Here is a 288,358-nt window from a genome sequence, read left to right as displayed (position 1 = left end):
TTAATGGTAGAAAAACATGAAAATGTTGAGGAAAATGAGACCTTGATACTGATGGTTAGCTTAAAAGGCAATTGGTTTTCAAACATTACTTATTAAGTCACTCATGGTGAGTGTCCTTATCACCTTATTGGTAAAGCAAGGAGAATTATAAGATTTAAGTGCGTTAAGTACTCCTTTAAGAATTGTTGATGATGTTCTTTATAAGAAAGGACTAGACAGTATGTTCCTTCGGTGTGTTGATAGTGATCAACATGAGAAGTTACTATGAGCATTCCATAATGAGAGATGCATAGGACTTTGTTCATCCATGGTTATGACTTTTAGGATCCTCAGGAATGGGTATTATTGGCTTGGGATGTCCAGAGATGCATACAAGTGGGCAGGCCAGAGTGATAAATGTAAGTTATTTTTTGGTAAACCTTAGTTAGCAACACTACCTTTGAGACCTATAGTCATTAAGGAACAATTTAAAAAGTGGGGTATGGATTTTATAGGGCCTCTTAATCCTCTTTCAAGCACTGGACACACTCATATCCTCATAGGGATAGACTACTTCACCAAATGGGTTGAAGTTGTCCCAGCAAAAAGACTACTTATAAATAGTATAACTTAGCAAGTCATATAATTCGTGATAATGAAAGTGCTATCTATATGTCAAAGAATCTTGTTATCATTGTGGAACCAAAAATATTGAAATTATATATCACTTTATTAGAGAGAAGGTTGATGCATAAGAAGCCCAATTGGAGTATACATTCCCATAAAGGAGCAAATAGTAGACATATTTCCCAAAGCTTTGTGCAAAGCCACTTTTGAGTATATTTAGAGGAAATTAGGAATTCCACCCCTTTACTACTTCTCACTAATGAGCATCAACGTGTGTATTGATCCAACAGTTCTTCATACTACATATTTCTAGATCAATACTAAGGGAGCTTCCTCTAAGAGGAAGTTGTGTGTAGTGGACAAGGGGAGTAGTTTTTTGGGTACTTTTCCTGGTCCTTTTGCATTGTTGTCAAAGGGGAGAGTTTTTGGAGAGATTTGTTTGTTTGGTTTCTAATGTAGATCTCCAATAATTTTCTTTTTTGATTTCATTATCGATGAATGTTGTCTGCAATGAAAAAGGGGGACATTGTTGGAAGTAAGGTCTATGCTTATTATTCTAGGTCATCACTGATGTCAACATGGTTGTCATAAGTGTTAACATTTTTATATGGAATTCAGTTATTTTGGTGGTCCATTTTGGTTGTAAACTAACTGGTTTACACCTATTGTGATGTATCAATTGGCTATGCATTAATCATCATTCACACTAATATCCCATGCTTCATAGTTTAATTATGACCATTGGATCATCATTAAGTAATTCATCATTTCATGCCTCAATAGTTTCTTGGATTATCTTGGTATTGTGTGGAGCAAATGTTTTGGATCAGTCCTCTATGAACTATGTTGTTTTTATTTGGTCCCAATAGTTTTTCATAATGTGTTCATCATAATCATTGATACTTGTATATGTGGAAGCATGTTGGTACACTTGAGACTCTTTACATTACTCAAGCTGTTTGTCCCTTCATTTATTTGTGTTGGATGACAAATTTATGGCAAGATTTTTGTGTGTGTATCACATATATGCAAAAGTTGAAAAGCATGTAAAGTTTGCAATTCATGTTTCTTTGTAATGGAAGTGCAAATCACTTAGACAAGTTGATCACAAAGTTGCAAATAGTTCCTAACTAGTATTTATAGAGGCCTAAAAATATATTCTATTTTAGTTACACTTTTTATTTTGGAAAAGTGCCTTCATTTTTGTAGTGAGGCATTCTTTATTTAAAGGCAAAGCTACTCGAGCAACTAGCCTACCAATAATATAACCCACTCTTCTTTTTGGCAACCTTTTTCTATCAAATCACCTAATTAATTTTATTGTTCATTTAATGAGAATTAATTTCTCTATGGTTCTTCCCAGTTTGGATTTCCATCTTATATCCCATGTTTATTGTGTTAGTGTACTTGTGTTCTTAATGTTTATCATTTGATAGTGTATTGTTGTGCATTAATTGAAATATCTTTAGTAGTTCATTAGATGTATGTTTATCTATAACTGACAACTATAAAAAAATTTAAGAGTGTGTGGAGTAATTGATTCACTCCTCTCTCAGTTATACGACTTGCTAAACATAAAGCCTTATTTTATAGTGGTTTTAGGCTCCAATATTGAGAGGGCCAACTGCACTAGCTGGGAGAAAATGAAATAATTTGAAATGGGCCCCTAAATGTTTCCAAATAAAATCCTTGAGTATATGTCAAGCTCGGTGTCATTAACCTATATTAACATAAGATTAATATAAATATATTCAAAATATATATTATCCAAAATATGAATATATGTATTTAACCCTTTATCTAAATATAATTAGCAGTAACCATATTTTATAACTCATAAAAGGATTCAAATTCATCAATAAATATTCATGTCTCTCAAGTCATTCATGGAAACAAACATCTACACATATCCAATTACTCAAGATGACATAGGAGGAAGATACATGTCAAACATGTTATCATATAAGTCAATGACTTTTTGTAAGGAATATCAAGTGTACATGAAAAAGCATATAGTTGAGTACATTCAATATTCATCACCCATTCAGTGAATTACAAGAATGATAATTGTGAGAATATCTTCATTATCACAGTAATAGTTCATGGAGCCCTTTGGGTTATGGATTCTTGAAATAGAGATATTATCAAATGTGTAATCATACATTTGAATTAGAAATAATTATGCAAAAATAAATATATTTTCACTTCATCTACCAGATGATTATAATATGATAATAAAGAATACAATCATTTGTAATCATAGTAAATAACATATTAGTAAGTCAGCGGGGAGGATCCTCAAAAAGAGACTGGAATCCAAGAAAGTCAGGGGGACCAGATGCATTTCCCCCCCATGATCCAGGAGGAAGAGGCCATCCAGAAGGAAAGTGACGCTGTAGAAATACTGCAGGCAATGGAGAAGAAGGGACACTAGTCTGCCCGCCAGGCTCTGTTCCTGGCCTTTGTTTCCCAGGCTTCGGGCCTTTTTGTTTCTGGCCTTTTGAGGCAGTTTTTGTTTTTTCTGTCTATTATGCTTTAAGTTGTTTAATGTTGTAAAACTTTGGGTTTTAGGATCCCTGTTTTCCAAATCAAAAACATATTAGTAAGTCAAAAATGAAACTAATGATATATTGTATCTCACTGATTACAAGTGGATAAGGATATATTTAGAAATTGCCAAAAGAAATACACAATTTATAATTGCTAAGTTCAAATCACTATAAATAGGTATAGATTATGTTATTATAAAATGTGACATTCATATAATATCATTGCCTACCAAAGTAAACAAACAACAATACTTAAATAAGGCAATTACAATTTAAAACTAATTATCATTGATTGCCTATTAAAATATCACAATAAACTAATATCAAAGCATGAGCACATAACAAGGATGATTGGTTTAAAAAGGTAAAATTTTATTAGGGTTAGCATTGTTCCAAATGAACTGAAACATACCAAGGTATCTCCAACTTAGGATGAACAATCACATCATGGATCACACCCCTCAGTGTGCTCTAAGGTAATTATTTAATAAGGAACCTTAGAAACATAGGAGGCATCACATATGGGATTTCAATAGTTGTATTGTTTTCAAATTAAACAAACAAGACCTTAGAAGAAGATACTAAAGTAGTCAAGTACATTAAGAGAGGCTTATCCAATTAAGAGAAATTGAGTAGATCAATTTTTTAATATTTTTTGTTTGTTTGGTAAACAACCGAGGCCTTTTCATATATAGAGGTTAAAAATAAATTGAAATTAAATTTCTCTGTTCAAATAGGCACTGGTAGGAAATAATGAAGAAGAAAACCTCATTGCTACATTTGTGCTCGAATTGCAACGACCACCCATTGCCTGAGCAATAGTAGCACGAGTTGGCGCCCATCGAATAGATGTCACAATTTGGAAAAAAGAAAGAAGAAGATTACATCTTCATGTCATTGTAATTTGGATAGTCGACTGGCACAATTATGATGGCCTACATTTTTAGTCTATCATCGCACTTGCGATGGATTTGTTGCAAATTTGACGAGCATCAGTCAGATTGGATGTCGCAATGGTGACAACATGTGACAGAAATATTGTTCAAACCATGGTCATCCAAGATATGTTATTGTCATAAGTGCGATGGTGTGCAACAACAATGTTATAAGAGTGACAGCTTCCCACCAAGCAAGATGTTGCAATTGCGATGACTCACTACATTATCAAAAAAATTGGTAGTTCTAGTATTCTATTGTTAGTTTCTACCATGACAAAGAAGTCTAGAGGTGTAGGCATCTTGAGGAATTTGTAACCATGTTTTCATTTGTCACCTTTATATAAATTTGGCTTGCATACCGTTTTAGCTGAATTCCTCAAATTGACATAGCCATCTTCAACTTACTTCCACACAGGTTCAATTTCCTACTTCATCTATCATCATGGACTTCACTTGTAAATTTTTAGTAGCGAAAAAATGAAGAATTTGGTAGAAAAATTTGTAAAAAGCATGTGTGCAACATATGTAGATCTCTCACTTAAATATCTTCTCTCCATTCTAGTTGCAGTAGGAATGAGGTACTGGACTATTTGATAAAGTGTCCTATAAGTAGTTATTTTAGATGCAAGATGAAATTGTAGGAAAGTGTGCAAAGTGAATAAATTTATCCTACCATCTCTTACATTTTTTCCACCTTGGTTGAGGTCTCCATGCATTCAAACACACCCTAAATCTCGTTTTGACTCGTGGGCCAGAGGACAAGCCTTGAATCAACATTTTAATATCTTTTAAAGCATGATTGAAGTCATTGAAACAATATGGATTGTATTGGAGATTCAAACAATTCCTAACAACATTACATAAAAATTTTAAAAAGAAAAGTGTGACTTAAGTCTTAAGAAAAATAAGGACCACACGGGTACAATGATCACATCGTTTGGATCACATTGTCTACCACTTGAACATACAAGATTTCTCAAATAAGGCTAAACAATGTTTGTTAAAAAACATATATTTAATACATGGATCAACTCTTGAACAACTTTACTCTAGTTTCTTTGCTTCATTCAACTTGTGAACAACCTGAATGGTAAAGATAATTACAAGTTACAGGCCAGAGATCACAAGCAACTCCAATTTTATAAAATGTTGAATAGGAAGGGAAAGAAAATTCACCTTCATAAATCTTCCTCAATTACATAATCATGCTCTATACAAATGGTTTCCATACCAAATTTTGGACAAATGCTACAAGGATATGCTCCATTGAAGCCCTAATAAAGGTTGAAATAATCTTAGTGATACAATAATTAATCAAACAAAAATTACCAACTCCAGAACATACTAGTGTAGTATAAGATAAAAACTCAAATATTTTGGATAAGTTTCAAATTATTAAAGAAGCAGAAAAAGACCTTGAAAAGCTTTACAACAACTTCATAATCTATGTCTCTGTGTTTTGCAATCCATGCAGCATGTATTTTTAGATTTTTCATTCTTGCTTGTTCATTTGGAAGTTGAATCTCAATCTTTCTATCCAAATCACTAGGTCTAAGGAGGGTTGGGTCTAGAACATTAAGATGATTTGTTGCCATGATTATTTTTACCTATATTAAATGTTAAAATTAACAAGATTTTCAGGTCATAATGAAAAATACACTACCTTGAAGAATCTTAAATAAGTTAAATAACATAGTTTCTTGTTTAATGCAGTTGGTTGATAATTACAGTAGCTTGAGGACCTTAAAACATAATACCTTTCCTAATTGATCAAAACCATCTAGTTGGTTAAACAATTCCATTAAATTTCTTTGAATTTCTCGATCAAGACTTTTTCCTTCACCAAAACAATGTCCACCAATTGCATCAATTTCATCCATAAATATGATTCATGGCTGCAACAAAGCCCCACTATAACATTAATCATTTCATTTATATTAATTAGAATATGTGTTAGTAGATTGCAATGCAATTACTGAGAGGAATAGGGTTGCAGGCATATAGAGAAATACTTTTTAGTATCAATACCTTCAAGTTCTTAGATGTGATGTGCTAATAATTCAACATACACAATGTTTTGAAATTTTAAAAAAAAACTATTATTATATATAAACAAGATATTAGCATTTTTAATTATATTAACAAACACCAAAAATTAGTCTTTTGATGTTCAAATGAATAACAAGTCATATATAGTGATCCTGTGCATAACCAAACATTTCCCTAATCAACCTTGCACTTTTGCCAATATATTCATTTATTATAGCACTTGAAATCACCAAAAAATAGTATTACAAAAGGAAGGTATAAATCAAACCTCAAGTACAAGAAATAAGAAAGTTGGATTGCATAAAAGTAAGATGGATATCAAAAAAGCTAATCTACAACCTTAAGGAAATTGGCATCAATGTTACTAGCAATAGCTCTTGCTAATAGTGTCTTTCCCATTCCAAGAGGACTATATAGAAGTACTCCCTGAAATTCAAGAAAAATGAATCAACCTCTATGAAAGAATACCAACAAGAATAAATAAAACATGCAAGTTGAATTTTACATAAACAAGTAATTACCATGATTAATTTGCACCCCACATAAATTTTACCTTAGGAGGTTTGATTTCAACCCTAAGAAATAGTTTAGGATTCATTAAATGAAGTTCAATAGACTCTGTCAGCTCCCTAATTTGATCTGCTAACCCTCATATTATTGAGTAGCTCACATTGCCAAGATCCTCATGTAGCATATTACAAACAACAGGGTCCACCTGCATCCAATATACACAAACAAAATGATTAGCCTTTTTCCATAAAATCCCTTCAAAGATGTTGATATAATCTATGCTTATTAACAACTTGCTAGTGTGAGATTCTAATACTAGGTACCTCATGAGGAAGAACCCTCATTGTTGTAAGTGTTGTTACTTAAGTTATTTACTTAGTTCATGTCAAACAAGTAGTGCATGTCGAGCCCAACATGTATATATTAGACCATGTCGAGTCCATAGTGAGTGTCGAGCCACTCATGTGCTGAGTCACTCAAGTGCCAAGCAAACAATAAATGTTGACTGACATAGGAGCTGAGTAATACATATGTCAAGTCACAACAAAAAGATTAGTGTATGCCAAGCATTAGAGACTTTAGATGCCAAGACAGTTTTGACATATTTGTTTGTAATGGCACAAACAACTATGTAAACCATTTTTGAGCCAACTTAAGTATGAATTATGATATTTTTGAGATAAGGACGAATCTTAAGTTGGATTCCCTATGCAATTATATGTAGCCAATCAAAAAAAGGGAAGGATTAAGCGGCAAAATGGATGAATCTCAACCGTAGATTCATACCTAACCCTAAGTCACTAAAGTCTTCTTAAGGAGGACAAATCCTAAACTCTCTATGAGTGAATGTGTAAGGTGTTGAAGTAGAGTATAGATAATTTTGCATGTGCAAACAAAGTATTCATTGTGGCTAAGGAGTTATGAAGTGAGAATACATTGCAAAATTAGTTAGAGTAGAATAAAGGAAAGAGAAGTGTATACAAAAAAGAGACATTTGATCAAGAAAGATCAAGAAGATAATTGTTTAGAGGTCATCTGTTATGAAGCAATCAAGTGCTAACCACAAGATCAAAGCTGAGACATTTTAACAAGTGATTTTAGTCAACATCTTTTAACAAAGTAGTCCTAATAGGATGTACTGAAATCCTTTAATAGGGTGCTTACATAGTTGTGAGTTAAAGTCCTTTAGCAAGGCACACTTCTAACATAGTGTTGAAATCCTCTACAAAGGTGAGACCTAATAGTCTTTGTAAGCCTTTAACAGGGTAGACCTTTTACAGGGTAGATCATGTTTCATGGTCAAAATATTGCAACCTTAATTGGATATACTTTATTATTGCAGTAGTGAAGATTTGTGGGTGTCATCCCCACCATAGTTTTACCTTCTCACTTGGAGGGTTTCTGGGTAATCATATCTAGTGTTTTGTGAGTGTGAATGTTTACTTGCTTACATGATTTAGATGAATGTGCTTTACATGTCATTTCAGTTTATACATTGAATGCATGAGATGGATGTGTGATGAAAGTTTTATGGGTCCAAGTTTAAATTGTTGATTCACCACCCCCCCCCCCAGAAGTTTACCTTTCCTATTTTAATTCCAACAATTGGTATTAGAGCCTCGTTCTCTGAAAGAGAAGCTTTTTAGCTTTGAGGAAAGATCTTGAAATGGAAGTCTACAAGTTGGAAAAAACTATTGAGAATTAGGAGATTGAAATACATCTCATTCTAAATCAACTGAATGAAGCAAGAGAAGAACTAAAGAAATCTTTGAAGAGAAGGAAGGAAATTTCTATTGCAGAGAATGACACACAATATAGAGAGATAGACACTACCAAGCTATTTGCAAATGGAGACTCCAATAAATTTGATGTAGCAATTGTAGATCTAATGGAAAAGAATAGAGCCCAAGTTGAGGAAATCAAAAATCTCAAGTTAGAGCAAGAATCACAAGTCATACTACTATGTGAGGTGACAAAACAAAAGAAGAAAACCATGGAAAACAAAGCAATGATTGAAGAAGACGAAAGAATTTTTCCCAATAGACTGGAAGAGAAGTCAATAGAACTAACTAAGATTTCCAACATGCAATTGGATACTCTAAGTCAAATGATGAATGCCAACTATGAGTTGAATGTCAAAGATATTAAGATAACAACATTGAAGTTGTAGAATGAATAATTGCAAAGTGACCTAAAGAGGGAAAATGAATTTGCTGAAAGTTTCAACAAACCAAATGAAGCCATAAAATACATTGAGAAATTATTGAGATCCCCTAGATCTAATAATGACACATCAGGACTGGGATCTCGAAGTACTGAAGAAGGAGTGTCATCCAAAAGTGCTATAGAAAGGAACAAAAAAGGTAAGAATTTGAAACCTACTTGTCATAATTGTAGTAAGAAAGAACATAATGCTAATGTGTGCAAGAGAAAAATTGCAAATCAAAATGTCAAGCATAAGAGCATGGTTCACTACCATAAGTGCAACAAACAAGGTCATTCAGAACACACAAAGATTTGAAGGATATTGCTACAACTAACAAAAGTATGGACATGGAGATTTTGAATGTGGATCCAAACCCATGTGATCATCAAATAGGAAAAAAAGGTAAGGAACAATGACAACTCTTATAACTGGGATTATAATACAATATATAGCTATCATTATTGTCAAGAATATGGACATGTTCCTGAGAATTATATTAGGACACACTTCAAAGGTGACTACAAGAGATGGTTGAGTCTAACCACATGTTTCATCTGTTTGAAGATTGGTCACATCAATAGATATTATCCAATAAGATCAAAGGCACCAGGTTGTGAGTTTGATAAAGGAAAAGGCAAGGCAGATGTAGAACACATCAAAGATGAGATGAAAAACACATGGAAGAAAAAGGATGGTTGCATCACATCAAATGGAGAAGGGATCACTTCACCAAATGGGTCAGGTGATCACACCTCATCAAACTAGGCAATCAAGAGGTATGTGGAACTGATATTCAAATTTCATATTATACATCAGTTCCAAAGGAATTTAGTACTGAAAAGATTACATTATCATGAACAAAGATGCAAGATGTTGATAGGAATCCAAGATAAATCTTTAAGTTTTTCATGTCACTATCGAGCATGAAATATTTCCTATGTGAGTCGAGTGAAATGCTAGAAGATGCCGAGCAAATAGACTGGCTAGTTGATGTCGAGCTCATAGTGGTTGCCAAGTAAGTTGAATGGAAATGGATGCCGAGTGAGCCTGAAATTGGTTGATGTTGAACTTACAGCTGTGTAAGCACTCAACATTAATTGCAGAGTTTCAAAGGGTATTTTATCAATTTAAAGCTCATTTCACATCATTTCAAATTTGAGAAAGAGCGAGGAGAGCAGAAGGAAATCTGGAAATCCACTCAAAGCAGTTGCAGAAGATTTTAGTAGCAATTCTACATCATTTTTCTGATTTCATAAGGTATTTATCAAGAGCCGAGATACACAATTTAAATTTTTATAAACCCTAGTTTCACATTATGGCATCAAGTTTGAAGAATGTAGGGGGAAAGGAAGTTTTGAATGTTCAATTAGTGAGTAATGAGGTCTAAACCCATTTTCAAAGCTATTCCTAATATTGCTTACAAGAAAGACCCTTATGGTGTGTTATCCATGATACCACTGAATGTATTAATGGTGCAAGATGTAAGAAAATGCTATAATTGTAAAATTGGTAGCATTGGCGATATCTAGATTAGGGAAGCATATGGAAGACTCTGTGATAATGGTGTACTGAAGGAACAATTCAAAATCATAGAGAAGAAAGGGTTGACATGAGCCCTAGATTTTTTGAATGTGTTTAAAATAGATTGGATAAGGATAGTGCTTAGCTGAATTCATGATGATTCATTATGGTTGGACAATGGACCTATCAAATTTACTAAGAGAATAATCCATAGGGCTATTGGTTACCCAACCCTAGATTGGCCTAAGACACTAAGAAGTGATTTGAAGGAGGTGATTGAGAAAAATATTGGAGCTATATGGAACAAGAGAGGCATGACAATTGACACAATCACTAATCCTCTGATAGATTTTTTTGTAAGGGTTATATCACACAATTTTTACCAATCTAGTAGATTAAATAGTGTGCTCTGTATAACTATGGATGTGGGATACAAAATTGTTAAGAAAGATCACACATATGATCTAGCAGAGCTATAATTGCAAAATTGATGGAGAACTTCGAAGCAATAAAAAGGACAAAGAGTGCACAATGTAAATTGGGTTCTATATTGATATGCATATTATTTTATGTTCAAAACACATTCCCTTCGTTTGGCACTATGGGATGGAAAACAAATAGATCATTAGCATTGCAGATTAGTGAATTTATTGAGCAATTAGGTGAGAATTTTGATTCTTTACTGACAAGTTATTTTGAAGACTTCAAGCAATCAATGAAAAAGAAGTTGATAATACCAGTATCACTAGTAGAGAAACACTATGATGTTGTATGTTTTCTAGCGGATGCTGACTATACTTTTGTACAAGCTGCTACACCAAGGGCGAGATGGTTGAGACCCTTAGGTTATGAAATAAATGTGGATGAAGCCTTTGCAGCTATAACTACATTACTTGTAGAAGAGGTGTATAAAAATGCTAAGGCATTTGGGAATTATGAATTGGCAAAGTCCAAAATCACAATGGAAATGAAGAATGCCTCAGCTATCAAGAAGAAGGATAGGATGGTAAAGAAATTAAAGGCTACATTTGGTGAAGGTGCTAAGCAGGAGGAAGAAGAAGAAGAAGAGGATGAATAGGAGGAAGATTCTCAAATACAAGCACCTCTTGCACTAGCTCAGGGTATGGGAGAGGACTAGTAGGAAGAGGAGTAAACTAAAGTCATTGAAGTTTTTGAGGGAGAAGAAGTTGAGGAAGCACCTACGCCTGCCGAGCCAAAGAAGAGGAAGGCTAAGGTCTAACCAGTGACAAAAGCCAAGAAGGTAGCCAAGTTGAGTCATCCCAAGCCCACTGCACCTACTACAAGGGCTAGTACATGTGTCATAGCTCAAAAGGCTAAGGAAAAGACCAAACCAGTAGAGCAAGGAGGTCAAGAGTAGAAGAGACCAAGAAGAAAATATGTTGCAAAAGAAGATTCTGATGAGGAGAAAATAGAGTTAGATGACAACAACCAATATAAGGTTGTGAGTCACAATCCTCTTACAGATCTTGAAAATTTGTGTGAAAATGTTAAAAATAGTGTAGACTTTTTAGGATTTACACATGTAGATTTTGATAATTTGGGTAAAATGGAGAAAAATCAAGTGGAGGAAGCCATATATGCCATGATGGAAAAATTCAAGATTCCTCCATTAGAGATTTCCAACTCAATGCCAAAGAGTTTATATGATAGAGTTGAGCAAAAATTGCACTATTGTCTAAACTTGGAGAGACAAATTAGAGAAACATCTCTAGCCCATGTGATGCCTGAAATCACTAAGGCACAAATTGCTAAGGCTATGAAGAAGTATGTAGTTAGGTTTGTACCTAAATACAAAGCCTTTAGCATTTTGCAAAATAACATTGAGGATGTTGTTAAGAAGACCACTTAGATGTGGAAGCTCACTTATGGGTTAACTATAGGGAAGGAAGGTGAGGAAGAACCCATTGACATGAAGGATGATGAAGATGATGATCAAGAAAATATAGTTGATGGAAGAAAAAATATGCAAATAGATGGCAAGGCAACAGCTGAAGAAGAGCAGCATAAGGAACAAAGTGTGCAAGACACACAATTGCCGAATGTTAGCCCTCAACTTGTAACAAGTATGGATACTGAAACAATCACTGTTAAGGATTTTTACAATGTCACAATATAGAACATAAATCCCCTTACTGAGGAAGATCTCAAGAATATATTAGATCAATCCACATTATAGGCAAAACTTTGTGATAATCTTGTATTGGTCAGTGTGGATGAGCTATAGAAGACAATGATTAATACATCAAGGGAGAAGGTAAATTTGCAAGAACCACCTTCTATCATCCCTCTAGTCACAAATATAAAACCTTTGGTCCAAATACTAGAAGATACATCTAACAAGGTTGATACAATTGCTAAGGTTGATACAGTAGAGAAGAGTATAGTGGAAACAAAAACCACTACTGTAGAACAATAAAAAATAAGTCAGATAGAGTCACCTGCACCTACAACACAAGATCAAGGTGCAAGCCAAATCATTGTGGTAGAAAAGGACAAGCTTGAAGAGGTAGAACTAACACCTAAGGTGAAGGAGCAAGTTGCCATCCGAGCCTTGATAACCTTACCCGTATTTGGCACTCCTACTTAAACTCTTTAGAAGTCGAGCACAGATGCAACTCCATTGCAGATCTTAGTGTCGAGATCGAGCTCATCAAAGGCAGAGGAAGTCATATAGTATGGAGATGTGAGCCTTGATGAAGAGATCATTTTTCCCAAGTATGACTATGCTACAATGACCATATAAGAGATGGGCATACTCCAACAAGCCCTAGCAAGGAAGAAGCATTAGGAAATGCTTAGAAGGGAGCACAGATAGAAGCAAGCATTGCAAGATATTAAAGACATCTTTTTAGATGCATTTACTCTGCCAACTCTGGATGAGACCAAGCCACTAATGGAATAGCTTATAGACATAGTGGAGAAGGTCAATAATGAAGACCTAGATACTGATGCTAAATTGTTCGAATGGTCAGAAAAGAAGTTCCAAAACAAAGTGAATGACACAAGTTGCATTGGCAAAAAAGGTTGAGGATGTGAAGAAGGCACTTGAGAAAATATTCTCATTGTACACTAAATTGTGTAATACATCACTCTTTACCCAAGAGATCAGAAGTCACATTTTGATCCTAGAGAGCCACATCAATGCATCAGGTACAAAGTTGCCTATGACTCCAGCTTCGAGTGAGAAGCACTTTAGAGCATTGCTTCAAACCCAAAGTCAGTTAGCTAAATTGTTAGCAAATGAGGCCAACATAAGGGCCAAACTGATTGCCATCTAGACCACCCTTACCCCTCATATAGAAATTTTGCACAAGGAACTAGGCTATGCTAAAATGCTAATGAAGAAAGACCCAAATATTTCTACACTAGATGGTCTAGTCCACCTTGCTACTGAGCTAGCTATCCAAATCAAGTCATTGAATGTAGCATGGGAGAACTGGGATGCAACTCTCAAGATAATATTGGATTTCCATAAGTCTTTTCTGGACAAACACACTATAAGTGTATAGCCCATTGACATAAGTGTCTAAAAGGGGGAGAATAAGATAAAAGGGGGAGAAATATTTTGGGGAGATATGAGGAGATAAAGAAGAAAAGGGACAGAGAAAGATAGATTACACTACATGAAGTCAAAGAGTATTAGTTGAGGCATATTTACTCATTACGAGTACAAAATTTTGGATACAGAACAAACATATCAACTCAGGGGGAGTTATCAAATTTTGAAGTATCCAAGTTATTGCAAAATTTTGAAATTTTGAAGTTTTTTATATAAGCCAAGTTATAGATATGTTATGCTGATGAGATTAAGGATATTATTGCATACTAAAGTGTTTTTGACACTCATGTCAAAGGGGAAGATTTTTTATCTTAGATGGGTTTTGAGAAGTGAGTGTCAACACACTTCAATTATTTACTTAGTTCATATCGAACAAGTAGTGCATGTCAAGCACAACATGTATATATTAGACCATGCCAAGTCCACAGTGAGTGTTGAGCCACTTATGTGCTGAGTCACTCAAGTGTCAAGTAGATAGTATATGTCAAGTGACACATGAGCTGAGTAATACAGATGTCGAGTTATAATAGAAAGATTAGTGTATGTCAAGTGTCAGAGACTTCAAATGCCGAGTGAGATAGCTTTGACATATTTGTTTGTAATGGCACAAACAACTCTGTAAACTATTTTTGAGCTGACTTAAGGATGAATTATGATATTTTGGAGATAAGGAGAAATCTTAAGTTGGATTCCCTATGCAATTATATGCAGCCAATCAAAAAAAGGGAGGGATTAAGTGACAAAATGGATGAATCTCAACTGTAGATTCATACCTAATCCTAAGTCACTAAAGTCTTCGTAAGGAGGACAAACCCTAAACTCTCTATAAGAAAATGTGTAAGGCATTGAAGAAGAGTATAGAGAAGTTTACACGTACAAATAGAGCATTCATGGTGGCTAAGGAGTTATGAAGTGAGACTACATTGTAGAATTAGTTAGAGAAAAATAGAGGAAAGAGAAGTGTATACAACAAAGAGACATCGGATCAAGAAGGATCTAGAAGACAATTGTTTAGAGGTAATCTGTTATCAAGCAATCAAGTAGTAACCGCTGGATCAAAGCTGAGACATTTTAATAGGTGATTTTAGTCAAAATCTCTTAACAAAATAGTCTTAACAAGCTATATTGAAATCCTATAACAGGGTGCTTACTTAGTTGTGAGTTAAAGTCCTTTAGTAAGGCACACTTCTAATAAGGTGTTGAAATCCTCTAACAAGGTGAGACCTAATAGTTTTTGTAAGCCTTTAATAGGGTAGATCATGTTTCATGGTCAAAACATTGTAACCTTAATTGGATACACTTTATTACTACAGTAGTGAAGATTTGTGGGTGTCATCCCCACCCCATTTTTACCTTCTCACTTGGAGGGTTTTTGGGTAATCATATATGGTGTTATGTGCGTGTGATTGTTTACTTGGTTACATGATTTAGATGAATGTGTTTTACATGTTATTTTAGTTTGTACATTGAATGCTTGAGATGGATGTGTGATGAAAGTTTTATGGGTCCAAGTTTAAATTGTTGATTCAACACCCCCCCCCAACCCCCAAAAGTTTACATTTCCTATTGTAATTCTAGCAATTGTAATGTCAAGGACAACATGTGTTCTTATAGTGAGCTTATCTTTATCTACCTTATTCTGGCACCAAACAACATATCTTGGCCCACTACTAGCTTTTATAGTTACTGTACAAAAAAAAATTCATAATCCCAAAATTAGAAAAACTAACAATAGTACCAGCATGAACAATTAAATAATAATTTGTTCAAAATCAAACATCCACTAGAGATAGAATCATTTATTTATAGCTTATACATATATTAGAATGACAGTGAAATAAAGCATGATCCTACCACATCCACATTCCCTATCAGAAAAATTTGAGAAATGTAAGAATGTTTAAAGGAGATTTTTTGAAGTACCCTAAAAATTATGGTAATAGTATTTAAAAATGGAAATAACAAGGATCAAGGATAGGAGCAAGAGATGAGGATGCATCCAAATGGGGGATAAGGAACTTGGAAAATAAATATGAGCATATTTATTAAATTATATCTTTTCATCATTTTTCAAACTACATTTATGCATTTGATTGCATGTTGAACATGTAAATATCATATAGAAGAATGTATGATATTGATGCAAAGTAATAAAGAAAAAACTATCTAATTGTCCTTGATTAATTTTCTAACTATAGTCATGCCAAAACATGTCATTTTTAAAATATTATATCAATCAGTGTCCTTTCTGGTCTGCCTCACAATAGGTGTATCATAGTCATGCTCTGGGCCATGCTTAGGAATAATATATTCAAACTAAGGATTATTTTTCCCACTATGAGGTGCATTTAATCTTGTCAACCCAGGCACGTATACTTGAAATGGTCGGCATAGTATGTGCACTAGGTCTCTTAATGAGTCACTAAGCTTATGCTATAGGAATGTAAAATGCAAGGAAAAGAATTTACACTATTGTTGCAGGAAACTAACACACTTAACTCTATGAATACTGGAATTACAATGAAAGGCTAACAAATATTTTGACTCAGTTCATCCACTATAAGTGTCCTCACATATGCTGCAGGAACATTCACAGAGTGTGATGCTATAGGAAGGAACTTACAACTTCTACTTTCAATACTAAAAATGCTTGGAAATAAATCTATACTATCCTAATCTAATCCACCTTCCAAGTGGGCCCCCTTGGTTGGCTTCAACTAAACTACTAACACAAGATAGAAGCCAAAAACTATTTCATTACATTTTATAAATTCATTACATAACACATAGAACTGTAAAAACACAACTCACTATAGAGTTAACAGTCTGATCTCATAAAATCTTCTCTTCTAACTAAACTAACACACTTGGTCTGATTCCAATATATAAGAGATCGTCACTTATTCCAAAATAGAAAAGTAAATAACCTAGCTATAAATCCGTAGGAGAGAAAGAAGGAAAATAACAACTCAAGGTGGGAAGAAGAGATAACAACTTAAGGCAGGACTAATAAAGTCTAAACATCCACTCATCATAGGAATAAATGCAGAGAATGGAGTAAGTCTTCATAGCTCCTCCATACTCCTTGTTGTCTCCTTTGGAACCATTATGACTTTCCTCCACCATGGCTACACCTCAACATTCTTTTCTCCTTGAATGTTATTGACGCTCGTCTTTGAATTCTTCCAATCATCTTTCAACTTCATTGCTAATAGGTTAGTTATAATACAAAGATAATTGCAAATAAGCATTTTCAAATTAAATTCAAATATAAGAACACACATTTTGATAATTATATGAAATACTGCATCATATATATGATATTGGCAAAAGATGACATATTATCTATCCATAGGTTAATCATTGGTTTAGGTAAACATAGATCCACAAATGTCTTAATGAAAATGAAACAGAGTATTAACAAAGTGTTTTAAAACTATCATGAAATAGAGGCAATAATTAGCCTCTTCATCTGCCCCCTAGTAAACTAATGCTTGTCCTCAAGCATGGCATTTCCTAGTTAGTGCCCTAAATTCCCTCACTTCTTTCATTCCTTTCCTACTGCTCTTGAAGGTGTAATAAAATCCTTGAGTTCTTTCCCAAACCTTCCTTCTATTGTCCTCCTATAGCTTGTCAAGTTTTTCGGCATTAATGTCATATAAAGGCCACATGAGCATTGGAGGTTGCATAGTAAGTGGGCACCATAATTCAGGTCTAGCCTATTTTCCTAGCTCTAGATACTTTGGAGCTCAGTGAAGGGTAGCTTCCAAGTTGATGGGACTATGTGGCTCTAACTTTTTAAGTGACTTAGGTAATCTAGCCCATCTACTTCTAACACTAGTCATAGCTCTCTGGAAAGTAAAGTAGGGAAAATTCTCATAATCAACATAAGCCATGGCTCTGGCAGTGAAGATCATATCCCTTACTCCCTTGTTTTTATCCCCATAAGTTAACCTGAACCAGTCCCTAAGAACTTCTTCTGGTTTGCTACTTTCAGCTCTTAATGACAGGGGTTTTATCCTTTCCTCATCTTTGTAATTATTTAGCTGCCTGTCATAGTTTGCTTCATTAGACATCCAGGACATCAAGGCTCTTAAATGTATATCCCCTATATAAAGTAAAGGATTCCATTGGGTTTCTGAAGCGATAACAAAATTATGCACATATAGTCCACAAAACAAATTCTGCTGCCAGGATGGCAAAGTCTGATACGAACCATAAAATTAATGGGCTGATTTAAACTTTGCATTGATATTCTTAAGGGTTAACATGAGTTGGAACAAGAGAAATTTTTCTTTTAAACAGAGAGAATAAACTCGTTGCGGCGGTCTATAGGCAAGTGCTTGATCAACCAATTTGAGGGCATGATCCATCCTTTGTTTTTGATCTTCCAACTACTCCTTTAAATATATAATTTTTGCATTCAGAGACACTATATCTTTCTTCATTCTTTTCCTCTCCTCTTCCCATAAGGCCTTAGCAAACATATGTTGTCCAACCAACTGGAAAAGGAGTTTTTGTAGAGTAATGCAACCGTTGTCTTCCTCATAGTTTCTTTTCCTCTTTCTTTGTTCCCTCCATAATTGTTCTACAACATCAATAAACCATGTTGATTTATAGGGAACTAGGGCAGTGTTTGGATCAACTTGCTCAGGAACTGTTTCATCCCTACAACTCAAAGTACCTGGTTGGTCTGTTGGGGTATCATTAGGATTTTCATTAACCTCAACACTACATTCCTCATTAAGATTTTCAGGAATGTTTTTAGTTTCAGAGTGAGGAGGAGAGTGGTCAAGAACAATCTATATAGGGGATTCTTTAGTAGATGGCTTGAATGAGGGGGATTCTTTGGAAAAAATTTCTCTCATTCTAGGACTTCTTCTTATAGGGGTTTCTTCTAATATCACAATTTTCTGCCTACCTCTTCCTTTTGGTGTCTCTGTTGCAGGAGTAACAGCTGCAAGACCCTTCTTAGTTCTCTTTTGCCTCACAACTATAGGGTTTGACTCTTCTTTTACTAGAACAAAGATTTATTTTCATTTTCTCTTTGTTCGGCTAGAGGTAGGTTTTTGGGTTTCTTGAACAGGTGAAGGCACAATCTCTTGCACATTTTTTTGTACATTGCTTTGCACATTTTCGGCTTCAGCCTCTTGGGTGCTTTGTTTAGTAGGTTCATTAGTGGGAACTACATTTTCCTCACTAGGCTATTCATTAAGGGCGGCCTGGGGTTGCAAGGTTTTGGCTTGCAAAAATTCTACCCATGACAGGGGAGAAACATCCCTAAGTGACCTTTCTATAAGTAACTTAATTAGGGCATGATGGGTAAAAAATTTATCTTTTCCTTTTTGAGTTTCTTCTGCACTAATACACAATATATTACACAAGAAATTAGGGACATTAACTGGATGATTATGCCTTTTACAACTCAGCAATTTAAAATGATGTGCATGTAAATATGAAAATCTTCCTTCGCATGTAAGGTACCTAATAATGTGCATGGCTAGTTCATTGTATGGTGGAAAAAGAGACATTCTCTTAAATTCTTGCTTGGTAATGTCCATCTAAGGGTTGGTTGGTATGACAAATTGAGCTTTGGCTGACCTTGCATCATGAGCATTGGGATAATGTTCTCCTATCATTAGTAACCTTGTAACTTATGTTATACATTCCTCTATAGCAACCACTATTAAGCCCCATACATAAGCTTCCCCTTCATCAAACGTCCTTGTGAATTTTGTGGCTACTTCTTCATCATATGCAGTCAAACTTTAAAAAGTACCCTAATCATCTGCATGCATTAAACCTCCTCACAACTTCTACATCTGAGAGCAAAATGATATGCTCTACTGGTTCTCTCCTCTGCAATTGTCCACCCATTCTTCTTTAACACTTCACTATCTACATTGCTTCACTGTTTCCCCCTTACAGATCCAGGCTTCAATTTTTGGTTTACAAACCATTTCAAATTTCATTTGACAGATAATTAATGCCATAACAATTCGTTATGAGCAATAATATGGCTTTAATGAGAGTAAATCATGGAAGTGTGTGAAAATCATCCAAAAACGGGGTTCAGATCACTTAAAATTTAAACACAAGTCACATTATAGCCTAACAATAAAATTATTCAAAAATAAGGGGTATGACACCTATCCACTTGTGTACTTAAGGAAATATGAAGATTTGGAAAAATATTTATGAATGAATGCAGTCATTGGGTTTTAGTAACCTTCCTTGCCCCCTACGAAATAAGTACAAGTGTCCACACTTGTCAGACTTGGTATGGGGTAGAAAACCGACATAACACTGCCATAATATAAAGAATGCACTATTAAATATAATTAACAAAATCTTCAAACTATAAATGAATTATAATTTAAAAACCTTATACATGTTAAGTGATTGTCACACATATCACAAAGGTGGCAAAAGTGATATCAGCAACAACATCCATCAGCATCTCGAAGGGTTTATTGAAAACATGAGAAATTGATGACGTGGAAAGTGGGTGGATGGAAGGTAAAAAAATGAGATGAGGTGGATGGGTGGAAGGTAAAGAGATGAGATGGAATGAGAAAGTGAACTTTATGTGGACATAAAGTTTTTATTATGAGCATGCACAAAGAAATTAATGATGAAGAGTGGTAGGTAGAAGGTTGACACCTTTGGCTGTAGGAAGTGTTACCTTGTTTGTATTTAAATTTGGCTGCTAGAACTATTGCAGGAAGTCCTCTTTTATTTGGGATCATTTATATAACTTGAGTCTATGACCATTGAATAATAATTTGAAAGGTACTGGATCAATGGTAGTTAGTTGTATAGCTCCATTATCAAAGACATGACTAATTTCATATGGACCAGCCATCTTGTCTGCAACTTGCTTGGCATGTCTTTGAATCTGGAATCATATAGTAGTGCCTAGTCACCAACTTGAAATTATTTATTGATAATATGAGAGTCATGTCATTGTTTCCTTTATTTCTATATAAGTTCAATGTGTTCCAAAACAACTTTGCGCATTTCATCCAAAGAGTAGAAGATGTTCTCTTTGTGCTATAGCAAGTTCAATTTTTAGCTCCATTGTGGTTCTTAAAGTTTTATGTTCAAATTCAATGGGGAGTATTGCTGCCTTTCGATATAGGAGCTCAAATGGTGTGAATCTTGTAGTAGTCTTCCATGTTTTTCTATAAGCCCAAACAGCTTCTTGTAATCTACTGGTCCAATCCCTACAATGTAGATGAACCATTTTTGTTAGGATGCTCTCCAACTCACAGTTTGTGACTTTTTCTTATCCATTAGCTTGAGGGTGATAAGGATTGGATTTCCAGTGCCTAATGTTATACTGTTTCATCAACTTTGAGATCAGATTAGAGATAAATTGTGCACCTTGGTCAGTGACTAGCTCTTTGGGTACACCAGAGCGGGTAAAAAATTCTTCATATAAAAATTTCACAACTTTTTCATCACAAGCATGCTTCATGGCCTTGACTTCAACCCATTTTTTCAGGTAATCAGTGCACACAAGAATATAGGATTTCCCATTAGATGGAGGATCAATTGGACCAATGAAGTCCATGCCCCATTTGTCAAATAGTGTTAATGTCATCTAAGAGTTAAGAGGCATTTCATCTGTTCTTCTTGGTCGGCCCATCCTTTGACACTTATCACACTTTTGTGTATAGTTGGTTGCATCTTTGTGAAGTGTAGGCCAATAACAACCAGTTGCCAAGATTTTCAAGGCTCTTTTTGCTGCAAAGTGTCCTCCACATGGTTCACTATGAAATGCATGTAGAATATCATATGTCTCATCCTCTCTCACACATCTTATCATAACTTGATCAAGTCTAGTGTAAAAAAAGAGATTATCTATCTAGGAGAAATGGAAACTTTTCTCTACAAGCAGCTTCTTTTCCTTGTAAGAAAAATGTTCTGGTATTTTATTAACTACAATGTAATTAGCAATGTCTGCATTCCATTGAGTTTGAACAGCAATATGAAATAAATGCTCATCTAGAAATGCATAATCTAAGTAGTGTCAGTATCGTCATGATGGATTCTTGATAGATAATCAACTACGACATTGGCTTTTCCTAGCTTATCAACAATAGTTATATCAAATTCTTGTAACAACAGTAACCATCTTGCCAATCTGCCAGTTATAACAAGTTTATTCATGAGATATTTAATTGTTGGATGATCAATATGAACAAATATGGAATAGCCAATTATGTAATGCCAAAATTTGTTAAGGGGATAAACTACTACTAGCAATTCTTTTTCTATCATTGTGTAGTTTAATTCTTGTCCATTAAGGCTCTTGCTAATATAATAGCTTGCATTTTGAAGATTTTGGGATTGTTGTTCTAGAACTACACCTATGGCATAATCAAAGGCATCTATGTGTGTGTATATATATGAAAAGGTAAATTCCAATCAGGGCCTTGTAAAATTGGGGCTGTAGTCAAAATTTTCTTAAGCTATAGGAAGGCTTCATTACATTTGGATGTCCAGCTAAATTCAACTTCTTTTGTGAGTAACTTATACAAGGGACTAGCTATTTTGCTGAAATCTCTTATAAAACGTCTGTAATATCCAACATGACCTAGAAAAGATCTTACATCTTTTGATTTTGTAGGTATGGGAAATGTTTGAATTACCTCTATCTTAGCTAGATCCACTTGTATTCTTGTAGCTGATATGAAATGACCAAGTACCACGCCTTCCTGCATGAGCATGAAACACTTTTCACTATTAAGTGCCAAATTATGTTCTTGACACCTTACCAAAACCTTTTCAAGATTCATCATTGCTTCCTCAAAAGTGACTCCAAATATTGTGAAATCATCCATATATATTTCCATACAATCATGTGATATATTAACAAAGATGCTAATAACGACTCATTGGAATGTTGCAGGAGCATTGCATAGACCAAATGGTAAAAAAAAAGTATGCAAAAGCACCCCTTGGGCATGTAAATGTGATTTTTTCTTGATCTTTAGGAGCAATACTAATTTGGTTATAACCACTATACCCATCTAGAAAAGAAAAATACTTCTTTCCAGCTAGAGTGTCTAGAACTTGGTCTATAAATGGTAAAAGAAAGTGATCTTTTTTGGTGGCCTTGTTCAATTCTCTGTAATCTACACAAATTCTTCATTTACCTCCCTTTTAGGCTCTATGACCAGGGGTGACACCCATCTACTATCAGATATAGGATAAATAAAACCAGCATCAAGCAATTTTTGCAATTTAGTTTTAACTATCTCTCTAAGGCTTGGATTTATCCTTTTCCAGAGTGGTAGACAACATTCATTGATGTATATCCTATGAGTGTGCAGTGTATGACTCAATCCTTTCATACCACTATGGTCCCATGCAAAGGCCTTTTCATGCCTTTGAAGCAACTCTTTTAACTATTCAATTTGTGTGGATGTTAATTTGGGATTAACGTGGAGATTATGACCTTTAGTGAGTTCAACAGTAGTGGTTGACTCTATCATAGTAGCTTCAAAGATTGGACTTGCTTCTAATTCACATGGTAAGAGTGGATGAAAAATGTTAGGTTCTTTGAGCAAAGTACAATTCTTATCACATTCTTCATATGTGATTAATTCCAACACAGAACTTTTAGATACATCTTTTTCTACCACACAACTATTAGTAAGGATACTCTGAAGTACTGAATCTTCCTCTTGCAGTTTTAGAAAAGATTTCCTATGCAATATCATGAGCTACACTATAGAATTTAACTATTCTTCTTCATCCCCTAAATCTGGCCAAACATATGTGCTCAAATCTGGTAATGGTTGTGCTAGAGGATATAAATCAAATTTCTTTGTTGCTTGGCCATTTGATATGGTCATATTCCCTAATCTACAACTTATATTTGCATTAGCTGTGGCTAACCATGGTTGACCTAGGATGACAGGGTAACTAGATACATTAACTTTGGGGGATAAAATCATGAAGTTTGTAGGATACTCTAGAGAATCAAAGGTTACAACTATGTTTTATATCATCCCATCAGGGGTGACAGTAGAACTATCTGCAAGTTGTAGAATTGTTGGGGTAGCCCTTAGTACTTCTATTTTCAAATTCTTCATAGTGTCCTTGGTCATAACATTTATAGCAACACCAAGATATATTAAAGCATTTTAAAAAAACTAACTATTTATACTGACATTCACTACTAGACTTCCTAGATCAGAATATTTTGGTGTGATCAATTTCCCTAACATGATGTCAACCAATTGTTCCACAACATGGACTGTGGTGGGGTCCTTTTTCTTCCTTCCAAACTTCTTCAGGCAAGCATCTCTAATGGCTTTTCCATGGACTAGAACATCTTTAATGGCTTGAAACAGGGGTATTTGGACATGTATGTTCTTCAACTAATCAACAATATCAAAAGGTTGTTCCTCTGCTTGTGTAGGTTTTCTTTGTATAAAATTTTCTAGAAAAGGAGGTTCCACTACTAGTTGAGCTTGGATTGACATGGTAACATTGGTTGCGTTAACTATTTTAACAACTGAGGATTATGACACTACAAGAAGGTCTAGTATTTTAGTTATAAGAGGCAATTTAGGCACTGATAAAGTTGTACCAGATCTCAGATGTATATCGGCAACACCCAAAGCATAAGTAGGATACTGCTAAGCATCATCACTATACATGGGTTGTTGTGGTTGCTGGCTATTTGGGTTTGGTTGAGGCTGTGTAGGTAACTGTGTCTACTTTTGAGGTCCAGGATTTACAGGTGGTAGCATTAGAATAGGTTGTTGAATTGGAGGTGGTAATTGTGGAGTACTAGTATTTTGGTTAGGCCACTATTGAAACCCCCTCCATTGGTTCATAGACTGCCAATTCCCTTCGGGTGGTTGCCATTGGTTCTGCTAGTTTTTCTAGTAGTTATGTTGGTTTTGCCATTAGTTACTCTGTTGGTTGTTGTGGGTTGTTTTGCCCAACATTGTTCCAATTAGGTTGATATTGTGGAGGACCTTGGGAATTATGGTTTTTCCATTGATTACCATGTGAATTTGAATTTTGCAAAGGGTCCTAAGGCATACCTTGACGTTGGGCCCATGGTCAATGTTGAGCAATAAAAAATACTGGCTCATCATCTCCATTTATCTTGAGGTACTCAATTGGAAGATGTTGGTTCTCCATGCTTGCAACTAGTTGACATTGGCAATCCTTCTTTTGCTTCTGACAATGAGGGCAGTATTCAGCTAGTTGTAGCTCAGCTTCTACATACTTCTTCTTTGTAGTCATTGTGTCAAGATGTGTAGCGACATCATTGATGATGTCTTGTTTGAAATTTGACAATAGGTTAGATATCTTGAGCTTGGAAATAACTTGATTGATTCCTTTAGTGACTGTGGAATGAGGTCCTCGGCCTTTCTTCATGGTTGACCTTAAATAGTTCTGACAGATCTTTTTGAGGTCTTCCCAAGAAGCTTGACATACATCACCACCAGCCATTAGGTCTAGTGCTTCTAGACTATTATCATTCACACCTCTTAGAAAGAGTAGCTTTTGTGAATCCTCAGACAACATGTGCTAAGGGTTCTTCTACAGTGTATATAAGAAACGTGAAACATAGTCTTTCAATGTTTCTTCTTCCTTTTGAGATATCTTGAAGTCATCATCTCTTCTTGAACCAGATGCTTTGCAATACTTTTTGTACTTATCTAGAAACAGAGTTTGCATTTCATCACAAGTTCCTATTGTATTGGCTCCTAAGCCCATGAACCATCGTAAAGATGATTCTTTCAATGTTGCTAGAAAAAATTTAAGCTTATGGGCATCAGTGTTGTAGTCAAAACTACAACAAAGTATGTCAAACTCAAACAAGAAAGTATTAGGGTCTTCAATTTCAAGGCCATAGAACTTTGGAAGGGTAGTTGCAAGTATATTCTTGAGATTATCAATATTTATAAGGCTTGAGAGAGGAAATGGAAAAGTAGGTTGTGCCATTACTAGAGGTATTAGATTATGAGGTTGTTGTTGAAAAGGGACATTAGCTATTGGATGATTAACAACTAGTTGATTCAGAGCAGTGTTATCAAGAAAATTGGCCAAAACATCAGTAAAGGGTTGAAGACCACCTGTATCTATTGGTTTGGTTCTTGATGACGATGATGTGGGAAAAATAGGGCTTGCATCTTCAAAAGGCAACTCAACTTCTTCTTCTTCAATTTCTTTGTTCAAATTAATAGACTCCCATGGAAGCAATCTGCCATATTCATCTTGTCATCCTCCTCCTCGATGCACACAATTAAACTTTTCGCACTAGTGAAAGAAGCTTCAAAACTAGAAATTTCTAAAAAACTTTATCTAAGAACTATGACTCAAAAATGCTCCTAGCTTGACACCATCCCCAACAATGGCACCAAAAAAAGGTTCATCTCACAATAGGTGTATCATATTCATGCTATGGGCCATGCTTAGGAATAATATATTCAAACTAAGGACTATTTTTCCCACTATGAGGTGCATTTAATCTTGTCAACCCAGGCAATATACTTGAAATGGTGGGCACAGTACGTGCACTAGGTCTCTTAATGAGTCACTAAGATTATGCTATAGGAAAGTAAAATGCAAGGAAAAGAACTTACACTATTGCTATAGGAAACTAACACACTTAATTCTATGAATACTGGAAATACAATGAAAGGCTAACAAATATTCCAACTCAGTTCATCCACTATAACTATCCTCACATATGCTGCGGGAACATTCATGAAGTGTGATGCTACATGAAGGAACTTACAACTTCTACTTACAATACTAAAAATGATTGGAAATAAATCTATACTATCCTAATCTAATCCACCTTCTAAGTGGGCCCCCTTGGTTGACTTCAACCAAACTACTAACATAGGATAGAAGCCAAAAGCTATTTCATTACATTTTAGAAATTCATTACATAACACATAGAACTATAAAAATACAACTCATTGTAGACTTGACAGTCTGATCTCATAAACTCTTCTCTTCTAACTAAACTAACACACTTGGTCCAATTCCTATATATAGGAGATTGACACGTATTCCAAAATAGAAAAGTAAATAACCTAGCTATAAATCCATAGGAGAGAAAGAAGGAAAATAAAAACTCAAGGTAGGAAGAAGAGATAACAACTAAGGCGGGAATAATAAAGTCTAAACATCTGCTCGCCATAGGAATAAATATAGAGAATGCAATAAGTCTTCATAGCTCCTCCATACTCACTATCATGCCCTTTGGAATCATTATGACTTTCCTCCACCATGGCTACACCTCAGCATTCTTTTCTCCTTGAATGCTATTGGTGCTCATCTTTGAATTCTTCCAATCATCTTTTAGCTTCATTGCTAAAAGGTTAGTTATAATATAGAGATAATTACAAATAAGCATTTTCAAATTAAATTCTAATATAAGAACACACATTTTGATAATTATATGAAATACTACATCATATATATGATATTGGAAAAAGATGATATACTATCTACCTATAGGTTAATCATTGGTTTAGGTAAACATAGATCCACAAATGTCTTCATGAAAATGAAACAGAGTATTAACAAGGTGTTTAAAAACTATCATGAAATAGAGGCAATAATTAGCCTCATCACTTTCTAACAATATTTGTGCATTTGATTGCATGTCAAATATGTAAATATCATGGATACTGAATGTGTAATTTTTATATTAAGCAATCAAGGATAAACTATCTAGTGGACCTCGATTACTTTCTAATTGTACTCATGTCAAAACATGTCATACTTACTATACTATATCATCTAGTCACCTTTCCAAATATATTTAAATAGTTGATTGCATGTCAAATATGTAAATGTTAGGACTATTGAGACAAACAATGACAATCGAGGAAAAACTATCTAATGGTGATTGACCAATTTTCTGAGTGTAACCATGTATGACAACAAACCAAGTAAAAACTTAAGGAAACTGTTAAGTAATAAACTAGTATGCTAGTATATTTTTTTATGAACTTTTTCACCTTCAAAGGAAGATATACTACCCATACACACCAGTACATAAAATAAAATGAGAGATTAAGCATGGAACTATATATTGCTCTATTATGGAAACAAAATGTGTATCTACAGGGCATAATTACACTTCAATTGTTATTTGGATTTGATAATAAATGAGAAAGGTTACATGGAAAATCTTAAAAATTACAAGGTTCATTGGACCATTTGTTTTTTCTTCAATTATTTATTTTCCTTCAAAACTTCATTTTTGTTATTCTCTTTTGTATAACTACTTGTGCAATGACAAGGCCTATTCTAGGGGACCCTGTTGATCAAGCTCCTAGACTCACCTAAACCAACTATAATAACTCCTTTTTCTTGATGGGTTGTCCTTGGTTTAAAAAAATTGATTCCTATGATTTGGAAACTACTGTGTCACTTGTAACATTAATTTAGATACCGTCCATCCAAAGATTTCACTAGCCTGAGAAAACCAAGTTTGAGATGCATGTCATTAAGCATTGCATATCATATAGAACACATATTGTAAGTCCATTCTGAAGGGATCAGTGCTTCCCACTATCAAAAAAATGAAACATAGGTTCAAGTACATTACGTATTGTGGTGGCCTCCTTTGCTAATTTGGCCATATTTTGAAGATAAATCCTTGACCAAACTTTAGGATCCTTTTCTTCCTCCCTATAATATTATTCAACATATCACCACACTCAAAAGAAATAATGAGAATAATTCATGAGAACACTTTGAAATATAATATAATGCACATGCACATGAATTATGGTGTATTCATATACCCTAGAAGATTTGTTTCACCCTTTAAGTCTACTACCTCCCAACATATCAAGTCAATTTGTATGACAAGATTCATTTAAATTTTTGAAAATATATATCATGAATCAATGTATAATTTAGATTGATCTAATATCATTTGTTTCCACCATTAAAATTCTTCTTCATGTCTCTCAATTTTACAACAAAAGTTATCAAATGCAATCAGTCAATGAGAAAATAGAAAATATAACAATAAGAGGAGGAAAGCCTAGTGACTCATACCTTTGCCCATCCTAGTGTCATAATTGCAATGTAAGACAAGACATGAGAAACCGCCAATACAAAAATGAAGATATGTAGTTGATGGAGTCCATCTTGTGATATAAGAGGAACCTTCCCCTACATCAAAATAAGAAAGGACAAGATCATTGAATTTTCTTTCCATTAGAAAAATAGCTCCATTCGATCTGAATATACAAGAAAACAATTCTACCTTTGAAGCACAATGACAAAGTTGCAACCTCATCTATTACAAAGCTCTACCTTAATGGTGTTTCATGAGAAGTTATGAACATGAGCTTTCTATGTATTGAAAACATTTCAATCTCCTCAACACTACTGTCTTCTTCTTCTGAGGCCTCCTCCTTTCGAAATGGAAGGAAAGAGTCTCCTAAGCTCTCAAATATACAAATCTATGTAATTCTTGCCTACCCAATAGTAAGAAGAAGTGAGATAAATCCCAACAACATCAATTTTGCAAGCAATTCAGAATAAATCAAGCTAAATACTTTAATTATGTTATTTACATTGGATCATGCTTTCTAATATCTTTCTCTTATTTATATGATGAATCATAGAATGTGATCCAAGATGTTGATGTAAAAATAAGAACACAATCAAACATGATTGCAGATAAATAGAAATAATAAAATATCTTAGAGAGGAATAATTTGAGGCAATCCCATAGAAAGCCATTCTTTCAAATACTTCATACACTCCAACTAAATTTCATAAATCAATGAGTTTGACTATGGCATCCTTCTGCATTCCTTGAAACCAAGAGATTCGCATAGTTAGTTGCCATGCAATCATAGGTCAATGTTGAGCTTCACTTGGTTTCGAGAATAGTTTAATATTCTCTACTAATCAAGGCCAACCACATGAAGGTGGAAGCTCATTAAAATTCTTCGTTTACATATAAAATTCATTCATTCTATTAATAAAATGTAACATTCATGGATTATCACATGATAACATTCATTAACACATAAGTTTCATTAGAACATTCACATTAACATTAAAACATAAGATTCATTAGAACATTCAATAGAACATAAATAAAATATCTAGACATAAACATCAGTCACTATCAAATAATTTACATAAATAAGTTACATAAGTTCACATGAATCATTTCTTTTTTGTCTTTTTGTCCTTCCCTATATTGTTGCAGAGGCATATTCATGTCATCATCAATATTTCTTCTCACTCATGGACGTGCACTCATTGTCCTTTGCAAAGGTGGGTCCTTTGCAATAACAAATAAAAGGGTTGAATTTTTAAAAGTTGAGACTTTAAATATTTTAAAGAATATTGTAGCACTCTTTACCTTGTCCAACCACATCATCTTGCAAGCCAGCTTGGACCTTAATATGCTCATTAGGAACAACCTCTACATCCCCTGCAACTGCAATACAAGATGTTATTCTTCATCCATCTCATCACTAGGATCGTTATCATCGTCGACATCACCACCACCACTATCTCAATCGACATTGTCTTCATCATCATCATCATCATCATGATTAGTAGAAGCAACATCATCATGATCAGTAGCAACATCATTTGCATCAAGAGCATCATCGACTAACTCTCGACTATGGTCCACTTCTTCCTCTTCCTCGATATCTTTTTCTTCCATCACATTATACTTTATTGGCCTTCCTCTTGGATCATGTCTAACAACAAATAACCAACCCAGTTTATGTGGAACCTCTAAGTAAAATACCTACTCACATTGGCTTGGAAGAACATAGGGCTTATCCCTAACTGGCTCAAACAACCTTGTATTAATCATTAGAAATCTATTCTCATGCTCCATAATAGTTCTATCAGGATCATTTTGATTGAGTCATAGTATGTACCATTTGACGATGAAGAGAACTAATTTGAAGGAATTAAAGTCACAATCAAGTATATCAACCAAAATTTCATAGTATCTATTTTAGATTCTCGATGATGTAAGTCATTTATATATGAAATATTGGTTACTTGGAAGACTGCATGTCATCTAAATCTTTGATGTGAAATTTATAACCATTGCATAACATAGACTTGTGGTGTTTCACCTACAATAATGTCAAATGTGTATAATTTATTGCATCACGGGTTCAAAAACATACAGTTGATTAAGAAACTTATAAGTACCTAGAAATCTCTTAAACCATATGCTAAATCTGTTTCCTTTTGTGTAACATTGAGATCTCCATTACAATGATCTTATTGAACCAATGAAGCCACAAATTCTCATTTTAATCTATGATCAAAATATTGACATCATTTAATCCATACTATCATCCAATCTTGATTGTTTACAATAAACAAATGTATTGCATCCCACTCTTTAGTAGTTGCACAAAAGTAATAGATGACTTATAACTGATTTATTTTGAAGATTAAGAATTAATTAACTACAATAAAATCTCATAATTTTTTACCTTTCACTTTCCTAAATCTACTGTTCCCCACCAAGTACTCCCCTTTGAATTTTTTAATGGAGTCGAGATCCCAAATGCAATCTATATGGGTCTTTGCTGCAAGATTAGGAAGATATTGAGTAATCTACACCATCATCTGGTATGCATATATCCCTCAGTCATAGAACCCTTGGGACATGCTCTTTGTCAAACCAAACCCTTCAAAAATTTCAAGTGTCTCTCAACCATCCACATTGACCTAGGTTGTATAGGTCCACACAATTCAATCTCCTCAACTTGGTGTATGAGGTAGTGTTCTTGTGCATTGAAAAAATTTGAAGGTAAAAACTTTTGCATTTCATACATTAATAGATGAATTTTTTTATTCCAATATTTTATATCTTCTTTATGGATTGCTTTAGATGACAATCACCTACAAGGGATTCAAGACACAAGACACAAAAACATATAAATACAAGACTTTACAATATATTACTTGTTTGATATGTTGAACAAATATCATTGTTTACCTCATGCATTTTCCAAGATCATATATCACTTGTTTGATATTACTGTCAAAGTTGTTTGGGAGAAATAGGGCTAGCACATACTGCTACAATTGTCAACTGATCATTTCATTCTTTTCTAACATAATGAAATACAAATTAAATGCAGTTTCACAAATATATTGTAAATACAAAAGACCGTGACTTACTTGGATGAAGGTCTGTCAATCATGCGTGTTCATCCCTGGGCCAAATTCACTTTTCTTTGATACAAGATTGCTTATGCTTGCAACAAATCATGTAGGAAATCAAAAAATTTGTATGACTTCTTTTATGGCATTACTTTTTTGCTCTTTTAATTACCAAGGAAGGACACTTTCATTAATCTAGTCTCCATTGCTATTTGATTTAATGGTATTTTCATTACATGATTGAAATCATGAATGCCAGTACAAATTTTGAAAAGTTTTTCTTTGTCATGCCTTCCATCCAATATTTTCTATAGTATCTTTGTTACATTCTTTCCAACATGCATAGTATCAAACAAATGCACAATTTGTAGCTGCTCGTAGTAGGGTGGCCTACTAAATTATCTAGGATAACATTTTAGTCCCTTTGGAAGGTGGTCAATATCAATGCTTTGACGATCTCAAATTCTATTATATTCCAACTACCATAGGTGAGGTGTCATTCTTCATGGCTTTGATATAGCCTCTTCTTTCCAATCGAAAAGATATTTTTTGATACTTTGATACTTATGATTTATGTGGAGGAAGTGCTTATTCTCATCAAATACTTGCTTTCTTAAAATTTTGGAATGACAAGATTTCATCTTTGGACCACACATTCAACATGCAAATTTTTCCTTTGTTTGAAGACCTACAAGATAGTGATACAATTGGATTAAATATGTTCATTTTTTAAATTAGTATTATTATGTACAACTAGATTTTAGCATAACATACCACATAAATGTGTCAACCTTGGGGTATCATAAATTGTCCACACAAGCATTAAATGAAATTAAATTGTTTTTGTCCAATTGGTCTAGAGATATCATACATAGTAAAACCATTCCATAACACCAACAACTCATCAATAAGAGGCACAATCTATACATTTATATCTTTCACTTGGTACTTACCTAGTTGAATGAACAACATCAGTTAATTATTGTGGTCATTTCACTTTAAGAATTATAATTACATGTAGATAATAGTAAAATGATAAAATACCTAGAACAATCATTGCCAACATAATGTGTTCCCTCTTTATTAACATCCACAGAGGAAGGCTATTGTTGATATCAAAAACATGCCATACCGAGTAAATGAATCTTATCTCTACAGATGGATTGACATCGTCAGTTTCCAGAGAAAGCTGAAGATTTTGAGGTTCTTCTTTAAAGTTTGACCACTTTTTCCCTATGTCCATAAATGTTGAACCATCTGTAGGAATTTGAATAATGTCATCCCGACTTCTATTGTGTGCATGGTAATCCATAAATTGTGTCAAGCTATTAGACCTGAATAATTATTTAAGACGTGGATTAATGGGGATGTAATGAAGAACTTTACAAAGCACCTTTTTTGTCACTTGATCATCTCGATATTTTCTCATATGACATTTGGGGCATTCTATTGCATAGTTGTGTTCTTTATGATAAATTCCATGATCTTTAGGACACACATTTATTGATTGATACTCCATCCCAATATATTTCATAGTGGAACATAATTCTTGGTACAAGTGTGGGAGAACATTTAATGGTGGTATCAAATAGTCACCTATCAATCTACATCAAAATATATAAGTTGTTAGTATAAATAATGTCAATAATATATTTCACCTTTTATATACTATAACGATGTATATCACAAACCTTAGCATACATGACATTGTTATGTTGGATAAACCATTCATAACCTTCAAATTCACCAACAACAATACAATAGAGAGAAGAGTTGATTGGGATCCTTTGTAAAGGGTCATGTTTTCCTTCTCAAGTAGAGGTATATCATGGACAGCCTCAATGTCATCCTCATCATAATCATCATCATCATCAACAGTAGCACCAGTACCAAATGTGTCATGGATCAATGCATTCGTACCATCATCTTCAAATGTATTTTCTGGCCCATGATTGTCATCTTCCATGGGATCATTATCTTCTCGTTCAATACTCACACCTCCATGTTCCTCCATTTTCACACCTCCATGTTCCTCTGAGATGTGTTGGTCCATATCACGTACTACCCTAGCAAGATCAACCTATATAAAAATGATGATAATCAAACCCTCGTTCTATGGTTCATTTGTATATTAATTTAAAAAATAATATAACATGCAACGTACCAACGGATACTAATCAAACCACTCTTCAATGTGACCATTCTCCCTATAATGTCTCTTAGCTATTTTGATGTTGATTCTTCTTGTCTTTAAGTCGTTACAACTCTTGCAAGGACAATAACATTTTTCATCGCCTTCTCTTTAAAAGTTAGACAACAATCTAGCGATTGTCTCCCTATTTTGATCCAATTCCCTTGTATTATCTGACATGATCCTTCTTCACAAGAAGAACTTATTCTTGCATCCTTATTGAGTTGGTTGTCTATATCTGCAAAAATATTGGACATATCGTACTTAATGTTTATATCTGCACATATGGTTTTGAAAGAAAAATTTGGTGTAATTAATGTGTATAACTGCAAAAATATTAGACATGTTGTACTTAATGTTTATATTTGCACATATGGTTTTGAAAGAAAATTTGGTGTAATTAATGTGTATATCTAAAAAAATATTGGACATGTTGTACTTAATGTTTATATCTACACATATGGTTTTGAAAGAAACATTTGGTGTAATTAATTTGTATATCTACAAAAATAATAGACATGTTGTACTTAACGTTTATATCTACACATATGGTTTTGAAAGAAAAGTTTGATGTATTCATGCCTCTTCATTTTGATTTTGTTCAAGGGAAGATTGTCAATGGTAATAGAAAATAAGAATCCATTTTCTAAGAGTTTAAAATTGTTCAACAAAATTAATGTTTTAAAAGAAAATGCACCTAAAGAACTGTTAGCTCAGAAGCAAGAACATGGTGTTGAAACAGTACAAAAAGTGCTTGATATGAGAGGTCTGCAAGTGAGGGTGTTGACCAATCTTGAAATCTTGAATGCTGAAATAAAAGCTATTGATGATCAAACATGTATGCCAGAGTTACAACATAATGTGAAGTTGATTTTTGATATGGTAGAGATAGATATTTATAAGTTTGATCAAAATTTAAGGCCTGAGTGAGTCTGTGGCAATATAGCAGAAGGAGAAGGAGTGGCTTCATAAAGAGATTGCATGGTGCAAACAAAACCTAGACAACATAAAGGATATTATGGGAGCACTAGATAGAATCTAGGAAAGTGTTGCGGTAAATAAGATTGCATGAAGAAAACCAAATCCAAAGGTAAATATTAGATCTACCTTGCTAACTCCTAATGGATTGGGCTATTATTATTTGTCCCCATCACATTTACTTTGATAGCCTTGTTAGGGAGGTAATCTCACCAAATTCATCCTCATGACTTTGAATTCCTTAATCACAATCTTGGGTGCTCAAATTAATGTCCAAGATATTTGTGCCTTAGGGCCCTATTTGATCATCATTTGAAAGGGCCTCAATGTCGACCACAAAATGTCTCTCAATATGTTGTTCTTTACATTCATTAGAGGGGGAATTTTTCTCTTTCTTAATTGGACATAAGAGTGACCTTTTCTTCTTTTGAGGTGGCCCATATTCTTCTATCCCTTTCCTCTTCATTTCTCTTGTTTGTAACTCCTAGTCACTCCCTCCATTCTTTTTCTTGTTTTGGCCTTCTTGCTTTCTTGAACATTCAGGGAGTTCTTCACATGATTCCTCATTTGGTTCTTCTACATCTTTCATTAGTTCATATTTTAATAGAATTTTTTTTCCTTCAACTTAGCCATCTATTGGTTTATCCATGTGTGAGTGAATGGTGTTTAACATAAATCATTATTGTGTCAAAACTTCATCTTTGTTTGACCAATCTAAAGTAGGAATTACATTCTTTCTTGTTGTGTCATGATCACCTTGGAAATAACATTTTCATTTTCTTAAACTAGCATATCCTAATATCTTAAATGTAATAAATTGGAGTGTATAGTAACTCAACTATATGAGTTACTTCTATAGTTGACCGCTACTTTTATTCATACTAATTGTCAACATAATCTCTTGAAATTTTTGAGCTTATACTTTTTCTCTAATTATTTGTAGTCAAACAACGCTCTTTTCTGGATTTGGCATGAGATTTTTAAAGAAAACACACTTTTCACATGATTCTTACCCTTCAGTTTATTGCATTTAAGATATTAAGATATTAGGATTTGTCATGATCACCTTGGAAATAACATTTGACCACCTTGGAATTTGTCATGTATTGCATCCGTATTTTCTTTTCCATTGATTATATGAATGTTTCAAGGTTGGGAACCACTTCAACATCCTTTACATGGTTTAGAGGTAATGTCATTGTGGCAGAGGATTCTGCAAGGGAATGAGCCTTGTGATTATGGCATTTACACAGAAGCAGAACTTGCTTCTTCAACTCCTTTCACTCAACTCTTCACTGAAGTTATTCTTCTAGCAGTAAGAATAGCTGCTACAAATTCCTGGTAGCTAAGGGACCCTAAACCTGTGCTACATTTTCTAGAGACATGGGAGAAGTTACTATCAGATTTGGTACTTCATAACATTTTGGATCATATAGGATGCCCAAATTAACAATTACCAATATATACTTGGGATCCTCATAGGGAGACCATGCCAATACATGCATGGTTACATCCTTGGATTCCATTATTGGGCCAATGTATGGAACCTTTATATCCAACCATTTGTTACAAGTTGGGGAATGCACTTCATGTCTGGAATGCAAGTGATGCATCTCCATATGCAATTTTATCACCTTGAAAAATTGTATTTGATCCTACTAGTTGGGAACAACTAATTGTTTTATTTTACGTAATCTAATGACAATTCTATAGGACTTTGTAATCAACCTAGCTAATCAACAACTAGACCAATTTAACTAGGCTATGGCTTGTTTCTTTCTAAAAATATCTACTATGATATGTTTTTGTAAAATTTCTTGCAAACTCTACCCATTTTTTGTGGTCTGCATTATTTTTGTGCAGGATCTTGAGCTAAGTCATTTAGCATGGGTTGACTGAGTTTTATTGTTTTATTATTTGGATTCTGGAATATGTATGTAGTTGGATCAATTTTTTGGTTGTGCTAATATGTAATAAGCACCTTCAAAAAGATCTCTGTGTATATATAAAGACTAGGTTATGGCTTTTTTCTTTCTAAAAAATCTGTTATGATATGATTTTGTAAAATTTCTCGCAAACTCTGCCCATTTTTCATGGTCTACATTATTTTTGTGCAGGATCTTGAGCTAAGTCACTTAACATAGGTCTAGTGAGTTTTATTCATTTATTATTTGGATTTTGGAATATGTATGCAACTGGACCAATTTTTATGTTGTGCTAATATGTAATAAACACCTTCAAAAAGATCTCTCTCTATATATAAATGCTAGGTTATGGCTTGTTCCTTTCTTGAAATATCTACTATGATATGTTTTTACAAAGTTTCTTGCGAACTTTGCCCATTTTTTCGAGGTCTGCATTCTTTTTGTGTAGGATCTTGAGGTATGTCATTTAGCATAGGTTGAGTGAGTTTTGTTGTTTTATTATTTGGATTCTAGAATATGTATGTAGCTAGATCAATTTTTCTATTGTGAGCTAATATGTAATAAGTACCTTAAAAATTATATCTCTGAATATATAAAGAGATACATGTTTAGAAGGAAATATAAAGAAATACATGTTTAGAAGGAAAAGAAAAGAAAATTTACGTAGGCACCTCTTCTCACCCTTGAAAATAATTGCAAAGCAAGGGCAAGTAGATCACCAGGGCATGACACGTCAATGAAATTGCAGAGCTGTAAGAGCACAGTAAAATAATACATAGATCACAAGGGTACAAAAACAAAATGCACCGACCACATGAAGACAACAACGTTCACAGCTCTCCACCCTCATTCGGAGTTCTCCACCTCTTTTATGCATAGCTCTCCACAATCAAAAAAAATGGGGAATGATTTATGTTGTGTTTTTTTTTTGGTTTATTCTCATGCAGGCATCGCAATTACGATGCCAACGTCAATATTGCGATGACATCAGGTATAGCTGCAAAAAAAAAATGACAATGACCACAAATTACACTGTCATCATAATTTGATCCCAAATGTTGTAGTGCCTCTAGTCTTTCTCGGGACATATGTCCTATATTATTACATAAAATAAAAGGGGCATACCCCAATTTACATGTTTGAATGAAGGGCTTTCCCTTCTTGGTTGCTAGGTGTTTTTCTTTCATTCATTAGAGCCTTGATGTACTTTGTAAGTCTTGTATTATCTCTTCCTTTTGTGATCCAGTTTTCTATATTTCTCAAATCCCTATAGTAATCAAAATCTCTAAATCGTTGAAAATTGTTAGTCCATTTCATAAGTAGTTAGTAAAGTTGTTAAAAATGTCTATTCTAGATTATACCTTGGTACTCGTTTTTGGTCTTCTTTGATTAAGAAAGTTTTTTATTTTAATTTATTATGAGGTATTAATTTGTCTTGAGTCTTATTTTAATCATTTAGAGGGTTAGAAAGAGTGTCTATATTAAGTAGACTAAAAATTTTGTCTAAAGATTTAGATTATCTTTGATTTCTTACTCTAGTTTTTTTACCTATATCCATTGGTTTTCAAGCTTCTAATCCATGGGATTTTTATTTTATAAACCCACACCTAACTTTTGGATCTCTTTGATATAGAATTTTGAGCTTGTCTTATGTACTTCTTTTTTCTTGAGATTGTTCTCTGTTTTGAAAGATGAAGTTTGTGGATTGGACGGAGGATGTGGGCTAGCGAGTTTCAGAATTGGAGAGGGTTGCCATCTATTCTTTTTTTTTGGATTTCTTTGTTTATATGATCTTTTAATCTTTATGGTTAAATTCTCTAAGATTGATGATGAAGTTTTTGTAGGTCTATTTTTCTTGTACATATAGGTTGGTTTCTTCCTTTGATTTCCATTCCCATATGTCCTCTCCCCCTATTACTTTGACTTGTTTTTAGTTGTAGACATGTTTACCCCATTGGGATACCAATGTATTTTTTTATGTTCAGAGTAAGGTTGTAATTATCAAGTGTTGGTAGACCATCCCATGAGTCTTCCCAAAATAGGGCTTCCTTTCCTTCCCTAATATCCCATGTTAGGTTGTCACTGCTAATTTGGCGGCATTGAATTCTAGGTTCTGAATCCTTTGGGGGGTTCCTAGTTTTGAAAATTAATAGGGGGTCAGAGCTATTTAGGTATTTCTAACAAATAATCTTTGCCTACTTGCTCTCTTTTTCTTGGTTCATTCTCTAAATTAATTTGGCACCCAAAGCTTCATTTTGTCAGCTAAAATTCTTGATTCCATGACCTCCGATCTCCTTTGGTTTGAAGATGTTTTCCCATTCAATCAAGGCTTGTTTCTTGTTTTTTTCTAACCATTTCCAATAGAAGTTTTTGATTTTTTTGTCCAATTTCTTCTTCACCCCTTTCGGAAGTGGTAGGTAGGACATTTGGTAAGTTGGGATTGCTAAGAGTATCGCCTTTGATGTTTGTTGCTCTACCTTCCTTGTTCAACCATCTTCCTTACAAGTTTTCTGTTTGTTTCTCTTATCTATCTATGATGAGGTGCCAAGTTTTTTTTCTTCTTTTGCTCCTTTTTCTAAATGAACTTCTAAATATTTACATGGGAATATACCTTTCCTATAATCCATTATGTTGTAGATCTTTCTCTCCAATTCTGGGGGTGTGTATAGAAGTAATATTTATGACTTTTCAACAGTTACCTTTTGTTTTGATGCTTCCATATGATTTTGAATAATTTCTAAAAAATGTTGGGCTTCCTCTTCCGATCTTTCCCTTGGGAGAATTGTTTCATATACGAATTATTAGTGTGTAATTTTTTGGATGTCCTATGTTACTATTATTCCTTTTATTTTCCCTTCTTATTTTTTCTTTATTGATATTCTGAATGCTTCTACCATGATGATAAATAAGAATGGTGATATGAGGTCACCTTGCCTTATTCCTCTTTATATATTGAAGAAGCCTTCCAGAGTTCCATTGATGAGTAGTGAGATTTTAGGGGTGGCAATGTAGGTGAAGATAAGGTTTATCCATTGTTGCAAGAAACCAAACGCCTCTAGTGTTTTGCATAGAAATCTCCAATATACCTTGTCACAAGCCTTTTCTATATCTAATTTCATTAACATGCATGGATTCTTGTTGATTTATGCCAAATGAATTGTTTCTTGAATAATTTATAATCCCATCTAGGATGGATCTTCCTAATACAAACCCTATTTGTTCTTCTAATATTACTTTTGGGAGGACTTTTTTGAGCCTATTCATGATAGCTTTTGTTAATATTTTTTATATTGTGTTGCATAGGGCTATCGATCAAAAGTCTCCTGATTTCTTGTGATTTGTTTTTTGGGAATTAATGTTACAAAGGTGTTGTTGATTTCAGTTAAAAGAGAACCAACATTCCTAGAAGCTTCTATTGCTTTCTATAGGTCTTCTTCTAGAATATCCTAGTATTTTTGGAAGAAGAAGGCTTGATAGCCATCCAGGCCAGGGGATTTGTTTGGGTTCATATTGAAGAGGGTTTTTTTGACCTCCTCTTTGGAGAAAGGTTTGTTAAGCCATTTATTTTCTTTTGGTGTGAGTTGTTTTGTTATAGACTTCTCCATTATTTTTTGGTCTTTTAAATATGAGTTTTTGTAATTGATAAATATATTGTTGCGGTAGTTTACAAATGCTTATGTAGTTTTTATGGGTTCTTCTTCCAGGATTCCTTTGCTATTTTTTATTTTTGTAATTTTTTTAATATTCTATCCAAGTTTTTCTAGATTTTTGATGCCAATAAATTTCTTCTTTTGCTATAATGGTTTCTAGTTTTTCTAATAGTTCTTTTTCTTTATTGTAGTTTTCATTGTTCATTCCATATTTAATAATTTCTTCATTTAATTGGTTTAGTTCTTTTTCGTTTTCTAAATTTTCTTCAAAAATATTGTGGAAATGTTATTTATTCCATGTTAGAATGTTGTCCTTGATTAGTTTGAGTTTACACATGGAACAAAATATTTTTGATCTTCGAACTTGCTTTCTTGCCACCATTTCCTTATATTGTCCATGAATTCTTTATCCATAAACCACATCTTTTTGCACTTGAATGGTTTTCTTGCATGCTTATGGGCTTCCTCAAAGTCAATTCTAACCAGGAAGTGATTTATCCAACAAAGGGCGGGATAGATGAGTGGATAGCTATGCTGATAATGCTTAGATCTCCTTTAAACATAAATGTGTCTAGTCTTTTTGTAATGTAGTAGAAACTTTTTCTTTTTTTATTCTAAGTGAATTTACCATTGGTTAGGGGGATATCCAATAAATTTTCCTTGTTGATCCATTCTCTAAAATCCACAATTACTTGTGTGGTTGATTGGGAGCCCCCATATTTCTCATCTAGACTGAGTATTGTGTTGAAATCTCCTCCTATGCAGAAGTTATCTATAGGGTTTAGTTCTATATAAGTGTTGATCTCATTCCATAATTATTTCTTGTCTGTTGTTTGTACCGATCCATATACATTTATAAGCATTAATTGGAGGCCACTTTTGAAGCTATGTATCCTTCCCGCCATCCATTTTTTATTTGAGACTATTCTTACAAAGTTTATCTTTCTATGGTTCCAAATGATTTCTATCCCTCCTAAAGCTACATTAGATCACTAGTAAATTTAGACCTATTTTTTGATGTGTGGTCATCAAAAGTTCGACACCTAAATGTTGAAAAATAACATCACTAGAATTACGTTGAAATTTTGATGCACTCCACTGCTATCGATTAATCAACGAGATTCTCCATTGAAAATTATCCCCATCTATGTAACATGTTAGCGTCAAACAATTAGTTCAAAACGTCAAAATGTCAATGACCTTCAGAGGTGATTCGATGGGCTTGTCACACCATCAACACTAGTCAATGTTAGAATATCAATGAGTTTTCCATATCATCAATGTCAATAAGTGTAGAAATATTGACCACATCCAGAGGTGATTCAACGACCTTTCCATACCACTAACATCAAGTTGTGTCAAAATATCAATGACATGTAGAGTTTTTTTTAAAAAAATGAAATAATCTCATTGTCAAAAATAACATTTAAATGGTCCCACTAAGGAATACTTGAGGTTGGAAAGTTTTGAGTATCTTTCACTCCCTATTTGGTAATTTTTGTTGTTCCCTCTGGAGGATCTAGTGTTTTCAAAAGAATTTGGAAAACATAAGTAAGAAAGTTATCGGCTATGACTTCTACAACTATGACGATAGTAAGTTTTTTAACAAAATATCAATAAGGTGGAATCTTTACCACAAAGATAAACCCCTTGCCTTATTGTAGGGTAGGTCCTCAAAAGTTTGGTACAATAAAATAATTAAAAGCTTTGCATATATTCTTAACAATTTAGAACTGAAATCTTAGTATTGTTTGAGCACTGAGTATGGCCTTCCATGGTCCCATTAAAGGACATACTCGGGTATCAAAGAAGCTTAAAAAGCGTTCATCTTTCCTATTAAATTTGCTCTTCATACTGAGGTGCTTAACAATGCCTATATTGTGTGATGGTACTTTGTTGTGTAAAGTTACTTCAGAGCTAATTTATAGTTATATGATGGAAAATAATGTTGTAACGACACCTCAAAGAATGTTGGAATTTGAACCTTAGTGTTGCCCAATTTTTTAGAGCTCTTATTCATTTTTCGTTTGTTGTACTAGAGCCAAATATCATGTTTCAAATGGCTTTTATAGTTGAAAAAACTTCCCTTGTGTAGATATAATGTTAGTCTTTTCCAATTGTCCAGAGTGCCTGAAAATGTTGAGCGATGCTTGTTTACAAGATAGGTCTGGTCCATCTTTTTGTCTACTTTAAATTCTTGGTCAATAAAAGTCAGTGAATTTTTCCAAATCTTAGTTAGATGCATTAAAGATATTAATAGATCTTATAATCTCTTTTGGCTTGTTCTTTCTATTGAGCTTCTTTGGGTTTTATTGAAATCTAGGAATGATGAATGGTATCAAGGCTGGATGAGGAAACTTATTGAGTCTTCTAGTAGACTCATATTTAGAATTATTTTTATGCAGGTGACTATCACCCTTCAAATCTCCAGAGAAAGATTTGATGAGCTAAGGGATATTGGACACATAATCATTCACAGGTTTGAGATTAAATATGCAAGTTGTTGGCCTGAATCAAGGAAGGGTAATGAAGTTTTTTTAAGTCTTGCCTTGAGCTCTAGAAGTAGCATAGCAAGAAGTAACAGAACACACTTCTCAAGGACTTGGGGTTTTAAGTATGAAAATAGAGTATTTATACCTGATTATGATGATTTCATACCAGAAGTCATGAGATCAAATGAGGAAGTATCCACCATTGAGTAACCTATAGAAAAGAATGATATGGACTCTTTCCATAAAAACTTTACTTGAGACTATGTTTGAGGATTTTACATGTTGAGGCCATTTTTGTAGTTAGTGTGATGGTAGATCATCTCCATTTTTTTATATTTTCACAAGCCTAGTACTCATTTTGTAGGTGACAGTACAGAGCTGCTTTCCAACTTTCTTTCTAGACAGTGCAATGATGGTATTTGTCTTATCGCAGTTAATAAAGTGCCAGATTTCTTTATTATGATTGTATCCTCAACACTTGGTCTTTGGGTATCTAAGGGTTCTTTTACTCTTAGGCTTGGATTGTATCATACTACAAATATTGTGTTTTCAGCTCCTATTCTTGGTTTCTAATGTAATATGCTACTATCATACGTATATTATGGTAAGAGTCTATATGAATGTAATTTGATTTTTCAATCATATTGATATATTATTATGATATGTGGAAACAATATTGGTAGTCTACCCTCTATGTTGAAATTGAATGTACTCTTGGATTCCTTTTTTATAATATATTATCAATTCAAGAGGGAAAAAAATTGCACTTTTCCATACAAATATATTGGTAATTCTTAAATTTTAAAAGATAATAATGTTCTTAAAATCATAACATTTATTGTAAGAGAAGGAATACCTTTTCAAGGACCTCTTAGTTTAATTAATCTCATTATATTTTAATAATCTCATTGTGCTCATATGACTTTCATATCCTTTATATAATCAGTCTGTCAAACGTAGGATAAACAATGAAACCAAAATAGAAAACAGTGATGGATGAATTTGTTCTGGGCCAAATATTATGTTGCAAAGCATTGTATCAACATGGAGAACAACATAAGTAATTCAAGGGTAAGTAATTTTTTTCCATACCACACAATCTCCTTTGTTATTTTGAGGCTAGAGACTGTGAATAGTCCGAGACTAAAAATATGATTAAAAAGTTAAAAGTAATGTTGAAGAATCCATAATCAAGTCTCTCCAATGAATCAGGTCATGAAATTACAATAATAGTCGTAGAATAGAAGAACTCTATATGTTTAAGGCGAATTCATTTATTTAATATTGATATATGCACACCTAATTTACAAAAATTATTTCAAAAGATTACATGGATTGAAGGTATACTATTACAATTCGGCTATTTCTACTTTTACTCTCTCAATTTTATTATGATCCAATTATTTCAAGTCAAAAATATTTAGCAACCCTATGAAACAAACCTAGACTAGCACATGTAAATATAGACAAAATATAGTTAGACCAATAAACATTACATAAAAATAAAAGATCCAAATAAAAATATGATGAATCAACAAAGAAAATGTTTTATAAATGCAATAGTGGTAGATTTAAGTACTAAACTATGCATCAAAATAGGCAACAATGACTTTGATTTGGATAAAATGCTTACAATGATGTAACATACAAATTACACAATACAATTAAATGAGGTCCTACAATCAAAATATGAATGTTTGAATAGTAACATGCCATGCATTGTTGCCTTCTCCTTCTTGTACTATCAGATCACCTACAATGAATGTCAAGAAATTATTATAGAGCTTCTATATATCTTGTATTAGAAATTTATTAGCCTACTTGTTATTTTCTTGCAGTTTTCAAAATGGGGAGATATTTTATAGTCGCACGTGTGAATAATTACCATAGAATTCACATATGTTTTATAAAGAAAATTATAAGTGATATAGATTCAAAAACTCATAGATGTAAACGTTTTTATTTAAATGGATGAGAATTAAAAACAAAACATTAGAAAAACAAAATTAATATAATAGAACCAACTTGTTGAACTTCAAACTTGTACCTTATTCATCTTCTTTGATTGTCTTTTCCTTCTCATTGTGTAATTGTACATGGTATGAATGCAACAATGCACAAACGTAATTGACTATTTATGTGATCGGAGATGCCCGTTCTACTAACAAGTATTTTGAATGAAAACGGATTGTGTATTGTATGACAGTACATTACAAAAATCATATCCTAATGAGTTTTGTGTGATTGAATGATACATTCACCTGCTTTCTTGATGGTTTCTACTTCCTCGTCTCTTTTGATTGGTTGTTCAATGTTCGGGCTAACATTCATGTCAATTGTTGCATCTTCACCTTCAGAGCCTTGCACTAACAAAAATATTGAATGGAAATAGATTGTGAATTGTGTTATCATACATTGCACAAATCATCTAAAAAATTGCACAAATCATCTAAACTACTCTGTTATTTGAATGATACATTTACCTACTCTATTATTTGAATGATACATTTACCTACTCTGTTATTTAAATCATTCATTTACCTTTTTTCTCAATTTGAATGATACATTTACCTACTATGCTATTTGAATAATTCATTTACCTTCTTTCTCAATGTTGTTGTCTTGTTTGTCTCAATTATTGCATCTTCATCTTTGAAGTCTCCTAGAAAATAATTTGAATGAAAATGATTATGAATTATGTGATTGTACATTGGAAAAATCATCACCCATAATAATAAAAGTGATATTCAATGGAAGGGTACACAAGAACAAAATTATTTGAATCACAAGAACTTGTATCTTGAACTTAGGACCTTAGCACCTTTATCAAGACCATCAATAATTTTTCCATCAAGTTCTTTGATTGCTTTATCAAGGTCATGTTACAAAACATATGTGATACCTATTCAACAATGAATCGCAAAATATGCACCATCCCCACTCAAAAAAGAAATCAAGCATAACAACAATTATAGAATGTGAAAAAATAAGTCAAAAGAATACATTAGATGTCAAAAGTGTTAAAAAATGTTGTAATTTTATATCAATCAAACTATGGCATCAAAAAAGAACAAAGCATACTTATGACAAATTATTGTTGTGACATCTAATTTTATACTTATAGCACGTGTCAAGAAGTGAACAAAGCCAACAAACACATTACTCTTTCTGGGTATAGCAACTCTTTCTAACTACAGCCACACACAAATATCTCAACAACTAGATGAGAAATTGACCATTGTCAAATTTTTATTTTATAATAAAGAATGAAGAAAAAACTATACCTTCCCAAAAGGTTCAAACAACTTTCTCAAAAAGTCTTCATTAACATTGTTTGGAAGATTGCTAACAAAAGCAATTTTAACCTGCATTTGAAAAAGTAAATCATATCAAATAAAAAACACATGATAGTTGATACATAATTATTTGTCTCAGTCATGTATGAAAAGCATATGACCTAATATTAGACCTTGAAACACATAATGCAAAGCAAAAAGCCTCTAGTTCACTTTCAACCCACTCCATATATGATGCCACTAGCCTCTAAGTTAAAAGTCTTGTTTGCTCCCAACTCGATAGGTTTAGTTTGAGCTTCACTTAGTTTTGAGAATACTTTCATATTCTCTACTTAACAAGGCCAACCACGTGAAGGTGGAAGCTGATTTGGCCTCTCCCCCCCCATAATCACTCTAAATTCTCCATTAACAACTAAGTAAATATTTCATTCATTCATTTTAGAATTATATCATTGAATCATTATAATCACATAACATTCATTAACACAATATACAATTAATTAATACATATAAACATTCATCAATAATTTGTGAACACATCAATCATTATATTCACATAACATTCATTAACACGACATATAATTGATTAATACCTATAAACATTCATCAATAATTCGTAAGCATGTCAATCATTATAACCACATAGAAATATTTAATAACATGACATAAAATTCATTAATAAGTGACATTCATAAAAATCCATCAACACATTCATCATCAAACAAGATTTTTAACATTCATTTCTTCTTTTGTTTTTTATGCTTTTGAAGATAAAGGCTAATAGACACATCGTGACTATCTTTAGCATCCTATGGCTCTTGTGGTTTTAATCTTACGACATGAGGTTTCCTCTTCTTTTTTCAAGGACAAGGTTGATGAGCCCCTGCAATAAGAAATAAATGGGTTTATTTCTAAACATTTTTTTAATGGTATAAGTATTTCATTAATCTAAAGAACATAACAAGAATTTTTCTTTACCTGATAGTGCCACATCATCTACTATCACATTTTGTTCAGCCCCAACCTCAACATGCTCAACACTAACATCACACTCTACATACTCAAAAATTATCACATAAAGGTTACACCAATTGCAATTTAAGATGTTAATTATTATTAATAATTACATGATTAATTTTCAATAGAAATTTAATATGTACCTATATCACTATGATGCACATAGAGGTCTTCATCATGTGTAGGATCTGTGCCTTTGTCACCATGAATAAGATTTGTGTTGTGAGTAGTAGGTTGTAGTGAAATGTCATGTGTGCATTGTTATCATTGTTCAAAATTAACATCAAATAGATTATTACTCACAAAGTTCTCAATTAATGTTATTATTCATTAGGCCTATTTACCTATGTGTCAACCGATGCACTAGAATCTTGTACACCTGTTTGGCCACCAGAATCTATGCAGTGGTAGGAAACCACTTCTTTATAGCCTTTCTTGAAGCCAATTTGTTTGTCCTCTTTTGTAGGTGCTAGATCAAATTCAATGCCTTGTCTTTTTTGCATAATATTGTCAATAATTATTATATTGCTTATTTGTAATTTTATATTAGAAAAATGATATAGAATTTCATTTACTACTACTTACAAGGCACATGAGTGAATTTTTATATATCCACTAGAGCCAAGATGGTGTTGACCAACCTTCTTTCCTAGCTTGTGTCGCCTTCGATGTGTCTTGCAGCCTATATATATAAACTTTGAAATATGCTAGATTATATAAATCCACAATCACACTTCTAGAAATATGTTAGATTATATAAATCCACAAATGGATTAAACATGTAAATTATAAGCCTTTTGGACCTATATATGGTGTCAAATAGGCATGAGTTAGAAAAAGAGGCAAATTGTCAAAAATGTGTAAAAAAATGTATAGTTGTCAAAAAATGTTGCTGTCAACATTTTTTGCAAAATGAAAGTTTTGTAGAAGATGGAAGAGCAACCATCTTGGACGAGCTCTTTGGGGATGTGAAAGGTCATGTTATTACATAAGCATTTAAATCTCACATAGAGAATAGAGAATGAGATGTGGAGAAGAAAGGTGAAGCGTATGATGTGTGGTTTTGTTTAATAAAAGTTAGTTTTTTTGTGAAATCTACTAGTGTACTTGTATTTGACTGCAGTCCTAGTATCCTCTTCCTTACCTCGTTGATGTAAAGATTCATAAGCTTCCTATATGATGGACTAAAGTCTAGAATTAATGTTGATGTTAAACTTGTGCCTAACATCATTGGGTTATTACCAAGATCTCATTATTCATTATTTTAGACAGTAAATGTTCTATAGTTTCAGAGTGCGGTGCCACATTGGTTGCATGTTTTCATTGTGTAAAGTCGGGGAAGATGTAAAGGTTTCCTTTATTGTTTTTTCTATTTCCATTTTTTTGTTCCACACCATAACCCTTTTCTATATAATAGAGTTGGCTGAAAATTCATAAGTCACCTGTTATTGCATGTAAAATACAGAGAATCAATATTCAAGTAACGTGACAAAAGCTTGTCTAGAGTCTACATATAAGATAAAAGGCTTGTATTCAATCATGGGATGTTGAATACCCCTTTGGAAGAGTAGAGTAGGCGAGATATTGGAGTTTGGAAGACAATTACTATAATCAGTAATGAAACCCTCATTGAGGCAAGGGTTTGAAGGTTCAGTTATCTCCTCAATAGCTAGGAGCCCACAAGTTGGAAGTTTGAAAGGACTTGGTAAGGTAAATGTGTACTCAAGTTCATTTTTAGGGGTTCTTTGAGGGTTTGGTGAGTTTGTAGTTCAAGTGTGTGTTTTAGACCTATTAGCCTAGATTAGGGCTTGCAAGTTGAATGCCTTAATGAACAGTTGGGAACCTAAGATTTTAAAGTTTAGTAGAGCTCAATATTGGGTATTTGAATCCTCCTTTATTTTTAGTAGTTGTTTTAAAAGATGCATGTGATTGAAATCTGAATGTGCATATTCATTTTCGCTTGGTAATAGATCGAGTAATGATATGATATTCATGCATAGAATAGGATTGTTTTCAAATTTTTATTTTAGTTATCCCAGAGTATTTGATGGAATGACTAATTAATGAGTGGGTGTAACATTGGAAGCAGTACAGAGTTGATTATAGATGAGATATATTTTGGCTTTACATGGTTACAAAAAGGTGGTGTATAAAATGTCACTTTCAGATTTCATGATTCTCGTTTGCTTTATAAGAATTGCTTACGAGTAGTTTCTAAACTCAAGGTTATGAATACAAATTAATTGATATATTTTCTTCCACCATTGAAAAATTCCTATATTATACATTTTAATATAACATAGAATCATATACAGGTTAGATATATAACTCTAATCTTTTTTAAAGGTGTATATCTAACATAGAATATTATAAATGTTAGATATATGATTACAATTATTGTAATCAAGTTGAGTATTTTAATGAATAACTAGAGATCACTAATTTGTACAAAATTATACTAATACTACCAAATACCTATTTTTGTCAGGTGGTGGGTTAATTCCTTTATCCCTTAGTCTAATCTCTTTTGCATCTTCAAGGATTTCATTCCACCCCAGTTGTGACACCATAGGAGGACACTCATACTTTGGGTTGAGCTTTAGAGCCCTTCTATATTGGTCTCTCACAATCTTTAGATGTTTGCAAGCTTTTTTAAGAATTTGGGCTATGTTCAAAATATTTTGACCAAAGAACTCCTCCATATTTTTTATGTGCTAGTATTTTAATTCAAGAGCTTGCTCATTCCACCTTTTTTTAAAAATAAAAAATTGTTAGATAAAAAAATTAGTTCAAGCTATGTACTTTCAATATATTATCACAGATGGATGAACACAAAAATGTAGCAACCAATTATATCAAGCTATGTACTTTTTACATACGGTGGGCCCAAATATCTTCAATGTTAAATCATAAAAAGTTTCATAAAAAGATTGTTTCTTGCAAAATCATCACGAGATCATTAGTTGAAAATGGGTTATGAATAAGTAAACCACAATTACGCTCTAAACAATTACAATTTTAAAGTACCTAGAAGCTTAGGCAATTTTAAGGGAATCATATCTTTCTCGACCATCAAAAATAATGCCTCTACCGATCCAGTAGAAGTAACACAGGCTGCTCCAAGAAAGGCTGGTAAATTATCACCACCAGTATCAGTTCTATCACTATGAGGTGGTGTACCTATCCCTGCACAAAGTTAATCAATGTCATACTATACTTAAATGAGCAAGAAAGTACAAATATTATCATATTTAACACATAAAAAAATGTAGCAAAACAAGGATTTTCCAGCTCTAGTTGTAGCACATGTGGATGTTTGCAAGCACCTTGTTGTCGATCCTATAGTCAGAAATCTCAGAGTATTGGCTAAGCTTGTGGAAGTAGGCATATGGAAATCATTAACACCTAAAAAATAATCATATATATATACAATGTGTTTGTCATGTCCCCTATTTTCCTCTAATAGAATTTAATAATAAATAATAAATAACAATGACATCGTTGTCAGGAGAAACTCTCCACCCATGAGTCATTCCAAATAAATATTATCAAGACAGTCAAGATTTAGGAAGGAATTATCTTTTACAAATCTTTAGGTACATATATGTTGTCATCATCTTCAACACACAAAAATACAATCACATGTATGGAGATTTAATTATTAGATCAAACTTGGCATTCAGATTGAATCATGGACTAAAGTTATCGATGCAATTTTTTAATGATATTGTTATGCAGAAATAGTATCACAAGAACACCACAGCAACCATCAGAATCATATCAGAGGCAATGATAGAAAGTTTCAAACTATTTGTTATGTACAATACAAATCACTGATAGAACCATGATGAAAGAGTCACACTTATATAAAGGTTCATCAGTAGCACTATAGGACAATAGTCTTATAAAGGCACCAACAACCAAACCAATGATTCGATCAACACCCATCACATATTTAGTAAGAATCATCACAAGCTCATGGACATGGAATTTGTCAAGAGGATATACATTTAAGACTATATCATCATAAAGGTTCAACATTTATAATTAGAAAAGATATAGGAGTTTTCCACATATAGCTAAGATAACATATTAAGAATGAGTATCAATTATAGAGTATGGGTAATGGATTGTATCAATCTTAAGTATCAAACAATTAATACAAGTGGTTAAGTAAAGAAGAAGAGTGAACTAGAAATTATATTGATGGATGGATATTGATTGAGCATGAAGTACTAATAAATGACTTACTATGAAAAAGCTAATATAAAAAGGGGCATTCTCAGCAACTTTTGAAATATATATTCAAGGTCAATTCCATCTTTAAAACATCATAGAATGATAATGGATTTGACATTAAATTATGAAATAAAGGAGAGGTGCATAAAACTTATTTAATTTTTGAAAGCATCAATGTGGATAGTGAAGGTGATTGAATACGAGGTGATAAACAGAATCATTGAATCAAATACATTAAAATTGGGATTGAGGGATCATAGAAGGATTAACATAATAAGTTTAACATAATATCAATATGATGTAAATATTTATGAGAGATGAAATATATGTATGAAAAAAAAAATTACAAGTTACCATTATTAGGTAGGATCCAAATCATAATCGAGAGTTCTAAAGTAAATTAAGTAACCTTGCAAATGGGGACATTACAGTGTTATCTTTTTAAAATATAGATTGCAAAAACATGACATCAGTAATATAAAACTATCAATAATAATCATGAAGAAAATATTGTCCCTTCTAATGATTGAGAATTGAAATCACATACATGTAGGACCTATAATGGTACCCTCGTCAGGTGGAATAACTCAGTGTGGTCTCAAAAAATCCTATAACAAAACATACATATTGTGATTCATGATCCATAAATTAGTATAGAACATAAAGCTTTATTGAACTATTATCCTAGAAAAAGACTTATTGTTGCTTACTTCCAAACATCATTCTCTATGACACAATTCATTTCTTGTGGCATGTTTCTCTTCTATTGGATTTGGATCCAACACCAGCCCACGAATTCGTAGATTGATGGTCTTGGGGGTCTTTTTACACAGGGTTACAGGGTCACTACTATATATGATGTCATCATCGCATAATACTGTGGCCACCATATCAGCAAATAATTGCTCTTGTGTAATATGTTCTTTACCTTTTCCCTATGAATCAAATTGTGACAAAAAATATCAGTAACATAATAATATGATATTTTATAAAATTACAATTGCATAAATTTGTATGCAGAAGGTTTACCTATGTTGAAGAAGGGGTGGGAGCAGCATCCCTGCCTCTGTCATCTAATGGATCAACCATGTCGCCCTGTGATAAAGAATATATATAAAAACATTAGCATAATGAAAGGAATAGTCCACTTAGCAAAAAAACTTATTAGTAAAATGATATATTCTATATTAGAGTTCTAATTGGAAGTAATTAGTTTAAATATTACATATATAGTACTTACAAGTCCCATGATAGTAACTTTCTTTGTATCTATGTGATTCAAATTATAATATATTAGCAACTCTTCCCCTGAACTTATTGATTTTATTGCACACACAAAAACATGATTTCCCTCACACACCTCAAAAATGCAATTGGGTCGCTTATTAGTTGACTCAAGATGCATACTATTTATAAAACATGCAATGTTCCATGTTGCTTTTGGCCTTCCATCAATGTACACAACAAGTCTTTTACTTTGATCATTTTCTTTCCATTGTAGATAATTTGCTGACAGTGCATACCTATGCATACTTTTTTTATATTGAACTATCCTTATCCAGTTATTGTAATTGTAACAAGGTCATACATTCTCCATAAATTCAATAACTTTTTTATAACAAACCTTTATGCCATCCATGGAAAATAGGCCCAAACCATGTAATGATGATGGAGTTATGTGATATATCCTCTCTTTAACACAAAAACCAGTGTTAAGTGGAGGTAATTCCTTGGGTACCCATTCTTTCTCAAGATGTGTGTACCTCAAGGGAACCTTGATGTCGCCCTTTGTCTCATCATCATAAGAACATGGCCCCCCTTGAGCAAGGAAAAATTGCATATGCTTATTGAATTTTCTTCTAATTTTTTGACCTATAGTTTGTCTCTCTTTTATAGACCTAAATAATGTCTCACTATCCTCTTCTATTCTCATAGTACCCTGACTCAAGGAAAAAAAATTTGATAGATACCTATTTGGTGGTACCTGTAGCCCATCAAATGAGAGATACAGTTGGAGAAAAATATTTTTCTATAAAATGAGGCTAATATTGATAAAGTTTGCCTAAAGTTAATGTTAAAGGTAAAGAGAAAGCAAGCATGTAATAAACTTATTCCTTCTTATCCATGTCACTTTGTACGATCTTCTTTAAAGGGGTATAGTTTCCTACATATGTAAATCATTTGTCTTAAGTTATTTACAAATTACATGATACTTGTACTACAAATTACATATAACGTAACATGACCAATGTGCATACATTGTAAAAAATATAACATTGTATATTTTTTAATTGGTTACCTCTACAAAAAACATATTATAAGTAATCAACACCAAGAATTGAGCATGGTAACAAATATTTCAACCTAATCAGCACCTAATATATTTCCATCGATCATGTTATTGATTATCTTTTTTGTCCATCTCATCATCATGAACATCATCATTATCACCATCATTATCCAAATCATCAGAATCACCATCATCAACATCATGATCATCACTATGATCGTTATTGTTATCATTATCGTCATCATCACCATCATCATCTTCACCACCACCACTACCACCACCACCACCACCATCATCATCATCATTATCACCATCATCATCCAAATCGTCAGAATGACCATCGTCAACATCATGATTGTCACTATGACCATCATTGTCATCATCATCCTCATCCTCATCATCACCATCACCATCACCATCACCATCATCTTTGCCACCACCATCATCATCATCTCCTTTTTCATCTTTTCCATCATCATCATTTACTTTGTCTTTCACTTCTTCAATATATTCTTCTTCAATCACATTAGGATCATGTCTAACGACAAATGACCAACCCAATTTATGTGGAATGCCGGAGCAAAATACTTGCTCACATTGGCTTGGAAGAAAATAGGGTTCATTCCCAAATGGCTCAAATGACCTTGTATTAATAACTATAAATATGTTATCATGTTTAATAATAGTTTTGTCAAGATCATTTTGATTCATTCATAGCCTATACCATTCGACACCGAATAGAACTTGTTTGAAGGAATTAAAGTTGCACTCAATTACATCATCCAAAATGCCACAATATCTATTTTCAAATTGATTAGGATGCATGTCATGTCCAGACGAAATATTAGTGACCTAAAAGACTATAGTTATCCTAGAATCACAAGTTCTCTTAGTCTCATCCACCTTTTTTATGCAAAATTTATAGCCATTGTAGTACATAACTCTGTGGTGCTTGACCTGTTATTTTTCAAACATGTCAAAATTATGCATCCATCCGTGAGTTGATATTAAACAAATGGGCCATGATAGATTAACGTCTAAGTACCTTTCAACCTCTTAAATCATTTTCTAGATCAATTACCATTGGCGTAACATTAGGATCTCCATTACAATGAGCTTTTTTAACCAATGAAGCAACACCTTCCCATGTTAATGAGCGACCATTTTGTTGAGATCGTTCAATCCATACCATCATCCAATCAATATTGTTTGTAATATACAAGTGAAGTGCATCCCACTCACGAGAAACTATATAAAATAAATAGATTAGTTAGAAAAAAAATTATATTGATGATGGATAATAATTAATTAACTATAATAACATCTTATAATTACCTCTCACTTTCCACAATCTACCTTTCTCCATCAAGTACTCCGCTTCGAATTTGTTCATGGAGTTCGGATCCCAAATGTGATCTACATGGATCTTTGATGCAAACTTGGAAAGATATTCGCTAATGTACACCATGGTTTGGTAACCATATATCCCTTGACCATGGAACCCTCAGGACGTAGTCTCTATTGAGTCAAGCCCTTCAAAAATTTCAAGTGTCTCTCAACCATTCATATTGACCTAGTTGGTACAGGTCCACACAATTTGATCTCCTCAACTAAATGTATGAGGTAGTGTTCTTGTGCATTGAAAAAAGTTGAAGGTATACACTTTTGCATCTCACACAAAAGCCGAGGAATTTTTCTCTTCCATTTCTTTTGTCTTTTTTTATCAATTTCTTTAGATAACAACCACTTAGAAGATATTCATCATGTAATAATATATTAATGAGACTAATAACACTTCCAGCCTCATATATTTCCCGAGATCATATATAATGTGTTTGACACTCATGTTGTCAAAGTTGTGTGGGAGAGATAGAGGTAGAACATGCTGCAGTAATAATAAAATCATCTTTTCAATATATTATAAAATAAAAAAATCAAAAGTATATGATATTTTACAAATTTATTTTAAACAGAGAAAAACATAACTTACTTTGATGAAGGTGTGTCAATCATGCATTTTCAACCCTGACCCAAAATCACCTTTCTTTGATATGAGATTGTTTATGTTTGCAATAAATCTTGTGGGAAATTTGAGGTTTTTTATGGCTTCATATATGACATTAGTTTGTTGTTGTGCTAATAACGAAGGAATGGTGCTTGTATTAATCTGGTTTCCATTGCTATTTGATTCAAGGAAAAACTTCAATACATTATTGGATTCATCAATATCATTGCAAATTTTGACCAATTTTTCTTTGTCACATTTTTCATCCAATATTTTCCATAGTGTTTATGTTACATTCTTTCCAATATGCATAACATCAAATAAATGCACGATTTGGAGGTGCTCATGGTATGACAACCTACTAAATTGTCTAGGATAGCTTTTAAGTCCTTTTGGAAGTTTATCATTGATGCCTTGATGACCTTCATGAACATCAATTATATCATTAGTAAACAAAAGATAGTATCCAAATTTAAATTTCATATGAAAACTTGCATCAAATGTAATGACATTACCTCGACGATTCATTCTATTGTATTCCAACTTCCACATGTGAGGTGTCATTCTTCATGGCTTTGATGTTGTCTCATTCTTTCCCATCGAAAAGATGTTTTTTGGCAATTCGATATTTCTGAGTTTTGTGGAGAAAGTGTCTAGCTCATCGAACACTTGTTTTCCTAAACTTTTTGAATAATGAGATTTCATCTTTGGACCACAAATTGGACATGCAAATTTTCCCTTTGTCTGAAGACCTACAAGATCGTATATAATTGGATGATATGTGCACTATAAGATTCATATTTACAATTATAACACTTAACCTAAATATACAATGAAAAATATGCATTAATAGTTTTACATAGCACAAAAATGTGTTAGTCCAAGGGCATCATGTATTATCCATACGAGCATTGCACAGAATTGAAATTTCCTTTCGCTAAATGGTCTAGAGATGTTGTACATAGTGACCCCTTTCCATAAGTCCAACAACTCATCAATCAAGGGCTCAATATATACATTTATATCTTTCACTTGGTACTTACCTAGTTTAATGAACATAAACAAAGTATAAGTATTACAACCATTTTGATACTATGTTTATAAATTAATTTAGATGACTATTAAATATAAAAATACCTATTACAATCATTGCCAACATTATGTGCTCCCTCTTTGTAGACATCCAAGGAGGAATGTTATTGTTAATAACAAAAACAGGTCAGACTGAGTAAATAGATCTCATCTCTTCAAATGGATTGACACCATTTGTTGCCAATGAAAGCTTCAAATTATGAGGTTCTTATTTAAATATTGGTCACCTATCTTCTATGACCTTAAATGCAGAACCATCTGTAAGCATTTACATAATGTCATCTTGACTTCTATTGCATGCATGGTAATCCATAAATTGTGCCAAGCTAGTAGACCTAAATAATCATTGCGGATATGGAATAATGGGAATGTATCGAAGAACCTTGTGAGAAACCTTTTTCATTATTTGATCTAATCGATATCTACTAATGTGAAAATCATGTCATTTTGTTGCAAATTCATGTTGTTTATGATATATAACATGATCATTGGGACATGCATATATTGTTTGATACTCCATTCCAATATCTTTCATAATGGTCGATAATTCTCAATAAGAGCAAAGTAGAATGTTTGATGGTGGTAACAAACACTTACCTATCAACCTATGGAAAAAATTGTTAATATAAAGAACATTAATGGTACACTAACATAGAAGATGACAAAAATGACACTATGCCTTAGCATATGTGAGATTGCTACATTGGATATACCATTCATTGTTAGGATAAACCACGGACAGAAATAAAAACTACATGCAAATATAACCAATAACAGAAAATAATAGAACACACAGAAATGAACACAAGGCACCAAGATTTAACGTGGTTCACCCAATCCCTGGGCTACGTCCACAAAACAACAAGTCCGATCTTATTACAATCCAGTGATTACAACCTGATTACAATCTGTAATCCCTTACAGCTCAATACCGCCACAAGAACGAATTTCGTATCACAACATTATGAAAAATACCCAACCCTAAGCCCTTTTTATACAAGTATTAAACTGCTTTAGGGTTATAACATGTTGGCCATATGTCGGCCATAATATGTCGGCTACCATGTCGGCTACTGCCCAAAAAAAATTTTCGGGCCGATGCCCCAAACCCCACTATTTATGAAGTATGTACAGTACTTTCCTGATCAGTCACCACAATCTAACAATCTCCCACTTGGGGACTGATCAGGCTCCACACTAAACAACATTCATAACCTTGAAGTTTACTAGCAACAATACAACAAAGAGAAGTGTTGTTTGGGAGCCTTGGTACAGGGGCTTGTATGCCTTTTTAATTACAGGTATATCAAGGTTTTCTTCATCATCATCATTAGATGCATGATTATCATCATCTTCGTCGTCTTCATTAGTTGTGCAAGTAAAATCTTCTTCAATCTTGTTCTCTAGCACATTATCAGTTTCACTAATACCAACATCTTCAATTGTGTTCTCTGCCTCTAAATCATCTTCTTCCATGGTAGCATTACCTTCTACTTCGATATTCACACCTCCATGTTCCACCAGTTTGAAATCCACATTCACCAAAGGATGAAAATCCTTTTCCCCTTAAATGATCATGTTGCCTACAATGTCTCTGAGCTGTTGTGATTAGAATTCTTTGATTCTTTAAACCCTTGCATTTTTTGCAAGGACAATAATATTTTCCATCATTGTTTCTTTTGAATTGAGATCACAATCTAGCAATTGTCGCCTTATTTTGTTCCAAGTTCATATTGTTAGGCATGGACTTTCTTCCAAGAAAATATTTGGGCTATAAAATTATATCAAATATAAGCATACAAGCATTAGTAGTATCTTGTATATAATTGATAATAATAAAATAACTAAATATTACTATCTCTTCAATAAAGATGACATCTAAACAAATCAAATGAATTATACAATATAAATATTGGCATTGATTTTGAGCAATATTATATATTGGCATTGATTTTGAACAAAAATTATTCATTTATGTATGTTGCCACTCAAAATATGTTGCTACAACAAATGTGAGTAAAGGTATGGATGGTTTTGGCAAGATCAGGTTAAGATCAACAAACACTGAGGGTGGGGGTGATGGGGGCGTTAATAAGTGTTGTAGCACTTTCAAACCAATCAAGAATTTTTTAACTTAACTATAAATATCCACATAAAATTATGTCAAAAAATAAGTGATAGAATAGTAAAGAACTCATAACATAATAATTTATTTTTGAGGAAACCCTAGCTAAGTGAAAACTTGGTACAGGGACCCAAGGTCCTAAACAAGGTGGTCAAACCTAAATTTTGGATAGATTAGGTGGTTAATAAGTATCCAAGTTGACACAAGGCAATAAGTAAATCTTAACCATCCCTATAATGCATTTAGGCAAATTTCATGCATATTGTAATAAGGCCTATGTGCAAGTTATAAGTCAGTCAACATTGGTCAACACTATGAGTTGACCAAAAATCTTCAATTTAATGCTTTTTAGAGTTCTTGCATGATTTATCAAGTTTTGGTAGGCATTGGAAGGCATTTTATTAGAAATATGGAAAAGTTGCAAAAAATGATAAAAAGTTGTCATGCAACAAATATTCTTGCTAAGCAACTTTTTTTGCAAATTGGGAAGGTTAACAGTCAGAGTTTTTTTTTATATTGAAAAAGTAGGAATGAATATGTAAGGTCAAGAGATATAGCCTATAAATTAATGTCCTTCAACCTAGAAAAGGGTTGGAGTCGATATGTACGGATTTGAATCAATAAGAAAGCAATTTTGGTGGAAAAATATGTGCAGACAACAAGTACAATTTTAAGATCTCCTTACAGTTTTACAGTAGGTACATGCTTATTTTATGAAAAGTTGTGTTTTTGCTTCCTAGAAAATGTGCTAATTAGTTTGAGACATGTAGGTTAAGCTTGAAGTACTTTTGATTTATTTTGTGCCTGTTGGTTACCCTAATATGTGCTTAGGGTTTTGATTTATTTTGTGTCTGTTGGTTATTTTGTGTATGCTAGTTACCCTAATTTTTGTTGCATAGAAGAGGTATAGGATGGAGATGAATGTTTACTTTCTATTTTTATAACACCCACCTACTTGGGATACCTAATTTGAGGCAAGTAAGTAGAGATAGTGCAAGAGATGAAGCCATCTAAAATGTTTTAGGATGCCAGCTTGCAAAGACTTATAGTTACCTATAGTCAAAATTATTATGAAAGGATGATTGCAAAACTCATTAGTTACAATGATAGATTCCTTCTATAACAATCAGAAATGAAAACATGTAAAATTGGAACCCCTATAGTGTAAAAGTGGGTCCATATTTTGCAAAATATCCAAAGTAGAATGCAAAAAAAAAAAAGACTTTAAATTAAACTAATATGGTTGTGTAATGTGTGGAACTAGCTTTCCAATGCCTACATGTATGCAAAATTACGATGTTGTATATGCAAGATATGGCTTCAAAAAATAAATAGTTCTATTATACAAAAAAAAAAAATTTACTACAAAATTGAGGTGGCTAGAGATCTGCACTATGGTGACCAATATGAGCAGATAGCATTAATCATGGGTGTAGGGAAACTGCCAAGACTAGTCAGGGCCTTCAACCAACCTATGCAAAAAATATCACCTACTGATAAATTCTCAAACTAATGTCAAGATAGCACAATAACTACAATAATAACAAACTTATCATAACTAGCCAAATTATTTGTTGGTAAGGCTATGAGGATTAGCTATTTTTGTAGATAGAGATGAAGCATTAGTGTGACTAATTTTCCTTTAAAGGGAATCTTCAACATGTGGAAATTTACAAATGATATTGTGTTGTGGCTATTCAAAAAAATACTATGCTTTTTTATTGCTAAACAATCCTACCATGGTAATCCATCTCATTTTTTAAACAAGAAACTAATTTACTAAAGTATACACAAGTTAAATTCACCCAATAGGATGGCTTTGAAATGAGATACCTATTTCTTTAGATGAATGATTTGTCCATTTTTTCTCAAACTAAATTATTTGTCTCTAAATTCATCTTGTAATGACTAAATGTAGTCTTCTTGTTGAAGCAAACATGTTCTTCAAATGACACCTTCTCAGTACTGCAATTTAATGTCAAATATCCTAAACTAAGCAAGAGATCTCTAAGTGATTGAGATTAGAAATTTGTCTTTCACCTTCTTTCTAAGTGTGACAAACTCTAATCGAAGTTATGATACAATATGCAAAAATTACTTGTGTTGCTTGCCAACTTTCATATTAAGTGTATGAGGCTTGGACTGAAGATGGAGGATCTTGGTTTGTAATGCAGAGCATCATGGGACAATTAGCATTTACTAGGAAAGTTTCCATTTTTTACTTTTTTTTGGAACAACTATACCTTCTCAAGGCTTCATGCTTGATCATCTCATACTTTGTCAACTATTTTGACCAATCTCCAAGGTCCCCAAGTTTCCACTCTTAACTCTAATCACACATTCAAAGAATCTTAAATCCCAATGTCATAATCATAAGATCAACCTATAGATTCACAAATTTGACCGCAATCATAACTCTTGTTTCTCCCATATGAATCTCAATGGTCAGGCCTTAAGCATTAGGCCTACTTTCAAATCCCCTTACCAATGCTTTATACATCCACTAAACAAACAATCACTCATAGACTCAACAATTCCACTGATCAAAACAACCTTGAACTGATCGCATTCCAGAATCTGATTATCATGCCACCACTCTCCATGACAGAAACCAAACCTTATCTTGCACAACTTCCAACTAGGATCCCTCACTTTTTATGATTCTATCAATAACATTCTTAATCCATAATTCCTACTGCAACTATAGTCTATGTCACCATATTGTAACTCAATGTGGCTATCCCCAAACACTAATACCCCTTGACCATATACTACACCCAAACACTAATACCCATACCTTAATTTTGTCCAACATTTTGACAACCAGCCATGTCTGCAACTCCTTTGTAGAGACAACCACCAACCTAAACTTAAATTAAGTGCTCCCTTGTTCCTAATCACTTAAGAGTTAAGACACCCTCATCAATCACTCTATACATTCCTAATCCATTAATTCTCATACAAATTCCTTTTACTGCTGAAACTCCCAAAGTAGACCAATCTTTAATAGTGCAACCAATCTGACACATAAATTCAGACATTTTAATTATTGAATCTACGTTCCATTTGATGCATGATTCACTACATGAACCATATATAATAATAAAATACATGGTTACCCTCCATTACACCCTTGATGGGGCTTTGGTACATGTAAAACAATATAGATTTACCTTTCTTTTTCTCACTCGATACTCAAGATGAGAGTTTTGACAATCCATAGAAAAATCATTATATCTTTGCTAATACTACATGAAATCAGGTGCCACAAAGCCCAAAATAAAGAATATTCAATAAACTACCATCTACAAAAAGTGGATAATCAAATGGACATTGTTCTCACCATGAAAAACATGAAAATTAGCCAGTTAAAATATGAACAGAACAAGGTATTAGTAGTTGTTATAGATAACTTTGTGTAGCTACATATTTTAAATGGTACCTTAGATTTTGATTATTTTTATAGTTCTTTTCATATGCAATTTAACTGCTTACAACTATTGTTCTCGTCTAAAATATATTTCTTATTTTTATATTAATCATTTGCTTTGTCAACTAAAAATGTTGCACTCTAAATTCAATACTATTACAAAAATACTCCAACAATCATCCATGATTGGTACTTTAAATTGGTAGATTTGATCTAATTAGTCATTTTTATGCTTAAAAGTATAACTACAATCTGATTATGGATTCTTGTGTTACTTTATTGTTCTCAAAACCCTAATAGATCACTATAGGGCTTTTAACATATCTTAATAATATTTACATACTGAAGAGATTCAATCTTGTTCAAGGGTATTAGCCTTCATTAATCAAATTACCACCTTGTAAATCATCAAAACAATACTTCTTCACAAATTTGCTCACCTAGTTATAGGATTCAACCTCAATTTCTAAGCACAAGCATGCACCTCAACATATATTTGAGATTTTAATTTGTCATTTGAAATTGAATCCTATCAAGTGCATGCCTAAGTGGGAATCCCCCTTTAATTTTTTTACTTGCTTCACCTCATTCCTGTGAACACATATGCTAATTAGAACTACTCACAAATTTTTCTTAAATGGAAATTTTTTACTGCACACTTTCTCACATGTCAAAATATTAAAATAATCATAAAATTTTCACTTCAATGTGCACCCCAAGATAACTAGCCTTTAATTTTACCCTTTAATCTTCATTAGCAAACACATAACTTTTAATGTTTCTCCTACACCTTCAACATGCATACCTATCAATAAGATTTCACTTTTGAAATTGAGTTTCTCTTTACCAATGTACATCTCAACAAGAATTCATTAGAAAACTAAAAGAAAAACTTGCCTTAAAGCATGCCCCTATATGCATTGTCTTAATTCTTCTAAATTTAATCACTTGCAGTTGTTAATAGGTGCATATCTCTTGATAAGAATTTGATTTTCAAAAGTCAAGATCAACCTTTCTCTATTAAGTGTGTACATCAACAAGAATCTTTGCATTTTTCCTAACAAGGATCTTGAGACGGTAGACAGTTTCTCTACAAGCAATTTTTCATGGGATGATGGTGTTCCAACATTGAGTTCATTGGTTTGACATAGTGAGGCAATTAAAGTAGAAGAGGGATAAATCTCTATTAAGGGTAACATATCTAAGAAGTTTTAATCCCTCTTTTGAAATGTCCCTTCATTCCCAAAAGGGTAGGGCTAAATGTAAATCTTGATGGTTTAAGGTTGATTTTGAGGCGTTCGATGGTGATTTCGAAGCAGATGAAGAGGATGGAAATGGTGTGCTTGAATGCCATTGAATTTGGGATCTATCTGTTGTCATGCTATAGCATGATAATAAAAATGTAAGACTTAGTATCCCTTACTCCCAACTCAACACTGAAAACCTTACCTTGAATGAGTTGAACAACTCTTTGTCATGCCACTGGAAGCCTCCTACCCGCACTTTGTTGCGTGAATGAATGAAGATTCACTTTTCTTTTTTTGTTTATATCCCCAACAATTTCAAAATTTTGACACTAAACTTAACTATTGTTGAAATTTTGATGTTACTGGGAGCATTTTTTATTTATTTAAAGAATTTGACAAGCCAAATTGGCTTGTTGTAGAAAATTTAGTTCAAAAATGACCCCCAAATGTACTAGTGGATTCTACTAATGCTTCTTTCCAATAGCCTAGTTTTTGTTTTAACTTTTCCCCATCTTCTTTATTCAGCTTTGTCTCTTGAATGAAGATTAACTCTGAATCAAAAAGGGTTAAATTGTGCTTTAGTAAGTACTTTTTTCTAAGGCCATTTAGTCCCCTAACCTTCCATGTAGTAATCCTCATTGTCCTATGGGAAGGCTCTTCCCCTTCCAAGCATTTAGGATATCACTTAAATCTTCTTTTGGTTTTCTACTTTCCCTATTAGTGCCCTTAATTCTGTTAAGGATTTCCTCCCCCTGTTCTCCTTTTGCTTTCCATATTTTGGGCCTTTTAGTCCTTCTTGATTAATTGAGATACCTAGTTTGACACAAATATTTCTATCTATGTTGTATTCTGTTGTTGCTGCCACATCCTCCAAAGCTTCTTCGTCTTCTCTAATTTCTTGAAATATCTACTCCCCTAAGTTTGTTTCGTCAAAGTTTGTTTCCTCTTCCTTTGTGTCCTTCGTCTTGTCTGATTTTAGCATTTCTTTCTCTTTATTAGATTCTATCATGTCTACTACTCCAAACTCTTCCCAAAATTTATTTTCCTCTTATTTTTTCTGGTTATATTCAAGGTCTATTAGTGAGGCTTCTTCTAATTCTTCCATGAGGGACTCTACCTCTATTGGAATTGATTTCCTTTTTCCTAATTCTTTGTCTTTATTTGATTGTTTTTTGTCACTGTCTTCCTTACCCATCCTTCCTTCGATGTTTGGGTGCCCAAATTCCTCCCAAAAGTGCCTGTCCTTTTCTTCTTTTCCTAAGCTTCCCTCTTCTATTAGCTTTCCTCTACTTATTTCTATTTTTGATCTACAAGTTTTTATTGATTCCTCAAACGAATCTTTCTCATTATTTGGGGTTTGCTAGAATTTGTGTGATCTTCTTTTGTTTGTTTTTTCTTTCTTTATAATGGTAACATTTCCTCATTATTTTGAGGATGTTGGAGGAATGTCAAACTATTGAGATCCTTCTTGAGGGTTAGGGTCTAGTGTTGACCTTACCAGTTGCTCTCTTTCTTGGGTCAAGAGGTTGTCTATTGAGTTTTCTTTTGTAATATTGTCCATTTGAATCTTTATCTTTGATTCTACCTTTTCTCTGTGTGTTTCTTTAATTTCCTCTGATTGTTGGTTGTCCTTTTTCTGGACTATTCTTCCCAATTCCTCCTCCTTCCCTTCCTTTCATGCTCCTATTTTGGGGTTATTAGTCTTTAATAGGCTCTATTTTTCTTTATTTTCAACAATGAGATCTATGGTGGTTTGGACCTTTGCTATCTCTTCTCCCATGTCAGGGTCAAAGTTGTTTCCATGTTGTTTTACCCTTTTTTTTTGGAGGTGTTGTTTCTTGTCTTCTATCATTAAGCCTTTTTTTCTTGATTTTGTTCTTGGATGTGAAGTTTGGTTGAGCTTTGGTGATTCTTATGGTGTTGTTCCCAAATCTCCAGTTGATCACTTATGTTAGATTGAATTAAAAGGAGCTCGTGATATAGTCTGTTGTGAGCCTTGAGGTTGCTACTGATGTCTTCTTGAAATGAGATATTCATGTTGCATTTTTGTAAATTATTGTTATTTTCCTATATTTCTCTATCTATGACAGACTTTACTTCCTCTTGATTTGTCTTTGCTCTTTCTTTTGGCGTTTTGGAGATTTGTTTTATCTCTCTGGTCATCAAATTATCCACTACTTCTTATGTGCCTTCCTCTTTATCACTATTGGCTTTTCTTGGGCCAATTTTGATTTCTATTGTAATCATGGATTTTATTTTCGGTGGTAGTCTTCCTAGGGAATCTTTGATGTTTGTGGTTTTGTTGATATGATTTAGCTTATTTTATGTGTTAGGTTTATGATGTCTTTAGTTTTCCCTTCATATTTTTCAAATGGTATTATAGATCTTTATGGATTTGTGGATATCTTTCTCAATTTCAGGTTTTAGAAGGAATTTAACTTTGAGACTTGAATTATTGACTCTAATTAGATTGCCTAATTTGTTTCCTATTCTTTTAATGATCTGATGATGGTTAAGTTTTGGAGGGATAGATTTAACTATAAACCAGGATGGTGAAGAGTTTTTTTTTGCCTTTTATTCATCAAATTGGGTTCCCATTATAAGAATTTTAATGTGAAGCCTTTGAATAAACATCATGAAATATATAGTAATTTGTTTCTAATTGTTCATTATAACAATGTAAGTAAATTAAGTGACTAGAGTGTACATAAATACTTACCTGTGTGCCACATCTTTCCCTAGGCCAATTGATTAGATTAGGTTTTTTTTTGCTTTAACCCTTCCAGTGAGCAAAGAGCCCTAATTACTTGCATTCCATCCACCTCCTTTCGTTGATTGAGTTGCTAATAATTAATATGTTCTCCAAGATTGTGCTTGGGAGCCTTGTATCATTTGGATTTTCCTTTTGATGGGTATTTATGTTCTCTTCTTTACTTAGTGAGCTAGGTTCATGGTGGAGGGGTTTTAGCCTTAGGCTTACATTGATAGGGAGAGGTTGGGGCTTGATCTTTTTATGATTTGCAAAGGATTTTTTTTATATGGGGGTATGATATATTTTATTTGGTTTGATTGGTGTGAGTGTTATTATGTTTGAGCTGGTGATTTGGTATTTGGCTAAGATTTTGGGAGGTTGTTTTTGACCTAGGGCAATACTATTGGCTACCAAGATGTTGATAGGGCAGGGATGACTCTAGCCTAGATTATCTATGAAAGCCAATTCCAATTGAGGAATTTCTTAGAGGGAGCTATATCCTCTTTGAGAGGGTGATTGCCTCTGGAGAGTTCAGATGCCTTCATCCACTTTCCTCCATTCTTCTATGATCTTATGAGCATATTCGATTTTGTGGAAGTAAACCTTCTGATTTGAGATTCTTTCATTTTCCTCATCTTTCGGGGGGGGGAGCTAGGTTTCGTTGCTCTCGAGTCTAGCTTTCTTTTTCAAGTTCTTCCTCTCCTTTTTTTTGTTATGAATGATTTCCCATCCATTATTTTTTCCTACTCGATGTTGTATGTTTGTGGATGTGGGCGACCTTCTATATCCTTCTTTGCAATTATCACAACATCCTTTCTTTCATCGTGTAGGGCTTGGATGATTTTGTTTCTCCTATTTTTGTGGAGTGTCACCAATATGTCAAATTTGTTTTTGCATTTCAATGAATGGGAGTTAGTTCTATTATTTTTCAGGTAGAGTTTTGGTGGATTTGAGCACACAAATGGTCATTTAGAAACATTTTCCTTTCTATTTTTGTAGAATTCATTTTCACTTTTTGAAGTAAGTGGATAAATTAATTTTAAGGAACATATGAACGATTTGATTATTAATATGAATTTATTTGGATAATTTATATTAAACATATATACAAAAGTATATATGTAGATATGGAGTATTAAGAGGATGATATTCATGATCCAATATGGGTAATGGTTTAAGATCAAGAGAGTCCCTTTAGGATGAGAGTGACCCTAATAGCTTAAGATCAAGAGTCCCATTGGGAAGAGAGTGAACTTAATATGGTTGGGAAGGCTTGAATATTTTTTAGATACTAACATATGCATATGTGACAAGGGCCCTAGATAGAGAATGTCTCTTCTGTGAAGGACCTTAAAGGGAGCACTTCATAGAAGACAAATAAGTAACTAGGGAACCAAGGGTCCTCAAAAGGGTTATCAATCCTGATATGGAGATGTCTTTAAAGTTAGGTTTAGGATAGACGGTCAAATAGTGAAATATAATTTATTAGTTTGTAAATTATAACATTGGTTTTGCGTGTATTCTTATCCTAGTTAGAGGGGATGTTATAGTGGTATTAAAACATGTTATTTTCATCATGTAGGGTAAAAATACTAAACATAAACCTATTCCAAAGAATGAGAATATATACACACATAGACATATAATTAAAACTTATCGAGAAGAATGGATCAAATATATAAATAACCACAATTAGACAAGCATAGTTTTGGAAAAACTCAAATGAAAATTATGAGGTGTTGGTCCCCCATAAGGATAAGAAGACATGTGTCATAAATTTAGTTGACCATTTTGATTAAACATAGAGAGAATAATTTCTTAAGGACAAGCAATTTCAGGAGGGGTGGACTATCATAAACCTATATAAACATGAGACTAATTGAAATATATTCAAAATATGTATTATCCAAAATATGAATATATGTATTTAATCCTTTATCAAAATAAAATTTGTAGCAACCATATTTTATAACCCATAAAAGGATTCAAATTCATCAATAAATATACATGTCTCTCAAGTCATTCATGGAAATAAACATTTACACATATCCAATTATTCATGATGACTTAGGAGGAAGATACATATCAAACATTTTATCATATAAGTTGGTGACTTTTAGTAAGGAATATCAAGTTTACATGAAAATGACATATAATTGAGTACATTCAATAGTCATCACCCCATCTAATGGAATTACAAGAATGATCATTGTGAGAATATTTGAATCATTATTAGATTAATATTTCATTTAACCCTTTGAGTTATGGATTCCTAAAATAGAGATATTAGCAAATGTGTAATTATACCTTTTTATTAGAAATGATTATGAGAAAATAAATATATTTATTCTTCATCTACAAATTAAAAGCTAACACAAATGAAGTGATAGAAAAATGTAACCAAATGATTATAATATTATAATAGAGAATACAATCATTTCTAATCACACTAAATAGCATATTAGTGAGTAAGAAGTAAAACTAATCATAAATTGTATCAAATTACAAGTGGATAAGGATATATTTAGAAATTGCCAAAAGAAATACACAATTCATGATTGATAAGTTCAAACCATTGTAAATAGGGTATAAGTTATATTATAATAAAATGTGACATTTGTATATTATTATTGCTTACCAAAGTAAACAAACAACAATACTACAATAAGGCAATTAGCATCCAAAACTAATTACCAATAATCACCTATTAAAATATCACAATAAATTAATATCAAAGCATGACCGCATAGAAATGATGATAGGTTTAAAAAGGTAAAATCTTGATCAGGATTAGCATTATTCCAAATGAACTAAAACATAGCAAGGTTCTACCAACTTAGGAAAAATAGTCACATCTTGGGTCGCACCCCTCAGTGGCCCCCAAGGTAAGTATTTAATAAGGAACCTTACATAGGAGGCATCATAAATGGGATTTCAATAGTTCTATTATTTTAAAATTAAACAAACAAGACCTTGGAAGAAGATACCAAATTGGTCGAGTACATTATGAGAGGCTAATCCAATCAAGTGATCTCAGGTGGATCAAATAAGAGCAAGGAAGGTACGAATGATTTGATTATTATTATTATGAATTTATTTGGATTATATATATATATATATATATGGAGTACTAAGAGGATGATACTCATGATTTAATATGGGCAATGATTTAAGATCAAGAGAGTTTCTTTAGGAAGAGAGTGATCTTAATAGCTTAAGATCAAGAGAGTCCCATTGGGAAGAGAGTGGTCTTAATATGGTTATAAGACTGGAATATTTTGTAGATGTTAATATATGCATATGTGATAAGGGCCTTAGATAGAGAATGTCTCTTCCGAGAAGGACCTTAAAGGGAGAACTTCATAGAAGACAAAGAAGTAACCATGGAACTAAGGGTCCTCAAGAGGGTTATAAATCTAGATATGGAGACATCTTTAAGGTTAGGTTTGGGATAGAGGATATACTAGTGAAATATAATTTATTATTCTATAAGTTCTAACATCGGTTTGTCATGTATTCTTATCCTAGCTAGAGGGGACATTATAGTTGACATATGCCCAAGTATAGGTTGCACTTGTTGGACCTATGGCCGATAGGGTCCAAACAAAGAGGAAACCTCAAATATCTCTGGTATATAAGTGGTTTGGATAGAAATTAAAAGGAAATGTGAAAAATCAAGCATAAATGCATCTAGAGCATAGGAGATCTCTAAAATAGATCACAATAATCCCTTGAGCTACCAAAGTAAATGATGTTGACTTTTTAGGATGATACAAGAGTAAATATGATGTATTTAGTCAATTTAAAAAATTAAAGCAATGATTGAATTAAAATTGTCAGAAAAATAAAATGTTTGAGAAATTGTAATGGTTATATTTTTTCTCTAATGATTGTAATAGACTCTATAAAGATTGTGGCATTATAAGCATAAGACAAGTCCATATTCTCCAAATCAGAATGGATTTTCATATTGTGGTTGGAGTATGTTGAATGGTACTTGTCTTTAACAAAGTTTTTGAGTTAAACTTGTTGCCACAACTTGCTACTTGATTAATAGGTCTCCTACATCAATACTTGTTGATAAAATGCACATTAGAGAAAAATCAATTCACAATCCTTCATTAGGACATCTTACATTTATTGGCTTTAAGAAATATGCATATGTGTCGGAGGAAAAGAAGAAAAACTTAAAGTATAAGATTGTAAAATGTATCTTCATTGGCTAAAATCATAGTGTGTAAGGATACAAGCTCTAAGACCCTTTTGTACAAAAGGTATTACATGGTAGAAGTATTATTTTAAGACAAAGTAATCTTTATTTAGTTATGCTTTAGTTTGAAAAAACTAAAAAGGAAGATGTGTTTCATCTACCCTCTACACTTGAGAAAGTTAAATTGAGGCCCATAGATATATAAGAAGTAGAGGAGAAAAATTGAAGAAATATTTGTATGGCCTCAAGAAGAATCCAAGGATGTGGTACACATTTTTTAATACATATATGTCAAGTTTAAGATTTGAGCATTCTCAAATAGATATCGTGTTTATTATAAAGTTTGTGGTGGTACATTACATTACATGTTGATTATATGATATATTCATTGGAAAAGGGAAAGTTATGATTACAAAAATCTAGTTGCAAGTTGCTAGTAAATTTGAAATGAAAGACCTTGGTGCAACTAAACACATTATTGGGATGCAAATGATAAGAAATATAGTGAACAAAAATTTATGGACATGTCCAAGTAAATATGTAAAATTAGTTTATAGAGGTTCAACATGCAATATTTTCAACCATTATATGTTCCTTTTGTAGTTAAAATGAAATTATTTATTTCAAATTGTTCTACATCTTTGTAAGATATGGAAGACACAATAATAATAACTTATTAGAGTGCAATTAGAAGTTTGATGTATGTTATAGTATGTATTAGAACAAACCTACCTTAACCATTAGTAGTTCTTTAAAGATATATGTATAATCTTGGTAGAGTTCATTGGGATGCAATTAAAAGAGCATTTAGTTTTTTTAAGAGTACCTCATATTATTCTTTGTTTTACAATTGCGATATGATATGAGACAACATTTTCCTTGATATTTGTGGTTGTATGAGTTTTTTTTTTTTATGTTGGTGATGTTGAAAGTAGAATATCTACCAATGTTGTTTACATTATTTGGAGGCACAATCAATTAGATGAGTAAGTGAAAGTTTGTGGTTGTGTTCTAGACTACTTGAGTATATGATAGCTACTCATTGTTATAAAGAATAAATATATCTTAAGATATTATGTTAACATATTGGAAGAACATAAACAAGAGTAACTATCATGATAGTCATAGTGCAATTTACATAGTGAAGAACTTGACTTTTCATACAAAATCTAACCTCATTGATGTTCAATATCACTTTGTCATATAATAATTGAGGATGGTTAGGTGAAATTGGTTAAGGTAGTGACTTTGACAAATGTTGCAAATTCATTAAAAAAGGTTGTAAGAATAGATGAGTTCTAATGGTGTTTGAAGTTCATGGGCCTCACAACCCTTAACAATTATAGTTGGTGTTTGCAGTTACTTTCTTTAAATTTTATTTACTATAGATTTTCCTTATTCATTTAATGAAGGTTCAATATGGTTAGAAAGAGATGCTAGTGAAATTTCATTGCAAAATCATGTCCACTTTTAGATAACTAAAATTTATTCTTTAGAAGTTTTCAAAAAAAATGCAAATGTAATTTTAGAGGCTTTCAAGGAACTAGATTAGCCTCAAAATGTGTCTAATTGGTGTAGCAAGTTAGAAGGTAATCGTGCACTTTGAAATCTTTCCAATACCAAAAAAAGGGGATTGAAGTTTGAATGTAGGTTAGGAGAAGATGGGGATTGCAATTTGGTGGTGCTAGTGTGTGTGATCATGTTGATAGTATTAGGATGTGGGAGATGAATGATAGGTATGGGGAGTTGGAGGATATTGTCACTAGTAACCTTAAATAATGAAGTGAGATGACATAACTCATCAAATTTGTGGTTGTAATAGTGTGATGGCTTCTTTGTGAATATCCCTTGGAGAATGTTTGGAATGAAATACTTACTTGTGTTGTAATGATATGGATGATTAGAAAATGGAGCTGTGGATATAAATGAAGGATTATACATAGGTATAGTAATAGAAGTAGGGATTTGAGGTTTTTTAATAGATGGAAGATTGAGATTGAATGAAATATTAAAGGATAATAAATTAGTCAGTGTATTGAGGTAGGAGGGAATAAAAGGTGGTGATTCAAGATTGAGTAGAGAAAATGGTGAATTAGGAATAATAGTGGGATTATGATTCGGGATTGGAGGATTCATATTGATTGATAAACTAGGATTATGGATTAGAAAATGTGTTGGGGGATAATGGTATGATGGACTAATATTTAAACATAAAGGATGGAATAAGGCTCTAAGAGAATAGAAGAACATGGATGTTTCATGGGTGTATGAGAGAATGATATAAGAGGGAGATGTGGATGGGAGACATAATGGATTTCCATTGTTAAAATTATGATAATGATTGCTTGTTGGTATGCATCAAGACATGATGTATAGTTTATATGAATGAATAGATTTGTTCGTGTGTGAAAACTACCAGGTTGCAAAGGACCTAATACCAAAATGCAAAAGATAAGATTCAGTTTAAGGGTTAGCTATTTCCTATGTTCAACTAAATTCTCTTCAGATCTGGACCAACTTCAACAAAATCAAATAGGATTCTCTACATTTTTTGCTCCGCAGGGCCAAGGCAGGTGCACCTTAAGGATTAAATGACTGGATAATTTCTTCAAAACTTACTCACTTGCACTTTCTTCTTCAGATCTATCCCCTATAGTAGAAAATGGTAACAATCTTCTTAGATTTATAATGAATCCTTGATTATAGCAACTAACTATAATTCAGAGGGAGATTATTACAAATAAGCAATGACTAGTAGTTTGATTCTTCATATAGAAAAGTAAAGAATGATTTGATTTAAATTTGTGCTTTGTACAACTACATGAATTTAATAATTTGCATCTAAATTGATGATCCGTTTCTTATTCAGTGCTACATAGAATCACACCAATAAAACTTGACCTATTCAATTGCCTTACAATTGAATTTATCAACAGTTAACCCTGAATTTCATTCTTATGAATATCCCTCTCATATACCTAGAAACACTATCAATTCATGAAAGCATTTACTTAACTCCTTGAATCAAAAGCAATCAATGAAAATACATACAACCTATCTAAGTTTCATTAAAATGAAAGAACCTTGTTCATTCAATCTCAAAATTACAGACACATGGAAATGAAGACAAAATTCAGAGACCTAAATATTGCATAACCTTCATTTGTATCAGTCTTCCTTGAAAACAATTCAATATTGGATTATACTCAAAAATAACTCAAGATATGACAAACTATCATTCAAGATTCATTAGTATTCCTGGATTGCAAAATTTAATACAACATATAACATTAACACAAAAGCTAATTGGATTGACTGCAAAATAGCTTAAACACTAAAATTATGTAGACTTCAGACCTCAACTCCACATCTTGGAAATCCTTTTATAGGAAGGATTGCAACAAGCTTCAGATGGGAGGATACATGTCAAAAAATTATTGGAAACAAAATACAAAGATATTTTATAGTTAGTTGCATTACAAACATTCTTTTTACTTGATCAAAATTCAGATTTTAGTTGCAAAACTGACAGGTGGCACTTTGAGTAGGTGTCTTTAACACAATTTTGTTTGTCTTTAGCTCCTATCAATTTCCTTACCTTTCCTTTATTTCTTTTTCCTCTAACTCCACCCTAAATGTATGCTTGCATTGTCTAATTACTATCACCAGATGGTAGGGCCTTTATATCTGCAATGACTTTCCAAATTTCTATGTCTGTGTCCACATCAGGCTAGGTGGAATCTCTAACTACATTCAAATCCTTGAGGCATTTATTCCATTTGGCATCTATTATTGCCTTAACCTCTATAGTTATCTTTGACATCTCTAATTCTAACTTGTAGAGCTTGTCAATCAGATCATAACCTACTATTACACCTGACTCATCATTGCAATATGTTAGGAACTTGGGATAGCTTAAAATATTATCAAAAGAGGATGACCACTCTACCTAGTCCTTAATTTCGCCATCACTATCCAAAATTATAGGCACAAAATTGGGTGTTCTTGTGGCAATTGCTTTCATTTTATTCTAGATTGATTGCAATTTGCCAACAAAGAAACCATTAAAATCTCTTATCTTATTTATCATCTTTCTAGTATTTATAATAGTTACCTTGTGCAAATCTTTCTTCTGTGCCAACAAAGGTACCAAACTATCACAGAATGGAGTATAAGGACCTCATGTGGTAAAGAGAGGAGATAATAGGGCAACTACCTTTGAACATCTGCACTCTTCTCCCTGCAACACAAATATGCACATTCTGTGAGACCAATTTCAATGCTCTTATTTTATGAACCAAAAAGTTCTTGATTGTTCTAATTTCAATGTCCTTGCCTGATTCCAGATCTCCTTCATCTACTTACATGGCTTGACCTGATGTACATTCTATCTCTGATGCCTAGCCCTCTATTTGGATACCTTGGCCTTTCACCTCTGTAGCTAATCTGACAGTATTCCTTAATGTCACTACCTTATTTTCCAACTTGAGAGTTCTCTACACTTAGACATATGTATTCTCCATTTCTTCTTCATAGTGCCTCCTAGTCTTGATGAACCTCTCATAGGCTCCCTCCAGTTGTGCTTAAAGGACATTCATTTTGTTCTTTCCTAGCAATGCCATAGATGCTTGCATCCCATATATCTGGCTGTTGGAGGTGGAATGCACATTCCCCCTTGGGGATTCTTTGATCTCCATTAAGGTAGGTTTTTGATCTTCTGGAGATAAACTCCATATTGCCATTGTTTGAGCATCAATATTGTATGCTGACCCTCTCAGTTCTCCGAGTTGATTTTCATCTTCAAATGAAATAAACTTGACTTGTCTTCTCATCTGGCCAAGTAGAAAAGAGGAATTGATATCCCATCCTAGGAAGACAATCATGCCACTTTTTCTTATTAAATCTTTGGCCTCTTCCACAGTGAGGGTTTCACTAGGAGGATCATATTCTTGTAGTTTCTGCACTAACTCAGCAACCACCTCATCAGAATCACCTAGTTTCATTTGTAGAGACAACTCATTTTATTTCAATTTAAATAAGAAGTTTTTAAACTCTTCAGTCTTGATGAAATTATCATCACTCATGAAGTCATTGGCTTCAATGATTCTATCATCAATCATTTGAGCTTGTAATTGTAGTTTCTTTGCCCTTTGCTCATCCTCAAAGGCCTGAGCTATCAGATATCTCCTTCTACCATCATCAAAGTATTGACTTCCCCTTGGCAAAATTTGTAAGGCTTTCTTTTTAGCCTTATGTGGAATCTCCACCATCTTTTGTTTCTTGTTCCCTAGTTCTGTCCATTATGAGCTTTTAGACTCGTCCTCTTCATCATCACTAACATGAACAACAATGTCCTCATTGGAATAATCAAGATCAACCTTGTTCCTTATCTCCTTAGGCACTTGGGCTAATATCCTATCAAATTTTTTGACACACTTGTCTAATCTAACCCAGTAGTCCATTTCAGGATAGAATCCCTTAAAGGATGGTTCTACCTTTTTTTATCTCCTACTCAAAACTAACAACATCCTGAAACTTGATCATTCTTTCCCTACAGAAACTCTCATCCAATCTATCAGAAATGACATCCTCTTCCCATAGGAGGTAAATTTTATCCCCTCATGCTTTTTAGGGCATTCTTGACTACACTATAGGGGTCATATGTTCTAGGTAGCCTAGTTGGCAATTTTTAGGCTCTCAAGTAGGCATTAGTTTCTTCAATGGCATTCTTGTCTATCTCAAAGTCTCCTACTTTGATGCATCTACACAAAAATGTTCCCTTCTTGACAAGTTTACCTAGATACTCTATGTTCAATGAGATTAGCTTCTAGAAAACTTCTACAAACCCTAGTCTCTCTAGGACATACTTGGGTAGAATGTGGGGTGGTTGAGGGCACCCATATATTTTGATGACAATATACTCTTCAAAAATAAAAACACTTCTCCAATCATGTGTTAATTGTTTCTCAGCATCAAAATACATGTTAGGCTTAACAACCTTCCTGATAGTCTTAGGAATTCTTTCATTAGCCAATCCTATCATTTTTAAAACATGATGCACAAAATCATTATAGAAGGAAATAACTTTTGAGTATGTGTAGAACCTTTGTCATATCCTTGTCCTTCTTTGCACTGGTAGCCTTTCTCCCCATTCTTGTGTGGATTCAAAGAAGCTTTGATTAAATGAATCAACATTCTTGAACAAGATCAAGTGCATGATAAAAGAATAGTGAGTAAACTACTTCGCAACTTACAACACCAGTCTTCATCTTACCCATGTGATGTTGCAACCAACTGCTAACTTGATTGCCTTCTCTATCATCGTTGCTTTACAACTTGAATACTTAACTCAACATCTAACCTTGTGAAGGCGTGATTACAAGCTTTCATAGCCTCGTTACCTTAACCTCAGGTTTCCTTTAACTAGTAGCGAGCATGCAATAACCCTTCAAACTAATTGCTTCCCTCTATTTGCATCATCACAACTTAGACTCTTAGGGTTAATCTGAAGCTTGCAATCATGCGATGATTCAAATTTATATTGTGTTGTCATCTCATTAGTTCATCGCAACCTATAATATTCTTAGCCTTCACTAACTTGTGATCATGCACTTTGTGCTGTTTCGCCCCTTCACATATTGAACTTACATGCTAGCACTAATTGCTTCGATGCCATGATAAAATAATTAGAAACTTTTTGCTCCCTTGCATCATTCAACATGGTTAGTGATTAAAAGGGGGCGATGTAGCGATAAAAGGTTGTTACAACATCGCAACTTCAAATATAAAAAGACATGAGATGTAATGAAACAATGGACTCAAAATGGATATAATTTATATGAGCAAGATTTTTTTTGTATAACCCTATTTAATTATTTGCAAGCCAATTTTGAATGAACTCCATCGAAAAAATAAAAAATAAAAATTTTCCTAGGGTTTTTATGTGGGAAAGACAAATATTCAGAAATCCTAAGCAAATGAGAACAAAATCCTACCTGTTTTCACAAGATTTCACAGAATTTAGGTAGGTGAAAAATCAAGCCATCAAGATCATTAAAGATGCTTGGAGAAAGCTTTCTAGCAATAATGACATCAAAGTTTTTTCAATTTCATACTCATTTTGATTAATAATAATCTCATAATCTTCATAGTAAGATGGAGTATAGGAAATTTTTAGATAGACAAACTCATCATAATAAGATTATGACATGATAATTAGTTGACAAGTTAGATAACAACATAGGATAAATATGGAGGATGGACTAAAGGTTAGAACATAACAAATAATAAGTTTAAGCTAGGATGTGGATTAACCTCAAAGTAGGATTTGGTCAAAATCTAAAAAATAGAAACAAAATGGAGGTGTTGAAAATGAATTTTCTACCTTCAAATATGTACCTAATTGGGTTTTTATATTAAGACAAACAAGAATTACCGTGGGGATGAATGGCTTGGCTTTGGATTTAAGATGGGGTTAGATAAGTTGGATGATAGAACAATCGCATCAAAAGATGATGTGATCCCATTGAAAAATGAAGTGATTAGGGATAAGATGATAGGGTGGTCTCGTGAAAGGATGACTTGAAAAATAATAGGTAGAGTTGTTGGATGACATGGTAATCACATTTACCAATGGATTTCTTGATAATATTCAAGACTACTATATGATAAAGAAATCTTGCTAAAGGATGGTTTGACATGGATTAAGTACTCCCTAGATGATAAACTAATCCCATCAAATAGTGGATTTATTGAGAATAGGTGGACTTGTTGCAAGCATGTATGATTCCTTTAAAGGATGAACTATTTGAAAACTAGAAGACTTAGTGACTGACAAGGTGGTCTCGGTAAAGGATAGACTAACACATGGATTAGGTGGACTTGTGGGTTGAGAAAATAGTTTTCCAAAGGATAAAATAACTAGATTAACATGAAAAAAAAAAGATTAAGGACATGAATCATGAAGTCAAGATCTAGCTCAAACTCGATTGAATTTGGATAAATACTAAACAAGCATGAAAAGAGGTGCTAAAAATGCTCACATGCCTATGATTGATCACATGGGAGTGAGAAATTAATTTTGGTCCATAATATAACCACTAATAGTGCAAGAAAAATGTGGGGATCATTTGTCTCAAAGCTATATAGGTAGAGTTTCAGGTCTATAAAAGATTTCCCTACACTCTCTCTGCATAGTGGGTAGAGAAGACAAATCTTAAGATTTCTATATCTAGCTAAAAGATTATGATGCAGGATCATTTAAGGTTCTTGGAAATATTGTATAATTTGTTCTTATTTTTCTCTCTGTTCCTATTTACCTTTTTTAATGACCATGTTTGTAGTCATTTGATTTGTATTATAGCATATGTGATCATTCTAGCTTAATAAGGATATATTCAAGATTGTTCTCCAATGGTTGTGTGCCATCTGGATTCCATATCAAGGAAAATTCTTTGTTCTTCTCTTGAGCAGTGCATTTAATAATTATTATGTTCATTGATCATTTGTTCTGGCATTTTAACTAATCAATAGATTTCATGAAGTGATGAGTTATTCTTGCATGCGATTGTTCAAGATTCTTTGTGTTGATTGTTGAAAAATGTGTGGACATATATCTATGATAACACATGTTCTAATGTGCTTGTGGTCTTGATTGTTGATCCTATCTTTGGGGTTCATCTTGTACGCTGTAACACTTTTTCTAATTATCAAGAAGTGTGAATATGCTAGGTCAACCTTTGTGTTAAATTGAATAAATATGTAATATATTTGATGTATTTGTTATAGAACTTAGTAGAGAGATATAGAGATCAAGGTCTCACATGCATAGTGACAAAATGTAGGATTTGTATCTATTGTAATGTTGCAATAGGGTAGGCCTTGTTGCCTGACATAATATTCTGTAATGCCCTGCCAAGGGATCCAAAAGAATTAACCTAAAGTTTTACTAAGTTTACCAAACATTTTTTTAAAAAGATCAAGATACACATCAATCATAAAGTAGCAAAAGCAATAAAAAACAATCATAAATAAAAAAACATAACAAGTTACATTCCTTAAGGATCCCAAGATGTTGAATCACATTTAAGTTCAAATAATACCAAGTCAAATAAATAAAACATCCATATGAAAGTACAACTACAAGTCCATTCCACTTAAATAATATACATTTATTCCAAATGCCACTTGGCAATAAAATTTGGAATGCACAATTATCCACTGTACATGTCACATGGTATGAAAGGCTAAAAGAATATACATTTATAAAAATAGGTTACATCATCCCTTTTAGATCCATGAAACAAAGTACAATACAATAAGTGAAATCATCCATTGTAAAGATATAACCATCCATCATATTACACAAAGATAAGATGAAAGGAAATGCAGACAAGGAACTCCAACCACAACATCAATAGACAAATCTCAATGGTAAGTGTAAAAAGCACTACCACCTGACCTTGTGGTAACCTAAAAAGGTACACTCCCACCATGCTGAGTAGATAGTCTCAAGTCCCAAATAGGATATCAATCCCAAAATCAAAAGTAATATCTATGTCAAGGAAACCCTAAAAGTAATCTAACTCAAAGGTTCCAATATAAATTGACATCTAGATCTAGAGGCACACAAAGACACATAGGGAATCTACTGTGTAAGCGGGCAAATGTCATCACATGAATCAATGCTAGAGTTATCCTGGTAGTCTAACTTGACCCTGGCCCCCTAGTGACTCTATGTGACACTAGTATCCTTTCGTACTGACAAGGCATACTAATGATGCATGGTCACAACCAAGCATTCTCTCTACTCCCATCCTAGTATGTACTAGCACTAGAGGCATGGGCGAGAACATACAAAGACCCTTATTAGGTTCATTTTACTCTCATTTAGTGTAGTGTTTTCACTTATTAAACAACTTACAATGGGTTACCCTAGCAGCCACTTTGGGCCTCGACCTCCATTGCAAGACACTTCCTGACATTAGATATAGATAACCTACCCTAAGCTCATAAAATCACAAATCAAAGAATCATAGTGTTTCACCTCAATCCTATACAAGTGATTGGAAAGCATCAAAAGATAGTTCACAATAACCCCTCAGTTCTTTACAAGCAACTAGAAAGTATCCCATACATAACTGATTGAAGACTCAAAGGTCAAGACAAATATGTCATACCATTTATCTCGTAATCGTACAAGGACACTGAAAGCAATAACAAACAATGCAACCAAACTCATCATAAAGAATACCAATACATTACCATGGTTGAGTTTAAAAGATCAAGATCAAATCATCATAACATCACAAACGTAGAACTCCCAAGCCTCTGGTAGATGTCCTAAGACTAGTCAACACTCTAGTCAACCCAAACCTAAAGCACAAACAACATATAGATAATAGTGTAGTTCGTAGTTTGGTTTGATTTTGAAAGCACATAGTTTTGAGTTAACAGTAAGGTAAAGTTTTCATTTCAATGTATGTTTTAAGTAGATAAGATTCACAATTTACCCTTACAAATTAACCCATTTCTTATATTTGAAAAAAATAAACAATTACCCTTATTCGATTACAAGTCAATTATTAAAAAATAATTTAAGGGTAATTATTTATTAAATTATTAAAATAATAATTATTGGTTTTAAAATAAAATAATTACAATTTTATTAAAGTCAATATCATTAATAATAATAAAATAAATCTAAAACTTCATTAAATAACTTCCAATATTAACTAAACTTAATTAAATTATTTTCAATTAAATTAATTAATAATTATATAAAATAACTATATTAACATTCATTAATTATTTATTAAATTAATAAATATTAATAAAAATTATTAATAAAGTTAATAATGGTAAGAATTTACCTTAGGGCAGAATTCACCCAAAATCAAGGAACTCAAACACAAGCAAAACTTAGACCAAAGAGAGAGTATGATTAGGATGACGATATATTCATTCAATATGCCATATGAAAGTACACTAGGAGTGCCTATATATAAAATAATGCATAGAACTTAACAACATGATAAGTCATACAACCAGGCACATGTCCACCAGATATGAGTTATCCTCCATTAAGCATGAAAGTAAGTGTGATGATGAGAGGATAAGCCTACAATGGTGTAGCACACAAATTTATGTTGTAGACAACATGTGCTAAAATAGAATTGCATACTTCTATGTTGTCAACATGACAACTCATGAGAGTACACAAACTCCTACGTGTCTCACCTAAATAAATATTAAAATAATGCAATATAATAAAATAATGCATTAACCTAAGTAAACTTAAGTAAAGTGTAAATAGTAAATACTTGTTTACACCAACACTTAAGAGTGTGGATCCTCAATGTTGCAACATGTATCTTATGCGGATTGAATGCTAGTGGATTCTGAAGATCAATTCCCTCAAGTTTGCAAAAGTCTTTAAGTCTTCTATTGACATATCTACTTTCATTGTCCATTCGAAGAACTTTGATGGCTTTCCTCGATTTTTTTTCAATATGAGTCTTGAAGGTTAGAAACTTGTCCAACACTTCATTCTTATGATGAAGAAAATAGTATCTTGAAAAGTCATTAATGAAGGCAAGTATGTAGCAACCTTGGCTGATTGATGTCACTGCAAAAGGACAGAATATTCTATTTTCATGGGCATTTAAATTGGACCAGGCACCGCACAATCAACATCCAACAACTTGTCCACAAATCTAGTGAGGTTCATCACCAATGACAAACCCTTCACTGAACTGGCCACCACATTCCCATCGACTTGACAGGCTTGCCATTTTATTTAACACGTGTAGGCTAAGGGTTTTAAACACTCATTTGAGTGTTTGTTCCATGAATGTGGGATTATACCTAAATTTACTGGCCCCCGCTAGAATGAACCAGCGACAATTAAATTTTTCGGCACCAATGCTTCACCCTGTTGCCAGTGATAGTGCCACATACATGGAGTGTGAACATGCGACACCATTATACAGTGCCACCTCATCCAAAAATCAAAACTCAACCCTGCAAAGTATTTAATCTAGTGCCTGTGACAAGTTCTGGTTACCTTCAGCGAGAGCCACGTAGTGTCATTTCCTTAGTCTGCCCAAACAACTATCACCCCACGTGGCAACAATTTGTGGAGAAGGATGTACACTTTGAGGAAAGTTCATCAAGCTTGTCCTCTAATCCTCTCCGCACATCATACCGTGTGGAAACTGATAGTGACACCAACGATAATGCTTCAATAGATTTAGACACATGGGTTTCTATCGACAGTTACAGCGAGACCATATCAGTCCAATCCACATGCATATATCGCTATAGTGATAGGTCCAACACAGTAGAGTACATCCAATCTTCCAGGTCCAGCTTTAGTAACAGATTTGGGGGATAGTAATGATGATCTGCCTCTTCTTCTTGATGCAACAACACCTTCTTTAGTTGTCACGAGGGCTCCATTTGACCCTCTTGTTTTCTCTACATGATCGATCATTATAGGTTGAAGTGATTGTGAATCCTTATGATCAACAATTGCATAGGGCTTCTTCATTAGCTGAGGAGACAGACAATTCTTTGAGACAAGTTCTTCAGCCAATTGAGTAGGTTTCAGAGACATTACTTACCTATGGGATTCTTTTCACGCACAACGAAAGCATCTCATTTGTACCCTTGGCCTTGTTTTTTTCCTAAGGGGAGGAACACCATTCTGTAGTCTTGGATCAACTTCTTCATCAGAGCAGTCACTGGCAGACATTCTTCTTTTGGGGAGGAGCCTATCTTGTCTCTCTTCCTCTTCTCATTTTTCTCTTATGTATATACTAGATGTATGTCATAAGGGGGGGGGGGGGGGGTGTGGTTGGGCGGGGGGGTCTTGATTACTCCATCCATCCATACATCATTTCATCTCTCTTTTTGGGGGAGGGTTTTTCCCATGAGGTTTTTCCTCTTTCTTCGCTTTATGAGAGATTGCATTTCATTATGTACATGGGTACCTAACATGTCCTAGTAGCTAGGACCCATCATGCACTTCATCCTAGTTTTCATAAGCTTAAGGGCATTCCCCTAAGTTGCACTTAAGGGGGGGTGTTGGTGTAAATAAATATTTACTATTTACACTTTACTTAAGTTTACTTAGGTTAATGCATTATTTTATTATTTATTTAGGTGAGACACTTAGAAGTTTGTGCACTCTCATGAGTTGTCATGCTGACAACACAGAAGTACACAACTCTAATTCAGTACATGGTGTCTACGATACTGGGGTTTGCATCATTCATTAAGTTGTCATGTAGACAACACAATTATTCACACCCCTTTTTTAGCACATGTTGTCTACAACATAAATTTGCATGCTACATCATTGTAGGCTTATCCTCTCATCATCACACTTACTTTCGTGCTTAATGGAGGATAATCTATATCTGGTGGACATGTGCCTAGTTGTATGACTTATCATGTTGCTAAATTCTATGCATTCTAGAAGCTCTCCAGAGGCCTTTATAAACAGGAACTCCTAGTGTACTTTCATATGGCATATTGAATGAATATATCGTCATTATGATTATACTCTCTCTGTGGTCTACCGTTGTACTTGTGTTTGAGTTCCTTGGTCTTGCATGTCAAGCACAGATTTGGCCACGTTGAGGGGTGTCTGGTGTCCAGTTGCCTCCTGTCAGATGAGGTGGACCACTATTATGTAGCCGTGTGGTGTCCTAGCTGTGCCGCAGGTGCCAAACTTTACAGAGACATCGGATCTGACTTTCGGTGCCAGAAACTGAGATTGGGGACGCCGGATCTTAGACTATTTATCCCACATTAGTGGGAGAAGCACTCTCTACACAATTTAAAAAGAAATCCCTGCAGGGTAAAGTTGAATGTGGAAGCCCGCCGATGGTTATGTGGTGGCTAGTCTGGGGATTTAGTGTGGCACGCCAGATTTGATGCTGATGCCAAATTTTTGTTTTCCTGTTGCTAGGAATTCTTATTTTATCCTACATTCATGGGTTGGCAATGATGGGAGTTTTTTTAAAACGAACAACCCACAACCATTATTTCAAACCGCAGACCATTGGTTGTGGTTTGTGAGCAGTGTGCGGATTGAAGTGACTACCGGTGGAAATCTCGTTGACTGCTGCCAAGAATTAATGTTGATTGCCAGTGTAATATGAATAGCTCACCTATAAAAATTAGAATATTCCCTACAATAATAGAATATTCCTTCAAAATTGTAGAGTTGGGGTGTGACTCCCTGGTTCTACAAAAACAAGTTTCTCTGACTAGACAAAATAATCCCAAAAATTTCTAGAAAATAAAATTTGAAATAATTTAGAGAATTAAATTAAAAATCAGATCTGAACAATAGATGAATAGATTGATTAGATCATACCTGATTTACAAATCGGTGCCTTCAGGTGTCGGTTTGCAAATTTTTTTTGCCTCACAATCAACTTTAGCCCAACATAGGCAAATTTATAGTTGATTTTCATCGAATCAACATTCCAAACGCAATGGAGAGGTCAGATCTAGCTCCAGACACTCCCAATTTTTGTAGATACTCTAGATTCAGGTTGAGGTGCTGAAGAATGAATAGTCTCGAACTGCTATGTGTAGAGAATCTCCTCGAGCTCTGATACCATGTAAGAATTTGCCTTAGTGCAGAATTCACCCAAGACCAAGGAGCTCAAACACAAGCATGACTGTAGACCAAAGAGAGAGTATGATCAGAATGATGATATATTCATTCAATATGCCATATGAAAGTACACTAGGAGTGCCTGTATATAAAGGCCTTTGGAGAGCTTCTAGAATGCATAGAAGTCAGCAACATGATAAGTCATACAACCAGCCACATGTCCACCAGATATGGGTTATCCTCCATTAAGCACAGAAGTAAGAGCGATCATGAGAGGATAAGCCTACAATGGTGTAGCACACAAATTTATGTTGTAGACAACATGTGCTAAAAAGGGAGTGCGAATAACTATATTGTCTACACGATAACTCAGTGAATGATGCAAACTCCAATGTTGTAGACATCATATGCTGAATTAGAGTTGCATACTTCTGTGTTGTCAACATGACAACTCATGAGAGTACACAAACTCCTAAGCGTCTCTCTTAAATAAATATTAAAATAATGCATTAACCTAAGTAAACTTAAGTAAGTGTAAATAGTAAATACGTATTTACACCAACAATAATAAACAACAATTTAAATTTAATATATTTAACATTTAATAAAATAATCTAAAAAAAAATAATATAAAAAAACATTTTTTTGAAAGCTCGCCGACCTTTGAAGCATACGACACATTCATAAGGTAATCATCTTAGATACTTGTAATAATTTTCTAGGACAAATGAGTTAAAAGGTTAGGATTTGGACTTAAGAATTTATCTCTTCTCTCTTACCTTTGAGATATTGCAATAGGGTATGCTCATCCTAGCAATTTAGGGAAGTCGATACCTGATACCTGCAATCTACATAAAATCTACGCATGTACAAACACATATTTACTAAACTAAATAGACAATGGTAGGAAGTGGTGCATCATTTAGATCCCGACTAGCAGGTGACTATGACTCCATTCCTTAACTACATCAGAAATGTCATACATAAGAAAAATATACATGCACACCATACACATGCAATATGGGGTAAGTATCCATAAGAAAACACATATAATAATCCATTTAACTAATCATCATCAAATAACTAAAATCACTGTAATAATCATCATCAAGGTATAATCATGCATACATGAAGTAAATAGTACCAAGTAGTCTCATAATAAAATCAACCAATTGTGAAAACAATATCTGATAATTTGAAAGATAATGCTACTAATCATCAAGCATAAACTAGCCTAAAAGAGTTCCATTATAATGATAAAATGTAAACTAGGGTAGGCACTACATATTGCAAGCTGCATGTCACTGAATTTGAAAGTAATTAATTAGTTTTCGCCATTTCATTCTTCCGTTGTGTTATTCCTTCCCTGCGTTACTCTTGCCACTTGGTTAGATATTTCCTTCAAGGATTATCCATCCTAGACTTGTGTCAGATTATGTCGTGAGTAACTTTGGGGTACAATTCACATCCCCTACACCACACTAAGAAGTGGTTAAATGACCTTATGCTAAAATATACATGTGCAACTAGGAAAGCCCTCAAAATAGCACAAAAGTATGCCAAGCACATTGAGTAGGTCTTGTTGCCTGACATAATATTGCAAGCTACATGTTTCTGAATTTGAAAGTAATCAATTAGTTTTTGCCATTTCATTCTTCCTTTGCGTTATTGCTTCCTTGTGTTACTCTTACTGCTTGGCTGAATATTTCCTTAAAGGATTATCCATCCTAGACCTGTGTCAAATTACATCATAAGATACTTTGGGGTACAATTCACATCCCTTGCATCACACTAAGAAGTGGCTAAAAGGTCTTATGCTAAAATATACATGTAGCTAGGGAGCCCTCTAAATATCACAAGAGTATGCCAAGCACATTGACAGGCATCACTTCATCATAAGAATCATCTGGAAATGCTTATCATGAAAATTAGATAGCTAACCTTGCACTCCTATCTTGGTCTCAACCAAGCTTTTTGATTGTTCTAAACATGATGCGAAAGGATTGAGCCATATCTTTCATTCTCACCACTTTCATAGAGTTGCATATTTTCAAATTTTGGCTATCCAATCTATCTCACAACAAATCCTTCAAATGGGTTATGAAATCACTCTTTGTATTAACTTAGCAAGCCTATACGAGGCTACTATATTTTGCACTTATAGACTTAGTGTTTCTCTAATTCTTCGCATTGTGTATACATCTTACTTGTGGGAGTTCAAATACATCTTATTACTTCTTCTTTTTAAAGAGTTATATTTTGGGTTAATTTTTGTTGTATCCTAGGATTTTTTGGTGCATTAGAAATGAAATTAAGGGGCTTTGACATAACAAGTTTCATGTGAGTGCCAATATAATCATGGACAATGTGAATAATTATTATCTCAATGATATATAAAATTCTAAAAGGTTGTATGTTTACTTATTTCTATCTCACTAGTATTGACTATAAGACATCTTAGAGTCATGTAAAGCATAATTTGAGTAGCTAAAATTCCTCCTTAGTTAGTTCAAGGTGTTGTGGATACACTTTTAGTTATTGAAGATGTCCTCTTAAATTTGTAAATTTAATATCTCTCTAAAAATTCCTTTGTAATTAGTTGAAAATTCAGATTTCTCGAATCAACTTTCTTACCATTTATTTTTCCAATGTCATTATGAAGGTTATATTTTACATAAAATTCAAGTTTATTATTGTTCATGTGTACTATGAGCTTCAAGCCCACAATATTGTGAAAGCGACCTTCAAAACATCGACACAAAGTTGTTTAATTGGTTTGTTAATTGACTAGCTTAGTGGAGAGGGTCAACTCATAAGTGATGGAGATTAAAAACATTTTGTTAGGAGAATGCTAGTTCAATATAGAGTGGGTCAACTCATAGGCAATAGAGATTGACAATATTTTTAAAGGAGAATAGAAAAATTTGAATTGGCTGATTAGATATACCCATTAAAAAAAATAGTGGGAAGTTTTAATCTAGTCCTTTCCAACTTTTTTAGCTAATATGAAAAAGCGAATTGGTTGATGCTCCAACAATTAGACAATTTTGTTGTTTTATACTCAAACTATTTAAATATATTTTATTGCTTTATTTTCAATTTACGATGAAATGTTCTCTTACTTTATTCTAAAAGTGTCTTTATTTCATTTATTTATTCTTAAATCTTCTCAACATTTCTTAACTACTACATATAATTTTTTTATATTTATCTAATATTATGAATACTTTTTAACTATAACTATTAATTAACTAAAATTAATAATTAGATACATTTTAAATTTCAACTTAAAAATTATATATATTTTAAATTTCAACTGATTATTAGTTATAATCAAATAAATATTCAACATATTATATAAAATATCAATTAAGAAGACTATTGAAAAATCATCCTCAAGTAACAAGATCACCATCTAAAACAAGGGTCCTCATTTTTAACACTCAAATCTCTTTTCTCCACATTAAGTGTTTAAACAACACCTCTTCTAGAAATCCCTCCTTTGAAACACTATAAAAAATGATCCACAATAATACAAATTCACAATTGAAAATATTACAAATTTTTCTTTCAGCTAAACTAAAATTAAATATATAAATTAAAAATTTCTCCCGTTACAAAAATTATACTTTAATTCCTTTTTCTAAAAGAGTGAAAATGCTATAATTAGCGACACTTGTTTTTCCCACGCCAATAAAGTTCCAAACATCGAACGAATGTTCCGATTGATCTGTAAATGGTTTACGCGACGGCACGGTTGATCGTCAAATTTAGCCGGGGCTCCTCCTCAAGCAGGTCGATACGGACAACGGCTTGGAAGAAACAAACACTGAAGCATTTCCATTAATGTTATTGCGAAATTGAATGCAATTTCCACAATCTTTGCTTTTCAAATTCTAAAAATGAACAACGGACCCTCTGGATTTCGTAAGGGCTAGTAGTTACTAAGACTTCCTGGTTTTCACATTTCCTTGCCTATCACTTGATCTTACATTCTTTTTAATATGTAATTTGATTTTGCAGACAATGCTCCCTTTACGAAGGGTTTGGTCATTACCTGTGCAATTGTTTCTGTCCTACTTGGAATGCACGGAGGAGCATCCGCCTGCGGACTTTCTTACCAGGTATGCATTGCATGCCATAAGTCTTTTCGTTTTCTTCTGATAAATTGCAATGACATTGTATTTGGTTGGAAAGTTTGTAGAAGCACATCAAGATTAATACATTACGAGACCAGAACCGATTTGACAACATCAAATCTTTGCTCTATTAAGAACTACTAGGATAATTAGGGAGTTCCTTCACAAATAATTGAATTCAGCTTCTATATTCATATTTTTATCAACCCAACCTACTTGGATTAACTTAACAGAAATTATACTCAAGGTTTAGAATAAAATTAGCGTACCATAGTTACCAAGAAATTGGTGAGGGATGGGGTCCCCTGGTACTCACATTTTCTGGAGAATATTTAAATGTGGTATAGCCACATTATTGCTCATATGCCCGTGTTCTTTGTTCGGAATTCAGTCGACCATTTTGATTAAACAAAGAGAATCATTTGGATTCTTGTCAGCTCGAAACATCCTTTACTCTGTCTTGTATGAATGGTTTCAAAACATCAGCTTCTATTGTATAATTTCTGATTATTAGTGGACAGTGGTTTTTTACCCTTAAGAGTTTTCCACGTGATGTTTTTTTTTTGTCACTGTCTTCATTTTGTTTGTTTTATTTTGGGTCTCTACTGGACAAATATTTGAAATACTTATTCACCCCCACCCCCCCCTCTCAGTATTTCTCTTTTTGTTTTCAGTAACCACTGTTTTCATAACCACATGCGTTTGAGGGGCTAAGATTACGGTCATCAAGACCATGGGAAAATGTTTTCTATTGCAACACCATTGTGATGAACACCTAGTCCAAGAGTAAAAGAGTGATTTTGGAAAGATAATGACATTTAAAAAGACCTAGGACAAGAGGACATAGTCAAGAGGCTTTGTATGCAAAATATAAAAAATATGAATATCTAAATTCAAGAGCTGTTCCAATTTGGAATTTCATTTTGAAAATGTGATCCAGTTATGTGTAGCTGAAATACTCAAGTCTGTAAGAATGTGAAAATTTGCATCTTGCATAAATTCTAACTTCAGCTAAAGTCATCATTCTAGAGCATATCTGGTTTTCACCAAACTCAACTTTATTGTGGCTTAAAATTGCAGAATTCTATAGTTACAAAGATAGGACCGTAAAGTGACGTTACGTAAAAGAACTATCATAAATTGGAGGTTGCTACACAAGCAATGAAAAAGATGGCTGTAAGAATGTGTTATTGCAAATCTTTAATCAAGTCAATATAGGACTTATGAGTACAAGTACATAGTAAAGGAACTGAAAGATAACCTGTGATAACAATGACAGCAGTGGTTTATATGTTGGATCAGGAAAAAAATGAAGGTGCTATTGCACTCATAAAATTCTTTTTTCTTTGAAAGGTATTATACCCTCAAACATATTGGGTATTTTGAATTTTTTTTAAAGATGAATATGGTGGTTCGTTTTTAAACTCCCATCATTGACTCAAGTTTTGGGTCTTATGGTATCACAGTTTTCTAGGTTCAAGTTTTCTTTCACCTTTGAAGTTTCTTTTTATTACTTTTCTTTAGAATCATGAAGGCCCAATGCCTAAAATCTTTTCTGCAACCAAAACTAAAAAGAAGGATTGTCTTCAGATTTGTACTAGAGATCAAATTTATTTTATGCTTAGACTTGAAAGACAACATTTTGCATCATAGGTAACAGTTTCCATAAATATTAAAATATGTCTTTGCATCCATGCAAATTTGCATTTTCTCATACTTATCTTTTTTTTAACACTTTGTAACACTATTTTGCATTTTTAAGTTTAGGATGTATCTAATAGTATTATTCCTGGATGTGATGTAATAAATGACAGTTCTTGCATATATGTGGTCAGGCAATTGTGAGGAAGCTTCATATTTGGAGGTTGGCCACATCTGCTTTTGTATTTTCATCAACTCCAGAGTTGGTGTTCGGCCTCTACCTTCTGTATTATTTTAGGGTGTTTGAGAGACAAATTGGCTCAAACAAATATTCAGTAAGTTGTGTATCTAGTTCTAGTCTATATTTATTCCTATCTTCTTTATGCACATTATATTGAATTATAGAAAAATAAAAATTTGTTAGGTTTTTGGACGATCTCATCTTTTAAGACAAGAAATTAGATTGATATGACCATGTATGTTTTTGATGTCCCCATCCTTAATGAAACAATAGCAATAAAATATTTATGTGGTCAAAGGGTAGCAGATATTGAGCACCAACAGATAGCTAGAAGCTAGTCAATAGTGAGTCGTACATAGCAAGTGGATAATGGAAGTAATAGAAGTATCAGGGAAATCACAAAGTATTATAAATAAGACGACTTTCCTAATGGCATAAAGGCATGAAAAAATGATACAACTATGATATAAATCACCATGCATCCATCACACCTGAAGAATATACATACCACATCTTGAGAAACAGTCAGAAGTATGAAAGTCAACCATCTCTGAATTATTGATGTAACTTTACAGATTAATATCTGTAGTCAGGAACTGGTCAAAAAGAGAATAAGAACGATGATACAACCACTGAATTGTAATAGCAAGGCTCGAATGTATACACCCAATACTTCTTCTGTCTCACTTTTTCAGAGGACGAAGATGCAATACCACATAAGAATTGCACAGTCAGCAATTGAGAAGGAATAACATTGACATAGACAACAATAATATATGTTTACCATATCCCTTTATCTGTGGTTGGCAAGTGTCTTCAAAGGCATGTTAGCTGACGATTGTTTATGGATACCACATTCTGTTGGCGGTGGCAATCTTTTTTAATGGCAGCAACACACTTACAAGTTTATCATAGCATGTGATGTGCCCTTTTCCAAACAAGAAGATTTACTAAGTAAATAATGATATTAAATATAAATAAATAAATAAATGAATTAATAATAAAATAATAATATTATAGCATAATTACAATGAAATGAAAGATATTTAATGATGTCCACGAGACCAATGGTCTAAGGGACCAAAAGAAGATCCATTAATGCGTCTGCTGAGATTTCTCCAAGCTGTCCCTTTTGTTGTGGATCTGCATAAGTAAGATGGCCCCATTGTGAAGTCTTGGCCCCTCAATAAGCTCTTTTATGCTGTTCACTCGAAAAGTGTCCTTGTATTGGTTGCAGATATCCTTGTATGCGGTACAATCTTTGACATAATGCCATTTTGTTTCCACCACTCCCTTGTTGCAAAATCTACAAATTTTGTCCTCCCACTCTTTTTTAGGGACCTTCCATCAGCCAGTTTCACATCTCAAATGATGTAATCTAGACCTTAATTGGGTGAATAAATTTTTTGCCTTTACTTTGATATCAGCTCCTAAGTATTCCTTGTCACCATGTGTGCAAGTGGGGTTAAATTCTTTGACATAGTAAGCTTTTTTCCTACCTATCTGGTTTGTCCACATGGAAGACCTGATTTTTTCTACCACCCATTTTCTTATTTCTATGTTGGTTTCCAGGCACTCTTGGTAGTCAATGTTCCATTTTTTGAACCATTTTCTGTTTTGATTCTTCCATGTCCTCTTTCGACGGTCTAGCTCCTCGTCAACCACCATTCTAGGCCAGTAATGTATATCCATTTACCCACTTTTTTTAGATAGCTCAGCAGTCGAATAATTGCCGAGGCCTCCACTGGGAACATGCCTACCTCTGCCAAAAGAATCTCGTAGGGAATTGTTGACTTGACTTTGAGGTTAGTGGTAATGAAATGTTTTTGTATTCTTTCTATTTGTCGCCATTTGTGGTTAGATATGCTGCTCCCCCATACCTCACTTCCATAAAGGACAACTAGAATCACCAACAACCCAAAGAGGATTTTCCTAGTCTTCCAATCCCATAACTCTGCTTTCTTGTACCTGTTTTGAAGAAGGTAAGAGGTCTTCAAACCCCCCTGTATTCTTTTTGATCTGCATGTCTCCCAACCTAGCCTATAATGGAAATCAATCCCTAGATACTTGTATTCTTCCACAATTTCTAAAGTGTTGCCCTTAAATATGGAAGTAAGTTGCTGCTTTCTTTTCTTCAAGGAAAAGACCATGATCTTAGTCTTAGAGGTGTTGACTTCCATCCCGATCTCCGTGCAAAAGGTTTCTAAATTACTCAAATGTTCCCTCAACCCAAGGGCAGTTTTAGCAATGAGGATAAGATCATCGGCATATAGAAGCAGTCTAATCATATAATCAACTAGCTGAATTCCTTCTTCATTGGCTTTGTTTAGCCATTCCTCCAGCTTATTGATATAGAGGCCAAACAAGGTAGGGGACAGCGGACAACCCTGTTTGACCCCCACATTGCTTCCAAAGCACTTTGACATGCCCTCTTTTGTTCTGATTTTTGCTTTAACCTGTTCATAAAGCTTATAAACAATAGCCCTCTACTCTATAGGAACTTCCAATTCTTCCATTCTATTCCATAGTTTATCCCTAGGGACGGTATCGAAAGCTTTCTTAAAGTCAACAAAGCAACAATAAATAATAATAATTAAAATGTAAGTAAATAAATTTTTAATAATACATTTCAATATTAAAATAGTTACAATGTAATTATCCATCAAATGTGGTCGACTGAATTGGACATCAAGTTGAATTTATGCAATTATTGTAAAGCTCTAATTGATAAATACAAAAGTAATGAAGTGGTGTGCTCTGTATTAGACTGAAAATGGATGGACATAAGACACATCAGTTGGCAACATGGTTTCTCAATTCAGCAACAAGGTATAGAAAATCGATCTTTATAGGTAGTATATGTGCGTAGGACTATCTGAGCCTAAGATATTACACTGGGGCTTGACCTTATCGTACAAATCATCTGTAGGGCCAGTAAGGAAGAGAGAAAATATTGAAGGCACTCATTGTAAACAACAATCATCAGGAGGCATCACAAACATCATATTAAGTCAAATGAAGTGCACTAGCAAAGTGTTGAAATAAACATCTCCCCATTGATGAGACAAGGGAGGAACACATTGGTAATTAATTGGTCTCAATAAAAGCATCATAGGACTTGAGACCTCCTCAATTATTAACATGAGCTTCATCCTTAATGCTCTTCCAATCGATACTCAAATAAAATAAAACTAGGATCGTGCCAATCAGGGGACATAATGGTTGATCATGATTGGACTGGTAGCACCTCACCATCCCTCTCAAGCTCCAAGGTTGTAAATAGTCTAAAATGAGCCATGTTGTGATACAAAATTAGGTGCATGAGCAAGGAGTACAAGGGAAATTCTGGTGCCTCTCCCTTGTGTAGAGCTGTCAAGCCTTCATTGATCTTCTGCTCCAGATAAGGAGCACAATCATATATAGTCACAAAACCACCTGTTTGAATTCTAAAGCACATCCAAAGGGTGGCTCTGACAAATTTTCTTTTGTTCAGTAACTTTAATAGTTGATATAAAGTTGTGTGGGTGTCCCTCATAGTGTCATTAAAATTCTCAACATTACTCACCCCAATCCCTAAAACCTCAATTGTGAGTTGAACTCCCTCTACAATCCTCAAAAAGGAATTTGTGACTCTCCTCAAGACATCAACATTAGTGTTAAAATATGCCTTCTCAAATTTTGCAAAATCAATGTCATCAATGACATCTAGGGCCAAATGGAGATCAAAAGCTTTTCTGATTGATTCTGCATTTATTTCTACCACGACATCCCTGTGCAAATCCCTGATCTCTTGGGTGATTGGATCATATCTGTTAACCAAGCGAAGCAATAAATCCACATCCATTAGTACACTGGAAAATCACCAATTTACCAAGATCATACTGCCAAACATTATACAAAGGGCTCCCCATATTTTTCTGTCCATACCACTGATTGAAAATCTCTAACCCTGACCTAGGCATATGTACATCTCTAACTAAGCCATATTTATCGTTTAGGCCAGTGCATACCTCCACTCCTAGGTTTTTCCAATTGTCTAGGGCTTCTTTCTTCTCCTTCGACCTAGGTAATTGGTTGAGGAAATCATCTTGAAGGTGTCTCTCGAAGTAATTAGATTTACCAAAGTGGGCCTTGGGAGTTATTTCAACACAATTCTTTAGTTATAAAATCACTAGGGTTTTGATATAATTCGCAAGCATTATTCGGGTTTCAAGATTGTTTAAAAGCGACAGTGAAAATTACCATGAGAGAACCCTACTAACAATCTTACAAGAAGAAACACAAGTTTAATTTTCAAAATCAAGGCACAAACTTACTTGGAGTTCTCTACTGCAAATTTGCCTCAATTCTCCAAAATTGTCGACTCTGTGAATTTCCATCTCCACAATGATCACATAAAGTTGCAAGATAAAACAAATCTATGAGAATCGGTTTCAAAACTCTTTAGTACAACTCTAAGACTGCGAAGTGTGTGGAGTAATTCACACATTAATGGAACAGTCACCTCTATGTGCTTTTTCTTTAATTTCAAATGTCCATTGTCCATCAACATCTACCCAACATCGACAACTCAGAATACTCTTGACCTTCGTTGAAAAATCTTCGTGAGCAAGTGGGCCCATCCCATTCGCCAATTAGAGAGAAAAACGACACCGCATAAGTAGGCGTTGACATTTCAACCTTTGTTGGGAGGAGCTCGCATTTTCGGAAGGATTTTTATTGTAATGTCCCCTTTTTATCATTCATAGCATGATGTTGTCGTTAGCCTATTTCCCCACGGTCCCGTAGACTAACCAAGACATTAATTGGACTTAGAGACCATTTAGCCTAGATAGTTTCAGTTGCAGGTTTTTCTGAGGGGTTTTGAGGCAACTTTGGGCATACTTACTATTTATAGTAAGTCATCTTGGGCATGGGTGGACATCCAGTGGCAACGATATGTCAATGGTAATTGTTTAAAATCGACAAGAAGACTTGTTTATCACTGATAAGATTTGTTATGCATTGATAAAGCTATTTTATAAAGTTAAATTTAAATATTTAACTTTATTAATGCATAGACTATAGTTTGTGGGAAATATTTAAATTAAAAGAGTCCCCTTTATTTTATAACACATTGGAGACATAAGTTACATAAAGGGAGTTATGTTTTATCCCACATTGAGAAAACGAAGGATGGAGCCCTTGTGAGAACACTATAAAAGAAATGGAAGAGCTTCTTTTAAGTATGCTTGGAAAATATCAAAGAAATTGGAAAATTTTCTGGAGATTATGTCTCAATAGTTTGAAGGACGAAATCCCTTCAAACTGGAAATCTTGACGCCATTGAAAGATATGGTCTTGAGATTCAACATAGTAGCAATCTGAAAAAGTAGATACGAAAAAGCAGTCTGAAAAAGCGGAACCGAAAAAGCAGGTTGAAAAAGCGGGTACGAAAAAGCAGCCTGAAAAAGCAGAATTGAAAAAGCAGGCCGAAAAAGTAGTTCGAAAAAAGCAAAGCAAAAGGGGCAGCATTGAAGGAAATTATTACAGCCATTTACAACCAGGTTCTTTTGTTCGTATTGCTTTTTAAGGTGTTATAAGCTTTCAGCTGTAAGTGTGCATTATACTAGCGTTATCATTTTGTAATCCATGTAAATGCCAAAGTCTTGGCCATATTTCATGAGCATTGTAATTTTCATTGCAATTAAGAAGATAATAGTTGCTGGTGTCATTTAAGCAATTTAATATCATTATTTATCAGCTAGTTAGTTTGCATACCAACTGTTTGTAAAAATTCAGTTGGCTGTAGGTGTTCATTTCTCATGCTTAGATCATATATATGCATTGAATATTGTCAAAATTAGTAGCACACTCATGTTAGGTCATTGTGTAGTCCATTGTAGTCTTCTAGCACAAGATTCTCATTGATGCAAATTGAAGAAAAAGTCATCTGAAGCTTGCTGAAATACTATATCAGTCATACATCCCTTGCATGTGAATTGTTTGATGAAATTCCTTGAGCTTTCATCAGCATTTTTTTGAGAGCAGATTTGAGGAGGGCCATTACATTTATCAAAGTCACGAAAACATGAGGGCCGTTGATCCTCCCCCAAGGCTCGATCAATGACTTTGTTGTAATTAAATTATCCTTCAAGCAACTTTGCTTCTCATTTAAAAGATTTGTGTTGATTTTTGTCACATGTAAATTATGGACCATTAGTTGATTGTCCTTTAATCACCGCTCAAAACTCATCCATTAGACACGCAATAGGATCTTGTGTTTTTGGGAAACAAATTGTCAAAGCTCCGAAAATACGAGAGCCATTGATTCTATCTACAACCCCCTTTTTATGAATAGTACTTTGGCTTCACTGACATAAATCCTTGTAAGCACAATGTGATGCGATAAACAAATAGGGCCCTCTAACAATCGCAGGTCGCACTGAAACATTCTTGACGAGGACCAACATCCATGCGTCCAAATCTCGTGTTTTTCAGAAGTTCTGTAATAGATCCGAAAGCACAATAGCCATTGATTCTGTGGAACACACGATTCTTCAATGTAAATCGGCCCCATTGACAAGGGACTTTTATCATCGTCGATTATTCCAATTGGCAAAATCTTGTATATTGTGTTAGAGCCATGAACCAATAGAATGGAAGAAACAAAAATTAGGCCTAACCTGTTCGTCACACAAAGCCTGAGACATGTGGAATCATCCTGTGTTTTCGAGAGATAAAGTGTCAGATATCTAAAAACACGAGAATTGTTGTTCTCGTCCTTCATTTAAGTGATCCAAAAAGGAGACTGGGTCCAATTATGCTATGCGTATGCATCTCACATTTTTCGGAAACTTGTTTCTCAGACATCTGAAATTAATGAAATAAAAGCACATGTCAGCTACATAACTTAGGAAAATTATAAAGGCTAGACACGATCACATGGTATAAACATTGAGTTATAACATTGAGAAACCACATGGCATCATCTTGCATTTTTGGAAGGAGTTCTGTCAAAATCACGAAAACACAAGGGCCGTTGATCCTCCCCTAAGGCTCGATCAATGGCTTTGTTATAATTGCATTATCCTTCAAGCAACTTTGCTTCCCATGTAAAAGATTTGTGTTGGTTTTTGTCACATGTAAAATATGGATCATTAGTTGATTGTCCTTTAATCACTGCTCAAAACTCATCCATTAGACACGCAATAGGATCTCATGTTTTTGGGAAACAAATTGTCAAAGCTCTGAAAATACGAGAGCCACTGATTCTATCTGCGGCCCCCTTTTTATGAATAGTACTCTGGCTCCACTGACATAAATCCTTGTAAGCACAACGTGGTGTGATAAACAAACAGGGCTCTTTGACAATCGCAGGTCGCACTTAAACATTCTTGACGAGGACCACCATCCGTGCATCCAAATCTCGTGTTTTTCAAAAGTTTCGTAAGAGATTCGAAAGCACGATAGCCATTGATTCTGTGTAACACACGATTCTTCAATGTAAATCGGCCCCGTTGACAAGGGACTTTTATCATCGTCGATTATTCCAATTGGAAAAATATTGTATATTGTGTCAGAGCCACAAACCAGTGGACTGGAAGAAACAGGAATTGGGCCTAACCCGTTCGTCACACAACGCCTGAGACACGTGGAATCATCCCATGTTTTTGGGAGATAAAGTGTCAGATATCTGAACACACGAGAACCGTTGATTCTCCTCCTTTGTTTAAGTGATCCAAAAAGGAGACTGAGTCCAATTATTCTATGTATATGCACCTCACATTTTCAAGAAACCTGTTTGTTAGACATCTGAAATTACGATGATTGTTGTCTTTCGCGGACCCACTTAATGAAATAAAAGAGCATGTCAGCCACATAACTTAGGAAAATTATAAAGGCTAGATGCGACCACGTGGTATAAACATTGAGTTATAACATTAGGATCATTATTGCTCCCCCCACATGACGACTTAATACCCATCGTTTAAGTTAATAAACTTCAAGGATTCTAATTGGGTTACGAGGGGTTTTTCAATTCTTAGAATATTTTTCAAAGGGCGACATTAGTTCTAAAGCCCTAGGGCCCCATTATAGCAAGACAAATACAAGAATCGTCCAATTTTTTTAGAGTTCAAGATTTTCATACCAACGTCGCCAATGTTTGATTTTCATACCACTCAAATTTGCTTATTATTCAACATGGCATTTTGTCAAATACTTGGCAATTATGTTATTTTGAAAATCAACCAAAATACTCAGGCATTTCGTCGTTATACTTTACATCATAGTTTTAGGACTCTGCAAGTCTTGAGGGGAAACCGTAAATTCGGGTCAATTTGATGCTGACCTCGAACTCGACTAAGCTAGACTGAGCTTGAGTTGACTTACTGAGTTAGCTAAACTTAGTTGACTTGCTAAGTCTGGAGCTCACAGCTCTAACAACAAGAACAAGACAAAGTGAAAAGAAACACATTAATCCATCTTGCTAAACTCTTTTGGTTTTGTAGCTTTCCTCAAACACAAAAAAACGACATTCTTTCATTTGCAAACATAAGGAAGAGAGGAAAATAGGATTAGAGAAAAATTATGGGGTTTAAGAGAACATGCCAACAAATAAATTGTCAAAGGAGGAGGCTAGAGTGTGAGGAGACCCATTAGAGGACCTCAAAACTGAGAGTGAAGAATCTTAGGATGATGATGATGAGAATGTGGATGTCACTGAAACTGAGCCTCAAACATAAGTAGAGATCATCGTTGCGGAATCTTCCAAGACCTATCCTAGGTGTACACGTAGGAATGTTGTGGAGTCTACTAGTCACTGATATAGGCTACTTTGAGCATTTGTCTTCAAAGCTGTAGCTTTTGTTTTGATATATGTTTTGAGCTTTCGATTCCATTGATTTCATATTCTATGAATAGTGTAGGCATTTGATAGTGATGCTATTTATATTTCTTATGTGTTATCTACTTTTGGTTTAACTTATTTCCTTCAAAAATTCACATGTATACTTATGTGATCAATGTAAACTTGTGTATGTGTGCAAAGTAAGTTTTATTTATCTCACTTATTATGTCTTTAACGTTAATTTATTTAAAGATGCATGAAAAAAGTTTTAAATCCTTCAAAAAATTGAATTTTGTGCATTTTTCAATTTACCGAGTCTAGACGTGGAGTCCAAGTCAAAAATCAGCTTTCTGAGTCCCAGTCTTGTAACACTATTCACGGGAAATCCTCTTTATTCAATTTATGAAAAGATTTAAATAAAATAAACAACTAATGCCTTGTGGAATAGATTTATTTGAATTGCAGCTTGTAATTATAGGCTCTAATGGATCACAGGTGAAATCTATAAGCTATTTGGAATCCTTGGCATCAAATTATGATGAATCAATGTAGCGCAAACTGCAAACGTGCCTCTTCCAGCTCTAACATCACCCTTTGGCAGCTCACATAGTTGCTGAAAGCTCTGCAGCTTCCTTTAATGCTTTCAAACACTGCTACAATGCACTGCAATCTGCGTCATTTATTGTCCTTCTAATATCTGTAACCAACTGATTGTAAATTAATGCTATCAAACTTTTAAGTTGCTGCCATAAAAATGAAATTCTTTGAACAACTAGGTACACATGATAACTTTGCACGAGTCACCCAATTAGCAAAAATCAGTGTCTTTCAACACCTCAAATGCTTGTAAAACTCTGAAGATTTTACAATTTTCCAAACTTAAACTTCCGAAACCATTGTCACTATTTCTCTTCACAAAATTTAATAAATACAGATGTGTAGAATGGTCCGATTTTCTCTTCTATTGGCTTTTTATAATTCACAAGAAGAAATTCATCATGGCTTCCTTAATACACTTCTCATGACTTATAAAATACTTAGCTTTTGTTACACTTTCTTTTGATATATTTTAAATATAATATTTAATTGTATTTCCCTCCATAACTTAAATAATAAAATCAAAATTTATTAAATAACCATTTAATGCACTGGGCATTACTTTATATTAAGTTCCAACTTAATTAATAATTATAAATCAAATTATTAGATTATTAATTCCTTCAAGTGATCAACTCAGAATTTAGAAATTCTCTGCCTGATCCAGATGCTGCAAAGCCCTGCTGAAAATAGAATCTGACTACAATCTTGTCATAGATAGAAACCTTGGATTTTTTGAATTAGACACTTGCTTCTAATTTTGAGTGTGCTACACTGATCTGAATGAAGTGTTGCAATTCTTTTCAGCCATGAGAGAGTTATTTATTCGGGCTTCCTTATCTCTCTGTAGCGCAGCGCATTACACAGCGCCTTGTATGTGCTGTCTTGGTACTGACATAGATGATATGGCATTCTGGTTCACCTGTGCATTGTAAAGTAGCCAGCTATAGTTGTCATTGAATGTTCCAGCTGTAGCTGTTTTATTTCATGCCCACGTTTTTGTGCAGGTTGTGATTTGAGAAGGTAATGTGTGTCTTCATTTATATTTGCCACTGTCTATAACGGGTGAGTTTCGGTGTCACTGTTGTTGCCTCTCCCAAGATGCCTTATCATTGCTCGGGCATGGCAAGAGAAAGGCGGTTGGTATGATGGCAGATGAAGCACTGCTTACAGATATATTGCACGTGGACTTTCACCAGCTTGGTCACAGAGATTGTCAGATTTTTGGAGTTTATTCCGAGTTAGCTTTCTAGCTGGTTGGTCATCGGGAGCTGAGTGCTTGAGTGGATGCTTTTTCAGGAGCTGCATGATTGCGAGTCAGCTCTGAGCAGCTTCACATTATATTCACATTCTGGTCGATTGTTGCAGATATATATACTTTGTTTATTGCAGCATATATGCACAATCATTGGATGGTCAGTTATTGTGGATGCGATTCACATGTTTTGTAAGCGGCTTTGTTATTGAGAGACTCTGAGGCTTTTGTAGTAAGGCTTCTTGATTGACTGTGAGTATATGTCAATGATAATGAAGGAGTTCTCTTGTATTTGATTTGAAATCTGAATTTAAGTATCATCTTTGGTGGGGCTGGGGTTTTCCCTCAAGTAGGAGGGTTTTCCCAGGATAATCTGTTGTGTCTTCTGTTATTGTATTCCTGCATATTGCGTTGTTTTATTCCAGTTCAAAACATTAACATGAGGAACAATCCTGAGCACTCACGCACCCTGAATAAGAATTGGCCTCTGGCTCTGTCAACTAAGACCCTCTAACCAACTGATTTAGCCTATGAGGGCCACTGATAGGCCAATATGAACCGCCAACCATGGTGAGCTAAAATGGGGACATTACAAGATGGCAAGTACTAGTGTAGAACAAAGGGCATCCTTCAAACTTTGGAAACTCCTGATGTTGGCTCCCTAATGAGGTTATTATTGTTGCTGATCTAATGTTGGTAGAGAAATAAATGAAGAGTTGGTACAAGTTAACTTTTAGAAGAAAGCTTGTAAGGCCATTAATAGCTGTATGGATGGGATATAAATATATTAAGTACTGTTGTTGATTTGATGTACAGGGTTGAAGTGTTTTTGTATAAAAAGAACTGAAGTGTTTGTAGAAGTTAACCTTCCAAGAAGGCTTGCAAGGCCATGAAAAGCTATGTGGACAATCTATTCTTCATGGACTTCAACTTCATCTGGATCTGCAATGTAGTTTCCCATCAAAGGAAAATAAGAATTTCGCCATTATAGAGGACACAAAGATTAGACCTCGTCCACCGGTTTAGTCTAGATTGCAACTTGCTCCAAAATATTGTTGAGATCGTCTTGAAATGGTAGGATCCCTACCTCCTTGGCCCATATCTTGAACAGATTTATAGTTAATCCACTTAAACTCATTTCTACAGACAAATGTTTTACGCTTAACCTACATACAGTCTCCACTTTTCATCTGATCTTTTCTCCCTGAATGGTTTCCTTGGAACACTGCCCTCTTCAAAAAAGGATACTTGACACCCCTCCTATGTATTACAAAATAATTGGAAAATATTTGCTTGATATTTACAGAGACCGAGAGGTCATTATATAGAAAAGAATGGAATGTTTTTTCCTTAAGAAACAATTGTAAAGAATAGAAACATTCTATTCTAGCTGAAAGAAAGCTAAAAAAGCTAACAGATAACAATAACTAACTAAATATTAGAAACATTCTAATATTTACAATAGATTGCTCAAGGGCCTCCGCACTGTTCGTTGTGGGCTGCAAACGAGATTGCTTAGATATGGCAGCCAAGCACTTCTGACATTCAACCTTCATGTGACCAAACTTGTGGATTTTTAGGGTGAAAAATCCATCAAAACTTGACATGATTTTTGAGGTGAAAAATCAATCAAAACCCAACATGACTTTTGAGGTGAAAAATCAATCAAAACCCAACATGATTTTTGAGGTGAAAAAACAATCAAAACCTGACAATACAAAGCTTCGTTTGTTAGGAAAAATAGTAAAACCCAACAGATAATTTTTGAGGAAAAAATTACAAACCCACAAAGGAATCCCACACAACTTTGTGAATTACAGAATCAGAAATTTTTATGGAAAAATTTATAGAAACCTCTTAAAAAAATTAGGGAAAAAAATATGAAAACCCATTGGAATTTTTTTTGTTTTTTTCAAGGAAAAAATTATGAAAACCCACTAGAAGTTTTAAGGGAGGCAAAACACAAGACTTTGCATGGTAAAGCAACACATGCAAACAACATGCAAGTACATGCAACAAACATGCAAGCACATGCAACAAACATGCAAGCACATGCAACCCTAAAAAAGTAGAGACCCAGAAAGTTTGAAGGGTGACCTAGAAGAGAGCTCGTAAAACCCATAAAGAATATGTTGTCAGTTTCTGCATCCGCTGGTTCAAAAATCGAGGCACCTAAAAAAATTTGACGACAACCCATTTGAGTTCTCGAAAAACCCATCAAGAATCTGAAATCAAAATAATTTTTCAAGCCCAAAAATTAGGGTTTCGAAGAAAACCCTAGTCGGCAACAATGGAAGAAGAAAAATTCAGAAAAAATGGTTAATTGTTGGAAAAAAATTGCCGATTTTCGTCATAGATTGCTGCTACAGGTAGATGTGGCATGGAAGATTATTGTATTGACTCCAAACAATGGCGGAATGTGCAGTCATGGGAGTTTTAACAAGGGCAGAGCCGTCTAATGAAAAAACACGAATTATGCACACAAAAACCACGAGATTTAAATCACGATTTTGCTGGAAAAGACCATCAATGACAGAACGGAAGAGAGAAACCCAAGTTTGCAGACAAGAGGCAACCAAAACGGACGTGATTTGGAGCCGTGATTTGTAGTCATGCCCAAAATCACGATTTTTCTCTTGCTTGCGATTTTCAGGTCTTCAAAAAAAGAAACCTTAAACGACATTTAGAAAATAATTTTTCAAGGCAGAAAACCCTTGGCGGGTTGTAGAGAAAAAAACTCGGTAATAATTTAGAAAATTTAGAGTAGATAATTTTGAAAGAAATTATAATTTTTTTGAAAAAATTTGAAGTATTGGCTCTGATACCATATTACAAAGTAATTGGAAAATATTTGCTTGATATTAACAGAGACCGAGAGGTCATTATATACAAAAGAATGGAATGATGTTTCCTTAAGAAATGATCGTAAAGAATAGAAACATTCTATTTACCATTAACTAATAATAGACATTTATCTATTATTGTAATACTGTGCTTAGCAATATCCCATACCTTTTCTCATCCCACAACAACTTTTGACCAGGCTACTTTAAATGCTTCTTAGAAGTTGCTATGGTCTAGAAAATCCTGATAGAAGCTAAAAGGGTAAAGAAATCTACAACTGATACAATTGCTTTTGTGGAAGTTAATATGGTCTTGAAAAACTTTACAAGAAATTCTAGAGGATAAAGGAGTTAATGGCCCTACAAATGTTGACTTGGAAACTTTTATGGTCTTGAAAGACATGACAAAAACTATATAGGAGAAAGGAGTCCATGAACTATACAAAGAAATTGTCCTTTGCAGGATTGAGGCCCTAAACAACTGTATGAACAAGCTTAGCTAGATAATGCAATATGGTGATAAAAATGTTGGAAGCTATCAATTGCTCTTCTTAACAGAAAATGCAAGATAGAAGATTGTTAAAAATTGATATTAAGAGCATACAAAATGGCTCCTCTTGCCAAACAAAAGCAATCAACGTTGACTGCCCTGTAGAAGAAATATTCAAGGTTCTTGGCAAAGGATTTTCTTAAACCACATTAATTTTCTGCTTCAGCTTTCTCACCTTTATATTCAGTGAGGAAAGTGGCCCTTTCCCTCCTATCCTGGGAACTCACTATTCAAATATGTGTTGTCTAAATGAACTTATTCCAGTTCTAAATTTCTGTTTGTGATGGAAACAATAATATAAATACAAGAACCGAGTAGTAAATTTTTTTCGGTAAAAGGTCCAATTATTTGATGGAAATAACTAATATTACCCTGAAACATGCCCTTCGGAATAGTTTATCTGTTGGAAATGACAATATTCAAAGATGATATGATGCGGCACTCACACATTCATGTAAAAAAATCTGTTTTGTATCACCTATCTTGAGCTTTCTTGGGTTGCCTATTTTTTCTAAGGCAACTCTTTTATGACATGGAAGTTGCATTTTATATGCAGAAACTCGTATTTAAACCAACACAATATAAAGGACCTTTAGCATAACAACACGTGGTAGCTACAACCAAGATAACACAATAAAATTTGGGCATCCTATTTAGGGAGTAGTGTGATTCATAATCAACATCTTCTATATCTGAAAATGGCACAACATAAATGTAGACTATCACAAGAATTATGTGGAGAATATCACGTAATGTAAACTATCAACTAATATGGTGTGACATATAAGATCAGGTAATGTAAACTATCAACTAATATGGTGAGACATATAAGATGCCTATTTAATAATGATACACGATGACTGAATACTGCACCTTCATATGCATCTAAGAGTCGGACATTAGCACAAGGCATGGAATATGATATGATACCAAAAACACTGAGTCCTAGGTTACTGTGTATGCCTTTATGCCCCCCTATTCCTGTACCAGTACAGTTTGGGTGCTGGATACTGGCCTTGTTTGTCCCAGGTACCCTTGAAAGAAAAACACCATTTTGCAGGCATTAACGATATCCATGCAACCGCTTTTTTAAGGTTTTAAACTTTTAAGGGAGCTGTGTTCGCTATCCTCAAAGATGTCTTTTATTCAGAATAGTGCATGACATAAATGTATGTGTGATTGTGCAATATCAAAATAATTGTGTTACACATTCTGATGAAGTAAATTGCACTTGCTGTGCATATTGGAATTAAAAATATTATGAACAAAATATTTTGTACATATTATTTACAAAGAGCCAGAGGCTTATATATACAAAACCAATGTTACAATAAATAGCAATTATCTAAAGATAGACTGCAAAAGAATTGCATCAGGAAAGAGGATTAAAAATGGAATCTACCTAATATTAGAAACATTCTAATACCCTCCCATAATGCTCAATCTGTCAATAACACCAATAGCCTCCCTGAATTTTACAAATTTATTAGAACTGAGAGACTTGGTGAAGATGTCAGCGGACTGCTCTAAGATAGGAACATACATCAACTGAATAGATTTGTCTTCAACCAGCTGACTAATGTAATGACAATGTGTTTCGACATGCTTGGTTTGTTCATGGAAGACCAGATTCTTGGCCAGTTTGAGCACTCCTTGATTATCATAGAATAGAGGAGTCGGTCCTGACCAAGGAACATGCATATCTGCAAGCATCTGCTAAAGCCAAACTGCCTCACAAGCTGCTTTAACTGCTTCTCGATACTCTGCTTTGGTGGACGATAGAGCCACTGCCTGCTATTTCTTACTCGTCCATGTGACACCACTAGACCCGAAATTGAACACATATCCAGCGGTAGACTTACGATCATCAACAAAACTGGCCCACTCTGAATCTGTGTAGCCACATAGTGTAGGATCAGAACTTTGAGTGTATAGAAGACCATAATCATGAGTACCACTAACATAGCACAGGACATGCTTTGCAGCTGTTCAATGATCAGCCTTGGGTGCTGTCATAAAGCGGGATATGTAGCTTACCGCAAAACTAATGTCAGGTCTGGTGGCAGTAAGATAAATGAGGCTGCCCACTAGTTGTCTAAACAAAGATTAATCCACAACAGGTGAATCGAACTGAGCTGATAATTTGAGCCCGAGTTCCACAGGAGTGGGAGCAAGTTTGCAATCTTGCATTCTGAACTTGTCCACAAGACTTCTGGTATACTTGGACTGAGAAAGAAAGATAATGTGCTCAGTCTGCCAAACCTCAAGTCTGAGACAATAGTGCAAGAGTCCCAAATCTGTCATATCAAAGGTGCAACACAAATCGTGTTTGATTTCAGTGATCAAATGTGTTGAACTTCCAATGATGATCAAATTATCCACACAGACAACTATAAACAATACATTATCACCCACATGTTTGATATATAGATTTCATGCGATGGACTTCTTTGAAAACCATGATCGGTTAAGTATTTATCAATTTTCATGTACGAAGCCCGAGGGGCTTGTTTTAGACCATAGAGAACTTTGACAAGTTTACAGACTTTGTGTTCTTGACTAGCAACCTTAAATCCAAAAGGTTGCGTCATGTAGGCTTCTTCCTATAAGTCACTATTCAAAAAGGCACTCTTAACATCCATTTGATGAACTTTCCAACCAAATTGAGCTGCTAAGGCAAGAACAAGCCGTATGGTACTCATTTTAGCTGTAGGAGCAAAAGTCTCCTCATAGTCAATACCTTCCCTTTGTGAGAACCCTCGAGCAACAAGACGAGCCTTATACTTGTTTAAGGTTCCATCAGCTTTGTATTTTACCTTGTATACCCATTTGCAGCTAATAAGCTTCTTCCCTGCAGGAAGATCAGAAAGGACCCAAGTGTGATTTTTCTGAAGACTCTAAAATTCAGCTGCCATAGCCTATTCCCACTCAGTGGTACCTTTAGCCTTGGAATAGGTTTGGGGCTCATAAACATTATGAATGTTGGCCATAAGAGCAAAATTAACCATAGGTTGTTGTTTGCTCTTATTTCTAGAAACTCTACCTTCAATTAGCTCATCATCCTTGAGATCACTAATAGTTTTAACCCACCATTTGGGCCGGAGAGTAGAAGAGCCAATCTCTAGAGGAGTTGGAGGAGGTTTAGGAGCAACAACAGGGGCAGGAAGAAGATCATGTTCGGGGGCCTCAATAGGATTAGCATCAGGTGCCCCAGGGTGAGCATTATCTACATCATCCCTCCCATTAGGTAGTGCTAAAGGAAGAGGAACATTGTGAGGTTGTTCCTCAGAATACTGTTCAAAAGAAGACATAAAAGGTCCTCGAGTTTCATCAAAAACACCATCACGACTAAAGATAAGATGATCAGTGTCAATATCTTTCAATTTGTAGGCCTTATGGTTCTCACTATACCCTGTCATCTTGAGTCTCTGACTCTTGGAATTAATTTGGAGCTTTTAGCATTAGAAATCCAAACATATGCAAGAGAGCCAAAAATCTTCAGGTGGCTTAGCTTGGGCTTATGACCAGGCCATAACTCTTCTAGAGTTTTGTTCTTGACAGCCTGAGTAGGGGAATGATTAAGAAGGTAAACAATAGTAAACACTGCTTCTGCCAATACTTATTAGGAACACTCCTGTGTTGTAACATAGAACGAGCCAGCTTAACAATTTTATGATTGCGATGCTCAACAACACTATTTTACTGAGGAGTGTAGGGTGTGGTGAACTGGCGTTTGATGCCATGTTCAACACAAAAATCGGAGAATGCAATAGAACAAAATTCCCCTCCATTATCTGTTCTAAGAGAAATGATATTGCAACCAGACTCGTTTTTAACTAAAAACTTAAAGTTCTGAAATGTACTAAAAAATCTGATTTTTGTTTAAGAAAGTACACCCACATCTTTCTACTAAAATCATCAACAATAAGCAAAAAATATTTGCAACTAGTAACTGAAGGTGTATTCATAGGACTACAAATATCAGCATGAAGTAATTGAAGTACCTGAGATGTACACCAAGAATCTCCATCTTTGAAGGGAGTCCAATGTTGTTTGCCAACTTGACAAGCGTCATATACTCCAAGATGCTATGTCTGAATTAGAGGTAGGCCAGAAACAAGTTCTTTCCGGGACAACTATGAAAGATACTGGATGTTGAGATGTCCATATCGTTGAAGCCACAAAGTATTGAGAGATAAATCACGAGCTGCCATAGCTATTTCAAGAGAATTACTAGTGTTAGTAAGCTGATATAGGCCATGATCCTCTAGACTAGTAGCAACAGAAAGACGATTGTCTCGATCAGTAATGGAACATTTGTGGGCATTGAACACCACACCCAACTAAGGAGAATTTCTCATGATCTGACTCACAGAGAGAAGATTGAGTGCCATACCAAGAATGTAGCATACATTGAGAAAGATGAGCTGACACACACTAGATTGTATCTGAACATTTCCTCTGCCAATAATTTTGAACTCCTCTCCTTCACCAAACACAATTGAATCACTGTAGGGATAGAAGTCTGTAAACTAGTCACGCCGATGAGAAAAATGACGTGAAGCACCAGAGTCGATACACCAAGCAGACGAATGGCCTAAATTAGAAGGGCTTTTAGCCATAAAAGCATAGTAAGCAGACTTCTTTTTCTTAGAATGTTTAGCAACATTTGCCTGTTGATTTGACCCTCCTAGCTTCTTTTGTTCAGAAGTGAGTCGTTGACGGCAATTTTTCTTCATGTGACTGTACTTATGACAGTCTCTTCTACTGAGAACTGCCTTGTTTTGATGATTGAGAAGGCTGAAATTTAGCTACAAAGGCTTGTTTTGACGAGGATGAGGAAGCACGGCTACCAAATTGCTACTTCCAGCAATCCTGTTGTAGAAGTTTGGTGCACAACTCTGGGAACTTCAGATCAACATTAGTTGAGGTAATGTTGAGAGTCTCTATGAAATGCTCATAAGATATTGGTCGACTTTTCAGGGTAATAACTACCATATCTTATTCCTCCATCTTCCGATCGATGGCTTCAAGCTGATCACGAATGCCCTTCATCTTTGTGAGATGCTCTTGTAAGGACATATGTTCATCCATCATAATGGAGAACAACTGGTTCTTTAGAAAGAACGCGTGACTCTTGTCGGATGTTTCATGTAGCTCCTTCAAATATTACTAGATGTCTGTAGCCGACTTGCCAGAGGGAATCTGAGGTAATTGATCATCTATGATAGATAGCTTGAGAAGCATAACAACTTCTCGATTCCCATCATCAAACTTATCTTGATTTGTTTGAACGGAGGTCCCATTGGGTGTGCTAGCGGAGGTAGGACATGATTCTGTGCCTAGAACACGCGCATCCAGACGATGTTACTCGAAGATGGTTAACATTCGTTGCTTCTAGGTGTTGTAATTGCTGCCATTAAACCGCTGACTGTTTTCCAGCATCAGGTTGGTCAAAGATGCCATTTGCATGGATTTCAAGGCAAATTTTAGACTAACCCAAAAAGATTTGACAAGTACCCAGAAGAGTAAACAGAAAACCCATAAAGAATTTGAAGCCAGAATTGAAATCCGCTGGCCTGAAAGTTGAGGCACAAAAAATGAGGTACCCAAAAAGTTCTAATGAAGACCTAGATAAGATCTTGAGAAACCCACCACAAATATGTTGTCAAAAGAATTTTCGGATTCCAAAAATTAGGGTTTAAAAAACAAAATGGCTTTGGTTAAGAGAGAATCTACAAACAGGAGCCCAAAAGTTGCAGAGAATAGCCACCTTTGGAGATGTGAAGGTCAACCGAATCCAAGAGAGCCCATTCACTTGCAGAGTCAAGAGAATGCGGGTCGTGCTTGAAGACAAGCAAGCCGCGAACATAGAAGAACAGGTCATACACAAAGTGCGAACATAAGAAACTTAGAACACAGGTCGCGCAGCAAAATGCGTGACCAAAGAGCCGCAAACAAAAAGGGCAAAGAACAAGAACTGTCCCGAAAAAACTTTTCTATTTTTTGCAGTCTCTCTCCTAGAGGGAACAATTTCGAAAAAAATTGCACAGGTAATTTTAGAAAAGAAATTTTAATTTTCTTCAAGAAAGTTCTAACCTTGCTTTGATACCATAAAATATTATGAACAGAATATTTTGCATATATTATTTACAAAGAGCCAGAGGCTCATATATACAAAACCAATGTTACAATAAATAGCAACTATCTAAAGATAGATTGCAAAAGAATCGCAGCAGGAAAGAGAATTAGAAACAGAAGCTACTTAATATTAGAAACATTCTAAAAGAATTACCTGAACAGTTACCACAGATATTGTGCTGTCCCTTATCAAGTTTATCCAAATACTTATTATAGTTTTGAAAGATCCAATTTTTTCAGGATATAAATACAAGATACTTTCCCATATGTATTCACTCTAGGTAAAATTTGAAGAACCCTCTAATTGTCAGTTGTCATTAAATTTTCTTGCTAATTTTTATAGATATCATCCCTGACATGAGTAAATTTACTGCAGGTGTTTGTTTTATTCTCAATCATATTCACAACATGCTTTGAACTGATTGCCTTGGTGGTATTTAAAGGTAACATTTTTCTTTTGTGCTCAAATATTTTTTCTTGATTAAACATACTCATTTGAGTGTCTACACACCACTGTCTTTCGTTAGCAAAAAGTCTAGCCTTTTTGTCATTTTCTGTCCTAATTTTTAATGCCATGTTTTTTGAAGCGATTGGAGTTTGCATTGTCTAAAATAAAAGCTCTCTACGTCCAGCCTGTTTTACATGCACTTTAATGTGCTGGTTATATTTAGAAAATTCTAACAGAGTCCAGTGTACTTTCTGAAGCAAAAAGTAAGATTGAGTAGGAAGTGTAAGAGCATAGTTTCCAGTAACCTCCATTGTAGATATTATAGCGATCTCCTCATTCATTTACCCGAGTACACTGATTTGATTGGCATTGCTTTTCTGTTCCCGTATTGATACCCCTGCGTCTGTTGCTAATTATGTGTAGGACTGATAAGAAAACACAAAATCATATAATATTTCCAAGAGAACAAATAATGATATAGATATTAATTAACTTATTAGTTTCTTCAAGGGAACCACCAGTGGACGCATTGGCATTTTAAGCATTGTGTTTTAACCATAGTAATGGGGTTAAAAATGGGGCTTCAAACTAGCAAGAGCAAGAAGGGACAACATATGCTAACATGATTTATGGGGCACCAACACAACAACAGAAAGAAAGGACAACAAAATTTGGTTGGCATCTCCATCCCTATACTAGTACCCCTCCATTTCCTGGTAACTATGTGTAAGTGTGATCAGGAAGCTCCACATTAAATAAGATTGCCAAGGGAACAATTAATTTAATGAAGATTCTTGAACCTTATTAATTTCTTCGTCCCACAGTTGGAAGCATTTGTATTTCAACATTGTTTTGTAAATATCTAACAATGTTAATGGAGTTCTATGTGTGAGGCCCCAACCTAGTACTAGAAAGAAAAACCAATATATGCTAATGTAATATACAAGGCCCTATTTCAACAACAGAAAGAAAGAAAACATGCTAACATATCAAAATATCCACCGACTTTATAACCTGAACAATAGCTATATAAGCTTCAATCACATGACCTAAAACCACCTAAATGAGTATAAACAGATTAACAAAGTGCCAATACCTCTTGCCAGCAGAAGATAAGAATAAACCACCTAACTATACACTGCACCATAAATCCCTTGCACATCACAGCAATTCCAAAAGGAGATAACAGCCAAAATGCATGAACTGTCGAAGACGAAAACCTAAAAATAGGGGGAGGGATCAGAGTGTAAGCAAAACCTTAAAACAACACACTAGAACAAAACCTTCTAGAAATTGAAGAGATCCGCATTGCATTCTTGTGCTGGGTGATGTTCTCTAAACCCCAGAGACTTATCTGGAACTCCCATTCATGGAGACCAAAGTGATCTCTACCAACAGTGCAAATTGCCCAGCTGTAGACATTACTCCAGAAAAGCAAATTTCTTTATTCACCTCTGTTCTTTGCAATTTCCATGTGAGTGTACCTTCATGCATTAATGGCATAGTATAGCCAGTAGTAATCTCTAGTTTTCCATCGTGAAAGGAAATTACCATGTGCCTAAAAGCCATTTGCAAGTCCTGGCGAAATGCCTCCAATATGTGATTATCTTACCTGCAATTCATGGATACCTTGTTGCAATTTCTTTTACATTACTTCTGCAGTGTTGCCAAAAGTATTCTTTTTCTTATCCTGATTCATACAACAACACACCTATTTGCTTCATTTCTTCCATCTCCTTTTCCTTCATGTTCTGTAGAACAAACAAAACTGTTATACAAGCCCTTAAGCTGTCATTAACCACAAACATCCCTAACTTTAGCTCAAAATGTGAAAAATTCAATGCCCTAGAGTGCAGCTGGCCATTATCCTTTAGCCCCTCTTGCCTTTAAATCTCCTCCAATAAATTTAGATTATGTTCTTCTTCACAGTTGAAAATCCCTTTCAAATGATGGTCCATTACTGGGCCATTGTGCAATGGGATTTTGAGCATTCCCTCTCCACCATTGCAGAGAGAAACCAATACACAAAAGAAAAAAAGCACTAGAAGGAACACCAAGCCATCTCCAAATAAGTGCCCACACAAATCGTAGCAATACCAAGTCCTCATGTTGCATCAAGATATAAAATTCCCAAGAAATCTGAAATTCACAATCCTCTTCACAAATCATTAGAATGGGAGGTTTTGATACCCAACTATAATTATCTTGTATATGTCATGCCTCTTAAAACAATAATTAAGGAGGACAATCCTTTTCAGTCAGGGCTTTCAACTGCACCCGATCATACATTTCTATAGTGTCAACTAACAGTAAATCACATTATAAGGCACGTTGTGTGCAACTTCATTTTGCGACCTATAAAAATGCACAATCTTTACCCAATTAAGTATTTGATTTCTTTACTACCAATTTGGGCAATTTCCTTTATTAAGTACATCAACAACAACTTGGGAGTCAGCTTCACCGTCCACATCTCTATACCCAGCCCTATCTGTAGCTTTCACACCTTCAAGAAATGATTCCATTCTGCAGCTTTAAGTACGAAGTCTCCTCTATCGTTTCTTAAAACAAAATCTGTACCTGCAGGATCAAGATTGCCTTACTGCCATCTCAACTCTTCCCCACTATTCTATTTCCTATTGATAGGATAATTCCAAGCATTTTTACTTGAGGTAAAAATAAAAGCTTAAATTTAGTCTTGGAACTTCAATTATCGAAAACCTGACCAGGAAGAGAGTATTTTCATAAGACAAGAAGGTACACCATGGCATGGAAAGAATGAACCAGGTTATAAAATAGGTCAATTTAAGATGGGTATGTTAATTTATTTGAGTAGCTAGAAATCAAGCATTGCAATTTCCTTAGTTTCTTAGATAGAAAATTTATAATAGCTATACCTGTGTTACCGAGTCCTTATTTGATCCAGGTTCCCATATAGGTCCAGTATTGGTGCTGGTGTGGTGTGAGTTTGTCCCTGGGTATTCCTAGGGTGTGACGAGGTGGTACTGTGGGCATTTTCAGCAGAACTCCCACTTCCCTAGATGAATATATGAATCTTTTGAGAAACTCAACAAGTATTTTTGAAAATTGTAAGATGTTTATCTTCATACTAGCATAACATTTATAACTTTTGACAGTTAATAAAATAATAAAGCATGTGCAATGTTGTTAAACATATAAGAATGATAAGACTGAATAAGGATCAACTGCAAAACCATATGGGGTAACAGCACAAGTTGTTCCATATCGATGCACATTTGGAGTTAATTTCTTTTTCTTTCTTTGATATATTGACTGGCACAACCATGATATAAAAAATATTGACACATTGCTCCACATGTCCAAGCTTATGCCTTCAAGTGCTGACTGCCATTGGAGAAGGGAGTTTCATGTTTCTCCTGTAAAGAAGTTCACTATTGATGAGTTCACTGAAAAGCAGTTCATCTTTTATGTTATTCAGTGGCTCTTTTAACACAAACAAAACAAGGTTAAATTCTTCTAACTTGTGGTTGCATAAGTTGTCCTTGCCTTGTTTGTGTTAAAAGGGTCACTGAATAATATAAAGATGAAGTGTTGGCCGAGTGCCTTGATCTCATTAATAGTGAACTGCTTTGCAAGGGAAACATGAATCTCATGGTTGCGTTTCTTTGTATTCCTAATGTAGAAAAAGAAACTAGCTGTAAACTCGTATGGTTTTGCAGATGATCCTTATTCAATTTTATTCTAAACTGTTGAACAACATAGCAAATGCTTTACGATTTTAGAGGAGCTGCCAAAAGATGTAAATGTTATGTTGGTGGCAAGATAAAAACTACAATTAAAAAAATATTTGCGGAGTATCTACAACCACGAGTATCTACATATATATCTATATATGTGTGTCTATGTGTGCATGTACACATATATGTAAATTTTATGCAAATTCTGCACTAAATAATTCAGACTTCTATGTTATCCTTTGTTGCTGAAAATGATCTTCTTAATATTCTGAAGTATGGAGGAGTTGTCAACTTTTATTCTTTACTGAAATGTTATTTATCTCTGCAATAAATTCAGATTGGTATATTGCTTGGGGGAGCAGACTTGTAATTCTTGTGTGTCCTCAAACTACAATAACACCCTCCTTTAATATCATGACCAAAGGGCATGTCCCTCAAAGGGACATGACCCTCCCTAAGTCGGCTCAAACCCCTCTCCCAGAAATCAGCGACTTAGCAAGGATGGTTAACAATAATTAATAACTAACAATGTGTTAAGTTAATATTAATATTAAACTATCTCAAAAATCGCCGCCTATCACAAGAGGTGTTTGTTATATATTTAATGCCTTCAAATGATATTAAAGAGGAGGAAGATTAGGTGTGGTTTGCACTTTCATACCAGTTGATTATCACAGTCATAAACTTAACACTCCCTCTTAACTTGATAATCATATTGAGAGATAACATATCTAGCATCATTAATTACGATGAATAAGCATATATTGATACTCTATATCTGTCTGAATCTTCTTGAGAAAATTGCATCACAAGATACTTAGTCATATAACCATCTTGTGATATGACTCATCACTTATACTAGTGATGTCAGTATTGCATATAATGCAATACCCATAGGATAAAATACGAAGAATGATCAAATTCTTCATTTATCGAGGTTGTGACTCATAGGAACTGGTAATCCTATATCACAACTTGATCTTGAGTTAAGATTTACTTGGAAAACAGCATAAAGATTGAAGAATGAATTCTTCCTTTATCCAAGTTGTGATAAATAGGCATAGAAATGCTTATTTCACAAACGATCTTGAACTCACCTAGATCTAATAGTAGTTCTCTACTATTCAATACATTATTTGAGGGATTGTCATCTCTCATAATGTCTTTTTACAAGTATTCATTATCTCAGAGATCGTTACCACTGAAATAATGAATACAGATGGTGGAGCCCATAACAGTCAATAGCCTGACAAATAAAATTATTTTATTAATAATTTCAAGAATACAAATGGATTACAATTCAACCATACCAAGTCTTCTCCTGAAGTGATCTATCTTCATTCTAGATAGAGGTTTGGTGAGTATGTCTGCTGTCTGATCTGTAGTGCAATTTTTTTCTAATATTATAGTATTTTTGTCTACCATATCTCCTACATAATGGTAAGGAATTTCAATATGCTTGGACCTGTCATGAAAAACTGGATTCACTGAAAGCTTGATAGAACTCTAATTATCACAATGAATAATCGTACGATTCATAGCTTGCCTAAATAATCCCACAAGTAACTTCCTTAGCCAAACTGCTTCTCGAGAGGCCATTGCTGCTGGAATGTATTCGGCTTTTGTGGAGCTTTGAGCTACTGAAGACTGCTTTTTTGTATATCCAAGATGTTATTGTTGATTCTACACTGAAATAACATCCTGAAGTACTTTTTCTATCTTTAACACTTCCACCCCAATCTAAGTCGGTGAATCCATGCAAATCTAAATCAACTTTCTCATATTTGAGCCCAAAATTAAGAGTACCTTGTAAGTATCTCATAATGTGTTTAACTGCAACTAGGTGAATCTTCTTTGGCTCACACATAAACTGACTTGAGGCATTAACAACATAGCAAATATCAGGTCTTGTATTTACCAAGTACATAAGGGACCCAACCATCTGTCTGTACAGAGTAGAATCTATGGAAGGTGATTCTGCTGTTGCTTCTTTAAGTTTATGTAGGTTAGTCTCCATTTGAGAAGACATAGACTTGCAATTCCACATTCCAAATCTCTTCAAAATATATGATGTATACTTCCCTTGATTAAGTATCATGTGGTCAGAATTCTGCCATACTTCTAGTCCTAGGAAGTAATGAAGGAGTCCCAAGTCTTTCATCTCGAATTCTCTGATTAGATCTTTCTTGCATTTATCTATGAGATGATCATCACTTGTTATTAGTAAATCATCAACATACAGTATCAGAATTACCATATCATCTTTATCCCTTTTATAATATAAATTTGGATTGGCTTCATTTTTGGAGAATCCTAAGTTGGTGAGATACTTATCAATTCTTTCATACCAAGCCCTTGGAGCCTATTTAAGCTCATAGAGAGCTTTCTTGAGCTTGCAAACAAAAATGTTAGGATCATGAGTTTCAAATCCTTCAGGTTGCTCCAAATAAACTTCTTTTGTAATCTTTCCATTTAGGAATGCTGTTTTTACATCCATCTGATGTACTTTCCATTTCTTCGATGCTGCAATTGCTAGGATTGCTCTCACAGAGGTATATCTGGCAACAGGAGCAAAGGTTTCTTCATAATCAATCCCTTCTTTCTAAGAGAATCCTCTGGCTACAAATCTAGCTTTATATTTCTCAATGCTATTGTCAGCAGCATGCTTTATTTTAAATATCCATTTGGAAGAAACAACAAATTTTCCTTAGGTCTTGGAACAATTTTCCAAACATCATTCTTCATAATATATATTACGGAAGTAATTGGTAAATACTTGCTTGATATTAACAGAGACCAAAAGATCAATTTATACAAAAGAATGAGACGATGTTTCCTTAGGAAACAATCGTAAAGAATAGAAACATTCTATTCTAGAGAAAGAAAAAAGAAAAAGAAAACTAAAGCTTATTAGATATTTACAATAGGTAACCATTAACTAATAATAGACGACTTATCTATTATTGTAATACCCTCCCTTAATGGTTTATCTATCTAATGCACCAAGCTGTCCTTTGAATTTGACAAACTTATTAGGACCAAGAGGCTTGGTGAGAATGTTTGTAGTCTGATCTGTGGTAGGAATATACTGCAAATCTATAGTCCCGTCTTCAACCAGCTATCATATTTAATGACAGTGAACATCCACATGCTTGGTTTGTTCATGGAAGACTGGATTTCGTGCTAACTTGATAACACCTTCGTTATCAACAAACATAGTAGTCGGTCTTGTTGGTGACATTTGCATATCGCCAAGCATCCAACGAAGCCAAACAACTTTACATCCTACCTTAACAGTCCCTTTGTATTCGGCCTCTATAGAGGAGAGAGAAACTGCTTGCTGCTTTTTACTGGTCCATGTGACTGCACCGGATCTCAAACTGAACACATATCTAGATGTTGACTTTTTATCATCGACGGAGCCTACCCAATTTGAATCAGTGAACCCACTGTGTGTAGGATTAGAACTTCGAGAATACAGAAGTCCATAATCTGAAGTGCCCTTCACATAACGAAGCACAAGCTTTGCTGCCATCCAATGATCAGCCTTAGGAGCTGTCATAAAGTGTGAAATATAATTGATTGCGAAGTAGATATCAGGCCTAGTAGCTGAGAGGTAGATGAGGCTGCCTACTAGTTGCTTGTATGTAGTATCATCAACGGAAGGAGAATCAGACTTTGTTGATAACTTGAGACCTTTCTCCATAGGTGTAGATGCAGGTTTGCAATCCTGCATTAAAAATTTGTTTAACAGGGCCCTAACATATTTGGACTGAGAGATGAATATATCAGAAGACTGTTGCCAAACTTCAACACTTACGCAATAATGCATGAGTCCAAGGTTAGTCATATCAAAAGATTGGCATAAATCCTGTTTGATTCCCTGAATCAAAGATGCCAAATTGCTAGTGATGATCAGATCATCCACATAAATAACCAAAAGGATGATGTCATTGTCAGTAGTCTTGATGTACAGATTTGAGTCTGAAGAACTCCACTTGAAGTCTTGATTACTAAGGTACTTATCAATTTTTATGTACCATGCCTGAGGGGCTTGCTTCAAACCATAGAGAGCTTTTACCAATCTGAGAACTTGATGGTCTTTACCAGTCTTTACCAGCAACCTTGAAACCAGGAGGTTGTGTCATGTAGACCTCTTTATGGAGATCACCATTCAGGAAAGCACTCTTGACGTCCATCTGATGGACCTTCTAGCCAAACTGTGCTACCATGGCTAGGGCTAATCTGATGGTGCTCATCTTTGTAGTAGGAGCAAAGGTCTCCTCATAATCAATGCCCTGACATTGAGAAAAGCCATTCGCCACTAAATGAGCTTTGTACTTTTCCAAAGTACCATCCGATTTGTATTTGATTTTGTAGACCCATTTGCAGCCAATGGGTTTCTTCCCTAGTGGAAGATCATAAAGGACCCAGGTGTTCTTCAACAGACTCTGGTGTTCAGATGTCATGGCTTGTTCCCACTCTGGAATTCCTTTAGCCTCTGAATATGTATGAGGTTCAAACACACTGTGAATGTTGGCCATAAGAGCAAAGTTAACAGAATCTGTAGTTTTGCTCTTTTTCTGAGCAGTTCTCCCATCAATGAGCTCATCATCACGAAGATCAACAAGTATCCTAGTCCACCACTTAGGCCGGATAGGAGAATGACCAACATTAGTACTACGAGATGCTTGATCAGTAGGATCATCATCAGAAGAATCTAGATCAAACTCAGGTGAAGCATCTACAAAGCGAGGTGATCTTGCAGGAAAAGCCAAAGGTGTCTGTATAGGTATCACTGGAATAATTGGAGCTACAGGAGCTACTGGAGCCCTCCCATCAGGTGGACCTAATGGAAGCCGAACTCCCAAGTCATGAGCCATCATAGGCTGGTCTGTTGGATCAGGAATAGGAGAAACAAACATAAATGGTCCTTGCTGCTCATCAAAGACTACATCACGACTGTAGATGAGACGAGATGTCTCAACATCGATCAGTCGGTAGGCTTTGTGAAGACTGCTATATCTAGCAAGCATTAATTTCTGACTCTTGGCATCCAACTTGGTGAGTGACGCATCAGGGATCCAAACAAAAGCAAGGGAGCCAAAAACTTTTAGGTGACTGATTCTGGGCTTGCGACCTGACCAGGCTTCTTTCGGAGTTTTACTTTTGACCACTACTGTGGGTGACCGGTTCAATAGATAAACTGCAGTGTTAACTGCTTGTGCCCAAAATTGCTTCAAAACATGTCTGTGTTCGAGCATGGAACGAGCCATCTCGGTGATTGTCTTGTTCCAAAGTTCAACTACACTGTTCTGTTGTGGCGTGTGGGGTGTGGTTAACTGGCGTTTGATGCCATGCGTATCCAAGAAGCTGGAGAAAGCATTAGAACAAAATTCCCCCCCATTGTCTGATCTAAGAGTAATAATAGATTTTCGAGACTCTTTTTCAACTAAAGGTTTAAACTTCTGAAATATAGGAAATGCATTTGATTTCTTTTTAAGGAAATACACCCACATTTTTCTATTGAAATCATCAACAAACAATAGAAAATACCTGGACCCAAGAATAGGAGTGGCCATAGGGCCACAAATATTGGCATGAACAAGCTGAAGTACCTGAGAAGCTTGCTATGAATCGCCACCAGTGAAAGGTGTGCAATGTTGCTTCCCAGTCTGGCATGCGTCACAAACTCCAAGATGTTGAGTCTGAATCTCTGGCAATCCAAGAACAAGCTCATCTCGAGCAAGCTGTGAGAGATAATGCACATTTAAGTGCCCATATCATTGATGTCAAAGTGTGCTGACAGAAGATCTCCGAGTAGCCATAGCTAAGTCCTAAGAATCACCAGAATCAACAAGTTTGAAAAGACCATGATCCTCAAGACCCACTGCAACAGTAGACTTAGTTGCCCGATCAATGATGGTGCATTGATGTGAGCTAAAGGTGACTGCGAAGTGTGGAGAATGTCGTAGCAATTGACTGACTAAGAGTATATTTAGTTCCATCCCTGGAACGTAGTACACATCAAGGAATATGAGATTCCTCCCAACAGACTGAATCTGAACGTTGCCTTTACCGACAACCATGTACTCTTCTCCGCCACCAAAAATAATAGTCTTAATAAGGCTGGTAGTTAGTAAACCAGACTTTGCGGTGAGTGAAATGACGAGAGGCACCTGAATCATTGTACCAAGCAAATGACTTCACATGATCTGCAGGTCTTTTAGCCATGAAGGCGTAAAAGGCAGATTCCGCCTGCTCAGTGTGCTCTGCACTGTCGCTTTGGGCTGTGAACCTAATTGCTTAGACTGTGCAGCTAAGCGCTTTCGACATTCAACCTTCATGTGTCCAAACTTGTGGTAGTAGTTGAATTTAATGTTCTTTTTGGAACCATCTAGTGCTGGAGCAGAAGACTTTTGTTGAGATGGCTACTGGAACTTGCCCTTATCCTTCTAAAAGAATTCGCAGCAAAGGCTTGCTTTGTAGAGGTGGAACTGGAGCTGCTACCGAATTGTTGTTTCCACCAATCTTGCTGAAGCAACAGTGTGCAAAGATTAGTGAGCTTCAACTCAACACCAGAAGATTTGATGTTGAGAGTCTCGATAAAATGCTTATAGGATTTTGGTAAACTTCGAAGAGTGATAACCACAATATCCTCTTTCTCCATCTTGCGACCGATGGCAAGTAATTGATCACGAATTTCCTGAATCCAATTCAGGTGTGCCTGGAGTGACGTGTGCTCATCCATGACAATAGAAAACAGAGTGGTTTTTAGAAAGAAGGCTTTCCTTTTGTCAGAAGTCCCATGAAGACCTTTGAGATGTGTCCAGATCTTGGTAGCTGTCTTGCCAGATGGAATCTGAGAAAGTTGATCATTAGCTACGGATAATTTGAGAAGCATCATTACCTCTCAATTATTCAAATTCCATGTATCTTGATTAGGACCCAGAGAAGTCGGATGCTTTGTAACACCCAAAACAAGTTGATCGGTGTTCCGATATTCAAAAATTGCAACGATCCGTTGCTTTCAGGTGCCATAATTTTGACCATTGAATTTGGAGTTATGCTTGAGTAGAATGTTTGTCAGAGATGCCATGACATGTTTTTCAATGAGAAACTGTGAAAATCTGTGAAGACACGCTTTTTGAGGCAAAAATACAGAAGACCTAGAAGAATCAGAGTGACCTAGAAGAGAGCTCAAAAAACCCAGAAGGAATATGCTTTCGATTTCTAGATCATTTGGCTCAAAAATTGAGGCACCCAGAAAAATGGATGACAACCCAGTTGAGCTCTCAAAAAACCCACCAAGAATTCAGAAACAAAATTTTTTTCCAGACCCAAAAATTAGTGTTTTGGGCAAAACCCTAGTCGTCGGTTTGGAAGGTCGAATTTGCAAAAAAATGGTGGTTTTCCTGAAAAAAATGGTCGATCTGCTTTCCAGAGCATGATTAAAGACTGAGACGGTATTGGAAAAATTGTGTTTGACCGCCAAATAATGGCAAATGTGGCAGGAATAGTCATTTTTGTAAAACATAGAGCCGAGAGGTGGAAGAAAAACATGATTTGTATCCAAGACAAACCACGATTTGAAGACGCGATTTTTCAGTTCGTGTTTGTAGAGAACAAATCCTGCTATTTGTCTGAATACGCGAGTTACAGACTGAAAAGAAACTTGTGATTTCGCCAAGAAAAAATGGTGAGTAGGAAAAAAACACTTGAGGCGCAAAATGCTTGGGATGCAGACGAAATTCATTGCTTGTTGTTTTCCTAGCTCGCGATTTTCAGCTTGATGATTTGTTGTCCTAATAGAAACCCTAGCCGGGTTTTTTGTGAAAGATAAGAAATAATTTTGAAAAATCTTAACAAATAATTTCAATAGAAATTATAAAAAGTATTTGCTTTGATATCATATTACGGAGGTAATTGGTAAATACTTGCTTGATATTAATAGAAACCGAAAGGTCAATTTATACAAAAGAATGAGACGATGTTTCCTTAGGAAACGATCGTAAAGAATAGAAACATTCTATTCTAGAGAAAGCAAAAAATCAAAAGCAAACTAAAGCTTATTAGATATTTACAATAGATAACCATTAACTAATAATAGATGACTTATCTATTATTATAATAATATATTGTTATTCTTCTATCATAGCTTTTTTCCAAGCTGTATGTTTAATAACATCTGAAGGATTGGTTGGTTCTGTTTTGAACAAATCATTCATGTTTGTTGTATAACTAGAAAATCTTTTAGGTCTTTTTCTTTCTCTGACTATTCCAGAAGGTGCAGCAAAGTCTTGTGCTTCCTCGACTGTTTTAATGGCCCAAAGTGGTCTTTTCTTTGAATTTTGAGTGTCTCGAAGATTTAGATTTAGAATTTCATCTTCAATTTCTTCTATGTTCTCCCTCTGAGACTCAGACTCAAGATTTCTTTCAGAACTAGGTAAAGGTGAAGATTCTTCAGATCTTAGGACTCTTTTGAATGCTAGATCTTCTTCAAAAATTACATCCCTACTAAGTTCAATATTTTTCTGGCCAGGTATGAAAACCCTATATGCTTTGGAAGTTCCACTATACCCTACAAAAATACCTTTCCTCTCGGAGGGTTCTAACTTAGTTCTCTTTTCTTTTGGAACATGGATATACACGGGGCACCCAAAAATACTAAGATGACTTATATTGGGTTTAACCTTAGTAAAGACTTCTTCAGGAGTTTTATCTCTAAGGTAAGAGTGAGGGTTTCTATTTTGAATATAGACAGCAGTACAAGAGGCTTCTGCCCAGAGATAATATTCTAGATTTTGATCAAATATCATAGCTCTAGCAGCTTCTATAATTGTTCTATTCTTTCTTTTTGCTACCCCATTTTGTTCTGGATTATAAGGAATGGTGTACTCCCTCTTAATTCCTGTTTCTTTAGAAAACTTTTTAAACAAATGTGAGGGGTATTATCCTCCATTATCACTTCTAAGAGTTTTAATTTTATGTCTTGATAAGTTTTCAGTTAATGATTCGAATTCTTTAAATCTCTATAGGATTTCTTCTAATTCTTTGCACTTTAAGAAGTAAATCTATGTTTTCCTAGAGAAGTCATCTATGAACAAAATATAGTACTAGAATCCTCCAAGAGAAGGAACAAACATAGGTCCACATAAATCTGAATGAATTAATTACAGAACTTTATTTGTTTTTCTAGTGCTATCATGGAATGAACTTTTGGTGTTCTTACCTAGTGCACCCCCTTCACCCTTTGCATATGCTTGAGTGGTATTTATTTAGTTTAGGTAGACCAGTAACCATCTTCTCCATAGTTGATAAGGTTTTTAAATTTAGATGTCCTAATCTTCTGTGCCATATTTCATTTATGTCTGCAGCTTCATGAATTAAGGCTTGAATAGGTCGACTAGATTCTGAATTTAATTCATACAACTATCCTTTTCTCTGATCAATCAAGTCCGCTTTCTTAATTGAGGAGTTCTTTGCCCAGGTTATTATTTTACCATCCACGAATGCAACATTATGCTCATCATCTTCAAGTGCTGTAATTGAGATTAGATTTCTTTTAAGTCCTGGTAGGTAGAGTACACCTTTGAGAAGAAGAGGATTTTCTGATTTTAGTTTCAAGGTGCAATTTCCAATTCCTTCGACGGAATGTGTTGAATTATCACCAATGGTGACTTCGCCATTAACCTTTTCAGATATAGAGTCTAGTTCTTCTTTGTATCCTGTTATATGTCTAGAAGATCCACTATCAATTACCCATGCTTTACTTGAGATTTAATTTGATAGTGACGAATACAATACACGATTCTCGGGATCATAGTTATTTTCTTCCCTAGTAATATTTGTATAGTTCACTTGTTGTTTAGAATTCTTAGGACAATTTGATCTGTAGTGTCCAAACTTTTCACATCTGAAACACTTTATTTTGGATAGATATTTTTTGGGTTTGCCATTCTTTTGATTTCCCTTTTTTTTCTTGAAATGCTTCTTCTTGCCCTTATAGGAGTTTGTATTAAGAACATGAAGTTCTTCATCTCTGTTTTTAGTTTCCCTCCTTTCTTTAATTTTTTGGATTCTTCTTGAAGACAACCCCCCTTAAGTCTGTTGAAGTCAGGAAGTTTATCTCTGGCACTTATTCCTTGTGCAAAAGTTTCCCACGAATCTGGTAATCCATCTATGGCCATAAGTGTTAGTTCCGTGTCACTAATAATGGTTCCTATACTTGATAGTTCATCTCTAATGCCGACAATCCTTAGGAAATAAGAATTCATTGATTATCCTTTCTTTATTTGTATGTGATTTAGTTGCCTTTTCAGTGCAAGAACTCTAGTTGCATTGTTGACCTCATATGCATTTACTAATGCCTTCATCATATCAAATGTTGTCTGATGTTTTGTTAGCATAGGTACAATATCATTCTTTACTCCATCTAATATGATCTGAATGGCTTTTCTATTTCCTTTACTCCATATAGTTTTATGAGGTTCAATACTAGGTTGTTTGGATGCTCTATCAACAAATTGTTTTACATCATTTTCTTCAAGAATCATCATGATTCTGAATTTCCAGGCCTCAAAGTGTTGTTCCCCATCAAATCTGTCCTCGGGTCTGATTGTGTATGCCATTGAAGATAGGAGATAGATGCTAGATATGAAGTCTGATTACTGAATTTTTGCAAAGCCTAGGTTCGACAACCTAGCTCTGATACCATGTAAAGTTTCTGCAAATTTTGTACTAAATAATTCAGACTTCTATGTTATCCTTTGTTGCTGAAAATGATCATCTAAATATTCTGAAGTATGGAGGAGTTGTCAACTTTTATTCTTTACTGAACTGTTGTTTATCTCTGTAATAAATTCAGATTGGTATTATTGCTTGGGGGAGCAGACTTGTAATTCTTGTGTGTCCTCAAACTACAATAACACCCTCCTTTAATATCATGACCAAAGGGCATGTCCCTCAAAGTGACATGACCTTCCCTAAGTCGGCTCAAACCCCTCTCCCAGAAATCGGCGACTTAGCAAGGATGGTTATCAATAATCAATAACTAACACAATGTGTTAAGTTAATATTAATATTAAACTATCTCAAAAATCGCCACCTATCACAAGCGGTGTTTGTTATATATTTAATGCCTTTTATTGAAGAGGAGGGAGATTAGGTGCGGTCTGCACTCTCAGACTAGTAGATTATCACAGTAATAAAATTAACAAGATATATTCCTATACGGATATCCAAACACTTTTTTCGCGTAAAAACCCTACGGATATCCAAACATTTTTTTCTGGTAAAACCCTAGCAGGTTCCGATGCCTGTAATTGAAACAGTAATCTAGACCTAAATCAGTAGAGTTCTTTCATACATGCTAAATACAATCTCTGTCACATGTTCATTTCCATGACAAGAATGCCAAATATGATTTGAACATTTCTTTGGTGTATTAGAACTAACAAATGGGGATGTTTTAATCTTGGAAAATCTTTACCAATTGATTTAAATTACAAGAAATGCATGATAAAGGGTCAAAGGTACAAATAAATGCAACAAGGGAAATCTACACTAGAAATGAAATTTAAATGCAGACATCAATCTGGTAATATTTGTCATATTGTCTTTCAAGCAGAATCAAGATGCATATGTTCTGTGTATGCAGTTGCAGTGGGCTTTTTATATATTTTCTTTATAGTTATCAGGTTAAATCTTTAGTCCATTATGTTCTCACGTTAAATTTTGTCCAGCTTGAAATAGTACAAGTCATGTGACTGCATTCAATTTGCCTCTATCATGATACAGGGATATGGATCATCAGAGTGTTTTCTTATATATTTATTTGTATCAATAAACTGGATTAATGTAACTGTTGGAACATTCATTTGGGTAAGGCTTGTTTTGTAAATCCTTAAAATTTATATGCTGTCATGTTCCTGACATGAGGGAATTCCCTGATAGACATCTTCATCAGAAAATCATCTTGATTAAGACTTCATGATTTTCTTAAAAGAGTAATCTGGAAACAGTGACTTAAACACATCCAACTTTAGAAGACCATTAATATCTACTATTTAAAGGAAGAGTTGATTGTTTCTATGCTTGACTAGCAGTTGACTTAGCATATAGCTGACTTTAGGATAAATTAATAGTAAATGACTGATGTGGTCAGGTATAGAGTGGTAATTCATTTGAAGTGGTGCAACTTAATTAATATTACAAGGGCCGATTGCCAAGGAGATGCCACCCTTGGAATAAAGGGATGCGACTCTGTCACCACAAGGAAGAGGTATATCTCAAAAGTGTTGAGATATTGTCATTGATGTCAAAGGTACAAGTAGAAAGTTGTCATTGATGTCAAAGATTTACTTACCAAGTCCAGTGATCTGCATTAAAGTAATAAATATCCATATTGTTGAAATGCTATACAAACCATCAGACATGACAAGGAGATGCACACAAGCAGTAATTTCAATAAGTACAACAAGTATTTATATCAGAGGCATCACAGAAGATAGGGACTAAAAGATATGCACATTAACTTGAATTAAAATATGTAAATGATGGGATATATATAATATAGGATGCTGGAGTTTATATAAAAGATTACAGCGACCAGAAAAGACAATGCATAACAGTGATTGAGCAAAGACAGAGGGACGTCTGAAGTATGGGCCAGCAAACATTGGAGGAGCTCTAGTAGTATTGAAAGCAGAAACTGAAGTATTGGTGCTGTAGAAATTATAGTTAATATTGCTGCAATTCTGATTCATATAATGTAAACTATAGTCACATGAATATACATCAAGCCTCCTCATTCCATTACAAGGTTGATATATGAAAAGTATTGTTTGGGTCTGATTCTTATTTGAGACAATGGACATAGCAAGTATGTGAATTTTAAACAAGATACGAGCTGCTTAAAGAAATAAAGAATATAGTCATCCCAGTCTGTTTGATGAAATTATGTATTACAAAACTTTTTTCCAGACTCAACACTTATGGAACATCAACAATATATCTCCTCATAGGAGTGCATAGCATTGGAGATAAATGACCAGATAATATTGAGACTTATGGAAAACAAAGGGTATCACAGAGTGATTAAATTGTTATAGAAAAGACGGTGGACAAGATGCGAATTGCTCAAAGCATAGAATGTGATGGATCCAATGAACAACAAAGAGGTTATGGCAATTATAATCACCACAAAGCGAATTACAATGGAAGGAGATCATCATCATGTGCGTACAACAACAAATGTTAAGACTTGATATAGATGTACTGTTGGTTTTGATGATGATCAATCGAGGTGAGACTACAATACTGTTGACCTACACTGAGGGTGCATACAATATATTAGAGATGGTAAAGAAAGGAGGTTAATAACATCCATTACAAGCCCACTAAGGAAGATATGAATAGCATTAAAATAAAGGTCGATAGAGAATAAAAAATACTTAAAGGAGTAATATATAATATCAAATAAAAAATGTGAATATATATATCTTATCCTCTTTCTTTATATTTATTTTCTACTTTGCTGACTACATTCTTGTAAATGACACATCTCCTATTTATATCTGTTCATTCCAAGGAAATGATGTGACTTTTAGCCAAAACAAGCATTTCTCCTAAACACTACATGTCTCAAAATTATTTTCTTTGATAGTCTGATTAACTTGGTTTATTTTAAACTACTGATAGCTTATTATGTAAACACCTTTAATATCTTTGGGCTGAATAAAAGTCAACTAATATTTAAGCAATCGTTTCCTTTCATAAATCACAAATGTCTCCCTATAACTATTGTTGGTCTCTCATTTGACTATTTTTTATTCTTTATCGACCTTTATTTTACTACTATTCATATCTTTTGTAGTGGGCTTGTGTGGATATTATTAACCTTTCTTATCGGGCTCCTTTCTTTACCGTCTCCAATATATTGTACGCACCTTAACGTAGGTCAATGATGTTGTAGTCTCACGTGGATTATTCATCGTCAAAACCAACATTGCATCTGTATCAAGTCTTACCATTTGTTGTTGTACGCACTCGATGATGATCTTCCATCGTGATTTTATGGGTGATGATCATAATTGTCGTCAACAATTTGTTGTTCATCGAAACCATCACTGTCTGTGTTATGAGCAATTTGTCCACCATCTTTTCCATAACAATTTAATCACTTTGCGATACCCTTTGTTTGCCGTAAATCTCAATATTATCTAGTATTTTATCTCCAATGCTACTACACTCCTATCGGGATATATTTTATTGTTGTTTCATAACTGTTGGGTCTGAAAAAAAGTTGTGTCTTATGTGACTTCATCAAACTGACTGGGATGAATATATTCTTTATTTCTTTAAGAAGCTTATATTAATTTAAAATCCCATAAATGCTATGTACATCGTCCCAACTAATAATTGGACCCAAACAATACTTTCATATATTAACCCAAAAATTGAATGATGCTCGATGTATATTCATGTTACTATAGTTTTTGTTATATGAATCTGAATTGCAGCAATATTAACTATAATTTCTACAGCACCAATACTTTAGAATCTGCTTTCAATATTTTTAGAGTCCCTCCAATGTTTGCTGGCCCATACTTAAGATTTCCCTCTGTCTTTGCTCAATCAAATGAAGCAACGAATCCTCAATATTGAAATTGCCAATAATCAGGCTTCCATATATAATCATTCTGTTTTAGTTATCCATGATATGGATGCGTCCATTGCTGCTTTATTTTGTTTTTCATCAACTAACTTCTTGGATTGTTGATTTGTCATAATAGTCTAATGTAGATTGTTCCTTCTCTAATGCATACCGTCTTCAGTATATGGCATGCTTGATCACCGTTATACATAGTCTTTGCTGGTCGCTATAATCTTTTATATGAAATCCATCATACTCTATTATATACTCCATCATTTATATATTTTCATTCAAGTTAATGTGCATATGTTTTAGTACCTATCTTTTGTGATGCCTCTAATATAAATCCCTGTTATACTTATTGCAATTACTGTTTTGGTGCATCTCCTTGCCATGTTTGATGGTTTGTATCATAATTGAAAAATTTGGTTTCAGCAATATCTCGGTTGGGTCAAAATTTTTGAAAATCTCAAAATCGGCAAAAACTCTGAAAAATTCAATAATAAATCGATATTTAAATTGAACATTTGAAAATATACAATTTCTTAAAATATTCTTAAAAACTCACACATACACACCAAATTTGTAGTAAATCTATTCAAATCAATTATCAATCTATAAAATAATTAAATCTATTAGAAATCAATGGAAAACTTGTTATAAATCTATTCAAATCAATGATAAATCTATTTAAATATAATCATTATTAATTTTGAATCTATTTAACATTTTTATAAATCAATAAAAAATTAAAATACAGTAAAATTGTAAATATACTAAAATTAACAAATATATTACTACAAGTTTAAAATTGTAACTAATTTACTTAATAGTAAATACTAAAATTCATTTTCACTTGTATTAACAAAATATATTAAAATTTAATATAGTTAATACTATGAGAGATATTATAGATATTATTTATAGATATCAAAAATCATAGCTGAAGGAAATATTAATAAAATTTAAAGATATAGATTTTATTTAAAATTTAAATAAAGGCATCTCTCTCTCTACCAATGTCGTTGCTCCACTGCTCTCCACCTTGTTTGCTGTCGACTTCAAATGTCCACAACTTCACTATGAAATCAAAATGCTGTACCTTGATTCGTAACCTTGTCCACAGCCCAGGTCTTTGTTAAAATTCCTAGTTGTCTATTCCAGTCGTCTCTCTACTCTACTGCTGCAGGTCTCATCCAAAATGAAAAAGGTAAAACAAAAATGGAGATAGCATATTAAACAAAAAACCTTAAAGTGTCAGATGACTTTGTCAACAAGATTTTACTGTTTTTTTCGGCATTTAGCATGTTATTTCAGGAAAAAATCGCTGCATTTTATGGTAATATCATTACCAATATCTGTAGTGATATTATTGCAGTTTTCCCGCTTCCACGAAATATCGCAAAATTGGCAATATTTCGCTGAGTTTTAAACTATGGTTTGTATAGCATTTCGACAATATGGATAGTGATTACTTTAATGCAGATCACCAAACTTGGTAAGCAAATCTTTGACATCAATAACAACTTTCTAGTTGTATCTTTGACATTAGTGACAAGGATCAAGCCCCAATGGGATATCTTGATAAGGATCAAGCCCCAACAGGATATCTGTATGAGGCTACAGATAGGACCAAGGAGGCTATAATTTTTTTTTAACAAGATGGACAACCTCAAATTTGACCCCATATGAGAAATTATTGATAGTAGGTGGAACAATTAGCTCCACCAACCCATTCATGTTGCAAGGTACTTATCGCCATTGACCATCCTAAAGACATTGTTGAATGCTTCGAGAGGATGATGCCCAAGTTTGAGGTGAAGGAGCTCATTTATTCTGAGTTGGATATGTACGAGAATGCAAGGGGCATGTTTTTCTTCAAACATGGTGAAGAAAGGAAGAAACACTCAATCCCCAGGCATAGTATTTAGAATTTTGGTGCCTTTCATATGCATAATAAGTAGACAAAAATTAAAATATGTTTTCACCTTGTTTTCTAACTCCTCAATATTTTATTTTGTAGATATTTGGTGGCAAAATTAGGGTGGAAATGCCCCAACTTTGCAAAGACTTTCCTTCTGAATCTTATGCCACACTTGTAGTTGATCTAGTTCTTGAGGCCATCTACACAAAGAAGAGAAATACTTTAGTGCATGAACACCTCAATGACCTTGTCATTATGCAATATATCCTTTTGTTGTACACAAGGAAGGTAGAGCAAGCACCAGTTGGTCTACTTGATTTGGATGACATAGATCCTTATTGTGATTAAACATCACAGGTGCAACCTTCATTGTTTATAGAGGATGAGATCAATGCGAGGTAGACTATAAGGAGGGTGGATTTGCAGTGAGATTGGATAACATTGATGAGGATGAGGAGGTTGAGGATGATGAGGATTCATTGCCGGTTTCAACACAATCTACATTAGGGATGGAGGCTGAGTTAGAGCCAACTGTGCAAAGGGAGGAGGCAAAGCCACAAAAACTTCTATTACTAGATCCCCTTCCCCTCTCGTAGTTTTAGCTAAAGATGTTGGAAGGAGAATATGAAGAAATAGACTATTTTTATGTTGCACTTGTATTTACTTATAGTTTTACATAGACGATTTGCTACTTAAATTTTGCTTCAGACTATTAGGCTACCAGCCAGCAACATTTCAGATGGGGAAGCTATTTTTAATCACATTTGCATGTAAATATATCTAGCCTTAATTTATTTCTTTTGTTTACTCTTTTACTGATTCATTGATGCATCTCCTCATTGAATTTTGCAAAAAAAACACATTTCTAATTAAATATAAACAATTTTTTAGCCAATATACTTTTTGGCCCTTGGCGATAAGTTGGTAGTAATATTTTCATCTATGATCCACCTTTACTTATGAGCTTAACTACATAAGGACATACCCCTTCATCCTAATTAAGAACATTTAAGTTGTGATATTGCTATTGGGATTTAACTGTGTGATTTTGAGTCAAACTCATTGACCCATGTTTCATGAGTAGTGATTCAACATGAATCCATCTCTCATGAGAATAAATAGAACACTTAGCACTCATTGGATCTAGGTGATGCTTACAGGGGTGAAGCATTTAAGTTACTAACTATAGTTAATGTTATGCCTAAGCATGCCACAAGTAGACATACCCCTTGATCCTAACTATAAGAGCATATAATGTACTAGCTACCAATAATGTTAAGGTAAAGGATGCCACAATTGGTTTTTCGAATTGATAATATATTATCAAAAGAGACTCTTAGAATACATTTAGTCACAACAAATATGCCAGAATACCAATGTCACGGTTATAGTTGATGATTAAATTATTGTATTACTTGAAAAGCAACCAGTAAACTTAACCAATATCAACTGTTTGATAGCATGAAATTACACTTAGACCAAAATTAGGAGGTGAGAAAAAATATCTTCAGAATGAAGCAATCCAAGTTCAAGGGCATAATAAACAATCATCGAAACATGCATTGGTAACTGTCATAGAAACATAGAACCAACATAGAAGTAAAATCTAGTTTTTTATAGCTGCAATCATAACCAAGTCTGAAGCAACCAGCCTTATATATAGTTCTGGACAAAGAAAGAACTACACATATCATAACACTAATTGGGAGGCTTACCAATAAAGTCATCTTCATTAGGACTAAACTTTATTCCCATTGCTGATTTCCAAGTCTTTTGGGAGAGTGATCTGGTGCTTCTTCTTGTTCTAGTTCTGGAATTCCATGAAGGCTTTGAAAAACCATCACCACTATTCCTTGAAGTAGGCTAATGACTTGCATAATTTACCTCAAGTCTGCTAGTAACTATGTGATAAAATTACCTCAACCTATCAAATTTTTCTCTTAAGGTTTCAAGTGCGATAGGTGCTTGCTATATAAATCATAATGTAATGTTTCTAATGGTTATCTTTAGTGAGTTTTGTTTTATTAGTTAGTTTTTATTTTCGTATTCAGTTAACAATTGTTTTGTTTAGAAATATGATATATCGTCTTTTACTTTTCTATTTAAGGAGATCTTGTCTCCTTATCTAATATCAAAACATCAAGTTTTATAACATGGTATCAAAGTGGGTTTGGGTCTAACTCCCTCACAAAAGGCCTAGGGTAATGTGTGTTGCATGCACTTGCATGTGCCATTTTTTGCCGAAGGGCTGTCTTGTTTTTTTGCATGATGAAGTTTGGTCATTTTCTGGAGTATTTTACTATGTAAAGTTTGGTGTTTTACCATGTGACGGTTTCTATGATTGCTACTTGTTGATGTATCAATGTTTGGTTTTGAGTGATTTTCCCCCTAAAATATTATGTTTGGTGTTATTTAAAAAAATCTTTTCTAGGTTTTATGATTTGTTTTTTGGGAAAAAATCAACGATTGGTGTTATTGATCTTTGACTTTTTTAATTTTTTATGAAAAAGGTCATTGGAGGGTTTGATGAACTTTTCCACAAAAATCGTGGTCTCTTGTTGCTATTTTAGATCACAACTAAAGTTGTTATGGCAACAGCTCGCACAAGAGTTTTGTTTCAATTTGAGAAGTTGTTTTTGATGTATTTGGCTACATGGTGGGAAAGATTTGTTACCCAACACTAGGTTGGAAGGATTAGGGTATTTTGGTCAAATCTAGAAGTTCTGAAAATCAAGGAGGGTCTCGGTAGTATGCTTATGTTGTAGTCTATTGAAGAGAATGGGGCAACCTTATATGACTTTTCTATAGTTAATATAATGACCATGTAGGAAGGATATTAAAATATTAATGTAATGTTTCTAATGCCCATCTTTAGAGAGTTTAGTTTTAGTAGTAAGTTTCTATTTTCCTATTCATTGAATGACTGTTTCATTTAGAAACATCTTCTTGTACTTGTCTGTTTAAGAAAACTTTGTCTCCATTATTTAATATCAAACTATCAAGTTTTAAACCGTTATATTGTCATAATATTGAAAATGAAGACTTAGTCCCCACGAATTCACAATTCACATTCCCCGCGAATGTCACTGTGTAAGTCCACTTGCTTCGCTCGAACGACCATCGTGCAAGTTGAGTAGCTTGCTTGTGGCTTTCCTGCGGTTTAGTGTTGTTTCATCTGTGCCTGTGCACCCATTCTTTTGCCTGTGTGTGGTGTGTTCGTGTGCTTGGTCAATGTGCTTCAGGCCTTTTGCTACAAACATATTGTCCCTGTTGGTGTGTACCCGCGCGACGTTATTGCTTCTGGATGTTTGGTAGTTGCTCGTGTCAAACTTCTATTGTGACTAACGTCTGGTCAATGTTGTGGCTCATGGCCTCTAGTCATGTTTGTTTTTGCTCACATTTCTTGGCTTTTGGTGGCTCCTCCCTTTGTAGGCTTGGGCATTGTGCTTTCGCGTTGCCTCCTGTGTCTTGCAGTAGTTCTCATGCTTGCTTTGCCTGTGGGGTTTTTTTCTATTGAGCTTCTGCTGTTTGTTTGTGCTTTCTATTTCTTCTGTGGGTTGCCTGCATGGATTTTGCTTCTCTCACTCATAGGCTTCTTGCCTTTAGGGGTTGGTGCTTCTGTTATCTCTCCTTTCAGTTGTTGGCTTGTTGTGTGAGGGGGTAGGACGGTATCCATACTGATTTTCAGATTATTGATCACATCTTGATTCTATGTATTGTTATTGAGGAAGCTTGTCATTGCTCGACAAAATTTTACTGCTGCTTTGTTGACTTTCACAAAGCTTTTTGACTCTGTTCCTAGGGAGGCTCTTTTTTGGCGGCTTAGAGACATTGAGATCTTTGCAACTCTTTCGACAACCATTATGAGATTATATGAGTCTGTGGTGGGTAGACTCAGGACACCAACAGGTTTGTGATCTGATTCTAAGCACCATCGAGGTGAAGAAGGGTTGTCCTCTCTTCCTCACCTTATTTGGCATTTACATTGACAAGCTTGAGGCCTTCCTTCATGAGTCCTCGCTCCCCAGCGACGGTTGCTACTTACACTAGGTCCTGATCCATGTTCTCCTTTTTGTTGATGATATGGTTCTTTTGGCTTCTTCTCCAGAGGGCCCCTAGTAGTGGCTTTTGGATGGGTTAACTTCCTTCTATGATATGAGATAGCGTGCGGTGAACATGGAAAAGGGAAAAGACTTGATTTATGGTCTTTAAATGTTTGATAACCTCCCATCTTCATTTCTATTTCCGGGGGCACGAGGTCGAGATTTCTTCCTTCTATACTTAGCTTACGGTTAAGTTCTTTGGTTCCCACTTCAACTTGAGACTTGGCATGCAACCCAGAGTCAACAAAGGGCTTGAATCTGTTTCTATGCTTGAGAGACAATGCTTCAGACATCACTTTCAGGACACTAGGTCCAAGTTGTCCCTCTTAGACTCCTTGGTCAGATCAGCTGTTCTCTATGGCTCCATCGTGTTGGGCCCCTCTCTTCTTGACATTGACTGGACCTTTGTCGAGAAGGCTCAGATTCTACTCCTTCAACACACCATCAAATGTCATTGACCCACTCCTCCCAACATTATTCTGGCCGAGTTTGGGGCCCATTCCTTTTGGCTTAGAGCCATCTTTGACCCGGTCAGATTCCTCCATCATCTCCTGAGTTTCAATGATTTTGCCGACAAGCATCACATATACTATAAGTTGGCTTATTGCTCGTTTGCATTCATTGTTGGGTATTATCTAGGAGATAGGGCCCATTTTTGGTATGCATAGGCTTTTACCTTGTTGGGCTCAATTGTGATTGAGATTGATCACCTCCCTCCCTTCGAGCACTCTTTGAAAGCCCCTACTCACCCTCTTCCGTTTCAACAGGAGTTGAATGGACATGTTCAACTTGACATTGCAAATAGTACATTACCATGACTTAGTGCGGTCCTATGGGTAGCCTCTGGTTGAGGATGGCCTTCTATGCTAAGCACTTTTTAGACACACAGGACAATGTGATTGTGCGCCGCCTTATCTGTCTCAATGTTGGCATCATGCCCTCTGCATCTACTTGGGTTCTTTTTCATGTCAGCTCCCATCAGCTCCACATCTAGACCGAGCACCAAATTGATAAGGCCAAGAGGATCTATCGCCTTTATACCTTGGCTAAGGATGAGGCTGAGGTTCACTTCATCTTTTGATTTCCCATATACTTCAAGATCAGAGGGAGGTATCATAGCTTGTTCAAAGATTGCATGTCCCCTTTGTCCTCAGATACATTGACCAACAGTGCCTTGCCCTTTACCTTTAGGAGGTCATGCGGCTTCGTGATTATACCTTGTAGGCACTTTTCACATTGAGGTAGGCTTCTAATCAGCTGATCCCGTCCTTTCTCTCACCGATGTCCCCTTCTAATTGCTTGAAGGGGCGACTTTCTCTGGCCACTTCTAGTCACACTAGGTGTATGAGGCCCTGAAACAAGAATAGCTGACAGTGACACTCCACTTTGCTAGTACACTGTGGTGGTCAGTTGATGTGAGTTTTGTTCCACTACAACATTTAGAATCAAGTACATAATGTTTCAAGGAGAAACACTGAACACTCAATCCTCTCTTGATATAAGGTCATCTCATGCTAAGCTTGCAAAGTAAGATCATGAAATGACTTCAAGGTTCCTTCTTAGTTGTAGACTTCACTCAGTTTTATGATGTGATATGCTGGTTATCACAAAGTGATTTACACTATTAATTCAATGGAAATCAACTCTTTGCATTTCTAAAGATTGGCTCTACAATGTGCAATGAAGATATGATTTTGATCTTCAAACATCCACTTCAAATTGAACTTAACTACTACTACTACTACTACTACTACTATCTCTAACGAGAAACGCAAGGAATCATGGATGACCTGGACTCTACTAGGTGTAATCTCACTAGCAACTTCACCCACCTAGTGCAAGCTTCTAAGGAATACACATGATTTACACATGAATATCCTCTCTCCAAACCATCATCTGGATGAAAACCAAAGATTGAACATCAATTGAAGTTAAGTGTTTTCATCGACTCACCACACAAGGTACCCTTACCATCGACAAGAGGCTAGTGACTTGCATTTGTTTGAGTCAAACAAAAAAAAATCCACAATAACTTCCATTCAACTAAACCACAACATGAAAAAAAATCTACTCCAAGTGAAAGATTGAGGAAACCATGCGACACTTCAAAGAAATAACAAGTAATTCACCATGAAAAACCAACAATGAATTATCATTTACTTTGACAAGTATTATAGCAACAACTTCATCAAGTCTCTCCCTTAGCTATCCTACTCTAATCACCTAGCTCTCTACTCCCTAGCTAATCTCTAGACTCCTCTAATCTAATCCAACACAAAGGAGAAAGCCTTGGCCTTTTATAGTTGCTCAATTACAATGAAGGGCCAAGATCGATTGAAGATCAAGGACCGATATTTCTTCCCATAAACCCTAATTAGGGTTGTCCAATTTACAACAAATTACATGAAGGCACCAATTTATGGGTCAACAAGGAAACTATAGTGATTTTTGGTACCAATGAGAAAATAGGACACTTGGCATGATTTTATTGACTATGCTTGAAACTGAAATTTTCTAATTGTAGGAGACAAACAATTGCCACCTCATCATCCTTTGGAATTTCCTCATGGAATTGTCTTGGATCACTTGCATCGTTGTGATCCCTGAACTTGATCTCTCTTGATATTCCTTGAATATGTCCTCATGTAGCTGTATCTCCTTTGCTTTCTTGAATTTCCTCTTAATTGCAATCTGAATTTGTGGGTTGATAGTTTCACCATGAATGCTTGTTTCTCACTTGAGTCCTCGGGATTGAGCTATCTCCTTGTAGTATCCTCTTGAATTTTGAGGCCTTGATCATCACCTTGCCCTCTAGCTTCTCCTTCTTGATTCAGCCTGCAAAATAAAGGAGAAAGAGCATTAAGCTTGTGAAGAAAATATGGAAATAAAATCACATCAATAATAAACAACATTCATCCCAACTTAAGACCAACCATTTTGCAAGGTTGAGACAAACTTTAATCTCATCCCAAACCAAACCATTCATTATTATTATTTTTTATCTCTAATTTTCATCACTCTCTCAATTTTTGTTTTTGAGGAGAGGTAGGTTGATTTTAGTGATTAACAAAGAATGATAGTTAGCTAGGGAAATTTCTAAAGATGTAAAATATCCCACTAAAATATCCCCAAGTGGGATATTTTGGAAGATGAAAAATTTCCCCAAGAGAGGGTATCCTTAAAATTTCTGCATTTGAATGTTCCTTGGCGATTCCTTGCCCATGGTGCTAGCCTCATGCCATAATTGATCTTCTAATGCCTTAAAGGATGAAAAAACTTGGGAGACTCGATGTGGGAGATTTTAGAAGATGCGAAATTTCCCCAAGAGGGAGATTTCGGAAGAAGTGAAATTGATGTGAATTTATCCCAAGAGGGAGATTTCAGAAGATGTGGAATTTTTCCTAGAGGAAAATCCTTTGGAAAATTGTCAATTTCTTCCCCTCATTGTTTTAACTTTGCAATGCTTACGATGAAAGGCCTGAGTTTTGAGTATTTTAGGAGAAATGAGGAGGTAGGGAAATTTAGAAGATCTGAAATTTCTCGTGGAAGGAAAATTCTGACATTGCAAAAATTTCCAAGGATTTGGTTCATTAATAAACTTCGTCACCCTTCTTAAAGATAGAAACCCATCTCTCCCATAGCAAAATTTCACTCTCCACTTGGGCTTGGACCACAAAAATTCCTCTAAGTGTCACCAAAGTGCCCACACAAACCTGAGACCAAAACTTGCTGAAACTCATCCCAGACTTGGAGACTCCACCTAAGACCACCTAAGACCACCTAAGACAAAGACTCCTGCTTGCTAAAATGAAAAGAGGGGGTCCCCATTTGCAATGGGGTGATGGTGTGAAAACTACACAACACGGTACAGGGCTCTTCCTTGCCCTAGACCCTATCCTTTGGTGCTGGACTTTTTTCTGCTCAGAAAAGATCCTTAGCTTTTCTATGTAGGTTGTTTTGTTTTCCTTTCCATTTCCTATTTCTTCTTGGACTTTGTTTGGTGCTCCTCCTGGTGGCTATTGCTCTTGTTGTACGCTTTCTGTCCCTTAAACCCTTTGTAGTCTCTTGTTGGACATTAATAAATTTATGTTATGTTATCTTATTTCATCTGAGCTTGATATCATTTGTTGTTCCTAAGCTTCCATAAAGCCCAAAGAATACCAATAGAAAGGACAAGCCAAAAGAGATCGAAGTCTTTACCAAGGTCTTTAACACTAACAACCATGATCTCAAAGATATACTGAGTTTATATAAGAGACCAATCATTCAAAGTAGATGAAAAATAGACCAAACTTCTTTTGCATTTAGGTACTGAAGAAAGATTAACAGAAGATTTAGATAAGAGAAGTTTTTTCAACAATAGGAGGTATTTGAAGCACGCTTTGTTCAGTTCTACAACACTAGACCACAAATGAACAAGAGTTCTAGACCATTGGACATGATTAAGATTCACATTCTAGAATTCATTGAGGTGTTTTGTCACAGAAAAGTATCCACCTGTGTAGTAGGAAAAGGGAAGCAACACAAAGAGATAGACCACTTCTCCTTTTCAAACTTGCATATTCAGAAGGAAGATGTCTCAATAGGCTAGGATGGTCCCAAACGCTGAATGAGTCAATGGACCTTCGCTACATATGTAATTGTGAAAGGGGAAATGATAATGAGATAAGAAATGTAGTTTAGGGAAGATGTATATGCATGTAGCATTGAAATATGAGATATGTTGCTTTAGATATTATTGGTCAAATGAAATCTTAGAAATACTTGTAATTGCTGATTTGGAACTTGTAGGCTGTAACCTAACTGCAAACCAATTTTCAGCTATTTCTATGAGGTATGAAATGCTTGAAATATTTGGTACCTAGGAACAAAATGTTTGAAATGTTCCTTTCCTCAGGCTTTTGTCTCAAACTTCAAAGGATGCTCCTACAACTCTCAACTTGTACAACAAAGTTTTGGTAGTTTCATAACCCGTTCTTGCAGACAAAAAACAAGGAAAGTTTGATAAAGGGGTTTGCCTTAATCAAATGCTTGTTTAGGGGTCAACCTTGAAAAAAAATGAAATAAAGGAAAGTGTGTTGTCATGTAGCAGAGGATAGATCTATTAAATTAAGTAAATCATACCCCTGCAACAAAAATGCTTCTTTGATTGTGGTAAGATATGTTGATGTAATAGCTTTGACTTAACACAAAAACCTAAAATGAAATCATGAAAGACAAAACCTCATGGAATGGATATTGCAATTCACCACAATGTTTGATTGAGGAGAAGAGAAAGAAGAATGTCATGAATGTAGGTGAATATGTATCTTCTTCCTTGATAGAAATCTCCCTTTCTTGACCTCCAATGTGGGAAAGAAGCTAGATCTATGGAGAGAAACACCTTGAATGCTTGAGAAGAATGCTATATGTTGAATGCTTGGTCTTGGTTACTTGATATCTTTTGAACTTGATTTACTTCCTTGCACTTGATAGCTTATGAATGCTTAAATTCAGATGTTGAATGCTTGATTATGACAATGGATTAACAAAATGAGGAGAGATAGGGTGCCTATATATCTCTTACAACATTTTAGGGGTTGAAAGTCAAGCAAGCCAACCATGGGAACTTTTACTTCCTTCTAAAACCCCAACATAGGGGTCTAGGCCAAAACATGCAAGACTAGAGCATTTGGAATGTTTTGTTCTTGGGTACAAAATGTAATATTCAAGGAGGTTTATGTATCTCCCCTCCTTAAGATGATGACATAGGACTATGGTGGCATCATAGTGAAAGAGAACAAGGATAGCTACTTCCAACAATAGGGAGATATCCTTAGAGCAACAATGCTTTTTTGTTCCCTTAGCAAAGAGTGAATACTCTTGGTACCTAGGGGAATAGATAATCGTGATAGGATATCCACAAGTGGGGACATCTTCTAGATGAAGAAGAGAAGAGAACAAGAAAGAGAAGAAGAGTGATCCCTTTTAACCCACTATTGCTAGGTGTTCATGGTTAAGGATGATACACTTTTAAGTCCCCAAGGGGAATTTTTTTAGGATGAACATACTTTAACAAACAATGAAGATATTATGATCAAGGCTACACACCTCTTACATATGAGGGAATCCTGGATCAAACACACAATTGCATATAAGAAAAGAATATCATATGATAAACAAATGCCACTATACTAAGGAGAGTGAATCCTTAGGAAAGGAAAATGAGAAAACAAGGCCTTGGCTCCAAATGGTGAAGACAAGGGAAAATATAACACATTATAATTCCCAAGTGATAGATCCTTTTAAATTTTTAATAGATATGCACTTTCAAGTAAGAATAAGTTGTGCATAAGGATGTAAATCTCCTAAGAAAGAGCAGATCCTATTGTAAGACATACAAATTTAAGCAATAGAAGACATCATACTTACAAAAAAAACAAGTCAACAAAGGGATAATGGATCTTTTTGAAGGGAAGAAATATCATATGGTCCCTAAGAGGAAGATCATTTATAATAAACATGTTTTATGAGGCATGGAAAAGATTGATAAGTAGGAGATAATTTCCACAGCAAGTCAAATTGTGATATTGCTATCAGGATTTAACTGTGTGATTTTGAGTCAAACTCATTGACCCATGTTTCATGAGTAGTGATTCAACATGAATCCATCTCTCATGAGAATAAATGGAACACTAAGCACTCATTGGATCTAGGTGATGCTCACAGGGGTGAAGCACCGGGACTTCCTGGGAGGTCACCCATCCAAGTACTACTCCAGCCTGAGCGTGCTTAACTATGGAGTTTCCTCCATGGTTAAACCCAAAGCTTGCAACCCCATTTGCAAAACCTTCACCAAGTGTTGTGCCTTATGAACCATTCATTAGAAAGCCCCTTAAGCTCATCGATTGAAGATGAATCCTTGCGTGAAAAAAATAATCTAATGCAATAAAGAACGTACTATGAACTACACAAAAGAACAAAGAGAGAAATATGTCGCATGAAAGGAGAATGACAAAGGATGCCAAAAATTTACTGGAAAGATCAATTATAACAAGATATACACTTCCAAACAAGGAAGAGGTGTTAAAGAAGGATATCAATTCTCTAAAGAAAAAAAATCCTAACAAACAAGTCTGTGTATGAAAGAACATCATAGTATAAAATATTCAACCAACAAAGAGATAATGAACCCTTTTGGAGCAATTGTGAAGATAGAAAGAGGCCTTGTCCCCCAAGTGGATGGATGAGGAAAAGGACCTATTATGCTGCTCAAAACTACCATGTAAAACAAAAAGTTCCCAGTGATATAAGCTATTAATATTATATGATGGAGAAAAACATAATAGGAGAAAGAGATGCTAGGGTATTACGTTTATAGTACCAGTATCCATAAGCTCTTGGATTTCTATGGTGATATTATGAGATGTGTTTTGTTTAGACAAGAAATGAGTTTTGAAGTCCTAAAAAGGGTTAGGAACAACGTTTTCTATAGGTGTAGACCTAATGTCTTGTGAAGAAGGAGGATCTATATGGACTTGGTCCATCTTTCTAAGATCTTGTTAGATTTGTGTAGGGATCATGTTATAGCTACTGTTAGGAGATGTGTTTGTTTTGGAAGTTGGAAGGCTTTGATGAAAAGATGTTGTGTAGGAATGTATAGTAGGGGGGTTGATCTCTAAGGAGATTCTTAATCCCATGACTGAAATCCTTAACATCATCTTGTTTGCAAAGGGATTGATGGTGACTATAAGAATTAGGAGAAGAAGAAAGATCGAGAGAGGGAAAATGCTTAGTCTCTTGCATCAATGCACTTTTGGAAGGAGAAGGCTTGCTACTCTCTAATGTGAAATCCATAGGAAGATTAAAATTGTTTTTATACGAAAAAGATACCTTTGAAGAGATGAAAGTGGGATTCATGAATAATTTATGGAAGATGTGTCATATGGAACATATCCATCAATCTATGATGCAACTGTCTATTGGGTGGTGTATGGTCACACTGTGAAACTGTCTATGACACACACTCTATAGATGATGTTGTTGCGTTTATGATTGTTGTGGGATGGGGCCAAGACTAATATTCAATGCACAAATGGTACAACGATATTATATGAATATTGTAGGGTGCCAATAGATGATTTGTGTATTGTTGCATCAATCCTTGCAGTTACAAGTGTCAACCTTGGAGATGATCTACTCAAGCATTCACCATGAAAATACCTTTAGACTATATCTTTCATGAGATATTGTTATAGTCATGCAATTGATGAATCTATAATTTGCAAAGGAAAGATATTGCTGTAATTAGTCTAATTAGGTCGCAAAGTGACTTCATGTAATTGGTGGAACCAACATACTAGGTAGAATCTGCATAGTCTCCTATATGGCATCCTCAACTTAGGAAATCCTTTCACTGGACAAGATACTCATTGATCATATGTGTATTGAGCCTTGTTTCCTTAAATCAATGACCTCAATAGGCTCCACTACAAGTTTTCCTCCTTATCAAGTAACGCAAGCTCCTCAAAAATTCCGACATGTTGCTGAATTGCTTTCTTGAGGTGAGACATGAAATATGTTGTGAATCTTGATGCTTTTTTGAAGCTCAAATTCATAAGAAACTTGCCCTATTCCTCACATCTCTTTATGAGGCTCATTGAAGTGAAACTCAAGCTTCTTGGTCCCGCTCCTCTTCAAGGAAGACTACCTATAGAGTGGCAAATGAAGATTGACCAAATCTCAACCTCAAAACTATTGTGAGTCCCCTGCCGATCTACATACTTCTTTTGATAATTCTAGGCTGCTTGTAGAGTATCGTTGAGCTCTCAAATGATGTTAACCAATTCATTGGTTTGGGTGGTCCACTATCTCCTAAAGACAAAATGAAAAATCAGGTGGTTTGATAACCACATAATTCCTTGAAGGGAAACATCCCTATTGACATGTCTTGAGTAGTATTGTAGTGGTGCTTTACAAGATTGAGCCAACAACCATGGTTTTTGTTGCGTTGCCACATAATTTCTCAAGTATCCCTCTACTCATTGGTTCACAATATCTTTCTACCCATCTTTCTTGGGGTGGTAGCTAGTACTCAGAGTGCTCTTTTCAAAAAGCACTAAGTAAGCAACTATACTATCATTGTTTATTTCCTTAGAAGGCCATGTAGTCGAATTATCTCTCGAAAGAATAACTCTGCCGCATGTATTGCTCAAAATTCTGTAGAAATGATGAAGTGAGCATGCTAAGACTTGTATTGTTGGCATGTGGCACGCTCCTTGAAGCATCACAACATATTGTTCTTGAGGCATTTCCATGAGAACGTCTCACAGGTCTTTCTATATATGTCTTGAGGTACCTGTGATGCCCAACTAGAGGAAGCTAATTGTAGGGTTTAATTTAGAGCAAATTTAGAAGGGGACATCAAAAATGGTATGAGAGCTTTGACATGGCCATCCTATAGGGTAAAGGTGAATTACCAAATCATTGTAGGCAATAAGAATGTAATAACCCCAGCTGGCTATATCCTTACCAATCATCAATTTACCTTTGCTAAAACAACAGTCTAACATTTCGTCAAACATTTGGCAGTCTTTATTGTTATTGTTACAAGTTTGATAATCTAATTTTCAAAATCACACTAGAGAATGCAATTGGGCGCTTTCAATTTCATATCAATTTAATACAAAGAAGTTTGTATGAATGCCGACATTAATTCATAATTCTGCCCTACAAACTATGCACTTATATAATTCCGAAAGACAAAGGATTTGCTCCAGCTTTAAATCATTACCAACAATGTTCGAAACATACAGTACCAGCAATCATATATTAAAATGCCAAGAACCTGGAAATATAGATTGGCTTTGACTTTTATTTTGCAGTCCAATGTGAATCTACTGCAGCTCCAATAATATATATTGTAGGCCTTCCAAGGATAAATGCAGTCCTCAAAATGTCAAACCGCTGCCTTGAGGAATATCAACAACCCTTTAGCATGCACAATGACTCGCCGAAATTAATCATGGGTCTTCCAACATTTCTAGCAGCCAATGAATTCTCTTCCAAATCAAACAAATCCCTTATCATTAAACGACTTCTTAGATACAATGTAAGATAGTAGAGAAGCTTCAACCAATGCAGCATATAACAATCACTATACTTCAATAGTGATTCAAAATAACTCTTAAGAACTAATTCACAATACCTCAGCTGTGAATTACCAAGCAACTCAGAGCAAAATCTCAGATTTGAATGTACAATACTTCAGCTGTAGATCCAATGAAACAACTCAAAATTCAGACCCTTATACTTCAACAAGGGCTCATAAAATTAGAATTCATAAAAAACCACAAAGGGATCAAAAGCAAATAAAATATCCAAGCGTGCTTTTTTCAACAAATGGGCTTGTATTTATAACCTCGAGATGCCCTTTTTGTTGCCAAAATGTAACTTCACTCAAAAAGCTTCACCGCACAACATTAATTAGAAGCTTCCATTAAATTCTTTCACTTGATTTGGCCTAACTAATTAATAAATGGCTCTTTCCAACGATAACTTAAGTGAAATTATAAAGCTAAATGTTAACTTTATAATAAGTCATTTAATAATTTAATAATAATTTGGCCAGTAAAAGTATACTAACTCCCAAAATACTCATTATTTAAATATGCCATTTGAAATAGGAGTATAAACTTATTATTTCTTCATATGACCAAATGCACTTTTCAAAAATAGGAAGGGCCCATCTCAATCAACAACCCACTTACCACAAATAGTAAGTACACAAAACTAAGCCTAAATGAAGTCCAGTTTGAGCCAAACGAAGACCAACTTGTAGCTTACTAAATTGTGGAGACGACAAGACCCTCTCAAGCCAAGCCACTGCCTCAAAAGACCCTCTATCCAAAATAATTAGCCTAGGAGGATCACAATAATAGGCTAATCCCTAAAACTCCAATGCTGGCAAAAATGGGGACATTACAAAAGAGGAATCTAAAAATGTTTTTATAATGTGCATATAGTGTAAATATTCTGTGACTTCAAGCATTTATGTATATACTTTGTGTATGCTTTATTTCTTCATATATACATCTGTATATTTTGTATTGCCAAGTTTTCTACTTTTGTTAATCTAGAATAAGAGAATAAACTAGAGTGAATGAAAAGATAAGAATTTATATTTGAGCTCATAAGCGATTAGCCATTGAGCAAACATTGGGTCAATCCAAATTATCATTTGATGCTATGACCTTGTCCCTTCTCCTAGTGAGAAGAGAGAACTTGTTTAAAATTTCAAACCTTGTAATTCATAAATTTGGTTATTGTATTGAAAATTGCAAAATGAGACGATATTGGAGTTGCATAGCAAAAGCTACTCACACTAAAAGATTTGCATAATAATTGTCGTTGCTTGAGGACAAGCAATGTTGCGAAGGGAAGGATTGTAATGCCCCCTTTTCGAAATAAGATTTAATAATAAATAATAATAATAAAATACAATTGAATAAATAAATAATAATGATATAATGTGATCGTAATTTTGTGAAGTCTCTAGGAGAGACAAAATTACAGAAGGATTAAGGATTAATACATCAACTATCTATTCCCATGAATGTTGGCAAGTGAATATCGCGAGATTAACATATCCTATATACTTCATGGAATAGCATGGATATTTTTGTCAATATTGATTAATATCATATGGAATTGTTGATATTAGGAGGGGAACTCTTTTAATGCCAAGAAGGCCAATGTCAAAAGGGTCAACTATTATCAGATTCACTGATGCAAAGATCTGTATATGAGGCATTAGTATATGATTGAAAGAAGGCAGAGTCTAAGACAAAAAAACATGTCAATATAATCACCTTGCAGCAACCATATTTCCTATTGACGGAAAATGGTATTAAAAGATATTAAGAACAATGGTTTTTGGTCTTGGAGACTCCACTTACTCTGCGACAATTATGGAGAGCTATGATTTAAGATGATGCAGTATTGTCTGAAGAATTAACAGCAACGTTAAAAGCTATAATGATTAAGAATTTTCAAACGAAGTCAATGATTCTCAAGGGCATTTACCAGTGATTTATCAACGACAATAAATTAATATTTTGTGCAAGTGAGCTGATTGACATTAATTAAGGAAAGCATGTAATTGGTTTGAATGAACTGATTTGTGGTGAAGGGACACGACTCCAAGAGCTGTCATCATTCAAAGATATATAATGGATATCACTTCTATTCCTTGGAGGCATTGGAGGGAACTAGAATGGATATTAGGGCAAATAAAGAAGTATCGACTCAAAACTGGGAGGAGGAAGTGTTGACATCAAGAGAAGACAGGTACATATGTCTCTCCCTCTTATTAAGAGTCTGTATTTTGGGGTGTTGTAGCCACACATCCTATGGTAGAGATAAATATTAAATATGATACAGATTAGCATGCCACAGTTGCTACGCATGGTCAATGCAATTACTCTGAACAATATTTTGTGTCCTATATCTATCAATGCAATTCTATTAACAGATGTGATATGATATCAGAGAATTAGTACCCAATTCATTCTTCCATCTCTTGTTAGCCTTATGCATTGTTAATGATAAAAGTGATAAGGCTAGTCTCAGCCATGATAGAATGCAAACAATCACAAGCCATGATCATCTCTGCTTATATTATTGTTATGAACATTGTTTTGGTTCAATTATTTATTTCTTATTGCATTTAATCTCATCATGAATGCACTGGACAAATGTAAGTAAGAAGGTATAAGGCTGCCATTTAAGTTGGCCACCTTGGTGGATGTCAAAGGCCTGCCACCACAAACAAGATGGTTAAAGTCCCACTCTTGGGCTTAGAATGGACACGTTGAGGATCCTGCTAAGATTTGTATTCCTAATTGATTGCTGTTTATACTTATAGTGTGCCTCTTCATAAGGTTAATCTCCCACTCGTAATTGCTAACCATTGGTTGATATTGAATCCTTCACAAGGATATTAGTTCATAGTCATACTGCTGATTGCTAATAACTTAATATCACCTAGTCTTACTTCCCTTCATTATGTAATTACTGTCACCTTGATTTGAGCATAATGGATACCGAGTTTACCCGGACACCATCTTGCATATGTCAATTCTACCGTTGTGATTATAGTTGCTATCCGTGATCACTATTAGGCTTTATCTAATCATTGATTAGATGTATTTTATTATTGTTGATCTAGTAATTGGTCAACATTAATGGTATGATATAAGTCAATATTATTTATTTATGTAAGTCCCCAAGTTTTATTAATCTGCCATTCATACTTAATCTAGATTCCTTCCAGTTTATCATTTTCTTTCTTCTATCTTTGGCTTAGCAATTTTAATAGCTTTGTATCCTCTTATCACCCGTTTACTATTTGAGTGGTGGTTCTGATATTTGACTTGTATCTACATCTTCCAAGTTGTCCTACCATGGTGCTTGGATACATGTATATCATTCACAGTGTCTTTAAATTTACTACATTATCTTCAATCGCTGCCATTAACCTTCTTGACAACTCCATCATTAATGACATTAATTTTTATAACCAAATTGTGTTTGTGCATAAGCAACATCTTCTTATCTATTTTTTTTGTTCAATTAACCCTTAATGTTGATGTTTAACATCATTCAATATTTGTCATTACTTTGACAATATGGTGAGTTGATACTTGTCTTAACGTTATCCTCTTTTGTACACTCGCCTTGGTTGATATGTCATGCTTCTTGTAATCTCAATTCCATCATATTTTCATGGTCGATTTGTTTATATCATCGATACTGACAAATCCTCCAATTGTGTACTGCTATGGTGATTCTCTTTATAGTAAACTTGCATTATTCATTGGACATACGTGACTAATCTCTTTATGGTGTATGACTACAATTTTGAACCTTACAATGTCGTCTTATAGGAGATTTCTCAAATTTGAAAGGTCTTAAAAAGTTAACTTTTTGATTGGACGAGGGCATTACGCTCTTGGTGACTAGAGCTGAGTTGGTAAAATTGAGTGTGGCTCCACTATCAAACGTGGCTATGATTCGCTGTCCTTGAAGAGTGCCATGTAGCTAGAATACATTGTATCAAAGAGTTCCATATAGTGCAATAATAGTACCTCCTTTCCTCACAAGTGTGGCTCTTTCCTCCGTAGGAGTGGCCTCTTCTTTCTTCTTAGGCTTCTTCGAGTTCCTTCTCATTGTTTGACACCACCTCAATCTTGATAGATGGTCTCATCCATCAGGGCCTTCTTCTAAAATGGCTTCATGCTCTTGTCCTTTTGTGAGATGGGTAGCTACAAAGTATGTGAATTTTTTTTAAGATAAAGAGGTAGACATGTCATGTGCCTTCTTGGTTGTCTCGGTGACTGTGTTGGGGTTTAGGCCTTTGATCCATCCTTTCAAGGGACTCAACAAATCATCCATGAATAACGCTATCAATCTCCTCTTTGAAATGTCAATTACCAAAAGTGAAAGCCTTGGGAACTCAAAATTGTAGCTATCCATGGGATTGCTTTGTCTTAGCTGTAGTAATTCCATAAATTCGATCTCCAGGTTCTTACAGTCAAATTGATCAATGATTCTCTCTGTGAAGTCGGCATACGAAGTGATTTGGTCATGTCCAAGTGTGACCAACTCATAGGTCCACTAGTTGGGTGTGATTCCATTAGATGTGGTGCTGCAAATTTGATGTCTTATCCTTGGGCATAAGATTGAGCTAAAAGTATGTGTCCAACTACACCTAAGCTCTAGCCATTGGCTTTGTAGATCTGTCAAAAATGGCACGTTGAGCTTGCAAATCTTCCCCTTCAAACCATTGTTATAGTTTACATTTCTCTTGGAGGGTAGACACTTATATCCTTAGATCCCTGTATTCCCTGAGAGCCGAAATCATGTTTGAATTGTTCATGAAACTTAGCCACTGAGGATGGTTGGTCCTCCTGCTATTTGTACCTTCATTGGAAAGTTGACATCAACGGTCTTGTACTGAACTGTTGGGTGTGTGATCTTCTATTGTCAGAGTTGTCACCGTGACCATGTGTTTATCATTAGCTCCATTTTCCCTTCCATCAACCAAGTGTTGGAGAGTCTTGCCTAGTTATTGCCATTTTGTTTGAGCCTTTGAATTTAGCTATTGTCCTCTTGCTATGGCGTCATTCATCTACTACTATCCTCTAGATATCACCTTCAATAGGGCCATCACATCTAGACATATATCTTTCATTCTATCCAAGGAGTGGTATCTTCTTTAATAGACAATAAGCTTGTGGCGCAACCAACTCTTGATAAGATGACATGATCACTAGTTCTATTTGTTGACATTGCAGTCAAGTTTGTTTATTAGTGACACACACTTATTCAGATAGTTAGTATCTATCGAGCATATTGCACAGTTAACAGTGTTAACCAAGTAATTTAGGCTCTATCGAGTTCTATAGTTGCTACCGAATTCAAGGAACAATATTTAGTTTGCGCCGAGCAATTTCTACCAGGTTGGTGATTATCAATGTAAACCGAGCTTCTTAGTGTTTACCGAGTTTCTCAGTGCAAACCAAGTTCTATACTGGTTACTGAGTTCGTAGTTTTAGTGATGTGAATCCAGTGTTGACCGAGCTACACAATGTCAACCAAGTGATTTAGTTTATACCGAACTCGTAGTGATAGCATTGACCGAGCTATGTAGTGTGAATCAAGTGATTCAATTTATATTTCGAGTTTCTTAGTATTCACTGAGTCACCAGTGCAAACTGAGTTTAGACTACTTGAAAGTGATCAATATGAACTGAGCTTCTACATCTACCGAATACATGACAATGTCGAGCATTGACAATGGATGCCGAGTATCAAAACCTCACCGAGTTTGTCTTCAGAACCCGAGTTCCTACAGTTGGGCCGACTTTGTGTATTTTGGTGAAACTTGTATTGTAGCTGACTTTGTTGATTTGTAATTTGAATTGGTATATATGTAATGTATTATACTACATCCAAAAAGATATGACATGGAATAAGATAATCATATGTGACATACAAAGAGCAGAAGAGCGAAGTAAAAAGGCGACAACAGTATAAGGAGCATCAAAGATTTATCTATCAATGCAAGGTGATCATTACACTCAAGGGAATCTCATTCAACAAACCAAGTTGCAGATCAGAGATCATCCGTTGGTTCATCTTAATAGGTGGAACAATTAAATCCTTTAACAAGGTAGACTTACCAATCTTTTGTAAATCTCTTTACCAAGTGCATACTTCATTGTATGTTTGTAAATCCTTTTACAAGGTGGACCTAGTAGTCCTTATTGCTCCTAATAGGGCAGATCATCAAAATTGATCATTGTAAGCCTTAATAGGTTAACTTTATATTGCAGTACTAAAGCTTGTGGGTATTATCTCCACCCCAGTTTTACTTTCTATTTGGAAGGTTTCTTGGTCACCATATTGTGTGTCAAAGTGTTATAAATGTTTTAATGCTTTCAGTTTTTCATGTATGCAATTAGATCAAATACACATGAAGGATTAATTGGTAAATAAAGATTAAAGTTTATAGGTTACTGATTCACCCCTCCCCTCTCAGTAACTTACCCTAACATATATATTTCCAACAATTGGTATTAGAGCTTTGTGGTTCTCAGAGAAAAGAAGTTTAACAACTTGAGCAAAGATCAGAGGCAATGAAGGTATTCAGTCTTGATAAGGCTATTGACAATGAAAAGCTAGATTTGGAATTGGCTATTGGGCAACTCAAGAAAGAAAAGGAGCAACTCTCTCAATCCTTGAAAAGAAGAAAAAATCTTGCAATCCAAATGAATGGCAAACTCTACATTGAAGAAAGAATTGAAGACATCCATTTAGAAAGTAATTCAGATGAAGCTAATGAGGCAATCAGAGAACTATTAGAAAAGAATGACACACTTCAAGAAGAAGTTAGAAAGTTGAAAAGAGAGCAAGAAATTCAGTCAGTAAGATTTTTTGAAGTCATGGAAGAGAAAAACAAAATAAAAGAAGAGTTAGAAGTTAAGAATAATGAAATTTAGCATCTATCCCTTCAACAGACAGATTTCATTGATTAGCTTACTAATGCAAATGAAGATATCATGAATCTAAGATCAGAGAATGAAAGATTGCAGAATGATCTAAACACTGAAAAACAAACCAATAGGAGGATGATGAAATCTCAAGCAGACATGAATCAATTGAATGAGCAAAGCCAATACAAATAAAAGGGCAAAGCAAGAATTGGATATATAGAAGGTGAATCATCTGAGCAAGGAGCTCAAAAGAATCAAAGATCTACTTGCAATCACCGTGGTAAGATAGGTCATACATCAAACAAATATTGGAGCAATGACAAAACTAAATTCAATGGAAAATGCTACAATTGTAATCAGCATGGTCATAGAGCTAATGAATGCATAGAGAAACCTAAATTTGAGGGCAAATGTCTCAAATGCAAGAAGCATGGGCATGAATCTTCTAAATGCAAAACAAAGATATTGGATCCAACAAAACAGACTGTAAAAGCTATATTTGGTTGGGTCTACAACACTTGGTGCATATGTCACTACTGTGGAGAATTTGGACACATTGGAATGAATTGTGTAAAACATCACATGAGGACAAGGGACACCACTAAAAGATGTTTTATTTGTACAGAACTTGGTCATCTTGCCAAGAACTATATGAATACAAGAAGGATTGAAGATGAAAAGAAAGCCAAGGCTGATAACATCAGAAAGTAGATGGGACAGCAATGGATTCCAAAATCTTCTGAGAATGCAAGTCCGAGCAATGAAGAACATGCCACTCAAGAATTGGGTGACTCAAGCATTTCTACTTGATCTCCCAGAAGGAGAGCTGGAACTAGGATTTTGAAGCGGACATTTTACATTAGTTCCAGTCAGCTAGAAGGAAAGATCCATATCAACATTCAAGATGCAAAGGGATCACCAAGCGTTTAAACAAATTCTAGGCATTATAGAGCAAGGTTGGGTTGCAAGACCTTGCTGAGCAAGGTCGGGAGTTACTAAACTGTTGTGTGGACACCAAATCATGAATGTTCCTACCTAGCATTTAATTCAAGCCGAGTGGAAGACAGCTTGTCATCAACCAAGTGATTGTACCAAGTATTTATGGCGATTGAAAGGCGAAATTTGATAAAAAGGGTGAAACCGAATTCATTTGACACCGTGAATTTTCAAGAGCTATTTATGCAAGAGCGATTTCAGTGCATCTGAGCGATCTGTGCAAATTATTGTTGAAGTTTTCCATATTCTCTCAAACCCTACCGAGCAATGGCATCCTCCAGTAGCAAGACCAAGGGTCAGAGATGTTGGTTCGAGGCGTTGAATGAAAGACACTTGATTTCAAGCTTAGTCTAGCTGTTGCGGAAACCCTTGATCCCACCAGAGCACAATCTTAAATTCCATCAAACGTTCTTCTGATAAACAATATTCGTTTGCATTTTCGATGTTCTATCCAAGACATAGGAACCCTAGAGATGGATGAGTCATTGGAAAAGCTGTGTGAATGGTGTGTTAAAATCGGAGCATCAACATCAGGAAGTGAAGGGTTTGACTCACATTCCACACATGCCACAAGATTTTTAGATTAAGTGGATAAGATTTATTCTCAACCGTGTGCATAACGGGCAGTTATGGTTGGAACAACCTATTTTGATAACGAAGAAAATGATCCATAGGATTACAGGTTTTCCAATGCTAGCGAAGGCAAAAATGACCAAAAACCTAAGTCAGGTAGAATTGGAGAAGAAAACCCTTGCCAAATGGGATGGAAGAGGAATGAAGATCAATTGTGTTACTGATATGGATTTGAAGTTTGGAATACATATTATTGCTCACAAAATATACAGCTCAAGTCGTCTAAACAATGTATCATGTGAAGCTGTGGATCTCACATTCAAAGTGGTCAAGAACAACATGTCATTTGACCTTGCCGAGTTGATGTTGAACCATTTCAACAAGAATATGGAAAGCATAAGAACTTCAAAGAATAACCCTTGTAAGTTCGGTTCACTCCTAATTTGTTTATTTTTCTTTGTGCAAAAGTTCTTCCCATCAAAAGGTACAGTTATATGGAGAAAAGATGTACCTATTCTTTATGAAATCAATGAATACATAGCAGAAATGGGAGAAAACTATGTTAGTATCATGGACAACTATTTTGATGCATTTAAGGACAAGATGAATAACAAATTTAGGATACCTAAGAAACTTGTAGAAGATTACAAAGATGATATTTGTTTCATGGTTGATTGTGATAAAGTGTATATACAAGTAGTAAGACCAAGAATTGTATGCGTCAAGCCTCTAAGATATGAGGTCAATATTGATGAAACCAAGGACATCATTGAAGCATTGTTAAATGAACCTGTTGATCCAAAGGCTACATATTTTGGAACATATGAGGAAGCCAAAGCAAGAATTGAACTTGAAATAAAACTACCTCAGGCGGTCAATAGAGGAAAGAAAAGAATAGCAAAGTTGAAACAAACCAGCTCTACTCTCTTGTTGACTGGAGGTAAAGGAGATGACATAGAAGATGATGATGCAGAAGATGAACAGAAATCATAAGAAGAAGAGCCAGTAAAGTTAGAAAGGTAAGGTTATTATAACCAAACCTACAAAGGCATCTATTGTAGTATTTACAAGGAGGACATCCAAAAAGAAACTAAAGTTGGGTGAAGAAGCAGAGGATGTAATTTTCAAAAAGCATCCACCCACCTTTCAAGAAAGATATTTTGGAGCTGGCATAACAAATTTCAAAGCATTGAAATATGAAATCAGAACTGTAGAGGAGAAGAAGCAAGTTGAAGACATGGTCATGTAAAAGCTAGGAAAATGGAAATACTCCCTAGATCAACTTGCTCAACAAATTCCAAATGAATTAATGGAGAAAATTAAGCCAAGATGGGAGCATGCAAAACAAACTGCAAATGATATTTATGAGCAGACCCTGAGGCAACTTATGTCGAGTTTAAGTGACAAAGAAGTGAAAGAATCTATCAAGAAGAATGAAGAAAAACTTACATTGAGATTTAACACTTGTCTGATATTGATCAATGACATTGAGCATGTGGTGAGGAATGCCATCAACACATGGAAGAACATCTATAATCTTCATAAACATAGTGATTTTGTTGTTAATGTTAGTGACAAGGATGATGATGATGATGGAAATGACAAGGAAGAGGAAATTGATGATGAAGAGGTAACACATTATGACAATATAGATGATGAGGAACAAGAATAGGAAGCTAATAAGGAGAATCTCCTTGAGATTCAGAACACTAAGGAGATCGACCTTGAGAAGATTGTAGCAGCAGTCATAGCCTCACTTCCTCACTCTTTGAGTGAAACATTGGAGACATCAAGCTCAGAGAAAGTTAATGCTGAGTTGATTGTGTCAAACACTGCTAATCCAAGCACTCAACCAATCTTTGCACTTGTTCAGCTCAGTACTTCATTGATAGAAGTGACCAACACTTCTTCTACCAAGCAATCAGTAATTCCTCCCTGATCAATTTTGGTCACTCAAGGTATTCCTTCAATAAGTGCTATATCTACTTTTATTGCCAGTCCTCCTATTTCTACCATTGTTTCTATTCCAAGCATGCAAATAATAAGTACGAAGACAGTTGAGACCAAGCGTCAACCGAGTACAATAGTGTCTATTAAAGGCAAGAATAAGGAAGAAGAAATTGATCTTGATGAAGATATAGTTATCCCGAATTGGGATATCTCCAATCTAAATCCTGATCAGATGCATATAGTAGGAGAGCTTCTATAGAAGAAAGCTAAGCAACAGAGGCTTAGAGAGGAAAGAAATAAAGAATTTCACTTGCTTAAAGAGGCAAAGAATATTCTTGTAGAGGCACTCAAGATTGAGGTGGACATTTCTCAACTAATTTTGGCTCAGCTAGCAGAAGTGATCCAGAAATTCAATGAAGATTTGAATGGACAAGAGAAATTGTTGCAAAGAGCAGAGAAGAAATTTGAAAATAAAGTATTGGAGCTAGTAGCACAAAAGATTGCCATACATCAAGTAGACTTGTCTACTATTCTAGGCTCCTTGGAAACCTCTGCCAATCTTCTCCATTTGGTAAACTCTGTGACACATCTATCTTTACTCAGGAAATAAAAGATAAACTCTCCAAGATTGATGAAGACTTGAAGGCAAGTGCACAACAGTTGCAACTTGATCCGAGTTATAGTTCTGCCCACTATATAAAGATCAGATTTCTAACTAATATGTAGGCAAAATTGCTAAAGGAAGAAGCCAGGATAAGGGCCACACTTGTAGATATACAAGGCATGATTCTTCCTAACATGGATGCATTGCAAAAACATATTGCACATGCTAAAACCCTCATCCATGATAACAACTCCTCCATTGCTGATCACATGATAGAATTATCAGCAGAAGTTCAGATTGCATTGCACACAAGCAAGGTGTTGCAAGAAAACTGGGACAAGACAATGACACTGATTCTAAAGGTACATTCTAATTTCTTGTCACATTTTGGCATTATTGTATAGAATACACCTTTGGCATTTATGTCAAAAAGGGGGAGAAGATATATAATATAGTAAAAGGGGAGAAGAAGCATATTGTATAAAGGAGAAAAGATGAGAAGATGTATATAATGTAAAGTATATTGAATATATATGTATGAAGGAGCATCATATACATGTACAGATATCCAGATTAACATCTCTTACAAAAGTAGTTTTGAAAAATTTTACAAACAGAGTACATTACGGAGTTGAAGGCACAAGATGAAGAATAAAGATTATTTTGAAACTTTTTGATAATTTAGTTTTGATTGATAAGTGTTTTTATCACTAATGCCAAAGGGGGAGATTGTTGACATTCCAATCAAGTTTGTTTATTAGTGACACACGCTTATTTTGACAGTTAGTATCTACCGAGCGTATTTTACAGTTAACAGTGTTAACCAAGTAATTTAGGCTCTGCTGAGTTCTACAGTTGCTACTGAATTCAAGGAATAGTATTGCGTTTGCCAATTTCTACCAGGTTGGTGATTATCAGTGTAAATCGAGCTTCTTACTATTTGTCTAGTTTCTCAGTGCAAACCAAGTTCTACAGTGGTTATTGATTTTGCAATTTCAGTGATGTGAATCCAGTGTTGATTGAGCCACACAATCTCAACCAAGTGATTCAGTTTATACCGAACTCATAGTGATAGCATTGACCAAGCTATGTAGTGTATTCACAGGGAAGATCATAGGCGAAGCACGTGAACTGTTTGATAAAAAGCCAGTGCAATGGAAGTCAATGCAGAGATTTTGAATCTGTAGAAGAAGATAGTTGAACCACAATTCCAACCTCTAGCGTGTGCACTCAAAAATTAGAGACATCATATGCCACAAATAAAGCCTCTCAGTAGAGAGTGGTTTGGAAGGAATGCGTAGGCATAAAGTGCCACTTGTTTGGCAAGATACTAACCTTCCAGATTTTCACAATCCATGTTGACAATCCTTCTATCCACATAGATATCAACAGAGCATGGTAGCCTCCAAACTAAGACAAAGCATGTGATTTGTTTGAGAGAATGCCACCAACTTGAAGCATGAAAACATGGACACTACACATTATGTGTTTGACAAAATGCTTAAAAGCATTGGAGTGACGAATAGCGAATTCAAACCATTATCCTATTAGAAAAAGAAAATGACAACGTACATTGTGTATTCAAGCAAGCTTAATACACCAATCATCACCCTTGTCCCATATCATGGCATACCATCCTCTCAAAGATTGTGGGAAGCTTATTAGTTCACCAATAATAAGATCTTGATAGACAATGCTTATCTCTAGATACCTGCACACAAATAGAGAATGAAGTAACATGCACAACACAAGGAGACTCGTAGAAGAATTAAATGTCGATAGTGGTATGCAATTTAAAAGAAATCATGGGTGAGACTTTATGAGTCAAAAATCACTTGCCCTTCCCAATGCACTCTACAAGATATTGACATAGCAAATATCATTGTGTGATGGTTCGGAGCATTGGAAGAACATAGTGACAACAATTATGGTTATTTCTTTTTGTCTTTGTTTGCTAAATGTGAGAATAAATGAAATGAGAAATGGTGACCAGAAGAAGCATTATTACTATTTCTGAAAGTGTCCCTCGACACATGCTTGACAGATGACTGAGGCTGTTGTTAGTCAAAGCTAGCATACTAATTGTTCAATAAAAATACTTATCTTCCACAATACAATTACATCAGGAAAAAGAGGTTGGTGATACTTCTCGTGGATGATCTTTGTCATTCTACACCAGTTCAAAGGTAGCATATCAGAGATACCATTGAAGATGTTGTTTTTGAAGCCATGTTAATTGAAATTGATGGTGGTGGTCTACAACCATGTCATGCGACCCTAGATAGAGTATAAGAGGAATAATAGTGCACATGATTGAAAAGCTCAGTGGGGTTTAGAAATTTTAGTATGGGGTGTTTGACAAACATAAAATTGGCGTTTGTCCATTATTCATCTAATGAATGCGGGTTACAAGTATAATTTTGGCAAGATACACTTCGAATGGAGAAATGGAGGTCACAAGCTACTAAGTGAAATTCTAAGAAGAAAAGTAAGGATTACTTTTTGTTGTAAAGTGACATGTGTCACTTATTGTAAACAAAGTTAGGATGTTGTGCTTTACTTTGTAAAAGGTTGGAATTGGTTGTGAAATGCATCCCCAATGTCCAAATCCTAACTTTTTAGGTAGTTACGAACCCGAAAGAGTGTCATAAATCTCAATGTAATAAGGGACTTTTTTGGACTTGGAGACAAGGGACACTTATGTTTTGATAACAAGGCAATTTTTGGAAAGTGTGTATAATTCTTGTTTTTGTAATTAGTCATTTCGTATGTTCTTAGTGCTAAGAAATAAAAGAAAGTATATTTTGTGTTCTCTTTTCTACTGAATCCAAATTGTTGAAGTGTTGATTCATCAATATGAATATTTTCATGGTATGGTGTAAATATTCACGAATCATTGAATTAGCATTGTGTTGATGATAGCTCTCAAGTGTAGCTCTTGTTTGTTTTCATTAGAAGTCTACATCAATTTTATGGAAGCATTGAAGTTGTGTGGTGCATTCGTCAGCATTAGTTTCCTTTCTATTTTCTAAGTTGTAATCGCCTTTATTTAAAAATCAAAATTTTATTGTACAAGGGAGCTGCCCCTCTAAACGCAAAGGAAGGCCGGATATTAAGGGCCTATCCAGCTATTGAAGAAATTGATTTGCCACACACTTCATTGTGCTAAATCACATATTTTCTAAGTGACAAATCCATTTACTAACACATTGAAATGTCACAAACAAAGATAAATGAAGAATACAAAGAATTTATACAACTTTTGTGCTGTGAATCAAAGATCAATTGATTGTCATAATACAATTACAATCAAAATTTTCTTTGTCATGGCGACTTGGCCTCCGAGTGATCGGTATCTGCATTGGAAACCATGTATATAGATTGATATACAAATACAATGTATGCAATGATAGGAAGCAAATTTGATGACAATTGAGATTGTTTAACCAAGATCTGGTGCTTATAGTATACAATAATGTAACCAAACTCAATTGATCCGTGATGGCTACTAAACTAAGGGTGTGTTGAGTCACACTATGCGACCGCAATGTTCTTGTAGATGTTATTTGCGTATTTCCGTGAATACTTGATACATATAGTATATTGTCCCGAATAGTTGATATGCCATGTACAAGTGATCAAAGACTTTGAATTATAGAAAATGAGAAATGTAGTTGACTCCAATATGTTGCTAATTCCAATCCTCCATGTCCACCATGAGTGCTATTGCTTCCAATATATAGTATCTAGATGAAGACAATGTATCCATTAATGATGATGCCCTTGTTGACTGGGTGGTGCAAGGTCACACTGCAAAACCGTTTATGTCCCTCTATTATAGGGATGATGATTTTGCTTTTTTAACCATTAAGGGATGAGGCCAGTACTGATATTTAATGCACAGATCGAATGATGATAATGATGCCAATATTGTAGGATACTAATTGATGATTCATCTATTGTCGGACCAACCAAGGTATTATTGTTGTAGTTACAATTTCAAGGCATTGGAGATGATTGTCTCAAGCATTTGCTGTCAAAATCCTTCTAATTGTATATTTTTGAGGAATGTGTGCTGCCACACAAGTGATGAATCCTTGGTCTTTAAAGGAAAGATATCGCTGAAATTAGTTCAACTCATTCACAAAGGGACTTCGCTTGATTGGAGAAACTAGTAGACTAAGGAAGACCTCTCACCTCTGAAACTTATCTTCAATATCGAATCCCCAAATAGGAATTGTGATAAAAAAGAGATGAAATGAAGAATTGATGATAATGTTTTTTCACAAAGCTTTATTAAATATTCAACTCTAATTCCTAAAAAGCCAAGGGTTGACCAACCCAAATGGGCATCACATATTCAAATTGAAACTTAGGTCCTACTTAAGTCAATTTGGCAGGCGATGTGCCTTCCTGAATGACTAACTAGCCCTTGGGGGATCAAAAAGAGCTAATAGTGATTAAAATGGGCCTGGTTTAAAAAGGGGACATGATGGCATAGGCTGAGTAGTGGTTAAGATTTCACTGTTCTTTACTGAAAGAAGATTAGAGAATAAACAATAATAGATTTGTATTAGATGTATATTTGATTACATTCACGAGTCTTATAAAGCCTTATTTTCCCACACAAAACTGCCTACGGAATTAACTTCGCTTCACCTAATTATTAAACTAATTTATTTTATTTGGTCTAAATGTACAAACTAATCTAATTAATGTGAAACTCAAACATTCCCCCCCCCCCCAATTGCATTAATCCAAACAAGAGTGGAAGTTGCAAGGGTTTTAAACCAATCCATTGGAGACTTTGATGAAGTGCCTTCACCAATCCTCCTCACTCGCTCAAGAAACACCGAAGTGATCACATCAATGGATCTCTTGACTGTGAAGTTGCCTTTATAATGAGTATTCCCACCTCCTTTGCACAATGAGACACAGTTCCTCTGAAATTACACATCTCCTTCGAGTTTGTCTAATACCTCCTCCAGTGCTGCACATGAGATGCCTTTCGTTCGAAAGTCCACATCTCCTCTGAGTATGTCTCTTCAAGTGTTGTAGAAACAATCATCACCAATATGCCTGTACATGGACATCTTTCCTCTCAAAGTACACATCTCCTCCAAGTGTGTGTAACACCTACTCAAGTGCTTGACAAGTTATAAACAAATCCTGCCCCCCCTTATTCCTTGGAAGGACAATTGTGTTGCCAAGCCCCCTCTACTCTTCAAGGACACACAAGTATGTCAAGTCCCCTCTTCTCTTCAGGGATGAATTTGTGAAGCCCTGGCATTATAGGGACACATATAGTTGCTTCTCATGCAATAATCATCTTTGAGTGACAAGCTAGCTCGAGATGATAAAAATGCTCCTACCTCCATTGCCTCCAGCCTCTTGTGCAGTCTTTTACTTTCTAAAGAACAGATCTTTCATTTATGATGACTTATGTAATTACTTGAATACCTTGGCCCATATGACAAAGACAGCCTTGAAAAACACAAATAATGATGAACCCATATACCTCCAAGAAATGAAGACAACAAAGTATTTTCCATAACATCAATTGCTCTTGTTTCTATAATTTCCTCAATTTTGATTCCTCAAGTTGCCACAAACCCTTGTAATGTGCCATCACAACAATCTCAATGATGTAAATTTTCAAGGTTGCAAGCTTTATAATTTCATCCATCTAACAGAATAATTCGTCTAAGCAGGAAATGCTTCCAAAAGATTTCGAAAAAACAGTTGTTTTGCAACTCTTTTTCAAATAGTGGTGGTTATAGAAGTTGGAAACACCATTATTTATGCTGATGCAATATGAACAAAATATCAAATAAATCTTCAAACAATGATCCTCAAAACTTGAAACTGAACCAGATTTTCTCCAGAGATGTATGAGAGCTTGAGGACATGACCACACTACAATTTATATTGCAGATGTGAAGAAGAAGCCCTTAAAAACTCTAATCTATTCCATGACAAAGGATACTCATGCTTGGGCAATGATGAGCTTCAGAAAAATGGAATTCGCTTCAAAGAAAATGCTCATTAATGATTTTTCTTCTATTGGAAAAAGCCATATGCTAAAAGTGCTCACATAATTTAGTGTGATGTGCTAAGGCTGAGAGGAAGAACTTCATACAATAGATAGATAAGGGAGCACTCTGAACACAGTCAGATACACCTTCAAATACACTGTAGCAAAAATATTCTTTCTGGGAACTTCAACAAAATATCATGTAAATGCCATCGTTAATGTAATTGTCAACTCCACATAATTATTGTTGTAAGCGACGTTTTCTACATAGTAGGTTCACGGATACTACTTTCTAGGCAGATCAAAATTCTTCTTGATAACTTCTTCTTAGACACCAACCAAATTTTTATGAGTTGAAATATTATTAGCAGATCAAACTCCGCTTTTGCTTGGAAACTGCTCCATTGAACAATTATATCAAACTGTACCTGGTAGAGAAAGCATGGCAAATTATATTAGCATACTCTATAGAAAAAGTAGTAAATGGACAAATATAGAAATAAAGAATCAATTGCGCTCATATACTGAAAAAACTAGATTTCAATCTTGCGCCTCTAGTAATAATGTCTGTGAGAACATCAATTGTAGGCTATAAATGTGCTTGTTCCTCGCACTCCCCTGGTACAAGCAACAAACAATTCTGTGCTAGTTTATGATCTGCGTCTATTGAAAAATGCCACTTGGGTCAACCTCAATAGAATAATCATTGCTGGAAAAATAGGTTCTTCGTTGCAGAAATCCACATGACTCCATTGCACAGGCACAGACTCTAGTTGGGGCTCTGATACCATATGAAAGAAGATAAGAAAATAAACAATAATAGATTTGTATTAGATGTATATTTGCTTACATTCATGAGGCTTATATAGCCTTATTTTCCCACACAAAAACTACCTACAGGAATAACTTCCTTGCACCTAATTATTGAACCAATTTATTTTATTTGAACTAAATCTACAAACTAATCTAATTAATGTAAAACTCCAACATCTACTTGATTTAAGTTGTGTGAAACTCAATTTTTATAACTTGTATTTGTTTACCTTGAATTTGTTGGCTTCATCACCCAACATCATGTTGGAAGGAAACCAGTGCATGTTTACCATATTCAAGTCTGCAAATCATGCATTGGCTGCAAAGAGTTCATCAATCAATACTTTTTGGCACGAGTTTGTAAAACTTTGGGACAAACATGTTGTAGTTAGTAAAATGATCCATAAGGGGGGTATTAAAAGGAATATTATATTTAGCTTGTAATGGTGATTGAAGTCGTTTAGTTAGTTATTTGTAATTTCTATTCTATAAGTTGGTTGGAATTTTGTAAATTTTTATTATGCCTTTAATCCTCAATTTTTTCCATTATCGAAAGATCCTCGGTAATTGTTTATATAAGGGGTATTTCTCTCCTTTGTCTAATACAACACCCTGTAGTCACTTGTAAGCTTGCAATTGGTAAGTATTTTTTATTGTTCTCAAATTAGAAAACTGAGAGATGCAAAAGAATAAAAGATCCTAAGGAATAAAATAGTTTTTCAGTTGGCTTTTGTTCCTTATAAATTCCAGTTTTTGAGGGAGTTTGTAGGCTTTTCCAGCGATAAAAAAGTAAAAAGTAAAAACAACAAAAATAGATGTATATAAATGCCTTTATATTTATGATGGTTTGCAAAGGACTGCTAATGGCCTTTGTTTCTCTTCAAGTAATTTAGAGCCTGCTTGCTTGTAACGTGCCAAAATCGTGTTATCTGTTTTGTTTAGAACTATTTTCACCAGGCACATTCATGGGGACTATAAATTCTAAATTGTTAGTAAATTTGATTTACCTTGTCTAATTTGGCATGTTTTGGACCTTGGAGATTTAACACACTTCAGACCTCTTAAGCTTTGTTAGACCTGCCCAATCAATGGGGGCACTAGACTGTTCGTCATTTTCATTAACCTTGTCTGATCAATTTCAATTTTGCTTTGAAGGTTGCACACCTAGCTATTGCTGCATATAGATTTTGCACACCTAGCTATTGCCACATTAAGATTTTGCACACCTAGATATTGCCGCGTTGCCTCCTTGTTTGTAATGTGCCAAAATCCTCCTAAATTTTTTTTTGTTTTGAACTGTTTTCACCAAGAACATTCATAGGGACTAAATTTTTTAAATTGTTTGTTATTTTGCTAAGTTTCTGGTTTGGATTCCGATACAGCTGCGGGTTCAAAATGCGTCCAATTTTTTGGGGGGTTGGGTTCAGATTTGTTTTGGGTTCATCCATACAAAACCATATTTTTTATTGAAATATGTATGTATAAATATATGCAACAACAAATAAGTCCATACATCACTATGCTAATAGTAAAGCAACATAGAGAAATACATCACCATATCTATGTTTCTTTTCAGTAGGATATTAATTGCATCATTTAGCCATACATACAACATTGTACACTTGCTTGGTCACATGCATGGAACATATTTCCATATCAAGGGGACAGGTGAGAATGAAAGGAATTGTCAAAAGATAAGTCCAGTTAATGAATTTTTATTTTGTATTGGTTAGAAGATTTCTAACCAGGCTAGATCAAAAGTTGATATTCAAATTTTAAGCCCCGGATTCAAAGATATCATATCTTTTTAAAAAACATTCCTCTATAATCATCAATTTGGATGTCACCTATTGTCAATTTGGATTTCCTCTATAAGCAAGTTTTCATCTTCATTCACAAATGCATAAATGACATATAAACCATCTTTTTTGGTCTTTTTAGTGGTCACTTTAGGGTTAGGAGGATCAACTAGACCAAATCAGACAAAAAGACACTTTAAAAAAGTTAAAAAAAAAGTTTTCAGACCAAATGCAGCCCCGGTTTGGCCGCTGGGCAGCAAATTCTGCCCAGGTTCCTCGGACAGAATTTGCAGCAAATTCGTAGCTCTGTAAGAGAATTTGGGGAGAACTTCACAAGGATCAGAATTTGTAAAGAATCAAACCAGACTTTGAAGGTTGCTGAAGGAATCTGATAAATTAGTTATTTTGGTTGACCTTGTCTCATTAGGCAGTTTTTTTGACCTTGGAGATTTAACACGCAGCATACCTCTTAAGATTTGTTTAACCTGCCCAATTAATGGGGGCACTAGACTGTTCATCATCTCCATTGGTCTTTTCTGGTTAAGTTCAATTTTTCTTTGAAGGTTGCACACCTAGCTATTGCCCCCGACCTCTTAAGATTTGTTCAATCTGCCTAATCAATGAGGGCACTAGATTGTTCATCATCTTCATTGATCTTGTTCAATTAAACTCAATTATCATTAAAGTTTGAATACTTAGCTATTGCCGTGTTTAGATTTCCTTCACATGGAGGTTCACATTTGAACAGTGTAATACCAACACTGGGGTATGTCAAGACGAGTTTCTGGGACGGGGAGACAATGGGCCTTAATTTTTGGACATTAGGGGGATGGCCAGGGCCAGCAGCGAGGGGATGCTGGGGCAGTGAGGGGTGTTGTATACTTTACATATAGAACTTGAAATGCTAGTTAAGAAATGATGTTCTAGTACAAAATACCAAATTAAAATACTTGAACATAGCCAAATTGCAACATGAACTAGAACCATTGAACATTCAACATAGGGACAGTACATAACTCAATAGTAACATTCAAAAATAAAAAATCAAATGCAAATTCAAGTACCCATCCCAATGGTTGCGTAGTTGCAGAATGGTTGAGGTGGGGGTAGTTAGGTACTCCGAATACCCAATGTGGAGATGTCTTGGGGACATATAGTTTGAGGTTTGAGAAGGGGTGCAAGTCCCTGTGTTTCACTACATTTGAATTAAGTTATTTAATCTGAAGCCATAAATTATTTTCATTAAAAACTTTTTGTTTATGTACTAGGATCCTTCAATTATATGGAATGATTTCTTCAATTTTTTTTTTCTTTATAATATAATACCAAACATCTATGTTCAACCTGCTAAGCTATATGCCAACTTTATGGGTATCTTATCGAGTTTGTTTTTGATGTTTATTATGCAAAGCTTGAAATAGTTCAACTATACATTAGTGTTTTTAATAATGCCACTGGCTTGAATCTTCAATGGCTGAGTTTCCCGTCTTATGTGAATGCTTTGAATACCAGCCGGAGGCAACACCTTTGCCCTTGCAATTTGTACCTCCAAAGCTAGAAGTTTGACATCTGATATATTTATAGCATATCCTTTTAATTATTGACCTCCACATATAAACTTATTTTCTTTTATGCTGTTTTGCAGATCCTACTTCAAGTGCCCTCGCATCTGGACCATATGGCTTGATATTTTCTTCATTTATACCTTTTTACTTTGACATACCAGTTTCAACATGGTTTCGCTTATTTGGTTTTCGATTCTCTGACAAATCCTTTGTCTATCTTGCTGGGCTTCAGGTAAAAACATTTTTCTGTAGAAGATTCCCATTACATATTGCGGACTTGTACTGACTTATGGAGCAAGATTGTTATTTCACTTGTATTACATTGCACTTGGAAGGTACTCATATATCTCTGTTAATAGCAGCTGCTTCTTTCATCATGGAGGAGGACATTTATACCAGGACTTTGTGGCATTTTTGCTGGTTTGTCGTATCGTCTCAATGTCTTTGGCATTCGTAGAATCAAGGTGCAACACTTTTTTCATATTGCAGATTTCATCTTAACATCTATACTGACATCACATTAGCTATGATTTTGGATGCATTAGATGCCATTGTATTTTTTTGTGCTTGTTGATATGGACAAATTATAATTCATTGCAAACTTTCTTTTGGTGCTCCATTTACTTTTGAGTGTCATGACTGTGATTTATGGTTCTCTATAGATAAACACATAAATGCATTTAAATATATACACATACATGAAGGCTACATGTAAGCACATGCACACATAAATGTATTAATACATTCAGTCATTCTCACACACGCATGCAGCAGCACTGATATACAAATAGTGCTTTAAAAATTGTTGTAAAAGATGTTTAAGAATTAAATTTCAAATTTCAAATGAAACTCTGACAAATTCGTAAAATAATACTTGAACGCTAACAAAATTTGAAGTAAACATTCAATATCAACAATTTAACATTGAAGTTTGAACTAGCATTATAGGACTCAGCGAGTCTCGAGGCGGGCCAAGCAAAACGAGGCAAACTGCCTCAGGACTCGGACTCGGCCGAGTCCTGGCTGACTCGCCAAGTCCCATCAGCCTGACTTGGCCAGCAGACAACATCTAAAAGGGACAAAGAAACAAATTTTTAATGTCCCGAGCCACTTTATTCAACACAAATGAAACAATCTGATGACTAGAGTCCAAAAACAGTGACATATAAACAGTAATCAGGAAACTTTAATTGTTTTTAACATCGTCTTCCATTATTACTCTCCAAGTAAGTAGCACAGCTAGAAGGAGACTGAACTTTACCACTTATCTCTCAATTCTCAAAGTTTTTGATTTCAGATTTCTAAATCAATAGTTTGATTATTGCTTACTGCAAGTTCTAGAGCGTCATAATTGTGGATTTTATATGTTCTTTTGGGAACTCCATGTATTCTTTAGTACATTTTTCATCCAGTTTCCTAATATTGTGCTGCCACAAATGTGCATTCTTAGTTTCTTTCTTGACAACAGCAGATCCTTCATTTAATATCTTCATAATTTGTCCGTGAGGATCTACAAAATCATTGTGACCTGGGAAATAATTTCAAAATAAATGAATCTTCTGGAAAACCAGTCTTATTATCTCATCCCTACCTATCTCCTAAAAATAAAGGTCAAATGCTTCTTGGAAAACTGCATTAAAAAAAGTCCAGACTAGTTTTGAACACATTGTAAGAGTGGAGACGGGGTGAAGAACTACAATCATTCAAAAAAACACCAACAAGCTTTTTAATATGCAAGTAACATCTAAAATAGGTACATTTGACTCAATACAGGCTCTTTTTGACTCAATACAGCTGCACCGAGTTGTTTAGGAGGAGGGACCATTGTATAGAATCAATGTTAAAACTTTAGGTTCCTTTTAGCTTTGACATTGACTAGGACATACTGGGAATCAATTAGTTAGTCATACAACTTTTGGCATTAATGATTTAAAGAAGAACCATCCTACCAGCTATAGTTTTCAATAATTTCCTCATTAATCTGGATGCTAACTAGAAATTTAACATTGTATAGGGTCCTTTTAAATTGAGGACATCAGGCTTGACATCTACATAGAGCCTTCCATGACCTATCGCAGGTGTACTCATAGGAAGACATAGATGACTATGAGCCTTTCTTTTAATATATGTTTCGAACTTTTGATTCCATGGATTGCATATTCCATGGATATTGTAGACATTTTATAGTTGCACTATATTTCAGATTTCTATTATGTTATTCAGTTTAACTAAGTAATTTCTTTCAAAAATTTGCATTTATACTTACGTGATCTATGAAAAGTTGTATATGTGTGCAAAATAGCTTCTATTTATCTCAATTATTGTGTATTTGATGTTAATTAGCTAAATGATGCATGAAAAACACTTAAAATCCTTAAAAATCTTTTAATTTCATGGGTTTTTAATTTCCCGAGTCCTTTCCGAGTCCTTACTGAGTCCAGCTGCCGAGTCCGAGTCCAAGCCCAATTTGGGGCTGACTGAGTCCGAGGGGAGTACAAGGCTGGTAACACTGGTTTGAACAATGAAAATGTCAAGTTTGAAATTTATATTGATCTCGTAAAGATGATTCCATTGAGTATAGTAATGTCAAAATAACAAAATGTAGTGAAGGCCTTATCATTCCGAAACTCCGCATTGCTTGAACTGTTGGACACAACATGGTCAACTACACCAAACTAATACCAACTAGCCTTGCCTCTGTAACTGTACCATCTTCATCAATCTGTGTTGGCTCCTCTGGCTTTACATCCCACTGTGCGATTGGAACTCTCGTTGTACAAAAGTGTCTTGGGGACAATGAGATGCAACACACTATGTACAATCAAAGCTTCTCTGCTCTTCTAGATGTAAGTCTGGTCCCCTTAAGAGAGTGGATGAAGCGTAAGTAGTCCAATTCTTTCTTACAAGTTGAAGAATAAAAAACATGAAATATAAATTGGATGTATAGAGTGGTAGTCAAGAAAACAGTCCATGAAAATTCTACCACAGAATTGGGTCCCCTTGCACCATAGTTTCCATATCCATATTGGCTACATTACAATAACCCTTAAGAGTGTCAAATTTTGTACACTCCATACAAATAATGGTGGCCTCAACATGATTATACATCTTTTGTGGCCCTAAAATATCCTACCTTCACCTCAACATGATTATACATCTTTTGTGGCCCTAAAATATCCTACCTTCACCTCAACATCTGATATGGGTGTAACTCCACCCGCGTTTCAATGCATAGGCAGTGATGTGCATGGGAGTGTTGAGCTTCTCCCATCTCTGCCAAATGATTTGCTATGTTCATTCATTGTATAATTAATGTGTGGTCCTTGGGTCCTCTCACACAATAGTCCTCAATCAGTCAAGCATATTATCAATGCACTCATACACCTATCTATGGTTAGGTGCATTTGAATCCTCATATCTAATGTCTTGGAAAACTGGAGTAATGATGGAGACTATATTGCATTACCCAAAATGAATCACTCTTCGCAACAGCCTTCAACCTGCCCCCCTACCCTATCGTGGACTTTGTTAGCCTTGGTCACCCTATGTCCTCATAAAAAATGAAGCAGATATAGGTGTAGCTGCACTGTCTTCATTCAAACCCATAGCATATATATATCAGCTTTGTATTTCAGATTTGCTGGTCTCCCAAAAATGCACATGGTTCCACATCTTTTCATTGGATATGGACTAGGTGGGCATTAACCCTGGTCATGCTGCCTAAAAATTCAAGTGCACAAAAGTGGCACTTCTACAAACTTATGCTCCCATATGTCCCAAACCTGCTCAGTAAGTTTTTTGCAAAATATTTTATAGGAGACTTACGATCAAAATGACCCTTAGCATACTTTGCCAGTAATGTAATGTCCCCTTTCTGAAATGGGATTTAATAATAAATATTATTAAAATAAAAATATAAAGAAAATACATAAATAAATAAATAATATAATTTACTACAAAAAACGGTAATAACTAGTAATTATTAACAATCTACCCTTAACAATATAATATTGATATAATTAGCAGTAATAACAATATAATATATATCGCAAAATGTTGATGCAATATCAATATAATATTCAATATATACATTCAATATAATATCAATACGATAACATATGACATCAATATAATAATACAAGCTCCTTTGTTGAGGTGTTTTTGGTCATATATTATTATAATACCAAGTTCGAACTAGACCCGAAGTTCAAACCGGTTTGAACTTCTGTAGGTCTCGGGAGGGGGGGGGGGGGGGGAGATACCCACGCAACTTAGTATATATATATAGTGATAATAGTAATCAGAATAATATATATTAATGCTATATTCTAATATGAATATATGTGTGTGTAAGAAATATAGACTTTATATAGTCTATTATATGTATTAATAAGGATGAACTCAGAATTATTTATATATAATGTACATATCTAAATGTTCTATAACATATTTCTGAATGATCTACTATTTTCATTGTAATATATATACTCATTAGTAATACTGCAATTATAATCGTAATCATATATGTCCATGTTCAGATTCATTATGATTCAGTATTTGAGGAGGAAGGGACTGTAGTGTTTCCAAAGAGAGGCCTATATAAATCAACCAATAGGTTGATTCCCAAAATAGGGTAGGGATTAGTGACCCTGAATGCCTTGTGGGTATAATCTCAAGATAGGATAAGGGCTTGGATCTGTAAACTTTGAGAAAAACATATTGTGATCGGTACCTAAGCAACTTGGTTACATCCTAATCCTCTTCTCGAATCAGAAACCATGAATTCTATATTTCATTGAGTTCTTTTGTCTAATCTCCTAGGAAGTTTTAGAACTTTATTTATAACAAAAAACTACTAACTAACAACTCGCTATTCCATGCCCAAAGGAATAGGCAAACAAGAGTTATTACAGAGCAAGAAAAAAAGAAAACTATCCACTGAATAAGGAACAACTAATTGTTTAGTTACACAGAGAGAAAAAGAGCCTATCCACTTCTTTCCTAGATTTATTTTACATTACCAGTGATCATTCAACTTGCTCCATACAAGCTGTAGACAATTTACTGTTTGATTGCTTCAATGTCATTCCTTCCTCAACTGTTTTGACTTGATCTTCATGACATGATCCTTCTCGAGTGCCAACTTGACTATATTGTTTCATTGATCACTCTTGCATCATAATATTAGTATGCACAAAAACATGCGATGCATATTTTCATTTATTGTCAAAATAGCATTCATGAAAAATAATTAAAATTAATATGGATAGATTGAATAGTTATGTCCAACAGGAGTTTCATCATCCAAAGAGGTATTAAAAGATAAGTTGATGTCCAATACTAAGTTCATAAAAACATCTCAAAGACACTTATTAACCAAGTCCCATGACATTGACAATACCCAAACCCAAGTCAGGATAGAGAAAACATGGTAGACATTGATTCACATCGAGCTATTATTTGGGCTTATCAAGCCCCAAATTGGTTGAAGGAAAGAATGTAGAGGGATCTTCAAATATTTATCCTGCATTAGAGTTATAGGAGATATCCTATATTGAATCAACAAGCCAACAAAGAAGGGCAAGGTAAAGAGACTTTCCAAGATCACTAGGGATAAATTGGGGTCCAATTTTTTGCTTGTTGTAGTGTCTATGATTGATAAAACCAAGATTTAGATTACTCTAGGCAACATTTGATTTGGGACATGTGATGAAGTAATAGGTAATAGAGGAATTTGATGATTCTGCTCAAGCAATGAGGAAAGAATGAAGAAATTAGAAGAAAAGTACCAAAAAGTGAAGAATGAGAACAAAGGCTTGTTTCAATATTTGTAACGCTTATCTAATCCATTTAGGCAAGGAGACTAGGCATTTCTTCGCCCTACAACTCTTCTTAGGGAATCAAAATAAGACATTGAGGAAATAAGAAAAATCCCCGAAGGCACAAAAGAGTAGCTGAAAGGCATTTATAACAAGGCAAACAAATTTGTTGACTTAACATGGGTGGATGGGAGATCATTATTGAGGAAATGAGAAAAGCCACTCAAGGCACAAATGAATAGGTGAAAGACATAAAATGAGGCAGAGAAATTTGTTGACTTAGCATAAGTGGATGGGAGATCATTCGCTATTCTTTCCAGGATATAATCAGTGAGTGATAAACATCTTTACCAAAATGAGATGATCTCGCTCTTGGAGGCTTCGCTGGAGATTCTTGAATACGTTGATTGATGACAAATAATAAGGGATGACGAGGTGTATGATTTTGGTTGTTGGTACATTTTAGTAGTCACTAGAAAATAAATGTTTGAAAAATCCAGCAAGTCTGGTTGATTGAGGAAGGTAGTTGGAAATATCCAGATAGGAATTTTCAACAAAATTGTAGCCCTGTTTGCACAAAGATTGACTAAGGAAGAAATAATTGCAGATAACTTGAAGAACAAACTAGAGGAGCTCTTTAAAATAAATTTGTTCTTGAGAGATGACTTGGAGAATGTATCCATATTCTCAAATGTTATGTGCACTATTTAGGACTCAATGCAAGATTGGGAGAACAACTTCAATAGATTTGACAGAAATGCAAGCATTTTGGAATTCAGGTGATAATCAACATTGAATGTCAGTGTGGAAGAGTTGGAGATGGTGCTTTCTAGGTTTGTTGCATTCAAGGAAAGGAATTATGGGTAGGCTAGTTTTGTCCAATTATTGCTCAGAGGAAAACTTACCCCATTGTGTGTCAACTTTATCCATCCCCTCTGAGTGGCTTTTTTATTATTCCATGTGGACTTTCTCATGTAAGATTAATTCCCATCTCTTGACTTAACCCTAAATAGGGCTTATGGAGCCAAATCTCAGGTACTCATAATTTGATCTTGGTTGGCAATTGGAATCTTAGGGCCTATATAAGATGCTCACCCCTCATTTGTAAAGGAGCGAACATTAAGATTGTTGCTATAAGGTACCAAGATAATAGAGTTGCCATTGTAGTTTGGCGACTTCTTGAAACATTTCAGTGCTTCCATGGTTTTTTTGTTCCCTCACTGATATTAGATTTGCTTTTGTTAGAAATGGAAAAAGAAATATGTAAATAAGCAAAACCAGGAAAGAATCTAAGTGAGTAAATGCATGAAAAGATATTACCATAAAATAGGAGAGAGAAAGCTTCAAGCTCCAACACCATGAGACAAGATATTTGGAAAGGGGAAAACAAAGAAAACCCCTTGTGACATTATGAATGAGGCATGAAAAGCCTAAGAAGGAAGAGAGAGAGATAGAGAGCAATGCTCATACAATAATTGAGAAGAGGATGAAACCTCATTGTGAATGAGAGAGGAGGGTCATCTCTTAAATAGAGATGAGAGAGAGGAGTTAGAATGTAACTCCCATGTCTATGAATGCCACCATTCATAAGTGTGTGAGGCCAAGTGTGAGATTCCTCTTAAGGAGGAATAATCTAAATGAGGAATAAATATTTGTCCTCACATATTCCACTAGATGACAAAATAAGATGTAGTGGAAAAAGGACAAAAAAGAAATATATTAGGATACCTTGGCTTATATCCTAATATATTACAACAATAAAGAAAGGAGTTCTAACTTTGGTTTATAAACACACCAAGGAAAGATTACAACTTCTAACACCCCCCTTTAATCTTTACTTGGGGTAATTACATCAAAGGGTATTAAACTCATAATTTACAAAAATCTGCTACTTAATCTTCAATATGAAGTAATTTGATTGTCTTCAAGCCATATGGAACATTTGTAGATCCAAGAGAAGTACATGAGTCCTTTGAATGTGGAAGCATAGACACATCTTCATATGTGGAAAATCAAGAAGGTTCCTTGATGGATCACCTGAAAAAAAAGAACAAAAACAAGACAACTATCCACAAGTAGAATTACATTGAATTGTCCAGTTAGTAAAAAAATGAAGTTATAATAATTTAATCAAGGAGGAACTAAGAGAAATGAGAATAAATGAATGTGTTCACCAACATGCAATGGAGTTAACATGATATCTAAAATAAGTCATAAGCTCAAAATGATCATAATATGGGTCAAAATGACCAATCTTTATGCAATAAGTCTCTCATGAAAGAAATATACTAATGCACAAATGACCACAGACAAGGCCAACTAATGATACGTGCATCAACATTGCATCAATCATGTGGATATAGACAGTCCACTTAATGAATCATCCCACTGCAAGTTAATGGGTGATCAATCCATAACATGCATGACTCATGATCTAAGCAATAAAGTATGCAGATCATTATCACATTAATATATGAAAATAAAGTAAAAAAAGAGACATGCTGATCAAATTAGAATTATCATGATTTGTTAGGATACTCAAACGAATGGATTATGAGGATATAACAACATATTGCCTTCAAAGTGGATCAAATTATCTGAATTTGGAGGGGAAAACTCCAATAATAACATCCTCTTCATTGAGGAGCAAAAATGGAACAATATGGAGGGAAACTCCATAAATATCAACCTTTCAAAGTGGAACCAATAGAACCAAATGGAGGGAAACTCCATAAAGATATTATCTTATCAAAGTGGAATAGATAGGATCCAATGGAGGGAAACTCCATATAAAATGAGTGCACACCAATATAGGATGGAGGGATACTCCATGGGCCAGATAAGGAAACTATGTATCATTTATACTGAGGGGACCTACATAGTTATCCTTGAAAAAATTGGCTCCCTATGCAACTCAAAAAAAAAAATCATATAAATCATGTATATCAATGTTATAAAACCATAAAGTGCCAACATGTGCATGGAACGATGCTATAAAAGCATAAAACTGCAACCATGTGCAGATAGATCAATTAAATCAAATCATTAAATAATGAAGGCAATAGTGTAAGATACTCATAAAGCTGAATAATTGAGATAAATAAGAAGTATTTGGAAGAGCAATAAGCATAATTTATTAGATATCAGTTAGAATCTCCATGCAAGGTGAACACAAGTGAGAAGGTATAAAAGATGGGCCCACCATCAAAGACAAGAATCCTCAAAAAGGAATTATAAATGAGGATATTAAAAAAAACTTAACTTTTTATGTTAAAAATAAAACTTTGATTAGTTTTAATTTTTAATTCTAAGAAAACTTCTCAAAAAGAAAAAATCCTCCTTAAACTTCTCCCTTTTCTTACTTAAAACCATGTAAAATAGTAAGAGAGATTTAAAATAAAGTATTGCACTTGTCTGACAATGAATGATTACATGCCAAAAATAGGTTGACAAGAGGCAATAATAAAAAACAAATGATGCCTCTGTCAAGAGCTAAAAAAAGAGAAAGAATCTTGCATGAAAAGACAAGAAAACATTAAAAAAAAAATGATTACTCAAGCTGGCTTGCTGCAAAAATAGGGCTTCAGCCCAGGCAGGTGGCGGTTGGCTTTGTAAATGGCCAGCCTGGCTTTAGGGGCCATCCCTCTCACCTTTCCGTTGCCGAACCAACTGGATGTATCCACTGGAGATCACCATAATCAGAGTGATTCCACAAGAATGCAGAGGAGCCCGAAAGGCCCAAAAATAGGTGAACGAGGGAATTTAAATAAAAGGAAACTAAAATTTAGGTGACCGAAAAGCCATGCAAGACAGTATCATACGCATATAACAACTCCCCTGATGGCGAGATCTGGCAAAGCATTGAGGCATACCAGTGATGGTGTGAAGAGTAGTCTGGAGGATCGCGTGGCTATCGTGACAGGCGCGTCGTGAGGAATTGGCAGAGAAATCGCCCTCCACTTGGCGCGCAAGGGAGCATAACTGGTGATCAATTACGCTGGAAATGCAGAGAAAGCAAAGGAAGTTGCCCTAACAATTAACAAGGGCCGTGAAAAAGTGCGAGGCGTGACCTGCAAGGCCGATGTTTCCAAGGCGGTCGAAGTAGCCAAACTCTTTGATGTGGCGGAGGAAGCATTCGGCGCAGTGCACGTTCTGGTCAACTGCGCGGGTGTTCTCGACCCAAAATACCCTCCCTTGGTGGAAACCCCCGAAGAATCATGGGAGTCGACCTTCAATGTCAACTGCAAAGGAGCGTTTCTCTACTCGAGAGAAGCCACCAACAGACTGGTCAAACATGGCGGGGGTCGCATAATAAATTTGAGCAGCTCCGTTGTAGGGTCGCTTAGGGTTGGATATGGGGCGTACGCGGCCAGCAAGGCTGCCGTGGAGACAATGACCAAAATATTGGCGAGGGAATTGAGGGGCACCAAGATAACTGCAAATTGCGTGGCCCCTGGGCCAGTGGCCACAGAAATGTTCTTTGCAGGAAAGAGCGACGCTCTGATTGAACGCATTGCTAAGGAGGTTCCCTTGGAACGCCTGGGTGAGGTTGGTGACGTGGCTGAGCTCTGCACGGCCTCAAAGACTACCCCCAGGCGTGCCAGGTTCAGCAAGCGGCACTCTAGGAGACATTAATGGCGGAGATTGAGAATCTTCACAATCACAGACAAAGGCGTAGGGTTTCGGCATTGAGCCTCAGGAGGCAGTGGAGTCTCACTCAAATCGTCAGCTTGGAGAGTGATTAGATCATAGTAAAAAAGATATCTAGATAGGAAAACCTTTTGGCGGCAAGCCTACCAAAGGGGGTTAGATGAAAAACTAATATAAAATAAGAAGTAACCTGCACAAATTAGAGCACACAAAAGTTAATCGGGTTTGGCAGTAAACCAGCCAAATTCAAAAAAAAATTCAATTTCTTCCATCTTAAAAAGATTAAAGAAGAAATTAGTGAAATCTCTCTCAAGAGTCTCCAAGAATCGTACCTTCATGCAAACACTCAAAACAAAGATTAAACTGCTCTGATACCATGTTAGAAATGGAAAAAGAAATATGTAAATAAGCAAAACCAGGAAAGAATCTAAGTGAGTAAATGCATGAAAAGATATTACCATAAAATAGGAGAGAGAAAGCTTCAAGCTCCAACTCCATGAGACAAGATATTTGGAAAGGGGAAAGCAAAGAAAACCCCTTGTGACATTATGAATGAGGCATGAAAAGCCTAAGAAGGAAGAGAGAGAGATAGAGAGCAATGCTCATACAATAATTGAGAAGAGGAAGAAACCTCATTGTGATTGAGAGAGGAGGGTCATCTCTTAAATAGAGATGAGAGAGAGGAGTTAGAATGTAACTCACATGTCTATGAATGCCACCATTCATAAGTGTGTGAGGCCAAGTGTGAGATTCCTCTTAAGGAGGAATAATCTAAATTAGGAATAAATATTTGTCTTCACATATTCCAGTAGATGACAAAATAAGATGTAGTGGAAAAAGGAAAAAAAAGAAATATATTAGGATACCTTGGCTTATATCCTAATATATTACAACAATAAAGAAAGGAGTTCTAACCTTGGTTTATAAACACACCAAGGAAAGATTACAACTTCTAACAGCTTTCAAGTTGATTATTGGAAGGAGATTGATAGATTTGTTATAGTGAAACTATTTTGCTCATGCTTTTACTATTAGATGTTTTCTATGTGTAGTGTAAGGTTGGTCTAAGCCATTTAACTGGATGCTTACTCTCAATCATTGAATGTGCATTGTTCCATGATGGTGCTCATTTGTGATTTGAAAATATTTTGCACAACCCTTGAAGATTGCACCTTCGGTTTGTAGTTATTGAATTTGGTGAAGCAAAGTGTGGTAGATTTCACTTTGGCAGTACTTGTCTTTTGAGTTTCTAGGATTAGAATAAATTTCTCAACCCTTATCTCATTTACTTTCAACATATTTTGAGAAAACCCCCAAAATACTTTCATTGCTAAATCGTTAGAAAGCTTCCAAAACCAGTATTCTTTGACTTGTCTTGGGAAAATAATAAAGTTTCTTTGTGTTGGCAGAGCATATCACGACCATTGAACTTATTCGGCCATAAAGAGTGTTAATGTTTCATAGCTTCAGTTGGATAACCTCACGGGACTAAAAGTTACATATATATATATATATATATAATAAGTGATATTTATATATGCTCAAATATATGTGTGTGTATAGTTAATAACAAACTATTATATTAATTAAATATTAATGAATAGACATGCCCCGTGAAGGGACATGAAAGGATATACCTTACGGACAATGCAATTACATTTGTAGTGATCCTTAGGAAATCCAACATGGTATCAGAGCCAACTGCAAATGTAGGAATCATATACAAGCAATGGAAGAAATTTAATCAAATAGAAGATATAGAGCGAAGCAATGAGCATCTAACCTGTGAAAAGGATATTAAGGAATGATCATAGAACTGTAGAAGAGGATTTACAGCAAAAATGATAATCATGATGACAGGGTCATGTAATTCAGTGTGCAGAGAGGAGACATTGAATGGAATAAGGAGGGAAGTATGCCAACATAAAACATTATAATTTACACATACAAATTGGAGACATGGAATAGAAAAATTGTTAGAAATTTGTTCAGCGCTCCCCTTGGAATTTGTGACAAGGGCTTAACCGCCTCTTGTGTACTATAAGTTGAGTGGTTGTAACGGGCATTGACAGATTGGTCTTTTGGTGCAATGGCAACTCCACTTTAACAAGTGGTATCAGAGCTTGGTCACAGGTTCAAATCCTTAGACACTCGGGTAACGCTAAGGGGGAGATTGTTAGAAATTTGTTCAGCACTCCCCTCGGGATTTGTGACAAGGGCTTGACTACCTCCTCTGTACTATAAGTTGAGTGGTTGTATCGGGCATTGACAGATCGGTCTCTTGGTGCAACGACAACCCCACACTAATGAAAATCACATGAAGTCTATTTGTTGACACTCAATAGAAGACAATGCGATCTGCGATGATACTGAAATCATAAGTAACTAGACACAATTCAATCATTGAACTATCATTAAGGGAAAAGGCAAAAAACTATTGTAAGGAGTGAAGAATATACAGTTAGCGCTGCATCTATAAGGAGGATATATATATATATGTTTTTGTATTGGAAAAGCTCCAACTATGACTATTGCAAGCCACAAATGAGCACAATCAAAGCGACTTGTTTTAATAGACAATAAGTATCATACATGCAGTGACATAAAGAATGCACACAGTTTATAAAAAAGGATCTTCTCCCAATTTATTGGCATAGCGACATTCTTGTGGCAAGTATATAATATGCTAGGTTGGATGTATTATTACAAAACAACCTATTTGTTGGGGTTTAGAAAAAGAAAAAAACAAGACTGAATAGTGTGTATGAAGACTAATAAAGTGCACGATAACACTCCATATTACATCAAGGTCGGTTGACATGGAATTGAAGAAATCTGCAAACTCCAAGGGGACAATACAATTTATAACATTTGGAAACCATAAGAATAAATTATTAAGAAAGGTCAACGTTAAAGGTTAAGTACCATTGGTAGTGGGACCCTTAATTCAAAGCTTAGGAACACTCACTTGTCAAGGGTCAACATCGATATATAATAAATTAATTTCAGGAAAATGGAGGAGATTGAGATTTTGAGGGCGCTTGATATTTATTTAGAAGGCTACCTTAAAAGAGAGGGAGTAGATAGAGAAAATGGTTCAATCAACTGTCTGTGATCTTGGTCGTATTGATTCAAAGGGAGTAGACCATGTTGAAACAGATTCTCCAGTACTCAATAAATTGTAACAATCAAGAGGACTGCAATTTATAAATATTCTTCATAGCTAGATTGGCCTACCCCCTGTGTATATCATGAGGAAGTGATGACTTTCAAATGATTATCACTTGTATTTGTAGAAGTTATTGAAAGGTGATGATCTTACAATAACTTGATTTTCTATTATGATGGATATCTTATGATGTCTCTGCAGATCATGATAGATTATTCTTTGCATGGTGAATGTTCATATGGGAAGCATTATGAGAATGCGTGTGCACATACCTTCTGAACATTTTGAATACATGGTGAATGTTATGCAAATTGATGTTCAAGAGGCCATTACCTAGAGTACATGGTGAATATCAAATGAGTTGACATTCAAGTGGCCATTACTCTTAGTACTTGGTGAATATCTTGCAACTTAACATGCAAAGGCCATTGCTCAAAGATTACGTGGTGAATGTCAAATGAGTTGACATTCAAGAGGCCATTGCTCAAAGAGTACGTGGTGAATCTCAAATGAGTTGACATTTAGGAGGCCATTACTCCCAATTTCTTTATATTACATTGAGGTAATATATCATCATGTGTTTATCCTCCCTAGCTAAGAGGGAGTATTAATGTTTGGAAGCTTCAGTTGGATAAACTCATGAGACTAAATTGAAGTTACATACATATTATGTATGTATATTAAATATTTGATATTTGTATATGTTCAAATATATGTGTATAGTTAATAACAAACTATTATATTAATTAAATATTAATGAATAGACATGCCCCATGAAGGGACGTGTCTATCCATATTTTATCCAATATAAGAGAGATGGTTGTCGTATGGAAAGCATGTGCCTTATGGGCAATGCACTTACATTTGCAGCGATCCTTAGGAAATCCAACAAAGAGGACCTTGGAATTTCTTGTATGATGTTTCACAATCTTAGCATACAAGTGATTTTGTTCAAGAGAGGATAAGATACCCTGGTATTTTATTCTTTGTCGGTGTCATTAATTTGATCATTACAAAAGACACATCAACAAGTCATTTAGACAAATTTGATATAATTGCCTAGGCAAGGAAGTTGCTAATTGTTGGGGCTTCTTGATCATATTTCCAAGCTTCTAGGTTTACCTTCAATGAGGCACAACTTGACCCCCATTATTAGCATGCATATTTGTGTACTTGGAATGCCCAAGATGCTCAAATTTGCTTAGGTGTATCCAATAATTCAGACTGCAAGATTAAACATGCAACATAGACGAAATTTAAACTACATAAGACTCTTGCTTGATGCTTCTTACTTCTCTCTCATGCGCATCATAAAATTTGGAGAATCCTCATAGAAAAAACTTGAGCCACTGTAAACCATTTTCTGTACACTCCTATGGGATCTGGTTGCTTTTGATATCATATTTGATTGAAGGAACAAGTTGTGCGAATTACATTGTAAAATAGCTTAATATGTAAGCAAGAGAATTAATTTACAATATCTACACAAAGCACCCACAAAAATGTACTATTGATAGAACAAGAAAACAATGCCTAAACAATTTTAAGAATATGAAACCTTAGTAGGCATTATTGTAATAACACTTAATTAGTCTAATAGCCATGAGGTCTTTTAGAGAAGCTTTGTATAAATTGCCAAGGCAAGGAGGTTACTTATTGTTGGGGCTTCTTGATAACATTTACAATCTGCTAGGTTGATCTACCAGGTGATACAAATTGACCCATATTATTAGCATGCATTATGAGGCTCATTTCATACCAAAAGTGCATGTTGCCTTTTTGGTTATGGTGTTTGTTCCTCTGTGGCTTTATGGGTTTGTCGCAGAGGAGTTTGGAAATCATTTGGATTCCCTTCTTTTTCTACTACTCAACATATGGATTGTTCCTTAAAATGTGTATTACACATAAAAACTAGTGTAGTGTATTTTTATTCTCACCGATGTATATTATCATTGGTTTCATATGGTCTGTTGAGTAATGTCCTCCTTTTCATGTTGGTTCATTGGTCACATCAAAACTACAAATTCCATGCCTCAGTTTTACAGTAGAACAATTTTATATAGATTTATTTTTCTACTCAAGGTCCTAGGATTTGCAAAAGTTGCATTCCAAAAGCATAATAAAGCTTGCAATTGACATACAAGTATGCCACATAGATTCATTAATATTGTATGCGAACCATTCCATCAAAACTATTTGGAGAAAAGTAAACTCCATTTTGTCGGTAATATTTTCAAAGTCTAGAAATGAACATGTTAGTTAATGACTAACTAGTTGGTGATGTAATGTCATTTACGCCATTTAAGTTTAGGTAGTTGTCGATACTTGATGCTCCTTGTTGACCAATTGACACTATATATATATTTACTTATGTTCTATTGTAGGCAAAGTTCCTAGCTCGATCTTGACTCAGACTCAAATGGCCAACTGGACTCATGATTTGGCTATGACTTGACAAAATGAAAAAAAGCTTCAAAATTTAGAGATTTTTAACAATTTAAAACATGTTTCATGCACCCATTTTTAATAAAGCTTAAAGAAAGTATAATATCATAAAATAGAAGCCAATTTGATCATATACATAAACATACATCCATCACATATGTACAAATGTAAATCATAGCTGAAGGAAATGGAAAACATAGGTATATAGAATTATAAATTTTGCCAAATGTATATAAAATCCAAGAAATCCACGACATCAAATGTTCCCAAACATATGTGTAACTGTAAACAAAAACAAGTCTATGGGTCAGGCTCTAGCTCAATCTCAACCTTAGCCTAAATGTAGTTTGTCTGCCTCCTACATGAGGCAAACAAACTACATTTAGGTCCTAGATGATAGAGTTTCCATAGTCTCCACATATGAGGTGCCCCAATGATCAATATCAATTGTGCCTCTAGGGATTGCTAGGATTCTTGGTTGTTCTGAAAGTTACCCTTCTGTTCTGGACTTCTTTACCAAGAAAGGATCCCTAGTCCTTGCCTACTTGGTGTTTGTGTTCATTTTCTTTTTCTTTCTCTTCTTCTCTTTTGTGTTATTGCTTTCCTTTGCTCTGCTCTTTTTGGACACTGTTTTGTGATCCTATTGCTGTTAGCTTCCTTGATTGTATGCTTTCAGTCCCTTAGACCCTTTTCGTGGTCTCTTGTTGGACATTAATAGATTTATCTTATCTTATCTCTCTCTACCATAGCTTCACCCTCAGCCTCTATGTCTGCTTAGTCAACCCAGTCATGGTCTTTCTCAGTGAAGACGGGATCAATATACTCCATGAGACATTGAGACTCTGGATCGATCTCCACTAGAGTGATTAGAGAGGAGTCAGTGTCCAAAATCTGTTTGGTCCTAAGACAAAGGTTGTTATTGATGCAAAATATCATAAAAACAACCAGTCACCCAAGATCATGCTGATCCAAACTCAAATTCTCTATCAAACTGAACACAATTTGAAATCCATCATGTAGTCATCATCATATAAGAGGAACTATCAAACAACTAATCTCCAAATCAACATACTTGTACCAACTCACTATTAGAACCCTTATCCAATCTAGGACCCAAGATATCTTGTCATCAAGGCATTACAAGTGTCCAACCACACACTTTAACATTTCAATACAATGTTTCCAAGGGATCAATGGACTTAACAGACCAACCTTTACAATCCTCATTAACAAAAGAGACTATCAATAGTCATGGAAGCAACTGATGATCCATGAGTATACTTTTAACTCTCATAGTGGGGTCTAGCCTCGAGGCCTATCAGGCCTTGCTGATGCAATCCATCCACACTGTCAACCATCATTAGAATCACAGACACTTACCTTTAAAAAATCTTATCATACCAATTTCAAGAGTCCACTTGTTTGATCCATCCCACAAGAACCTGCAACATTCACCATGTTGACAACTTCCAACTAACAACATTAGTTCATAGCTGAAAACACCAAACAAAATTCAATTCTTGTTCCTTGTCCTTGGATTGCTTCAATCCTCATGACCATGGCAAACAAAATCAAATCCACTTCCTTTCCAAACATCAAATCATCCTTTTTCTGTTGACTGTAATTCTCTGACAGTTCTGACAGTATATTCAAACAATTAATAAACCAAACATCAAAGATCCATTTATCAGACATGGAGAGTTTTCTTTAGATACTGTCTCCAACATACCAAACCATTTATATCTTTTCTCAAGCCCTTGACATCCATTAGACACAACTAGAGTTAATTACTGTTATAATGACAGAGAATTCCTAGTCTCAGTCCGCTAGGGATTCCTAGTTCTCATCACTGACGAACCCATTCATTCTTAAACCAATTGCATGTTGAAGTAAATTGAATCGTCTGTCAATCCTACGTGATCATGAATTTTCAATGGTTAAAACTCAAGATATTGACAAACCCTTGTAAAAATCTCTGATCTTGAGGGTTTAAAGATAGATCTTTCTCTATGATCCACTGCAAATGCTCTCTTGGCTCAAAACAAAGTTAATTCACCAGACTTCATTTCTAAATAGGTTTTGATGATCATTTAATCCATTTTCATGCAGAAAAATGTTCAACAACAGCAAATAACATGACTCTTATCAGAAAACAGTCAAGGAAATGATCAAAACAACACCTTTCCTCCTCCATTCAGAATCCATTACAATTGATTCACATGTAATCTACTTACTTTCTATGTACGTGAAATATCTGCAATCAAAATTGTATATCATGTTCTCAACTGTTACCAAATGCCTGCAGGGTGGTGACACTTAGAGGCTTAATGTTTCTAACTTGTGCAATTCCCCTCTAACCCTTTTCCACTGCCTTAGTCACAACCATTTCGTCATTCTTATGGCCATTTTACAGTTTCCTAACTGCTCAACTGATTCTAAGACCAACTTGCAACATGTTAGCTACTTTTGCAAAATGTTGCATTTTACAAGCTTGACGAATTTTGCATTTTGACACAAATTACCGAAAAAGTTTGTGCGAACACTTTTAACCACTCAAAATAGACTAGAAATGACCATTTACAACATTCTTAGCCTTTCAGAGGCACATTTTTATAATTTGACCATATTGATCACAATAGGTTCTCATTACACAACTTGGTAAACTTAAGAATCTTAACATTTATTTTTGCCTAGCTGCAATTGTGTCTAAGCCTCTATGCTAATGCTTCTTACAAAGATTGCCCCTTCTTGATAATTATATTTATCCAGCTGGAGTGTTGTAGTTGAGGTTGTTCCATCATTACACAACTTCTACAACACTATATACATGCCACTAAGAACCTCTTCATTTGCCTTGAAGTCATTAGGGAACAAAATGTCAAATTGAGTTAATAAGTTGTAGCATGGAAGGGCCTATGAAACTAGTTTTGCCATCTCCTATCAATAATCTCCCATATAGGGCTATACTTATCCTCAACTCTTGCATATGTGGATCTAATGGCCTCCTTGATCCTATCCATGCCCTCATATTGATAGCCCATAGAGGGCTTTTCCCCATCAACAACTTGTAGGAGAACTACAAGAGGCTTAGTGACCTATATGTAATGTTAAACAAAAAATAGTTGGTTCAGAATTAAAATAAAAAAAAGGCAAAATTGCAAATGGAACAAAAATATGCATGTAGATTAAAAGTAAATCACTAAATAGTAAATACTAAATGCTAAATTGTAATAAATTAACTTGCACGATTTCTCCACAAGGGGTCTAGAAACCCGACTCATCAAAGATATAATTCACCACATCTATCCCTACAGTGGTTGTAGTATAGGATGAGGAAATCCACACCTCACCAACAAACATGTGCATCAAAGCTACCTTAGATTTTATCAAGGAATTCAGTATGAGGAAATTTGAGGCAAACCTCTTGATACCAGGATGAGTCAACTCCTTTTGCCCTGTGTATTGCCTCATAATGCTAAGGGCCAATGCATGATTGTTGATAAATGTGTAAATATTTTCAGCTCCTTCATCACACGATTTCACCCATTCAATCTTACCAACATCTTCCAACATGAGGTCAAGACAATGGGCCACACATGGAGACCAAATTAGTTTTGGGTGCCTCTCCGTCAAAGTTTACTTGCAACAGTTTTAAATTAATTAAAAATTTAGCCGTGTTAAGTAAATTTCAAAAAAATTCTTATCTCCCTCTTTATCAAAACTTGATAAGTTAAAAGTTTCCTGCAATAACATAAGTTGCTGCATTATTTGTCACCACCTACACCACATTTTCTTTTCTCATCTCTTGTATGACTTCCTCAATAGTCTCACATAAGTATGTGGCATTTCTCACATGTGAGAAAGCATCAATAGACTTCAAGAACATGGTGGGTCCTAAAAATAGAGAAAATTAATTATCATATATCAATCAACAAATCAAAATTTAATTATTTAATTCATCTAATTAGGTAAGTAAAATGATGATCAATCACCTTTGTAGGGAACAAGAAAATTTAGGAACGTTCTATTCCTCTTATTTGTCCAAACATCTGTCATGATTGTGTAACCCTTTTGGCTCCAAGATTGTCGATGGTCCTCTAGCTCAACTTTCGTATCCGTAAAAATTTCTAATAAGAGGGGGCCACTTCCCTTAGCATTAATAGGGGCTTTAATCTTCGCACCAAAAACGAGAATGGCACCTATCACAAATAGATTATGATTAGACAAAGTAGAGTTCAACTTCAAACTATAAATTTTAAAATTTACTTTTAATCTTAAAACAATCAAATCAAAAAGAATTTACCTAGCTGCAATAAATAGAATGTTGCAAAATACCAAAAACCGCAAATTTTTTTTCTTGCAATATCATGAATCTCCTTGTTCCAACCCATGCTCACAAGTGAGAGTTGTGCACTAGGAGTACTTGTGGCAAAGTTATCCAACCTGGATCTCCAGACTCTAGGGCTAGGAGGAAAATTCACGAAATACGAGTAGATTAGGATATTTGCACTTAGCAGGTGTACTATTTACAAAGGAAATTGAACGCTTATACGTCCCAACCAGCAGCTCTAGAGACACATCCTCCCAACTCTTCTTAGCTTGTTTTTTATATGTGTATTCAACATTGTCCCTATTTTGTATCTATCGTCAAGAGATGTCGTTCTTTTTGGGGGGATGAAGTTGTTGGGAATAAATTGTAAACCTTTGGGAATAGTTATTAGATAAGTGTGTAAGTTGTTTGGTACCAAAGGTAGCTGAAAACGACGGTTCAGTCACAACCATTCGGGTACTATATGTACATCCACCTGAGCGGCATTTGATATATGAATCAAAAGTTCATTGTCTTATATTGTATTGACATGTGTATTCAACATTGTCCCTATTTTGTATCTGTCATCAAGAGACATTGTTCTTTTTGGGGGGGATGAAGTTGGGAATAAATTGTAAACCTTCGGGAATAGTTATTAGATAAGCGTGTAAGTTGTTCGATACCAAAGGTAGCTGAAAACGACAGTTCAGTCACAACCATTCGGGTACTATATGTACATCCACCTGAGCGGCATTTGATATATGAATCAAAAGTTCATTGTCTTATATTGTATTGACATGAACATTAATGGAAGTAGTAGTACAGTTTTATGAAACTCAGTGTTACATTCTTTACTTTTTCCTTTTCAAATTCATAGCTTTGTCATACACATCATTGTACAATTTCGTTGATACTATCCTAATTTTTCCTCTCAGAAATGCATTCAATCCGTCAACGAACCATCGCGTCTTCAATTTGTCCATCGGTTGGATTTCCATCTTCCGGAGCGATTTTTTCAACCTTCTATTGTAGGCTTGGACAGTTTCCTTCTTATCTTGTTTAGTGTTGTAGATTTCTGTGACGATCTCATTTTCGTCCCGAAGTAGGTTAAATTTTGCGTGGAATTCTTTTCAAAGATTGTCTCATGAACCTATTTTTGTTTTGTCCATGTCTGAATACCAGTCAATGACACCACCCTGTAGGGATGCAGGAAACTACTGAACCCATTAGTCTTTATCAGTAACCCCATTTGCCGCCCAGATAGTTTCTCACGTATGGAAATGTCTGACAGGATCTTCCTTCAGGTCACCGATAAACTTGGGTAGTTTTTGTTTCTGCGACATGATTCCTCTCGTTTGTCCTCGACCAACTGTTGTGTTCTTGAACTACTAGGATTGGATCGTGGAAGGTTTCTCTGACCATCGTGCTATGTCCTCCCAACACTTCTCGCTGCCTCAGTGTCTTAGGCTTCCTTCGCTTCCTCTTCCCCATTGCTTCAGTTGCTTCTGCCTCAGTTTCCCTCCGCTCCAAGTGTGATAGATATGTTAAAAAATTGTTCACGTGTCTCTTCAATCAAACCCTATCCCTATCGTGTCTCCAAGAGTTCCTCACTATTGCTCCCCGGTGGTCTAGAGAACCGAACCGTTCCCCTTTAGTCAATGCACCTCCCACGACACCCTCGTGGTCACTCTCTGTGACACCTTCATGGTTCCCTTCGACGAGTTGCTTTAACCTTCGTCTTCATTCGATTTGCTATGCAAGAATTAGGGCTTGGTGTTTGGCATGTACAACATCGATTTGTTCCCTTCTATTTCTATCCTTATTTAGCGTATTTGGCATATATACTTCTCATTCATGAGTTTGAAGCAACATGTATAAAAATAGCAGTTTTTTTAATGTATATTTTCTCTACATTATCATGGGTCGTCAATGCAACTGTTACAGAATTTAGTGCGTTTTTAACTCACACTCTTTTGACATTTCACTTACATTCCCATGGCTTAGTGCTCATGAGTTAGACCTCCGACGGGTTTCATCACGGTCCTTTCATTCCTGATAATTGCATTCCAGGTAGTTTCAAGGGATTTGTTGCCTGCATTATTCTCGCTCAATTTCCTCTCGTTGCGTTGTTTGTGCCAGAATCACTTGTGCAAACAATCGAGGAAATTTATGCAACTAGCGGTTTGCAATGAGGCTTATGTTCAGTGAGTCCCAAACAGTGTCCTCTAGAACCCCTTCATGTACAACTTCTCTCTGTACGAAGGTTTCAATACTAGCGCGAAACAAAATATGAAAGTTTGTGGTCAGTTCATGCTCGCCTTTGTATAGCTTGGTTATTTTGTTTTTGTTAGTTCTCACATTCTCCTCAAGAGGTATTCCCATTTATTTTGCTCTTTGTATGCCACTGTTCATGTTGCTCTCCCCAGATTCAAAATCAACAACACCAAATGTTTACTGTCACGGGTAAACATGTTTAGTGCATAATAGAAAAGTAAAGAATGTAACACTGAGTTTCATAAAACTGTAGTACTACTTCCATTAATGTCCATGTCAATACAATATAAGACAATGTACTTCTGATTCCTATATCTAATGCCACTCAGGCGGATGTACATATAGTATCTAAAGGGTTGTGACTCAGTCGTGGCGTTCCAACTACCTTCGGTACTTGACAACTTACAAACTTAACTAATAACTATTCCTGAATGTTTACAATTTATTTCCGACAATAACTCGCAACAAGTCTGGGATCCTAGATTGGAAGTTTGGATTGTTTAGGTTGTAGATGATGCATTTAGAAATAAAGGTAATATCCTTCTGCCATGTTCTTGTGATGTTTTCTTTATATTTGGTATTGCCATATAATATGTTTTGGTACATTGTTTACTCTTTGTAACTATCATGTTCCCCTTGTGATAAACATTTTGGCATTGGTGCTATATGAATCCCAAATATCTAAATTGTGAAGGAGAATGGTAAAAGGTAGCATTCTATGTTACCCCAAGTTTCCAGGACAAGGGGATGAGGAAACGGGTTTTTGAGACGGATGTTTTTTTGCTCAAAGCCAAGGATGGCAGGGGACAATAGTGGGAACAACTATATAAAATATAGAAAAAAATATAAAATATATAGGGAAATTTTAAATATTCATATAAAGGCATGAATAAAGCATGCTTATATAAACTATAAAACCTTAACATATAATGTTTGTGATGAATAATTTAACTTTAGAGTTCACATGAGAGAGGAAATCAAACAAATTATCAAAACTAAAACTTTAATTTAATGGGACAGCCAAGGGAAAAGTTTCTGGAAGTTTTCGAGTTTCTAGGACATCCCAAAAAGGGGGTGGGTCAAATTTTGCCAGAAATGCATTCCCAGGTAATGTAGGTAGTATTACAATATAGTGGGAGCACCCTATGAATTATTAGAAGTCTTTAATTCCAAAGAAGAAACCATAGTAGAGGAAGATCTATTAAGATTCTTGTGTACTCACAAGAAGCATTTGTTAGTTTTGTTGAATTCTAGGATCAATTCTGCAAATGTAGAACCATGGCCATTGTTATTGATGATGTCCAAATGCAGATTTGAATCTTATATAAATATGAGAGGAGACATGTCTTATCAAGAGACATGTCTCTATGGTGTAAACATCATTTAAATAATATTATATTAACATGAATAATAATAATATGTAACAATACATATATATAATATAATATATATATTACATACTATAATATATATATTATATACATTAATATATATTATTAACATGGATAAGTATATATAGGAAATGATGATTACCAATAACAATAATGTATATCAGATCAAATCAATCTGACTAAAGCTATGACTTTAACACTCCCTCTTAGTTAGGGAGGATTGATATATAACACATTGTGTTCTCAAGTATATGAAGAGATATCATCTCACCTATAATAAATTTCATAACTTTAATATAAGCTTACACACCACCTTGTGTGGTCTACAATAGTAACTATGTCATGGTGTTTGACAAGATCAGGCCCAAAGAACCATAACAAGTAGGTTATCATGGTGTCCGGCAAAATCCCACCCAAAGGACCATGATAACAGGTCTACCATTTATAAGATCGCCACCTTACAATGGTTACCTTTTGTATGTTCGTTATCATGACTTCCAGCACTCTAGGACAACAATTTAATGAAGTCTATCATGATAACAGGTCCAATTATTGATAAGATCGTCACCTTTCAATATCTCCCCTCCAAATATATACATCAATGAAAGATCATCACCTTTGATGACATAATCACAACAACATCATGTAGTAACTCACATGATATCCAACATGAACCAAGTTAGAGGGTGGACCCACCATAACTGCTACTAGAGGGTGGAACAAGGGTTCTCACCTCAGACTTTTCTCTCATAGAGGAGAGCACATTACAAAGAATTTCACTTAGAACTTCTCATAGAGAAGATATCATCCACATAGGATTGCATCTCAATATTTCTCCCTTTGAACAATGATCCTGGGAAGTTAGGTCCTGTAGTTACTCCCTTTGAGACTCTCGTCACCCAAGGATGCCTCTTGGACTCTCTCTGAATCTGATATTAATCTTTCAATCTTCAGTGATAAGCCGTTATTTCCTCATTATGTATATAGGGGTAGACCCATCAAAATCATGTAGTCACATACATGTATTTTTAGACTCCCTCCAAGTATCAATTTTATGAGCTCCTTGTATAAGTTTGTCTCTGATGATGTATCGAACTCCCTCTTGATATGAAAGGATACTCAAATCTCAATGAAGTATATAATCTTCTTGAGCCTCACTTTATCCAGCCAGATCATCAGCTAACTAACGAATTGTAGATCACAACTTCTTAGAAGCTACTGTCATAAGATTGAGTTTTGCACAATATGCCCAATTTACCATTCTTTTCTTGTAAAATCATCTTCAGATACAAAGAAAAGATCAAGGAAAATGACTCGTTATGTATAAAATTACAAATAAGAGAGAGATTATAGTGAATAGATAAACGTAATACTCAAAGGTAATTAATACTTATCTATGTATCCTTGATACTATTAAGATAATATTTTTAATATCTTTATTAAGATATTATCTCCTTAGTTAAATACTTTCTATAATGGTCAACTATTTGTCTGTAGTCCATCTATCAGTCTAGATAGGAATGTTTCCTATCCTATCTCTTTTGTCTTCAGTCCAGATAGGAATGTTTCCTATCCTGTCTTCAGATTTGTTTCTAAATTCGTTTTCAATCTATGATGTTTCTTTTAGAAACAACGTCCTTGTAATTCTTTATAAGGAACACATTTGTTCCTCTGTTAATCAATCAATCATTCGAAAGTCCGCTAATCTATCAATTCTTGAATCTTGTAACATGGTATCAGAGCCAATACTGCAAGTTTTTTTCAAAAATTCTATAATTTCTTTTTTGAAATTATTTGCTTCAAAATTTTCAGAATTATTTCTGCGATTTCTCAAAAACCCATCTAGGGTTTTTCGTTTTTTGAAGAATTCATGTGTTCACTATTGTTTTTTTTGCTGCTGAAAATTGAAACACCAAAGGTTATCCTTTCTACAACTCGCGGGCTCCAAACTCGACTGGAACAGTGTTTGGCATTTATTTTTTGGTGTATTACCGCTGCAAATCGTGATTTCCTCCAATTCGCGACCTACAAATCGCGTCCGCTTTCTTGTTGAAAGATTGCGATTTCTCTGCTCGTGTCTGGTGTTCAGCTATTCCACAATTTTTTTGCTTACGTTGCAGATGGGGGGGCTCATTGTTTGGTGCAAAATCATGGCTTCCATGGACATTTTTCCAAGGTCACGGATTTTGCCAATTACAACGTTTTGAGGGTGAAAAATCTCCATCTCTATCTTAGTTTCATTCTCTCTGTTGTCAAAGCCCTAATGCCTATATTCTGATCAAAATCGGCTAGTTTTTTGGACTGAAAACACCATTTCTTGCCATTTTGACCTCCATGGCCGTCGAGTGGATTTTTTGCTCGATCCCCTAATTTTTGGGGTCAGAATTTTTTTTTGATTGCAGATTCGTGGTGGGTTTTTTGAGATCTCAAATGGGTCTTCATCAGATTTTTGTGGGTGCCTTGTTTTCCGTGCCTCAATTTTCAAGCCTACAGATTTGAAATCCGACTTCAGATTCTTTTTGTGTTTTGTATCAGTTCTTCTAGGTACCTGTCGATTTTTTCTGGGTCAGCTAGGAATTTGTGTTGATCTTGAAATCCGTGCCTGTTGAATTTCAATCTTGAAGTTTGCACCTGAATTCTTCGAAATGGCATATTTGACTAATTTGATGTTGGAGGGCAGTCTTCAATTCAATGGCCACAATTATAACCACTGGAAGCAATGCATGTTAACCATCTTCGAGTATCGTCGTTTGGATGAGCTTGTTCTAGGCACAAAGACTCGTCCGACCTCCGACCAAGTAGAACATGACAAGTCTGATGATCGCAATCGAGAGGCTGTTATGCTTCTCAAGCTCTCTGTTATTGATGATCAACTACAACAAATTCCTTCCGGCAAGTCAGTTGCAGAAATCTAGAAATATCTGAAGGAGTTGCATGAAACATCTGACAAGAGTCGGGCATTCTTTCTAAAGAATCAGTTGTTCTCCATTATGATGGATGAACGTATGTCCTTGCAAGAGCATCTGACAAAGATTAAGGACATCTGTGATCAACTCGAAGCTATTGGTCGGAAAATGGAGGAAGAGGATATGGTAGTCATCACTCTAAAAAGTCTACCATTGTCCTAGGAGCACTTCATAGAAACACTCAACATTACGTCAACTAATGCTGATCTGAAGTTTCCAGAATTATGCACCAAACTTCTGCAGTAGGATCGTTGGAGACAACAGTTTGGCAGCAGTGCTTCTACAACCTCCTCAGAGTAGGCATTTGCTGCAAAATCCTTTCAACAGAACATCGGCAACCATTAGTCTTCTTAGCCTTTCTAACATCAATCTTCTGCTCAATCCTTGGATGACCCTACGAAGCAAAATGTACAGTGTAATTACTGTCACAAGTTTGGCCATATGAAGTTCGAGTGCCGAAAATGTTTGGCTGCCCAGGCAAGGCAAAATGTGGTGCAAGAGCACCTCACAGATCTCACACATTCAATCTTGGAATGAAGGCTATAAAGACACCTAAGCAAGCTATAAAGACTAGGAAGACTTAAAAGGTACTCAAGGAGGATCACCAAAGCAATCAGAGGCCAGATTGGGCAATCCTAAAGTCTATAATGGCTTTGGTTATATGTAATGAGGATAAATCTTACAAGTCCTAAATGGACCAAATCCTATTTGTAATGGACCAATAGAGTCCTTGGGTTAGATTGGAGTATTTAGAATCTAGGATAGTTTAATGATCAAAATAAGTAAGTTTAGTGGACTTTTGTTTAATAGGATTTAATAAATTGTAAGTTGGATGTTTGAATTTTCAAAACCCAACGGCTAGTTAGAAAATGGAGGGAAATTGTTAAGTTGTTTTGTTTAAACTTTAAACCTTCCATCTCAACGATGGTGGTTGGTTGGAATCAATTATTTAGAGTCTTATAAATTGGAAAGAGTCTCTGTTATAAGGGAGATAGTCGGGTGTACGGACTGGGAAGAGAACAGCAATAAGAAAACTCTATTCTTTGCAATTCGAATTCCATTGCTTTGGATCTTCAATCGATTGGTTTGTGTTCGAAAGACTTTGACAAGGTTTTTCTTCATAAACTACCATGTTTTATTGATAAGTTTCACAACATTGTAGGCACATTGTCATACCAGTTTTAACTTAAAACAATCGCTCTTGATTTCAATTTGCTGTTGCAGTAACAACTTAGGGAGAATGAGTGCCATTCCATGAGTATAGAGGCCTAACATTCATGGAATGGTGTTATTAACATGTATCATTTGTTTTTAACCATGCATATGCAGACATGGGAGAGACAAAGGTAAACATAGTCCGAATAGTGAAAGAGTTATTGGGAGTCGGGTAGCAACGTGTAACATTGGATGCTCTGTCGAGAGTGAAGTGCATCCTTTGTAGGAAAACATATCAACAAGTTGAAGGGGAGGTGAATTGATCACCAACTAAGTGCAGGGTTGTGTGGAGATCGGGTTTTGGAAAAGCCCTAAGGAGTAAAGGTTTGGGGAGCCTGATTTAAGGGGGATTTTGTGTTATAGAACCATAGGAATAATTATCTTCAATTTAGCCAATTTGTCTAGTCCCAAACACAGTCCTAGGAGTTGGAACCATTAGAGGGAACCTAGCCTTTGGAAAGTGAGACATTTATGCATCAGAAACAGGGTGCAGTTGTGTATAATTCTATTGGTCCATGGTAACCATACATAATCATTTGCTATGCTATAAAAGGTCTTTATAAGTATCTTTGGATTGACATATATTTTGAGAAGAACCAAAGTTATCCCTATTCCAAGCATGTAGCAGGACTAACAAGTAGGGTATGGTGCATTTGAGTCCAATTTATTGGAGCATGGGTTTGTCATACAACCTTAGAAACCATTGAATCATTGTCATTAATATCCTATAACACCAGCAATATCATTTAGGAGTATATTGGGAAGCCTTGATAAGCCTAGTCCTTATAGCATTTAAGTTGTTTGAATAAGTCCAAGTGCCTAAAACCCCTTGAGATTATCAACTTTCTTCGTGATTTGAATACCACCACCCTATCCTTTGCATCAAAATGCTTCCCAGCCAATAGCACAAGTTGTCGAGCTTCCTGATCAAGGCGAAGCTGCATTTTTCGCCTTCTAAATCTGTTTTTGTTTTTCTAGGTTTGTTGATTTTCTCCTCAAATATCATTTCATGTTGTCTGTAATACGCAAGGTTGCATGAGATTCTGGGTTTTACCCTTTTTTCCACAAAAACGAAGTTTTGTAATCTATTTTGAGTCATAGTACTCTTCTGGAAAAGCTTCTTGGTTTCAACATTCTGTAGATCCAGGGAGGGTCTTTGTTATCACAGAATGTTCTGGCATTCGTACATTGACCATTAAGGGAGGGTATTAAGATAATATTTTAAATATCTTTATTAAGATATTATCTCCTTAGTTAAATGCTTTCTATAATGGTCAACTACTTGTCTGTGGTTTGTCTATTAGTGTAGATAGGAATGTTTCTTATCCTATCTCTTTTGTCTTCAGTCTAGATAGGAATGTTTCCTATCCTGTCTTCAGATTTGTTTCTAAATTCTTCTTCAGTGTACAATAGAAACAACGTCCTTGTAATTCTTTATAAGGAACACATTTGTTCCTCTGTTTATCAATCAATCATTCGGAAATCCATTAATCTGCCAATTCTTGAATCTTGTAACAGATACAAGTTGCTCCAAGGAAGGTCTATGTGCATTACATCAGAAAATGTCTCCATATAAGCATTTTTTCAACCAATGGGAATGGAGCATTGGCTATTATTTCCCCTACATTGTGAAATTCCCACTTATTTCATTTCATAGAGTTTTCAGTCATGTTCAAGTACCCAAAACTTTTCAAGTTTTCAGCAACCAAAGGCTATCAACTCAAAATTAGATTGCACAACACATATCACAATGAAATTATCTAGAAATCATTATTCTCTTTCAGACGTAACAAGATGGTGTCATTTCTATAGATGGTTTGTACTCTTATTGCCTATAGGATGAATTTGTTCATGTTCAGTTGTAATATAGTTTTCTACAACAATTGTGAGGAGTTTTTAATAGAAATCAGCATGCATCCAAAGTGTTTGACAATATTTCTTGAGTATAACTTATTCATTTTACACCTATATCATCAAGGGGTATTGCATTGTGAACCATATCTTTCGAATTCAGCCTCATTTATAAATCTTGGGCCCAAGTCTTGCTCTCGTCTCATGTAGTCAAAGGATATGAATTAAAATTATTCTACCACTCTCATTAACAAAAATACATACCCTTTAGACAATAAAATTCATCTTTATACACTTTGAACGTTATAACGTATATGCATTTATAAGATATCTAAATCTCGAGTCCTTAGAGATACACAAGTCTTTTGGTAAGAACAAACACTTTTCTTTCAGTCTGGGCCCACCCTTCATGCTCGACTTGTAATAGGTTTTAACTTTATCTTTTACTGGTTCTAATTTTACTTTCCTTTCCACTCGTTCTATTAAATTTGTATGCATTGAGATTTTCTCCATGTTCCATGGTGGTGTCTAAATGGAATATTAATTGTAGGTTGCAGTATTTTATATTTCTCTTCACCTTATGTTATTCTGATTTCCCTTGTTTCCCCAAATTGGTTCATTAAGATGTAAACCAAGGTTGTAGACTTGTATAGGCTCGACCAAATTCACTCCTACGAATAGGTTTCATGTATAATCATAATATTATTAACAACTGTTTTATATCCCTTAAATTTGTGGATACCAAATATCTTTATGAGTTTATTGTGGTGACCTACGAGAGTAGAAATGTAATTGGTTTGAAGTAATATAATATAAGTTTGAGTGTGGAATATCATTCCATGAATCTACATGGAAATGTATCAATCAATTGAATTAGGCACTTCCCAATCTACGTGGGCTACCCCATGCAACGTATATATATGGTGTACGCACAAATGAAGATGCATCTAATCAATACTTGCTTTGTCTGTTCAAGAAGTGGCGAAATATGAGTATCGTGCATCTCTATTTAGGAAGTGCTAGTTTTATTCGTTGAATGATGGTATTCATACTCAAAGGCATAAAAATTGTGATTGTCGTTTTCCAAATATTATTAATAATATATTCGACACTTCTCATTTTCGAATTATGAAGACAATTTCACATCCTGGCAGCTTTGATAAGAAAATCCTTCCAAAGAGCACACTATAACACACAAAATAGAAGCCTGCGCACAATGAAGCACAAAGCAAGCATGGGAAGTCAATTGATGAGCATGTATGCAGGAGAAGACTTTATATTTTCTTGGCAGAGATGCCTCTACCCCTTTATATTTGTATTCTTATTCATCGCTAATAATTTTCTTCTTTTGCCTTAGTTATATCACATGCCACCAGTACATGTCCTTTTATTTTTCGTCTTGACTATGGTACACTCTCACTTGTTTGCGGCTTTGGTTTGCACAGTCTGCTCGATGTGGTATGCTACCTTACACATGTCAAGGTTGTTTGCAATCCTCTACTTATCAATTTGGGTGAAATAAATAAAGTGGTTCGATGTTATGCATTTGATGGTGTTTGCAACATTAGAAGCTATATTATAACAGGTGGTCCATATCCATCAAAACTTCATCCTGAAAGCGGCAGAGGAGCTCAAGTGCAGAAGAATCTTGCACCATTATATAGATTCTTATTGGCCATTTCGACCTCTCGTTATTACTTTTAGTAGGGAGCTATTTCTATTTGACTGACCACCAGCCACCACAATCTTAGGAATTTGGAAGCTTCTCTCTAAAGGGCACAATGCTCATCTGCATCCGATTGTAAGCCTTCATTCAAGATCTTGATTATGTCTTCGTACACAAACCGTCCACGTATTGTGATTGATTTCTACTTGCCAAAACCTTGCTTTGCCTTCCCCATTGGAGTGATTTGTTTGTATACATTTATTCATATTCAATTCAACTCTAGATCATAACTTGTACTTGTCTTGGAATGTCAAGGATACCATTTAGTTGAACAAATTGGCTGGCTCGGCTCATGTTTAAGGGTGTTATTTTATTACTTCAAATCCCACGTCTTCATGGGAAAGGGGTCCCTCCACGTATGATTTTATTGCTGGAGATAGATTCATTCTTCCAATTGAGTAATCCAAGTCAAAATTTTCACATTTGCAACCTGCTCTGATACCATGTTGAATTCTAGGATTGTTTCTGCAAATGTAGAATCATGGCCATTGTTATTGATGATGTCCAAATGCAAATTTGAATCTCATATAAATATGAGAGGAGACATGTCTCTATGGTGTAAACATCATTTAAATAATATTATATTAACATGAATAATAATAATAATAATTATATATATATGTATATATATATATATATATTACATACAATAATATATATTATTAACATGGATAAGTATAGATAGGAAATGATGATCACCAATAACAACAATGTATATCAGATCGAATCAATTTGACTAAACCTACAACTTTAACAAGTTTGTACACTCAAAGGGAATGCTTCTATTGAGGGGACCTTCAGAGCGACAACTAAGAAGGATTAAGAGTCAACAAAGTTGAGCATCTTTTGATATGGATACTTGGATTGTTGACATATAACAACCGTTTGAGATCTTTCAAGAACATAGAGGTCAAGAACGTCAAGAACAAATACTAAAACACTGCCAAGAAAGAAATTCAAGGAAGGAGGATGAGCGTGACACAAGCAAACATCTCATCTCCAACAATTAATGCCACTTTTGCCAAACAAAGACAAAAGAAGATGCATTGTGCATAAGAAAACATCTCATCTCCAACAATTAATGCCATCTTTGCCTAACAAAGACTGAAGAAGATGTATTGTGCATACTCAAGGAAAGGGAGAAGATGTATTCGTCACTAGATCTCTTTGAATCAAGGAAGCAAATGAAAGGTGATGATAATTGTAGAGAATATATAAAGAATCTCAAAATCCACCACAAAGTAAAAGCTGAAGTTTTAGCTGAGGCTGAAGCTAAGAGAGATGGAAGCCATCTAGTGGCATTACATGATTAATGTGGCAATCATGTCCCCAATTTCTGCCCTTCCTTAGTGACAACATTTCTAGCAGGGTTGATCTATTATCTGGTTCCCTTAGGCCAACAGAGCGTAGAGGGAACCAACCCAGGGGCTTTGAGAGTCATGCATGAGCTTTCCAAGTAGTTTGGAGCAGTAGACAATAGTTTCCTACAATTTAGGAGGGATTCCAAGAGAGATGGAAGCCATCTAGTGGCATTACATGATTAATGTGGCAATCATGTCCTCAATTTCTGCCCTTCCTTAGTGACAACATTTCTAGCAGGGTTGATCTATTATCTGGTTCCCTTAGGCCAACAGAGCGTAGAGGGAACCAACCCAGGGGCTTTGAGAGTCATGCATGAACTTCCCAAGTAGTTTGGAGCAGTAGACAATAGTTTCCTACAATTTAGGAGGGATTCCTAATTTGTAGGGATTGACTAGGAGTGGTCTAGGAAGCATTTGGAGACCTCGACGAACGTTTTGGAAACTTAGAGTGCATCTCCTATTTTTTAGGAGGCATTCCTATTTTTTAGGAGGAACTCCCAGTTCAGTGACAGTTCTCTCAGAGGTGCACACAGTAGGGGAGAGTCATTGGGACTCAATTTTGGTTGATTGGGGTTGTCTCCTACTTTTTAGGAGCATCCCTAGATTTTAGGGATGGATTGCCAGTTGACCCATCTTGTTCGGCATCAGTCACAAATAGGTGACAAGGTCAGATTCATGTTTGATTGGTCATTTTGGGTCTTTTGAGACCATTTGAGAAATATTTTAATATATTTAAATATTTCCTAAGTTGGTGATTAAATAAATTAAATAAGGTTAAGTTTTAGCCATTTTGGAGTAATAAGGGGTTTTTTGGCCTCATCTGGATGCGCATCCTATGGTGTGATAGCTCGTTGGAAAGGTCTCAAAATTCTCTAAATCTTTCTCTTTGGTCTCAGGGCATTTCAGTGAATGGAATTCTATCTATGAGGAAAAAGGTCATTTTCTAGTAACATGACCACTTTAAAATAAGAAATTATAACATTTTCACTACACAACACCACTTGGAGACACTTAGTGTTCGATTTGCAATTGAGAGGGGGTTATAAGGAGATGGAAGCTTCATTCTAAGATTATCTTTTGCATATTGAAAAACTTGTTTTTGTGAATTGGCTTTGAGAGAGCAATTCTTCATCTGGGACGCAAACCCCAGGTTTTGGATTGGCTGGGACGTAGCCCTCAGCAGTTATTGGCATTGGATTCTTCAAACAGTGTGCGTTGCTATCAGGGATAGAGTACACCATTCTTTATTGTGGATTCAGGTTGCAGATTTATGGTTTCAGGGTTACAGATTGATTCTTTCAGCTGGAACGTGATTCATTGCAGTCTTACGGCTGCCATTTGTAGCAGTTTGGCATCATTGTTGGATGTAAGCTCCTTGGAACTGCATTGGATTTATTATTTGGCTTTATAAATCAGAAATCTGCCTGGTACAATTTATAGCAATTCTGATTTGGCTCTATGTTTTTATTTATTTTCAGTCTCCTCTCATGTTTATTGTTCATTATTCATTACTAGTGTGAAAACTATCAAAAAACACAAAACAAAAACAAAACCTTCTGCAACTTCTGTCTATTCTCAAAGACCATCAAAGAAATCACAGGAAAATATAGTATATTAATTTAAAAACTACAACAGATCAGCAAGGGCATCTATCAGGGATCTTTCAGTGGTATTAGAGCCTGCATCCTGCCAGCTTGTAAGGTTTGTGACAAATTGTCACAACAGATTTTGGCATCTGGGTATTGGATAAAAAGTTTTGATAATTCATTTCAGCATTTGGGTACTGGCTTAAAAGTTTTGGTAATTCATTTTGGCATTTGGGTATTGGATAAAAGGTTTTGATAATTCATTTCAGCATCTGGGTACTGGCTAAAAAATTTTGATAATTCATTTTGGCATCTAGGTACTGGATCAAAAGTTTTGATAATTCATATTAGCAGCACAGGGTCGATTTTTGCTCTGGCATGTTAGTTTCCGTTGGTCAACGTGGTAGTTCATTATGGCAAAATTGTTAAGAGATATAACCTTGTGGAAAGAATGGGAACAATCACAACAAAATTTCAAGCTTCAATTGCAGCGGTTCAATGATTCTATGTCAAGGAAATTTGGACATGCTAGTGGATCATCATCTTCTTCTAGAAAGGATCCATTGCCACTAGACAGGAAAACGGAAGTAATTAGCATACTTGAGGAGTATAATACTCTTCCTCAATATGTTAGAGAGAACTTTCATTTCAAAGATTACATTGACATGCATCCAAAAATTTGTCATAAGGTTAAGCTTGCAAAAAAGGAATAACATGCCATAGTTGATGATATGTTTTCATGTGAGAAAGAAGATTTGTGTCAACCTATCCATGTTCATGATAAAAACACCATAATGGATCAGTCACTTGCAGGGTATGCAGAAGAAAGGCATGAAGATGTGTTATCATTTGAGTTGCAGCCTATGAAAAACAAAAATCAGTCATCATGTGGGATTCCTAAAGAAGAAATAACTCTAGATCAGGAGGAGACACATAGCACACCATTGATTCATCAAGTTGATCACAAAATGGAAGAGATTACAATCATGGATCAGTCCATTAGGGATGCTGAAAGCATGTCTCCAAGGTCTGATACCTATTCTAATTTTTGCAACAGTAGCTCTAGTCATGTGGTATCATCCATTTCACATGAAGGTAATGAGGTTGTTGAGTCTTCCTATGATGGTACTAAGGTTAAGTGTGTTGCACATGAGATTTATATTGTGGATTCAAACCACAAAGGTTCTGATTGTGTTTACCCCACCTTGGAAGATGTGAAAAAGGCTTAAGAGACTTGCAATGGATGGTCACATAGAGCTAAGAAGGCCAAGATGCTTGCCGCCCACGCAAGACAACACTTACAAGAGGTCAAGGAAAGATTCAATCAGCTTGATAATGCAAGAAGACAAAGAGAGTCATACATTAGATCCTTATTTCTTCCAAGGGAAGAAAGTGAGGATGTTGAGCATACAAGGGAAGAGCTTTTTGAGGTAAGTCCACAAGAAGAGCATGTTGAGATGTGTGAAGAGGAAAAGAGTTATAATTTAGAAAACTCAGTATGGTCTAGTTTGCATCATGAAGTTTATGACGTTCCTCTTTTAAAGAGCCCCTTAAAGGCTCCAAACAATGATGATATTAGTTTCACACTTGATGGACCAGCCACAAGTGTTATTTTCATTTGTGTGGAATGGAACATTATTGATTCTGATTTAGTTAGTCATGCATCATCTACAATGGAAGGACAATTGTTAAGATCATATGAAGCATCCTGTCTTAAAAAGATGATTAGGGAGACTAAGAGGTTGTTTACTAAGAAGATATTGCATTTTGATAATGTTTGGTTTGTTTGGCATACTACACCTTGGAGTTTGTTAGTAATGGAAAACATATCAGTTATGGAGATAAAGGTATGGATCAGATTTTGGGCAGCTAAGGCAGTTAATGGGACATGTTATATTCGTTTGAACACACCTCATGGACCAGCACCTTTAGTGGAGTCACCTACCTTGGAAGGAGAGGCAAGAGAAGACCGCAAAAACATTGTGGAAAGGTATGAACATACTTCTGATTTTCTAACTTTGAACAACAATTCTCTTTCATCTCATGAGTCAAACTTTGAACCTTGGGTTGGTTACATTCAAGTTGGGGTGTTCAAGTGTGAAGTTGATCCTTCCCTACCAAGAGTTGATGATATATTAAGTTGCATACCTGGTGGACTAGCCACAAATAGTCTGTCTTTGTTGAGAATTAGAAACATCTCTCATTCATCAATGGGTTTATCACCTCTTCCATATGATAGGGCAGAGATGTACCTTTTGATTGAAGATTCAAACTTTTTAAATATTACATTGGGCTTTCAAGATTAGAATATAAGGGACTTCGTTGGTTACATGGTTAAACAAAACATTTACTTAACAACCTTTAATGAAGGCACACTAATTTGTGGAAATATAGGTAAAGTTGCAGCAACTGTTTGGAGGACTTGGAAAAGTATTCGACAAACTTTCCTTGCCGATGATTGGCTTATATGTGAATTCCTAACAGCATTGGTCGTTGGTAGTAATTGTGACTTCATTTGGAGTGAAATTCTTAGTTGGTTAGATGAGGTACAGTTTCACAACAGCAACATAATGAGTATCAACATGCCGGAGGGATGTGTCAGTGCAAAGATTTGGGATCTTGGTATCAACATGTGTTGGGTATTTCTTCAGTGGATTCATGTTGAGTTGCTTCACTTTTGGTATACAAATGTTTACATCAGAGTAGCGCAGTGGTTGGGTGAAGCAACATTTCTCAGATCGATATGGGATTTAAGAATTGATAATCCTACAATGTTGGGTACAAATGACACATGCTTTGGTTTTTCTCATGATGGCATACATACTTCATCTTCGAGTTTGTCATCTACATCCATTGATATGGCAGTGGTATCCTTGTTGATTGGTGACTCCATAGTCTTCGATTCCTTATGGACTAGTGGCTGTCCAAGCTGGAATCATTTACTACTTGACTTGGCATTGACTACATCCATGATTCAGTATGAGGGCATTGAGGAATGTTTCTTTGGGACATTTGTTGTTTGGCATTGGTATGATGACGTCTATGATATCATTCGAGTTGCTGGTCAGAATTATAGCAGCATTGTTAGGTGGTCATTTGGGTTGGAATACTGGTTTATGGGAGTTCACTTTCACACCTTGCTAGTCTGCTTCATTGTATGTATGTTTCATGGAGTGTGGTTGAGATACTTCTTCATCTCATTCAGCACATTTGGTATTTTGGTTTGGGATCCGGGCCTTGGTCTCATTGATACATTGGTGCTTCAGGGTCCTAATGAATTGCTTCACAACTTGTGGTTCACTAATATTTATATCAGAGTGACGAAGCGTTAGCATGGTGGTTCCCTTTTGAGGCGGATTTGGAATCCTGGAATCACTTGGATTTGCAGTTCAATAGTTGAGGATGTTGAAGCCAATGTAGGCTTATTAGAGTTTCCGCCTTTAGTGTTCCAGTTTGGTTCTTTCAGAGAGCAGTTCATTGAGGAGTTGAGAGAGTTGGTACAGTATTTGATTGCTCTTCCTTCAGCGGGTTTTTAGGAGGTTACTTGTTTGGGTGCAGTGCAGGACAGTGTTTCTAGAAGATGGAACTACAAACCTTCCAGGATGGCTTGGGACACTAGGATCATTCTTGGTTATGGTATGGACTTGCCTAATGTTTGTGGAGTTGGATTGACATTGCTTGAGGACAAGCAATCTTTGGGAAGGGAGGACTGTCATGTCCCCAATTTCTGCCCTTCCTTAGTGACAACATTTCTAGCAGGGTTGATCTATTATCTGGTTCCCTTAGGCCAACAGAGCGTAGAGGGAACCAACCCAGGGGCTTTGAGAGTTATGCATGAGCTTCCCAAGTAGTTTGGAGCAGTAGACAATAGTTTCCTACAATTTAGGAGGGATTCCTAATTTGTAGGGATTGACTAGGAGTGGTTTAGGAAGCATTTGGAGACCTCGGCGAACATTTTGGAAACTTAGAGTGCATCTCCTATTTTTTAGGAGGAACTCCCAGTTCAGTGACAGTTCTCTCAGAGGTGCACACAGTAGGGGAGAGTCATTGGGACTCAATTTTGGTTGATTGGGGTTGTCTCCTACTTTTTAGGAGCATCCCTAGATTTTAGGGATGGACTGCCAGTTGACCCATCTTGTTCGGCATCAATCACAGATAGGTGACAAGGTCAGATTCATGTTTGATAGGTCATTTTGGGTCTTTTGGGACCATTTGGGAAATATTTTAATATATTTAAATATTTCCTAAGTTGGTGATTAAATAAATTAAATAAGGTTAAGTTTTAGCCATTTTGGAGTAATAAGGGGTTTTTTTGGCCTCATCTGGATGCGCATCCTATGGTGTGATAGCTCGTTGGAAAGGTCTCAAAATTCTCTAAATCTTTCTCTTTGGTCTCAGGGCATTTCAGTGAATGGAATTCTATCTATGAGGAAAAAGGTCATTTTTTAGTAACATGACCACTTTAAAATAAGAAATTATAACATTTTCACTACACAACACCACTTGGAGACACTTAGGGTTCGATTTGCAATTGAGAGGGGGTTATAAGGAGATGGAAGCTTCATTCTAAGATTATCTTTTGCATATTGATTTCTTGTTTTTGTGAATTGGCTCTAAGAGAGCAATTCTTCATCTGGGACGCAAACCCCAGGTTCTGGATTGGCTGGGACGTAGCCCTCAACAGTTATTGGCATTGGATTCTTCAAACAGTGTGCGTTGCTATCAGGGATAGAGTACACCATTCTTTATTGTGGATTCAGGTTGCAGATTTATGGTTTCAGCGTTACAGATTGATTCTTTCAGCTGGGACATGATTCATTGTAGTCTTACGGCTGTCATTTGCAGCAGTTTGGCATCATTGTTGGATGTAAGCTCCTTAGAACTGCATTGGATTTATTATTTGGCTTTATAAATCAGAAATCTGCCTGGTACAATTTATAGCAATTCTGATTTGGCTCTATGTTCTTATTTATTTTCAGTCTCCTCTCATGTTTATTGTTCATTATTCATTACTATTGTGAAAACTATCCAAAAACACAAAACAAAAACAAAACCTTCTGCAACTTCTGTCTATTCTCAAAGACCATCAAAGAAATCACAGGAAAATATAGTTTATTAATTTAAAAACTACAACAGATCAGCAAGGGCATCTATTAGGGATCTTTCAGAGTGGAACAAAATTTCCAAAAACCTACCACTCCTTGATGAAGCTGAAGAGGATCTTATTAACCAAGTAAACAATTCATCCATTCAAGCAGTGTCAAATGAGAAAGACTCAATGGCCCAATCCACAGAGAGTATCTCGTTAGTACAGTTTGCACGTGTTGAAGAACTCAAAGAAAGAAACCTTATGGATGAGGTTGTTTAAACATTTTAAAGCAATATGCACCACATTGAGAACTTGTTCATAACATAAAAAACGAGAATATAGGGCCTAGACCAAATGCCTTAGGGATGAAGGAATTCAGGAATGAGGAAGGTATCCAAGGTACAAGGGATGCTAATGGTTCAAAGTATTGTTTTTGACAAAGTATTGCTGAGGGCAAGAGAAAAATATATCAAAAAATTATTATAGGTAAATCAGAAACTTCTCGTGAAAATATTGGGAATTCAAAAGTTGTTTTTCCTATCCCGATGGAATTTTGTTTCTCCTCTTTGGCCTTTCTCTCTCCAAATCTATTTTTCCAATCAAAAACTGTGTTTTGTGATTTTCTAGGTGATCATTGCCTATAATAGGTCGATAGGCCATAAGTATGCCTGATATTGCAATAAATAACTGAAATATTGTCAATATTTATGTGTTTTCTCAACAATAAATTCTTACTTAATTGTGATAAGGTTTTTTGATAATTTGACGTAGTTTATCAAGACCCAAAAAATATCACGATGAGTATACTTATCACAGATAAATCTGTGATATTTTGAATATGAGTGGAAGTATAGAAGGCTTGCACATGGATGAGAGTGCAAGAGTATCGAAGTGTAGGGTACAACAAAACCATCCAATTAGGTCCTTGGTACACGGTACATACTGTTGTGATGTGGAGCCTAATTAGATTTAGAGGTTAATTTCTCTCTACTTCATTCGGTGCAGTTTCCCCCTAGATTATTCTACAAGGGTGTGGGAGTAGCGCCCCTTAGACAGGGTCAAGGGGTAGAGCCCCAGGTGCAATCCCTATAGGGTCGAGGGGCAAGCCCCCATGGGGGTTTTCGCGGGACAGTACCCCCGAAAGCTCGATTGACTTTATTATTGTAAAAGGCATCGAATGTTATTTTTTCTATTGGATGACTTATTCTAGCCCTAATTTTGGAAGTGTTAAAAAGCTTGTATAAAATGGCTTAGGGTTAGTGATTTCATAATGTATAATGAGATTGTAGCTTCTTGCCGTGGTATTGAGTTGTAAGGGATTACAAATTGTAATTAGGTTGTAATCACTGGAGAATGAGAATATTGGACTCGTTGTTTAGTGGACATAGCCGAGGAATTGGATGAACCACATTCAATCTTTGTGTCTTGTGTTCTCATTTGTACGATTTATTATTTTCTATTATTGGTTATATTTGCATGTAATTGTTATTTCTCTCTTTAATTGTAACATATAGCATTTCCAAACAATGGTGACCCCCCTTGATTACCATTCAATATAAGTAGAAATTTCTTCAAGTCAAATGGTATGGATTCGAGGATCTTGGGAGGCACTCTAAGACTTGAAACCATATGGTGTCTGAGTGGTTAGATAGACAAAGATTATTAGCTAAGGTAATTTTTGTCACGTTACGGGGAATAGCCATTAATTGGTTTACATGCTCAAGAGGAGACCAAACAAAACCCTGGGAAAATTTAAAGAAGGCTCTCTAGAAGGAATTTACTTGAGGTGTGACAATGACATTGTGACTGAAACCTACAAAACCAAACAAGGGAGAAATGAAAAATGTACGAGCTTACAATTGTTGAGCAAGATGGAGATCCAATTGCCTAATGGATTGAAGAAAAAATGGTTCGTTAAAGGTTTGATTTTTACTAAGAAAAAATATGAAGGTAATATTTCAACCCTTCTATGCAGGTGCTTATAATCAGGTGATGTACATTGAGAGTAAAAATACAACTTCACGAGGAGAGAAGAATTAGTGATGATGATAATACAAAGGACAATGAATCAAAAACCATACAAGCCCTTTGATGGGATATGATAGCATGATGAAGGAATTGAAGCTGGAGAAAGAAAATATGAAGGAAAGCAAGGATGTGTGGTAGGTTGACTATAAAATTAGCTCACACAAAACTCACTTGTCTGAAGAAGCATTAAGGATATCCCGTACAACCTAAAAACAAGAAGCACACAAGTGCTCTTCACAGAAGGGGAACAAGCAACCCCACATTCCACACTACCAAATATGTTGTTGGGTATACTGATATATTATCGTCTAATATGTTATTAAGTGTTAACTATGTTGTTGGTTGTTAGTATGGCTGAGGGGTAGGTAGTTATGGTAGCGACAGTTCACATCGCCCCTCCTTGGGGTTTATATGTATACTCTCTTGGATGAGAGAGATAATCATTATTATCATTGTCAGTATTTGTCATTGTCACTATGGGTGGAAACCATAATCAAATGCAAGCTTTGATTGACATTAATGGAAGAAATGACAGTTCTCTAATGGTACATTGTGTTAAAACTTGAGCTCAAAAATCAGATGAGAAACAGTAATAAAGAAACCATAAAAGAGATATAACCAACACCACAAGATATCCTAGGAAAACCCTTCGAAAACGAAGGGAAAAATCCAGTGGCACAACAAAAGATCATTTTATTGAAAATATGAATTTGAGTGTACAATGCCTATCGCTTAATGCAATATAAATAACTTAAGGAGAGACTCTTCACATTCCAATTGAAGGTCTCTCCAAATTCCCAAAACGAGACTCTTTATTACAAACACAATAACAACTCTTTGAGTTTCCACGCCTCAATGCATGTCGAATGACACATGTCATTACATTTAATATTACAATTTAAACATAAGTGTCCTTTTCAGCTGAACGTAACAATAATGGTAATAACGTTCATATTTCCAGAGATAAAGATTTTTATTGCAGCTACTATCTTCAACACTCCCTCTTAGCTAGAGATAGATCTTTAGCTGAACAATCACACAAGACTACAACCAAAATGTTAATGATAAAATCTCATCCCATATATCCTATAAGATTCATGAAAGCCTATAACAATCAATCATATTCATGGAATCACTCAACATGGAACCTTGTAACAATCAATCATATTCATGGAATCATTCGACATGAAACCCTGTAACAATCAATCATATTCATGGAATCATTCAACATGAAACCTTGTAACAATTACTCATATTCATAGAATTAGTCAACATGAAACCTTGTAACAATTAATTATATTCATTGAATGACTCAACATGAAAACCCGTAACAATTACTCATTCATGGAGTTACTCAACATGAAACCCTGTAACAATCAATCATATTCATGGAATCACTCAACATGAAAACTTGTAACAATTACTTATTCATGGAATTATTCAACATGAAAAAATTTGCAAGACTCACAGCTAAGCCTTTGTTCACAGACTCTCAACGTGAACTGTCATGGAATCTCTCAATATGACATCTAACTCCCATCCCATAATCTCTCAACTTGATGACATCATGGACTCTCTCAACATGATGTTCACTATCACATGGTGAAAGAGTTATCATAGCTGATCTTACAATCTCATTTATTCACAGAAGAATAGAAATAGGCATAACAAAATAAGACTTAGTTTGATTTAAATCTCAAATTTTACAAATACCACAAGCATGAAAATGATGGGAATTTCCATAAGCACTCCCTCTTAGTTATGAAGCCTCTCTCTGAATAAAAAATCTCCCTATAAATCTCAACATCTCCCTTTGGAGCTATGATCCATATCTTGTTGCATCCTGCAACCAGTAGAAATATTAATAACTCATAACATCAACTATAATAGGGATCAATAACAATACAATATGATCAATACTCAATATAAAATACTTATCTGTTTGGAGAATTGAGCCCAACAAGAGATGATGACATAGAGATAATGCCTTGACTTTACCATCCTTTGAGGATTGTAAGTCGCAATGTCGAAACACTTCAAAACGTTCTTCTCAATAATCTTGTCTCAATCCTATATTATTTTTGTGGCTTTTCCCAGAAGGCACTTTAGATTTAGCCCTTTCTAATAACCAACCAAAATATTCAAACATAAGATGTCTCTTATTCAGAGACTATCCGCCATGGCAATATGAAACACTTCACTTTCAAAAATGATGTCGTTACGAACACATGAATGTATTTGAAACGGACATCAAAGAACATAACATAATTTGTTGCCGAAAGAGAAAATGACTGCACATGATACACTCAAAGCTGAAGTGCAAGAAAAGACTCTTTCCAGTTACAAACATTCTTAATCAATAACAAAGAGTCAGAAATTTTGTAGGTGAAGGAGAATGGCCAAGATTGATCCCCTTAGTGGCAAGAATTTGCAAAGATGCTATCCGAATTTCAAGAAGATGCACTTATTTCCAATGTTGATACTTTACTTCGAAAAATATTAACACAACCTCCTTTCTTGTATTGGCGACTGCAGCTAACTTTATACCTATTTGAACCTCGACTCTACAAGAAATGAAGGGAAACGAACTAGGAGACGATGATCTGGCAACCAAGGCACTCTCGAAACAAGACATAAAAGTATAGTGGGTTCTTTGATATATTTGTTCTTTTCTCTGTCGATGCAAGAACAAGAGAAAGCTTTTCATAGTCTTTGATTCTTCCTTGCTTGCGAACCCATACTTACGAGAAAATTCATGGAATCTAGATATAGGCTCTTTCCCTTTAACCACGATAACAAAGCTTTGGAGTTGCTTTATGGACTTGGGCAATACTTTCAAAAGCCACAGGTTCCTCAAAAAAATCAAAATTAGATAGGCTCTAAAACGAAATTATCCAAAATAGAGAGATGGTAATCGATAAGCCAAAATTTACAATCATTCACCATAGCAAAGAAATGAGAATAAGACCTACTCATCATAACAAAACCAATCAGAGAATCGAGACAACAATATCAGTTACATGGCAACCATAGCATGCAACAAGGAACAATTGTTACAAAGAAAAACAATGAATTGTCTCCCCTCATGGTAAGTAAAAATAAAAGAATTGAAAAGAATGTTATTCTAATACAGACTTACCAAAATTAGACATAGCATACAAACTGAGCCTTGAGAAATGCTCATTCAAATTTCTTTTTCTATGAATCTTACAAATTCGACAGCTAGAAGCTATCGCTATAGTGCACTTAGCATTCTATCCTCTTTGTTCATTACAGCTCCTTGCACAAAGACAACATTATGTTCAATTATCCAGAATTGGCCTTGCAATTTCATTGAGATTACTGGTGACACATGAGAAGAATATTCATATAACATAAAATGGGAGAAAGATTAATCTCAACCTCAATCAAAGGCCCCAATCGACTCAAGAGACTAAGGCATGACATGTAACAAAACAAATTATGAATAATTAGCCGAAGCTTGGAGAAGCAACCCATCTGCAAGAAGGTCGAGAGATTATTGGGTTCTTAGACATGCAAACCATGGGAACACATTTCATGAGATTCCGCTCTGAGAAAATCCCAAACAATGTGCGAGTGATGCATTGATATTTCTAAACTCACTCTTCCGCAAACCGTGGTTATCCCTGCATCAGCTAATGACCACTAGCTTTGATAAATGAGAGAGGTTGAACAATAGATATAAAATAGAGATTACAGAAAAAGAGATGTTGTTATCAACCTAGCTCTGATACCATGTTAAACCTTGCGCTCAGAAATCAGATGACAAACAATAATAAAGAAACCATACAAGAGATATAAGCAACACCACAAGATATCCTGGGAAAACCCTTCAAAAATGAAGGGAAAAATCCAGCCACACAACAAAAGATCATTTTATTGAATATATGAATTCAAGTGTACAATGCCTATCGCTTAATGCGATATAAATAGCTTAAGGAGAGTCTCTTCATATTCCAACCGAAGATCTTTCCAAATTCCCAAAATGAGACTCTTTATTACAAATACAATAACAACTCTTTGAGTATCCATGCCTCAATGCATGTCGAATGACATGTCATTACATTTAATGTTACAATTTAAGCATAAGTGTCATTTTCAGCTGAACGTAACAATAACGGTAATAATGTTCATATTTCTGGAGATAAAGATCTCTATCGCAGCTACCATCTTCAACATATTGCACTTATTTGTAAGTGTTACAATTCTTCTATCTATATTATGCATTAGTTCACTTTACCTATAAGCGTTAAACAAAAACCACCTACCGATTGCAATATAATACTTGGTAGATATTGTAACAGTAGGTAAATCATTAACAATAACCTCTACAATAATAATAATTAAAGTGACCCATGAAGAAAAACCCATTATATGCCAACGAGAGACCAATGCTCCAGTACCAAAAGTGCAATAAATGGGGTCATTTTTCTCGTAAATGGTAAAGTTGTCAATAGTAGTGGTGTGGACTTGGGAACCATGAAGACGTAGATTGTTTGAAGCAAAATGAGGGGAACATGCTTGCTTGTTGTGGAGGAGCCAAATGAAGTATTGGTGATCTTCAAGCTAGAGATGAAAGAAGGAAAAATACCAGAAGGAAAGAGTTTGGGAAGCTAAAGCTGTTGTGGAATGAACAGTGGTAAGTGAAATAAGAGCCTCATATGAAGCCACTAGAACTCTGTAATGTCCCCTTTTTTGGAACATTAGAAAATTTAAAGACATATATATAAATTATTAAAATTGACTTTGAGAGCATGGATTAAAATTATAAAGGGTCAATTTAGTATCATAAAGTGGACTAAAATGACAAGGAGAGATAAGACGAAAAGCTAGGAAGGGAGTCAAAGAGTCACAACTTTGTGGATTAAAAGGAGAGACTCATTCATTTAGAGATGCTTGGTTTATGATTTAGATTTCAGTTTTTCTCTTGTGAGAGTTATTTAGAAAGCTTCGGCTTTCACCTAGCGTGAGGACGTAGCCCCTTGTGCTAGTAGACAGTGGACACATGTACCCATTGTCCATGGAGACATCACATCAGGTGTCTTGCATGTGCTCACAAGTTCTTTCCTTAGTATTCCAATCTGGCTCTAAAACTGTGTTTAAGATTGGATTTTGAATGCTAGTTGTTGTATTGCTGAGGTATAATATAGTAACGTATTTTAAGGTACTTTATGAGAATTTACTGGTTTCATATTGTTGGTTTGCAACGCATTTCCATATGTTTGAGTTCAATATTATCTTGAGAAAGAAATCGGGTCAATATCCATTTGGGATATTTCAGTTGTATCAGAGCCATGAACTTGCCATCATGTTGGGTATAGTCAGGTTTCATTAGTAATAAAGTTACAAATTTACAAAGGGATTAATATGTATTTATAGTTCTTAGGAATATATCAAAAACAAAAGTGTATAGAAACATCAATTTCAAAATCTAGTGGGCTCAACTATTGAAAAATCTATTTTTTTGAGATTGGTTGAGCACACATTGGTTAATATTTGTCCACATATTATGGTAGCTATATCGCACCTCTGATTTTGCCTTGAAGCTACCGCAGAAAATTACAGTTGGAACTATTGAAATATTTTTCCTCTATTCAAGTGAGGAATTAAGCTTTACGAACATCAATAATATGGCTACTTTTCATATAAGGTGCAGAGCAAATTAAAATTTAGGTATCGCAGGCCATATGTTTTAGAATGAAAAATGATTTAAGTGGGACCATCCAGTGGTCCATTTGACTATAATTTCCTATTTAATATTTGTGATACATAGGGGTGAATGGTGGCATTAAGATTTTATTTACCTGTTGTTAATATTTGTGGGAGACTTATCTATCATTGACTGGCGGAAAGATTGGAATATATTTCTAGAAATTTTAGCAATATTGATGGTGGTTGGACTCAGTAAGAATCTTTTCTTGGTGTAAAGTGAGTCCTTTCTACTGCATATTATCGATCTTGAGTGTTACACCTTGTGTTTTGGAAGTGAAAAGAATGAATTTGGCCAAGGTTTGATAGAGAACATCTACTTTGAGTCTATGTTATCTAAGAAAAATAAATAAATTGCAAGTCTGATTGTTGTGAAGTTGTCGAAGAAGTGAAGTTGGGCTACTCCGCACATACAATGTCAAAGTAGAATAGTTGACAGGTAAAGGAGTAACGACAACAGATTAATAATTGTTTGGGGTAATTTAAAGAAACCGTTTTATAACTTTGGGCAACGTGGCATCACAGATACACGTTTGCAGCTTTTGCAACTCTGGAGGTAACAGTTGAGTGATAGGATTGATTAGATGAGCACATTGTGGATAGGATAATTTAGTGAATATTGTTTGACAATTTCTAAATTCTTAATCATTGTTTGCCTTGAAGGAGAGAGTTACAAAGAGAGTATTCCCCATCATCACACTCCAAGAAACTGTTAGGCAAGACTGATCCGAGACAGAGTACATTGCAGCATTATCGTGGAGTTTGAAAATCATAGCGGGTGTCCCTTTCTCAATAAAATGTGAAACTCACAATCTTCAATCACGGGAGCATCCATGGGCCAAAGGCTATACAGGTAGCAGTTCAAGTGTTACCTTTGTGCAGCGTCAGGGATAGAAATTGAGAGCATTTGAAGGTGGTGTGATAGAGGTCTTCCTACGGCCGCATTAAGAACATTCGATCCTCAACAAAGACACCCTACAGTTGGTGAAAATCGGGTTTGTACACTACTTAGCAGTTCATTTATAACAAACTATATCTGTGCTTTGTGAGATCTTTCCAAATGGTTGCAAGTTGAAGCTGAGCCGCCTGCAGTTGGAGATTGAAGTCATCTTTCTACAAAGGGCTGGAGTTACGCGAGGAGACAGTGAACAATGAAAATCTTATGATTGGGATACCAACAACATGTAATCGACTAAGGAGAAAGCTTGAAGGTTGTTAATGGTTGTCAGAGTAAAATAGCAGGTAGCTGGAAACGTATGCTCTTCCACCAAACTGAACACAATTCCTGCATAACCCATAGGTTAGAGGTGGTGTAATCATGCGCAACCTGAAGATAGGTAAAAGATCATCACAATCAACTTAGGCATAGCATCTATGTGTGACGAATGCCTCAAAGGTTATTAAGATCCCTCCATACACGGAAGTGTTGCAGATTGGTTCTGGCTTCATTGCAACCATTAACTTATTGTATTGGCACCACAAAGTATTACTTAGGCCTCTCCTATTCCCTCTAATAGGTTAACAGTATCACATTGAGATATGCTGGCAGGATTTGGTTATTATTTTGGGTGACAATATATAATCAAAAGACGTGATTGGGTATTACCGCAACGTGGGTCTGGTTCAACATGGGATCATTGATTTTGAGGAAGAGGTTAACACCATTACACTTGATTATGTTCTGTAGCAGCTACCGTTGGGAAGGAGGATACGACTGGTTACATTAACAGAGTGCTAGTACAAGGTAATCAAAGAGTACAAATACACCAGAAGCAACAAGATGTGTAGTTTTCAACTGTATAGTTTTTGACTCAAACTCTTCAATCCATGTTTCATGAGTAGTGGTTCACAAGAACCCATCTCTCATGAAAATGAATGGGACACTTAGCACTCATTGCATCTAGGTGATGCTCATAGAAGTGAAGCATTGTGATTTCTCGAGAGGTCTTCCATCCGAGTACAATTCCATTCCAAGCCTGCTTAACTACAAAATCCTGCATGGTTAAGCCCACTTTGTTTGCAACCTTATTGCTATAGATTTTGCAAATAGTCACCAAACCAACTGCTTAGATAGTCTGTAAGGACGGATTGAAGGTAAACCCTAACAAGGTAGGGGTTATCAATTCAGATGGAGGACCTAGAGAATGTTAGGAGTTAAGTCATTCCTTTGACATGTTGGCTATTATTGGAGGTTCATTATGAACTTGCTAGATGCTCCTACCCTCTTGATATGCTAGCAAGGAAAGGACAACTTTTACATGGGGGGTGAGCAAAACAAAGCATTTGAAGAATTAAAGTCAAGATTAGTGAGCGCACTTGTCCTTGTACACATAGATCAGAGCAAAGAATTTTAGTGTAGGTCGATGCCTCTAATTATGCCATAGAGGCTATGCTAACACAAGTGAGTGTATAAGGATTGTGCTGCCCAATATTTTTGCCAACCACCCACTCTCAAAAGTGGAAAGGAACTATGGCATGATTGAGAGAGAGGCTTTGGGATGGTGTACAATTACAAAAATTTCACCACTATCTTGGCAAGAACCCAATATTCTATATGGACCACTAGGCCTTAATCTAACTTGCGAGTAAACTTATCAATAGGTTGAAATCTATAAAATGGATGTCAACCACTTACTATAGCATTATATCATGTAGGAACAAATTCTAGGAGCTCTAAAGGAAGCTCACAAAGGCTTGGCTAGTCACAACATGGGACTCGATGCCACTCTACCAAGGTGTTGTTCATAGGGTTGTGGTGATCCACATTGCACAGTGATGCTTGGGAGTGGGTAGCAGTATGTGACACATGCCAAAGAGTGGGAAACCACTCAAGTGTGACTTCATGCCACTCTTCCCCTTACAACCCTATGGATTGTTTGAAAAGTGGTGATTCGACTTTGTCGGGTCATTGAAGATTAGCCAAGCACAAATGCAAATATATCGTACTAGCAATGAAGTGCTTCGTGGGCAGTGGCAAGGGCAGTAGTGGATAATACAACCATTAGTACAACAAGATACATGAAGGAGCAAATTTTCACAAGGTATGAAATCCCGATTTGGATCACTAGTGACCAAGGGGTGCATTTTGTGAATCAGGTGATCCATTTGATGACAATGGAGTTTAAAATCTTCCATGCCCTTTCAAGTTTGTACTACCCACGAGCCAATGGTTAGGCGAAATACACAAAGTACTCATATTTGGGATATATAAATACATGGGGTCAAAGAGGAAGATTGGGAGGAGAGACTTCCAGTGGTGCCTTGGGTGGTATGGCATACAAAATAACAACTTGATTGTATAGGAGTGACGCTATGGAATCTGCTAAGTATATGGTCTTGAGTTTGTGCATTGTTGTTGACAACTATCTTAGTAACATTGAAAGCTTAAACAAATGCCTCCTTACCTTTGCCAAATTAGACAAAATAGGTCATGGAGGTTATGCAAGGCTAGTGGAAGTTATGATACGACGGATGAACTTTTGATTGGGATAGTTTGTTTTGACCTATAATTGTTGTAATGCGAATAAATTTGAGAAGCTCAAAATTTATTGGTTGAGACCCTATAAGGTGAGGGAGGTGGGTTGCAATGGGGTAACCTAATTGGCGACACTCAACAATAAATCATTGCGATAACTTGTGAATAGCTCCAAACTAAAAGTTGATGACAAAAGGAAAGGACCCACAATAGCAATAAACATGCTGTTTTATTCTACTCGTAGAGACTAGAGCATTAGGCAAGATGAATTACTTGAAGATGACATAGTAAACATAGACTAATCATATTTGCCAAATGAACATTGGGCTTCTCTTGTATATTGGCTTAGGGAAAGGTTGGCAAGGAAGCATGTAGAGGGCATTGCAGTCCCAAATGTGCAGAAACACCTTACCAATGCTTACTTTGACACGCCTACACTCTTGGTGAGAATGGGTAAATATCTTTTAACAAGGAAAGCACAGTACGAGGGAGTGCAACTTTGATATGTAGCCTATGACATCGATAAAGAAGAAAATAAGAGAAGGAAAGAGAATCAATTCAAGGAACAAGCAGTGAAGGGAGAAGAGCAAGACAAAGAATAGGAAGAAGTGATTGACTTAAGAGAATATAGATTATGTTGGTTCCTCACTTGAAAATCATAATCAAGGTGGACAGCATGTTCATTGTGGAGCAATACTAGCACAATGAAGAAATTACCAAGTATTGCATCAAACAAGGCAAAGAGACTCCACCATTGCCAACCTTCAACTCACTTTCCTAGGTAATCCCCAACCCAATGAGTACTTGAAATCAATTGGGAGGACATGGCATGGTACCAATAGTACAGAGGTCAGTTTATCAATGAAAGGTTTCCTTCGTCATATGAGCACTATTGCAAGTACGGGTTCCTTTTTACTTACCATACTTCCAACTGTTCAGTCATTCTTCCAATCGTTCAATTGTTGGTGACTATTACATTGAGGTTTTCCACACCCACAAGAGTATAAGAGGCTATGCAAGTAGCCTTTTTAATAATGGAAAATGAGCCCAATCATGATCATAGTGCTAAGTGCCAACTTGCTAAGTGCTAGCATGATGGTTGCTAGTTTGCCAATAGATACCTTGTTGGTTATGTCATCACAAGGAAAAGAAGGGGTGGATGTAATGTCCCCACTATTAGGGTTAATTTGAGGCAAGTAATTCCTGCAAAATAATGGTTATAATCACAACAATAACAAAACTAACTATATTACTCTACCCTCTAATTTAACCCCAATCTTAAGGATGTCTCCAAGTCGGGCTTCTTAGCTCATAGCTACCTTGCCATCTTCCCAAGAGCGCACCCCTTAAGATTCTTCTTGGACGAGCATCCTCTATCCAAGGCTACTCACATATACATATGTTGACAACTTTAGAATATTCTGGTAGGTAGATTATCGGCCGTGGTGGACTATGGAGATCTTAAATATCTCACATGCTCCATGCTACGAGTCTTATTAATATCCATGGTGTTAACCCCATGAACTAACACAATATTATCCACAAGTATGGTTCATAAATAAATTCATAAACATAATTAAACAAATATAATTCATAAACATACCTTTCTTACTTTCTTTTCCAAGAGTCGCACCCATTTATAATACAAATCCTTTGAAAAGTCATAGCACTTCATAGTTATAATCTTTCCAAAAAGTCACAACCCTTCATAACTAAAATCCTTTGGAAAAGTCCCAATACTTTATAATTATAATATTTTTGAAAAGTCACAACTGTTCATAATTATGACCCTTTCAAAGGTTCGCATCCTTTTAATATCATTGATACTTTTTCAGAAAGTCACTTCCTTATTTTCTTCATATTACTTTCCTCTTCCATTTTCCCTTTTGAACTCCTCTCCTCTTCTCTTCCTTTTTTCGCCTCTCTAAAATAAACTCTCCTTCCTTTTATATCTTAATTTTAAGGAGTCGTGTATTTGTTAAACATCTCTTGTCTTTTTATTAGATTTAGTTAATTTATATTATTCTATGTTATATTATTTATTTACTTATTTATTTGTGTTTATTTTATTTATTATTAAATTATATTTAGAAAGTTAACATACTCTCTACAATATTGTCTCTCGTATTTAATTTTATTTATTTCTTTACTCATTGAAATTTTATTATTTTTTAATTATTTAAAATATCATACTAAATATTATTTTATTAATAATATAGATCAAATAAATATAATTTTCTTTTTTATATTTTAGTATTAGTTTTAATATAACTTTATTATTTATTTAATAACATTGTATGATCTGATAATTATTAAAATTCTATCTTAAAATGGAGATATGACAGTTTGCCCTTCCTCAAATTGCTTGTCCTCAAGCAATTAGATAATTTCTTTTGTTGAGTTAAAATATATATTTCTTTTAGTCTAAATTATTAGGTTTCTATCATGGATATGTTTGAATCCTTTCTAATAGTCATAAACTTTCTACATTAGTCTTTCATATTAATTATTTTTCTAGATTCTCTTAACCTTATAGGATGGTAAGATCATGCTCTGATACCACTGTAATGTCCCCACTATTAGGGTTAATTTGAGGCAAGTAATTCCTGCAAAATAATGGTTAGAATCACAATAATAACAAAAATAACTATATTACTCTACCCTCTAATTTAACCCCAATCTTAAGGACATCTCCAAGTCGGGCTTCCTAGCTCATAGATACCTTGCCATCTTCCTAGGAGCACACCCCTTAAGATTCTTCTTGGACGGGCATCCTCTATCCAAGGCTACTCACATATGCATATGTTGACAACTTCAAAATATTCTAGTAGGTTGATTATCGGCCATGACGGACTATGGAGATCTTAAATATCTCACATATTGCATGCTACAAGTCTCATTAATACTCATGGTGCTAACCCCATGAGCTAACACAATATTATCCACAGGTATGGTTCATAAATAGATTCATAAACATAATTAAACAAATATAATTCATAAACATACCTCCTTTCTTCTTTTCCAAGAGTCGCACCCTTTCATAATACAAATCTTTTGAAAAGTCATAACACTTCATAGTTATAATCCTTCCAAAAAGTCATAACCCTTCATAACTAAATCCTTTGGAAAAGTCCCAATACTCTATAATAAAAATATTTTTGAAGAGTCACAACTATTCATAATTATGACCATTTCAAAGATTTGCATCCTTTCAATATCATTGATAGCTTTTCAGAAAGTCACTTCCTTTTTTCTTCATATTACTTTCCTCTTCCATTTTTCCTTTTGAACACCTCTCCTCTTCTTTTCCTTTTTTCCCCTCTCTAAAATAAACTCTCCTCCCTTTTTTATCTTAATTTTAAGGAGTCATGTCTATTTGTTAAACATCTCTCGACTTTTTATTAGATTTAGTTAATTTATATTATATTTCTACAATATTGTCTCTTGTATTTAATTTTATTTATTTCTATACTCATTGAAATTTTATTATTTTATAATTATTTAAAATATCATACTAAATATTATTTTATTAATAATATATGTCAAATAAATATTATTTTCTTTTTTTATATTTTAGTATTAGCTTTAATATAACTTTATTATTTATTTAATAACATTGTATTATCTAATAATTATTAAAATTCTATCTTAAAATGGGGATATGACAGTGGATGATTGACAAAGGAATTTCTAATCAGCACCTACTGCTCCATCACCGTCACCCAGTCTTTGAGGGGACTTAGAGTTTTTTGGAGGATAGTTTAGAGGGTTAGCAAAGTAGGAAGGAGTCATCGAGGAATTGGAGCTAGTGGAGTTTGTGGAGCCTAATGAACAACCTGATGAGCAGGAGGTTGTCACATAGTCAACTATGGCTAAGGCCAAGGCCAAGGCCAAAATTACATAGCTAGGAGAGCAAAGGTTTAGATGGATCCCCTAAAGATGAAACCCAATATCTACATATTATAGTTTCGAAATGAGATCCAAGTAATGCATTGGGTTTAGTACAACAATACTTGGCTGAGCTAGCAAATATTGCCTTGGTCGCTTGGGAGATGGAAGAATTCTCTGGATAGTTGGATTGGCACCACTATTGGTCACCAAGGTGAAAAAGGTCTTGAGATCTATGCAGGATGGTTGCAAGGAGTAGTTCATGGTGTTGCGGATTTGAAAGGTGGCCAACTATAGAGACTCCTAAGATGTACAGGGGCATAGCACCCACTATACCCCGTTGTAATGGGTAAATAGGGTAGGTGTTAGAAATAGGAAATACTGAGATGGGGGGGTTGTGAATCAATTTTTCACAAACTTTTTCCCACTTATGGATATCATTAACAATCTTATAACTTGCATATGAAAGTAAATTGAATATGCTAAATAGTAAACACAACCATAAAGTAATGCAACACATCACACCATATTTTGTTAACTAGGGAAACCTTGGGCAAGGGAAAACCCCGGTGGGGATGGTACCCACAAAGTGATCCACTAATCAAAAGTATCTGATCCTATTAGGAGTTGGTTATATCCATATAGTGTCTTGGTCCTTGTTAGAAGCCTCAACCTTGTTAGGTGTTGTTATTATAGAAAGTATGCAAGTTGAGCCCATTGCCCAAACATGCAAATATGCAATGATGTTCAGAATACAAAAAGAGTAGATACAGAAACCTCTTCCTCAATTCTGATATCTGCAATATCAGATCTGCTTTGCTGTAGTTTTCTTTACACATTCACTCATAACATCCGTACAACTCTCCTCTATCATCTAAATTTGCATCATACAGTGCTTACCATAACATCATAACTTTTCATTAAAATATTACACAACACACACTTTAACTTTCTCAAAATGTCTTTCTTATATACCAAACTGTTTGTCCAGTCAGTCTTCTACCTTTCACGTGTTTCAAAACATAACATTATAATTTGCCCACTTAGGGTTAACATCTATAATGTCCTCCCTACTTAGTCAAGTAATTGTTTTGGTAAACAAAACAATTCCTTAACCCAAAATACTCAATTCCTTATCTTTATCTTGTTGAGTTGGTTCATAATTGCAACAAGGAAAACTGTTGTAACTTCTTCTGTACCATCCATACAGACTGGTGTGCTGACATGCATGATTCTTAAACTCTATATTATTGATCCTTAACCATGCACATGCCCATTTCTTCTCTGTGAAGCTCGCCAACTAAATCTTTACCTCTCCTTAAAAAAAAATTGAGTAACACTTGGACAATTTTCTAAGTTTGACTGCCAAAACTGTATCTTTGTGTAATGTTCCTGTTATAAAATAAATAATAAATCAACCTTTTGTAACGGGCTGATTGATTTAATGTATCTCAGATCTATTTTTATTTTTGTTTTCGTAGTTTGTGTTGTTGTTGGCTATCTTTGTACACTCTAGAAAAGTTTTCTGATGGGTATTTAAGCACGGCTTGTAGGTAGTTTGTAGGTATGCTTTTGGATTAGTTTCTCTGTACTGCGAATTCCTACTGGAGTTCTCTGTAATTTGCCATTTCGGAAGTGAAAGACCTTCCCTATTTAGCTCGTGCGATTTCGGTGGGATTCAACCCTCACCCTATTCCGTTGTTGCATGTAATACTTTGCTCGGATCTAGCAAATCGGAGCACCATCTTTCAGCATATATATATATATATATTAAGGATTGTTTGCACTCAAGCCTTTAACAATGTCTGGATTTCATATAAATTTATGGCGTTTGGTGAATGAACAAGGTTGTCTTCTGTATTGGGCTCAGATACCTCACTGAGTGGCCTCCTATCATTTTTCGTGGTGTTCAATTCCTTGACCAAACGACCTCATTCTCATCTTCCATTCTCCCCGTACCTTCCTTGCACTCACCGTACACTTGCACACTGCACCATATGACCTTCGTGTATGGCTTGAGTTTCTACTACAGCCTTCCAGTTCAGCGGTATGGCCTGTATCTACACTGTACGATCTCCTAGACCAGCCGTACAAACACCCTGCATTTCGTACATCATTTGCTATAGTGTTTGCCATACATCACTGCCTTTGTACCACTATACAACTATAATATTCACCGTACTGTCCTCCATGTTCCAACTGTACGACCATCTACTTGAGACACATACACTGTCGCTGTACACCCCTTCCTACTCACCGTACGACCAGCCAGGCCTTCCCTGTGGCATGTGTAAATTGGATTCAATCACTCTCTAGCCATACGCTCCTATTACTAGGGGGTCAGAGGACATCGAAACATTACAGTGGTATCAGAGCGCTTTGATCCTACCAGCCTGTGGACAGTGAATGAGAGTTTATAGCCGGAAGAGAAGGACACATTTCGTTGATCGAATGGTTGCCAAACTAGAACTGACCGCTGCCGAACTTGTGGCACTATTGAGGCAACTTGCTAGGAATTAGGCACAAATCACTGATACGCAGTGACTCATGGAAGAAGCTCTCAAAAAGTTGGTGGACAACAAAACATCCAGAGAACAAAATGGTCATAGCACGGACTCGGTGTCGGGTAAATCAAACCTTCAGCCAGCATGCTCTCGACCTCCATGCCGACTTTTCCACCATAGACGGAGGCACAACATAGAGGGAGACAACCAACCTTCGAAAAGATGTAGGTACAACTGAGAGAAGACTGGAAGAATGCAAACCTTGAATATCCTACAAAGATTATGCGGATCTAAGAATGAGATATTTTGGAGGCAGAAATAGAGGATACTTTAACGATTATCTTAGAAGAAAGTTGAGTAAGGTAAATCTGTCTCTATTTGACGGATCAAGTTCCATATTGGCACAAGCGTGGGTAATGAAAGCGATAGCTACTTTCAGCTGAATCCTATGCCAGAGGAATAAGCAATCAAATTTGTTGCACTGCACTTGGAGGAAGTTGCGCATGAATGGTGGCACTGCGAAACATCACATTAGGGCATGATCAAATAAATACTTATGCGGAATTCATAGATAGGTTGATAGAGCGATTTGATGGTAAAGATTCGGAGCTCAATTTCAAAGATTTGGCACAACTGAGACAAACTAGAACGGTCGATCAGTTCATTGCGGAATTTCAAATACTCTGTTTTGGTCACGAACATTTCCAAAAGGAGACGGGTAGTGCTCTAAATGGACGGACTGGAAGAACCTCTGAAAGGTTGGGTAAATGGGTTCAATCCTACAACCCTGTTGGAAGCAATCAATAAAGCACGAAGTATGGCATCGTCTTCGACATCGTCCTCTTGAAGTTACTCACATCCTAAACCGCCGACGTTTCCGAGGGACAAACCTTCGCCCAAGAAGCTGTCGTTGGATGAAGCTACAAGATAGGAAATCCGAAGGAAGAAATTGTGTTTCAATTGCAAGGGACCTTGGGAGCTGGGCCACCGATGCCTCGGAAAGGGGAAGATCCATTACATTGAGGTCGTGTCCGATGATGAGGACGAACAGGAAGAAATTCTGGCTGAAGATAACCAACCACACAATGACACCAACATTAGTTTAAATTGTACGAAGAGAATTGCCTCTTTGGTACAACGCGGAGGAACCATTGCCTTGACCGGTAGCCCGAGATGCATAGTTTTTCATATATGGGGTACCCTTCAAGGACAAAGAGTTACGGTGATGTTGGATGGTGGAGCTACTCTAAATTTCATAAACTCATCCTTGGTAAAATGAAGAAGTCTACCTATGGAGGCGCACGCAGGCTTTTAGGTCAAGGTCGCCGAAGGGACTTTTCTACCCTGCACGCACCTTGTTCCTCAGCTAAGTATCGCAATGGCAAATCACATGGTGATTGAGGATTTCTTCATAGTGGACCTTGCTGACATGGAAGTTATTCTTGGGATACAGTGGATGGAGACACTCAATGAATACACTTAGAGTTTCAAACGGATGGACTTCAGTTTTGTTGTTGATGGGAAGAAGGTCGTCCTCCAAGGAATGGCAAATGAAGGTTCGAAGGAAGTTTCTGCACATCAGATAGAGGCAATTTTTTGGCACGATGACGTTGCGTGGGCTATGCATTGTTTTATCTTGGCAGAACCTATAAAGGGGCGTCGAACACCTCCACATGATGATGAACTCCAGGATATTTTAAGTAAACATGATAAAGTTTTCATGGATATTCCTTCTGGCATACCACCTCATCGAGGGTTTGAACACACTATCGAGTTGGAATCAGGAGCAAAGCTAGTCATAACCACACCATACCGCCATCCCAAGAAGTTCAAAGATGAGATCAAAAGGACAATTTAGGAATTGCTAGAGAAAGGATGGATCTTTCCTAGTTCTAGCCCATTCGCGTCATCTGTGGTTTTGGTCAAGAAGGAGGATGGGACGATACGCATGTGTGTGAACTATTGCGCGTTGAACAAAAAAACAATAAAGAATAAATATCCCATTCCAAGGATAGATGAGCTACTGGATGAATTGCATGGCACGGTCTATTTTTCAAAAATAGATCTCCGTTTCGGATACCATCAGATCCGCATGAGAGAAGAAGATGTGGAGAAGATGGCTTTTTGTTGTCACTATGGACATTATGAGTTTCTGGTCATGCCGTTCAGATTGACCAATGCACCTGCTACATTTCAATCATGCATGAACTACATCTTCAACAAACAATTGCGTAAGTATTTATTGGTATTCTTTGATGATCTTATTTATGGCAAGACATGGGAGGAGCACCTGAAGCATTTGAAAGAAGTTCTAAGTATCATGGAGGAACAATCCCTATTCGCCAAGTAGTCCAAATGTGAATTTGGTATGACAAAAATATTGTACTTTGGGCATGTTGTCAGTAAACACGGAGTTCAAGTGCATTAGGAGAAGATTCAGGCTATCCTTGACTAGCCTCCCCCAAAATCACTCATGGATTTGCGAGGATTTTTTGGTTTGTGCAGTTACTACAGGAGGTTCGGTAAAGGATTCTCTTAGCTCAGCGCACCCTTAACGGATCTAACAAAGAAGAGGTCTTTTCAGTGGAATGAAAAGGCACAAGGATTCTCTTAGCTCAATGCACCCTTAATGGATCTAACAAAGAAGGGGTCTTTTAAGTGGAATAAAAAGGCACAACTCACCTTCGACAAGTTGAAGGAGGTCATGAGCACTTGTCCCATACTTGCACTACTTGATTTGACTCAACCGTTCATTTTGGAGCGCGACGCATCTGGGGAAGGCATTGGAGCGGTACTGATGCAAGATAGACACCCTATCGCTTATGAGAGCAGGAAGCTTCCGCCAATAGAACACCTATATTCCATCTACGACAAAGAAATGTTGGCCATCGTTCATGCATTAACCAAGTTTCGACAATATTTGGTGGGTGCCAAGTTTGTCGTCTGTACGGATCACAACCGTTAGATATTTTCTGGAGCAACAGGACTTGAACGAATGGCAACAAAATTGGGTAAGTAGGGTTCAAGCTTTTGATTTTGACATTGAATATGTGAAAGGGAAAAACAATGTGGTTGTAGATGCCTTGTCTCGGAAACCCACCATCTGCTCACTAGACCAGATTTCAGCTGACTGGAAGGCAGATCTATTAGTGGAATATTCCAAAAATACATTTGCCTATGAAATAATGGATGGCCACACCCATGATGATTGGTACAGAGTGGTGGATGACATCATCTACTATAAAAACTGGATATATTTGTTGCCAGAATCCAAACTAAAGTAGAAAATCTTGAAGGAAGTACATGACTCACCCCTATCTGGACACTCGGGTTTCCTCAAAACTTACAAAAGTCTTCGGAAGAGGTTTTCATGGAAAGGACTTAAAGGGGACGTTTTATAGTATGTAAGAGAGTGCACGATCTGCCAGCAGAACAAGTCCAAACATACTCTACTTGCCATGTTATTACAACCTTTGCCAATTCCCGAATGTAAGTGGGGAAGTATATCAATGGATTTCATAACAGGGCTTCCCAAGGTGAACGGAAAGGATTGCATTTTCGTGGTGGTTGACAGATTAACAAAGTATGCACATTTCTTCGCCATCCCCTCTGACTTTCAAACCGCACAAGTTGTCAATTTGTTCTTTTGAGAAGTCTTTCGTCTGCACGGGTTACCCCAAAACATCGTCAATGATTGGGATAGACAATTCATCAGTATCTTCTGGACATAACTATTTCGGATGGCAGGAATAGAACTATCGCCAAGTACAAGTTACCACTCGCAGATAGATGGACAAACAGAGATTGTGAACAAATGGCTCGAAGGCTACCTTCGGAACTATGTTTGGGCATAACAACAAACAACAAGTGTGGGTAAAATGGATCCATTTGGGAGAATATTGCTACAATGCCACGTACCACATGTCCATTGGAATGACACCCTTCAAAGCTCTGTACAGGTATGAACCCCTTTCCTTCATCGACATAGTACTGGGTGACAGTAGCGCACCAAGGGCGAGGGACTGGCTTCAGGAGGGACAAGACATTCTGAGATGCTTGAAGGAAAATCTACAGAGGGCACAAAATCAACAGAAGATGTACGCCAATAGACACAAAATAGATAGAAGCTTCGAAGTGGGAGATTTGGTCTATCTCTGGCTCCAGACATATCGACAATCCTCACTGAAGGAAAAGGGAAAGGAGAAATTGAAGCCACAATTTTATGGCCCCTATCATGTGGTTTGTCACATTGGAGTAGCGTATGAGCTGAAACTTCCAGAGGGAAGCCGCATTCATAATGTTTTCCATGTTTCTTGTCTAAAGAAGGCCATAGGGCAAAATGTTACAGTTGCTACCAACCTTCTGCCACTCAACAAAGAAGGAAAGCTCATTTTGGAACCAGCCGAGATCCTCGAAGTATGTGAAAAGACCTTAAGGAACTGCATTGTGAAGGAATACTTGGTACGCTGGCGACACCTATCGTTGGACGACGCAATGTGGGAAGGCGAGCACATTCTCCAGCACTCTACATTGCATTTGCTTGAGGACAAGCAAACTTTGGAATGGGAGGACTGTAATGTTCCCGTTATAAAATAAATAATAAATCAAACTTTTGTAACAGACCGATTGATTTAATGTATCTCGGACCCATTTTTATTTTTGTTACCGTAGTTTTTGTCGCCGTCAGCTATCTTTGTACATCTTTGTACACCCTCGGAAAGTTTTCCGACAGGCATTTAAGCACGGCTTGTAGGTAGTCTATAGGTATGCTTTTGGATTATTTTCTCTATATTGCGAATTCCTGCTGGAGTTCTCTGTAATTCGCCATTTAGGAAGTGAAAGACCTTCCCTATTTGGCTTGTGTGGTTTCGGTGGGATTCAACCCTCACCCTATTCCGTTGTTGCATGTAATACTTCACTCGGATCTGGCAAATCGGAGCACAATCTTTCGACATATATATATAAAGGATTGTTTGCACTCAAGCCTTTAACAATGTCTAGATTTCATATAAATTTATGCTGTTTGGTGAATGAACAAGGTTGTCTATTGTATTGGGCTCAGATACCTCAGTAAGTGGCCTCCTGTCATTTCCGTGCTATTCAATTCCTTGACCGAACGGCCTCATTCTCATCTTCCATTCTCCTCGTACCTTCCTTGCACTCACCGTACGCTTGCACACTATACCATACAGCCTCCTTGTACGGCTTGATTTTTTGGTACAGCCTTCCAGTTCAGCCGTATGGCCTGTATCCACCGTATGGTCTCCTAGTCCAATCATACGACCACCCTGCATTCTGTACATCATCTGCTATAGTCTCTGCCATACATCACTGCCTTTGTACCACTATACGGCTATCATATTCATCGTACTGTCCTCCATCTTCCAACCGTACGACCATCTACTTGAGACACATACACTGTCGGCGTACAGCCCTTCCTACTCACCGTACGGCCAACTAGGCCTTCCCTGTGGCACATGTAAATTGGATTCAATCACTCTCCAGCCATACGCCTCTATTACTAGGGGGTTAGAGGACATCGGAACATTACAACTTGCATCTTGCTTACTTCATGCTGAATAAATGTTGCCATAAATGACAACATCATACTACTTACCCTAGCCAATTTGCTAACAATCTTCCCCTTTGGCATTGATGGCAACATATGATAAATTGGCTAAGTCTAAAAACTCAAAACTTCAAAAATTGTGAATGTCTTAACATGGCCATTGCGAAATTTACAAAAATGTGGATCATTCCTATTTATACCATCTTATCTCCTTTACATAGGGATACAAGGAGATATTCATTACTCCCCCTTTGATCATCATACTTTATTGCATACTATACTCCCCCTTACATGTACATACAATTTTCATTTCTTTTAACATATACAATTTTCTTATCACTCCCCCTTTGACATCAATGACAAAGGTGTCAAAAAAAAAGTATATACAATCTAGATTGTACTGCTACCTTTCACTTATCTTCATGGCTGCTGACTTGATATCTGCAAGATGCAATTGGCAAAGTTGGTCTTCAACATGGAAAACTCCATATCACATTTGTCCTTTACTGCATCTGAAATGCTAAGCAATTCACATAATGAATATGAAGCAATCTATACTGCCTCCAAGTTGGTGTATGCAAACTTTTCATATGATTTCTTAGCAGAAAGGCATTCATCCAACTGTCTTTGTACAAGATCAATTTTCAGAGTAAGGCGCTCCCTTAATAATGAAAATCTTTTCAACATTCTTTCCTTCTTTCGCTCTAAAAACCCAATTTCATCATGTGTCTTGCTGATTCTGCTGTCCAAGTTTACAATCTGCACTGTAGGACTTTGCAGTTCATTCACAAGAGTCTTTAACTCTTCCAGTTTAACATTCAGCTCATTTGTGATATCCTTGATAAATGTGTGTGATAGGGCACATTTACCATACACTTCTTTTCCCTTTGCTAAACATCTCCTTGGTTCCTTGATTGATTTTTTAGTTCTCTTCTGATGTTTTCATACAATCTTCTAAACATCTCTGCATCATGCAAAGTTTGTGTCTTTGTGGTTTTCACTTTTGATGATTGATTTTTCAGTTCTCTTCTGATGTTTTCACAGAATCTTCTAAACATCTCTACATCATGCAGAGTTTGCACATTTGAGGTTTCCACTTTTGATAATCGAGTAAACTCGGTATCAAAAGCTTTGATAACCTTTGCTGCTCTTATCTGTGGGTCTGCCTCATTGATTCTAACTGATACAATACTCTACAACTTCTCAGTGACTTCCATCAAAGAGTTTTATAGTCTTTACTCTCTTGTTCTTCTCAATTTTATTACTAGATATGAAATCAATGCAACTTGATAATCATTGTCAGACTTATTTCCTGACAAAGCCGCCAATGTAAATTCAAGTGGTGACCTTGAAGAACTAGGTTTACTTGCCTTATTTGTTTGCTGCCTTTTTCTTCTTCTTTCTTTTTATTTTCTTCCTCTTCCTTCTTTCTCTTCTCTTCTTCTTCTTCTCTTTTCTTTCTTTCTTTCTCCTCCTTTTCTTCTTCCATATTCTTTTCTTCTTCTATCTTCCTTCTTCTTTCTCCTCTTTCGTTTCTTCTTCATCCTTTTTCCTTTTTTTTTCTCCTCTGCCACTTACTCTACTTCAGACCTCGTGTACCCTACCAAATTGTCAACAATAGCAGGGCCATAATCCTTAAAGGGATCTTTTGAATTATCAATTGTGACATTGGTACTATCTATCTGCATGATGTCCACATCTATGGTTACCTGTGGAGCTGTTGATAATGGTGTTGCTGCTGTAAATGCTGCTGCTGCTGTATTTTGAGGGATAGAAGGCTTAAGATCCTTCATTATTTGCCAATGTTACCCTGGCGCGGGGGTGTGGGGGGACGTCGGGACGAGTTTCAGGTGCGGGAAAAAAAAGGCCTCAATTTGGGGACGGCGGGGGTGCGGCGGCAGGGGAGCGGAGGGGGGGTTCGGAGGGGGGGGGGGGAGGAGAGGGAGTGGGGGGAGGGGTCTGCATAGTATATATATAATATTATTAATATATATGATTGAAAATGCTAATTATGAAATGATACTTCAATATATTATATAACAATGTAACATTAACATACCAAATATAGTTGACTACAATGTATAGAGAATTAAAATGCGATTCACAAACCATAAGTTCAAACTTGATTCTTGAAACTTGAAATTTGAAATTTCATAACCATTACTATTACTAATGACCATTTGACAAATTAACTTAGTTCAAGATGCAAGATTCAAAATTCATTGTTCAAATATGATTTTATGAATATCATATATCATAAAGATGCTCATGATGACAATGAGCCGAATAGCATGAAACAGTGAAATAATAATAATGTATCATAGCCATATCAAAGTGAGTATAATCAACAAAATGACAAAATGCCAATAATGAGAATGGAATCATGATATCATCTCAAGTGCTCTCTAATCATCCCCTATGCCGAAGTCCTCATCACTGGAACTACTAGACTCCTCGTGAGTAAGATCCTGATCCTCTAAAGGAACACCAACTAGCCCTACAGTGGCTTCTGCATCGGCATCCTCATCAATCTGAGCTGGATCCTCTGGCTCCACATCCCATCGTGCTGCAGGGCTCTTCTTGTACTTGCGTGTCTTGCGATCTTTGAGCCGCAAGTGACCATGTATAGCAACCAGCATCTCCGCTCTCTTAGAGGTAAGTCTGTTCCTCTTAAGAGAGTGAATGAAGCTATAGGTGGACCAATTCCTCTCTGCAGTTGAGGAGCTAGACACCTGAGATAACAAAGTTGAAAGTTACAACTTACAAGTTACAAACAAATGTTCATACAATTTGTAACAAATGATAAATGGTAAATCGATGATTAATAATTATTGAATCAATGAATCATAAATTAAAATCAACAAGGTAAAACTCTTCAAGTTAAGATTATAAAGGGCTGGAATTAGTTATTAGTATTACAAACCTGAGAAAGCAGTCGAATGGCTAGTGAGGTGATCTTTAACTTTTGTGACCCATGACATTTCCACCACAAAATGGGATTCTTTTGTGCCATGGTTTTGAGATCCACCTTTGCAATATTCGAGTATCCTACAAGTTACAAGTTTTAAAGTTTACAACATAATATTAAAATTATAAATAACTTAAATAAAGTTATAACTTATAAGTAAAGTTATAATTAATTATTAAAAGAACTTATAATTATAAAGAGTTTAGAGCACTGAATCAAGATTTAAGGATTACTTGAAAGACTAGCAAATTCGGACCACTCGGTGCGAATCTCATCTCACTAGCAGTCTCAATATCATACATTTTGGCAATGCATCGAAAGAACCCATTCTTCACCTCATCATCCCGAAGTGGTGTGACTCTACCAAGCCTAGGTATGTACCACTTCGGGTTCAATGCATAGGCAGCCATGTGTAAAGGAGTGTTCAACTTCTCCCACCTGCGGTGAATGATAGGCTCAATGTGCTCCGTATAGAATGCTAGAGTGGGGTCTCTCTCACGCACAGCAGCCCTCATCTGCCCAAGCATGGGATCAATGCACTCATAAACCTCTCCAAGGCTAGGTGAATCTGCATCTCCATATCTGATCACCTGAAACACTGGAGTAATGATGGAGACTATGTATTTTGCATCACTCCAAAACTGATCACTCTTCACTGTCTCCTTAACCCTCTTCCCCTGCTCTGTTCTGGACTTCGGCCATCGATTCCATTCTTGTGTCATAACCATGAGTTGCAATAGCTCTTGCAACTCAAATCATTCTCTCCAGGAGAATATAATATGATGCATACCTAGTCTCAACTGGTTTCAGGAATTGCTTCTTTGCGAAGCTCCTGAAAAGTGCATGTGATGTATGGTGATTGCAGATAAACATCTGCACCTCTCTCCCATCATTAACCACCTTTCTAATCCACTCTATTTTCCCCATGTCTTTGAGTGCATTGTTCATGGCATGCACACAACATAGAGTCCACCAAATATGCCTATAAGCTGCCTCAACAAGCCTCCCTGCAGCTTTGCACACATGTGCTGCATCTGTCACAACTTGGACCACATTTTGTGGTCCAACCTCCTCAATGGCTTCCCTAAGCACATGAAACTGAAAATCAGCATCTTTACGATGCCCTGAACAATCAACTGCCTTCAAAAAGTATGGGCCCTCCGTGCATGTAACCATAATGTTGATGAGTGGACAATGACTAATGTCCGTCCACCCATCCATGATAATGCTGCAATCTGACTCTATACAACATGCTTTCATTTGCTCCATCAAGATCCCAACCTTGTCATAGGCTCTATCCAACACTGTAGTCTTCAGCTTGTGGTCACCTGGTGGCAAATATGATGGCTCTCCCTCATTCACTGCCATGGTCATCATCCTCACAAAATAGGGAGATCGAGCCACATGTGTAGAGATGCCATTGGAAAAGAAGAAATCACCAACAACATCATCTAACCGGTCCCTTGCATGCATGTTAAATAAATGAGCAATGGGGTTACTATCACTACGACTTGTAGTTGCTTTCCGTTTCCCCCTATTGCTGTCCCCTCCTGAACTGTGTGTAGGTGAGGAGAATGATGGTGTAGGTGACATAGTCCCTGCTCTCTGATGCAAGATACGAGTAGATGTATCTCACTGCCCTTGTAACTATTGTATATGCTATACCTGTTGCCTAGCAGACAAAGTGATGCAGGAGCATCTTGCATGAAAAAAATTATTGGAAAAAAAAAAAAAAAAAAAAATTTTGCAAGAGAGAGAAAAGTGACGAAAATTAGAGGAGAAATAAAAAAAAATAAAAAAAGGGAAAAAGGAGAAAAAAAGAAAAAGAAAAGAGGAATTTCTATTTTCAAGGTGCGTAGGTGGCGTAAATAGGAAAATAAGAAAAATAGTTGTCATTCCATTAATCGAGGTGTGTAGGTAGAAATTCTAGAAGGTTTTGGATAAATCATGTATTTAATATTTGTTGGGTGCTTAGTTGTATTTGGGTGGGAATTTAATATTTATTTAAAGGTAGTTGTATTTACCTTTTATCCCACATTGGTTGTGTTTGTAATGTCTTGGGTTAGAAGTGCCTATTTAAGCAAGGCATATGAACATTTCTAATGAAGCTCAAAGAGAAGCTCAAGGAGTAGCTTGAGGAGTGGAAGCTCAAGGAGAAGTTCGGAAAATAGAAGCTCTTGTAGTGAATTTTCAAGTATTAATGGATGCTTTATGAAGCATTTTTTTGTCATCTCTATCTCCATATTGTTGCTTTCTTGATTGTGAGTGGGTAAGGGTGGTGTGGCCCTCCATCAAGTGGTATCAGAGTGGACCTCCATCAAGTGGTATCAGAGCTTGTGGATTGCAAATCCGTGGGCCTAGACTTGTGATGTGGTTCCTGATTGTTCGTGCGAGGTGGCAGGTTGCGATCTGACTTGCAAACAATTTGGTTGTCACAAGGAGCGTGGGAAGGATTTGTTGCAGAGGGTTTACGAAGATCTTGGGAGATGGCTCCAAGAGGATTGGACCCTAAGATGATTGCGAAAATCCATGATATAGTGGAGAGGAATTTTTCTAAGATGATTTCTCGGTTGGATGATAGATTGGCTGATCAAGTTAAGGAGGTTCGTGAGAGAAGATGGCATCACAAGGTTGAGGTGGAAGAGGTTGGTTTTGCTGATCAGTCTGTGGAGTCTGATGCAGAACCTGTTGAGCAAATAGAGGTTGTTGCTGAGGATATTCCTAACCTTGCTAATGTTGGGATGGAGGTTGGTTTTCATGATCAATTGGTTGAATCTGACATGGAGATTATGGAGCACTTGGAGGTGGATGATCCAGTTGTTGGAGGTGAGTTATGTATTGCAGAGCATCTTGTTGTGAGCAATGAGGTTGCTGGTGTTGAGAGTTTGGCATGTGTTGATGGAGATCTACATGTGGCTGTTGATGTGGGGTTTGTTGCTATGGGTGTGAATTCACTACTTGCTGATGTGAATGGGAGTTTGGTAATGAAGCATTACATTTAGTTTGTTCTTGTGCATGAGCTTGTTGATTGGATGGTTGAGATGTTGGTGTGGAGGATTTGCATGGTGGTTTTGTTGTCCCTATTGAGGTGGAAACCTTTGGTGAAGATGAAGATGGTGGTAGATCTTTTTTTTGGCGTCAAAGTGTGGGACACACTTTTCTATCTACCGGGGGAGTCTGATGCAGGAGCATCTTGCATGAAAAAAATTATTGGAAAAAAAAAAAAAAAAAAAAATTCTGGAGGAGAGAGAAAAGTGACGAAAATTAGAGGAGAAATAATAAAAAATAAAAAAAGGGAAAAAGGAGAAAAAAAGAAAAAGAAAAGAGGAATTTCTATTTTCAAGGTGCGTAGGTGGCGTAAATAGAAAAATAAGAAAAATAGTTGTCATTCCATTAATCGAGGTGTGTAGGTAGAAATTCTAGAAGGTTCTGGATAAATCATGTATTTAATATTTGTTGGGCGCTTAGTTGTATTTGGGTGGGAATTTAATATTTATTTAAAGGTAGTTGTATTTACCTTTTATCCCACATTGGTTGTGTTTGTAATGTCTTGGGTTAGAAGTGCCTATTTAAGCAAGGCATATGAACATTTCTAATGAAGCTCAAAGAGAAGCTCAAGGAGTAGCTTAAGGAGTGGAAGCTCAAGGAGAAGTTCGGAAAATAGAAGCTCTTCAAGTGTAAGCTCTTGTAGTGAATTTTCAAGTATTAATGGATGCTTTATGAAGCATTTTTTTGTCATCTCTATCTCCATATTGTTGCTTTCTTGATTGTGAGTGGGTAAGGGTGGTGTGGCCCTCCATCACAAAGATCTAGGCATTGGAACTTCACTATCATCAGGAATGCCCCATAACTTATTCACTTCAATTTTGTATTTGACATTCTCAGGATTTGACAAGAATATGCATGGGTTCACACCATAGCCACTCCAAAAAAGGTGTGAATTAACTCTTGTAATGCTGCCAAACCATTCTGCTCCACATATATTGCACTTCCATTTGCGTGTGCCACCCCCTGAAAGTGTAGGACGTGTAATTTTTGTAGCAAACTGTTTAAGAGGTCCCTTGGGTCATAAGGACCCCTAGCATACTTCCTCAAAGTCTCTGAAGGGCAATCAATAGTAGGCACCCCTGGTGCAACATAAGGAGTCTCAGATTGACCACCTCCATCAGCCCCATGATCACTTCCTTCGGGCTCAGGTTCAAGCTCATAATCAGATGCACTTGGCTCATTAATTTCCATGTCTTCTGCACTTTGGTCGGATCTAGAAGCCATTTATAAAACTACAATTCACAAAATGAAAATAAAATTATAAAAATGATCATGATACATTTCAGCCCAAGTAAAAATAATTTAAAACTTAAAACTTTACATATGCTGAAACGTTTTACTAAGTTACTTTAAAGTTTCAAGTTTCATTCTTGAATCTTGTTGATAGTTGATAGTTCTTAGTTCTATGATTCAAATTTTTTAAATTTTTATTTTATTAGCTAGATTAATTTTTAATTTTTTTAATTGTTCTTAAAATAAAAATATGGCAATATGGCATATGCTGAAACGTATTTTAATTTTACTAAATACGTTTCAGCATATGCCATATTGCCATATTGATATTTTTATTTTAAGAACAATGAAAAAAATTAAAATTTAATATAGATAATAAAATAAAAACTCATAGAACTAAGAACTATCAAGATTCAACTATCAACAAGATTCAAGAATGAAACTTGAAAGTAACTTAGTAAAACTAAATACTAAATACTAAATTTAAAAATTATAAATTGATTTTTAAAACAAAAAAATCTAAGTAAAATAAAAAAACCCTACCTTGAAAGCTTGAACTTGAGCAGACACTTGCCAAATCAAACCTTCTTGCTCCTCTTGCTCCTCTTGCTCTTGCAATCCCTTGCAAAAACACCCACTAATCTCACAAGCTCCTCCAAACAATCTTTCTCACTTAGCTCCTTGTTGCTCCAAAATGGTGAAATGAAAATGAGATCTATTGGTCTTATTAAGCCTTCAAATAGACCACATGGGACCCACACCCAATTAGGGTAAGCAAACTTAAAAAACAATAACAAAAAAAATTGCAAACACACATGTTTTTTCTAACTTTTTTGGGCCTCTTCTCGGAGCACCCTGCGAGCACCTAGGAAGCACCCCGCGAGCACCCGAGAAGCACCCGTGCACCCGCGCACCTGGGGAGCACCCGAGCACCACGTCCCACCTGGGTGCTCGACAGGTGCGGTGGGGGTGCGGCGGTGGAAAAGGTGCTCGGGTGCGTGACGCACCCGCACCGGGTGCGCCGGGGTTTTGACCCGGGTGAGCGCACCCGGGTAACAACTGTTATTTGCACAATAGCTTCCTCAGTATCATCATTTACTTCTTGATAGTTTCCTCCCATGATTAGTATTGCCCTTGTCTTGTTCCTCAGATAAGGTTCAAGACCTTTCAATAATCTTTCAAGGTGCTCATCATCTTTAACTTCCCATAATTTTTTTATCAGATTCTCTCATTTTCTTATCCTCTTCTTGTACTCTTATTTTTCTATTAACAAGTCTTGTATACAAGTCCTTAGGAATAAGACTTTGTATATTTGAAAATTTCTTGCCCCTCAATATCATGTGCCTTATTACTTCATTCTCTAACTCAAACTTTTCAAAATTACTGTACAATTCATAAAGCTTGTTCAACTGGACAAAATTACCATCATCAATGATTGCACTGTTCAATTTTTTTATCGTAGGCTTCCATGCCTTTCTTCCTTTTCTTGCACTTTCTAGTTGGTTTTCCTCTTGCTTTTCTTGTTCTTTTTCCTCAGGGACATCAATTTGTCCTCTGATTTTCTTCTTTTCTTCAAAAGTCATTGATACTTTTTGCCTTTTACCAGACCCGACTGCCATCTCTTTCACTCTCTTTTGTTTTGCAATCTCTGTTGGATCATGCTTTATTTCTGCCAACCTAGCAGACTTCCTCTTAACTTCCACAACACTCACCTCGTCTTCTTCTTCTTCACTTGCTGAATAGATGGGCTAACTGATGGAATGATTGGTGTGACCTGTGGTTGTGCCTATGAAACTGCTGCGTAAGGAATAACTGATGCTTTAGCCAGTGATTCTGCTATAGTTAACCCTTCTGCCAATGGATCTGCTGCTGAGGGTCCTGCTGCGGCTAGCGGAATCACAAACATTATGACTTCTTGTCCACTTTTTCTCATACCTGCCTCTGTTTGCCTCACTGCTGAAGATTCTTCAGGAGTCATTTGTGCCTCCTCCATGATCTTTTTCATGGTTGCCTCGACCTTCTTCTTAGCAGACTTCTCAAGCTTTGCTTGATAAGTCAATTGCATTAGCTCATCATAGGTACCAAATCTATTAAATTCTTCATCTCTACCTGACTTAAGAATAATTTTGACATACCCTTCAAATTCTTGCTTCTACTATCTCATATCCAAGAGGTTCAACATACATCATTCCTTGCTCAACTGCCTCAATGTAGGTGAAATCAATATTCTACCATAAAACAAATTTCATTTTTGTATTTGCTGACTACAAATGGTAGAAATTTGTATCTCCATTACATTTCAGTTTGAAATGTCTTCATTATCAAGTCTTTTCTACTCTCAATCTTGTCAATAGGGTGCCTCTTATACAAATCTGTTATCTTTTCCATAGTACACTTATCACTATTCATCAACTTAGATATAGGCATGAGTGGAAATATTTTCATCGGGTGGAAAAACATATATGTTATTAATGATTGAAATTTGAACTGTTTGTTCCTTACTTTCTTTATGCTCTCCAGGTTTTCCACTAACTACGCTCTCAATATTTCACACAAGTTCACCTTAGCTTTCTCAGCACATCATATAGGTCGCATGAATGAAACCTGTTGCCATATTATCTTCTCTAAAATTTGAACATATTTTTGATGCCATGATTCTGCTGACAAACTTTACATCATATTGTTTGATTTTGCTTATCACAATTCCTCTTCCATTATATTCAGACTTGGTGTTTCCTAACAAAACTTTCTTTACATTCTTCTCGCTAACATGTATAGAACCTCCATTGCTTAGACCAGTGACTTCATGGATGAGGTTAGCTGAAATTTATATCACATTGTCACCTAACCAAAAATTTTCATCATGTATCTTACTCAATATGATCTTGGTCCATACTGTATTTCGAACTCATGGGAAAACAAGTACTTGACTAGGTCGTTTTGTTTAGGTAGTCATCTCCATCTTTGAAACTCATGTCCTAATTATAAATGAAGTCAAATTCTTTAGCCATGTTTCCTTCTCCTACAAACTCATACTTACTTCTAATATAACTTCCAACATCTTCTAAATACAGAATTCCATTTGGAATTATCAAAAATGTGATTGAGGGATCATCTCCAAGGGTTTTCCTTCATCTTAGATTCGGGTTCATCCTCAACATTGTGAATTAAAGATTTATCCATCTCTACAGTAAATACTGAACTGAATTTACAAATTCAACCTTTGAAAATCTGTAAAATACCTTAATTTCACGGAAATCGGGTTTGTTGATGAATTCCCTTCAATTTTGCCTTAATAGCCTTAGATTCGCTCTCAGTTTTCTTCTTAACTACTCACACATTTAGATGGTAAGCTCATATCCGATTTAGATCCTTAAATCATTTCCTACTACCTATTAAATTATTTGTACAAGTACGCAATCGACAAAAAGTTGTTTTTGTCTATCAGAGAACTTCAACTTCACGCACTCACATATAAGCTCCAAATCTTATGTGCTCTTAACCATAGCTTCCTTACATCCTTTTCTACGTCATACTAACTTCGCAAGTCTCAATTCCTACTCTAATATGATGCTAATTCAGACATGTTAATTGATGAAATGATCTGCTCAATCAGATTGTGATTGGTTGGAGATTATAACTGACTTTAATCTATCCTCAAATGCTTCACTTGAATGACTTTCCAACACAACATATGAATGTGCTAGTTCCTTAGCTTTAACAAATGATTCACCAAGGTTTCTTACAAGATCTTTCACATTTTCTCTTTGACTATTATTGTTATTCTCATTCCTTCTGTTGTTCATATTTCTTCTAGGATTTGGGTTTCTCATGTTATTCCTCATGTTGTTAGGCATCCTCATATTGTTCATCCTATAGTATCTTGTTGTGTGTCCTATGTTGTTACAAATCTGACAAACCATAACATTGTTTCTTTTCCTAGGTCTTGACTAATTGATTTGTGCTCTATAATCTCTAGCTATATGCCCAAAGTTGTTGCACTTATACACATAATGCCATTCCTTATTACATTGGTTCCTCCAATAGGTCTATTAGCTGCAAGGTTAGTACCTCTTAAGCATTCTTCTATTATCATTATTGAATTGAGGTTTCTCTGTGATGTCCCCATATTAGTATATAATTTAAATAATAAATAATTATTTTATATAAAGTAATATTAATAATGATATTAAAATAATAATATTTTTATAAGTTAATATTACATTCTAATTATATAATAATATTGAATATCGTGTTATAATAATAATAATCTAATATATTATAACAATGTACTATATTAATAAAGTATTATAATCTAATAATATAGTTGATATATTATTAATATATAGTATAATATAAATATTTTATGAAATTATTATAAATAAATACTTTGATTATAAATGATATCAAATACCAATAATAATTTTATAATGTACCTACATGGGTTATATTATGAAATGGACATATTCAAGAATAATATTATAATATAATTGAGAATTAAATATTATTATAAATAATATATAAAGAAAATATACTACGTGATAGTATTAAGGATAATGATATTACTAATATTATTATTAATATAATATATGATATGTTATAATGTTGTTATCAATATAATTACATAAATCAATAAATATAATTTATAATTATGATTGCGTTTGATAAAGTAAAATAAACAAATATTATATATATATATATAATTTATTTTTATCTTATATCAAATAGATATAATATTATATCAATTGATAAAAACATAAAAATATAATTAAATGTTATAATATGAATATATATAAGATGATAACAATATATAATAATATCATTATCTATTAAATATAATTCTCTATATCAATTACATATAATAATAAATATATTTAAGATGGCAAATTCATATTTTACTTAGATATTTTTATAAATAAATCAATTATAATCAATTAATAATCCTTTATAAACAAACACTAAATATTATTGCCAAACATGTCTATGTTACCTAAGATATCAAACACTAACTAATTTTATTAATAAACAAAACTATACCTACCAATTGACAACTCCAAAGGTGATGTCCACGCAAGCAATGCATATATATATCGAACAAATAAGGAATAGAAGGACATGGGGGGAGTCACAGGTAGAAGCCACAGAGTAGAATCAACAAGGTCTCCAAACTATCAAACCCTAACAAGGAACCACATAAACAAACTTTCCACATCGGCATACAACCTGATACAAGAAGATACGACCAACCACCATCCACAACATGGTGTCATAAGTTCTTGAGGAAGGATTAGAGGCCATGAGAAAGTAATCATCATATGGTAAGTCATGTCCCACATCACCTACAATCAACAGAAGCCCATTTAATGATATAACCAATGATTAACATATGAAGGTGATCCAGATCCCGTAAACACCATTAATGATTTATTCACCAATAATGATTATCCACGTTAGTTGAGGTGAGATTAACTACGCAGATTATGATTCATTGAGAAGAGTATATTAGAACAGACACAAGGGTAAGCATAACCAATAAGGTAATTATAATTATAATGAGGTTGCATAGTTTGAAGGATAGATCGGAAAGTGCAGCACACACATTGCATATGTCCCTAGTCATAATCAGAAACAGCAGTAATCCTTTGTAGCTGTAGTTGATAGGAGAAGATTATCAGCAGATTGTTATTGCCATATCAGACACAGCACGTTATGGCATTATTGTTATCATCAAGGAGGTTCATAGCATATATCCCACATTGAGACATCACTGAGGGCAGGGATCTCTCTATACTTTTGTAAATTGGAACATCCCACATTTGCATAATTCCTCAAGTCAAATCAAATACAGCAGCGATCTACCATCCAAGGAAGATGTTATTCAAAAATAGAATTGTAAACTACATGCTCAGATTAAGCCGCAGACCTGGAAATGGGGATCTCATATTTAAAAGAAACTATTATCAGGAAAAATATGGAAAAAGGATACAAAGAAAAGAGAGAGCCGGAAAAAACTAATGACCTCCAAAATGGGTTCATTACAATTTCTTACATTCCATAGCTCTATGACCAAAACCATGAAAATTATAACAATAACCAGAAATAGCTTTAAATTGCTTACTTGTACGGTCCCTTTTCATGTGACTAAATTCATTGCATGCATAACATCTACCTCTAAATTCGTTCATCACTTCTTTAGGTGATTCAGCTTCCTCAGGCTGCTTAGGTACATCTTCAGATTGATTAGACTCAACCTTGTTCTGATTTTCTTCTTTATGCTCAAGTTGTTGGATCACAAGATATGGTTCTTTACTTACTTCAGACTTCTTAGATGACTTTTCTCAAAGGTATTCAAGACCGTTCTTATCATAAGAGAGTCTATGTATAAAGATCTGTTCATCAAGCTTTTTAGTGCTCGAATACAATTCTGCAAGGTGCTGCTTAGATTGAGTAATTCTCCTTTCACAATTGTGTTATATATGTCAAGTTTTGCATACTATAACTTTGTAATCTCAAACTCATGTCACTTTGGTAAGGTTAGATCTCAGATTTGCATTTTCAGATTTCAAATCTAACTCAATCTTACTATCATCATCCTTCAAGCTCAACTTTAGATTTCTAATCTTCAGTTCATGCTTTAGGATCTCATTCTCTTTCTTCAGCCTTGAAACTTCATACTATCCTTGATTTGATTTTAGATTTAAGATAATCTATCTTATCTTTCAACTTCTCAATGTAATCTTTTGCATTTTTATACTTGTCTTTCAGAGTATCTCTTTCTTCATTAAGAATATCAATTTGCTCAATAGCTTCTTCTAGGTTCTTTTGCAACTGATCCATATCCATAGAGATCTTACTCAAGTTGTTAGAAATACGAAATACTGAGAAGGGGGGGCGGGGGGTGGGGTGAATCTATTTTACAAACTTTTGCCCACTTATGGATATCATTAACAATCTTATAACTTACATATGAAAGTAAACTGATTATGCTGAATAGTGAACACAACCATAGAGTAATGCAACACATAACACCATATTTTGTTAACTAGCGAAACCCTGGCCAAGGGAAAAACCCGGAGCAGATGGTACCCACAAAATTATCCACTAATCAACAGTATCTTGTGAAAGATATTGCCCTTGTTAGGAGTCTATTACATCCATATAGTGTCTTAGTCCTCGTTAGAGGACTAGGCCTTGTAAGAAGCCTCAATCCTGTTCGGAGTTGTTATTACAGAATGTGTACAAGATGAGCCCACTGCCCAAACATGCAATTATGCAATGATGTTCAGAATACAAAAGTGTAGATACAAAAACCTCTTCCTCAATTCTGATATCTGCAATATTAGATCTTCTTTGTTGTGGTTCACTTTACACATTCGCTCATAACATCCATACAACTCTGCTCTGTCAAATAAATTCGCATCATCTAGTGCTTATCATAACATCATTACTTTTCATTACAATATTACACAACACACACTTTAACTTTCTCAAAATGTCTTTCTTATATACCAAACTGTTTGTCCAGTCGACCTTCTACCTTTCACATGTGTTCCAAAACATAATATTATAATTTGCCCACTTAGGGTTAACATCTAGGATATCCTACCTACTTAGTCAAGTAATTCCTTGACCCAAAATACTCAAGTCCTTGTCTTTATCCTGTTGAGTGGGCTCATTACTGCAACTGGGAAAACTGTTGTAACTTCTTCCATATTGTCTGTATAGACTGGCATGCTGACATGCATGATCCTTAGACTCTGTACTATCGATCCTTAACAGCGCACATGCCCATTCCTTCTCTATGAAGCTCGCCAACTAAATCTTTACCTCTGCTGATAGAAAAACTGAGTAACACTTAGACAATTTTCTAAGTCTGGCTGCCAAAACTGTATCCTTGCATCTTGCTTACTTCATGATGAATATATGTTGCCATAAATGACATCATACTGTCTACCCTAGCCAAATTGCCAACAGTAGGGTGATTTCCACATAGGACAATGTTGAGACATGTTTGAGGGATGCATTTTATCAAATGAAGAAAGCAACCACTTCTTTTGAGAATGCCTAGATTGAGAAAGCGCTTGCACTATGCTAGACAAAAGTTGCACAAATGAGCTATTTGTCTTTGTATGCATCTCTTAGGAGCAACTTGTACATCTAACTAGCCTCACCACTTTGGAGAGGGATTGTTGTAAAGCTATCAGGGCTGCCATGGTAGCGAAGGAGGATCAGTTGGAACAACAAAAGGCTGTGTTGAAGAAAACTAGGAAGGGCGTGAGGGAATCCGTGCAGATGGTGAAGAGGTCCCACTAGCATGAACAGGTAGCACAAAGAGATTTCAGGATGTTTATGGAGAAAATGCATAGTCTTTGGTAGAGGTTGTCTACCTCAGTGGCTACATCTCTCCTAGCATCCTCTACTGATCCAGAGACATCTCCCCACCTTTCTGCCTATTGATTGTTGTAATGCACACAGTTCCCTATTTTGTTTTCAAAGTTTCCAAGACAACTTCTTTGTTGGGGTCTGATGTAGTTTGCAGTCTATCCAAAGTCTGGAAATAAACTTGTTAGTTAAGGAATTATTAGTTGGTAATGTAATTTCATTTACTTCCAATTAGTTTTGATTAGTTGCCAATGGTATGAACTCTTAACCAGCCGCCTCACACTATATATAAACTTATGTTCTCTCGGAAGTTAGCATTGTTTGGAACATTACATTTGGAAATAAAGATAATATCCTTCTGCCATGTTCTTGTGATTATTACTCTATATCTTGTATTGTTGTTTGGTATGTTTTGGTACATTGTTTGCTCTGCATAATCAACTAGTTTCCTTCAGGAGTGAACAGCAATGTCCTTTTCATGTTGGTTCATTGATCAAATCAAAACTACAAACCCAAAATCTTGATTTGAAAGTGGGACCAATTTTGTATAGCTTTATTTTTCTACTCAAAGTCCTTCAAAGAGTCATGAAGGATGCATTCCAAAGGCATAATAAAGCTTGCAACAGACATACAAGTCTGCCACAAAACTTCATTAATATTGTATGCGAGTGAATCCATCAAAACTGTCTGGGAACAAAATACGCTCCATTTTGTATAAGCTAGAGGCAGATTCTGTGAATAAACCACTTAGTGCCACAAGACATTTTTCACATTAATAATGGATCAACTACTATGTTTTATAGAATGAATTTTCACCGAGTGTGTGTCTCTTGTCATTGGTAATCTCTCTATTATATATTTTGTGTTTTTGCAGTGCATCATTATGTAATAGCATATTATGGGAATCAGCTCTGATAGTATTGAGCCAAAATCTGTGATGCATCTTTCATTACTATTGGTTCAAACTTCACATTGCAGAAGATAGTGTCTTATTATTTAGTCAGATAATTACAATTCTAAATGGTTTATTTTACTACATAAAATACAATGGCATAATAGTCCATGCTTACAGAAGAAACAATTTGTCTAAATTGAAGAGGAAAGTTCACTTCCAAGATTCTATGTATATTTTTCTCAGCATTTTTTCTTTATTCTATAAAGTCACCAAATAATATTTTTGTTAAAAACAATTATTTGTTTCTTGTTGAAGAAAATTTCTTTATCAGTTTTCAATAAGCATTATGTTTTGCAGTTTCCAGAGCAAGTAGCTTGTAGAATTTCCCGCTTTTCTTTGCCAAGTTTACCAGTTGAATCATCAACTGTGGCTTCAAGAGAAAATGTAATGAGAGAAGCTGTTCCTTCATATGATAGACGATTTGAGGTCAGTATTCTGCTGCATATTCTGAGATAGGTAGTCTTTTTCTCAACAGCAGCGTTGTTTGCTTGATTAGCTTAGAAATTTTCTATTTTTGTTTTTTATGTAATTTGGAGCATGATAATTTGTAACACAGAATATATCGTTCTGTTCAATTGAACATTTCTGTAACTGATTTCCTATGTGATTTCATATTGCCAGTTTTGCTATAACTTACACTGGTTGGGAGGTGGAAAAAAATTAATATAAGACAGGAGGATGGATCTTAACAATGCTATGGCTCATGTATCATAAAAAGTTGAGTACACCTCCCAAACACCTGCCAACTTCAAAAGAGAAGAAAGCTATCTTGACAGTCCTGCTGCAAGTCTAGTCCATAATGTCTATTCATAAAGACATTATTTAATGCATTGCTTATATAAAAATAACAACAATTATCCATGGTAAATATAGTAATATTGTATAATACATTCCTTATGTTGTACCCTGAATCCATTCCTTGATTTAAAGAGAAGATACAATATTATATTTTTCCATTTTCAATGTCTAAAATTTAGATACCGGAAGTTCAAATCTTCCATATTTATAGAGGAGTCTGCAGTAAACTACTAACTTTCTTAGATTTTTTTAATGTTTTTTTAGAAGCGCCCTTATGAAATCAGAATATTGCCTGCATGGATGTCTACCAAGTACTATGGGTACCAATTGACTAGATATCTTTCATAGCTTTGCCCACAAATATCCTTTCCATAAATAAATATCCACTATATGAATGCATTACCTGCATGACTGCTTAGCATGTATTTGTAGCGACATTGTTGCAATTTTGTGGCACAATGCCAACTTTTGGGAGGATTACACTCCACCAACCTGAGAGTTCTTTTGATGAGTGGACACTTGCTTGTGGTTTTCATTTCTTGGATCTCCCATTCATCTGCCTTAGCCTATTGGTCAATATAATCTGTGTGATGTCCCTGTTATGAAATAGGCTTTAATAATAAATAATAAAATTTTCATAATGATGATAAAATTAAAATATCAATTATTAATAATATTCAAGTATAAAATATAAAATTATTTGGATTACAATATAAATAATAAATAGTTAACTTAGATATTTAAACAGTGAAATTAAAATAAATAAATGAACAATAAGAAATTAAATAAACAAATAAAAACAAATATAATAGAATGATTATTAATGTTATTAATATGAAGGTGTGGTGTGTGTTTATATATATATATTGATGGGTGATGGACCAAAGCCTAGAGTAATTATTATTTGTTGAGATTAATTATTGTATGTGTTGAGCTCAAGTAATCTCGAACTCAAGACCTCTCAGATGAGAGGCTCACAACTTACCGTTGTGTTGTAGACTCTTGCCTAAGACATGATATATTATTAATATAATAATATAACAAATTATTTAATATAATAGCATAATATATCATTCTATTATATTATAATCTAATACTATCGATAAAATGCATTTACTAATGATTGATGTAGGGACAATAGATATGTCACATGTAAAACACCTCTTCCTCATGTGAACTTTTACAAATATATATTTATCAAGCATATCTATTAATGGAGGATATAGGGAGATTGGATGGAAATAAACATTAAGTGACGATTGTTTCCTTTGATGGAATAAATTGCCGAATTCTGAGACGAGAAGAATTATTGGATAGCAATAAGAGCTTTGTATGACATCCACAGTCACCAATAGTCCAGTAAGGAAACAAAACACCAAAATATATCCTTCTCTTATTAGATTGTTGTCAAAGCTAATGAATAAATTGGTTATCTTATTTCTCCTATGGTATGGTATGCCCACAGTATGACTGAGAGTTGTTCTTACCAATCTTCCTGCTTTGTTCCACATAACTTGTATATTATTGACACCACTACCTTTTTCATAGATTATATCTATCTATTGGCTCGAGTGTAGCAGAAAGTCGATAAATTATGAAATATGTGGATGCCACCATTGTTTGAATGACCTAGTTTACAAAATGTTCCCTTGTCTTGTGTACTTTGAATAGGGATGCCTAATCGTGTTACAATTTGTTCATACAAAAACCTTGTTGTAATGAGTGCAATGTTATCTGTTAGTGCCCTTTCATTTGCCCACTTCGTAAGATATTTAGTTACCACCACAATCTTCAACACCAATGTGTGTTACTCACCTTCAGTGGTCCAACAAAGTCAAGATCCCACATTTTGAATAGTTCTTGTGGTTGCAAAGCAAGCAATGGCATGAAAATCCTTTTCAATGGCTAGCCAACCCTCTGACATGTGTTGCATCCAAATACGCACTCTTAGCTATCTAGATGTAGGGTCCACCACCACAATCCTATTAGTCTCACTTCACATGCAACACAGTCTGGTCCCATGTGATCTCCAACCAACCTTCTGTGTGACTCCTTTAGCACTCCCAGAATTTCCTCCTGCATTACACAACTTTGTAAGACTTGATTAGGCTCCATCTTATTTCTCCTATGGTATGGTATGCCATAGGTTGACCGAGAGTTTGTTTTTACCAATTTTCCTGCTTTGTTCCACGTAACTTGTATATTTTTGACACCACTACCTTGTTCATAGATTCTATTTGTCTATTGGCTTGAGTGTAGCACAAAGTTGATAGATTATGAGATATGTGGAATTATGCCACCATTGTTTAAATGACCTAGTTTACAACTTGTTTTCTTGTCACATGTACTTTGAATAGGGATGCCTAATTGTCTGTTCATAGAAAAACCTTGTAATGAGCGTAGTGTTAACTATTAGTGCCCTTGCCTGTGCTCACTTCGTAAGATATTCAATTACCACCACAATGTCCAACAGTAATGTGTGTTACTCACCTTCAGTTGTCAACAAAGTCATGATCCCTCATTTTGAATAGTTCTTGCAGTTGCAAAGGGAGCAATGGCATGAAGACCCTTTTCAATGGCTGGCCAACACTCTGAAATGTGTTGTCTCCAAGTACCCACTCTTAGGCATCTATATACAAGGTTGATCACACAATCCTGTCAGTATCACTTCACATGCAACAGAGTCTGGTCCCATGTGGTCTCCGACCAACCTTTTGTGCGACTCCTTTAGCACTCCCAAAATTCCCTCCTGCATCGCACAACTTTGTAGGACTTGATTGTGCTCCATCTTATACAACAACTTGTTAATGAGTTGAAAGGTCTCATTTTTTAGGGCACTTCGCTCACTCTGCGGCATGTCCTGAGGAAATGTGGACATAGATAGGTACTTGCCAATGGTTTTGCAGAAAGATCACAATGCAACAATCTAGAATAGGTGTGTCCAAAATATCCTCATTCACCCTCTCCAGAGGCTCTCTAGATTTCATCCTTGATAGTTTATCTAGCATGGCATGACTCTTGCCAAGTCGTACCACAATGTTGAAGGTGAGCCACAATAGGAGGAACACTCACTCACCCTTCCTTGGATGATCGACCTATTTGCTAGGTACATCAATACTTGTCGGTCCCCGTACAAGGTGAATGGTGTCACCAATAGGTAGTGCCGAAACTTGTGTACATAGTACACTGTGTTGAGTGCCTCCCTCTATATCACACTATAGTTTTAGTTAGCTCTAGATAGTAGCCGACTGACAAAAAAGTAGTGATCCAACCCTTTGGATCCAACTTGTGCCAGTGTGGTGCCATTGACATAGTTAGAGGCTTCCATGTGTAGATGAGGTTCCTTGCCCCAATCGGGGTATGCTAGGATGGACATGCTCACCAATCTAGAGTTGAGCTTCTTGAATGCTTTTTCTTGTTCTGCTTCCCATACAAATGGTTTTCCCTTCCTCATCAATCAATCCCATGGATATGATATTCATGCAAAGATTTTGATGAATTTCCAGTAGTAGCATGTGTCCAAGGAAAGATTTCACTTTTGTCAAATCCTCTCTCTCCATTTAATTGGTGATCCCATTCTTCTGTTTGTCTTCAATCCTTCCTTGCATACTATATGACCAAAGAAATTACCTTGTGGTACTATGAGCTAATAGTTATTTGGATTGAGACCCAACCATTTCCTTCAACACCTTTCCATACATTCATTTAATGTTGTGAGGTGGGTCTTCTCTCTACTGCAGATAGACCAGTCATCTAGGAAGGCTTTGAAGTTGCTTATAGACTTCTTGTCGAAGATGTGCAATATTATACTCTAGAAGGTGGCCAAAGTGTTAGGTAAACTGAATGGCATCCATTTGTATGTGTACACTCCATCTTTTGGTACGAATGTGATTTTTAGTTTGTCATTCTTGGCAATGTCAATTTAGAACTCATCTATAGATGAGTAAATCTCATGCCTTGCTACTTCCTCATATATGTTGAAGTGCATGGAATTGGAAAAGGGTGTTTGACTGTGACTGCATTGAGGTATCTAAAGTCCATGCAGTTCCATATTTGGTTTGTATCTCTCTTGAAGAGATGATAATAGGTGAAACCCACTCACTCATTTGTACTTTGGAGATGATCCATCCGTGAAATCATTCTGATTGGGTCCGTTTTCCATACGGATATTGAATAGTAATAGGTAAAAGATTCATGTGATATAAGGTAACCATGAAACCTTGCCCAATGTATCTCGCTGCCTGTATTGCTTGTTCACTATAATTCATAAACCCAATTTACCATGGAGAACATGTGTAAAATCTCCTTGAATAATCATAGAAATTTCTTAGTCTTCATAGATTTGATCTATCAAATTTGGATGCCTGCCTCCAACATTTTTTCTATTTACACATTTTGTGGCCTGGGTGTTGTCTTCTATCCTCATTGACTGCCAATGCTACCTTTTGTGTGTGACTTGAGTTCCCTCTATCGAGCAAGTGCTTGCTTTCTTTATTGTTGTTGTGCAGTTTGTGTTGCTCTTGCAATTTGTTCCTCTCAACTTCTGTCCTTGTGTTTGGTGTCTGGTTTCAGATGTAGACTCTTTGCCACGTTGGTGTTGCCTTGTGTTTTGGTTCTACCAAAAATTGTTGCTCTATTGCTCTTAGAACCCATTTTCTCCCATCTATTGTGAAGTCTATGGAGGTTGCTTTTGAACGCTGGCTTTGTTTGCTATTGTCAAGCCTGGTTGCTTTGCCTGTCTTTTCCTTGTGTTGGCTTGACCAAACAGTTTCCTGGCTAGTTTTTTGCCTACTCGTGTTACTTCTACCGTATTGGTTTGTGTGGATGCAATCGCTTTTTTGCCTGATTTATTTCTACAACCATTCTTAGTTTGCGATCCTCCGTGTTGACCTCTGTTGAGACTCCACAATATTAGCCTCCATCTCTAACATATCAAAGACTCTACAACTAGCTGCTCAAGGTGAAATCAGAGAACCAACACTTAAGAGACACTGTGCAGTCTCTCTCAAAGACAATCATGACACTCAAACAATAGACCGATTCTAATCCTACACTTTTGAGCAGTTTCTCTACCACATTCACTGTTGAGACAACAGGTTTCAAGTCCCATCTGGACTCCATTATTGGGCAGCTAGATGAACTAGACACCAAAAAAGACAAGCAAACCGAAATTGCAGCCAAACACTCTTCCCTATCGTCTAAAACCAAGCAGAAAGTTAAAACATGGGCCTCTCTGGGTAACAATACTTTGGGCGTAAAGAAGTTGGTTCAAGGGAAGATTGATTACGAACTTGCAAGGCATGCTAGGAAGCTAAACTTTTGGGTTTGGGGCCTTCCTACTTCCACTATGGACCCCACTTCAGCCGGTTACTTGTTCCTTAGTGATTAGCTTGGCATCTCCGATATTACGTTGGATAGGTGTTGGCTTGGCACAGATAGCATCCTCTACCTCCGATTTCTCTCCCTACCTGATAGGCTCTGGGCTCTTAGGGAAAAGTGGAAGTTATTTCCTCTCCCACTAAGATTAATCTTGACGAGGATCTCACGAGATCACAGGTGATAGAGTTGAAACAAGCCAATAGTCTTGTTGCAGAGGCAAGGTGTAGCGGGAAATGGGCAGTTATTCAAAACCTCAAAGCAGTTATTCATGACTCCCCTCCTAATGTTTGAGAATCGAGAAAGACCTCCAAGGCTAAATGACAAGCCCAACAACGGTTGAGCAAGAGTGAGCTCTCCACTGGGTCTTTTCTTGTCAACTACTAGAATGACAATGACTCCTTATGGTCCTTGCCTAGTCTATTTCGTGATGCGGTGGGTTCTATTGATAGTCTGGTTGTCTCTGAGACTCATGAGAGCCTCGTTTGTCCTCTTCCTAGATATGTTGGATATAGTGGGTATCAATTTGTAGGGATTAGGCCTATGCTTCTGGAGGTGTTCGTGGTTCTGGGGGAGTTGCTTGCTTGATTAGAGATTGTCTTTTTAGTTCTACCTCGGTGGTACTTTTTGACAACTTTGCTAGATTTTTTTGGATTTGTATTGGTTGTATGAGTCGTCATCAAAGTGATATCTCTGTGGCTGTTTACTACTTTTTGTTGGCCTTGTCGCCTTATGCCATGCATGGTGTCAAGGATGAGGACCCTTTATGGACTTGCACAAGTGCATTTCCAATTTCACGTCTATGGGCGATATCATCATCTTAGGGGGATTCAATGCATGGACTAGGGATCCTCAGACTCCTCTTCATGACCATGGATCAGACTTGTACTACGGAGACAGAGCCTGCCAACTTGGGTCTTCAATGCCTTTTCAAGGATTGTCGTGGGCCTCTCTTCTGCTATGGTTGCCACCTCCTCTAGCTTTGTGGGTCTTCTGGTCTGGTGATTCTAAATGACCTCTTTTGCTTCTTGGTTATGAGGTCTTTACTTGCTGGCCTCATTGTGGTGGTGCAAGCGTTGTGGACTATGCTCTCACCTAATGCTTCTTTTATCCCTTCCATCCATAGTTTCACTATCTCCTGCCTCTCGTTGGCCGATCATGCCCTTCTCGGCATTGTGGTTTTCTTTTCCCCCCACTCTCCACCTCCACTTTCCCATCCCTCATCTATTGTGACCCGTCCCCATACCCTTTTCTGCTTCTGTAAGAGTGACTATGACCTCTTCACCCTACATCTTAGATGGCTCCTTCCCTCTGATCGCTTCATTGACTCTAGCTAGGCTTCTTCCATGTTTGACTTATTGATCACTACGATTTGGGAGTTGACTCTCCTCTCCATCCCACACAACACCGGTCCCCTACCTCTCAATCCAAAATGCCACAATACCTTCCCTATGAACCAATGGTTTGATGATGATTGTAAAACCTTCCACCGCTCCTTATGCTCAACCTTTGTTGCTTAATCCCCCACTTCCACTCAGTTGCAACTCTCTTACCACCACTTTCTTTGCTACAAGAAATGGTTCTTCATCACGTTTTAGTGCAGATCCTTTTGTGACATGCTTATTCGCAGCCCCAAGATTTTCTGGCTCACTCTGTTTCCCCGCTCCTTATGCTCAGCGTTTGTTTCTCACTCCCCCAATTACACTCAGTTGTGATTCTCTTACCACCGCTTTCTTTGCTACAAGAAACGGTTGTTCATTGCGTCTCAATGCAGATCCTTTTGTGGCACACTTATTCGTAGCCCCAAACTTTTATGGCGCACCCTGTTCCCCTGCCATCCCCCGCGTGCCTTCCACCCATGAGCTTTGCTCCCTCACCTCCCATACATCCACTCTTTATAATATTCTGGGCCAACCCTCTCTCTAATTCACCCGTCCTCCCCAAAGCCACTTGTTCATTCCCTCAAGCATTTACGAGGTCGTCAAATCCATGAGATGCAATAGGGTGGTGGATGAGGAAGGGTTTCAAACTGAGCTCTTCAAGCTCAATATCTTGGTCTTGGGTTCCTTCCTTCCCACACTCTTTAACAAGGTGGTATGTACTGGCTTTCCTGATTCTTGGTTGAGGCATGTGATCTATTTGATACATAAGATTGAGGTGGCTTCTGACCTTGGCAACTATTGACAATCATGATTGGACACGCCTTTGCCAAAGTATATGCCACAATGCTGAACACTATCCTATCCAGAGAGCTTGATAGGAGACTTTGTCGGGCCAAGGGCCAAGCTAGTTTTGCGAGCTATTATTGAAGAGGCTCGGCACCACTCAATATAAGTCCACTGTTGTGTTGTGGACTTTCGTAAGGCCTTTGATTCCATCCCTCGAGTGGCCCTTTTCCAAAGGCTTAGAGTCATTGAGATTTTAGAGACTTTAATAACAACTATTATGAGGCTATATGAATTGGTGGGTAGATTCAAGACTTCTGAGGGTTTCTTCGATCTTTATTCAGAGCACCATAGGGGTGAAGGAGGGTTTCCCTCTCTCACCCATGTTGTTCATCATCTATATCAATGAGCTTGAGGCCTTTGTTAGGGACTCCTCGCTCCTCAACAATGGTTGTTATTTGCACTAGGTTATGATTTCCATTCTCCTCTTCGCCGACAATGTGGTTCTTATGGCCTCCTCTCCTGAGGGTCTTCAAAGGCTTCTTGACGGGTTAGCATCTTTTTGTGACTTACAACAACTTGTTGTGAACCTGGGTAAGACTTGGGTCATGGTCTTCAACTACTTGAAGACCTCACATCTCTATTTCTACTTTTAGGGTCAAGAGGTTGAGATTGCTTCCTCTTGCACTTATCTTAGGGTTAACTTTTATGGACCCCACTTCAATTTGAGAAACGCCATTCAACCCCATGTGGCGAAGGGTTGGACACCCTTTCCATGTTGGAGACGCAGTGCTTCAAACATCACTTTCAAGACAGTACATCTAAGTTGTCCCTCTTGGACTCCTTAGTCAAACTGATTGTTCTTTATTGCTTTGTTGTGTGGGGTCCCTCTCTCCTAGACTCGATCTGAGCCTCGATCGAGTAGGTCTAGACATTTTTCCTCCAATATATCATCAGATGTCATGGATCCACTCCACATAGTATTATTCTTGTAGAGTTCAGAGCCGATCCCTTCAAACTTGGGGCCATCTTTGTTCTGATTTGGTTTCTTCACTATCTCTGCGAACAGTCGACATCATTACTCTTGCCTGGCCTATTGCTCCTCTATTGTTGTTGCTGATTTTGACCCCGCCACCAGGGCCTGTTGTTGGTATGCTCAGGCCACCACTCTATTGAGATCAATTGGTGTTGAGATTGACCATCTCCCTTTCAATTTTCACTGGATGCTCCCATTGACCTCCTTCCCTTGTAGTAGGAGTTGAACGGGCATGTGAGACTTGATATTTATAGACAGTTTATCATGACCTAGAGTAATTCCCGGAGGGGGTTATGTCTATAGATGGTCTTCTATGCTAAGCATGTTTTGGATGTCCAGGATGGGATTATTGCATACCCAGACTACTTGTCTTGGCATTGGTGCCATGCCTTGTGTATCTCTCTAGGTTCCTTTCGTGTTGGTTCCCATAGGCTTCTGATTTAGACTGATCGCCACATTGATAAGCATGACCGGATTTGTCGGCTGTGTACCCTAGCTAAGGCAAAAATAGAGACCCACTTCAGTTTGGGGTGCCCCGTCTACTATGAGATCAAAGGGAGATACTACTATCAAGAATTTCCGCAACCTCGGTCTAGAAATTATGTTCTTCCCCTTTGTCTGTCTAGACAGATGGGCTAGTGGTACAAATGTTTTCTAGAGACTTGAAGTCTTCACTAAAAGCAGAGTGTGCCAATTGGTTTCTTGGCTGTTGAGGTCTTCACTTTGTGGTATAAGAGTGTTAGATTTCTCACAACCTCTTCCAACTCACTCCTCTTACATGGTCTCACCTTTCTTGAATACGGCTTCGCCTTACACTACGAATCTTACTCGAAGATAATATTGTCAAGGTAATTTCAAACTTAATTTAAATTTCAAATTGCATTGTATAATTTTAATCTTTAAAAGTTTTTAGTTTTACTACAAGTTGTAACTTGAATCTCCTTGTACTCTACACTTTCTAGGTAATGGAGCCATTGGTGAGGGTTGAGGGTTTTGCGCTTGGTGGATGAGTATAAAATTTCAATAGGACATATTTACGAGGCCAAGATTAGTCTCAAAGTGGCCATCAAAAACTATTATAGAGGGGGTGCAAATAGATTTCTTCTATTTTGGAGATCATTAATCAAAGGTGAAACAAGGAATATTCGAAACCAAAGTTTCTCCTTTCCAATCACTTTACAATTGTTAATGGGGAGGTTATGGATAACCTATTTGCATGTATTGAGAGGATGCTAATCAAGGTGAGAGACCTCATCATTAGAAAATCGCATATTTATAAGCAAACATGGGAGAGGCTCTTTTCTTCGTCATTAGTTATATGAGGAAGAACCGCCAAAACAATAAAAAGATTTGACATGTTAAATTAATTGCAAGTTATAAATTACAATTATTAATAGAATATGGTTTATTGGCAAAATGTTGAATACCTTATTTGTACTTATTTTGATTGTGATTGCAATTGGATTTTGTTTGATGTCATTCGCATGAAAAAGTGTAATATGTTGACTCAACGCCTCAATGATCTAGTTTTTACACAATACAATTATGCAACCTACAACTTTACACAAGAAAAGTGGAGGAAAAAATAGAGGAGCCTTTTGATTTGGATGATATTATTCCCTATAGTGACTAGACTGCATAGGATGATGAGTGCTTGTTTATAGAGGATAAGATTGTTGATTTCAAAAGAAAAGCTATGGAGGATGTGGCTGTGGCAAAAAAGTGTAGGGAAGATTGGATTGTCATTAAATGACATTGATATGTGTTAGTGAACAGATTTGTCTTCCAAGAAAACACTTACAAATTGACCCTAAAATGCCCAAACAAGAAGACTCAATCAACACTAATAGTTGGGTTGCTTTGCGATTGAAAAGTGTAAGTGCCCTTTGAATTATTTGGGTACAGCTAGCTCCCTGTACAAGATTTGCAATGAATTTACATAACTACAAACATAGATGGTTTTAACCAGAAAGCACAAAAGGTACACAAACATCCACTTGTAAACACAACATAGATGCGAAGAAACTAAATAATTGGAAGGAAAAAAAAGTAAATGATACAAAACTCTTTTACCCAATCATTACATTACAAAAGAAATGTAGAAAGAAAGAAAAATTGTTCTTTCCAAATACACGAATAACTAAGGCCCAAAGTCCAAATGATAATCATGGCAATAATTTATGTGCATCGAAACTACATTCAGAGATAACCAAGATAATTCAAAGATTAACATTGATCAGAAAGCTAGCACACAAACTCAAAGTTTTGATATACTAAAGTTTTCCTCTTCTAGAATCTAAACACAACAAGACAACATAGATTTGCTGTTTGACACACAAATTACTATGAGGAAAAGTATCTCCCCTCCCTTGCATTACAATTACAAGAAGAAAGATAATCCTCCTCCTGTAGCACAAAGTCTATAGAAGAGACAACTCCCCAGTCTTTCTCTCTTTTCTAGTTCTCTCCTCCTAGCACAAAGTCTGCCAAAGAAACCAAAACTCCAACCCCTATACTGTTGTTTTGTCATCTATTTAATAATTGGTCATCCCCGTAACCATTCGGTTACTCGAATAACTATATCTTGGAGTCCCTATCTTTAACTATATCTCCTCTCCTTTTAATCATAATGTAAGGTTATCTCAATCCGTCAAGGAGACACATCGGACATGTCACTATCATTCTGTCAAACACTTCTAGGTCATTCTCCATACCCACAATTTGTGTGTTGCATTCTTCATCCTATGCGAAAACCGTGTGTAGCTGAGAGTGTTTTAGTGGAATTTGAGGATGAAATTAGTTGTTCGCCTTTCACAAATCCACATATCATGCCACTCTATGACATTTTTAGCAAATCATTCGCTTGATTCTATCTGTTAAAGTTTCACTTCTTGCATCTGATTACAAAGCATTGCAGAGGCTTTAATTTACTGTCCTCGCATCGAGAAAGAAGGATATCATGCATCCATGCCTTGATCATATACTGGTTCCTTGATCAATTGTGCTTTGCCAAATCAGTGATGTTTATCTTGGAAGCATAAGAAAAATGGGTTTTTTTCCATGTGATGAATCTGAAGCCAACAATTTTGACTCTTGACTGGAGTTGACACAAAGAACTTTATCTTCCCATTTCATAGTGGCATCGTCATTTTGGCATTAGAGATCCCCTCAAGCTTTCGGTTGATGTGCTTTAGCGGTTCTTCGAATGCATTAACTGAGAGTGGGGCAAGGTTCTACCTCTTAGTGGAAAAGCGAGTGCATTCTGATCATTTTCGCACTCTTTACTATGTCTCAATGCACAGACAATGACAACTTCCAATTATTCTCAAAACCCAATAGCGAGCATTTCATATGGGAAATAGAACACGACAACATTGGTATTCCATAGGACCATTTGTGATCACCCTTAATGTGCACACAGTAACAATTTGATATTCATCATGCATGAATTAGAATTCTAACAAATGGTCCGTGACTCTCTACTCTAAATTCAAGTGCGGGTTTTGGGAGGAGTCCCTTGTTGTAGCTAAACCCAATTATTGCTTTTGAATCCAAGAATTCTTTGACCAGTTTATGGGCATTCATTCCCTTGTGTCCGCATTTGGATTCTTCTATTGGTGTGGAAGAAGTATTTGAAAGCTTTCACAACATTTTCTTCACCGAACCCACCCAAATTCAAGGTGTCATGCCCGGGCTTGAGCTTTACTCCGTTGTGCATATCATGCGAATAGTGTTGCCTTCTAACACTACCCTATGTCTACATCTCTGTTCTTGTTGAGCCTGGCATTCTGTCAAACAATTCACATGCAGTGTCAGTGCTCCAACATATTGGGTTTGATGAAAATCAACCCTTGTTCTGCCATCTCTTGCAGTCAATCACAAGCCTTCAAGCTTCCTCAACTAAGCAAGTAAATTGTGGATATGCTCCCATGTGTCAGGTTCATCAGGGCCTTTGACATTTTGTCAAATAACTCATAGACATATGTGGGTCATTGGATGCTCATGTCTTTACTGTCAAGAACCCGACTTCATATTTTTAAAGGTTTAATACCATCACATTGGATCCCACGATGCCATTAGCTACATTATAGACATTGACCCGAAGTTCACCATGAGTGAGGCGTCGGTTGTTCACGTTGGTATCAAACTCATCTGGTAATTTGATTGAATAGGCCCGGAAGCTTTGTTTCTGATCATCAAACTTTATGCTGTTGTAATTACACACCCTTCATGGACTCTATTCTCAAATTAGCTTATCAAGATGGACAACTTTTATCTTTATGGTGATGCCTCTAGTCTGCAATCACAGGAACTTGACTTCTTATTGATTGGGATTGAATCATGTTGATTCACGTCCTTTTGATAATTACCTGAAATACTATCGGCACTCTGTCAAATGAACTTGCATAATCCACTCATATGCAAAGTGGGAACCATGGTATCGGTTTCAAACCCGATGTCGGTTATATTTGGAGTTTTGAACCTGTGTACCTAGAAGCATCTGCCTGGTTGGTCTGAACCATTGCAACTACCTTGAACCCGAATCAAAACTTTGAAGGCTTCCCTCAACACTAATATGGGCAATGTTATAATCACTGATAGATCTTAGCATTGCTTGATCTTTAGATAAAATTATAGATTATATAGATATCAACGAACTTCGAGCTTTGGATTTGACCTTCAGATCTGAATCTTTGAGTATTCGAACTTCAAACTTCTGAACTTGATCCTCTGAAAAGGGTCTTCACTTTTAAATTAGTGAACTGATTCTTTGAATTGAATTGAACCTATGGGAAGCATGATTAACTTCAATGTAGATTTCCGAACTAATTTGAACTTGGGAGGAGTTTATCAAACCATTTTGAACCTAGTTTGAAATATTCCTCTGAAATAATAAACACTTCTTCTAAAGAAATAAACTCTCTCATACAAGTACTCTATGGTTTTCTTCTGGTGAATACTTTGGTTTTCTCTAATAAAATAAACACTTCTTCTAAAGAAATAAATCTCTGAAATAAAAAACTGTGACTTGAACTTTGAATTACTGAACCAAGATGAATCAGAATAAGCCATTGAACCTGTGTGAGCAGATTGAAACACTTTGAACTCTTCAAACTTAGTTCAAAGAGGTTCAAAACCCTAAACTGAAAATCTAATTACCGGGGTCTATATGGGTACCAACAATATGGTAGAGGAAGAGTCACTGTCATCCAGCAGCAGGGAACAGCCATATACTTAGTTTTCTAGGCCAAGAAACGAGGTGCAATCAAGTGTGAGGACTCCCCCATTGATCCACCAATTTTTCTCTGGAATGCAGAATAGGAAATTGTAAAGGCTTCTAATTTTTTACTTAACTAGATATAAAATCTATGATCATTTTAAAAAACAATCATTATAAATCATAATAGTTAGCAGTTAGCTATCATTCCACTATCTGGATTAGCATGTGATGCTATTTTGTAATCCATATGTAATCAAGAATCAAATATAATATAAAACACTTACTCACAAAATTTTCAGTTGGTGGAGGTCTGTGTACTTCATTAAAGAGGTCAGTATGATTATCTAGAGTGGGCTAGTGTTGTACATCTAACTGCTCAATATGTAAGGTAAATGGAGAAACAATCTTCTTTTGAATTTATTAAGGGGATCCCGTGTGCCAAGTAATCATCTCATTTAGTAGTGTCATAAGCCACCTTTACCCTTTTTCACTCTTATGATAATATCTAGGTGATTGTTAATGCAGTCCCTTAAGAAGGTTAGCATGAAAATTGTGTTGTATTGCACCTCTTAGTTTTCTTTTATGTTATAACTTTTTTTTTCAAGAACAAAACATGATCTAATATCCAACGTCTCCAGGACGATTTTGCTGCTACAGCTCCACTTCTTGGTTCAACTGTTCATCCCTCAGAGGAAGCAATTTTGACATTGGTGACAATGGGTTTTGATAGAAATCTTGCAACTCAAGCACTTCTTCAGGTCGACAATGACATCAATGCAGCAACTAATATACTAATTTAGATGCAGTCCCATTGATGTTATTTACATTATAACATTATGATTATTTCCACTGTCCACCAATTTGTGTACATTTCAAAGCTTCAGTTTGGCAACGATATTTTTAGAAATATTTATCCACTTTATAGATCCAATTTTTTCAGTGGGTGATTACTCCAGAGTAGATTCGGTTTTCCAAAATACTCTTGACAATTGACGACTACTATCAATGACATCTCAGGCTGAGTAGGGTATGTAAGGTAAATGAGGCCAAACGCGTGACAATGACAGAAATGAGGCTATGCAACTTGATCATAATGTTCATTTTTTATATATTTTATATATTGCTCTATGCTAACATGCACCTACAATACTTACGCTGCTCTGTTTCATCTATGTTTGATGCTTTGAGATTTCCATAGGGAAACAGTGTAGTATGTTGGATGAAGCTGTATTATAGCCCTTCTCTTTTGATGTTCTCGGTCTAACTTCTAGGCACCGCTTCAACGATATTTGTATCTTGGAGAGATGAGGTTAATTTAATCATTGCACGATATGGTATTTAATTGTTTCCTTTAAATGCCATTTTATATGTTTCTCTATGATAATGCTGATTTATTGACCCTATTGTATTTAAGGTCCTTATCATGTCCCTTGTACTTGTTTTCATAAGCTTTTCCATATTCATTTATTTATGCTGCAATCTTTACCTTACAAAATTAATTGTTCTATGTGGGTTAATGTTATAGTAATATTTATTACGACTCAACTCTATCACATTTCTAAATGTTTTCTGGGATTAATTCTCCCACATCCATTAAATTTAGGGTCCACTGGAGGAACATTCTCATCCTACTATTTCTCTTAAAAACTTCTGGATATGTGGAGCACACATATTTTGTAGTTTATGATAGGTAAGATAGTCGTTTCAATTCTTTCGTTTTTCAACAGCTATGATATATCATCAGTCATGTCTTAATGTTCAAAATTGAGGTGGTTTTCTTACATTTTAAAATGCTTTTGTCATTTTTGAACTTATTTCTATTGACAATCTTCAATTGTTTTCATAAGATATTATTAAGGCTTTGGTAGCCATTGTTATCAATGTACTTTCTTGTGATATTGGATGATATGATTGGATGGCACCACTTTTAAGTTATTTCCATAAAACTGTATGTAAAAGTCCAAAGAACATTAAGAAATGGAATTAGATTGTTCCATCTTTAATTTCATTGTAAATTTATGATGTTTTAAAATTTTGTTAGGGCGTTAAAGAAATTTTGAATGTGTCTTTTTTCTATTTGAAAATATATGTTCGTGATGTCCATAGATTTCTTCCACTAGCATCATTTTTTGTAGGTTTGTTTAATTGCTCCATTTTCAGAATCTTCTAGAAACAAGCAATTAGAATGGATGATAATGGTGATCTCACTACAATGCTAGATATATATTATAGGGTGCATGGTAGATGATTTAGGGTATGTATAGGGTTTATGGTACAAGTTTTAGAAACATAGGGTACAAGGTTTAGGCTTTAAGGCATATCATCTTTTTATTCTCTCTTTGTTTTCTAGGTTATCATATTTTCGTCTCACCTTTCCTCCCTCTTTACATCTTTATCTCTTTCCCTAGGCTTCTCACTCTTTCCACTTTGTTCCCTTAAACTTATACCGCAAACAATTTGTACACCCTAAACTATATACAATAGTTTAGCAAGAGGTGATGACCTAGAGGGGGGAAGCAGAAGAGGGGAGACAAAAGAAGAAAGAGAGAGAAATAACAAGGGATGGAGGGAGAGCTAGACATAGTGAGAGTTCTAAGGAAGTTAAGAAGCATAATAACTTTCTACACAAATCTTTAAGAAAAAGGTAATGTAAAAACTTTATTAGACCTTTATGATAGAAATAAAATAAATAACATGCATACCATAACATAGTGGTTAATGTGGGGAAAACCTTATTGGGAGAAAACTCCAACACTCAAAAAACCATCCACTATATTATTAAGAAATCATTACCAAACTATAGTATACTTGGAGAATAAATCTATCTCAAGAGTATCACCAACCAGAGATCCATAGGTAATTAAATAGCTATAAGATTCTTATACACGCTCTATCCCACCAACCTAATATTTAAGATATACCATAAAGTGTTAATAGATATTACAAAACCATGGGCTAAAAATCACTTATAAAGTGGTGGTCATCTTATATCCAATCAAAGATGCCTTATGATGTGTCAATACTTGCATCAACTCGTGTAACTTGCTTATATAGTTTAGTCATGTGATTAACATGCTTTTACATTTCTTATTTCAAGGAACCCTGTAGTGTCCCTCCACGTGGACTTGTTTACTTTTATATTTGGTTTTATTTTGGGTTGAAATAGTGGACATGAGATGATACTTTACTTCAGTTACTAGATACTCTTAGACATGATATTACTCTCCTTCTTGGGTAGATGATGGTTATGATGTGACATTTACATACATTTATGGATTTGATGATCATTGATATCACGACTTTAATAGTTTGATTTCACATGTTGATCTTAGATATGATGTTATTGTTATATTTGTGATTTCATAATGTTTGATTTCATATTACGATCTACTTGTGTGTTTCTCGTGAATTTGGGTATTAATGCATCCTTAGCATATTCTGAGTGAATTGTGTTTGTCTTATGGCTTATTGAATGTGATTGTCGTCTTAAATTGATGTTATATATTTGATTATACATATTTATCTCTCTTTGAACATATGTTTATGTTATATTATGTCACCAACAATACTAACCCTATGGGTTATGTTTATATGATCACACTATTTGGCATGTTTGTAGGATGAGGGGAGGTAGTTGTAGTCACTTCTTTGAGAGATCTACACGATGTTGCACTTTCCCTCCTTGTTTGCTACAGTCTGCATATTTGTATATGTATATGTATATGGTTTGAGTTTGTGATGCAACTACAAGTACTAGGCACATTCCCACAAATAGGCTAGATGAAGTGTGTCTCCCCTCTATGGAAATTTAGATGGTAGAGATGTTCTTCAAACCCCTTAACACTTTTACTGTAGGAATTAGGGTTTAGTGTGTGATATTTAAGCCATGAGAGAGAGAGAGAGAGAGAGAGAGAGAGAGAGAGAGAGAGAGAGAGAGAGAGAGAGCTCTTGTAATCCATTATATAACCTATGATCCCTTAATATACTACAGTGCCCATTAGAGAGAGAGAGAGAGAGAGAGAGAGAGAGAGAGAGAGAGAGCACTCTTGTAATCCATTATATAACCTATGATCCCTTAATATACTTCAGTGCCCATTAGAACTGTTTAAGACCCCTTAGCACCCTTAATGTGTCCTACAACTCCTACAATACATTAATGGGAAATGAGGCTCTTTATGGGGCCTATGATACATTGATACAAGTTGAGGTGTCTCAAGGGGGTGATAAGTAGTCATGAGGGATCCTAGGATACATGAATATATCTTAGGACTCCTTAGGACCCTTTATAACCCCTTATGATTGTTGTTATCTAACAATGTACCCTATGAGTTGCTAGGAGTACATTAACGTATGGTACGGGGTCGTAATGGGAAGGAAATAAGAGCTCTAAAGGGGTCTTATGGGATCATAGGATACACTGATCTATCTTAGGGCCCCTTATGACCCCTTACAACTCCTTACCATTTAATAATGTATGTTAAGGGGTTGTAAGGGGTGTTGTTACATTAATATATGGTAAAGGGTCGTAAGGTTATTATAGGATACACTAATATATCGTAAGACCCCTAAGGACCTGTTATGACCTTTTGCAACTCCTTACCATAAAATATTGTATATTGAGGCATCATTAGGGTTAGAAGGCTACAATAATGTAGTTTAGGGCCCTTGCAACAACCTAGTACCCATTAGGTATCCTAGGGAGGTGTGTTTGTGTGTGTGTAGAGAACGAGCTCTTTTAGGCTTATTTTCATGCATATGTTAGTTTTCTAATATACTTGATTCACAGTTATATGACAATATTTCATGTTTCACTATTATATTAGGATTGATTATATAGTTAATATGTTTTGTGTGTTATTTGATGATTGTGACTATTTTCGTAATTGTGAGGCTTTAATTGTTGTTAGTCACCAAATGTAATTGCATTCATGATGATGACATATGAAGTCTTCAAATGACAATTAATCTTCATGATGATGAGTTTTTTATATTGGATTCTAATGCTATTTATACTTGTGATTTATTTATGGTACTTATCCCATACTTTTATGTCCATGGTGTGTGTGCCTCTTTTCCATTTTTGTTTGATGTACCTAATATGGTTAAGGGAGGGAGTCAAGATTTACATGATGGACCGCTCCCTGCCATTGTTTGTTTAGTATGTGTGTGTGTGTGTATAGCAGGTACCGAGCATCGACTTCCCTGAATCGTCAAGATGAGCGTGCCCTATCCAATAACTTAATGCTAAGAACGTGGAGTTAATGTTCAAGTCCAATCCTAGCAAAACCTAATTTGTTGTCTTGAGAAGGACACGCATTTGACTACCTACCCTTTTGAGACTTGCGAGCTTATCTTTGCATGCATTATTTGATTTTGATTTTGGTTGGCTTTGCTTGTGTTGTCTTTATATGGATTTGGTTATGTGATTTTCTTGGTAAATTCTTTAATTATATGACACTTGGATTAATCATATAATATTGGAATTATTAGATATTATTTGATGAAAAAGAAAATATTAATATATAATAATATTTAATTAATTGGAAATTAATTGAATTCATGTGTTTTAATTTAAAAGACTTGATTTAAAAGTCCAATTTAGAAAATTAGGTAAAAAGAGAATTAAAATATTAAAGAGTAAATTTTGATTTATTATAAGGCAGGAGTCAACAACACATCGATAAATTGTGAGCCTCTCATCGAGGAGGCCTTAGGTTCAAATGTACTCGAAATTAATAGAATAATAATCAATCTTAACAATAACAATAAATGAATAATAAATCATTTGGGCTTTGGTCGATTACCTATAATTTTTTTATTGATTTATTATAATTATGTAATTAATAATGATAAAATTAGATGTACACTTAAATAATTGGTTTTAATTATTAATATTAATTAAAATAATAAATTATGTTTTAAAAGTGTTTTGCACAAATAAATAGTGGAGAAAAGAAGATTAAAGAAGATTTTAATTTAAAAGGGCAATAAGTGTGTATGAGATGATTAAATAAATTAAAGTAATTATTATTTAATGACTTTTTATAAAATTAAAGATCATAAATCCGAGGTAGGGTTGGAGCTCTGTATTAGAGGTTTTTTAGTTCATTTTGCACAAATAGGAGAGCAACTTTTGGAATTGAAGCTAAAGAATTGCGAGTGCTTAAGAGGATTGGATTTGCAAGCATTCACATATTTCGTAGAATTCAAGTGGCTAGATTGAGGGTCTTAGATTTGTCTTAGAAATTAATTTAGAGAAATTATGTTTGCTTCGTCTTTGCCACATTGTAATCTGATTGTTAGAAATGGTAGAATCATATTATTGTTATTTGGGGTTAGAATTTGATTTCATACTTATTTGAAAACTTTGAGATAGATGCAAACAATAGAGTAATGTTGCCAAAATTCTATTAAAAACCCTAGATCTATGCAACCATTAGAAAATCCAAAATGAAATCCAAGGAAAATTGAAATTTACGATCATTATTAAACCCTTGTCAATATTATAATTTTTCAACATTAGGAATTTGAGAAAACAATAATAGCTAGGGTTTGACCAAAAAACTTTATTGTTTGAATCAACAACTTTGTTGCTTTTTTCTATCAAATTGAAATATATATTTTTCTTATTCGGTTAATAAATGAAATGAAAAGATTTAAATTGGTTGGCTGAAAATAATCTCTATCAAATTGTTGTTTTAAAACTAGTTTAAAAAAAAAAAAAATCAAATGTATTTGATTTTTTTATTTTAATATAAATTTATAAAAAATTTGTATAATTTTTTTTTGCAAGGGTTCTCAAGCCGCACCCTAGTGATTTCCATAAAGGTTGTTGCGAGCAACACTAAGGTTGCCACAATAGCCCAAGGTTGTCGTGTGCTATCATTAGCATTGTCACAACAACACAAAGGTTGTTACTGGTAGTGTTAAGGGTGTTGTGAGAGCTAGCCCCTAATTGGGGATAAAAACATATATATTTTATTTAAAAAAATTATCAATTTTTTTTATTACTATACTGTATTAATTAAATTTATTATTAATTAAAATTTATTTAATATTATTTTTTAGGTAAAGTTTTTAGTAATTAAAAGTTATGTAATATTATTTTTAATTTAAATTTTATACATTTAAGTCTTATTTTAAAATGTCATTAGCTTGGTTAAGATATTTGATATTAAAATATGTTTAATTAGAATTTGATATTATTATTATTATATTTATAACTTTTAATAATGAATATTAAGAAATTATAAATATATTGTTTTTGTTGATAAATAAGAGGAAAATGCCCATTTTATTGATTTCAAAAATATTTAGATATTTACATAACCTCATTCAAGTGTAGGCATTAGCTAAAAAAGAGCGGGGTGAAGAAAACTCCCAATGTAGCCCAAGACCGAAGTCTTGTATATGCACAATTGCCGAAAAATGAGACTTGAAGAGGGCATTCCCTCTTTTACGAAGAATTTTTGGAGGGCATACCCCCTATTACAGTGAATTTAAATAATGTTAACAAAATTGAGTGATTCCTTTTTTGAACATTTACATAATTGATTGAGAGCTAAAGAAAGGAAGATGGAGTTTCATTCTTAAGTACTCGATGAAGAGAGCTCGAGACTAGAAGACGTTTGACCACAAATGCATTTGAAAAGTACAAAACACACAAACATCCAAATAATTTTTTCCCTGCAAAAAGTTAGCTCAATATAACCCAACCCTGAATAATTAGTTCTTTTAGAGAGCAGACATAGAAGTTCTATACCCAAAATATGTTGAATCCAAAGAAGACTTTGAGAGAGGTTTTTTGAAGGGCCTTCCAAAGGTATCTCACCCCATACGTGGATAGTAAGGCTTTAATCTATAGTATATCCAAAATGATTTTGTATAAAAAAATATAAGCACAAGGCCCTTATGGACCATGCAACATGGAGCAAGCCAGAGTTTGAAAGACAATTGGAAAGCCACAACCCATGATGAACCTTTTACCCAGTGGAGCCAACCTATTACTGGGGTAGATATGAAACAATTCAACTAATAGAAAGTTCATTAATATTAGGATAAAAATAAATGATCCTTTCCAGTTCCTTGATACTAACTAATCGTAGTTTAAAGGCCCTAGAGATTGAGGAATCAACTAGGCTGGTGTTAAAGCAACATAAAAACCAAACCTTGCTTGACTTCAGAATGGGTAAAACTTGCAAACCCATGACCATCATTGTGGAAGAAACGGTTTTAAGAGAGTCCTTTTTTGCATTTTTAAAATTTTCTCTCTTCTTGATCCAAAATCGATAATATTGAAAATAAAAGAATAAAACTAGTAAATAACATTCCCATTAAAAATATATATCTTATTTATGAAGGTTAAGTGTACTTGTAATATACCAAATTTAAACAACTGTCCAAACCATAAGCATATTATAAAGTCATTTAAAACGAAAGCCAATAAGTCTTTTAGCAGATAATCAAAGCTTTGATATAATTTTTTCCAAATCGGCCATTCTAAGGGATATTATATGTGCAAAATTATCAAAATTAAATTGTGAAGCCTATTAATCCATGAAGGCTTCACAAAGGTCTTCAATAGAAACTCTTAGTGACCTCTTGTGTAGAATACCCTCCTCTTCAAAGTTGTGTTCTAGCCAATCTAGATCAATGGGGTCCAAGATAGAAAAAAAGTAAAAGAGAAACCTAATATTTCTTAGGTAGACCTCCCTATCTTCCTGGATGCCCTCCAAATCCTCTATGAAAATAATTGGATAGGTTGGTCTAGGTTCCCCCCTAATATAAAGCATATTGTAATTAGTTGCAAGGGGAATAGTAAGGTCCTCTCTAATATTGATTAGGACGGTGTTAAGATCTCCCAACAGATGTTCATCAAATAATTCACAACAAAGATTGGCTATAAGCTCAGTGTTCGCATACAAATGATCGACTACTGCTATGAACATGGCAACAATGTTTGGATTAGAATAAAACCTATTTAGACAATTAATTACTGGGTTCTTAAGCACTGAAGAACAACCCTCCAAATTACCTTATTCTTGACAAAAACAAATTGCATATTTCTCTCAATCCTAATGGGCTTATCAAAAGCCATGAGCCGAGCAAGAGAAGTAAGCTTTATAGGGGTATCCATGATTTTTTTATGCAAAAGAGATCAACATCCCTCAATAAATAGAGGAAGAAAAAGGATGCCCAACATGTCAACTTTCTTGGGTGAATAAGTGCAATAAAGGTTTGTACAAAGAATGAAGTAATGCTACACAAAAAGTGTTTGCCACCCTATTTAAGCATTACATGATCATACTTTGAAACTACATCCAAGATTAAAATTGCATAGGTGAAGATTTCTATGAATGAGTGATTAAAGGAAAGGAAGTTCATTAGGGAATTCCAAGAATGAAAACAAACACTATCATCTTAATAGTTGTTGAATAGTCCTAAAGAGCCAAGCTCAATAAATGATACAATACGACATAGTTAGGATGAATGGGAATTATGCCCCCTTTAAATAAAAGAGGTCAAATTTTGAAATATAGTTGGATAAATCAAAGTCAACTAAAAACAATAGTGATAGAACGTGAAATAAAAAATAAAGAACTAAGTTAAAGATACAAAGTTTCCTAGAGGATAAAGGCAAGGAGTAGAATATTAATAGTGGTTAAAAACTAAGTGAGACATAATAAAGGATAAGAGAGAACCTGAAGGTTTGTCCTACCTTTGATCAATAAAAAAATCTTATTGATTTTATATATACTTAATGTTGCTATTCCATTGAAAATGGTTCTTATACCGAGGGGAGAATTTGAAAGTCCCTCATAATATCACTTAGTCTTGGTGAGCCCTCTAACCAAATGTCTTGAGTGATACTGGTCTTATTCAAGTCATCTACTCCTTCATTTGCTAGTTGATTGGCCAGGGTGTTCCCTTCTCTATAGATGTGATTAATCGTAATTTTCTTGAATGATTGAAGGATCTCTAATTCTTTTGCCAGCAAAAATTCCACTTTTCGATTAGGCATGGATCCCTTACAAAGGGCATTAATGATGATGGTTGAATCCCCTTCAATTCCAATGTATTGGAACTTGAAAATTGAACATAGCCACAAGCCTTTCATAAGGGCTTTTAACTCTACCTCATTATTAGATGTAGTGCCAATATATTTATAGCATTTTATCAGGATTTCACCCTTATGATTTTTGATACAACATCCAATACCAAAAATACCCGAGTTCCTTTGAGAAGCTCCAACAAAATTCATTTTCACTCAATCCTTTTGGGGAGGGGATTAGACACACTTATCCCTTTCACTTTTGTTCTTCCCTTTCCCAATAAAGGAATGAAGTTTGAGTCCCTCCACCTTTTTCACATAGAACCGTCCCATTGAGTCATGGCTTTAAGGGATCCTCCATTACTACACACCTTACAATTGATAACCTCAATGATTAGGGTTTTAATTTTAACAATAAGTTGTTGGTAATCCATCTTCGAATTCCTAAAGATCCTCCTTTTCCTTTTCTTCCATAATTCTATGAGAATTATGGAAGGAGATATTATCCATATTCCCCTGAAAATGTTGTCTTTATTCAAAATGGGCCAAGATAAGAAGAGGGACCAAATTGAGTTAGGAATAGCTAATTTTCAAGACATCTTTTTGAAGAACCAGTTCCAACACAAGATAGCCTAGTCACAATTGATTAATAGGTGGTTGGAACCCTCTTTTTTTTCACAAAGTGGATAACAAAAGGGGCCTTCATAACCCATTTTTCTAAATTTATTGGAGGTTAATTATTTCTTGAAGAGCAAGCCAAAATAAAGCTCCTGCCTTGGGGAGACAGAGGGTATCCCAACACAAGGTTTGAGATAGCTCCTCCTTAGGATGATTTCTTTTCTCCATTAGGTAGTTGTAACCTTCTTTTACTGTGAACTCCCCTAATTTGGATCCTTCCCAAATTAATTTATCATCTCTACTTGATAAGAAGAAGGTCCTATTGTTGAGGATAGACAAAAGGGGATCTATATTTGATTGAGGAACACCGAGATTTTTGAAGGATTTCCAATGCCATCCCTCCAGTGATTCATCTAAAACCACATAGTTATGGAGGAAAGGACCCCAAGCTTCTTGCAAGGCTTCTTTGATTGTGAGAAATTTACCTAACTTATTAATAATAGGAATATGTCCAAAATCTCACCTTATCTCCTTTCCTACTTTCCAAGTGACCCTGTCTGAGATGATAGACTTGCATTTAATCATGAAATTCCAAATACTCAACCTTTTAAGGGGATACTTAGTTCTAAGAAGACTTAGGGGATCATTTGGGTCAAGGTATTCTTGTACATAAATCTAACCCACTTTAAATGTGGGTTCCTAAACATTCTCCATACTAATTTTTCCCTAATAACTAACACGTGGTCTTTGATATTTCTTATCCCAAAGCCCTCATTTTCTTCATGCCTACAAACCTCATCCCAAACCATTAAAGGAATTTTCTTTTTGTTATTAGATACTTGCCAAACGAAGTCTCTAATTTTTTTTTTTAAGGTGTCTCTATTATGAGTAGGCAAACTAGAGACTGAAAGGTGGTATATAGGTATACGGTACAGTGAATCTCCCTGCTAGAGAAACCCAATTTTATTTCCATGATTGAATTCTTGCTTTGACCTTACTTATTAGATCATCCCAAGTGGTTGATTGTTTCCTCCCCTTCTCCAACTGGAAACCCAAGTATTTATTTACAAGGAAAAGTACTTGTTCTGATATTGAGGGCTTTCCCTACACTTTCTTCTAAAGGACTAGTGTTGAAAATTAAGACTTCTGATTTGGCCAAGTTGATATCTTGACCTGACACTAACATATAATTATTGAGAATACTTTTGATATTCCTCACTTCTAAAATGTTGGCCTCTCCAAATAGCATTGTGTCATCGACAAATTGTTGATGGGTAGTTGGTTCATCCTCCCTTGCTGGATGGATTCCTTTAAGCAGATTGTTAGAGAAACTAATTTGGAATTCTCTTCCTAGGGCTTTTGACATTAAGACAAACAAGAAAGGAGATGAAGGGTTCCCCTTCCTTAGTCCTCTTAAAAGAGACAAAAATCCTTTTGGGGCTCCCTTTACAAGAACTAAGAATTTGGGGTAAAGATGCATTCAAAGATTAAGTTGACCAAAGGTTTAGAAAAGCCACATGCTTGGAGATATTTATAAAGAAAGTACCAATTAACTTTTTCATAGGCTTTGCTAATGTGCAATTTAATGAGCATTCCAGGTTTTCTTGAAAGTTGTAAAAAGTGCATAATTTCTTGAACTATCACCACCCCATCACAAATTGATGTGCCAGGGAAAAAACCTTTTTGTTCTTCTCTAATGAGATAGGGTAAAAAATTATGAAGCTTGTTAGCTATGGTTTTTGTCAACAACTTGTACAATGTGTTACAAATATTTATAGACCTATCATCTTGAAAGCTCTCAGAAAATTCCTTTTTAGGGATTAAAGGTAGGAAAGTGTGATTAAATTCCCTGAGGAGCCTTGCAAAATTATGGACTCCTTCCACATCCTCTATGACTTTATCACCTAAGAAATACCAACATTTTTGAAAAATCTAGCTAGGAAGCCATCTGTCTCAAGTGATTTGTCTGGATTCATCTAATTAATGTGTGCTTAAAATGTGAGCACACTTCTATGAGTCATTATATCCAAGATTTCTCAAGAATAAGGTCTTGAATGGCAACTCACAACTCTCTATTGATGGAGTGCAAGGGTTTATAATGAAGGCCCTTAGTTTTGACCTAGTTTGTGCCCATGCAAGTACACCATAAAATGAGAGATTCAAAGATCCACTTCTTTTTTAGTAAATTTTTCCAAGAGTGCTTTACTTTTCTCTGTGATATAAAATTAGGAATGTTTTTAAGGAACTCTTGTAGATTTTATGTTGTGGATTTTTCATTAAGAATATTATTAAATGAGGAGGCTTCATCTTCTATCTCTGAGGGAGTTTCTAAGAAATGTCCATCCTCATTTAGGATTCTATTAATATTACTCTGTGCCCTATGAAGCTTTGTGCTATTGTGAAAACAAATTGTGTTCTTGTTTCCTTCTTTAAGCTAGGATTGTCTCAACTTTTGCTTCCAAAAAACTTCTTCCTTGGCTAGAATTTCTTCTAATTTTAAGTTTAGATTTTTAAAACCATTGTAAAGATCTTCTCTCATGCCTACCGCTATGACTTCCAAGTTTACCTATTCAAATTTTGCTTCCACTTCCCTCTTTTGATCAAAAATATTTCCAAATGCAGATTTATTCCACTAAATGAGGTAGTTCTTAAGGATTTTAAATTTTTGAACTACTTTATACATTTTGGATCCTGAGACTCTTGCTTCCCTTCACCAAAGTTCCAGTAGGGGTAGTAGAGAGGGGTCAAGAAACCATATTTTTTCAAATTTGAAAGGGTTTCTAGATGGGGATACTCCCATAAACATGATTAGGAGAATAAGGAAATGATCAAAACTAGAGGAAGGTAAGCTTTCAAATTTAACATAGGAGATTTGATCTCAGAAGTTACCCCAAGAAAATAATCTATCTAATCTTTTTGCTATTTGGCTGAAACCTTATCTTTTGTTATTCCAAGTGAGGGAGTTATCTATTGAGGTTACTTCCATCAAGGAGTTGATGCTTATCCAATTATTAAAATCTATAGAGGTTTGAGGAAGATTTTTCAGTCCTCCTCTCTTTTTTGAAGGCGAGGTTAATGCATTAAAGTCACCCGCTAGACACAAAATTGGTTAAGGGACTGAAGATGAATTCTCAATTCCTGCCAAACCTCTCTTTTATTAGAGGAAGAGATGGTTCCATATACATTAAAGAGTGACAAGACCAAGTTATTACTTAGATCCTTAACTTGAGCTAGCATCTAATGTTTTTATGGATTAATAGGGGAGATGCTAATGTTGTGGGTGTTCCATATGAAGGGAAAATCCCCTAAGGCCCCCTTAGGTGGGATCCCCTAAATACATCTAAACCCCAATTTATTTTTAAGTTTAGATAATTCCTTTGGAATTAATTTAGTTTCTTGCATAATAGCAATATAAGGTTTGTATTTATTAAGACAATACTTAGGAAGGTGGTGTTTGTAAGGGGCATTGAGGCTGCTAACATTCTAGGATACGACTAACATGGTCCGTTGGGAAGACACTTTCACTTACTTTCTTCAAAAAGATTAGTTAACTTTTTCTTCCTTACAACTTCTGCTACCTGAGATCAAAGTTCATTCAAAGATTTCCTTCCTCTTTTTTTGAAACTACTTTCCAAGTTTCGAGATGTTATAGGGGCATCTAATTTTTCAATGCCTCTAGTTTTGTCTAGTTCCTCCAATTCAAGAAGCTCATCATGAAGATCTTCCATAGTATAGCCTTTTCCTCCTAGGGCAACCAATTGATCAATGGATGATGATTTAGGTTTGTATAAATTTTGTGTTTGTCCATAGCCACATTGCCAACCCTTGGACCCTCCGTTGAAGTAGGGAAATCCCTCTCCAATGTAGAAAATGAGTTTCTAGTAGGAATTGATTCCCTATTCGAGCCATAAATAGTCCTAGGAACCCATGGAGCAATCAGATAGCTCTTTTCCTCACCATCTCAATTATAAATATGTTGTTATTGTTTATATTAATGGATTATTATTATCATTATGCATTCAAAAATATTTAATCATGAAAACTATATTTTTTCTTTTGGAATATGCAAAGCATTATAATTGAACACATCTGATGGCCTAGCTACATATTAGAAAAATTATTTAACTTAAAGTGATATAACTGGAAACTTGTATCCTTATATGTGTTTTTATTTTATTTTTTGTGGTTTTTGTTCTGAGACTTGTGATATGTATTTCATATTTGTTTTACGTTTTTTTTTACCTAGCCAAGTTATATTGTACATCAAAGGCGTGAGATTTGTTTTATGTTATTTATTTGATGGGGTGTGATGATGTATTTTATGATTCAAATTGATATTTTTGTTCATGATATTTATTTGGTTGAGCAGTTATGATGAATTGGGTTTTGAGAACCAATGTATTTTTAGGTTTCCTATTATGGAACCAAAATAGATTATTATTGTTTTGTGGTACGAGACACAATTGTGGCTTGTGATCTTATGAGAGGTTTTCTAGGTGCATTTCTATGAGAGTGGCTTACAATACAGGTTTGGGGCCCAAAGGGGCCAGTACTAGGGTAACCTATCACAAGTTATGTAATAAGTGATAATTTAGTAACTAATATTTTTAAAAATAGCATTAAAAGAATAACTAGAGATATTGCCTCACCTATGCCTTGAGTAATTGTATAGGATAAGGATGGGAATGTGATGATACCTATTGAGAGGTATGATTAGTGTTCTTCATCTTCATGAGAGGGCATTTTTATTTCTACATGTGTCACATTGAGGGTTTGGAGTCCAAAGTGACCAATTCAGGATAACTCAACACTTGAGGGTTCGGGGACTAGTGAGATACTAGGCCAAGGTAACTCAAGTAGTTTGACCATGTGATGGCACTCCCTAGTATGTAGCTTGAGTCTCATCTATAAATTTTGTATTTACCTCTTGTGTTGTATTTATTTATGGATTTTTTGGTGATTTTCTCTCATTGATGACAATTATTTGTTTTTTGGTTGTTGTGCTTTTGACATTTTGTATTTGATTTGGAAATGGATTTTTATTTCAATGATCATATCTATTTGGTTTTGATACTTGATTTGTGCTTGGTATTTGGTTGTTGAAGTTGGCATGTGATGTTGGTATTGGTTGATGGCCTTTTGACTCTGGTTATCTTTTCTTTATGAGTAGTTTGTGTTACTCTTGAGGTAGATTGAGCTATTAGGATTTCTTGCTTAGGATCTTCTTTTGTGATTTGGTATTTTGTGTGTGGATCGTATATTATCTCCCCTACATAGTGAGAGTGGTGCTCGACTGGGTTACCACGAGGTTGGGATGTAGTAACTTCTTACCATTTGGATTTCCCCATAGATTGATAGATATTGGATGTTCATTGATGTAGTTGTACCGTTACCATTCTTATTTTATCTTGGAGACTTCTAGTTAGTTGATGTATATAGTATTCATGTATCTTGTACCTTGAGATTCTGCAGGATGGTTTATTATATTTTGATGTACTCATATTTATTATTACATACCTTGCAACATGCACAATGGATGTTATCATTTGGATGTTCTTCATTGTATATGTTGTACTTACATATCTTCTTATGAGATTATCTATTTGCCATTCATTTATGATTACATATATTGTACTTGAGATTAAAACTAATTAATAGAAATTTATTAAATGTGACTCAACGTGAAGGACCCCTTGAGGAATGAAAATTGTATTTGTAATTAATTATGTGAAATTGATGTGTATGTATATTGCTTTCACATTGTTAGCTTGTGTTGTATAAAAATTTAAGAAAAAATGATATTTAGAAAACTTTGTAACATGTCAGGTTAATCTCACTTGAGATCCCTAATATATATATATATATATATATATATATATATATATATATATATATATATATATATATATAAATATATATATATATAGAGAGAGAGAGAGAGAGAGAGAGGGGGATACATGAAATAGAGAGAGTGAAAGTTTTGCGAAATAGGGAGAGAATGGAAAGAGTTAGAGATTGGGATCAATGGAAATGGAGATGGGGAGAGAGGATGGGGATGGGGATAGTGAGAGAAAGTAAGGAGGTATAAGGAAAGGGATAGGTGAAATAGAGAGAGGGAGAGTTGTGGGGAAAAGGGATAGTGCATGATTATGAGAAATGGAGAGGAAAGGAGAGAGGAGGAGGAAGGAGTTATGGAGAGTGGGTGAGGAGGGAGGGGGAAAGTTGTGGGTGAACTAGAGAGAGGGAGGTGGGGAAGGTATAGCTGAAATAGAGATTGGGGGGGGGGGGGGGGGGTGGGGGTAGGCGAAATAGAGAATATGATGGAGAGTAAGAAAGAAAAAAAGAGAGGGTGAAGTTAATGTAAGGAAACTTGCAACCAAAAAATTTACCGTTTCCACTTAACCCATGATAGATTTAAAATAAATAAGCACTTAAGATCCACATGTAAGAGAATTGACAGCATACCAACAAAAATGTGACACGAGAAATACTCTGGGAAACCCTTATTGAAGGATAAACCCAACCTACAAAAGAATCCATCACCATGTAAAATTCAACAAAAACACCATTGCAATACAACCATGAAAGCCATCAAAGCCATAGACACAAACAAGCAATCCATGTGAACAAGCATGAATCCACACATCCCATGCCATGCTTCCAACATTTACAAACTCTCCCTTGGTTAACCTATTAAGCCTTGTCTTGCTCGACTTTCCTTTCTTTCCTTTTCTCTTTGCATTAATATTGGGAATTTAATTATTTTTCTCCAATATTACATAATTACATCAAATATTATCACAAAGTTACAATACAATTCATAAAGAATATTCCATGGGAATTTCTACATGTTGCATATCCATCTAGGTGCTCCTAGGTGCAACATTACATAATGCAATATGAACAATATTATGCAATGTGTGCAACACACATAATATCAATAGTTAGAGGGGAGAAATAGAAAGTGAGAGGAGAGAAAATGATATGGAAGAGAGGTAGGAGAGGGATGGAAATAGAGATTGGGATGGATGGATAGAGAGGTAGAGAAGAGGGTGAGAGAGGGTAAAAGAGATTTAAAAAGAGAAAAAGGATTAAAGGTGTAGGGTTTAGAGAAAGAGACAAAGGTAGGAAGACTTAGGAGAGAGTGAAAGAGAGAGACGGGGAGAGAAGATGGGAAAAATGAGAGAGAAGGGTGGAGAAAGGATAAAACCTATAAACATTATCCATCAACCCTAAATACATTCTCCCTCTCCCTCCCCTCCCCCTCGCTCACTCTATCCATCTTTCCATTATGTCCATCTTCCCCACCTCTCCCTATCTCCCCCTCTATTCTGTAAAATATTAATCATACTTATGCCCTAAACCCTACATCCATAATCTCTCTCTCCCCCTCCCCCCCTCAGTATCCCTCGGTCTATCCCCCAAACCCTAAAATGTGTAACCATAATCTATCAAACCTAAATCTTTTCTCTGTTTCCCCCCTATATTCTCGCACTATTTATTTTCTCTCCACCTTCCCCACCACTCTCCCATGTCTCCATCTTTCCCCTATACCCTAATTTTTATATATGGAGCCTAATTAGAGTTGAAAGTTAATTGTTCCTACTTTTATCAGTGCAATTTTCCCCCAAATTATTAAATGGTGATGTGGGGGCAGCACCCCTTGAGTGGGGAACCATCACTTTCTCCACATAAGTGTAGTGTGTGTGACCTATCATCCTTGTCACACTCCTAGCACATGAGCGATGTGCTTTGAATATGGGTTCTTCTTTGAATTTTTTTTTAATTAGGCAGGGGGTAGGGGGAGTGGGCCCCACCTTATTCCAATCTCCTACCAACGTGTGCCCTTAACTCCCCAAATTCCTTCAATTTTGGTGAAGATATATTTTTTTAATTTTAATGGAGGTTGAAGCAGGGTGACGAAGTCCCTTCTCCATGCAAATTGTGTGGACACTTTGTCAGGCATGGTTCAAGAGGACACTCTGCCTCTCTTTATGGGAGCATGTGAGTATAAATATAATAGGTTTAGTTTTAGATTTAGGATCTTTTTTATTTGTCCATTTAATTGTTTATGATTTTTTAATATAATTTTTTTGTATTATATTCAATATATATAAATTACTATGTTGTAAAATTATATATATAATTTAAAATATATTTAACGTAGTTTTATAAATTTAGTATTGTTTTAATTTAATAATATATGATTTTTATGTAAGTTTAAAATTGATATAAACTTTGTTTGATAGATATTTAAACGAAAAGAGTTAAGGTGGACACACACATATTATTGTAGGAGATTTATTTATTATAGGGAAAGTATTAAAACTATGGGGTGTATAAAATATATCGTTTAAGTTGATACTTAAGATATATATATATATGAGATGATTCATTTGAGACAAGTTCCATCTCTAGGAGCTAAGATAAAGATTTTAGGAAAATTCAGGACTTCAAGATGTTAGACTTGGCCAAATCTTAGGGCTTCAAGATTTCAGACTTAGTCAAATTTTAGGATTCAGGACTTGTCTTCTAGTAGGGTGTCTAGTAGATAAAGGGTTGCAACCTCAAGATGGTAAAATTCCTTATTAAGTGTTAAAAAATTAGAAACAAGATTTGTATGATTACTGAACATAGTGTTTATCTAGTACATAGCAAACTTTGAATTTCTTTGTCAACCTAGTAGCTCCCTAGAAAAAGTTGTATGTGAACTTTGAACAAAATAGGTAAACACTTCATTAGTAAAATTCTAATCAAGGTTATCATAAACTTAAATGCAACCCCCTTAACATACAAGTCATACTTCCATCTTATACATTGAAAATTTTACAACACAAATATCAACATAGTATATTAAATTTAACAAGAGTAGTTACTCTTAGCATAGTAAATGATCATTTAATCCTCTACATTTCAACTTATGAAAAAACATTAATATTTGTATAAGATGCCAATTGTTACTCAAGTTGATCGAGTTGGATGGGGTGGTTGAGGTGGTTGACGAGGTAGGGATCCTAGAGCTTCATGTTTGACCAATGTTGGGATAGAGTAGGAGGTTGAGGCTTTAGGAGGGGATCATGTACCACCATATAACCCACCTTCAAACTTCAATCAAGACATTCTAGATGTACTTCATAACTTGATTGGAGTTTTGCAACAATATTTACCACCTGCACCTCCATAATCAAAGAAGATGATTTCAGGTAGCCATCAGATAGTTATCAGGGAGAGGACTAGGAGTCCTCCACCTAGTCATGTTTAGGGTCGTGATGATCATGAGGTTGAGTCAGTTTAGAAAATATTTTCATGGCCTAACTTAGTGGCACATATAGTGGAGAGAGCTCCTAGAGACATAGGATATGAGATTAGGGAGTTGATTCGACTCCAACCTCCCATATTCAAGTGATATACTGATGTGTTGGTGTAGAGGCTTGGTTACAGAGTTTACATTGATGCTTTGTATTGTGTCCTTATGGTAGCTATCACAAGGTGTGACTTTTGGTGCATCTCCTTTGAGACTCAAGCTCTACCTAGTAGTAGAAAGAGGAGGCTTTAGGTGAGGTGCATGTTCACATACTCACCTTGGATTCTTTTATAAGAATATTTAGGGATAGGTACCTTTCAAAGCATTTTAGGCAGAGACATATAAAGGATTTTCATGATCTTCAGTAGAGAGGTCTTACAATAGCATAGTACGAGCGTAGGTTTCTTAAGCTCCTTCCTTATGTTGAGTATACGAGGGACAAGAAACTATGTATTCATCATTTTATCAAGGATTTTAATATACTACTTCAAGATTCAGTTTGACTAGCCTTTCCTACTACCTTTATAGAGGTAGTTGAGACAACTTTAGTAGATAAGGATATCCACAAGTGAGGATAGAATTAGTTTCAGAACTAGAATACCTCAGGATAGTCTCTAGGACATTAGAGGCCTCCTTGTAAAGGGAATAGGAATCATTCAAGAGGATCATTTAAAGTTTGACATCCACAACATGATTATAGATAGGGAGCATCACAAAGTTATACAGGCTCTAAGCCTAAGTAACAGTGACAACCTTAGGGTCCTAGATAAGATTAGAAGAAACATACCCCTTACACATAGCTGGGTAAGATTTAAATAGGGGTGGTTTCAGTGGATCTAGTAGGAATGGAGGTACTTAGTAGACTAGGTCACAAGGTACTTAGATTCAAGCTAGAGGACCATGCAAAACTTGTGGTGGCATAGGTCACATTGCTAGAGATTTCTCACAAGGTTCAACATCATATTTTTAGAGAGGGGCTACTTTTGAGCTTAGTAGGTGACATAGGTAGATCTCACAAAGTATTTGCAACGGTTCATAACAGCTAGGGAGAGCCCCAGGACACAATCATTAAGGTTGGAGGTATGATATAAGGTAATAAAGTCTCTATTTTGTTTGATTATGGAGCTTCTTCTTCTAATATATCTCCATTCGTGGTGGAGTGTTGTGGGCTAGTGGTAGTTAAATAGGATGTCACTTAGGAGGTAGAGTTAGCCTCATGTGCTAGAGTGTTACTTGATTCCTTGGTTTTTCATTATGAGATTCACATTGGAGACATGACTACCATGGTTGATCTTCACATTACCTCTTTGGGTACCTATGACGTAGTTCTTGGCATGGATTGGCTAGATGCCCAAAATGCCAAGATGGATTGTTGACAAAAGAGGATAGAATGTGTAGATAGTCATGGCACTTCCACAATGATTTCCAGAGTACCTCGTATCCCTTTGTATGATATCCATTATGCAGCTTAAGCAGTGCATGAAAAAATGATGTTATCTTTTTTCCATCACTATTAGTGATGGAGATGAGGAGTCCAAGAAGGAGACTCCTCTTCATGATTTTCCTATCTTACAGGAGTTTAGAGATGTGTTTCCTTCTAAGCTTCCTGGTTTGCCCCCACCTAGAGTAGTTTCTTTTCACATTCATCTTGTGCCAAGAGTTGAGCCTATATCTAGAGCACCATACATGATGACTGCATAGGAGCTCAATGAGCTCAAGATTCAGTTAGAAGAGTTGTTAGAGAAGGGGCATATTCATCCTAGTGTGTCACCTTAGGGAACACTAGTAATTTTTTAGATGAAGAAGGATGGATCACTCAGGTTATGTATTGATTGTCAACAATTCAACAAAGAAACCATTAAGAACCGATATCCAATTCCTAGGATTGATGATCTTTTTGATCAGATTAAGGGTGCTTGTGTTTTCTCAAAGATAGATCTTAAGTCGGGTTATCATTAGTTGAGAATTATGGAAAGTGATATCCACAAGAACTTTTTTCACATGAGGTATGGGCACTACGAGTTCACTGTGGTACTTTTTGGCCTCACAAATGCTCCAACTGTATTCATGAGTCTCATGAATGGGGTATTCTATGCATTTCTGGATAAGTTTGTGGTGGTGTTCCTTGATGACATCTTGCTTTATTCTCGTGATGAGAAGGAGCATGAGGAGCACTTGAGACAAATATTTCAACTACCGAGGGAGAATAAGTTGTATGGAAGTTTGAAGAAGTGTGACTTCTATAGATCTAAGATACATTAATTAGGTCATGTTATTATAGATGATGGGATCTTAGTGGACCCATCAAAGATTATAGTCATTATGGATTGGATTGCACCTACTAATTTCACTAAGGTAAGGAGTTTTATGGGATTAGCAGGTTACTACAAATGCTTTGTGGTAGGATTTTCATTTGTGATGTGTAGCCTAATCAAACTCAAAGGTTTGTTCAGCATGGTTTCCCCTTAGATTATTTCTACAGGGGTTTGAGGGTAGTGCCCCCAACACAGGGTCAAGGGGTAGCACCCCTTGTGAGGTCCTAACGAAATGCCCAAGTGCATTTCTTGTCATGGTACATGGTGGAGTCAAGGTGAAACACTCTTTTGGGGGTTTTCAGGGGCAGCACCCTCGAAGCCAAAAAATGACTACTATTATAAAAGGTGTCGATTGCTATTTTTCTATAGGATGACTTACTCTAGCCCTAATTTAGTAAGTGGAAAAATCTTGTATTAAAGGCCTTAGGGTTAGGGATTTTCATAATGTATGGTGATATTGTAGCTTCTTGTAGCAATATTGAAATGTAAGGGATTAAAGATTGTAATCATTGGATAATAATAATATTGGACTTGTTGTTGGTGGACGTAGCCCAGGGATTGGGTGAACCACGTTAAATCCTTATGTCTTGTATTCTCTTCTATGTGATTTATTATTTTTTGATATTGGTTATATTTGCATGTAATTGTCATTTCTGTTTATGTTTAATCCTAACATTTTCTAGGTTGGATCATCCCATCACGTCTCTGCAAAGGAAGGGAAAGAAGTTTGAGTGGATAGAGAACTGTGATAAAGCCTTTCTAGAGCTCAAGAGAGAACTTACCAGTTTACTATTCTTGCAATGCCTTATCCATCATGGGATTTCTTTGTGTGCATAGATGCTTCGTTGGATGGAATAGGAGCAGTTCTTATGCAAGATGGTCAAGTTATAGTGTATGATTCTAGGAAGCTAAAGACTCATGAGCTTAAATATCCTACTCATGACCTAGAGCTTGCTACAGTAGTCCATGCTTTGGTGTGATGTTGACATTTCCTCTTAGGTCATTGTTTTGAGCTTCATTTAGACTATCAGAGCTTACAATATATATTTTCTCAGCCAAACCTCAATGCTAGGTATAGGTGATCAATGGAGTTCTTATGCAAGTATGATTTTGATGTTCATTACATCAAGGAGAAGGAGAATGTGGTTGCAGAAGCTTTGAGTAGGAGATGACATGTGAAATCATCCATGACTACTAGCATAGATTTGAGAGAGTGTATCGTGTGCCATTTTCCTAAAGATAAGTTGTACATAGAGGTTTTTTAGATTGTTCATTCTTAGAGACCCCTAGTACGGAAGAATGTGGATTATTCCTTGGAGTCCGATGGGCTTTTACGACATAGATGACACATTTATGTACCTTCTACCAGTGATCAATGTAAGTTAATTGTATTAGAGGCTCATCAAGTACTATATGCAGTACATATTAGTGTTAAGAAGTTACATGCAGATTTGGGGTAGTTGTATCATTGGTTAGGCATGATATTGCAGATTGCTAGTATAGTAACTAGATATCTCTAGTGTCAGAGAGTGAAGGAAAAGCAAAGTCATCCAGGAGGACTTTTACAGCCACATGAGATACCTGAGTGGAAGTGGGATGTAATTTCTATGGACTTCATTGTTGGTCTTCCTATGTCTTCTTGTTGCCATGATGCTATTTTGGTAACAATCAATATGTTGACCAAGGTTGCCCATTTTCACCTATCTATACTACCTTTACACCACCAACAATAGCACATATGTTCTCGTGAGATGTTGTCAAACTTCATGTAACTCCTTATAAGATCATTTATGATCAAGACTCATTCTTCACGTCTTCATTTTGGAGTGAGCTTCAGAGAAATTTGGATACTATTCTTAGTTTCAATACAACATATCACCCTCAAACAGATGGATAGACAAAGAGGATTAATCAGATATTGGAGGATATGTTGTGGATGTATGTTATGGATCACTAGGTTAAGTGGGAAGAGTACCTTCATCTTGTGGAGTTTGCCTATAATAATGGGCATCATTCTTCTCTAGGCATGTCACCTTACCAAGCAGTTTATGGTAGAGCTTGTAGGACTCTATTTAGTTGGGATGGGATTGAGGACAAAGTGTCTATTGGACCATAGTTGGTCAAGGATATGGAGAAGAAGGTAGATTTTATTAGACATCATCTTAGAGTGGCTTATGATAGATAGAAGAAGTATACAGATGCAAAGAGGGTTGACAGAGAGTACATGGTTGGAGACAAAGTCTTCTTGAGAGAGTTTTTGCACAAGAGTCTAGTCCATTTTGGAAAGGGCTCTTAGTTGACATATCAATTTGTTGGACCATTCAAGATATTTGAGAGGATAGGACCAATTACCTAGTGTTTAGCCTTGCCACCTAGGTTGTCACACATCCATTATGTGTTTCATGTTTCTATATTGAGGAAGTATGTTTATGATGAGTCTCATATTATAGATTGGAATGCATTGCAGGTGGAGTCATACGATAAGTTAGCATTGGAGCCCATTTGCATTTTGGGCCGATGGACCTAGTACTTCGAAGCAGAGAACTAGACCAGGTTACAATCTAGTGGGACTGTAACGATGAGATCATGACTTCATGGGAGGACGCAACACAAATGAGAACATAGTACACATACCCCTTTGATGAACTCTAGGAGGATGTTCATGCCTAGGGGGAGGATGTGAGGCCTCACCCTGACCCATCATAGAATAACATAGTAGTTTAGTTACATTTTAGATACTTTATATTTTGAGACTTTGCTATATGTTGGACTTATTTTGGACTTTTATTCAGACTATTTGATACTATAAGACACTTTATTTTATGAAGATTATTTATGATGTCAAAACTTATTGATGATGCTTGATGATAAGTTATATTCATGTACTTGGTTGGTTATTTTATTGAGGAGTATGAAAATATGTTTGAATGCAAAGGTTAGATGGATTATATATTTAAAAATCATGAAATGCTATAAATGGTCATATCATGTTTAGTTTGATTATGCTAGTATTATATATGCACAATGGTTTAGAAATGGAAAAATGTTGTTTGAAATTCGATTGAGAAATGCTTTATGTTGTGATTCAGTTATGAATATAGAGTTGATTTAAAATTCATTTATGCATATGATTAATTTATCTTGGACTATTGATATGTGATTTGAGTGTGCGAGAAATAACCATGGTAAAACAGAGAACTAAGACTATACCTTTGTATTAACTAAGAATGCCAAGGTTAGATCTAAGGAAGAGATCTTAACCTCATTGTTAAGTATTTTACTTTGTGAATGAGTGTTTTAGATTAGATTCATTTTGTGAAAATTGATTTGCCACTCATAATGTTAAGTGGATATTTTATATTGTCACTTAACACTTGTGTTGTTATATGTTTAAGTGGCAAGTTAGGTTGAGATACTGGAAAAAGAAACACAACCTTAATTTTAACCAATTAGAAATGTTTGATTCATATATTTTTGCATGATATTATCATATGAAGGCTTTAACTAAATTAAATTAGGACTTCAAGTTTAGGGTAAATTTAGAGTGCTTTATTATAGTCCTAAGGTGTTCTTTTAGTGAAATTAAGTTACCTACATGTTAGTAATATATGTTAGGGATTAGTATTATATGTCAGGGCTTTAATTTTGACTTTACTTTATTTTAAATCACTTTTATAACCCT

At 35.4% G+C, this 288,358-nt stretch overlaps 1 protein-coding gene and 1 pseudogene across 2 annotated transcripts; both read left to right on the top strand.

Annotated features, from left to right (window-relative positions):
* The first annotated feature begins 89,350 nt into the window (after positions 1 to 89,350).
* On the top strand, positions 89,351 to 263,535 carry LOC149534035 (Ubiquitin-associated (UBA) protein). 2 transcript variants are annotated; one of them, XM_089803037.1, is made up of 8 exons: positions 89,351 to 89,631; positions 89,728 to 89,828; positions 91,679 to 91,819; positions 112,318 to 112,384; positions 168,242 to 168,393; positions 168,524 to 168,625; positions 248,090 to 248,218; positions 263,027 to 263,535. In XM_089803037.1, the coding sequence occupies exons 1-8, from the start codon at positions 89,607 to 89,609 to the stop codon at positions 263,186 to 263,188; spliced, it is 879 nt and encodes a 292-aa protein (XP_089659163.1). In that variant the 5' UTR covers positions 89,351 to 89,606; the 3' UTR covers positions 263,189 to 263,535. The 2 variants fall into 2 exon arrangements, with proteins under 2 accessions (XP_089659163.1, XP_089659164.1); XM_089803038.1 differs by lacking the exon at positions 263,027 to 263,535 and adding an exon at positions 248,414 to 248,744 and having other exon boundaries at positions 89,397 to 89,631.
* On the top strand, positions 177,821 to 178,615 carry LOC149534036 (short-chain type dehydrogenase/reductase pseudogene; annotated as a pseudogene).
* Positions 263,536 to 288,358: the final 24,823 nt, after the last annotated feature.

The sequence above is a fragment of the Cupressus sempervirens genome, chromosome 10, assembly GCF_028749045.1.
Source record: "Cupressus sempervirens isolate cs-2001-9-10 chromosome 10, ASM2874904v1, whole genome shotgun sequence".
NCBI lineage: Eukaryota > Viridiplantae > Streptophyta > Pinopsida > Cupressales > Cupressaceae > Cupressus > Cupressus sempervirens.
The sequence above is the reverse complement of the archived record's forward strand: the minus strand, read 5'-3'. Positions and strand labels throughout refer to the sequence as shown.

What these genes read in the sequence shown, in the direction of transcription:
- LOC149534035 (XM_089803037.1), top strand. Translation starts at nt 89,607, where the DNA reads ATGAACAACGGACCCTCTGGATTTC. An exon ending in CCTGCGGACTTTCTTACCAG is followed by an intron (nt 89,829 to 91,678) that starts GTATGCATTGCA and finishes ATATGTGGTCAG; the next exon opens with GCAATTGTGAGGAAGCTTCA. An exon ending in TTGGCTCAAACAAATATTCA is followed by an intron (nt 91,820 to 112,317) that starts GTAAGTTGTGTA and finishes AATTTACTGCAG; the next exon opens with GTGTTTGTTTTATTCTCAAT.